General features: G+C 38.5%; 3 protein-coding genes across 4 annotated transcripts in view; 1 reads left to right on the forward strand and 2 right to left on the reverse strand.

The window, feature by feature from the left end:
* The first annotated feature begins 3,634 nt into the window (after positions 1–3,634).
* Positions 3,635–168,608, forward strand: PLXND1 (plexin D1). Its single transcript, XM_081939433.1, has 36 exons — positions 3,635–5,621; positions 45,052–45,228; positions 49,280–49,411; positions 55,233–55,333; positions 56,726–56,855; positions 57,354–57,528; positions 60,782–60,890; positions 64,364–64,466; positions 74,898–75,002; positions 76,822–76,917; positions 78,734–78,827; positions 80,556–80,719; positions 87,698–87,849; positions 90,728–90,827; positions 91,704–91,843; positions 93,143–93,307; positions 97,580–97,670; positions 99,167–99,433; positions 100,262–100,411; positions 110,179–110,293; positions 117,156–117,263; positions 118,701–118,813; positions 120,632–120,739; positions 121,571–121,701; positions 123,823–124,021; positions 135,494–135,640; positions 139,766–139,922; positions 142,405–142,508; positions 145,164–145,227; positions 153,291–153,325; positions 154,326–154,430; positions 156,433–156,596; positions 157,225–157,372; positions 158,847–158,987; positions 159,803–159,877; positions 166,228–168,608. The coding sequence occupies exons 1-36, from the start codon at positions 4,062–4,064 to the stop codon at positions 166,342–166,344; spliced, it is 6,042 nt and encodes a 2,013-aa protein (XP_081795559.1). The 5' UTR covers positions 3,635–4,061; the 3' UTR covers positions 166,345–168,608.
* A 34,451-nt stretch (positions 168,609–203,059) lies between these two features.
* Positions 203,060–219,829, reverse strand: RHO (rhodopsin; the record flags this gene model as incomplete). The annotated part of the gene is made up of 5 exons (XM_081938262.1): positions 203,060–203,182; positions 205,333–205,572; positions 213,027–213,192; positions 214,930–215,098; positions 219,469–219,829. The coding sequence occupies 5 exons, from the start codon at positions 219,827–219,829 to the stop codon at positions 203,060–203,062; spliced, it is 1,059 nt and encodes a 352-aa protein (XP_081794388.1).
* Positions 219,830–233,084: 13,255 nt separating this feature from the next.
* The window catches only part of IFT122 (intraflagellar transport 122), a gene marked incomplete at its 5' end in the record, with an annotated part of 83,473 nt that continues 28,199 nt past the window's right edge, over positions 233,085–288,358 (reverse strand). Inside the window, 15 exons of one of the 2 annotated variants that reach the window (XM_081937788.1) lie at positions 233,085–233,442; positions 235,191–235,355; positions 237,177–237,256; positions 238,431–238,559; positions 238,853–238,964; positions 243,119–243,284; positions 253,697–253,797; positions 254,038–254,135; positions 255,148–255,288; positions 263,630–263,732; positions 265,591–265,762; positions 269,854–270,020; positions 274,065–274,226; positions 279,200–279,253; positions 282,541–282,681. In XM_081937788.1, coding sequence (XP_081793914.1) covers positions 233,356–233,442; positions 235,191–235,355; positions 237,177–237,256; positions 238,431–238,559; positions 238,853–238,964; positions 243,119–243,284; positions 253,697–253,797; positions 254,038–254,135; positions 255,148–255,288; positions 263,630–263,732; positions 265,591–265,762; positions 269,854–270,020; positions 274,065–274,226; positions 279,200–279,253; positions 282,541–282,681 — 1,878 coding nt within the window. In that variant the 3' untranslated portion in view covers positions 233,085–233,355. Of the gene's footprint in view, positions 233,443–235,190; positions 235,356–237,173; positions 237,257–238,430; positions 238,560–238,852; positions 238,965–243,118; positions 243,285–253,696; positions 253,798–254,037; positions 254,136–255,147; positions 255,289–263,629; positions 263,733–265,590; positions 265,763–269,853; positions 270,021–274,064; positions 274,227–279,199; positions 279,254–282,540; positions 282,682–288,358 lie in introns of both variants that reach the window. The other variant, XM_081937787.1, reaches the window with a different exon arrangement.

Below are 288,358 nucleotides of genomic sequence, written 5' to 3' on the forward strand. Positions count from 1 at the left end.
TGTTACTGGTCTGGTTTCAGTTTAGCACAAGATGTGACTGCAGTCACAAAGACTTGTAAACTTGGTTTATGGCAGGAATAAGCAACATTTTAGTGGCTGCAGGCCAACACTATTTAGTCTAAAGGCTAATGTGGATGTAGTAGCAAAACAAAATGTATGGTGCCCATCAAGCCAGGCTGAGATTTTTTCCTTTTATAAAGAAGTTTAGGAATTTTGTTTGTAAACTATGTTCAGGCTATTTCAGGACTCACATAGTTGTTATGCATTTCCAAGCACAGAATGGCAGGAAACCCTGTTGCTTACATTCAGCAATTATGCTTTCAAATTTCAACAGCCTGATCATTGAAAGCTCAGAGCTCACAACAATGGGATTCAGGTATTGTATGTGGAGCTACGACTGCACAGTTTATAACCTCAGATTTAGCAGTTAAGTTTAATAGTTAAGTTTAGTGTGTGCAAACTGAGTCTATGTTTTGACACAATGTGTTGCCCTTACTGTTATGGATATTGCATCTGATAATCTTAAATAATCTTTTCAGAGAAATATGTGACATGATGTCTATTTGCTTGCATGAACAAGCTTTGATCTTAGGGAGGAAGGATTAGGAAGGAAGCTGGCTGTCGAGAAAACCAATGTACACAATTCTTAAAAAGTGAACTTGAATCAATGAGAACAAAGTGATAGGGAATGAGAACACTAACAATTTGAAATATTTAGGACTAGTGTATATGTGGTGTAAAAATCTGGGTGACTTTTTTTCTGTATTGCTTTGCCATCTTGTGGTTATCCATATTTTTCCAGCCAAAACATGGCAGCTCAGTGACAACCTCAAAAACAAATAAGCAAGAAAAGGTTAGACGTAGTGAGTGAACAATGGCTTTAAATCATCATAGTGATATATCACCAAGAATCTAGGGGCAAGAATCCTGGTTCTTCCAGAACAGTAGGCACATTTGAGATTTTGAGAACATGTCACAGGCATTCCCATTCTTGAAGAGCTGCCATACACGATGTGGACAATCACAAAACTTTAATTTATCCAAAGCCGAATGGATAACATTGTTCCCCATCTTATTTTCTAGTGTCCTATGCAGCTTGGACTGAGCCACAGTTTATTTTTATCTCCTGGGTAAGTTGTATATTAACAAACAAAGCACTGACTTGCCACTTTTAATTTCCAAGAATGCCTGTAGCTCTTATGTGGAAACACTATATTTCTTCTTAGAAATATGACTTCGAAGGTCGGTGCTTGGATTTGTAGTGTATCTATACTCTTGTATTTGATTAAAAGTAAAAAAGAGGGTGGTTTTTTTAAAGAACACATTCCAAGTACAGATACAGAGTCTGGAGGTAGCAAGGAAGTATCTGCAGGTACATTGTCTGATGCTCATAGATACAATATTGAGGACATTAGATCTATGAAACATTTATTCTGATGCTTTAATAACTCTTATTTTAGAAACTTGATGACTTTCCCTATTTTATTCTCAAACCTAAGAATAGCCTTGTTGCATCAGGTTAAGCCTATCCCAATTCGTAAATGGATTCAATAATCCCTGTTTAAAGGTCTCCCAATGTTGTAGACAGCAACACATATTTGTGATCAAGCAGTCCCATGGTCATAATGCTGAATTAAAACAGCATTGTCCACCCCTTTTTTAGTTGACAGAAAACAATGGAAATTCCAGCATGAAATTTCCTGCCCATATTTTCAGTCCTGCTGATACTGTCTCTATTCGGAATCTCTTCGGAGAGGTTATTAAATTAAGTTGTCCTGATTACAGCATGATAGGCTGAGCAACTGTCTGACTCCTCCAGATTTATTGTCCCCCCTCTCGAGCATGTTATCTGCCAATGGGAACACCATTAGCCAATCATTATAGTGGAGCAAGAATAGTGAAGATTTGACATTAGGACTCTATTGGGCACTTTTAAACCTCTTATTTCTCCTTTTTCTAGACCTATTCTGTCATAATGCTACTTAAAAGGGGGGAAGGGCAAAAAAGGGGATACTATTCTCGTTATTGTCATTGTACATCATGTATACAACAAAATTGGTTTTAGCCTCACTGGTGCAAACGATGACTAACTAAGTTGCTGGTATGTGTTTTACAAGGGAGGGTACATTATTATTTAGGATTTCTTTTCTATATGGTCACCTATCACCAACTTATGGATTCATCTGTCTTATCCTGAAGGCCCCCAGGTTGGTCCCCCAGGACCAGGCTGGTCCCTTTCAGTGTTACACAACTTCAGTCTGTTATCTTATTTCAGATGCTAGCAACATTATGTTTTATGGAGACATTAGTAGAATGGTGATAGAAGTTAATCAGTATCAGTCTGAAGCACCAATAGGTCCTTCCACGATTGGTTACTTGACTTTATCTCCAATGTCAAAATGACAAAATCTAACAGATTTTATACACCCCGAGGCTATCACTGGGTAGAATTCAAAATAAGGGAGAAAACACTAATTTAATACCAATACCGCTAAAGAAGTTCTAAGCCTGTCTTATTCATAGACTGGGAATGGAAAGAAGGAAACATCTTGATGAAAAATGGAAAAGTGCTATTGTTAAGGACTGATTGTGTTGTGGTTCAGTGCAAGTGGGGGGCATAGCCATAATACTTTTGAAATTCTATACAAGTCTTACCTACCTATTTCATTTATCAACATTCCCTATACTTGGGGAAACTACTTTTGGCAACAGTTCTTTCTAAGATGAATGAGATCTATTTGTAGACGGTTGATAAATGGTTTAACTAACGGTAGAAGCCTTTTATTGTAGAACAGTATCCGGTTCTTACTAAACATGTTGAATTAAAAATCCCATAAACAACAGCCCGTTTTCAGCTAGTGGTATAAACATGCAGTTTCAAATGGTTTTGTTAAACATGCTAAATAGGTGTCATACACTTTCCAAATAATCACCAACACATTGCTAGTGATATGAAGGGATTATTGACGGATGAATGTGAAGCAAATTCAGGTTGTACAACACCATACCGGGAGTTGTTTCTGGCAAAGCAAAAACAGAGCAGTACAGATCAGTATAGTCTGAAATATTTTTCAGCCCCCTTCATTGTTCTATGGTGTTGATGACTGAAGCATAGCAAGACTGAATTAATTCACCTCTCCCTCATCTTACATGCTTGGCATAGTTGTCTGCTTAATTTATTCCTGACCCCCCCACCCCCCCAAACCCCAGACAGTCTGACCTTCTCTTCTTTGTTATCCTTTCTTGTAAAATCCCTTTTTATGAGGAGGGAAGTACTTCAAGAGGATTGAGAGTTAACTTATTTTCATTGGGTGGGAGAGGGGAGACCAAGCAGCTGAATCAGAAGGTCGGTTGAAGATGATTTGCCTGAAATTAACTGTTGTTTGGCTAACTCAGTTCTTGCAACTGATTGCAATGTTAATTTATGGCTGGCTGAGAAAAGTTTTTGATTTCCTTGTCTTTCCCCTCTCCCTCCCTCCCTCTCCCGCCCATGGATCCTACATTCTTGCTCCCGAACATCAAAAAAGGCAAACACAAGAGTTATTTGTTAGCAAAGGCGCTGCTATCAAGAGCCGCTTCTTTGTTTTTTTGGGACTGATGCAGTGATTGCCTTCCAGTTTGGGGGGCGGGTGGCTTAAACTTAATCATATTCACATGACAAACCATAAATAAAGAAAAAACGAATACTGGGAGGAAAAAACCCTCTCAGAAGTCGGAGCGAGCAGCTTGTCCACAGTTACAGGGAGGGGGAGAGGGAGGGAAGGAGAGAGAGAGAGAGAAGCTGTCAGACTTAGGGGAGGGCGCAGCTTTTCTCAGGCGTTTGAGTTTTAACCCCATTGGAGACGCCGGTCCGGTAAGGAGGCAAAAGGCTGCGGGTAGTAGCTTGCAACAAAAGGCTCGGGACTTCCCTCTTGGCGTCTCTCAGGGTTCGAGGCGCATTAAATCCTCCGCAGGAAACAGGTTTTCCTCTTTTGCGGCTGCCACCCCCCCTCCCCTCCCCTCCCCAATTGCACAGCCAAGGAACCTCATGCTCTGTGCAGAGCGACAGCCCAGGAGGCAGGATGGTTCTGCGGGATCGGCGAGGCGCTAACCAGGTACTGTCACCGGATCGCGGCCGCGTTTTCCACCTCTTGGTGGTTTCCCTGGTGCTCCCGGTGCTCGGGCGTGGGCTGAAGGTGCAGCATAAGTTCGTCTCGCCCACCGCCACTAACAACTTCGCCCTGGATGGGGCGGGCGGCAGGATCTACCTGGCGGCGGTCAACCGGCTTTATCAACTCTCGGCTCCCAACCTGACTCTGGAGGTGGAAGAGCAGGTGGGCCCCAAGGAGGACAACCCCTTGTGCCACGCTCCCCAGCTGCCCCAGGCGTCCTGCGAGCACGCCAAGAAGCCGACCGACAACTACAACAAGCTGCTGCAGCCGGACCCGGAGCAAGGCATCCTGGTGGTCTGCGGCTCGGTCTACCAGGGTTTCTGCCAGCTGCGGAGCATGGACAACATCTCGGTGGTGGCCGTCCCATTCCCACCTCGGACAGGTGGAGGAGAAGGGGGCGACCAGGTCACGGTCTTCCCCAGCATGCTCAACGTGGCGGCCAACCACGCCAACGCTTCCACCGTCGGCTTGGTGCTCAAGCAGTCCGGGCAAGACACGAGGCTCTTGGTGGCCGCCACTTACACGGGTTTGGGCAGCCCGTTTTTCCCGCGCAACGCCAGCCTGGAAGATCACCGATTCGAGAACACGCCCGAGATCGCCATTCGGGCTCTTAACGCCCGCGGGGACCTGGCCCGGCTCTTCACTTTCGACATCAACCCGTCCGACGACAACATCTTCAAGATCAAGCAGGGCGCCAAGGATCGGCACAAGCTCAGCTTCGTCCGCGCCTTCCTCCACCGGGGAAGCCAAGGCGCAGCGCCCTCTCGCCCGGAAGGGGGCGCCTCCGGAGGCCGGAGTTCTCAGGCGGGTCCGGGGGGGCCCTATTCGTCCTGGGGATCCCAGGCTCCCAAACCCGGCCGTCCCTCGGGCTCTTTCCCGCCTTTGCCCCAGGGCACCCCGCTTAGCCGCCCGTCGGCCTCCTATGCTTACTTGGCCCTCAACAGCGAGGCGAATGCGCGCGAAAAGGAGAGCCACTCGCACAGTCTCTTGGCTCGCATCTGCTTGGGGGACCCGGTCGAGGCGACCCCTCTCAATAGCAGCGGCGGCGGCGGCGGCAACGGCGAGACCAAAAAGTTGACCGAGTCTTACATTCAAATGGCGCTGCAATGCAGCCACCCCGGAGCCGGCGGGGTGACGCCGGGAGCCTCCAGCGGGGATCTCTTCAACAGGCTGGTCTCCGTCTTTCCCGCTCGCGCCGCCCTGCAGGTGGATCCCGGGAGTCCTTCCTCGCCCCAGCCGGAGGAGCTGCTCTTCGGGGTTTTTGAGAAAGCTGCCTCCCCGGGGACCGGGCTTGGCGGTCGACAGGCTCCACAGCCCTCGGCGCTCTGCGTCTACCGCTTCGCGGAGATCGAGGACGCTATCAGGGTGGCCAGAAACTCGTGCTTCGTGGCGCCGGACGCCGACCTGGTCACTGTGCTGGACAGCGTCGTGCAAGGGACCGGGCCTGCCTGCGAGAAGAGGAAAATCCAGGTAAGGACAGGAAATCCTGGAGGGCAGAAAAACCTCACTAAAGTAGTATGGACAAATTGACCAGTGTGGCTGATGCTTGACCTTTATGATGAGTTGCCTGGGTGTGTGAATCAAGCTAAATAGTGGTTTTGCCTAAGTGAACAAGTTGTGGTTTATAAATCGTGGTCTGTGGTTTGTATGTCCCAACCTAGTGGTTTATATTGGGCAAACCATGGCTTAATGAGATTCAAGACACTTTCTGGAAAGTACTACTTATGACAACGGTTGGTGATGCATCTGAAAGTAGGGTTAATAAATGTTTCCCAAATTTTGGAAAACCCTCCAATAGTGATGAACTTCAGAGACTGGAAGATGCTGAACAAATATGGAAGACACTAAGTTGGGAAAGGATAGACTAAACCTCCAAGGCAAGTTTTTGGCCTAGCACTGCTGTTTTAGAATCAAAGAATCAGATCTCCAAGTTTTAGGAAGTTAGCATTTGGATGAGTTATGGGGAAATTTTCCAAATTTTGTGGAAAATTTGTGTTGGCCTTTGATAAAAAACAACCTAAGAGTAAACTGTTAAGTTTATTATTGCATGAACTTTTCAAATCATAACCTACGAAAGTTTATTTAATAATAAATGTATTTGACCTTGAGGTGCCACAAGATGCTTTGTTATTTCAGAAAGCTTCTGTGCTTAGTTTCTAAAGTTATATTCTAGACTTACCTGATCATAAGACCAGAACTGGAAAACATACAGAAGAGGGCAGCTAAAGCAATCAAAGTATTGAAACACCTTCCATCTGGAGAAAGCAGTTTAGAGAAAAGATTGGGACCACAATATAATTGTGCTTAGTGTGGAAAAAATCTTTTCCCTTCTTTTCATTTTTGGTCATGAAAAACAATACCGGACTAAAAAAAGGAGGGTAATTAAGCAGTAGGTATTTTTTAAGTGGTTGTGTGAGTTCTTGGCACAATACTATCTGTGATGTTTTAAAGATATTATTATGGACGTTTTTCAGAGAATAAATCTAACTCCATGTTCAAAGTAAGCTACCCATAGTCACTTTGTATAGTGAGATGGGTGGTATATAAAATCAATCAATCAATCAATCAATCAATGGTCAAGGCTTGAAGGATGACTGGTGCTTTCAGAACCTGCTTGTAAATTATCAGAATGTCTGATTATATGCTAGTATTCTGTGATATAAATATTGGGAAGTTTTGGCTCAACTGATATTGATGAGTGATGACAGCTGCCCCCAGTCAGGGATGCTGCAGTTGTATTTTAGCAGCATTTGGAGAGCCACAGTTTTCTTATCTTTGTATTAATGCCATGTTAAGTATTTACAAAATGCATATTAGATTGTGTAAATACTTACCACAAATATTTTGGAGTTTTATTTAGTTCATGAAAGCCAGGGTCATAGTGTATATTGGTGAAAGTAATAGACTAGAATTGGGAGGTTTACGAGCTAGACCTGTTAGTATTAGTTCTCATTGTTTCTTCTCAGCAGCTGATATTTAAGGCTTACTGCCTGTAATTCAGACATAATATTCAGCCATTGAAGCTTTAACTATAAAGGTTGCAAAACTCTTCCATGCACTTTGTCTAGTTTTGTTTTAAAGCCAACTGAGTTGGTGACCCTTATCATATTTATTGCCAGCAAATACTGTATTACAATTTTGCATTGTTCAATGTTGTGTTTCCATTTATCAGTCCCAAATAGCTCTGCATTTAGTTTTAATGGCACTTAATACTAACATTATGAAAGAGAGAGAGAAAAAATCTAATTATGCATTGAATCATTTTATATTCATTTGGCACCTGCCCCCAAATCACCTTTGCTCTCAGTTAAAAATCTTCAAATATTTCTTCCTTGCATGGACATGTTTCCGCTCCACAATATATTTTTACAGCCATAGGTTTATAGAATGGCACCACAGATATGCAATCTCCTTATAATTCTCTGTGTGGAGTTCACTTTCTTTGTTTTGCAGAAGTTACTTTGGATTGAAATTTTCATTGACATATTATTCATTCATTATTATCCATTATTCCATGATTATTGCTGTCAGTCACTGCACATCAGGCCTCATTAATGTTGAGCTGCACCAATACAATAACTTTGCATATTGAATTATATTTGCCAGTTTAACACTCCTTCAACCAGGAGAGACCATTATGGAACTCATTGCAAATGCTTTTCATTTTACGTCCTGAATAAATTACAGTATAAGCATAAGCTCACTTAGTTACCTTATTGTTCCAAAGGTACCTTTGGGGGCAACCATGACCTGGATGACTGAGAATCTCCATAGACAATTATCTTACTATATTTACCTAAATTATCATTTATACATATTTTTTAATTTCCAAAATCCACTTTGTATATCTCTTCAATGTGAAATTGTCCATTTAATTGTATCGTTCTTTAGCAAGTTACCAATTGATGACTACACCTGTTCTCTTAATATAAAGTTTTGTCAGCAGCTTTTGATGGTGGAATTTATTAAAGGCATTCTGGAAGCTGTAAACGACTGATTTGATTGTGTGCCATAGTTGTCAATTCTTAGTGACTACATCAATTATTTCCATGATAATGCATCCCTAATCTGACCTTTCAAGACTTCAAACAACCAAATTGTAATAGTACTGGTTTAAACATGGATCATAAATAAGTTAAAATCTATGTAGAGCTGATGAATTTAAAAACTATACCTATATATAACTGATCTGAGATGGTCTCACCTTTCAAGAGCAATGCCAAAAGTATCATCATTCTTCTCCAAAAGGTTTGTTGTTGTTGTTAGTTGCAAAGTCATGTCCGACCCATCGCGACCCCATGTACAACGTTCCTCCAAGCCTTCCTGTCCTCTACCATCCTCTGGAGTCCATTTAAGCTCACGCCCACTTGCTTCGGTAACTCCATCCAACCACTTCATTTCTCTGTCGTCCCCTCCTTCTTTTGCCCTCAATCATTCCCAACATTAGGCTCTTCTCCAGTGAGTCTTTCCTTCTCATTAGGTGGCCAAAGTATTTGAGTTTCATCTTCAGGCTCTGGCCTTCTGAAGAGCAGTCAGGGTTGATCTCCTCTAGGACTGACTGGTTTGATCGCCTTGCAGTCCAAGGGACTCGCAGGAGTCTTCTCCAGCACCATAGTTCAGAGGCTTCAATTCTTTAGCGCTCAGCCTTTCTTATGGTCCAACTTTCACAGCTCCAAAAGGTTTAAACTACTGTATTTGTTTGATGATACTGACCAAAAAGTTGGAATGTTTTTCAGCAGCTGTCAGAACAAAGATTGTGGCACTTTAGGGAACGTATTATTGGAGCCCTGTTCCCCTTTAGGATTTTACATAAAACACCAAAGAGATCAGAAAAGATAAACATTCTCTAGGACATTCCTCCTCATCACAAAGGCGCAAGCAGCACAATTGTCTGCTGCAGTCTTAGTTCTGTCAAAGCACTTTTGACAAACAAGGAAGGGATCTGTTTTGCTTTCTTTTCATCATATTACTCATCAATTGAGTAATAATATTATCCATACACAAATCAAATTAGATGTCTGCAGTGTGTATCCTGAATTTATTTACATGTCTTGCTGTAAAATGATGTAGAATGGGGAAAGGGTCTAATAAACATTTTGAAACTGACACCCTTAATTCTGGGGCCATGAATACTTTTCATGTGCCTATCCTTCATCTGCTATAAAAGACAGAATTTCTAGAGAAGATTACAATCTAAACTGTAAATTATCCATACTTATAGCAGCAACTTGGTTTGGCAGGAAAGTTCGAGCATATAGTATCTGTTAGAATAATGCTGCTGGTATGCTTGTTGACAATTTTTTTAAAGTGTACCAGGTTCATGAGATAGGATTTGCATGTTAGCTTCCATGTAGCAGAATTTGTCTTATTTATGCTTTCTTAGGGTAGTACTGGATCTGGATTGAGAAACACTAGTAGTTGGTATGAAAGAGATATAGAGAAGTCTATTAACACTTAACTAGTGTTCACCCAGATTTTTGCAGTTCAGATTTGGTAATCCTGTACTTGATTTATGATTCTGTAATACCATAATGTTTTCTACAATTTTACTTGGAAATTAATTGACCTGAAGTTAGTCTTTGACTTACTGCAGTTCATTTAGTGATCATTTGAAGTTACAGTGTCACTGAAAAAAGTGACATGATCATTTTTCACACTTACGGCTGTTGCAGCATTCCCATGGTCAAAATTCAGATGCTTGGCTACTGACTCATGTTTATGGTGGTTGCAATTTCCCAGTGTCACGTGATAATCTTTTGTGACCTTCTGACAAGCAAAGTCAATGGGGAAGCCAGATTCACTTAATAACCGTGTTGCTAACTTAACAATAGCAGTGATTCACTTAACAACTGTGGCATGAAAGGTCGTAAAATGGGACAAAATTCACTTAACAGCTGTCTCGTTTAGCAACAGAAATAGTTGGCTCCATTGTGATTGTAAGTCAAAGATTACTTGTAATATACGGCCTATGACCCCTTTCTATGTGTATCATACAAGTATAATGTGGACATCATATTTATATGATACACCGCAGCTACATCATTCTCTGCTACTTTCCTTTTTGGCAGAGACTAAAACGTACATCTGCTTCATATTTGGGCACATGTTAAATATTTAGTAACTTTGCACAATGCAACACACAGAGTATTTTTTAGAAAAATGGGACAAACATGCATATGTTTTCCTTATTGATTGATATTTAAACAGTATTCAGTGACCCTGGATATAGGGTGAAATTCAGATAAACTTATTTTCAATTTATTATGGAGCAAAATATACAGCATTGGGTTTTTTTTTTGCACATAGATGCAAAAAAAATGTTCCTTGACTTTCATTACGACTCTTTTTTTCCCCATGTTCTTTGTCCCAAGGGAAATAGTTGTGACTCAGAGTTATGTTTTCCCCTTCCTCATTTTTGGTTAGTCCTTATTGCTCTGACGCTGAAGAAAGACAGCTCTGGGAACATGTGTTCCCTTACACATATTTCCTTCCCACATCCTCACCCTGCACATTCCTGCAATGGACAGCATTGGATGTATAAAATTCAGAGAGAAGGGACATAGGCTGCCTTGTTTTATTGCTTTGAGGGTGAAAGTTTACTAGCACTATAATTTGTTACCAAGCTGACATAAATGGTAATGACAACTGCATATATCTATTCCCATTTTAAAAAATTAAAAGTCAAGTCACAATAAGGTTGTTTTGCTTTTTTCTCTTCTGGAAAAGATGCAGAGCATTATTTTTTTAAAAATTTTCTTCTGGGAAAGATGCAGGGCTCATTTTTATCAGGGATCTTGAAACATCTGCTAGATTTCACAGCCAAGATAGACCAAGAACACTTGGTGTCTGCTAAGAAGATCAAAAAGGTTTTCTGTGTTACCAAAATACATTTGGCATGGTGGCTTCGATGTTGTGGCCTTGTTGCAATAATTCATAGATCAACTTTAATAAGATCCAAGTCCAGATTTTAAGCAGCCAGAATTCAAAACATTTTGACCACAGAATGTTGCATCAGTTAATTCCTTAAAACTGAACAGATTAAATATTGCTCTTCTTTGCAATCACGTGACCTACTGTAACAATTTTAAAGTGGATATTTGGGTTTTACAGCGAACTGTTTACTGCTAGAACCAGACATCCAGTTTTTTGTAGAGTTTAGCTTTTGAAATGAGCTGAAAGTGAAGACAAAGATTTAATGGAAGTTTATATTTTTATTGTCTGATTTCTAATTATGAATCTATAGTTGTCATGTCTGTAATAGATATATTAATATGTGAGCAGTACTTTCATTTTAAATACATTTCATTAGGACATGTTCATTTAGAATTGAAGGCAAAGATCAGAGCTAAGAGCTTTTGGAATGAAGAAGATCATATGTTTATAATCTGCTTGTCTAGCCTTTCCCTTCCAAATGTCCTGTATATATATATGCATATATCAATCAATATGAAGTGAGGTACCTGGAAAAATTGTAGAGCAAATAATAAAATTAACTTGTAAACACTGGAAACTGGTGTAGCTAGAAGACAGCATTTAATTCACACTTTTGCTCAACAGTGGGATTAATTTAAAGTATCTCCAACAGTTAGCTATCCAACATCTACTGAAATACATCCAGTGAAGAGGAATCTACTACCTCTCTGAGTAATACTTAACTGTTCTTACAGTTCAGGGGTTGAAAACCCTTTCTTTTCCATAGTGAGGGGAGGAGTATCCAGGATGTGTTGACTTTGTCCTCTCTTGATTGGACTGAGTCAGATAAGCTCTTTTAGCCACGCCTTGGTCACCAGGCCCCACTCAGTTATCGACTCAGTTCATCAACGGACCGGCTGTGTTCATCCTGAGATCCTGAAGAAACTTAAAGGAAAAATTTTAAATTGCTGCAAAAGCGATCAAAATTGCCTCCACGCTGCCTGATCAATCACTAGAGGCTGAGAAAACTCCCAGTGGGGGTAGAAAGCCCGGGCAGCAACCACTAAGGCGGCGCACAGCCCAGGTCACAGAGCGAGACCCAGGGCACTAAGTGAGGACTCTCACCAAAGACAGGTGAGCGAGCTCTTCAGAGGCCTCTGCAGCAAGGGCAACACCCAAGGAGACTCTAAGGGTCGCCCGAGCGCTCCACTGTTCCCCTCAGGTGTTGAGCGACGAACCATGGCATTTTAAAATGCCCTGGAGCGCCTGCGCTGGCAGTGATCACCAGAGAACAAGGTGAGAGCCGGAAAGGCTCAGAAAGAGCTGCAGGAGGCAGGGGGAAGCGAGAGAGAGAGCCCCCAACGGCAGTGGAATCGCGCGGCAGCCTGCAAAGGCACAAGCCGCTTCCACGTGCTCCAGCAAAGAGGAGCTTTTGGAGCCATTTTGAAACCATGTGGTCCAAGATGGCAGCCCCCAGCAGATCAGAGGAAATAGTTGTGACTCAGAGTTATGTTTTCAGGCATGGGGTCTGCAAACACCGAACTCTATCACAGTGCATTCTACACTAAGCGTGGCCACTTTGGCATCCTGGGCCATGCAGGCCACACTATCTGAGATCTGTAGGGCAGCCACGGGGTCTTCCCCCTCACCATTCGTGAGGAATTACAAGTTGGACTCCTTTGCGTCTGCGGAAGCCTCATTCAGATGTAGGGTGTTGCAGGCTGTTCACAAGGCGAGGGAGAGGTCTCACCAGGCATACGTTTGGGTATATACTCAAATGTGTAACCCTCCCTAGGGACGTGTAGGCTTTGGTACGTCCCATCCTGGATACTCCTCCCCTCACTATGGAGAAAGGGCGTTGGTACTTACCTGATACGCCTCTCCTCATAGTGGGAGAGGAGTATCCAGCCCCTCCCTGATATGGGTATGTTGCAAAATTGTTATGTTGTTTGTTGAACTGTTCTGTTGAAGTAATAAATAAAGGTTTGAAACTAAAATAAAGTCTAGAGTGGATGACACAGCGAGTCGGATAGAGTTCTTCGCCGATAACTGGGTGGAGCCTGGTGACCAAGGCGTGGCTAAAAGAGCTTATCTGACTCAGTCCAATCAAGAGAGGACAAGGTCAACCCATCCTGGATACTCCTCTCCCACTATGAGAAGAGGCATATCAGGTAAGTACCAATGCCCTTTTCAGTTTGAATCTCCCTTCGTGTAACTTTAAAAACTTATTCTTGTCCTCTGGGGTGACAACATAGGTTTAAGCCTACTTCATAGTGACCTCCTTTTAGCTACTTGAAGAATGCTATCATATCCCTTTGGGGTTTCTCTTCTGAAAGCTAAATATATTCTATTTCTTCAACTTCTCTTCACAGAGCTTAGTTCTAATCCCCTGATCATCCTCAAAGTCCTGCTTTAAAATATTCTCATTTTTCAGAATTCTTCTTAAAATGTGGTATTAGAGATGGAGTTGGACATAATACTTGGTACAGACTGCCCAGTGCAGAATAGAATAGTTACATCTGTTAATATGGCCTTAATTTTTGTCTTTTTTCAACCATATTTTAATGCTTGTTCATATTCAATTTGTAGTCACCTGTCAATTCCACAAACTGTGTTTTCATGGCCAATCTACACGGTCCAGGACCGAATCTTATGGTACCCTGCTTGGCAGATCATTCTAATTTGATGAACCATTGATAAGCTGTCTTTGAATGAGGTCAAACCATCCAGTTACTGTCATGGCATCTAGCTCAAATTTAATTGGATTGCTCAGAATCAGAATATCATTGAGTACCATCAAATTATTGTGAAAATGAAGATACATTATGGTTGTGTGTGTGTGAGTGTGTATACATACATAAATACATACATACATACACGTTTATGAGAAAATTACCTAATCAAAAACCCGAAATTAGGATATTCAGTGTTATAGATTTTGTGAAAGATTGTTTCTTAGGGTTTCATTTTCTGTAGTATTTGTACCCTGTTTATCCTAATATCAGCCAGAAAGATTAGGCTACATTAAAAATAGGTCCTAGTTCAAGCAGTAAGACTTCTGGGCAGTAAATAGAACCCAGATCTTCCTGGTCTTAGTCTAAAACTATCTATTGCATCACATCCAGTCCAAGCCTATTATCTTATTTGAAGCATTTCTCATAAACTGAAATTAGCTTAAAAAGATTAGCTTTCTAAACGAAGTCTCAAATACCTCCACGATAGTATTCCACATGACATGCTGAAATTAACATTAAACATAGGGTAATAGCCTGCTGATCATCTTAAGAGCGTTTTTTAAAAATGAAACAATAGTTGTTTGGCTATTGGTGATAAAATGGCATCAAGTAAAAGGGTTAAATCCTCTTTTCTCCATTTACATATTTTGTGATAAAGAAAGGTTTAGCTTATTTACTTGATTTTGGATAACCTATGTGACAACCTAGCTCTTTTTAAGGTCTATATTTCTGGGAAAGGTAGAACAAAAGAGAAAAAAGAAAATCACTAGCAGCAAGATGGATATATCAGTTAGAGTGGCAATGGGTAGACCATTGGAAGGTCTGAAGAACCAAGTGAATGAGAGATTGCCCTGGAGAAAGCCTCTGTGTTCTCTGAGAGTCAGTACTGATTCATTGGCAAGATGATCTGTAGATTGCAAATGTGTAATCATGTTTGAATTGTACGCTTAAAAATAACATCTAGATTAATCTAAGAAACGGCATGAGTAACATGCACTCAGCACAAGATTAACATGGTTTCCTATTTTGTTTCATACAAAAAAGTTTTCTTAAGACATTATTCATTTCAGTATTATTTAATATTAATGTTAATCTAGTTACTGAAGCAGATAATGTTGCTTTAAGAGCCGTGGTGGTACAGTAGTTAGAATGAAGTATTGCAGGGTAATTCTGCTGACTGCTGACTGCCAGCAGTTCAGCTGTTCAGTTCTCACTGGCTCAAGGTTGACTCAGCTTTCCATCCTTCCGAGGTTGGTAAAATGAGGATCCAGGTTGTTGGGAGCAGTATGCTAACTCTGTAAACCGCTTAGAGAGAGTTTAGTAAAGCACTGTGAAGCGGTATATAAGTCTAAGTGCTATTGCTTATATCATAATAAAAATGTTAATCAGTATATTAGTCAGAACAGTGCAAAAGCCAGATAAGTTTGTGTGTGGCTTGTTCAAACAGATTTTTTTCCAGAAGACCCAGGTTGGTGCAATTGATGTAAACTAGAATCTGCAATTCCATCGAATTGGAGCTGGTGGTAGTGATTAGAGAACAGCTTGTTAAGTTAACTTACTGAGTTAATGGCAAAAAACCTGATTCAGACTGGAGACTTCTTGCTCTGAAACTCAGTCAGTCACTGTACTACACTTGCTTTGCTTATGTGAAACTAGCTGGATACCCATGCTTCACGACAAAACTATGTGATCGGGCAATGCAGGAGAAATCCGCTTCACTCCTGTTCAATCCGTTGGCTCAGTGGTGGTCAGTGATTGAAACACATAAGGGAATATTGCTCATGATGCCTTGAGTTCAGACACAGTTCCATAGTTGGAAGGCATAGACATTTTGGTGAGGTACTGATATTTAGTATTGTAAGGAGCCCCAGACTGTTCCTGAGTGAAGGAGTGGAATGTTTGCCAGTTTGAACTGAGGTAACGGAATGTGAGGCAACTAGTAGTTGGAACAGAGTTCTTTTCAGGTGGGAAGGAGGAGTAGAACTCCTTATCATCAGAGTGTGTTAATTACTATATAAGAAATACTAATGATCTGACAGTCATTTTGAAAAATCCTTTCTTGGCGAGCACCTAGAAGCCAAGGGGAACATATGTGCCAAATTTCAAGTTGTAGGCTTTTCGGTTCTGGAGATTTCATGATGAGTGAGTGGCATTTGACTTTTTATATATAGATTATAACATGCAATGTTGTTATTTCCCTTGATGTTTTTTTTAAGAATCAAAAGTAATTTGTTGGGGGATGTATTTTTTAGTGGCCAAAAAGACTCTTCATTTTTGGAGTCACTTTTTACTAGTCTCTCTCAAACTACTTTTCCAATTGTAAGAAAAACAATGCAGGTCTCTCTATCCTTTCCCTGGAGTCTGGAAGCACAGCTTTGAAGGATCATTTTTTTAGCTGAAGGAGGAAAAGGATAAAGTCATTCTTCTGTGTTATTTCATTAATAAAACTAGCAGTTTTCTACAGCTGATTTTTTTTAACAGTGAAAAAGTTTGCAGTTTATATATAGAAAAGCCCTATGCCTGAAACACAAGCCCCCAAATTGCTATATTTATGTAAGTGTTGTAGGCTTTCTGTGATATGTTATTAAATAAATAGACCATGTTTTCTAGTAAAATCTGTAGCCTTAAAACTACTTTCTGAAGTGACTAAACTGAAAGTAGATTGCATGGATATTAATGGGTCATATTTCCACATGTGTTGGTAGACAATAGAAGTTACTTTGATGTCTTTGAAAACAACACTCTTAAAATCCAATGTAAAAACAGAATGATGTATGTCTGCTGGTTGTCATATAAGTTAACATTGTTTGACAAATAGATCACTTCCAGAGATAGTATTCTGCCGGTTCACCCAAACCAGTAGCGGAAATTGCAGGTGGGCCTGCCCACCCACCCCAGCTCTATGCCGTCCTATTTAGGCATATTTTTGAGGCTGGGTGCATGCGCAGAAGGGGTGCATGCGAGCAAAACGCATGCACAGAAGACCGGGTGCATGCGTGGAAGGGGCGCATGTGCCTGTGGTGAACTGGTGGTAACAAAATGTGAAACCCACCGCTCATCATTTCATATTGTTTTTTGCCGAGCAGAATTATATTAACAGATATTCTATAAACTTAGCATAATGGGCTTCTGATAGAACAGGTAAAAAACAAAATGAGATATGATACCTTTTGATATGCATTAGCAATTATTTTAATCATGTCTTTTACAAGGTTTTATATCTAGAGTGTAAAAATTCCAAATTTCTGTGACAGAGTTTAACAAAACATTAAAATATTTAGCTCTTCACTTTCAAGAAAATGGTTCACCACTGCAATGATATTTAAGCAGTAAGAATACCATAACATACGGTACAGCTAAAAGTTCCTTCAAATTTATTACATCTCCTGCATGGAATGATGAGAGCCATTTTTTTAAAATCATTTCAGGATCTGGTAAATCCTAAAGAGGTTTGGTTTTAGCTGTACTAAATATTTTAGGTCATACAAGCATATTGAACCTTCTTTAAAGTCTGATACTATTGGTTGAGCAATATACAGTAGCATACTGCACTCCAATTCTGTATTAGAACCAGTTTGATGTAGTGGTTAAGGCAACAGTTAAAACAGGAAGATTGTTAAGTGCTGGTCCTGCCTTAGGCACAAAGCCAGTTGTGTGACCTTGGGCCAGTCATTCTCTCTCAGTTCTAGGAAGGACAGAATGACAAATCACTTCTGAAAAATCTTGCCAAGAAAACTGCAAAGACTTGTCCAGGCAGCCACCAGAAGCCAATACTGATTCAAAGACACATATACACAAACAATTCTCTGTTACAGTTATTTTTTTTCTATACTGAATATGTACTATTTTTGACTCCTAGTAGTCACATAGCTAGAAAGATGAATAGAGAGATCTTGTGTATTACTCAACATTATTTTTGATTATTTTATTTTGGTAATACTAAATTGAAAATATAGTTTTAGTAAAGAACTCCCTTGATATATTGAATAGTTCCAGCATTTCAGAGGCTATAAGGGCATCGATGGCAAACACTATGGATAACAAGTGTTTTAAATTTCTGTATTTGCCATTCCAACTTTCTATTTTTTTTTTTTTGAAAATCCAAGACGTTTTAAAAATGGTTCCCTTAACAGTTGATTAATTATGAGCCATAATAAATATTACCAACCATTTTAAAATAACTATTGCTCCAAAGAGTTATTTTGTAATGAAAAGAAAAAATCACATGTAAATATTTTGTTTCCCAGTAAAGTCCAGGTAAACCAGTATCTGCTAAAAATTGCTAAAAAAATAATGTTTCCAAAGATTGCTCCAATTATTGCACAATGGCTCTCATCCTGCACATCAGCAAGATTCTCCTTAAAATTATACAATGTCTTCCCTCAACTATAAAAAAGGAATTACCCAATGTCCAAACTGGATTTTGAAGGTATCATAGCATTTGCGTTCCCCAAAGCTACCTATGGTTGTGAAAGTTGGACCCTAAAAAAAGCAAATCATGGGAGAAGATGGATTTGCTTGAACTGGAGAAAGCTCCTGCATATTCCTTGGACAGCAAAGGTGACTAAACAAGCAAGTACTGTAGCACATAACAACAGACATGTCACTAGAAGGCAAAAATCACAAAACTGTGTCTGACTTATTTTGGCCATGTCCCAGAATTCACTGTTTAGAAGAGTTAGCAGTAATCAGGCTATCAAAGAACAAAGTGGTTGGACACCATTAAAGCTGACACCAGCCATAGCATGGAAAAACACAGAGAAATGGTGCAAGATAGGAAGATGTGGGCTGATCTGGCCCATAGAATCACCAAGAATCGGACACAACTGAATGGATAATATCATAATCATCAAACCACTATCAGCCAACAATGAAAAAATTAAAACCATCATCATGAGAAAAAGCATAACTTTAACAGAAAACAACCTGAGTATTGCTCCTTCAAAAAAAGTTAACCATTAACTTATCAGTCTGTTTAAATTATTTAAAAGGAAGCAACATAGGCATTCCTCTCAAAATATATATGAGTCTTGATGCAAAATTCATTGATGTATTTAACATCCACCAACTTACTAATTTTTCAGAATAATTACCATGCAACTGTACTGCTTATACAAATTGAAATGAAGCTTATTGATAATAATTAAAAATACAATTGAAATATATAATGACATATATTCAAATTCCAATAAACAAATTCCTTTAACTTTATGAGTTTGTCTTAGTAGACTTGCTAGGACTCCCAATATTACATTAAATATTATGAGATAAAGAACATACTTGATGAATTCTGTATTTCATTTTAATTACTAATGAAATAATCCTATTAATAATTTCCTTACATGAAGAAAAGGATTAAGATATTAAATTATATAATACATGAAATAAATTATATAAGAAATCTTAATTTCTGCAACCGTTTAACCAAAGACATGATTTAAACCATATCAAAAGCTTTTTCTGCATCTATTGAAGCTAACGTGACAGATTCATGCGTATCAGCATAAAAGGCTATTACATTAACCAGAAACCTTGAAACCCTTTAAAAAAAACTTTTAAAATCATAGCATCAAAAGAGGGACATTGGGCAGTAACTTATTAATTGAAGAGGATATTTGCATCTTCAAAGTTACAATGATAAAAGTTTCAAAGTATGAAACTGGCAGGTCTTTAACTGGCTGGCCTGTTCATTTTATCTATTTTTTTAAATGTTAGTGTTATATTAATTGGGTTTGTTTTTTGCATTGTTTCTTATTTCCTTTTAACTTTTGTAATATGTGTTTTTAATGCTGTATGCCGCCCTGAGTCCTTTGGGAGAAGGGCGGCATATAAATCCAATAAAACAAACAACAAACAAACAATAAAACAATAAACAACTATTTTCTCCTTAGTTTTTTATACCATTGCATAATTAATTTATCTGGTTTAGAGACCTTTCCAGATTTTATTTCAGTAATATAGATTTCTTGAGATATAAGAGATGCAACCATTATTCCTGACTATAAATCAGAAATTTCTGGAGAAATCCATTTATTTATTTGCAGTCAAAGATCAATATTTTTTAAAAATGTATACATAGCAATAAAATTGCTTAAATTTTAAAATTGATTTAAAAACCCACAGAAACAAACAAACATAGCCACTGTATAAACCCAAATAATAAAATTAAAGTAATAAGAATTTGTCATTTTAGCTCTGTAAAAGTAATTAGCCAATCCAGTCTTATAGGCATGATTAAACCCATTGACTTCTAGTGGCAATTACCACGGAGCTGAATCCACCACGTTGCTGTCAAATTTTTCTCTTTTAAGAACTGCACAATCTTGGCCTTGATTTAGAGACTCTAACATCTAACAAGAATGGATGAAGTAATTTTGGTCATGTTCCTGGACAGTGGGAAATTCTGAAAGATGTACATATTACATTTTAAAAAATCTCTCTGACACATGTATAAAATATAATTTTTATAAAATTCACTGAATTCTGAACATAAATTCTTTATAATTAGTGTGATTTGTCCCTAAGGAATTTATCAAATATATTATTTTATTTTGTTTCAAATAATTCTTCGGATAAGCTAACCAGAGTCACCTTATATGGGAGATGGGGACATAAAAAATTTAATAAAAATAAAAATACTAATAAAATAAAAATAATAGTTCAGGAGACAAGAAGCAACCAACTATTGTGTAGTGATTTTCTTTGTTTTCCATTCTTTTCTTATTGAAAAAAAGGTATTTGCTTCTACTCAATATAAGAATTAATCTTAAAGCTGTAATACCGGGTTTTGATAGTTGTGCTCTCTTTGAGTCAAGTACAAAATCAGTAATCCATAAAAATAATATCAGATCATAGTATAGATTCTAGTGGGGGGTATTTTTTGAGAAGAGATTTGAAATTTATACTTGGGGCTTTAAAAATGCTGTTTTTCATGTTTTGGTTAAATAATTCAACTTGTGAAGTTCTTTGAAAATTTTGTGTTGAACAACTTACATTGTCAGGGTATAAAATGCTACTACTTCTGTTTGCTTTAATTTAATGCAGTGTTTCTCAAACTGGAAGTCTTTCAGGAGAGTCTGCAAAGTCAAATATATTTTAAAATTTCTCAGTTTTAATTTCTAATTCAGTAAATATTGATAGATATAACCCACATAAACAAAGCTCTTTGGAGTCCTCAATCATTTTTAAGAATGTGAAGGGGTCATGAGATCAGAATGTTTCAGAACTGCTGGTTTAATTTATTCATGTTTAACTTAGGCCTTCTAAGAAGCCAATAAGTTGAAAAGTTGTTTTTGTTTCCAACTTCTTAGAAAAATAGATTTTGCAGCATGTACTTTTTTGCATGAAATATGCAGGTTTTCACTTTGAATACTACAAATTTATCCCAAGGGGGAGGGGGAAATGTAACAGCACTTGTGGTATTGCAATTAAAAGTCTACTTTCCAACTGAAGTAACATTTGTTTGCAACTTTCTTTATCTTTACAGAATTTAACTGCTTGAAACTTTGTTTAAAATGTAGTTCAATCAACTAATCGTTTTTGCATGAAGTTATAGTACAGTGATGGCTAACCTTTTCTGGACACCCCAAATGCTCATGCGCACTCCCCTGCACATGAGCCCTGCCCCCTGCAGGTGCCCTGTGCATGTGCATGCGACCCCCAGCACGCCCCCACTCCCTATGCATGTGCGGCAGAGACCTGAAGGTCAGCTGGCTGCTGGGAGGTGCGCGCACATGCACGATGGAGCTGAACTGGGGCGACGGCTCACGTGTCATCAGAGAGGGTGCTGCGTGCCACCTCTGAATACAGATACTGAATACAGATATTCTGACTCTGACCACCATTTAGTCTTGAAGCTCACTGAACCTTAAATCAATGTATTTTATATATAAGTGTTATTAGGTTCAGTTGAGTTGTCAGATAAGAGTTCTGACAAAACCAAAGAATTAAGTAATTAATTCTAGTATTCTTTAGATACTGAATTATGCATAAGGGATTTATTTTAGCAAAGTAGAAGGGATAAATAGATAATTTACACATTGGTACATTGCATTTGACAATAAAGGAATGATTGACTAATAGTCCAAATTTAGGCATGTCAGTTAAAAAATAAATCCCAATGAATCATGAAAGGGAGTAATCCCAAATTAATAAAAAACAGAAGCCTGACTGACCTGCTAAAGTAACTCATAATATCGGCTTGAGCAACTTGCAGCCCACAGCCCTGGACAGCTAGTAATGTTAGCTGGAAAACTTCAACATTATTATGTGATTTATAAACATTCGCTATATTATATATTTTATATGCTCTTCCTCTTCAATCAATAGATAAAGATTGGACAATCATGGTATACAGGCAGTCCTCAACATATGACTGTAATGGAGTTGCCCATTATGGTTGTATGCCAATGTAGTTAAGAATATCACATGATCACATGATTGACCTGATTTTTTAAAAATCTTTTTTGGTGTGGTGATTAAGTGAACATGGCTATCCTAATGTGAACTCTGCAATCATTAAACCACCACCAGCAAAACCATCATAAAATGTCACATGGCCATGGAATGCTGTAAATGGCTGTAAATGTCGCTATGTTGCCAAATGCCTGAAGTGCAGTCACATGATGTAAGGGTTGAGGGACCCAACCGTTAGAACTTTGGAAGTTCAGTAATTTGCTAGACAATAGTGAGTTTTATAGTAATAAGTTGCCAAACAAAATATATTGCTTCGATAAACATTTTCATTATGAATAAACTTGGATTGGGAGTTAAATCTAAACCAGGAAATTGTTAACAAAGTAAAAGTTGAATCCACATTCCCAAGAAATTTACTATGAAAATATAATCAGTCCTTCCATTTGGATCGAGTTTTAATAGAATATATTATTTTGAATAATATGTTTATATGAATCCGGAAAAATCAAAATTTAAGAGTTAATTTAAGTTCACACTGGCTTTAATCTTAAGGTTTAAATCAAAATATATAGCTTTTCTTTCTGAATAACCATGATTAATGTTTTCTGTTTAAGAAATAAGGGTTTATAAAATAATGGTTTAGAATGTGCTAGCTTCATTATTCCTAGGGAGGTCTTCTAGTCCAACCCCCTGCTCAAGCAGGAAACCCTGTATCATTTCAGACAAATGATTGTCCAATCTCTTCTTGAAAACTTCTAGTGTTGGAGCATCCACAATTCTGGGGTCAAGTTGTTCCGCTGATTAATTCTCTAACTATCATGAAATTTCTCCTTAGTTCTAGGTTGCTTCTCTCCTTGATTAGTTTCCTCCATTGTTTCTTGCTGCCTTCAGTTAGGAAACTTCATGTTGTGGTTTCTAGGAGACCTCCCTTCTATACTGTGAGGCCTGCCTTATGGAACTATCTTCCCCTCAAAATTAGATCATCCCTTTTGCTATTCCAAAAAGCCCTTAAGACATGAATATGTTGTTAATCCCGTGGCTCTCATGCAACTAGAGATTTACTCAGATGGCTCCATTGTTGAGGTGGATATTTTTATTCTCCTTTTCCTAGGGTTTATATTTCTATATGTTGGCTTTTTATTAGTTTTTTTAAAAAATCTGATTGTTGTATGCCAGCCAGAATTGCAGCTATGTAAGTTTGATTAATAAATAATACAAAAGTAAGAGAAAATGACATTTTATTAAATAATGTAACACATGATTAAATATAAGTAAACCCGATCAAATGACTACAAAGATTTCATTGATACATGGCTAGGGAACTATGCATACTGCTTCCAGTGTAGTTTATTAGAAGAAGCAGTATTAAGAGTATAAGAAACAAAGTTTATTGTCAATCCAAAATTTTGTCCTCTGGGAAAGTTAGGCTCGAAGTCTATTACTAAAGCTGGAGCTGAGCATAAATGAGAAACACAGCTTGAATGGTTAAAAAAGGGGTTCTCTTGAGAAAAGAGCAGCTAAGAAAATATGACCAGGATAATAGGGTAGAGTCTGAATAAATCAGATTACTTATTCCAAACAATTTCCATAGTGACATTTTAGCTGAGCTTTCTCAATTGGTGAAATGCCCTTGCAAAGAAGAGATTTGACTTAAGACTTCAGTCCCTGAGGAGCATAAGCAGAAAAATCACATTTTCTGAGTAGAGTGATTTTAGAGAAACACAAAGGATTTTGTTTCTTAAACATATAATACTTTGACTGTAATAGCTTTTTCAGGGGCTATTGTTCTTTAATCTATCACACCCTTCGTTCAAGGTTTCCACTGTATAAGCTTGAAGAATTATATTAACACAAGGTGAGGAAAGATCAACTTGACCAGTTTGATAGCAATATAAAAGATGTATATTTTTCAGAAAGGGTAGCTTTTCCCAAATAGCTCTAATTGCTTGGGTATTTTGTGTTGTAGTTACACAAAGATGATACTGTGTGCATTCCTAATGCTCTTTGAAAACCGCAAGTGCCTGCTTGGATAACATTGATTTCGCTGTGATGAAAATGTAGAAAATTCTCAAATGGTGCAAAATATGTCTGAATTTTAAAATAGATGCTATATTAACAATAGCAGGACATGTGAATCCTGTTCAGCAGATTCCATAGAGTTGTCAATCTGACATGCGTTTTAAATTCAATTCATAGAAGTGGTTTAGTTTCTGAATGTCAATGGAGATTCTTAGTCATCCAGGTCATGGTTGTCCCAAAGGTGTTTTTTCAAGAGGCAAGTGGACTTTCTGGTTTGTTTGTTTTTTAAGACGTTTAGCTTCTCATCCAAGAAGCTTCTTCAGCTCTGTCTGGATAGTGGGGAATGGAAGGATTTATACCCCTCGCAGACACCTGGTCATTTGCATTCTTTTAGCAAGTTCTTGAGGCCACCTGGTGGTTTAACTGTTATCAGGGTAATGCAAATGGGTATGGAGCCTTCTTGGAACTGTTGAAAGGACTGAAGTGGTATAGACTGAAGATTAGTTTCTGAATGTATGTTTGTAGTAAAGAAGTAGAGAAGATTCCTGAAAACCCCCTAAAAAGAGATTACTACTAAAATGTTAATGGTGCAAATATTGTGGTATATTCTTTGAACCTCAAACATATATAATACAATTATGTATATAATTACATATCACTATATACAGTCATTCTGTTGTTTTTGGGGAAAGTAAAATTTTAAAACCATTGGCATTCCATTTCACTGGAAACCATTTTTTTAAATGTCTCTCACCATTATATTTTCATAAGGATAGCTGTGGTTGTCTATTGAATTAAACATTTTGCAGGACCTTAGAGCTTAACAAATTTTACAGTTATATGCTTTGCTTGTAGTGCAGTTCATTACTGTAATTATGGAAATTTGAATTGAGAAATCTGTTAAAACCTTTCCTATAAAACTCATTAAATTATTTAGACGTAACTAATATGATGTAGCTATCTCAAACTTACTTGAATTAAAATGTAGTTGTATTTAACTATATCTCTTTGTAATTCTTTAGTAATTTATGAGACTATTTAATTGATGAAATAATTCTGGAAAACAATTTAATAGTCATACTAAAGATCACAAAGTGTTTCTTAGAATAAACTAGATTAATTTTTCTGTATTAATTTTTGCAGTGATAATGTTTGCAAGAAAAGTGATTATTATAAAACTAATATATATTATTCAATAAATATATGGATCAGTTTTCAATCAATTCAAATTTATAATTATTTTTACAGACACATATAGTTTTACACACACACACACACACACACTATAGTATAGTATAGTCTCTTGCTGCTTTAAACTTCCAAAGCATTTAAATTTTAAAAATGTTCATTAAAGTGTTAAATATATTGTATTAGTTTCTTCCAAATTTCAGACATTTTTAAAAATAGTTTACTTCCAAACATAATTCCACATTGTGAAGCGAAGAATAGATCTTTGTGCATATATGTCAACGTCATAATTTGTTTGGCAAAACTGCAAGAAGTAGAACAGAAACTTTTATTTTTTTTAGGACAACTGTAATTTTAACTGATTAATTTTAATTGTGGTTAACAAAATAAAGCAGATCAATAAGTTATATTGCATATTTGAGGCTTTCTCTCTTTTTCTTCATCTTGTTGGAAAACATTTTTTTATGTTTTGCTTGTAAACATTTATGAAAAGTTTCAAAATTAAAAGAAAAAAAGATTTCAGAAGGGTTTTTTTGTACAGAAACCTTCTTGCTTTTTCCAAAAAGATCTTGACTGATATATTATTGAGTGGAAATAGGCCTTAAAAATTTCAAACCGACATTATCGTTACTAGTTAAATAAGATTCATTTCCTGGGATTTTAATGGATAGGTAATTGCTTTCTTTTCTTCAGTTCAGATCAAAACTTAATAATGCTGATTTTGATATATTTATTTTGATTTTGAAATTGTCAGGTATACTTTAATTGTTAATATATTATTACTACTGCACTTAAAAGTGTTAATGACTTTATATTTTATCTGTCTTAAATTACTGTTTCCCAATCTCAAACTTCATTTTTTTTTTTTGATTTAGTAAGAATAACAAGATGCTAAATACCATTAGAGTTTCTACTACTTCTTTTAAAACATTTTGTTTCATCCAGCAATGAACTTAGCATAAAATAATGTTTGGTAGCCTAATTAATGTTAAGTAGTGTATTCTGTTGTAAAAAAATTGACAAAAATAAATCTTCATAAAATGTTCACATTCCAATATTTTTTCATTTACACATATTCAAAATAATTATTTTTGATGTTAATTCGTAAAGGACATGCTATTGTTAATTCTGCATTTTTCCTGCTTATATCCAATAATTACAGTATCTGTTTTTACTCTAAAAATATACAATCTTTCAGCCTTTGCTAAAGCATTTGCCTGATAGCCACTGGAGAGCAGGAATGATATGAGTAATGGAAATTGTATGAATAGTAGATTAGGCTAAGAAGGATAGAACTGTCTGTAACTTCTGTAAATACATCATATATTTTTATTAAGATTATTCATATGCCCATGTAATAACCAAGAGTTGTGCTAATATTGAGGGTTACCTTCCTTTTATTTTATATTATAGAAACCAAGAAAACGAACACAAAGAAAAGTGTTCTCTTCTATGACCTACATAAAAATGCAATCTAGTCCTGTGACAAAAGCAGGAGTCTCCTTTCTTGCCCTAACCTCCTGAAGTATAGTTTATGTATTTTATTTTTACCCTGCCTTTATTATTGTTATAAATAACTCAGGGAGGCGAACATACATAATACTCCTTCCTCCTCCTAGTTTCCTCATGACAACTATCTGGTGGGGCGGGATGGGACGAGGAAGACAGTGACTAGTTGGACTTTTTGTAGGATAATAACTTTGTTTATGTATAAGTCTGGATTATTTGATATGCTAATATATAAAAATATTAATTTTAATCCTTTTGGAATCCTCTCAGGTTTTTAAGTCATAATTGCTCAATGATAGCCATAGGATATAGAGCATTGTTCATTCTTGTGAATTATCTGTGGTAGGATTTGGATAGGGTATGTGAAATGTTTTATCTGCAGCCTTCAGTAGTATAAACATTTGTATCATTCTGAATTGTCTACACGGATTGAAGATTGGAGGCTCTACTAGTTATTGTGTAGTTCCACCCACTCATGGTCACTGGAGAGATTCCTGGGACCTGGTACCCTCCCCGCTTAGTTTAATCTGTGCATGGGACTGCTGGGAGAGGCCATCTGTTGGTATAAATAATAATATGGTATCAATAGCGGTTGATATCTAGCTGCATATCATCTCCCCAGAATACATCTTGATTCAATGTCTTTAGGCAGTATTTATTTTTATTTATTTATTTATTTATTAGACTTGTTAGCCGCTCCCTCTCCACAAAGGGACTCGGGGCGGCGTACAATAAATAAATCACATGTTACACGATTAGACATTACACGGTTAGACATTACACGGAGGAGGTATAAAATCACAGCAATTGTTACAATACATAAAACAACAATAATATAAGGTTAAAAATTAAAATACCCCGATTTAAAATTTTAAAATGTAAAAAATATAAAATTGCCAGGAGGATTGGAGATAGAACTATAGTTGAGCCAGGCCAGCTAGTTGGAAAAGGTGGGTCTTGAGTTTTGTACGGAAGGAGCGGAGGTCGGTAGTAATCCTAATGTCGGGGGGGAGGTCATTCCAGAGGGCTGGGCCCATCACAGAGAAGGCCCTGCTCCTGGGCGCCGCCCTTTGGCACTGCTTAGTGGACGGCACCCGGAGAAGTCCCTCTCTGTGAGAGCGGATTGGTCGTAGGGATGTATGGGGCAGGATGCGATCCCGCAAGTAACTAGGTCCTGTGCCATGGAGCGCTTTAAAGATGGTGATCAGCACCTTGAAACGCACCCGATAGACCACAGGGAGCCAGTGCAGCTCGCGCAGGAGAGGTGTTATATGGGAGTATCTCGTACTCCCCATAATCACCCGCGCGGCCGCGTTCTGGACCAGCTGTAGTCTTCGGGTGCATCTCAAGGGAAGCCCCATGTAGAGGGCTAGGTGGGAAGAAATAGGTTTAGGCTTAAGATAGAATAGCTGTTGATTGAGAATCAAATTCCAGGAGAAGTCTAAAAGCTTTGGTTGCACTCCCCTTGATGGACATTAAAAAAAAAAAGCTTTGGACAGGAGGACTTTTAACCAGTTTCAACTGGTATATGTTACAATAATTTTGAAATGAGATGTTCTGGTTGCTGTCCTTTACACCCTTATTACTTCAAATGTGAACTATTGCAAGTTATTATATGTGGAGCTGTCCTGAATATTATGTAGAAGATTGAACTACTGCAAAATATAGAAGCATTCCTGCTTACATTTAGCCAGCCCAATCCTATAATATCTCTGTTCCAGGAGCTGTACCAATTACTGATTTCCTTCTCAATGCAATTTAAGGTGCTGGTGATTACTTTTACTGTCTATTCTGATTAGAATTTATCCACCTGATACTGACAAGCAGAGGAGCAAGCATGCTGTAGATTCTAAGAAAAATAGATGGAGTGTGGTCCTAGAAACAGGCTTTCTCTACTATAACTCTTGTCACTCTGAAATAGCTTGCCTCTCAGAGTTTCCTCTCAATTAATATCCAGGAAGGGAGTTAAAATTCAGATCTTCTCAGAGCCTCCAAAAACAATGTTCTGCTGCACTGTGGTTGAATTAGCCAGAAATTATGGAAATTATGGATGTCATACTTTCATAATTGTTTTGTTTTTATAACAACGTTTTGTGGATCATACTGAAATGCAAGCTGCCTCAAATCTATCGGTTGAGATGGCATACTGGGTTAAATATTGATTTATTTAGGTATATATCCTTTATTGCAATAAAAGTCCGTATAGGCAGGGCTATGATTTTACCAGTTGCAATGTATGGCTGTGAAAGTTGGACCATAAGAAAGGCTGAGAGTCAAAGAATTGAGGCCGTTGAACTATGGTGCTGGAGACTCCTGTGAGTCCCTTGGAGTGCAAGGCAATCAAACCAGTCAGTCCTAGAGGAAATCAACCCTGACTGCTCTTTAGAAGGCCAGATCCTGAAAATGAAACTCAAATACTTTGGCCATCTAATGAGAATGAAGGACTTACTGGAGAAGAGTCTAATATTGGGAATGATTGAGGGCAAAAGAAGGAGGGGATGACAGAGAATGAGGTGGCTGGATGGAGTCACCGAAGCAATCAGCGTGAGCTTAAATGGACTCCAGAGGATGGTAGAGGACAGGAAGGCCTGGAGGAACGTTGTCCATGGGGTCGCGATGGGTCGGGACTTTGCAACTAACAACAATATCCTTTATTATTTTTGCAATTAACTCAAGGCGGTGAACATAGCCAACATACCCTCCTCCAAATTTAGCCACAACAACTTTGTGAGATAAGTTGGCCTGAGAGAGAGTGACTGGCCCAAAGTCATCAGGCTGGGTTTCATGGCGAAGGTGGGGCTAGAACTTATGGACTCTCTCTTTTTAGCTTGGTGCCTTAACCACTAGGCCAAACTGGCTCTCCAGTTTGGCTCATTATATGAAAATAAGCAAATTACCAACACATTTGAAATGTATGGTTTCAAATCTAACAGCTAAATGTGTAAATCTTATTACAGGTAAAAAAAATTAAATTACATAAATATATAATATAAATAAATATAATATAAATAAATAATATTTATAATTGTATTCTGAGAAGAGAAAACTCTGAATGTTGATTTTTTTTTTATAATGTTGATTATAACTCAGTTTCTTCAATATCGATTTTATATTCCCCTATATAATTAAAAATAGTTTGGAAGAAATAAACTTTTTCTATTGTTATAGCATTTGGATGAAAATCTAATTCAATCATCAATAATTAAAAGCTTTCTTCCATTCTGTATGCATTGTTTTTATAATCAATGCCTAAGGAAAAAAATTACTCTTATCATGATTAGTATGTCTGATTAAAAATGCTAGATGTAAGATGGTATATTCTTTCAAGTGATATTATCAAAAGCTATATAAAAATAATTTGAATATTATGATTTCATCTGAACAAATGTAATTTTTTGTTTAAGATGTGAGAGCCATTTTGTATTTATTCTAAAGTGTACTTTTTTTGTTGAACTTTTAATGTTGCAATTTAACTTTGTTATATTCTCCTTTTGTCATAGATCACAAATAGTATTCTTTTTAGATGGCTACTCTTTCAGTCTAAAGAAATTCTGCTGAGCCTATTGAGAGCAATCTCTGCACTTTGACTTCAATTTATTGCAAATTGAGTGGAAATAGAGAGAAAAATAAACTGCATATAGAATGAAAGAAAACTCTTTGAAGTTTGCTCAGTTGAACAAATGATTTTAACTATTGCAATATATCCAAAGATTGTGAGCTGAAACAGCCATTTATTTTTTTGCAAGGAATGGAGGTTGATTTCACTAGCTTTTGTGTAGAAAATGCTCATTTATAACTACAGTGATAACTCATTATAGCTTGATACAGGCAATCAGTTACAGATTGTCCTTAACTTATGTCCAGTCCTTTAATGACCATTCAAAGTTATGATGGAACCACCCAAAACTACTTACTACCCAATTTCAAAGTTTAATTGGTTGAATACCTAAACCCCATGCTCACATAACTATATTTTGGGCACTTGGCAACTGACTTGCAGTCATTTTCAGTGTCCCATGGCCACATGAATGCAATTTCCAACATTTTTTTGCTAGTTTCCTATGTTTATTTCTGGTTTCTGGCAAAAAACACTTGTTGGGTAAAATGGATTTACTTATTGATTGTGGCATTTGCTTAACAAGCAGCAAAAATTGTAAATTGTAAAATTGGGTCTGGTCACATGGTGAGCCACTTAACAACTGCAACAACCTACGACCATAATTCCACACTCAATTATGGGTATAGGTCAAGGATTACCTGTAATAAGTTTATATTCACACATCTTGTTGTAAGATTTGAAATTTTGTATTTCAAATGTGTTGGTCATTTGCTTATTTTCATATAATGATATTAGGGGAATTCTGTGTTATATTTAGGTAAGGCTTATTTACCTGCTTTTGATGCATAATATTTAGTGTGTATTTCAGTGCAAATCATTTCACTAATTGCAGTCACATGCTGAATGGCCTGCATATATAATAAATGCTGTGAGTTTGATCAAATATGTAGATAATTCACCTCAATATTTTATGAAAATATTAAATTGTTTAGGAGCCTGAAAACTGAAGTTAACTCCAAGAGGGTTAGTCCAAGTGTCCTTTTCTCCCCTTAAAAAGATAGAAAAGATAACTCATGGTTTTTCCTATCTAGAATGATAACTATAGCAATATCGTATGCCTGTCATAAAGGAAAATAATACCCCACCGGAAATTTGTAATTTAGTTGGATTTATTTAGTTGGATAGATTAAATTGCTATTGGGAAACTACCAGCCATGCAAGGAGGAAGGGCAAGGGGAACTAGCCTTGAGTTCTTGCGCAATTGCAAGAAGCCTAAGCCTGTCCCCCCTTCAAGTTCCATGGGACCTTATCTGTTTATTCCTGAGAAAGGGCAATCAGTCTGGGGAGATTCTGATATTAAGGCAGAATACAATAAAGTAGTCAGCTTGAACCCTTAATATATCAGTCTGGTTGCCTGTGCCTAACAATTATTCCCATTCCATTGTTGCTTAACAGACTAAAAAAAAAGTACACTGATTTTGAGGAGATATTTGTATTTGGATATTCAATCCATATTTATTAGAATAAAGCACTATTGTCAGACTTTATAGGTTGATGAAAATTTTCCTGTTTATATGGATTTAAATCATAAAAAGACATTGTTCTGAAATGTTATTTTTGAGTTCAGACACTTCCACCTCTCTTAAATATTTTTATAGTCTTATCTTAATCATGTAAACATTAAAACATTATTTTTTTTTGCCAACGTTAGAACATTGGTTTTATTTTTATCATTTATGTAAAGTACATGGCAGACTTTAAGCACGTGAAGCCTGTTATAAGTTTAAGAGTTCATAAGTTTAAGAGTTCAGAAAAAGATAACCTGACACCAGCTGTGCTCTTTTTTAAAGTTTAAGTGTTATTGTAGTCCACGATTTAGTTCTCTGGTAGATACATGAAAGAGGCTAGCAACCCTCTTTGCATTGTGGAACTAATAGAATTCTGAAGCAAACAAAGAAGAGATAATGATTTAAATTTATCAATTTAATTTTTTAAAAAAATAAAAAATTAAATCTATTTATCACTTGGGCTGTGAATGATTGACCCCTGGCTGATAAGGGATTCCTAGGTTATAGTCCTGCCTTTTAACTACTACATTACATTATACTGAGTTTCTATTAGCTCCCTATGTTCCAGAGGTGCATTTAGCAGGTTCTGACCAGTTCTGGAGAAACGGTAGTGGATTTTGAGTAGTTTGGAGAACCAGTAAATACTACCTCTGACTGGCCCCACCCCCATCTATTCTCTGCCTCCCGAGTTCCAGCTGATCGGGAGGAAATGGGGATTTTGCAGTAACCTTCCCCTGGAGTGGGGAAGGAATGGAGATTTTACAGTATCCTTCCCCTACCACACCCACCAAGCCATGCCCACCAAATCATGCCCACATTACCGGTAGTAAAAAAAATTGAATCCCACCACTGATATGTTTCATCTAAAACAAAATATTATTTCAGATTTGGAAGTTCTCTACTGGCCCATCCCTATCCTAACAGTTGGGGTTGGGGGGACTGTTTCAAGCTCACAACCTACAAAACAAAACAAAACTCCTTTTTTCCTGAATGTCATTTTAACTCTTCTTCCTTTCTGTCTTTCTTCAGAAACAGATTTCCCGAAAGCTAATCTCTCTAGCTGAATTATTCTTCCCTATAGTGAAAGCTATAGTTAATTATCTGAAGTCTCTGGTTCAAGATTTAAGGAAGAGGGGGATGAATGCAAAGTAATTTAAAAGGGATATATTTTTCTTTATCTCTAAGACCATTATTCTCTTGTTTTCTATTATAACTTTTTTTCTTAATACTATAATAACTGTGTAATCCTCAACCTATTATCTGTCTGCAAGTTATACATGTTGAATATATTTAAGGTAAAGAAAACTCTGTTTTGAATCAAGCCAGGCTGGTGGCTACATACCTAAATGTGTCTGTGTTGTTACCTTGGCAACAAAAGGAAACTATTTTCTGTTGGCTTGTTCTGGGCCTTTTTATTTTTCAAATTTTGATCTAGATTACAGTACTGGGATTTTATAGCAGCCTCATCCAAGTTCTGATAAGGTCAGTCTGCTTTTCCCCCCCTTGAGATCAACCAAAATCAAATTGGTGATGCCACTTGATGTGATGTGCTTAGATACAGTTATATAAAATATATGCACTTTTCATTTGGACATAATGGAGGCAGCTTGTATGTTTATGCTCCAGTCTTTATAAGGTCAAATCAGAGTAGAGGTTCCCCCCCACCCCCAAAATTAGATTTTAAGAATCACATTCTGAAATATTCAGATGCTTGAGAGATTTTTGCCCTGCTGTCAGGGATATAACCTGTAGGGAGCACTATCTTCCAATTCTTTTCTTATTCATAATCCCATTGAGGAATTTAAACTAAAAGGCAGGTAAAGTAGGTTGTCCCATTGAGGAATTTAAACTAAAGGCAGGTTGTCCCAAGTAACTTCACTTGGGACAACTTTAATTCAGTTGTGCTATCCCTTTCTCACTAGGAAACTCTTCTAAGAGTTGTCTTATCATCATCATAGTTTAAACCACAAACTTTCCACTTTGTTTACTTTTTCTATTTGGAAAAGCAGTAGATGGTGAAAATGGAGGGAGGGATTGGTAAAAGGGAGTCATTTTAATGCATTACCTTTTATACCTAATATTTAAGGTACCAAAAGCCTCTTTGCTTTACTTATAGCCCCAATAGTCATAGAAATAAAGATTCAAGAGTTTTATATCATTCAGCAAGAATAGAATTCTATGTATGCTGTCAGCAGGTGAAGGAGAATTTGACTTAAATTAACATATATTATACCCTTCCCAGATCTGAGCTCCAACTCTTAGAATTGTCAGCAATGATCATGCTGGCTAAGAATCTCTTGTTAGGAAAGGCTGACAACATACCTTGGGAACAAACCTTTAAGCCTTGGTTTCAAGAAAATAATATCTAGGAAAGCTGAATTGCTGTAATTATATACTGCACAAGGATTTATGAAGTGAAAATTCACTGTATCTCACAGAAGATACATACATTTTAGAAAAAAAGAAGTCATGATTAAAAATGGTAAAGTTTTTAAAAAGCCAAAAATTCTCAGCTTGAACTATTTACTAACTTATTAGCTAAATGTATTATCCATGCAACTCTCTTTCATTTCTCTACTTTCTCATTTATCATTCTCCTCCTCCATTTTGAATTTGGTCTTCTGTATTCTAAAGTATTCATACTTTTTATTGCAAATAAATACATAATAATTGAACATACTCTAATGCAATTTTATATTTGGTGCAGTCTATTCCCAAAGGAGCAATGGATTTTTTTTCTTATTTAAAGTTTGTCTTTTAATAAAATTTGTAAGCTATACTCTAGATTTGTTGCTCTGTTTGAGATGATTTGGTGATCTAGAGTAGTTCTGTTTAACTTAGTTGCCATGTTCTTGATTCTCTGGTTAGGATGTTTGTTGGCATGTATCTTTGCAAAAATAGTGGAGTGACCTAAGACTGATGACTAGATAAAACTAGGTAAGGAAAACTTCCTGATAGCTATTCAGGATTTTTCTAGCTTGTTTGAAATTGACTTTGAGTGAATCTGTGGAATTTGAAGTGGCTCGAGCAATAGATATTATTATTTCTAAGCACAGTTTCCCTTTCCCATTCATTGAGTTAAACCAGATCTGTTTTTAATGGGGGATCTGAGAGCAGTAACATAGAAAGAATGGTAGCTTAGATGTACACCAGGGAAATCTTATATTGAATTGGATCAAGCCTAAACTAAAGCCCATTTGAAGCATTGTAATGAAGGCAACAAAGAAGTCTTCTGATTCCTTTGCACCTGCATAGAATGTTCACGTGTTGCATCCTCCAAGGAGTGTATTTGCACAATTAGGTTTCATGTACCAGCTACAACCATTCCTGAGTCAGTCAACCTGGCAACAGTTAAATCTCAAGAGTCTCTAATTCTTTAATAGTGGTCTGGAAATTTTACTTGATGCAAAATGCAGTAGCCAATCTGCTAACAAAGGCATATTAATGCCCAAGTTGAAAGAGTTGCATTGGTTGCTGATTGTTTTTCAGGCTCAATTTAAGATGAAGAATTTGACTTCTAAAGCCGTAAACAGTTTAGAGCTTGACAATTTGAGATATCTGCTTAGTCACTAAATTAGAAGGCAAGACCTGCTTAAAGAAACTCTTATTTTCTGAGGTCTGCTTCCCAAACAGATATATAAAAGGGACTTCTCTTTCACTTTTTTGCTCCTGAGTTATGCAATGTACACTTTAGAAGCTGTCCTTAGCCCCCTTTTTTCATTTTAGGAAAGTGATTAAGATCTTCCTCTTTTGTTGGGTTTTTCCAGTTTGATTAATTAGTACTTTAATTGCTTTTCTCACATTTAAAAGAATATTTAATAACCTTGATTTTCCTCAGGGCAGAAAGATGAATACATATAATTCGTTAATTACATTGCTTTATAGCTTTTCTGTTTGGAAAAGTACTTAAAGTCATTAAACTTACACAAACAATGTAAAGATAATAAGAAATAGTCATGTTGGATGCAATTCCAAAACATCAGCATTGACAAAGTCACCATCAGTTTATTACAAAAGGCAATTTTGTTTGGGAAGCTTACATCCTGCAACAATACCTTTACCACCATCAAAAAGCAATATCTATCTGTCCCTGGTCTTTGGAAAGGACTTGATAGGTGTATATAAATGTCAAATCCGGTCCAAACATCTGTCTGACTGTGCTATGAGCCGTAATTCTAATAATTACAGGTAATCCTTGAGTTATGAATGTAATGGAGTCTGCCAATTACATTCATAACCTGAGGATTCATTAATTGGAACTTGTTAAATGAACAAACACCATTCCTTTTTAACTGTTGTGGCCGCAGTCACCTTCCCACTCATCAGAACTCCCGCCTGGATTTCAGCAATTGAGCTACCGCAGAGCTGGAGAGCTTAGCGCACTAACCTCCCTGTGCCCCTTGCTTTACTTTGCATCTGGCAAGCGAGGGGCACAGGCCGGGCGGCACTCCAAGCTCTCCAGTTCCACCACAGCGCAATTGCTGAAATCCAAATGGGAGATCTGTCAGGCAGGAAGGCATCTTCAGGCTGCAATGGTTGCCCTGAGGCAGATACTCCTTGTCTACTGGACGCATTGGCCTTGTATTTTCTACTTTCTGGCCTCAGTAATGGATGAGACCTTGGAATGATACAAAGAGCTTTGTTGATTAGGATTTCATCCCCTTTGTGAATCAGCAAGGACAATTCTACTTCTGCAGAATGAAATTCCCTGCAGAATAAAATTACCTTCATTAAATACGTTTTTGTCTTTCAAAATTCATATGTTTATTATGTTTCTTTAGTCTGAAAGTTTAATAATATAATGCTGGTTAGCATCAGTGTTGTCTCCTTGGTTTGGCTTGTATTTCCTGCAAATCACTGTAAAAAGGAATCAGCATAGTAGTCACAGTGTATGAGTACAGTGGGAGACTTTATGGATTATGTAGCCTTTGGTATACTTTTAGTATTTTCCTTGTTTTCTTTTCTATGAGAAAGCAGTCATATGTACAGTACATGACAATAAATGTCTTTCCAAAAATCAACAACCCTGGAAGAGAGTATTCATCTATAAATATATAGTACTTAATATGATCAGTCAAGCCAGGGTTCAGAAGGTCTAGAGATGATTTTGTCATTCTGACTTGCTTGTGTACAATAAACTGAAACCTCAATTTAGATGAAGGTAGAAGCTTTATCTTGGCTTATTTGTTTCTCTTGTATGAAAGATAAGGTGAATTTGGGGCTAAGGTACTATATTCATAAGTGCAGTGCATATGAACCAGATTCCATTACAACTTACTATCAGTGGATCGGCTTGTTAAGATTTTGTAAGTCACTGCAGATGTCATTATGAAAGAGGCATGAGACCATGAGGCTTTGCCAAGTGTCAAGCAGTGGCCAGGTGCCAGACAATGGATTCTTTGAAGATCCAAGGACAATGAACACACCAGTAGGAAAGGAAATTTTATTAATAACTTAAGCGGCCAGATGTAAACAAAAACATAAAAACATAACATACCAAGCAAGATGCTCTCATTTCAGCTGTTGGGAGTCCCCCCAGTGACAACAGCAGAGAGACCCTAATGGCCAGGTTTCCTCCCCCCCTCCCCCCAGCACTGAATATTCAAGGTTCAAAGAACAATTTCAGGGTTTTTATTAAAACTTGGCAGCACGTTTCATGGCACTGCTTCTATGGTCAGGAGATTGCAAGTCTAGACCTTGACTGAATAGTGCATAACTCTGGGATGGGGATGAAAGGCTGAGAATTAGCTAGATAAGCTGGTGCTTTGCAGCTGTGTGAAGATTTCCCCCACCTTGCCAGCAACAGTAAAAAAAAAAACCAAGCAGATTAAACGTATCTCAGAACGAACCCTACATTTATAATGTTTTCTAAATATGAAGGAGAAATCAAAATACATCACTAAACTCCTCAAAAATACAATAGTCTTTCACAGAGCCACTACACATGATTACTCTATTAGTAAGTATTTGCTATAGCACAGAACATCTGTTAAATAAAACAGCAAAAGGAATAATGCTATATAATAATAAAAGGAAATTTGCCTACTTAAAGGAAGAAATGTAAATATTGCTCTAAAGATTAAAGTAGTTTTTAAAAGTAATATAACTAATGTAGAAATGAAAAATATATTTTTGCAGAGATCCTCGTGGTAACGCATTATTTCTTCTTTCCTGTGTTAAATTCTTTGCCATATCTTGGGAGCCCTGCTTATTTATTATGGCATTCACAATGAATAAAAGGGGTTTTTAAATACATATTTCCCCCTTTTTACTTTAAGTGAAGTAAACTGAAGAGCTATGAGGAGATTAGAGTGATCTCTAATTCAATATCGCTACTATTATTACAGTATTCCAAGTCCTACTATGCTTCTTCATCACGGAGAAGGTATTCCTGAGGGCTCTATGAACTCCTGTCACCAACTTGCCATCGCCAACTCGCTCCTGCCACCTTGCCATGGGACACCTCACCCTGGCAAACTCATGGTGGGGACAACTCGCTGTAAGCCTGGGCCTTCCAAAACCAGCCCAGCTTAAGGGAAGCAAAAGTTCCTGCCAGCCCACACTCCTTCTCCAAAGGCTTCCTCACCTCACTTTCAAGGCCCTTCTCACAAAAGGCGAGCTAAGGGGAAGTATTTGTTCAACACACACACACACACACTTCCAAGCTTTTAATCTGATAAGGTGTCAATCATTCCCACCTAGGGGTGAGAGGCAACCTCTCCTTCAGCTTAGTGTGCTGGACACTGATGGCTTCCAGGCAGAAAGAGGGGCAAGCAGGGATGGGTTTTCCCCAGAGCGAATTGGTTGGGGCTTGGTGTTCCATGGCAAGGTGATGGGGGCGAGTTGTCCCATTCAGATTCCTGGCAGGGAAGAACGAAGAACACTGGGAATGGTCACCTAGAGCATATATAGGTCGTCATTGACTTATACCCGTAATTGAGCCTGGAATTACAATTGTCAGTCATGCTGGATGTTAAGTGAGTCACCTTATAAACATGCCTGGTTTTACTGCCTTCTTTTGTGGTGATCGTTGAGCAAATCACTAGGGTTATTTGTGAACATAACACCCATTACAGGAATCTGTTGTCTGCAATAGGCATTTTCTGCATATTTTAATATAATTATTGTCCTATATTATGCTCTAATCATTGATGCAGAAAAAGAGGAATTCAATGAGTTCTGTGGTCAGCCTCAAATGAACAAAACATGCAGGCAAAATGTACTGCTTGTGGCTAGAGACTGGAATAGCAAAATTAGAAATAGTAAGGAGAAAAGTGTAGTTGGATCAATATAGTCTTGGAAACAGAAATTAAGCAGGAAAACAACAATTGCTGTCAGTCCAATGATTTCTTCATTGTTAACACAATCTTCAAGTAACCAAAATGACAGCTATATATGCATATGGACATTATCAGATGGAGCACACAGAAATCAAATTGACTACCTTACTAGTTCAAGGATATGGAAGAGTTCAGTTATACCAGCAAAGATGTAACTAACAATGGCTCAGCTCACAAATGGCTCACATGCAATTTCCAAGTCAAGCTAATGTTGAAGAAAAGCCAACTGGTTTCCATCAGGATCACTTTGAAGTCTTGAACCTTATTTAGGAATGATGAAATGAAATCAAAGAAGTTGTTAAGGATGAATGAGGAAAGAGAATGCCAAATATAAAATAACAGAAGAAAGCAGATCAGATTTTAAAACAAAAGATATAAATTGCCAAGAAAAGAAGCCAAAACCAAGAAAAGCAATGATCTCAAAGAATTTTGAAGAACAGTTAAAAGAGGCAAAAAATGATATTATGACATCAGTAAAGATAATGAAAATGGAAATAGGTACAGAAAGACAAGGATAGATCTCTGAATTCAGAAGCAAGTTCCTATCTCAAATTGGTATGCTGTATGATACCAATGGATAGATAGTAGCTTTCATGGCAAATCAAATAAAGATGGAAGGAGCCCATTGAAATATTGCATTGCAGAAATGTCAACGTTCAAGACATCTCAGAATATATTCCTTATCTACAATAATTTATAGTCTTAGGATATGAAGCTAGATAAGCATTCCCCATCATTCCCAAATAGGAAGGTTATAGAAATATCTACAGCAACATGACAAACACAAAAAGAAGAATCAGTACAGAAATATGCAAACCCCAGAAGGATCAATAAAGGTTCTAACCAAACTACATCAGCAAATCTGGAGAAAAACATAATGGCTAACAATAGAATAAATTAATCTACATGCAAATTCCAAAGAAAGGAGAATTAATACAGTGTGCAGACTATCATACAACATCCTTGATTTCACACACTGGAAAAATAATGCTTAGGATCAGCCAACACAGATTAGAGCCATACCTGGAAAGGGAGATGCCAGATGTTCCAGTTGGTTTTTAAAAAGACCAAAAACAATAGAGGTTAGTGCTGATGTGTGTGGGATAAGCAAGAAAGTCAAAGTACTAAAGCATGATATTCACAAATTATAGAAAGGCCTTTGATTGTATCAACCATGGAATATTTTTAGGAAAAATGGGGATCCTGGAACATTTCATTATCTTTGTGTGAAACCTATACACAGGACAATTATTTGCAATCTGGAGAGAACAATGAGAAACAGACTGGCTCCAGGTCAGCAAAAAATTGATACCAGGCTTGCATATTTGTAGAGTGGAAAGGGCTACATCAATAAATTAAAAATAAACTTGAGCCACAAAAGGATATCTGGCATACCAATCAGCTGTTTGGTGGCTAGAAAAAAGGAAGGAACATTGAAGCTGGAACATGGAGGTATTGGAAGGGCTTGGCATCAGAGGTGGTATTCAGCAGGTTCTGACCAGTTCTGGAGAACCACTAGCGGAAATTTTGAGTAGTTTGGAGAACCAATAAATACCAGCTCTGACTGGCCCCTCCACCATCTATTCTCTGTCTCTCGAGTCCCAGCTGATTGGGAGGAAATGGGGATTCTGCAGTAACTTTCCCCTGGAGTGGAGAGGAAATGGAGATTATACAGTATCCTTCCTCTGCCATGCCCACCAAGCCATGCCATGCCCACCAAGCCACGGCCACAGAACTGGTAGTAAAAAAAATTGAATCCCACCACTGATTGGCATGTGTCTTTTCAGTGGTGCGGTGGTGGATTCTTCTTGGTGGCAGCATTGTTTAGTGGATGTCAATTTATTGAGCCTTTTAAAAAATGCCAGCAGTTTGTGCAGGCCTGCTATACATGTTCTCCTTATTTATTCAAACCATATGCAAAAAATATATTGAGGTATGTGAAATTGGAAGATTACTGTGGCTTTAAGATTGGAAGAAGAAACATCAATAACCTTCGGTAGTCTGATCTCTGGAAATTTCAGCAATTAAAGTCAAAGGAGTGCTACGAAAAATCCAGTCCTGATTGCATTTCAGGTGCTTGGCACCTGGCATGCATATACAAAGGTTACTGCATCCTGTGGTCCTGTGATTCCTATTAGTGATCTTCACAGCAATTTCCAACCAACAAAGTCATAGGGGAAGCTGGCAGGAAGTCGCAAGTCACAGACCCATGGCATGCTTAACAACCTGCCATGATTTGCTGAACAAACACCGACAGAACTGATGTTGTAAGTTAGTGTGCAGTCATGTGACATGCGTAACAACTGCTCTGCTTAGTGACAAAGTTGCCAGACCTTATCTCAGTCAATAAGTGAGGGCTACCTATATTGTTAGTTCCAGGGGTGGGTTGCTGCTGGCATTACTGCAGTTCGCTGCACACAGTTGCCTGTAAATTGTTCTGCGCATGCGCAGAACATTAAAGAAGAACTAAAAAACATGCCAGCAACGGCATGGGTGACTGGGGAACTGGTTCGGGGGCGTGGCCAGCTTACCATCCCTACTGGTTCAGCGACCCAGTCCCAGTTTCCACTACCGGTTCACCTGAACCGGTGCGAACCGATAGCAACCCACCTCTGGTTAGTTCACATATAACAGTAAAACTAAATTCTCTGGATTATTGTAAAGAAACCAGGCTAGCAATAAAGGCTACTTAGTCATTTGTGCTCTGCTCCTACCTCCTACCTTGGTTAAGTAAGATCCTTCTCCATTGGAGAAAGTGCTGGTCAGCTGAAAGTGGAATCCTTGCAGTTCTCCCAAATGAGAACTTAATAGTGTTGTGGGTGTAGTGGCCACTTTATGATTGCCCCTCCTCTGTAGAAATGCAAGCCAGGCAACCTTATGGCTGCTTTCAAGGACACGTCTGATGCAGCTGCTCCTTCTTCCAGGCACCCCTTCTATTAGATATAATTCACATATCTGATACTTAATTGCTTGCCTTATATGCTTGGCCTGCATTGCATTACTTGTGATTTATTACCTAATTGATTCTGTACAAGATTTGTATGCTAATTTTCCCCAATGCAATCAATTGAACACGAGAGTTAAATAAAATAAAGTCTTTTGGGGGAAATTGGAACTGTGTGTCAGTGGATACTTTTATGAAGTAAAATTATACAGCAGGATAGAGTAATACTGCTGCAGCATTAAAGAACATGGGCAGAGTTTAAACGTACCTAGTTAGCTTGTAAATGTTACCGGAGAGCTTCATAATATATAGTTATTTGATGTTGCAGAGTAATTCAGCACCAATATACCCAATTTAAAATGTGATTTACTCTTCAGAAAGTGCACATATTTAAATGTATATTTTAATTGTTTGTCTGCATCCATAGTGATTAAAGCAGCTTGTAGGTTTTATTTTCCACCCACTTCCTAGTTATGTCTAGCATGGAATTTGCCCTTTCCACAATTGCTACTAGTAAGTCAACATCTTCATTGAGTTATCTAATATAATCCCTTTTCCCTTAATCACTGACATTTCAGACCCCATCAGAATATGTGTGAAATTAGCATTACTTGCCACAGATGTTCATAGCTTTATTCTTATTTCAACAGAGCTGCATTTGTCATTTGATCATTTTACCCAGTGCAAAGATATGCTTTTGAGATGCATAATTTCATGATAGATTATTGTTGATTTGAATAGGTTGGTATCATCTGTAAACTTTGCTACCGTGTAGTCTCTCAGGTTCTGGCATATATCGTGTTACTCAATTTGTTTTAGTAGTTTCAGTACCTTCCCAGAGATAGTGGGTGCAAGCTTAAACATCTGTCCTATAGGAATTGCAGATGCAAATAATTAATTTAGTTTCTTTGCCATATCCATATCCTCTTTGAATGTCCTTAAAATGTGTACATTAAATAGAACAAATGAACATAAAAAATATATGTATCTCTGTTTTAGATCACTGTGTGTCATAAAACAAGAGTCTAGCTTATTTCTAATTGTCTTTTCAGTTAGGAAATGGGTTATGAATCTTCACTATTTATATTTAGAATATACGGCTCATGGAATTTATGTTAAAGCTATAATTTATTTTATACTAGCATTTCTGTGCCATTATATTTCAAACCAGAATTAATTTGATCCTGGGATTAAGGCATCAAGCTAGAAACCAGGAGTCTGTGAGTTCTAGTCCTGAGTTAGGCTGGGTGACTTTGAGCAAAGCACTTCTCAGCCCAACTTACCTCACAAGGTAGTTGTGCAGAAAATAGGAGAGGAAGAAGTATTTGTTTCAATTGCGGCCTTGAGTTGTTTATAAAAATAATAAAGGTGGGATAAAAATAAATAGCATAGTGACCTACATAAAAACAAAAACAAAATATTAAAAATAACTAGTCATATGCATTTTAATAGTATTGATTAATATCAATAGTAAAACAAGAAGGAATGGGTGGAAACTAATCAAGGAGAGAAGCAACTTAGAACTGAGGAGAAATCTCCTGACAGTTAGAACAATTAAACAGTGGAACAACTTGCCTCCATAAGTTGTGAATGCTCCAACACTGGAAGTTTTTAAGAAGATGTTGGATAACCATTTGTCAGAAGTGGTGTAGGATGTAGGCACAACCCCCCCCCCCAAGCAGGGGGTTGGACTAGAAGACCTCCAAGTTCCCTTCCAACTCTGTTATTCTATTCTAAAATGGCTAGATGAAACACCTAACAATCCTGAAGGCTCTCTTCTAGGGCCCTGTTTTTACTTCTTCATAGAAATTCATTAGGGAAAATGTAGTCATTGTATGTGAGGCCAAGCTGTTCTATAAAAATGGCAGCATTGGCAGGAAGGACCTGTCATGAGATGCTTGCAGAAGGATTCCTTTGGAGATGAGACCTTCAGGACTTCTCCCTCATATCTAAGTAGATGAAAATAGCATTCCAAGCTCACAATTTGCAAATCATCTTGGACTCACAGCACCAGATGGAACAATAGGTAGTCCTTATGGCTAGGAGAATCTTTGCTTAATTACATCTTATGTGCCAGCCAGTTACAACCATTTTTGGATCAGGAAGTGTTGTATATGGTCACTTGCAGTGGTTGGTTCTGGATCCCATTGCAACCGGTACGGTGCAACGGGGCCCGGCGTCCACCACATGAATGCGCACAGCACACACGCACAGCGTGAGCATGCATCCTTACCTCCTGCGACCCTCCGGAATGCTCCAGCTGCTCGGCAGAGCATCGCACAGTTGCCGTATGCTCCATGCGTGAAAGTGCCAAAGAGCTCAAATACTGGTAAGGAGGGCAGACGGGCAAGGGGGCCCTCCGGAGATATGTACCAGAATGGTACCCGGTGCTCCCGGCAGGCACCAGTATGCCCGTACCAGGACGTACCAGTCGTAACCCACTACTGGTCACTTGTCATCTGAAGTCTGAACTATGACAACTTGTTCTACATAGGAGTAAGCCACGATGATTTAACTTTACAGTTGAGTATTTGGGACGGCAATCATTATGTGGCATATTTAGTAGAGGTCTATTTCATTAGTCCTGGTAGACTTGATGCATTAATTGATGTAAGCTATTTAGAATCTTCATGAATTGAGTGGCACATAAGGCACAATGAATAATATAAATAAATAAAATTGTATCCACTAATATATCCTTTTCTTTTCAGTTGCAACCAGAACAACTGGACTGTGGTGCAGCTCATCTCCAACATCCATTATCAATTTTGCATCCAATCAAGGCTAAACCAGTGTTTACTTCACCAGGCCTTACATCGGTGGCCGTCTCCAGTATCAATAATTACACAGTTGTATTTTTAGGAACAGCAAATGGAAGACTGCTTAAGGTAAAATGGACTGGATACCAAAAAGGTTATGGGTGCTTTTGCAATTAACAATGGAGTATCTTTTTGATTGTGAACCTCCTGTTCCTAAATGCTATGATGATGGGTTTAGCTCATGCTAAGCCATTGTAGTTTGTAAGCCATGCCATAGTATGGATGAACCAAGCCAACTGTGATTTATTCAGCAAATTATTATTTGATTTATGGTCAAAATAACTAACTTTCTTCATTAATCAGTTTTCTAATGAGGCATTTATTTTCCATACTCATTATTCATTGTTATCTCCCATCTTCTAAGGATTTTATGAACTCTGTTCAGGGAAATTTGCATGTTCTTAATATTTATGTGGAATAAACTTCAAGCCTTATGTAGTATTGATAAATTTTCTGAACAGCCTGCGAATACTTACAAAATCACAATTTTGAGAAATCCTCTAAACAGCATATTTTACTCTAAATAAATTTTTAAAAAATAGAATACCTTTTAACAAGAAGGAGCCTCAATTCTTTTTTTAACTCTAGCAAAATCTTATTATCTATTTCTTAGCTTGACATTGTGGCCCAGGCGGTCAAGACTCGTGGTGAGCCTGCAGCTTGCATTTCCTAATCATACCTACGTGATAGTTAATTGGAGAGAACATATTTTCCACTGTAGTTGGGTTATACTACATTTCCTATCCTCTGATCAGGGATGTCAAACTGGTGGTCTGCGGGATGGTGCTTCATGCCCACCCAGCTCCACGAGTGGGAAAAATGTTATGAATGACATGTGACAGCAATGTGACCCCACGAGTTTGACACACGTGCGCTAGATAATTCAGTTGTATTCATCTATCTTTCCTTAATAGGAAATTTGGTCCATCATACATCCCTGGGATATAATAAGTGTTACTGTAGAGAATAGTTTGAACAAGCCAAATAATAATTCTGTTCTCCAGTGTTCAAGTATTGTCAGGGTGGAAATTCAGCCCTGTTCCCCTCCTGGGGTAATTGCATTTAATGAGGGATGAAGCGTGGTTTTTTCTTGAAGTATACTTCATAATTAAGAAAAATAAACCCAAGATATATTCTAAGAAACACATTTTATTGTAAAGAAAATGAAAACAAAACTTACTAGCTAATGATTACATTTTGGCAGTGTTCCTGCCTACCTTCTTGGCGGGTGAACAAAAAAAAAGTGTGGACATGCGTAGTGAGGCTAGTGATAAGAGTCAGATCAGTCTACCGTATGTCTTAGAATTTAAGCCCAGCTGGCAAACAAAAACAAAAAACAAAATGCAGTGACAAATAAGTTTAAGAAGTACAGAATAGCAGAGTTGGGAGGGCCCTTGGAGGTCTTCTAATTTAACTCCCTGCTCAATTAGGAAATCATTCTGGACAAATGGCTGTCCGGTCTCTTGTTAAAAACCTCCAGTGATGGAGCACCCACAACTTCTGGAAGCAAGCTGTTCCACTGATTAATTGTTCTCACTTTCAGGCAATTTCTCCTTAGTTCGAGATGGGATCACTCCTTGGTAAGCTTCCATCTATTACTTCTTATCCTGCCCTTAGAATAGGCCAACTCCCTCTTCTCTGTAACAGCCTCTCAGATTTAAAAGACTGCGATTATGCCAGCCCTAGCCCTTCTATTCATTAGATTAGATGTAACTAGTTCCTGCAACTGAAGAGCAAAGTTATGCTGATGCAGCATATTTGATTGCGATCCTGTTGATAAAATTAAAGAATTCGTGTTTGGGAAATGCAAGACTGGCCTGGCATATTAATCCAAGATTCTCTTAACTCAGAACAGAAAAATTAATCACTCATCAAATTGATCATCACACAGGCTTTCTTTCTTCAATAAAGAAGGAATTAGTTGTTCCTTTAAGTTGCATATGGTTGTACAATATCTTCTAATTCTTAACTTTTAATCAGCAGTTGAGGCTAGAGTGTAATCAAGACGTTATTTAATATATTGTAGGAATAAATGCTTGCACTTAAGATGTTATTGCACAGCTTTTAGTTATTAACAATGCCTATTTATACATTTTTCCTCTCTTGATTGGTACTTGTGAAAAACACAGGCTCCCCCACATTTACAGTGGTCAATGCCTCATTGGTTATAGTAATTGCTGAACTGAAGAGTGTGTAATATGCCTGTTTTATCCCTGTTGGAACAATACATTGGAGACCAAAATTTAAGGCACCATTATGGTCTCTACCCCAGCAACAGCCAGCAGCTGCCATAACTTCACTGTATGCTGTTTGCTGAGGAAAGAGCTCTGTGTCAGCCAATTGCTGCTTACACCTCGGCCTGCTAAATAGATGCCACCTTCTCATGGAAAGACATAACTAGAAACTGGTTTATATCAATCTGAAGATAACAACACATAATGTAGAATATTAGATCAGAGTAGGAAGAGAAATGAAGGGAATCTGATTTCTTTCTTGCTTTGAAAATGTTCCAAGGAGGTAGAAGAGATAGCTGAGGTTCTCTCTCTGATTTGATATTTGCCCAGAGGCCCAGTTTACACAACTGAAGTGGTAGGTAACTGGCCTCAGAGTCAGCTGCACAATCAATGAATATGAACTACATTCCTCACCCAGCTTATATTCACACAGCAATAACAGCTCTGTTTCCATTATCATATCAGAAATGGCAGCCTTATCTGCTGAACCTCCATTAGAAAAAGATTTCTAGCTCTTTTGTTCCTAGGATAATTTGTTGAGATAGCTATAATCTAATTGTACTCCACAGCTGCACAACCAGAAGCCTTTTTACCTTGGGGGCTCCTTCTTATTTGGCACGGAATAGGGATTATTTGAGTGATAATTCAGGTTTCCCATCCAAGACAAGACAGTAAAAGGAGGACAGGCAATGTTCAGCCAGTTCCTAAACAGCAATTATAATTTCCTATCACATAGGCAATTAATATGGTCCAGTAAATGATAAAGTACACCAGACGAAGGCATATCACAAGGGCCATTATCAGTGGCACATTCAAGAGAGTCATTAACAGAACAAAAGTAAATGTGAAGGAGCAACACTTCCAGTGTTTCATAAAATATATTGCAAATTAAAACCACAAGACAAACCAAGGCATATCTCTGAAATATAGTTTTGTTAAACCTTAATTAGCTTAAATAATGCATGACTGACTAATTCCAGTCTAAAAACAACACTGGAAAATTTTTTGGACTTTTAAAAACAAAATTACTTTAATATACTGTATACAGTAGAAGATAAAAAAAATTTAAAAAGGAAGAAGAAAGGAAATAAGAAAGAATATGTTTGTGTATGTGCATTTAATTAAGATATTCAGGTTTGATCATGCCAAATAATACTGATCAGTCTTTCCATGATGTCCAGAAAGACCCACTTCATAAGCATAAGGAACATATGTGATCAGATTGCTATTACATTGGTGTCTTTCCCTATGCCTCACACTTCATAAATCCATGAATATAGTTCTACGTATATTCATAAGTTTCAGATAGTTGTTATATAATTCCCAGTTAGATTTACAGTTTAAAATTGTATTCTCTTCTTAAAGCCACATTAGCAAACTGATGGACATTAAATCAAAAAGAAAAATATTGAATCAAGGCTGTATCATGTGGATAGTTGTTCCCTTGATCATTCTACAGCAGCATGATATGTAACTGTTATTAAACATTCTGAGGTGTCCAGTAAGCATGAACAAAATGCTTTCTAATGGATGGTTTAGTTTACAATAGCCACCATTTTCTTACTTCATGCTCTTGTGTTATCAAGTTAAATATGAAAGGAATTTTTCACGTAATACTTTAGAACAGGGGTGTCCAAACTTGGGAACTTTAAGACTTATGGACTTCAACCCCCAGAATTCCCCAGCCAGCATGGCTGGCTGGGGAATTCTGGGAGTTGAAGTCCACAAGTCTTAAAGTTCCCAAGTTTGGACACTCCTGCTTTAGAAGATTCCATAGTTCTCGCTACTGTTTTCTTAACATCTTTTATTAGGCTCATTTTCTTTCTTGTCTTTTTCCTCAAAATTTATGACATTGGAGGTTATATAAAATGTTCCCTTTTTTACAGATTAATCTGAACAGTTCCATGGAGGTTATAAGCAGGGAGTCAATTATGGTGGCTTACAGTGAACCTGTCCATCCTATTATGCAGTTTGATCCATCTGATTCCAGTTACCTGTATTTAATGACTTCTCATCAGGTAAGATTATTTCCCAAACCCACCTTTCTATATAGTTTCAATTTAATCAGTTAAGGAGTTTCTCCAAATTCTTTCTACACCAAACTTTTCACAGCTGCACAAATGATATAGTGGGACAGTATTTCTTATAACATATTATAAATACTTTCAAAATAATTGTTGGTTTTATTGGCTTGTCTTGAAATTTATATTTTTGCATATTTTTGTAACGCATTGTCATTGTTACCAAATTATTGCTCCATCATTCCTCATCACTGATCATACTTTGTACAGATGGTTAAGGACTGTGGGATGCCACATTTTTCTTGCTTGGGTAGGTCATGGAAATGCAGAGATAATTACTGGGCATATTTTGTAAGTTTGTCAGCCTAGCTTTTGAGATCTTATTGGCATGGGTGAGACAGGATTTTTATCAAACAAGCCATAATTAGAGAATTCATGTTTCATAGCAAGTCTAAAAAGAAAGAAATCATTATTTAGGAGCCTGTGTGAATCAAACTATTGAATGTTTCTTATACGCAGATTTAATACACTTTTAATCTGCCCTTGATGGTGTATTAGATGGAACAAGATGGAAAATAAAACATTATTATCAATATAGTTAAGATTGATTGTTCACTATGAGATAAAAACATTGTATTCAAAACACAGCAGAGACTAGATCTTAGAAGAGCATGTTTGTACTAGGGTTGCTGCAAATGGGAAAAAGGCTGAAAGTTGGCCGATATGTTTCTCTTGTATAATTATGCTTTCCTACTGTTTGTGTTCAACTACGGTGGTAATAGGTGCACTATTGGGAGACTCATAGGGCAGGTTGGGAATAGATTCACCTGAGAAAGTCTATGTGGTCACTAAGAATCAGTACAAATTTGAGGGTACATTACATTGGACAACAAAAAAAATTTCACAAGATTTTCTTTCTTGAAGGAAGATTATGACAGACCCTTTCAAACTAAATACAAATATAACTTCAGAATGATTTATCATGTAGGATCCTTGGGAAATAGAAATTAACTCTTAGTTATTATAATGTATTTAATCACATAATGTTTCCAACATGCTGCATGAGTTCAACAGGACTAAAAGTGTTTGTTGTTGATTTTCGTTAGTACTCAGTACCAAATTCATCTTACTGCATTGTCCAACAATAGTCAGGCAGCACTGATGGACAGTTTCCCTGATACTGTTTTTCTATTGTGACAATATCTTGGTGAAAACTTTCACCATGTTTATCACTTACTGCATTTAGATTTTTGGGAAAGAAGTTCAAGTGTGAATACAGAAAAGAAATCTTCAGTGACATGTATTGTCATAGTATTGTATGGTCTCAGAAGTTTGTCAATCAGCTGAATGCAGTTTGGTGCTCTGTCTTCTTCTTCATCTTTATTTCGTCTTTTATCATTTTGGGTGTCAAGGGAGATGAAAAGTTCTGATTCTTGCTCTTTTGATGGCCTCAAACATTATTATTTGAAGCTTTTGTAGTGTGTCTTTGATGTTGTCTCCCCATCATCTTCTGGATCTTCCTCGTATTCTTTGACCTTCTACTCTTTTTGTATATGCCTTGTATGGTATGGAATCCCAAGACATTCTCTCAAGATGAGCAAACCACTTTATTTGCTGTTTTTGTATGTGGTTTTAAGATTGGTTCTATGCCAATTCTTTCTCTTACAATCTCATTTCTGATTTTATCTCTTCTGGTCACTCTAGCAGCTTTCCTCAAATATCTCATCTCCATGATGACTAAGTTTCATTTATGTTTTATTGTAAGTGTCAGTGTTTGGCACTGGTAATATAAAGTGAGTAAGAATATGCTTTGTATGAGATGTTTCTTTGTGCTGATCATAAATGCTTTATGCTATAGGAATGGAGCTAGCTGTCCCAATACTTGGTTTGTCTTACTGCATCATATGTTAATCTCTTTGTCCATTTTACCATCTTTGATGAATGTTGTTCCTAGATATTTGAACTTTGATAGTTGTTTTATGCTTGTTCCCCCATTACTATGTTTAAGTTGGTTTCAATTATGTTTAAGTTTAAGTTGGTGCTCTATAGTTGCCAAGAAAATTCTCAATAACATCCTTTAATGCTTTCCAGGCAATTTTCTTGGGCCCCACTAACAGATCTTCGGGCCGCTTGTCATTGATGATATATCTGATCTTTGGACCAACAAAAATGCCTTCCTTAATCTTGGCATCAGCTATTCTTGAAAACATCTGTCTCAAAGAACAAAAACTCGATCTTCCTTGTTCAGCACTTTTACATAATGTTTCATCAGTCTGAGTTTTATATGAAGCAGAGGCAAAAATATCTTTGTCAGGTCAACAGGTGGTTCATGTGCCAATTATTGTGCCATGTTTTTCTGTCCTAGTACCAACTTATTTTGGAATGGGGTTTCTTTTTAATGTAATGCAACTTCCTTGCACAGCTGTCCTATTTGCATATGTAACAACAATACTTGGCATATCCAACCACTACTTTTAGATCTGACAAATATTCCAGTTGCACTTGGTGCTTCAGCAACAGTTCCATGTTTTTGTATATTTCTTTCATATATGCAGCATAGGCAACAGGTACTGAAACATTAAACATTGCCATTGTTTAAATACAGAAAATTTCAACAAAATAGTATGTGATGGCTAAAATTACCTGATTAAATTACCAGATTATTCTCATGATTAGCTGCCCAAAATAGATATAATACAACCAAAAGTGTCCAGGAAGCAAAAACTTTATTTTCCAGTGTTATCTATCAATTAATGGATTATTATCTTTACTATCTAGTTGAAAATAAAATGAATTTGGTATTCCTTGCAAGCTTCAGTGTTCTAACTAATAGTTTTCTGTTTAGTAATTAATCTCTGTGCTGCAATTCCCTAATTAATGAATATTTCCAGTATACAAAACTGATAACTTGTTCCTAAATCATTTATCCCATAACCATTTTTTGATCAAAACAATTTACTGGTAGTCCTTGCTTAACAACTGTAATTGGGACCAGAAAATCCATTGTTAAGTGATGTAGTTGTTAAGTGGGACATCACATGACAACTTAACTTCCATCATGATCATTAATTGCCAGCTTCTCCATTGACTTTGCTTATTAGAAGCTGACTGTAAAGTATGCAATCACATGATCAGTCTACATCATGTGGCCATTGGGATGTGACGACAGTTATAAGTGCTACACCATTTGAAAAGTTATTTTTTTTCAGTGCCTCCATAACGTTAAACTGTTGCTGATAGGCAGTCAATAAGCGAGGCCTACCTAGCTGTACTTAAAAAAACAAAATAAAGATGATCTTGAATTGAGCTCCTGATAATTACATGGATATACTATTTAGTTTTCTTGGGAGTAACTTGGGTTGCCAAACTTGGTTTGCCATTACCTTTTTCTGGGGTTTTTTTTTTTCAACTAACCAACAGCCCTAAATTTGGTTTCTGATCCAAGTACTAATCAAATCCAACCTTATTTAGTTTCCAAGCCTTTAAAAGCTTGAGCAGGTGTTGCCATCTGCTGAGATATAGTGTAAGCCATATTAATCTATTATTAGCAATAATACTTAACATGGGAACTGTCAAGGGAAGAGAAATGGGTATTCTGCTTGAAATATAATCACAATATGTTCTATGTAAACTACATAAGGCAAGATTAAAATTTAAAATTACAAGATGTAATAATTTGGTGGAAGCCACACAACATTTGTGTCTGCACCCACAGAGCATACCTTTTGTTGTTAGGAATGACGTCTTTAAAATGAAAAAAAGAAGAAGAAAATTTAATAAATAAAGTATAGGGAGAAAGAGGTGGTAAAACCTGCCAAGTCCTTTGTAAATATCAAACAAACATTTATTTGTGAAAGGAATCGTATTCCCTGGGTGAAGAATTTCAACTGCCCAGAGATATTGCCAACCTGTGTCAGAATGATTTGTCAATCCGGTTTTGTTTATTGGCAGAAATACTTTCTGAGTGCCTTCATATAAATGTATGTGGAACTAAGGCCATCAGGGAGCAGTATAATTCTGAATGGGGTCAATGTTATTGCAAATACAAAAGGCTTATCTTACATTTGAATATGGTTTAGACCAGTGTTTCTCAAACTTGGCGACTTTAAGTCCTGTGGACTTCAACTCCCAGAATCCCCCAGCCAGCATAGCTGGCTGGGGAATTCTGGGAGTTGAAGTCCACAGGACTTAAAGTCGCCAAGTTTGAGAAACACTGGTTTAGACAAATAACTGAAGTGACTGATCCAAATGGCAGACTATGACAGCATTGTATTAAATTCTTCTCAGATCTAACATTTATAAAATAAAGGCATCAAGAGAGTAAACAGTGTTTGAGGTCTATAAAAATCCAAATTTATCCTTAGCAAGAAACAACCATGGGTGTTTTGAAGCCTATTTCCATCTCCCACTTTCACTTACCATTATATCTGCAATGGATTTTTGTAAAACTAAAAATGCTGTTCTCAAGTATTGGAAGAAATATGCACCAAATATATTACCCATAAAATAATACACTAGCTTTTCACAAATCCCTAGAAGCAAATTACAGGTACTGGTATTAATCATTTTCTCTTCTTAAACATTTTATAGTATTTTGCATTTTAAGGCAAATTATAGTTATTTATATACTTTTTATTAATCAAATCTTCCTTTTTTACCACTTACTGTGATTCATGCAGCAGAACATAGTTCCACCTGAATAATGAAGCTATATTATTAAAGTGTGTATGCATGCATGTCACTGTTTCTCTCCCCATCCCCCCACCCCAATCCCCATCCTGTGTGTGTGTAGGGTATGAAAAACAATTTCTTTATTTAAAAAACAAACTGTCCTGGAAAGAAAAAAAAAGCAAAAGGCAGCAATTTTAAAGAACTTATTAAAAGAAATACAGAATTTCTTTATCAAGTCCTTTTGTTTAATTTTTTTCCCAAATAGGATGTTAGCATTCTTTTGAAATATATATTTTCCCCTTTCTTCCTATCTGGGATATTCAGAAAATATGGATAATAGAATTTATTTTTGTTAGTTTAAAATAGTTAAAATAACAAAAATAAAAATCATGTTAAATTGTTATGCCTCTTTCCATCTTAGACACGTATGCAAATACTTCGGTCAATGAATTTTTGTTGCAATTCTTTGCTAACCCACCCCGTCCTCCATATTTTTTAGGCAGCATTAACTATATAGCAGCAAATCTAAGTTTCTTCTGTAAATAAACTAGATATGAATATAAAAAGAGCATGTGTGCATGATTTTAAAACTGGGGGAGAGGGAAGTGGACTGGCCCTAAATCTTTTAAGATTCCAAGAGCAAAAACACACTCTCTATGACTATTTATCAAATAAAAATAAATAAATAAAACATTCAACCCATTATCCATGGGTGGATGACTAGCTAAATTATCTCTGCTGGGGCTCATTTATATATATGTCTACTGTATATAATTCAAAGAATATTATGTAAAGCAAAAAAATGACAGACTCTATTATAAGCTCTATAAAGCTGCTCTTTTTGGAGGGAAAAACTCTATTTATAACAATTTAATGATCACTAAATCTGGTAGATGAGCCTCCTACTAGCCAACATTTTAATTTTCTAAATCTAAGGTTTGAGATCAACTAGCATCTCATATGTATTGGATCAAAAAGGACAGGTAATCCTGGGTGCCATCATATATTCTGATAGTAGTTGTTTGTAATCTTTTGTTCAGCCTGGATAAGTATAAAGTGCTCTGTTGCTGAAGTTAATTAAACAAGAGTCTGCTAATAATAGTTTGATTATTTAAAATTGTTATCTTGATTTTTTTCTGTTACACAGATTGCTCGTGTGAAAGTAGCTGCTTGTGACCAATACACTAAATGTACAGACTGCTTGGCTGCAGCTGATGCTTACTGTGGATGGTGTACGTTGGAGACCAGGTGGAATATTTTTGCACTTTATAACCTTCTGACAATAAGCCATTCTGAACAGATGATTACTTAATATTATTGTAAACTTTCACCAGATTCACTGCTGATGCAGACTTTACACTTATGTGAATATAAATGCAATCAAGACATTGTTGGATAAATAGCATTTGAACAATTTTCAGGTTTTTATGAGACTTCACACATAAGCTCAATTACTTTGTGGGGGGAAATCAATAAGCAGACTTGTGTATTATATTGTGCATGAGATAGTCTAAGGCAGCATTGATTTTCAAAATAATAAAAACTCATGCAATCCGTAATTATATCTTAGTATAAAATTATCATATGTATTATTTCTTTTTTCACTTCAAATGTGATAGGATAAGTCAAAATATTATTTTAAAAATTCTATTTCACACTAAGATGCTCTTAGCATAAGAAAAGTCATGGATAGCATGCATATTTTGGACTAGTCAAAAGTCTTTATAGGAAACAGGACAGACCCCCAACAATCAATTTATGTTTTTGAAGAATATTTTAAGAGAGTCTAGGGTAGGGATGAAATTCAGCAGGTTCTGACAGGTTTTGGAGAACCAGTAGCAACAATTTTGAGTAGTTCGGAGAACTGGCCCAAGAGTGGGGTGGGAATGGAGATTTTGCAATATCCTTCCCCCAGGAGTGAGGAGGGAATGGAGATTTTGCAGCATTTTTCCCCTGGAGTGTGGTGGTAATGAGATTTTGCTATATCCTTCTCCTGCCACGGCCACCCAGCCACACCCAAAGATCCGGTAGTAAAAAAAAATTGAATTTCACTACTGGTCTAGGGTAAATAGAAATAAGACATATGAGATTGAGGGAAAGCATTGAATAACTACCTGATGTTCTGTTAAGCCAGCAAAGTTCAAAAGTGGCCATCTTATTTCCATGGATTTAACAGCCATTTTGTTTCTGTATCTTTGTTGGGAAGCACCCAGTCAGGCAGGGTGGAAGGCTCAAGGGCGGAGTTAGCCTGGAGTCACTGCACAACCACAAAAGACTGAACTTCTCTAAATTCCTTGGAGGTTTATCTATTTGTTCCCAAGGGAAGGCTGCCAGTCTGGGCAGTTTCTTGATAGGCAGACGAAGAAGGCAGTTAGCTTGAACTCTGCATTTGTGGACCTGGTTGTTCATGCCTGACAACCTTAGATGTAAAAAAAAATCAAGATAAACAGAAGGCAAACAATAGAAAAATATATGAATCATTCCTAATCATTTCTCCTGTGTTTTGATTATGAGGTTAACATTTTAAGATAATAGCGATCATTCTTAGTGAAATGACAAACATGAAGATAGTTTTTCAGGAAAATTAACAATTGGTTTTCTTCTAAAGGTCTGGTGTCATAAATGTTCTACTTGTTTTAGGTGTTCCCTTCAGCATGAATGCGCCCATTCGGAAGAGTCCTATTTCTGGATCAGTGCCAATGAGGGAGTACAACAATGCCCCTCAATGACCACAATGCCTTCAGAAATAAATATCGAGAACGAAAATGAGGTACGTGAAGTAGGAATTGCAATGTCCGTGAACAGATTCTCTTAAGCAAAGGGAACTGATTATAAAGCATTGTGAACAATATTTAAATAATGTATCTGCGCCCCCTCCCCCATCTCATACTCTAGGCAGTGTGCAAGGATTACAACAACAGCTATAAACAATGTCACCCAAGGTAAACAATCAATCCCAATCATAAAAAGTTAAATCAGCAGCATAGTGAAACAGCCTCGTGAAAGGTTATCAGGGTCAGAGCCATCTGGATCTCTGCAGAGGATATGGTTCCACTGGGAAAGTATTGACACATAGACGGCATCTTGTAATTTTACCAACACAATCTCTGAATATTCGGCTGCACTTGTTATTTTCACTCAACAGAGCAGCAGCTTGTTCCGAACTAACTTCAACCTAAAAATACAGTATTTTTAAAACCTGTTTGTCAATGTAATTTAATTTTTTGTTAATCTATTAGAATGACAACATTCTGTTGTTCACTTTTAGGGTATGATAATCCAAATAAATGGGAACATTCCAAATATGAACGGAATGGAAATAGCTTGCAATTATGGAAATAATATCCAAACCACTGCTAAAATTCATCCCCAATCTCACAACCAAGTAATTTACTGCAGTTTTCTTCCTAGAGAGAGCTATCCAGCCTTTCCATTAAATCAAGGTATGTATGAAAAATGGTGGTTATAATAATGATGATCTAATAATGACATTAAAGATGAGTTTCTTAATTTTCTTAATGAAATTAAACTTTCTTAAATTTTATTTTTATTTAGTATTTGCATTTATTCAGGTAATGTTCCTATAGTTGAGACACGTTTCATTGTATCAGTGATGGATTTCTGAAAGCTTGCTTTGTTGAAATATATGTGCTGGTTTCTATACATACTCTGCATTATGAAGATTTTTATTATTTACTATTGGATTTTTAGGGCAGTCCTGAGTTCTACCCTAAAAAAATATGTGGGGAAAAAGATCCTAGGTACCTAATTAAATTGTACAGGTAAACACAATTCTTTATAGATGCACAAGAAGCACTGTTGAACTAGAACCAAAAACTTTTTAAAAAAAATAACTGATTCTTTCCTTTTAATATTTGAAACACATGCATGCACAATTTTTAAGCCTTTGCCTTTACATTTCTCTAATCCAAAATGATATAAATTAACTGTAAGAGAAAGTCACTTTAATTGATGTTGGATAGCCACTTTAATTGATGTTGGATAGACAGATGGCTATCCAAGATGTTGGATAGCCATCTGTCTGAAACGGTATAGGGTTTCCTGCCTAGGCAGGGGGTTGGACTAGAAGGCCTCCAAGGTCCCTTCCAACTCTACTATTGTATTGTATTGTATTGTATTGTATTGTATTGTATTGTATTGTATTGTATTGTATTGTATTGTATAATTTTTAAAGTGACTTAAAAATCGTTCCCCATCCTCTCAGGCAGACACCCCAATAATTCATGTAACCATGGAGGGAGGGGTATATCACAATTGGACTTGCACATTTCTGTTTTTATAGCCACATTCAACAAAAGTAGTTTTTGCCATTCTGTGGAGTTGATTCCTGGTCTGGTCTACATGGTGGGGCTAAGAAGTTGCCAGAAAAGGAATGAGAGAATGGATATAGATAGTAGTGAATTTATTCTTATTTTATTCATTTGTATCCCACCTTTATGATTGTTACAAAGAACCCAAGGCAGCAAACATATCCAACATATCTTCCTCCTCCTATTTTCAGCACAACAGTAATCCTGTGAGGAAGTTCTGCTGAGAGAAAGTGAATGGCCCAAAGTCACCCATTTGGCTTTCATGGCTAAAGAGGGTATTTGAGGATAGAACAGAGGGATTTGAACTCAGTTTCCTGCTTTGAGTGAATTCATTAAAAAAAAAAGTTCAGGCTCCTTTGAGTGAGGGAATGATGTCATCAGTCTTAAAAGAGATACCATGTTTGCCTGAAAATAAGATCTCCTTGAATAATAAGCCCTGTCGGGCTTTTGAGCACATGTGCTAAAATAAGCCCTCCCAAAAAATATTACAACACAGCAGCAGCCATGAGGTGACCACACTCGCCGCCTCCTGTACCTCAAAAATAATAAGACCTCCCAAAAAAATGTGGCCAAGCGCTTATTTCGGGGGCCAAAAGAAAATAAGACCCTGTCTTATTTTCGGGGAAACATGGTAGTAGTATCTTCTGAACAAGCTATTATTATGGCAAGTCCAATTTTCCTTGCACAACATCTGTGATCAGAAATTACACAAATCTTCCCCAGCCCAGGCACTTTCCAGATGTGATAGCATCAACTGCAAAATGCCTCAAGCGTGGAGTATAACATAAGTGTCAGTTTACATAAGGCATGACATACATCTCCAGGATACTTGGAACGGTGTCGTCCCTTCAAAATAGATCAGATCAGGAAACAGACTCCACAGAATATACTGGAACTCTTTTTAATTGGTGCAGGATATAGTAACAGAATCTTGAAACTCTTGACAGTATTTTGTTTCCTCCCTCTTAACCAGATAGTCCTCAACTTATGACTGCAACTGAGCCCAAAATTTACATTGCTAAGCCAGCCAGTTGTTAAGTGAGTTTGCCCCCATTGTACGACTTTTTTTGTTACAGTTCTTGAGTGAACCACTGCAGTTGTTAAGTTAGTAAGATGGTTGTTACCTGAATCTGGCTTTCCCATTGGCTTTGTTTGTCCAAAGGTTTCAAAAAGTGATCACATGTTCCCAGGATACTGCAACTGTCATAAATACATGCAAGTTGCCAAGCATCTGCATTTTGATCATGTGACCATGCAATAGTTGTAAGTGTGAAAAACAGTCGTAAGTCTCTTTTTTCAATGCCTTTGTAACTTTGAGTAGTCCCTAAACCAATGATTGTAAGTTGAGGACTACCTGTACCAAAGAGAGTTAAGACATAGCTAGTTGAAGTTTCTTTCTGATGGTCTCTTCCTTAAATCATGTTTTGCTAACTGTCCCCATAGACCTTCTCCAAGGCCACATTCCTGATTCAGGATAGAGTGTCTCAATTTGATGTGAAACAGATATTTTCTAGGTGGAACGTGTTGAGTCATCTAAAAAAAAAAACACCTTACCTACAGTATTGAACAGTTGTCCTATGGCTATCTCATTCATTAATGTTATTTCCATATACAGTTTTTCAGCCCGAAAGTTAAATTACCCGTTTTAAATTACCGTTTGATTATTTGTTTCACTTTGTTTAGCGAAAGTAATTTGTCATGGCCCTGCAATACTGAATACATCTATTTATAAAGTTTGGATCCGTTTATCTTGGTTACGGTTCAGGAGTCTTGCCAAAACAAATACTTTATATGAAAATCCTGACTCTTCAAACTACTGAATTTAAGTTAAATAAAGGTGCATGAAAAATTGCTTCAAAATAAAGGATGAATGATTATGTCAACTCCGTTTGGTTCGTTTTCAAAATTCTTCGAATCTCAATTTTATCCCATCCAATTTTATACAAAAAAAGGATGTTTCTAATGCATTTTAGGTACCAGTTCCATTCCAAAATTTAAAAATGTAAATATATTTTTCTGTATGTTCTGATTCACATATCAGTTTCTCAATATTTAAAACAAACATATTTTAAAAAATTACTAATAAAAATAAATCCTCACAGAGATTATTTACATACATAATACATAAAGCATTCACAAAATATGTATTGCCAGCTTTTCCTGTTTCATATATTAATTTGTATTTGTAATGTAACAAAATAATCTTGGGAGTATTTAGAGAAGTTGAACTCTTGAGAAACTCCATCCCTTGAGTAAACAAGAGTTTTGAATTTTCTTTCTTTTTTCAGGCATTCATGTTGTCTTGAAAGTAAACTATGAAAAGAGTTCCCTTGTGACTTGCTTGTTTTGGGGTTGTTTGTTTCAGATCATGTAATTATTCAAACTGCAGTCCAGGTCAACGGAAAAAACATTGTGTGGGCCAATTTCACCATCTATGATTGCAAGAGAACTGGAAATATTTATCCAAAGACAGCGTAAGTGGTCTCATGGCCTGTAAATGATAGAAAGGCAGGTTGCTTCGCTTTGGTTTGCATCAGAATTCACCAGTCAGGAATTCCTTTATCTTTGTTGGTGGTTTCAATTTAAGCAGGAGGAAATATTGTAAAATAGATAACCCGAAATACTACATATGCAACATTTTAATTTTTTTAGCTAGAGGTTTTCGATCTGTGAGTTGCAATTCCCAAGGAATTGCAATATTGTTTGCTATAGCACTTTTACAAAACACTCAGTATATCCATAACATTCTGCTACATCCAAAATTTCAGGAAACATTTTAACTTGTTTGATTACTTGTCATGGATTGGAGTTTTTTATGCAGTTATTGGTGTATTGGATATTGGTGGTTCATTGCCGCAGAACACAAATAATTGCATTTGTCTTCTGTCATAAATATTCATATGTATGGAGCATCCGTGCCAGCAAGGCATGTAACACTGTATTTGTAGTCTTTGAAGTGTCTGAAGGAGTGTATATGCTTGTAAGAGTTTTTTACAAGAGTAATTTTAACAAATGTTAAAGCAATTACTAGTATGCTTGCTACTAAAGAGGAGAAGCAATTCTTCTGACATATCTCTGTTGACACCTCTTTGAATATAAAATTCCTGACAAAAATCTCTCCCCGAATTTTGGAGCAGGGTACAAAATTAATGCAAAGATTTAAGAGATACAGTTTGGTCTAATGGTTAAGGCACCAGTCTAGAAAATAGGAGACTGTGAGTTCTAATCCTGCCTCAGCCGCAAAAGCCAGCTGGATGACTTTGGGCCAGTCACTGTCTGTCAGCCCAACTCACCTCAAAGGGTTGTTATTGTGGAGAAAATGGGAGGATATGTTTGCTGCCTTGGGTTATATGAAAAAATTATAAAGGCAGGATACAAACAAATATGAAAAGTCTACAAATATATTCGAAGTCTGTATGAGACAGGATATAAACCCATAAAGAACTAATATTGATAAAAAAATAAACGTGGAATGAAAAATATGAGTAGCTGTCTCAGAAATAAAAATTAGGAATCATGTAAAAATAATCAAGTTCATCTTTCCAATTTAAAAAAGATATGATTTTGAATGTGACAATGTCCTTTTGTTGAAACAGGTTTTTTTTTAAGTTATAAAGTTTGTGAAGTTTTCAAAATGTTTCATTTGATAAATACTTAAAATTATTACTAAAATTCTTTTTTTTTTCGCCCAATGCTAATTCCAGTGAAATTTTTAGTTTTATTGTGAGATAAAAGATGGAAGAAGTAGAAACACATTTATTTTTTAAGTGGTCATAGTATCAAACAGTTGGGAAACCTTGTTGTAGATTTACTAAGCTAGAATCACTTTGTTATCTACAAGGTATTTTGGATGCCGGGCAGGATTGGCAAGAAAGATGATCTAACTTGCCAAGAATTGCAGAGACTGGGTTTTAGAGCATTTCAGACCATCTGGATATGTTGATGGTTTGGGGCAATTTTTTCTTTCTCATTTTCCCATGATAATATTTTTGACTGAAAGCTTTAGAGTTAACCTTATATCAGAAAGCTGATATAAGGAACAAACAATTACATTTTTGAGATCATTCAATTTATATGTGGATATAGTAGAGTATCATGTTTGGCTTAATTTTAATTCCATTAGTTATTAATAGTGTGGCAGAAGCTATCTTTCACATGATTTTTCTTGCTACCCTTTTAAAGCAATTTATTTTGGGTTGTTAGGAGTTATAGATAGCAGCAAATGCAATTTAAGGTGCATTGAAAGACAATCTCTTCAGTATAATTTTAAAAATTCTAAGTCAAGAACAAGAAGATTTTTTCACAAAATGGCTTGCCAATCTCAAAGTATGATACCAATTATATTAATACATTGTGCTAAACCAAGTTTAAGTATAATTTATTGAAATAACCAAAAATATTCTCACCCCTAAGCCAAACTAGCTGTTTACAGTAGAAATGAGAAAGGGGATGTATTTATCCTACAAGAATAGTAGCAAAAATAATAAGGAAATTGTGGGGAAAAGACATAATAAAAATGAAAAGCAAATGACAGAGCAGAAACAGGGCGACATAATAAATAGATTAGATCTATTCTAAAAGAATAATTTACTTGCATGGGCTAATACTGAAATTACTGAAATAATATTCTTCAGAATTAAAAAGTAGATGAGAATGGTTGGAAACATGCTATTTGTTACATATAATGTTGTTTACTGCATTTAAGTTACTCATAAATATCTGAAAAGTGCAATTCACAGTTCAGGAATCCCTTATCTACAATAATTTGGTATTGACAATATACTATTTTGGATTACATAATTTATTATTTTTCCTCCTGCTTAAAATAAAACCTCCACCAGAACTAACAACAACAATATAGATGTGATTACAATAGAAGGGCATATTTTTAGCTCAGGGTTGAACTGTGGGGTCCTTGATGGCATCCATGAACACCAATGAGCAGTCCAAAACATGATGAAAACTTTTTAATTGCTTAACACAGGGGTGTCCAAACTTGAGAACTTTAAGACTTGTGGACTTCAACTCCCAGAATTCCCCAACCAGCCATGCTGGCTGGGGAATTCTGGGAATTGAAGTCCACAAGTCTTAAAGTTCCCAAGTTTGGACATCCCTGGCTTAACACAAGGATAGATTTCACCATAATTTCAGCTGGAGGATGTGAGTGTCCAAAATCACTAGAGAATTCCTGGAAGCTTGGAAATCATCCATCAACAGGCACATTGAGTAGACAACATCTACATATCATTCAAAAGAGACAATCAAAAAGCTAAAAAACCACAATACCCCTTGATGAGCAATCAACATTTAGATAAGTAAAGCTTAACATCAAGCAGTAAACAGCAGCCTAATCAAGGAACCATTAAGAACTCTCCCACCAACCCTGATAGGGCAAGCCACCTGAATATAAGCAAAGAGCAAGCCCCACTACCTTCTAGCACTGGGTGGCACAGTGGTTACATGTAGTATTGCAGGCTAACACTGTCCATAGCCAGGAGTTCGATCCTAACCGGTTAAAGGTTGACTCAAGCTTTCCATCCTTCCAAGGTCAGTAAAATGAGGACCCAGACTCTTGGGGGCAACATCGTGGCATTTGTAAACCTGTGAGAGAGTGCTGTAAAGCACTATGGAGCAATATATAATTCTAAATGCTATTACTATTTCTGAGTTACCTAATTGGGTAATAAAATGTCTTCAAGAAAACAACCAAGCTCAGAGAGCACCAAGGATCTCATAGATGTAATAAAATGTGTTAGTTTATCAGACATAATAGCGAAGGATATGGTGGCTGCTCCATCATATACACACGGGCAATTTAAAATATTTTAGATTTCAATTAATAGTTTTACCATAAGCCATAATAGAATTTGCGGATTCATAAAGAAAACAAAGCTTCAAAGAAGAGACTGCTATACTTAGTAAATGTAGTTTCTTTTATATATTTCAGATGTATCAGTTGCCTCTCAGCGAAATGGAAATGTTATTGGTGTCCTAGAAGAAGCTCCTGTGTATCCAATGTGACTGAATGTGAGAATTCAGTACAGATTACTGTAAGGCACATAACAGTATATAGTTTATTTTTTAAAATTCTTGTTTTGTTTCTCTTGTATAGGGAAGAAATAATTGATGCCAACAAAGACTTTTTAAGAAATATTATAGAAACGCTTATGTTCAGAAAATGTTGCATATCACCGAGGGGAGTGGGGGAGAGTGTTGGAGAACTGGATCTGAATGCCTTTCATAGCATGCTTTCAAATCACTGAGATTTCCAGTGCTCTACATCTTATTCTATTTATACATTGCCTAGTTCCATTACAACTGTGTGCAGCATAAAATATACAAAATGTAAAATAAAACAATTTACACAAAAAGGAATATCTGGAGAAAAACAACTAATGTTTCAAAAATTGTATAACTCACCAGAGGCCCATCTGCTACTCTAGCCAGGTTTTAAAGACATGTCAGGGTGTGGCAATGCAATCTCTTGAGGAGGGGGAGAGGTGAGACTGTGAAGAACTTGTGAATCCCACAGACCAGCGATCTCTGCCTAAATCTCAGCTGGAACCCAAATACAGAAAAAAGAGAAGAATCAAACACTTAAAATATTTCTTATAGCAGCTATCTAAAGGGCCATCTCTCCAGAGCGGGGAAAGAGTACAGCTATCGATGGACCGATAAGAGCAGAGAAATAATTATATTTTGCTAACTTTATCACTGCAATGTGATTCCTAGTGTGGGCTTTTATTCATACTCAATTGGGTTTACTCTGTATCTTTTAATGGTGCTCTCATCATCTTTTACGATAGTTCATCTTCCAGTCCCTTGGAAAACCAAGATGCATCTTAGAATTGGCTCATAGTGATAGGCTACATCAGTGGTGGGATTCAACCGGTATAACAACCGGTTTGCTGAGTGCGAGCTTTGCACACACGCAATGCATTTGAAAACAGCTCTAGAACTTACCTTCTACTGCACCCCTGGTGAGTAAAACAGCTGAGGCGTGGCAATATACTCTGCCGCGCCTATCAGCTGGCCTTCAAACAAAGGAAATATAGGACAGACTAGCGCAGGGGCAGGTGGGTGGGGCCAACTGATCGCTAGAACTACCGGTTCGCCCGAACCTATCTGAACCCACCCCGGGCTACATAGGAGCAATCCAGACCAAGACAAGCCCATTCCAGGCAGTGACCAAGCCTCACTTAAACCACTAATCAGATCCTTAGGGGAAAATCCAGTTATCTTTGTAATGCTATATTAGTTAGATTGTAGCAGATCAATCTTACCTCTCTATGGTGGGAAGAGTTAGTCAAAAGGCAGTCAGAACCATGGCAAAGGACTGATGGTAATATCCTCTGCTCCCACATCATATTGCAGCTGCCTCAAGTAAAAATAACTAGGTCTAGCATGTCCCTCTCCCATCTGTATATGTGAGTCTTTTGATTACTTGGGTCAGGTCCATGCTTGCCATAAGTTGTCATAAGCCTTGGAGACTCTACTACCTGAGTCAGCTGCACCTGAGCAAAGTTACTGATGAAACCCCTTCCAGAGCAGGGTGCCATTCACTCTTGGGGCTTGTGTCAGTGTACATCTTCACCTTTATTTCTGTTTCTTGCTTTGAACATACCTACAACTGCTCCTAACTAGGCTGCCTTAACTATTGCCACACAAATATTGTCTTTAAAAGCAGGCTTACATCTTATATGCCTAACTATGTTAGTCTTACTCATTCTATTTCTGTTGGTTACTTTAATTAACAGAATAAAGTTGTCAGAAGAGTTGGATCTAAAATTACCAGACTATTTTCTTCTTCCTTTCCTAATGCTTAGAGATGGGGAAGAATTTCTTCTGAAATAGATGTGAAAAGCCAATTGGAGGCTCCTTTCAATAATCTTTTTTACTCTTAAATTGGAACTCTCCAGTATACCATCCTTACAAGTACTTTTATAAGTATGATCCCTATCACTCTTCTATTCCCTTTCCTTTGAGAATTCACCATTTTCATCTTATTCTCTGTCTCAAGTTACATATGTTGTTCCTCAATCAGTACCATTTACTGCAGCTTTGATATTGATCAAATCTAAGGATATACACCTGTGCTATAGGCCTGGCAATATTTACTCCACCCAACTGTTTATTCTTGGTGGTAGTGCTTAGCTCTGTTTCTTAAGTCCCTGAAGAGTCTCTGATTTTTCTCAGGTGCCTCAATGGTCCAAGCTCCAGACCTGGCTAAACAGAACCACAATCGCTCTGGAAACTGTGAAACAGAATCAAGTTTTATTCAGGTTGGGGTCTCAGCACAAATTAAATCCTGCTAAAGTTCAGTGTAAAGTCAGCGCTGAGAGTTACTGTCTCCCAGCATCTTATGTAAGCGGTGTCCACACCCTCTCCACCTGGACATGCCTCCAGCCATCCAATCACCAGCCGGTAGCCGACTGGCCAGCTTTAGCTAGCAAACGGTCTGCCAAAGCTCCGCTCTCCTTTCCCAGCAACCAGTCCTCCAGTCTTTCCCAGAAACCAGTCTTCCAGAGCTCCGCTCTGTGGGCTGCCTCTGCATTGTTACAGCCACCATCAGTCAGCTGATTTTCGGCATCTCGGCACACCGCCAATCAGCTGGGCCGGTTGACTGGAAACGTTGTCATCATACACTGCCTCCACCTGGTAGGCACTGGAACCTTTACCACCGAACAGCTGGTCGGTGGCTGGTTCTCCGCCTCTCAGCACGCCACTGATCAGCTGTTCCAGGCAGCCGGGACTGCTGCTGCCGTTCACTGCTGCTGTTTGCTGTGTCGTTGCTGCTTTTCCCAAATTCCCCTCTCCCCAAATATGACAAAACTCACCAGGTTTTTCATTTTAAGCTTGCTTCCATTGGACTTATCTCTTATACCTAGTGCTTTGCCTCATTTATTGCAGAACTTGTTTGCAGACTCTAACTCTAGTTGACCAACACTTCAAAGAATCCTAGAACAACGTTTCAGACTTTTTTTTTAATCCTATAAGCATATCTCTTTTGGAAGGACTCTTCCTTCTCTGGATCTACAGCTATATGCAAAGCAGCTACTGCTAACAGCTGAAACTCCTCAGACTCACAGAGGCATCATCGAAGCTCCCCTGTCTTCTTATTGGTTCCTGCGGCAGACTGAAAAAAGTTGTTGGAACACTCCAGCAGTCATTACTAGTTCTATATATCTGATTAAAAATCCCAGAAAGTTTGACTAGATTGGTGAGATGGTCTCTTTTACTCTGATCAGAGAAATACAAAACCATCTGTTTATATCTTCTTTCATTTGCATGCAAATCTGGGTAGGGTCCAATTTACCAGTTGAGAAGCTTTAATAGAAATACCAAGATAACCAAAGGAGTCAGAACAAATCTGATCGCTTAATACATTATTACTGGGGATCCAGTGGCATCAAGACTGATTTGTTCCAAGTTATAAAATAACCAGATAGAATGCCAAATTTATACATTATTGAAATGAGATTGGAAATTGGGTTCTGAATTATGAATACTGGGAAATCCGTAATAACTCTTTCTCTGCAGAAGCTTCCGATGAATTCTTTTGTCAAGAGATTTATGTTTAATGTGTATAACTTGTTCCTTCCTATTCTTATGATGGAGAAATGACTTTACTGCAGTCCTCCTGTAGTCCTTTAAGCTGCTGGCAGCTTGACATTTAGAGCTTCTATTGCTGAAAACTGAATGGCTTGAAACAGTGATTTTAGTATATCAAATAGATTAGTTCTGTATCATCTATACCTTCTTACCAGAGATAAGGTTCTCCTTCAACCAGAAATCTTTTCTCCCAAAGTTTTTTTTTAAAATCCAGATATGGTTAACTGAATGGAGATGAGCACTGCTCCCTAGAACGGGACTGGACAAAGGGAAACATTTACCTTTACCTTTTTTATTCCAAATATGTCATTAACTGGAGAAAATCTAGTGTTCTGTCCCTTTGGGACCCCCTATATCTCTATAGTACCATACTTTCTTCCTAGGTTCTCTGCTTTTCTTGGCTTTGGCTACTCTTCTCTTATTGACTGGTTCCACTGTCCAATTTGCTTTCTTCTGTTTTTTTCATGTTTGACGGTCTCTTTTCAATTGATCCCCAATAATGTGGTGTCTGAAAGTTCCAGCCTTTAAAGCAATTCCCAGTGTTTTTGAAATGGGTTGTCACATGCTCAAGATCACATCAGAGAAAAAAGCCTTGACCTGGAACTTACACATGAGCAGATTGTAATGTGTTCCATAGTAGAACACTCACTTAGCACAATGTTGACATTATGATTGATCTTTCCACCTCCTTGTCCCAATAATATAATCAACTTTGATTTCAGTGTATTTCATTTGATGATGTCTTTTGCTGTTTGAAGAGTGTGTTAGCACTGAAGAAATCACTGCTTGAAGAAGCTGAAGGTCTTTCTCCTGCATTCATTTCTGTTCCCAAGGCCAAACACTTCAACTACATTTTCTTCCTTATTGTTTCCAACTTTGGCATTCCTCTCTTTAACCACAAACACCACATCTTGCTTGCGTGTTCTACCAATTTGAGATTGACCTTAATAATAAGAGATATCAATCTCTTCTTCGTGTCAGTTGTTTGAGCATCAACCTGAATAATTCTCATGATAAAGAACTGATATTATTTGATCATTGACTTCATTGTACCCGGGTACTGTCTTTGCTTATATCCTTCATGATTTTAAAAATAATATAATTCCTTATTTGCATCCTCTGTCATAATGAATATGACCTTCTGATTGAAAGTGTCTAATTTCAGTTCATTTCAATGCAATGATGCCTAAATTGTCATTTCATTTCATTGTGTTCATTTCATGTTTCACTGTTGAGCTTCCTCCTGTTCATATTTTTTACATTCTTTGTTCTCATTGTAATTCTGTCTTCACAACTTGGGGTCAAAATATCCTCACATCCTCTATCTATGGCTGTTAACACCAACTTGATAGCACATAATAAATCAATGGCAACATCAGCAATTAGACTTCCCAAAGGCTTTAATCTAGCTATGTCATAGACACCATTACTACTCTGATTAAGAATAGGCTACTTTATTGTAAAAATAAGCATTAAAAGCTACGTTTAGGGTGCTTTTAGGAAATGTACATCTCATCAAATTAGAAATTACACCAAATTATACCAAAGGTACGTGTATTAACTAACTTATCTATTTTAAATATTTATGTCAATTAAAAGTAATGGTGACATCCCAGATTCACCTGAAAACTAAATATAATGTATACATTTGTATTAGATCCAATTAGGTATTCATCCCTTGTTTCTTGGTGTTCTGCAGTATTGGAGAATCATACAGTAAATATGAAGCATGTTTTGATCAGTTGCTTGTCTGTGGCACAATCCTCTCCTGCTTATTGCGTTGTATCCATCATGTTGTTTCTCCTGATTTCAATGTCCCGAGGGCATTTTTTAAAACCTGTCTAGTTGCAATAATTAGAGCCTTTTGGGAAAGCAGCTTCGCAGTCTCAGATCATAAGCACTGTTTAAGTACAGAAATCTTAGTAATAGATTTCTAAAGGATTAAACACCAAATGTGCAATGGCATTTTCCAATTCAGGTACAATCAGGTAGCCGTACCCGCTGTGGAGCTGAATATACCAGGTTCGTCCATCTAGAATGTAGTTGCTAGAGTGATTAAACACAAGTATGCATGGTTTGCAGCATTCAGTTGATTTCCTTAGACTGAAAACAAAAGACTGAAGCATAGAAAGGGAGCAGCTGAGTTAGGATTTAGTAGATTAACCCTTAACACACATTGGAAGTGAACACTGGGCTTGTTAGTGATTATCTTTAATAACCATTTCTGCTTTACAGACATTTTTAACAATAAAATGTTCTTCATTTGTTATACACCTTTAAATGTAAACTAGGTCATGGTAATTCTTCCTCACTTTAGCAAATGCTTTACAAAAAGAAGAGGACTTTTACATATTAAAATTGCAAGTGCCATTTTAAAACTCAGAGCCTATTTTTCATTGCTTGGTGTGGAAAAAGCACTGGAGATGTTATCTAGTTGGGTAATGAAACGTCTGCAAGAAAACAATCAAGCACCCCAAAGAGTTTTTAATTTACTTTGGGACAAATCTCAGCATTACAATTTTCAAAACTGAAATAGGACCTAATGAAAATTCAGAACAGCACTCATTTATAGTAACCTGTCCTTTTAAGAGGTTTTAAAATGTCAAACCTTGGACCTTAAGCATATATTTAAGTAGCAATAACTTTGATTCAAATAGATAGAGGTTTTTTGACTTGGTGGGGAGGGTTAGTTTAGAAGAGAGAGCTATTAGCACTGTTCCTTAGCTTGTTTGGTAGAAAAAAACTCATTCTGGTCTTCAATTCCATTATTCTTCCTCATTCCCTTATTATGAGCACAGCAAAACTGCTTTCATCCTACTGAAGAGAAGCCCTTCCTTGCAACTAAAGCTTTATGTACATATGGGACATGTTGAATTTGGATTGCAGAGAAAATGGCTTTGCCAGTCTAAGTGAAGATTTTTAAAGCATTATAATAACTGAAAGTGCAAGTGTTTTTAAGTTCAGCAGCCAGTGCCCTGTATTATTTGTTCTGACAGTTGTAGAATCCTATCATTTTCAATGATAGTTAATTTTGCTACTTCTTGATGTAGGAGAGCAACCATTAATTTGCAGGAAAGACTAATAGCATTTTAAATGAACTGGGAACTAAGCAATTCAGAGAGGTTTTAAAAAGCAGGGCTTCATTTTTCCCCTTTTTCAGTGATATTTTGGGTAATGGTTTTTTGTGGTTTGATGCTTTATCTATTTTTCAGCTAAAGCACTTGACATTTCCTCTTGTAAGCAAAGATCTATAGTGTCACTGGAAAATGGAAGAATGATGATAATGGAATTAGCCAGACTGAACATACACAAAAAGGAATTTTTTCAACATTCAATTTTTTCCCCCTGTGTCACCCCCCAAATGAAAGACACACTAAATTTTCACAAGGCAGGAGATGGAATTGTAGATAGCTAAATGACTCTGTAGTGTTTCTTTTTCTAGCAACTGAAGTGGTTGCTTTTATATCAAGTATGCAGACATTCCCTTCTTTTCTGGATTTGCTTTTGTTCAAATTGAGGATTATGGATCAGAATGCTGCCATTCTGTCAAATTACTTCTTTACTTGCAGTCCTCTGAAAGTACTAAAATAAGGGTTTTTTCCCCCTCATGAAGGAAGCATTTTAAGTTTATTGATAAGACAGGAATAATCAAACAAGAGGCATTTTCTTCTTGCAAATGTTTGTAGCATTTAAGATGGAGAACATTGCTCACCCCTTTAAGTTTTAATTTTCCATTTGTCTCGCTCTATTTGTCTCAAACTATTTAATGACAGCAGAAGAAAAATTATTGTCCATCATTGAAAACTGTTTTCTCAATTAATGTAATCCATACATATTGGGTTGTAATTGTTTTAATAGGATATTTTGGAGAAAAATATAGCAAAGTTAGGTTGTTTCTCCCTCCCTCTTCTTTTAGATAACCCAAGCCTCTTTATCATAAATCCTAAATCTGATCCATTTACTTATACTTAAATTATATATCTGGGGGAAGAATGGTGAGAGAGATTTTTACATTGTGGAATTACCTTTCATTTTCTGCTTGAAAGTTTGAATAGTTGAATGATGTTACACAGAAATAAGAGAAATAACAGTGTCCCCTTATTGGGGAGATGGGCGGCATTTATTTATTTAATAAATAAATAAAATTGGAAATGCTATTTATACCACTGCACTGGCTTAGGAATAATATACTTCTTAGGGAGCAGAGAAATCAGATTTGGAATCAAGAATATTCAAGTCTATACCGTTCCCCCACCACCAAAGTGGAACATTTATCAGAACATAGAGACCCATATCTGAACAAGGAATGGCTTTTTTTCAGCTATAGCTGGTTCATTAGCTTTGCTGTTCCTAGATAGGATTAACTTCGCTATATGTTCTTTATACTTGGAACATCTGCATTTGATTATGACAGTGTACTTCATGATGGGTTACTACAGAATGGGCAATTGGAGCATATAATACCTGCTCTGAAGCTACCTATAAAGGCATACAAAGCCCATGTTAAGTTTTAATAGTGGGATATCTGTCAGAGAATGTGCTTTTCCTGTCTGTCACCTAGAGAGCGCCACAATAATTTGCAACTTCATAAGAAAAGATATTCTTGATACAAGCACCCCCTAATAAAATCTCTCCTTTGAGGTTTTATTAAATTGGTTTAAGATAAATCAGTTTGTTCCAGATTTTAAAGAAATTGATGGTCTTTTGCCCTTGATCCCATTTTCTTACAGTCTCCTGTATTATCTGCTTACTCATTTTCACATCAAGTTTTTCAGAGGGATTTTACTGAATTAGTTATTGTTAAATTTGAAATGTGTTGGCCCTTTATAAAGCGTTTTTGGAATGCTTCTAAGTTTAGCATTGTTTTCTAACTGAAATTATATAGAAAATAATAAGTAATTATCTAATGGTTTTGAATTTAGTAGTGATTTGATGGGGGGCATACATACACACCTCCAAAACTCTCATTATGTCAGCAATTTCAGTGTTTTTAATTTGTATTACATTTTTGATCCCTGAAATATCATTTTGTTCCCATATTTTATGAGAAATCTAAATTAAGCACCCCACAGGCTGGAGCAGCCCCCAGGCCTTGAGTTTGACACCCCTGATGTAATGGCTACAATAAGTTCCTGATCAAATTGGCTTATATCCTCTTCTTTATTTGTCTCATTGGTGTATTTACTTAATATATAAATCTTTAAGTTGAAGTTCTTTTCTCAAGACATTCTAAAAATACTAAAGCAATTAAATCCATATCAACTTCTATTTTTTTAAAAAAATTAGCTACCAAACAAAACAAAACCACAGTAATAAGTTAAGAGTACAATAATCTTTTAAGTCATCTTTTTGTAATATGAAAATTATAAAGTACTTCAGTGCAGAATAATAAAATCTGAAATGCAACTCTTTTTATCATTGAAGACCAACCAAAAGAAAACAAAATTCAGGCGTTCTTTAAAATACTTCCCAAAACAGGAAATTCCATAATTTTGGGGTGTCCTCTAAAGGTTTCGATATAAACCAAAGGCTACATTCTTCATAATGGATATTTTAATATATCTGATATAAACTGATTCTGTTTTGGAGCTTTGCTATATGCATAATAACATATATCTCAAAATAGTAGGAAACCTTGCAATACATTTGAAAAATTGTGGCCAGATGCCATCCTAAACCTGATTTTAGAAAACAAAGCCAGTCATTTGAATCAAACATAGCAGCAAATGAGTAGCTAGTGCACTGGATGCAGAAACTGGTATCTTGTCTCCTTAGCATATCATAGCTTCCAATGTCTAATGTGAGCTGTTCTTCTCAAATTCAAATGTCTGAAGCCTTCCTGAAGAGGAGGAATAGTGTAGAGCAGTGTTTCTCAAACTTGGCGACTTTAAGTCCTGTGGACTTCAACTCCCAGAATCCCCCAGCCAGCATAGCTGGCTGGGGAATTCTGGGAGTTGAAGTCCACAGGACTTAAAGTCGCCAAGTTTGAGAAACACTGGTGTAGAGTTTCTGCAGCAATATACTCTGGATACAAGCAATCACACTATATTCTGATAATGTTATAGTTGACGTATCAGCCTTGCTTCTGTGGAGTGTGATGATGGACCTCCAAAAACACCTTCACCTGAGCTGCACTCCAATTCAAGGATTCAGTATGAACCCGGAAATACCTGTGAAGACTCTATCTGATTCTATACAAAACACACTGTATCTTTGTTAGCATCATTCGATTATTTTCATCTGATGAAACAGTGGGTATAGAAGCTACTTCATATTGACAGCTGAGGAGAGCATATGGTTTTCCATTTAATTTGTGAACAAATTAATTTCACTGTGAAAAATCCCAGATTGATAACAGAGTTGCCTGAAGACAGAAAGCTGAGTGTTCATCTATGGATATATAATGAAGAAAAAAAGAAATATCACAAGCCAATCAAGTTTCACACCTTAGGGAGAATGTTGGTGAAGTTTCTTTTGCTTTCACACTAATAAGTGCTGAGATTGTGCAAGCAAAGGTGTCATTTCTTACCAAACATTCATTTGGCATCTGTCCATTAAGTTCACAATTTACACTATTTCCCAGTGTACTTTTAAAGTTGAAAATTCGGGAAACATTATATTAATGCAGGCAATTATTTAGTATACTTTCTAGAAATAAGATCATAGATTATAGTAGAACTTATTTTATACTAAAATAAAATACTATTTCTATTATGTAAAGAATTATCAATGTGGGAGTGCTTTAAGCTAATAAGAATAACTTGTGACAACACCCATTTTTGTAGCTTGGTTCTGCTATCTCAATGTTAAGAAGGTTGCATTTTTTCCACACTGACCTTCAATTCTTTCACTTGTTTCCTGAAATACAGAACAGTACTGATTGTCCACAGATTGTGCCTGTTTCTCTTGCACCAGTATCCACAGGGACTTTTCAGGAGATTACAATCACTTTGAGAAATGCTGCTTTTATAAAGGTAATAAAGTAAATAGACTTTGTAAAAGAAAGAGAAGAAAGAAGTGTAGATCCTATGTTTGAACCTAAGTCAGATAATTGAGATTATTAAATTAAGTTAATATATGACATGGGTTTTCCCTTAGCAATAACAACATAGTCATTCTGAGGACCTTAACAGAAGAACGACAAGTGACTGAGGCTAAGAAGGAAAAAAAGAATATGCTCCATAAAGAGCATTTACTTGAAATGTCTTATATGTAATTCAATGATAGTCATATACGCATTCATAATATTTCAAAAGGTTTATTTGCGGGGAAAATGTACTTCTAAACTTGAAAAATCTTTTTTCCTGATAAAATTCACCCAGTGAATTTTGCAGGCATACAGTTCTCACAAGAGACGTTTGCCATACTGATTTTTGGATATCCGCATGACTGAAAAAAGAGAAATGCAGCTTGTTAAAAGCAGAAAGTAGCAAACCAGGGGTGGGCTGCTATGGGTTTGCCCGGGTTCGGGAGAACCTGTAGCTAACATTATGGCCTGTTCGGAGAACCTCCAAATCCCACCCCTGATTGCCCTATCTACTACATCCCACCCCTCCCCTCCCAGGAGTCTCCACGCGGCCTGTTTTGGATGTGAGGTAATGCAGGGCTCACCCGGAGGCTTGGGGAGAGGGAAAAGCGGGCCTCCTGGAAGTTTCAGAAGGCCGGAAACAGGCCCATTTCCAGCCTCTGGAGGTCCTCTAGAGCTCAGGGGAGGCAGTTTTCGCCCTCAGAGGCTCAAGGAAAGCCTCCAGAGCCTGGGGAAGGCAAAAATGCCCCCCTCTCCATGGTGCAGGAGGCCAACTAGGCCATGCCCACCATGGCCACGCCCACCCAGCAACCGGGCAGAGGACCCATTGGTGAATTTTTTAAAGCCCATCCCTGGTGAAATCTATCCTAGAAATTGAACCAAGATCCAAAATTTTAAAGTTATCATCCTATGTCTTTCAATTAATGAAGGAGAAGATTCCCCCTTTTGCCTATCTAAATACTGACTCATGCTACATTGGGGAAATTTTTGATTGGGATGACATCAAAGGGAAGTTTCTAATAATCTGACTGTATAGTCTCTCTTTCTTCATTATCTCTTCAAATATTCATGTATTGTTCCTATTCTTTGAGTGATTGCTAAGTAGGAGTAAAAAATACAATGTTATTAATGCACTTTTGAAAAGATCATTTGGTTGTCAGTATGTAGGAAAAGAGGTGTGATATACTGTATGTTAGATTCAGTTCCAAACAGAAGGAATTTACAAATATCTAACTACTGGATTTAAAGCTGAAAATTTAAGACATGATAGTGAAACTTTCAATAATTGAAATACATGTTATTTCTTGCCTTCCTATGAAACTATTTACAAATATACAGTAAATTGGATTGCTGGATTGTGTGTCTATTTTTGTCTAATTTTACTGACATCACCTTTTAACACCATAGGCAGGAATATTTTGTAATTATGAGAACATTTAACTAGGATATTATCATTTATTCAAATATGTATTTCTTCTATTCATATATTTGGGAGGCCCATCTCTGAGCTATGGGAAATTGAATATATTTTAATTTAAAATATGTAAAATGTTTAGTTATTTCAACAAAATTGCTGGAATTAAGGTGCATAATCGTTACTATTATTGCTGTTATAATAAATGATATTCACTAATTGAGTTCATAACCTAGCTCATTGATTTATCAATGTATAAGAAAATAAATACCTAAAAATAATCCCTTTTCCGTTAGAAAGTATGTAAAATATTATTATTCTACAGTTTTCTCCTTACATTTTTACTGTTTAGGAAATGCCTTTGGAGTGTCACTTTGAAACTGAAAATGATAGGATATTTGAAGCTCAGTGGCTAAATGCATCTGCTGTTCAGTGTACTAATGTGTTGGTGAGTTCATGAGTATGATTATTTTAATATTTTTAGAGTTTTCCGCTTATAAATACATGTCACAGACCATACTTTCCACCTAAAATTTCAGTATAGTGTAGCTCCATGAACTATGTATGTTCCGTTCCACAGTTGCTCTTTCTAATAGGAACTTCAATTTATCCTGTTTATACACCATACATTTCCAAAGAGGTTTACAACATGCTGATTCAAGAATGATCAAAATTAACCGAAAAAATCAGCTCGCAACAAAAATTAGAATAAATCTGATGCATTCAAATGATTTCTTCACCCTGAGTGTTTTTTCCACGGTCCAGAAACACAATAGAAAGAGGATGGTCCATAGGTAGTTTTCACTAACTCAACTGCTGGATCCCTTCATTTCTTTGGTGGTAGAACCTACATCAAGCCTTCTCTCTATGTCTCACCAGACACACAGTTTCACTCCGAGAAAATAGTCTCAGAAGTGTACAGGCCCAGTGCGACATAGGTTTTCCAAAGTGATGTCCAGCATCTTAGGTTGCGTTCAAAAATTGATTGATAATTAGAGCAATTCCCATAATGGTAGTGTTATATAAGTGAACTTCAGTATGCTACATGGGCTGCTGCTGAAGGTTTTGAATGATTTTCATAGGCACTCCCTATGTAGAGTATATCGTAGTGGTCTAGGAATTAAGATAAAATCAGTGGTGGGATTCAGCCGGTTCAGGTCAGTTCAGGAAAACCAGTTGTTAAATTGCTGGCCAGCCCCTTCCCTTCCTGCCCCTTCCCTTCCAGGAGTCCCCATGTGCCCCGTTTTTGGCTCCCAGGTCCTAGCCAGTACTAGGCCCAAAATGGGGCAAGGGGGGGAGGGTTGGGCATCCCCTCTATGGCCCATTTTTGCTCCCAAGAGGCTGCAGGGAGGCCTACTAGGCCCAAAATAGAGCACAGGGGGGTGGAGCACCCCCCAGCCCCTCTTTGCTCCCAGGAAGCTGCAGGGAGGCCTACTAGGCCCCCTTTCCCAAAGCCTGTTTTTGCTCCTGGGGGGGTGTAGGAAGCCGAGTGCTGCCTGTCATACCCTTTGGACACTCCCACCATGGCCATGGCCATCCAGCCGGTCATTAGGGCAGAGAACTGGCTTTTAAAATGTTTGAATACCACTACTAGAAAAAATGGTGTGGTAGCACCCTCTAGACACAAGGTCTTCTAGAAACATCTCCAATGCATCTGCTGCCCAACTGGGTATTACTTATAAATTGATTATATTCTCCCAGTGTTCCACATAGATGTAAACAGTAAAAGAAAAAGGACAAAGTTCAATGGCAGCAAGAAGTAGAGTGCTTGAGGGTTTGATCTCTTCTCCACCCATCAAGTAGAACTGACCACTAGGGAGTAACTTGCTACCTGAAAATCTTCGTTTCTCTAGTTCCTCTGTAAGAGTCCCCCACCCACATGGAGGGGAAGGGAAATTCTTTTGCAGAAACAGCATTTTATAACTTTCCCTGTGGCTTCCACATTAACTTTCTGGGGAAGCTGGCAGAGAAGATTGCAAATGACGAAATGCAATCATGTGACCATGGGGATAGGGCAGAGGTTTTAACATCAAGGACAGGTTGTAAGTAATTTTTCCTGAGTCTCATAACTTCAATTTGTCATTAAGCAAAGGATCATAAGTTGAAGATTATCTGTATGGTATTTGTTTAGCCCATTCTCCTGGTTTCTTCTGTTGAATATGTATCTTGTAATACAGAAATGCCTTCACAGTAAAAACTTAATTTACATGTTTTGGTCTGCTGGTTCAGTAAATGAGGCACTCTCTTCTCCTTTTTTTATGCAGCTTCATACCTTCGAGAAAAGACATTTATTTCTGGTAAATCTTCAATTGAAAGGAAGACCTGAAAAATTTATTGACAGTCCACAGATGATGACAGGTTTGACATCAATTTGGTTTGCCTTTCATCACTTTCTTATTTGAGCATTTCATCTATAAAAGGCTTACATGTTTTTCACTAATTGGTCTTTTCTATTTTATACTCTCCTGAAGTAGGTTAGAGTTTTTAAAGCCAAAAAATGTAGTATTTCAATATACAGAATTCATATCTGTATGCAAATTATCTTGGTTCTTGTTCACAAGTCTTAAGTGGATTTCATATAGTTGCTAGCAAACTGTGCATATTGATAAAAATAACACTTGCTATTGTATTTAGAATGTATTTTCTCAATCAGCTTCAGGATATCTGCATATTGTTAAGTTTATGTCAATAAGACATACGGGACAAATGTATTTTGGAATGGAATGGAATTTGTTATTATAGTACAAGCTATGTGGTATCCAATAGTTTAAGGGTGATTTACATTTTACTTTGGGGATGTTTTTATATTTTGTTTCAAATTGATTGAAGCTTTGATGCCACCTTGGTAATGTATGGAAGTATCGCTTATCTAGCGGAGCTTTGTAATATCCACAACAATGCCTACTGTACTTCCCTAACATACAGAAATACATTTGGAGAATAAGGAAACAGCCAGGTGTTCAGTGCCTGTGAAAGCTAACAGCAAAACACCAAGGAATGCTCTTCCACAGAGTAGTTACTGCTACTGAGATGATATGATTCCAGCAAATTTACATTTTTTTGAAGGAAGAGACCTGGAGCTTACCATATTTATTAAAAACAAGTACAGCAAAAAATAAATAATAGGAGAAAGGCTGTGCACAGGAAGTAGCTTGGCCGTATGCCATAGATGTCTATAGATGATGAACAGGACCTTGAATTTTCACCCAGAAGACTTACTGAAAAATCTTTGATGAGAGACTTTATTAAAGGCTTCTTCAAAATCTATGTAATTGATGTCTACTGATTCACCCTTATCCACATGCTTATTAACAGGTTTAATAAACTCTAGTAAATTAGTTAGGCAAAATCATGCTTAGTGAAGCCATGTTGGGTATCCTTGAGCATGGGCTGTGTTTCCAGATGTTTGGTAGTATAATTTTAATAGCTGTTTCCACTATCCTCCCCAGGACAGATGTTAAACGGACAGGCCTAGAATTTCCTGGATTTCCCCCAGGAGCCATTCTTAACAATTGGAGTTACATTGGCCAACTTCCAGTTCTCAACTACAGAGGCCAAAAGTAGAAACAGGTTACATATTTCAGTTAGGAGGTCCACATTCCCAGCTTTAAGGTCCTTAATAACCCTTTGGTAGAGACCATCTGGGCCTGGTGATTCAGTTTTGTAATAAGGACTAACACCTGTTCTTGTGTCACCATTACACGACTTAAGTTTTCCTGATTCCCTTCCCTTCCTTTTGATAGCAAGTTAGTGAAATGTTCACAACACACTGAGCATTTTAAACAATGTTTGCTATTGAAAAAATACATTTTTTTTCTTCTAACTGGATGCTGTAGTGCAGAGTTGATTCTCATACAGTGGTCTAGAATTTTAAAAACAGCACAGTGTGACAGAGGGAATGCTTAAGTACTAAATTATCCCGTAGAAGGGAGAAGTGCCAAGAATTACTGGGAAAGCTTTAGGATTACAGCAGAAAACTCTTGTACAAACTCTTATTCTTCTGTCGGATTTTAAATGTTATGTTGCTGGAAAGGGGGAAGGATCATGTATGTTTCAATTTTATCATATGTTATCTGTTTTTTTCAGTGGAGATTTATAATTGTGCAATTGGAAGTGCTGATTGCTCTCAGTGTCTTGGGAGAGAAGATCTTGGTCATCAGTGCATTTGGAGCGAGATCACTTCTAACTGCAGACTAAATACTGAAGCCTCCCAGATTCCAGCCATGTGTCCTCCTCCTGAAATTAGGAAGGTAAAACTTGGAGTCACTGCAATATTCTCTGTATTTCAGCTCTGAGCAGTGGTGGGATTCATTTTTTTTTACTATCAGTTCTGTGGGCGTGGCTTGGTGGGCATGGCATGGTGTGGCTTGGTGGGCGTGGCTTGGTGGGCGTGGCAGGGGAAGGATACTGTAAAATCTCCATTCCAACCCCACTCCAGGGGAAGGTTACTGCAAAATTCCCATTTCCTCCCAATCAGCTGGGACTCAGGAGGCAGGGAATAGATGGGGGCAGGGAAAGTCAGAGGTGGTATTTACCAGTTCTCCAAACTGCTCCAAATTTCCGTCACCGGTTCTCCAGAACTGGTCAGAACCTGCTGAATACCATCTCTGGCTCTGAGGCTTTAAAGTAAAAGACAAAGAGTGGAGAGTCTATCTTTGGGCAGAATTGAGAATTGAGTGTCATGAATGGAGGATGAAGCAGGAATCTGAATTTTGATCTTTGTAATAGATATGTTAAGCTTGCTGTAAATGATAGAATCAATGAATGGTCATATAAACATAATATATTTTATAAGAAAGGAAAATCATGGAACACGGTTTTCAAATGAGATGTCTCCTGAAGCCTGAGATGGGAATCTATAACTGGATTAAAAAGTGTGTTCCTGTTTATGGGAATTATGCTCATTAATTTTAAGGGAAACTATATGTCATTCCTTCCACTTTAAACGATCCAGATTCATTAAAGTTGTATGGCATTATACCAGTTCAAATCTTCCAAACACTAGCTTTCATCCAGGAAAAGATCAAACAACCATAAATTTCCTATTTTTATGGGTGTAACAATTAAAACTTTTTAAAATAAATAAATAAAGAGCTGTATTACTTGAAACAAAAAAAATTGCGTTCACACAAGATCAATTGTCAACATGTAAATATATTTTGTTCAGGAGATAATGTATAAACAAATAAAGAGGCGGTCAAGCTATATTCTCCAAAGCACCTGAGGGTAGGACAAGAAGTAATGGGTGGAAAGTAATCAAGGAGAGAAGCAACTTAGAATTGAGGAGAAATTTCCTGACAGTTAGAACAATTAATCAGTGGAACAACTTGCCTCCAGAAGTTGTGAATTTTTCAACACTGGACGTCTTTAAGAAGAGATTTGATAACCATTTTGTCTGAAATGGTATAGAGTTGGACTAGAAGATCTGCATGGTCCCTTCCAACTCTGTTATTCTATTCTATATAGAACCATAGTGTTGAAAGAGACCCTGAATCTAACCTTCTGCTTAATGTCAGACTCCAAATTAAAGGATTCTATTAAGGTGCGTGTCTTTGTTCCATTTCAACACTTCCAAGAAAGAAGAGTCTTTTGCTTTCTGGGTAATTAGTTCCATCTCACACTGTTCTTATTTTAGGACTTTTTTTAATACTAAGTCAGAATCTACTTTCCTGTATCTTAGGTCTATTATTGTAGTCATACACTCTGGAATGGGAAAGGACAGGACCTTCTTCTACTTGATACCTTTTCAAATATTTGAAGAATGCTGTCATATCTAACCCAGTCATCTTAAGTCTAAACCAGGAGTGTCAAACTCGCGGCATCACATTGTCGTCACATGACATATCGTGACTTTTTCTCCCCCTTCGCTAAATTGGGGGTTAGTGTGCCCGGTGTATGACGCATCCAGCCTGTTGGCCACGAGTTTGACATCCCTGATCTAAACAGTCAGCTCCTTCAATTTCTCTTAATAGATTTCGATTTCCTGATCATTCTTGTTACACTTCTCTGCAATATGCTGTTCCAATACCATTGAATCCTTTTTAAATTATGGTACTTTATGCCAGAGATCCCCAATCCCTGGGTCATGACCCACTAGTGGGCCGTGGGCCATTTGGAACTGAGCTGTGTGAGAGGTGGGCAACTGCATGCACACCTCCACTTGCACAAGCAAGTGTGAAGCTCCATTTTTGTAAGCAGCAGCTGTGCACCTACTGCTATCATGGAACCATCCCCTCTCTCCCCGCTGGCCAGGCCGCCAAGATTGGGGAAAGGTTGGAGACCGCTGCTCTATGCAAAACTAGTTGCTCTATTCAAGATGTAGAATGGTCAAATCAGATTAAAATGGAACAATGATGATTTGAAATAATGCTGAGATGTGGCCAAAAATTAAGTAACTAACTTTGTTTGTTTGTTTATATTACATGAAGATACCACCCATCTCACTCTCATTTGTAGTCATATCATGCTGTTGCCTCATGTTTTGTTTCCAATTTACCACTAAGATCTTTTTCCCTCAAGTATCTTTATCAGCCAGGTAATCATCATTCCCTTTCAACATCTTTAGTACCTTGTTTATCAGCACTTTTGAGTTAATTTGGTCTTGCTTTGTGAGAGACAATAGCTATTTCTTTTAACTCCACCATGCTCTTATCAGAAGATTTGGGCAACAAATGTATTGCTTCCATTGAAGTTTTTAATTGGTTTCAATCATGAAAAGGATCATTTAAAAAAAGCAATTCCAAATTAGCCACTTTCTCTGTCTCTGGTATCTTTAATGATACAGGAATAAAAATAGCTTTGCAGTTTTTTTTTCAGTAATGTCTTCTTCAGCTTTTCTAACAGCCTATTCTTCTCTACCTATTGAAAGCAGTAGAGGTGATTATCTTCCCTTGAATCTCACCTGGAACCCATAATTCACCAATAACTGCTTTCACTTAAAAAATGAAGCTTTTGGCTACACAGTTAGGTTATATTGCAGGCCAAAATAAGGAGCTAGCCTCCAAGACTGATTTGGAAACCGAAGTCATGATTCAGAAACTAATTTTAAATTTAGCTTTTTAGTACTCAATGGCACATAGAACAAAAAAAATGGTGGGTAACCCTACATGCCCATGCTCATCAGAGCAATTCCTTATTTTATACATGAAGTCCAAAAGAAGAAAAAGCAGAAAAGAGATAAAAACAACAACACATACATGTGCAGCAAGATGCACCATGAAGTATCCACAGGAATGTGAACAGCACGCATAACCATCTTATCCAATCTCTTCTGTTGATACTATTTGCAAAGTTATTGACTTGTAGTGTTCTTCTTTCCTTTAATTATATTTTTCTATGAGCTGGAGGGATGGGTAAAAATGATACTTGAGTGCCCAGATTATCGTGCTTTCTTTGAAAGTTTTCAAAAATCTCAGGTAATACAGGTAGTCTTCGACTTACTACCACAATTGAGCCCAAAATTTCTGTTGCTAATGTGAGATGTTTGTTAAGTGAGTTTTGCTCCGTTTTAACACCTCTCTTACCATTGTTGTTAAGTGAATCATTGCAGTTGTTAAGTCAGTAACATGGTTGTTAAGTGAATCTGGCTTCCCTATTGTCTTTGCTTGTAAGAAGGTTATAAAAGGTCATTGACATTGAACACTGCAACAGTCATAAATATGAAGCAGTGGCTAAGCAAGTGAACGTTGATGACATGGCCATTAGGGATGCTGCAATGGTTGTAAGTTTGAAAAATGGTCATAAGTCACTTTTTTCAGTGCCGTTGCAACTTCGAACAGTCACTAAATGAACCATTGTAAGTTGAGGACTATTTGTATGGTAATAGATGCTTCTTTGAAATGTCATTTATATGTACTGAAAGGAAAGGATTCCTTCCTAAACTTGCATTTGCTGCAAATACATAATAATAATAATAAATAAATATTTATTTCTTAGCCGCACCCTCTCCCGAAGGACTCGGGGCAGCGTACAATGAAACATATGAAATAAATATGTGGACAAAACAAACATATAACAGAGACATATACCGAGACATACACAAGGAGGAGGTCGGCTGATGAATAAAAAACAATTAGAATACAGTGATTAAAAAACCCCTAAATAATTAAATATAATTAAAATACCCAATTAAAAACCCGTCAGGAGCGATATGGTTAGATCAAAGTTGAGCCAGGCCAGCTACTTGGAATAGGTGGGTCTTAAGCTTAATACGAAAGGAGCGGAGGTCAGAGGTATTCCTAATATCCGGAAGGAGGTCATTCCACAGGGCTGGGCCCGCCACAGAGAAGGCTCTACTCCTAGGCGCCGCCCCCCGACACTGTCTAGTGGACGGCACCTGGAGGAGGCCCTCTCTGTGCGAGCGGATTGGTCGCAGGGATGTATGGGGCAGAATACGATCCCCTGGTTGCCTGGTTGTCTTCAAGAAAAACAGGCTGCAGATTTTGCAGATCATGTTGCAGCATCCCAATCATTCATCTACGCTTTTGCTTCTTAGTGCGGCAATACTTGAAAAGATTTCATTTAATTTCCATATTTTCACATTGCCAAGTAATTTTTTTTTAACTTTAAAGGAAAATCTGATTATGCTTTTCCATGCTGGAGTTCTAAGCACTTGTCCTTGTTAGTTCGTTCTTTGGGCTAACTCCCTAGAATCTGGCTGCCTTATATTCCTCTTAATACAGTCTCTGATTATTCCTCCAGAAGCGCTCACTCCTCATTCTATTTTTTTAACATTGGAAAGAGAAACATGTGGCTCCAACTATTTGGTGCTTTTCAGAATTTGTCAGTATAGATTAGCCACAATGACTGCAACAAATTATAGCTTCCATTCATCGAAATGGTTACTGTACAACTTTATGCATGTCTGTATGTGAATATATGTTCTTTAGGTTGTTTTTCTTTTTGGCTTTCCTTCTTTTGTAATTTTTCGTAGTTTTTCTTTGGTTTTTGTATTTAGTTATTTTTTTTAAAAAAAGAATCAGCCGCTCTTTCACCCACAATAAGTAATTAGGAAGTTGCAGAACACACACACACTTTGCAATCAGCAATTATTCAGGACATGAGTTTTCCAACACTCATAGTTCACCATGCAGTCCTCCAGATCAAATAGCCCCTTTCTTTTCTTGTTGAATTCACATGTCACATTCCTTGTTAGCTATGGTATGATGAATGTGTGGCATGATCAATATTCTCATCTGTGTCAGTAGCTCAGCTTTTTGATGCATGTAGAACTGGTAACATATACAGTATCTGTCTCTAATAAAAATCTGCAAAGGCAATACAGGTAGTTCCTGACTTACAATCACAATTGAGCTCAAAACATCTGTGGCTAAGCAAGACATTTGTTAAGTGAGTTTTGCCCCATTTTATAATTTTTCTTGCCACATTTGTTAAGTGACTCACTGCAGCTGCTAAATTAGTCGCCCATTTGTTAAGCGAATCTGACTTCCCCGTTAACTTTGCTTGTCAGAAAGTTGCAAAAAGTTAGTGACCCTGGGACATTGCAACAGGCATAGGTACAAGCCTGTTGCCAAGCGTCTGAATTTTGATCATGTGACCTGGGGAATGCTGCAGCATTCGTTAAGTGTGAAAAACTTTTTTCAGTGCTGTTGCAATTTCGAATAGTCACTAAGTAAACTGTTGTAAGTTGCGGACTAATTGTATACAGTTTATTTCGTAATCTGTATATAGGAAACTAGCTGCATATTAAAGAATTCTAAAGGACAAAGTAGTTAAGTCAGAAAAAGCTAATCAACCCAGGAAACTTAGAGTTGGTAGGTTCCTCATCTGTTCAAAATCAAGTAGCTAATTTATTACTAATATGTAAAGTGTGTTTCTGTTTCTTTGGTCTAACAATGCAGAGGAAATGCTAATGAGGCCTACTCAATTCCACTGTAGAGTGTAGGAAACTGAGCCTCTTGCTCTCTGCCAAAAGCAACTAGTGAAAACAAATCATCAGCATTAGCGTTATTAGACTAGGATGCTATTTCCTTAGCAGATGCTATATATTCCATTTCAAAAATAAACAAGGGTTGTTTTTTTAGTGTCTCTAGAGTAGTCCTGAGAGGAAGAAGACGAGGACAACTGTAGCCCTATTGGAGCAATGAAGTCAGGAACATTATCAACTTTAAGCAGCTTGGAGGAAGAAAACGCCTCCACTAATGACCTTCTGCCCTGGCTGACATCATGTTATGTTGGCAGCAGTTAGAGGGAAAGGTGAACTGTAGGCTTTGTAACTGAACTTCCAGGAAGGAAGAAAGGCTGCTGTTTCTTTGCTGTTCCTTTATAGTTGGTTTTATAGATTTGTCACAAAATGACAAACAACCTACAATTCTCTAATTGTAGGTTATTAAGGTAACTCAGACATCCTGTGAAATCAGTGACTTTGGTTCATGGAAAAAAACAAGTGATGACAAATGAAATCTCCCCTGAGATTTGGTATTATTGTAAGATACCATTGCAGCTTCTGACCATCACATTTACAAAATGGATAATTCCATGGCAGAAAACGTAGATGTTAAGGAATGACAGTAGTGACTCAATTGTGAATAATCTTCTCCCAAATTATTTTATTGATCATAGTAGAATTGTAGAAGCTCAGTTCTACAGGTTTTGTTTCCACCCAAAAATGATACAGTTTATCTATATTTTTCATTGGCTAATCTCATTGCTTTTAACATTCTTTTCACACTATTATGAAATTATGGTTTAGCGGGATGAAGTAAAATAAAGGAGTCCCTGGGGTTTTTACTCTGCTAGTTGTATGCCAACTTTAGGGAATAGTGCTCGTCTCTGTTTCATTAAGCCACTGAGCCAGCACTGTCCAAAGATGTTTCTGCCGTCATGTCACCATAACATTATGCCACAGCGCAAAGTATATGGCAAAATACAGAACACTGTTACCTTCCCACCAAAGTGATACCTATTTATCTACTCTCATTTACATGCTTTCAAACTGCTAGCTTGGCAGTAACTGAGGCAGGTGGCAGGAGCTCACTCCCTCATTGATGCTAGGACTTGAACTGACAGAGTATAGACCTTTTCTGACATCTTTTAAGCCACCGAGCCACCACATCTCTAGTAGGGTGACTGGTAGTATAAAATTAAGGCATAAAAGTTTAGATGATATATGAATGTTGATGATATGGTTTATTTGTTTGTTAAAGCGAATAAAAAAAATCCCCCCTTTGTCTTCAGCTGTTTTCATTAAGTTTCCTTTGAACTTGCAGATTGAGCCTCTGGATGGACCCTTGGAAGGAGGAACTCAACTTACGATTCGAGGGAGAAATCTTGGCCGTAGATTCAGTGATGTTATTAATGCTGTCAAGATAGGAAATGTGAAATGCTCACCACTTCAGGACAGATATATAGTCTCCGAGGAGTGAGTAATTCAAGCTAAATTATTTTGAAATCAAGCAGATGGGAAGGGTTTATTTTCTTCTTTTCAGCTGATTGATCCTTTCTTGCTTCAGGGTTCAGGTATGTGATAGCTTTGGCATATGATTGCATAGAAGATTGCATGAATTTGTTAATATGTAAATTGATAACAGAATATTCAGTTCTTAACTTCTGTTACTACTAACTGCTACTATTTGCTTACTGACCCAGTGAATGAAACCGTCTGGTACAAACAACCAGACTTGCACTTGAAGAATTCTATTACCTGTTCTATTGTGGAAATGTTCTCAGACTAATGGTTTGCACTTGAGTGAGACTAGATAAGGTTCAACTACATTCAAGAGGGGTTGGATTTCACTTCTTACACCCACCTAGGGAATTCTAAACTAAGTCCTCATTTGACACCTCCCCTTTTACATCCTAGAATTCAAGTTCTTTCTTTAAGCTATATATTATTGTTCTGATTGAAAAAAAAATACATTTCATGGGGTTTTTTTTTTAAGTGCAAAGATAATGTAAGGAAGGAAATTACTTTTTATATGAAATAATACCTCACTGACAAGCATAAGCTGTTCTTTAGTTAGCTGTCTTTGTGTAACAAAGGACTGTAATCCACAAAATTCAGAGCTTCCTCATCTCTTATAGACAGGGAGGAACTTAGGGTGACAAGTGTAATAACACTTACACAGCTGCTTCCCATGTTGTCATAGTTTAGAAACAATTTCTGCAGTTCTATCAATTTTTCCCCTAGCTTTACATCCACATAGTTTTTGCAGATGTCTTCATTATTGAAACTAGACAGGCTTCCCAGAGACCAGCTAAGGTGACTTGTCTACATACTGCTTTGGAATGAAATAATCCATATAGGAAAAATTCTATTTTATTCTGTAAATGGAATACTCACTCAAGAACCAAGGTTAAAACGTTTAGCAAATAAGCAATCTAGAATTACTGACTTGTTCTGTTACTAAAAGCACTATAACTACATTTAACTTTGAAAGGTGCACAGATTATACATTATGGAGAGTTGATGGATATAGGTAGGAATAAGTGTGCTTGAATTAAGAAAAAGGAAAAATATACATAGCCATGCCAAAAATGCATCATAATTAAAATAAATTTATGTGATTGAATGCCTAAACATGCTTATTAAAGCTTAGTATTGTCCCTGATACATTTTCTACTTCTAGGTATTTATAAATTAAAGCATCATTACACATGACTTTCTACAATGGCCCTTTCATTTTCTGGCCAAGTTTTAAAACTTTCCCCATCGTAGCCACTGTTGCAGATTATTCCTCAGTATAAAATCTTTTCAGAGCAATAATATTGATCAGAAATGACATTCGTTTTCTCTCGTGTGCAAGAGAAAGGGACATTTCCCAACATTTATATGCAAGTTACTGTTTATTCTACAGAAATTATTCCTATCTCTCTGTTTTGCAACTTGTATGACAGAATAAAGTTGAATACAGGACATCAATGATGGATGGGGATGTGGTGAATGTCCCAATGGCTTCCATTTTCAGCTTTAAACCCCCCTCCCCTTCCCCAATCCCCCTGGCTAAGTATGTATGCATTCACCACAATAATAATCTTATTTTACAATAGCAATCACTTAGTAGAAAACAAAAATCCTTGCTGTATCTAGTAATAGAAATATTGAGGTTATTGAAGTTATCCTAAAAACACAATGTAGTTCCAGGAAAAATTCTTCATGTAGATGAAAAATGCATAAACAGCACATTGGACAAAGGACTAATGAAAAAGTTACGCTTCAATTAATTAAAGCAGTGCAGTGGTTTTTGGTGCAGACATTCTTTACATTTCAAATCCTATTCCAAGCAGAAGCTAGCAGCACGTTTAAATCATGAAATTTCTTTTTTAAAGTATTTTTTAAATTTGCAAAATAGAGAAAAAAATGAGAAAAACCTAAAAAAGCAAAAAGCAAAACAACCCACAAAAACCAGCAACTAAAATAAACAACAAGATTATATAATATATCAATCAAAAACCATTCAGGACATGTTTGAAAGATATCACCAAACTTTGACCAAACAGAATAATATTAACCATTCTGTTACATCCATAGTTCATGAATTGAGAGCAAGTACATATCAGCCGAATCAAGATGTTAAATATGGAGTGACCTGGTCTTTCCAGACAATCAGGAAAAATCTGATGAATTCAGATTTGTTTGTATATAATTCAAAGTACATTCATGTGATCATGTTCACATCTACATGATCTATGCATATTAAGAAATATAAAGTCCGTAAACCATCACAGGGCAATAATGGGACCACCAGGACACATATTACTATTTTTAAAAAAAAAATGTTTTGTTTTTTTTAGTCAACTGTACAGTTACAGAATGAACTATAATGGCCAGATTTTCACAAGTCTGTAATCATAAGAATTGGTAACAGAATTTCAAAAATGTCAATACGTATGAGTGACAAACAGCTGAAATGGGCATATAGATTCTGACTTTAATCTGATTTGGGTGGAATTGTCCATTCCTAAATACCCTGTTTTGCATAGATCACTATATATAATTTCAGATTGTTGCATTGCTTCAGAATCATCAAGGATAATAAAGAATTTGTAGCAGAATAATATTATGTGACTTACTGTTCGTTCAATAAGAAATGCTTATGAGGCCCACATGGGACATGGAAGCATTCTTGGAAATAAAAATAATTCAATATGCCAGCTTTTTAAAAACGTAAATGCTCTTTAAAAATAAAATAAAAACAATACTCAAGGAGCCATAAGTTCATATTTTGTCTATCCTTGACATATTTTGTAGACTGGTCACCCTTCTTATTTTTCAGTCAAAAACCTCTCTTTTTACACAGAATTGTTTGCTGGACTGGAGAAGCAACCGAAGAATTTTCTGATGTGGTGACAGTTAATGTGAGCAAAGAAGGGAAATCCAAGGAGCGATTTTCTTATATAGTACGTAATTTCTGCTGAGTTCTTAATCATGGTTTGTTATAAGGAAAAATTGTGATTTCCAGTGATAAGCACAAACAAATGTCAAATATATCATTAATTAATAAAGACATATTAAAATTTAAATACGCCTTATCCACTGAGTACTTGAGAATTAAAGAGGCTATCTAAATCTCCTGTGTCACTAAGATACCCAGATCTACCTACTTTTACAGTGATACCCTAAACATGCACATTACACTAAAATGATTCTTAAAATAAACAAGTTATCCTATTCAGTGTAAAGTATGTCTTTTGGGTAGTGAGTTTTGTTGTTGTTATTTTTCCCATCAAGCAGAAAGTAGCTTTTGGAAAAGCAATTTAAATTAGGTGGAAGGAATTGACAGGATAATTGGGGGGGGGGGGGGAATTTAAAGATTCCGTGCTAATGAAATGATATTAGCATGGATATCATATGGAAGGAAAAACTCACAATTAGGTTCCATCTTTTTGTAAACATACGGTCACAAATAGTACTTTTGATTACCTTTTTAATGAAGGTAACTCTCATCCAGTTCACTGTGTCAGATTCAGGTGGGACCAAAATAAAAAGACAGGCTATTTTAAGGACAACTGTTTCCAAATTTTTTACATTACTCTTGTAAGTAATGTAACAATGATATCATGTAATAGTAGTTTCTATACCGTGCACTACTAAATCAGTGTGATTGATTTCCAAGTAATAACTTAAAATTATTTTCCCTATGATATTTTTAACATTTTTGGTTTGTCATTGGAGAATGATAATAGGACTTGTCACAAGCAATTGTCACAAGCAATCTCACTACAAACTAGGAAACCAGTGTATTTTGTTGACATTCTTCTTTTTTGTCTTTTTAGCTTCCAGTAGTGAAATCTATGTTTCCATCTGTTGGACCAAAAGCTGGAGGCACCAAAGTAACGATCAGAGGAAATAATCTCAGTATAGGATCCAAGCTTCAGATTTTGCTTAATACTACAAAAAAATGCAGAGACATCAGGTAAATATCGTTCAGAATGAAACATGATGTAGCTGTAAAGATTAGAAATTATATTTTTCATAACAGAAAACTAATTGAATAAGAAAGTTTTCTAAGAAATATGTTTTCCAAAGTATAAATTGGGTTTGCAGTTGACCCGATAAATATTGGCCTTCTATATAAATTTATCATTACTTATATTAATTTTCCAATGTTTAAAGGATATACTTTTGATGGATAGCCTAGACTTGGTATTAGTGCTATATTAGAGCTGTATGATTTTGTTATATAACTGTCTTGTAATAATAAACAAGTTCTGCTTAGATCAAATAATTTATGGAGGATGTCTATCTGGTAGTAATTTCAATTTATTTCTGAATATTGTATTACACACACACTATATGTGTGCGTGTGTGTGCGCGCGCGCACACACACACACACACACACACAGTGTTTTTTTCTTTTGTCAAAGCACCTGGTGTGCCCAAATATGGGAGGGAGCATACTGCTTCCCTTTCGCCTTTCAGTTCCACTCCAGGAGACTTCCAGGCAGTCGCTTACACGACACCATTTTGTGTTGCATTTTTGCTGATAAATAAATGAAGGGAGGCTAGTATAGATCTATTTCAAGCTATTAACTCTCATCAGCTAGTCATACCCTTACTGGGATTTGGACTTGGGCTTTTTTTTACATATTAAACAGTTGTATTAACCTCCAAGCCATAAGCAATATGCTCCCTCCCAAAGCACACCAGGTGCTTTGACAATAGAAAAAACACTTAATCATTCTCCTGGCTCAGCTGATAAGAGAGGAGAGCTTGTGGTTTATAAATATTAGGGGCACAGGCTAAGATGCTGAGCTTGTCGACCGAAAGGTCAGCAGTTCAGTGGTTTGAATCCCTAGTGCTGCATAATGGGGTGAGCTCCCGTTACTTGTCCCAGCTTCTGCCAACCTAGCAGTTCGAAAGCACGTAAAAAATGCACGTAGAAAAATAGGGACCACCTTTGGTGGGAAGATAACAGTGTTCCGTATGCCTACATGAATTTTTTTATTTATTTATTCGTTCATTCATTCATTTAATTGATATGCCACCCATCTCACAATCAAGCAACTCTGGGCAGCCTTCAATGAATACCAAGCACCCAACAATCCAACCCTGAGATAGATATATTCTTCAGTATTCTTCCTTTTTTTGTCATAGTTTCATAAGCCTTTGTTAGTTGTAAACCCCCAAATAAATACCATGCATCATAGATTCTCCCTGTAGAAGTGGGCATGTCCATGAGTTATATTCAGAAATGTTTATCTTTTCTTTATAGTCGCACTGATACCACCATCATTTGTACCATGCCAAGTATGGAAACTATTACCCATGTGGTTGTCTGTGTACAATTTGAAGACAAGTCTTGCATTGGTTCTAATAACTTTCAATATGAGAAAAATCCAAGTATAACAGATATCAACCCCAAAAAGAGTCCAATCAGGTAAGGTATCTTTCTCTGTGAGATGTTGCAGAAGTGGTCAGGAATAAATCTAGTGCATTCCTGGAAGTTGTGTATATTATTCTGAAGTTCAGATCATAGGGAAGAGGCAACTTCCATGCCTGTTTTATCCAAGGGCAGATAAGTGTATCTGGTATAGAGACAAGGACCTGACATGCTAGTCCAAAAGCAACCACTGTTTTCAATCCCATGGGGCAATTTCCAGTCTCTTGGAATGATAGCAGAGGAAGTCTCAGGCTTTCTGATGATTCGTTCTAAGTACATCAAAGCAGAGACTGACCCCATTTTACCTTCTCTTTTGCTTCCTGGCAAAGAGTTGTCCCCACATACCCATTCTTCACTGAAAGTTCGGTGAATTTTGTACAATAAGGATTGTTGGAATCCAGTCATTGATGGGGCACAGCACCAAATTCATGAAGTAGTGAGGCAAAAGATGACCTACAGTCCTGATATAGTGACACCTTCATTGAAGGTGTCAAGTAACACCTGGTGCAGAACAGGGTCTGGTTTCTCAGGAATATCTTGCTCACACGATGGTCTTTAAGATTTTTTTTTCTCTACCCAGCTGTCTGGGAAATATAGTTCAGTCACCCAAAACACTCTCAGTGCATGAAATTCAGATCTAGAACCTAACCTATACCTAAAATGTTATAGGCAATATTGGTTCAACTTCTGAAAAAAGTTACGTTATGTTTTATTAACCATTTTTTATGGAAGGAATTATTTTTACCCCCATCCCCCTTTGCTCAATATGCTGCATTCATTCAACATAGTTGGAAAGATTTCTGTGAAAAGTACCATTGATGAGTCAAGCACTTGTTCACTCTTAACCCAGTTTCAACTAAGAGTACCAACTCCAAGTAATAAGAAAAAATGTTAATTTTATATGCTTCAAATCATATAAAAACTTCAGGCTAATCCATATAAAATAGTATTATTTTATTGGTCCTCACGTCTTATATAGGTTTCATATTTTTATTAAGAAACTAGCATGTTTGCTCTTAAAATACATTGCCTTTGATGTCATTTCTTCTTCAAGGCCTCCGGGCTCCTGTTCCTTTCTGAATGTCTATGAATTCACTCCCTTCTTAATACTTATTTAAGTATAAAAGTGTAATGTGAATAAAGAAACGAGCAAGTATACCTCAAGACCATGTCACTCAGAGTGTGCGTATAAGGCCAAGGCTCCTGATCCTTAGTAGTTCTTTAAAGGGAATTTTGACTTTTAATTACAGAGACCAAATTTTAACATGCGTGAAAAATCTTTGAAAGTGAGCAGTGATGACACTTCCCGTTCTCACTGCTTGATGTAAAATTATCTTAATTGTTTTATTCTGAGGATCAAGAGAAGTAGCTCAAAAATGTATGTCAGCCGCTGCAAAATGTAACAGCTTATGCTTGGCAAAAATGTATGTTTAAGATTGAGATAAATATAATGCTAAATGATATTGTACCAACGGCACTGGTACTGCAGACAAATCAAAAACTCAATCAAAGACACTATTGAAATGCTTAGGAATAATCACCACATTACACTTTTCATTCGTTTCGCTGTTTTTCCTTGCTATGGTGCTATAGTTTCCTTTCACAATTATCTAACAAAGTAGAGTTTTTCTTCAAAGAAGCTGTATCCCCCAAACCTTTACGCAGAAATGGTATGAGCGACAAAAAGTTTCGGAAAATAGATAAAGCACAGCGTATTAGGGCTTAGAGAAGCTTAAATGATTTGTGTAGTCCTGTGTGGGATATTCTGGTTTGAGTATTTTTGAGGCTAGATAGATGTATTGTTATATTCTGATTTCCTAATGAGCCAATGTAGTTAAAGCAGACAGGATATGAAGTGTGTGAAATAATTAAAAGTTGGATACAAGAAAAAGCCCGGATAAAAGTTTTTGGTAACCAGTGGAGATAGGCCTATTGTGCTCTCAACACCAGTGGCAGGTTCTAGGGTCATTTCCTTCAATAGATTCTGCAGAGAAGGTGCCACATTTAGCTGTCTAAAGGCATCTTTTAAGGGGGAAAGTATTCAAACTTATTGTTTACTCATAAGCAGCTGCTACTGGAGGTTTTGCTTTGGCAACAAGACAAAAAAAAATGTTCAGCGGTGAAATGTTTCTTGGTTAATTGATAATCTTATGCTCCAGTGGCCTCTTGAATACTCCTGGATGCTAAACGTATCACTGATTTTCTTGGCCTCAGTCTGCTGTTAGCAAATGTCTAGAAGCAAATCATTCTCCTCTTATGATTTGGCTGGAGAGAAGCAGAGAAACCTAATATGTATTTCTGAGACCTGGTTGGGTGAAGACAAGAGTAGTCATTGTAAAGATTTCCCAGGAGTTTTTCGGGACCTTCAAAAGCCACTGCTCCAGAAAATGAGGAGCATGTTAATAAGACTATAGGAAATCATAAGTACCGTATTTTTGGACCATAAGATGCACTCCCCCCTAAAAAAGTGGGTGCAAATGTTTGTGTGTTTTATAGAGCAAATACTGCGGAGAAGAGGTTGGTGCTGCACTGATCAGCTGTTCTAGGCAGTCGGGATTGCCGCCGTCGCCCATTCACGGTGATTGGTGGCGAATGGGCTGTGGCGGTAAATGGCCTGCAGCAAATGGGCCACAGCAAATGGGCCATGGTGGTGGCGAGCAGGCTGTGGCAGCGGCAAATGGGCTGCAGAGACAGAGGCAGTTTTTTTCTTGTTTTCTTCCTCTAAAGCTAATGTGTGTCTTATAGTCCAGAACGTCTTATAGTCCGAAAAATATGGTATTTGATACAAACATGATTATGAAGAAATGATGAAGTGTGTGCTGTAACATCATAACCCAATACCTGACCTTTTGTAGTTGCCTCCAGATATAAATATGTAATCCATGTGGCTTAAGCTCTTTTCATTTTATTTTCGTATATATGGGGAAGACATTTCTTGGTTACATTTAAATCTTACATACAGTCTATGTATACTTGCAAAGTATATGGATAAAACAATCCATGTGTCCAATATAAAGTATTGCGTCAAGTCAATAAAATATTATATAGTGATGTCCATCAAAAAACTTATTCTTCTACTTAAACAGCAGAAGGTTGTCAAGTCTTTCTAAAAGGGGGGGGGACTATTGTTGTCAAGTGAACGTTGTGACAAAGATTTAGGGACAAATGTAGATTTCTATGGCTTTGAAATTAAGTCTTGTTTTTTCATATTATAGGTACTGGGGAAATGTGCATATTTCATAAACTTACCGTATATACTTGAGTATAAGCCGAATTTTTCAGCCCACTTTTTGGGCTGAAAAATCCACTTCGGCTTATACTCCAGTGAACAAAAAAAAAAAAATGTGGCTCTTTAAACATTTTAATGCGGCTCTTCTGTGTGCCGGGCGCCCGCTTCCCTCCCTCCTCTTGGGCTTCGGAGGGAAGCTTCTGCATAACCCCGGCGAGTGACAAGTCTCCCAGGCTGTAATTTGCCGAGCTGTACGTGCGCGCCTGTTTTCCACGGCGTGGAGCAGCGGCGAGATTCTGGGCGGCGAGCGATGATTCCGGGGGCCATCAGTGGGGGGGGCAGGGTCCCCCCTCGCGTTCCTCATCTTCCCGGATGGCCCCTGGAATCATCGCTCGCCGCCCAGAATCTCGCCGCTGCTCCACGCCGTGGAAAACAGGCGCGTGCGCACAGCTCGGCAAATTAAAGCCTGGGAGACTTGTTGTCACTCGCCTTTGCAGAAGCTTCCCTCCGAAGCGTTCCGAGGGAGGGCTGTAAACTTCCCTCCGAAGTCTTGGGATGTTCTGAGGAGCCCCCCAAGGCAAAACGCCGCTGCCAGGTAGTTAAAAGTACGTCTCTGATTCGTCTCTGTCAGTCTCTCTCTGATTCCCTCTCTCTCTCCCTCTCTCTGTTCCTCTGTCTGTCTGTCTCACTCACACACACACACACACTTTTAGCAATTTTATTGTTATCTACCTGTATTTTTACTTTTGAAATTTACCGTGAGCTGCTGCATTTCCCAGCCTCAGCTTATACTCGAGTCAATAACGTTTTCCAGTTTTGGGGGGTAAAATTAGGGGTCTCGGCTTATACTCGAGTCGGCTTATACTCAAGTATATACGGTAATATTTATTCTATAATAAAGAATTGCTATTAGGTCTGTGCAAATTTATTTTATATAATTTACTTATTAGGATTATATATTCCATATATAGAGAAAAAAAACCTTTCAATTTTTCATCTAATCCCTTACCTTTCTGTTTACCTTTATTCTGATTTAATAGCGGCGGCAGAACCATCACCGTGGAAGGAAATGGATTTTTGATGGCTCAGAGTATGTCAATGGTTGTTCGTGCTGTTGGAAAAGAACAAATGGTAAGTCTTCACCAATGAAAAGTAAGGAGCGAAATGTGTAGAAATGAAAAACATAAACTTTGTCTAAGCACCTGAAAATATTTACTCAGTAAGTACAGAAGCCTCAGTTTTACTTTCTGTTTTTAGAGACAACTTTACTGTCGCATTACTAAGCAATTTATGATTCCACATGTATCTTTTATCATGACATTTCAGTAAGCCTTCAGAAAGCAGTGAAATGTGCCAGGGTGTATATTTGAGCTGGTACCTTCCTTTGCCATCAGCCTCACAGTTTTGTTGTTAAGAGATTCAAAATATATGTGTGAATTGATCTTAAAGGCTAATGAGATATGTTTTTGGAGACACTGGTTTCACCACCCATTGCCATTATTTTTCTATTTATAAAATGTTTGGATTATAAAGTTTTAAATTCGTGGGAACTTAATTCCAATGGGAATTGGGGAGGGGAAATCTTGCTTAAAATTACTATTGCATAGTCCTTTTTTTCTGAGGGTAATTTAGTGCTCAGAGGTCGGGTTTTTTTTGCTGTCTGCTGTATGAAATAAATATAAAATCAAATGCTATGCATATTTTCTCTACTCTAGTTATCCTCATGCTTTCTTTTCATTTATATCCTATGGACTAGAATTTGTGGTTTGAGCTCTATGGCTTCTGCCATTATAATATTTATGATTATGATCAGTGCTTCTTCCCTTTTTTATTTTCATGTATTATGAACAAAGAAATGCAATTAAAATTTTTGCAGAATTGAATTCTGTCTCTGTTTTTTCCAGTCAGAGGCCAAAAACATGAGGCATGGTGGCAGTGATAGTCTGTGGCAACCCCTGCAGCTTGGAACAGCTGATTGGGGGTATTCTGGCAGTCTGATCCACCCGCCAATCAGCTGTACTGAATCAGACTGCAATAAGTGCTGAAGCTGACCTGGCTGGTCAGAGTTTGAAACAGTAATCACATTCAGAAAGCACACACAAGTAACTGATTCAGCAGGATTCAAAATAATAATAACAATAATAACAACAACAACAACAACAACAACAACAACAACAACAACAACAATAATAATAATAATAATAATAATAATAATAATAATAATAATAATATACAATACATTACCAAAAGCAGGTTTTCCAAGGTAGCAGTATATATAAGCAAAACACAAGCAGCTTCACTTTCAATTCTCGCTAATCCAGGCTCCTTCCTGTCTTCTTGTTGCTCACACAGCAAATTTCAGAGTGCAAATAGCCCTCATTGTCTGACTTAGTTGCAATGCCTATTCACTGAATACCATGAATGCTGGTAGGCAGAGGCATAATTTTTTTTCTTCTTATTTTCCTCCCTAAAAACTAAGGTGCATCTTGTACTCCAAAAAATGCGGTACACTGTAGTTTTTCAGTCTATGGAAGTATCTGTTTTTGTTTTGGCAAATGCAAATTGTTGCCAACTTTGTAGAAACTCTTTTGTCTATGTTTGATTTGCTTGCTTTCTTCTGTTTTCAGAACTGTAAAGTTCACTCGGACACTGTGATCACCTGCCCTTCTCCAGCTGCCTCTAATCTTACTGGAAGCAAGCCAGCATTAGTGGACTTTTTCATCAATGGACTCCTGTATACCGACGAGAGCCTTTTCCCCTTTGAATACCCTGAGGAAGCTGTACATGTTAGCAAATTCCACATGGAATACTATACAGATCCTCAGTTTTTCACAGCCAATAAAGAGAAATTGATTAAACATCATCCTGGAGAGCCTTTCACCCTTGTTATACATGTAAGAATTTGGAATATACGGGCACTGAGAGAGAGGAGAATGCTTAATGTGAAAATAATTACGCATCCAAGGGGAAAGAATCTTGAGAAGGCAACATAGACTGGCATAGGCAGATTGTCACCTTTAATCATTACATTGATTACGAGTTGGAGAAGGAAGACTTGGATCAATTATATAATAAAAATTTAGCCATGAGAATTCAGATAAAAGTTTGTTCTTTTTCTAACAACTTAAGAATATGGGTAAATAAAAACAATCACAAGGGAACAAACGAATGACCAAAAAGTAATTGAAAAAGCATTCTTATTCCAAAAAAAAAAAATACCAACCTGCTCATTCTAATAGCTTCTCTTAAGTAAAGAAGAAATTTTTGATAAAGTAATAGGTTGATCAAGAAAAATGCTACTTGAAGGCCATAATGGTGACTGAAAGTCTTTACTAAGCTTCAGAAGCACTGGACAGTGTATTCATCAGCGGGTAATGTAAGCACTACCTTCCCTCATTCTGTTTTTCTCTAGATTATACTTCATCTGTTTCCCATTAGGTTTCAATATTAACTATCAGGTGAAGATCAAAAGCACAATTTGCGTTCAAGGCTTTTTAACTCAAGTTTTCTATTCTGGGAATTTGAAAGGGATTGGTAAACAACTCCTGGTTTTATACGCATTAAAATAAAAAGGATGGGGAAGAGAGTTCTGTATTCGTGCCTTGAAAAAAATGAAAGGTGCTATCTGAGAGCTTTGAAGTCAATAAAGTTCAGAAATAAAGTTGAGGGCTTAATTTAGTTCCTGGTAGAATCATGTTGCTCTTCTTTATTTCTCTTATTAGAAAGAGCCTGACAACCTCGGTCTGGAAAGCAATGAATATGAAGTTAAAATTGGCCTAATTTCCTGTGAGATCCAAATTGTTTCTGACAAAATCATTCACTGTTCAGTCAATGAATCTTTGAGCACTTCAGAAAGAAAACTCCCTGTTACGGTAAGTGATATGAGTCTGAAAGCATGTGCCAACATGTATATAGTTTGCTTTGTAGCCCATCTAATCTCTTATGCCCCATGGAATTTGGCTTCTGTTACAAAGTCCAAGTAAAAATTTAAAAATAATATTTTGCCTTTGGCATCTATGTTGAAAGAGAATAATATCAAAACAGTAATGAAAATGTTTAAAGGTTATAAATATGGTGCCACAAAAAAGATAGTTTTGTGGCATCTTAAAAACAAATAGGTTTAGTATAAACTAATATGGTTAATAATTATCAAAACAAAATAAATGTATTAGACCTTAAGACAAGGATATGCAACTGTTCTTGATTTAAAGGCTATATTAGGTTTTGCACAGTGACAAGGACTGCCTGTCCAAAGTAGTGAGAATGAAGGACCACTTCAGAGGTGGGATTCAGCCGGTTCTCTCCGGTTCGGTCGAACTGGTAGTGGCAGCTGCAGGAGGCTCTGCCCACCTTCCCAATGTAATGCATGAGCACTGCGCATGCACAGAAGGCCACGTGCATGCGCAGATGAGGCATGTGTGAGCAAAGTGAGTACACATGCGCGCACACTCACATTTACGAACCGATAGGGAAGTTAAGTGAATCCCACCTCTGAACCCCTTGGGAGTAAAGTTTCAGGGGTTTTGTCTTTTAAACCACCCACTTCATCTGTTCTTGAGTAGACTCTGAGACCCAAAAAGGATGCTGATTGGCTACAGGCAGTCCCTGGAACACACATTTTACAATCCCGTTTTACAGGTTGCATGAGATCCTTCTTACATGAGATTGAAGAATGCATGAGATTCTTCTTACATCCCCAGGACTGGGCATGGTTTTATCATGTTAAGTTATCCGGAGCTGCTGGAATTTCATTCAACACTATCTTTATACACATAGGTTGTCCATCTCTGTGTTAAAATCTTTTAAAATATGATGTGAGACAAGGAAAACTCAAGGATTGTATCCAGTGATTTGAGAATTGTAAAATATTGTTGAGCATTGTCTTCTGAGCATCAAAATACACAGCCTATAAAGATTTGATGTTCTTGCTTCAGACACAGATGGCATTTTTGATCAGGGAAGAGAAGGGATTCTCTGTGAATGTGGAGATGCATTGTACTTTGTGCTTTAAAACTATCCCTCTAATGAACAATATTCATCACAGTCTCTTTTTTTCAGTCATCCCACCTAAGGCTGGAAATAATGTTTTGGATTTATTTCCTGTAGAAGCCAGAGGATAGGTGAAAATCCAATTGAATTGCTCACACTGTGTAAAATCCTGTGCTTTTGTTTCCTAGGCTTTCTAGGCTAGCATTTGTCCATTTAACAAGCTGCAATTTGCTTATTGTATTGGTCTTAAGCTTTCTGATGCTTTTATTCTTTAATATTTTAATGTATTTTTTATTATTATGTAGCTGTGCCTGTTGATAAATGGAAATGGCTATTAGAGAGATCATGGACTCTGCTTCAGTGGATTATTCAGGCAGAGTTTCGACAGCGATCTATCAGGCTTGCTTTCATTTGGATTCCTGAATGAACATGGAGCAAACAATATCCATAACCTTTTGCCCATATTTGTAGATTTTATCAGAAAGGGCCATATAAATTAAATTAAATTAATTCAAATATATATTAAAATGTTGTACTTTTGAAAAGCTGAGAGAAATACCTATTGTACGTACTCATAAATAAGCCCATTTGTGAATAAGCCCAACCCTATTTGGGGGATGTATTTTGGCACCTAAAACTCTTGAGTTTCTATGGTAATAAGTAAATAATTAGAAGGAGCACAGGTGGACTGCAGTTGGGAATATTGATGTAGATTTAACGTCTATACAATATTGCCTTCTATCCCCCATGTCCGTAAATGGCAATAGTTTCCACATATGGAAGAAACCAAAGGAGACATACTCAGAGATATCACTGGGATGAAGATTAAATCTGCTCCCTAGCCATTCTGTTCTTATTACCCGGAATAGAAAGTTATGTGATTCAAACTTAAACTCCCTAAGTTTCTCTTTCCCTCTTTAAAATATAATGCTTAAGTGTTACCAAACATTTACAGGGGGTGAGAAGAGAGGGAGAAGTAAGTAATTCAAACAGAAAAGGAAGTACCGGTATCTTCGTGTGCCATTTGTAATGAAAAACTTCCAATGAAAGACGAGAAAGATTTTATCAAACTGACTGGTTCTGTCCAAAATAAATAATGGGATGGCATAATTAAAAATCATAGAATGTGGTTTGTTCAAGTGGCAATAATTTAATGATGAATTGTAAGTCCTGTCTACCATTAATAATTGTATAATCTATGTAGTAATCCTCAGTAGTGTCACTTTTTTTTCCTTCTCTGAACACACACAGAGACATACACACTTAAGAATAACAGAATTGGAAGGGATCTTGGAAGTCTTTTAGTCCATATGCACTGAATACACGGGAAGAAACAGTTGTTCTTAGTAAGAAGTATTTCAAGAATTGTCAGGACTGGCTGTGACATTAATTTTGGCATTAGGAACTTGGTCAGACTTTTAATTTAATAACAGATGCCCCACTCCAAATTTGATGGCAATACTTCCTTATCAGGAGGAGAGGTTTACCCCTTTTATTTCCATTGCAATTCTGAGTAGGGTTACAAGACTTTGAAAAAGGAATTAATATCCGTTAGGATTAAAATGAGCAAGGGAAAGTTTGAATTGTATCCTAGTAAAAATGATGGAGCCTGACCCTGTCAAATGCATTTCTAAAATTAAGGCTTCCAAGAATACATCTACCATAATGTACAATGTGTTTTAAACAGTCAATGCTTTATACAAGAATACAATACAATAGCAGAGTTGGAAGGAACCTTGGAAGTCTTCTAGTCCAACCCCCTGCCTAGGCAGGAAATCCTATATCGTTTCAGACAAATGGCTATCCAACATCTTCTTAAAGACTTCCAGTGTTGGGGCATTCACAGCTTCTGTTCCACTGATTAACTGTTCTAACTATCAGGAAATTTCTCCTCAATTCTAAGTTGCTTCTCTCCTTGATTAGTTTCCACCCATTGCTTCTTGTTCTACCCTCAGGTGCCTTGGAGGATAGTTTGACTCCTTTTTCTTTGTGGTAACCCCTGAGATATTGGATCACTGCTATCATGTCTCCCCTAGTCCTTCTTTTCATTAAACTAGACATACCCAGTTCCTGCGACCATTCTTCATATGTTTTAGTCTCCAGTCCCCTAATCATCTTTGTTGCTCTTCTCTGCACTCTTTCTAGAGTCTCCACATCTTTTCTACATCGTGGCGGCCAAAACTGAATGCAGTATTCCAAGTGTGGCCTTACCAAGGCATTATAAAGTGGTATTAACACTTCACGTGATCTTGATTCTATCCCTCTGTTTATGCAGCCTAGAACTGTGTTGGCTTTTTTGGCAGCTGCTGCACACTTCTGGCTCATATTTAAATGGTTGTCCACTAGGACTCCAAGATCCCTCTCACAGTTACTACTACTGAGCAAGGTATCACCTATACTGTACCTGTGCATTTCATTTTTGTTGCCTAAATGTAGAACCTTACTCTTTTCACCATTGAATTTCATTTTATTAGGTAGTACCCAATGTTCAAGTTTGTCAAGATCCTTCTGTATCTTAAGCCTGTCTTCTGGAGTGTTGGCTATTCCTGCCAGCTTGGTGTCATCTGCAAATTTGATGAGTTCCCCATTTATTCCCTCATCCAAATCATTGATGAAGATGTTGAAGAGTACTGGCCCTAAAACAGAGCCTTGGGTTACTCCACTGCATACTTCCCTCCATGTAGATGCAGTTCCATTGAGGACTACATGTTGAGTGCGGTTGGTCAGCCAGTTATGAATCCATCTGGTGGTGATGCTGTCTAACCCACATTCTTCTACTTTCTCTAGTAGTAGGTTATGGTCTACCTTATCAAATGCCTTACTGAAGTCCAAGTAAACTATATCAACGGTATTCCTCTGATCCACTAATTGTCACTTTGTCAAAAAATTCAATAAGATTAGTCTGGCATGATCTGTTTTTGGCAAACCCATGTTGGCTTTTGGTTATTACTTTGTTTACTTCTAGGTGTTCGCTAATTCGTTGCTTGATTATCTTTTCCAGAATCTTTCCTGGTATTGAGGTCAGGCTGATAGGTCGGCAGTTTCCTGGATCTATTTTTTTCCCTTTTTTGAAGATGGGAACAGCTCTTTTCCAGTCCTCTGGCAATTCCCCAGTGCACCAGGATCTCTGAAAGATCTATTTACCAGGACTTATCATCTAAATAGCAATAGCACTTATATACCACTTCACAGTGCTTTACAGTCCTCTCTAAGCGGTTTACAGAGTCAGCGTATTGCCCCCTGTATTCATCTCAGAAACACAGGATTCTAGGCACTGCTCTCTCTCATGCTTAATATTCTTTTTCTTGTGCATAAGCTTTCTTCAACATGTGATTGACTTTGTGATTTTATGAATATTTCTTGGCTATGTCACTTAGTCGTTCTGTATATCTTGCTTTTCATACTGTTCATACATTGGCTTCTTAGGGGTGACAGACAGAGATTTATCTCCAACACCTAATAATATACGCCATAGCTTTTTCTGTTTGCTCACTCCAAATTCCAGTTGCCCCCTTTTTCAGTAAATGTATTCATATTAAATTGGCAGAAAAAAATGTTTTCATTGAAAGAGATAAAAAGAGAGGGAGGAGTAAAGACAAAATCATCCTGTGAAGTACAACATTTTATAAACATAAGATAAAAACTAAGCCAATGCATCTGAGAAAAGTTTTTCATTTTGGGGGGCTTTATATATTGAATTCCATTGCCAAAGCAATGCAACTTTGAACAGTCATTAAATGAATTTAATGACTACTAAATAAAGTTAAGAACTACCTGTATTAATTTTTGGAAGTGGAAATCGTAGAATCAATACTACTGAAGCTCTGAAGTCACAGCTAAGTTGCCTTGCTGAGTCCTGATTCTATAATATTTAGGTGACTTGATGTTCCTCTCTTCTCCTTTGCAGGCTTTCATTGATATCTAGTGCAAAGTCTGTGTCATTCCTTCCAATGTCATCATTGCCTCTTTTCTTCTTTCTCGTTTATTTTTTTTTAGATGTCCATGTCAAGTTTCTTCTTAAAAGCTGTCCTTTGCATGAATCCATTTAGCTTGCTTCAATAAAACAAGATGGAAGCTATTATTGCTGAATTAGAAAGGCCAGTCATCAGAACCAGTATTAAGGAATGATGGGATTTTCCATTTCTGTTGGATATTAAGCCTACTTTTAAAAGTTGCACCTAGTACTTGCAACTATTTATGAGAATAAGCAGTCATTTGAGTTTCAGTCCAAATCAAACCTATCCATTGCTTGGAAGTGTTAACCCATTCCTCTGCAATATATTATCTACTCAAAATCTTCCCCTTTTTCCCAGCTATTATTTACCTCTGATTTGTTTTTTCCCCAGTAATATCTTTGGGAACAAATTCCAGTTGTAAAGGATTTATGGTAGGATACTGGGCCGGAAGGAAAGGGTTATCCCTTCTGCATATATTGCCATTGCGAACCTGGTTTGGTGTCTATGCAATCCCTTTAAAAAGCAAACATATATATGTCGGTAAAATGAGGAGCCAGATTGTTGGGGCAATATGCTGTTTGTTGGGGGCAGTATCCTGATTCTGTAAAACCACTTAGAAAGGACTGTAAAGCACTGTGAAGCAGTATATACTGTAAGTCTAAGTGCTATTGCTATTGCTATATAGCACGTGGTCTAACCCTCAGGGTTTTTTTTTTTTTTTACTTTGAACTGATATAAAATACGATATTCTAGTGGAGTACCACTGTGCCAATGGTTTAGTTCTTTTGTCTGTAGAACACCTTTCTGCTGTTCTTAAATGACCCTCTCTTTTTTTTTCACTCTTCTCCATGAGTCCGAAAAAGTGTGCAACTGCTTTAAAGAATCATATCTTTGAAATTTATGCAATTCAAGTAGAGTCCTGGAAAGAGGGACTGCTTTAAACAATAGCAATGATGCACTGTGCTTAGGGGCATGCAATGCAAGGTCCAAATAGTTTTAGAGTTCACAGCTATAATATTGCTTATAAATGCTCTCCATTTACAATTTCAGTTTTTCCCCTTCTTGCTTCTACTTCTTTTTTATTCTCTCCATTCATCTTACAATCAAAACTCTACCAGTGGAGGGTGTTTTTTTTTTTAAATAAAGCATGTGAAAACTGCCAAGATTCTGTTTTTGTTGGCTGCCGTACACCCTATATTGTAATAGGCTAGAATGTTCTGCCAGTTTTTAAAAGCTCTGAATAAAGCTACATGTTTTCCTTATCTAATTAAAGGAGGATATGGAAAGTTCATTTTATTTAATTGCTATAATACATATTGATTTTTCTCTTCAAAATCTGAAGCCTAAAACCATGTTTGCCCAGCATTTAAGATATGTGAATAAATCAGCTTCTTCACCTGAATCTTCCTCTGGACATGAGTTAGACTTCTTGATATGCAGAAGTGGCAAACAGCGAGTTACTGTATTTCTCACTCTATGAGTGAGAAACCAGATCAGAGCATACCTGGCCATTATAAGCGCAAAGGACAGATGGAAACAAAGAGAGTATCAAGTAGTCCATTAAGTAGTATGAGCTAAAAAAACTAAACATTGGCATTTTTAGAATTTTGGCTTTATAACTAATTATTAACTGCGCTTGCTGAAATTCTGTTGGCACTGGCTTTCAGCTTTCTTCAACACATTCTATTTATTCTGAGTTCTTGGATCTTCTTTTAAGCCTATTCATTCCTGCCTTGAGCTGAATCATGATGCTTGCTGGAAATGATTATACTGGAAATTATTAGACATAATTTCCTTCTCACCCATTTCTCATATCTCTACTGCTGTTTAACTTCCATATTCATCGGTAGGTGCAAATTATTTCATTTCTTTCTCTTTAATTTCCATTCCATTTTACCAACATAATATCATCGACCAAAAGATATCTTTGATCAAAATTGCATGAAGAATGATAGAGATACAATATTGTTCAACATAGCATGGACCTTCTGAGCCAATGGTAGGAATTGGGAGGGAATTGTGTTACAGTGCTTCATTTACTTCTTCATCAGGTGGTTCTAGTTAGTGTTGAGGGGAGAGATGAGACCAATAGGCCATCATTGATGGGGTGACTCAAGGTTCAACACACACTCTTCTCCTGATTAACATTTACAAGACTCCACTAGGTGAAGTCCTCTGTCAGTTCACGGCTTGGTATCATCAGTATATTGATGATATCCAGTTTAACAAGTGCAAGTGAAGCTATTTAGGAACTGACTCAGCATCTGGTGGCTGTTTTGGGTCTGAATGGGGAAGAATACACTTTAACTCAATCCAGACCAAAGTGGTTATGGTTGTTTGGTCTCCTAGTGTTGTGGCCCACCAGCTCCCCTGGCAGTAGACTCAGATGATGAGGAGGTTGGGGAAGAACTTGGGCCAGTTCTGGAGCCTGGGGAAGGCTCTGATGGATGCTCAGCATCAGACACAGTGATAGAGCCAGGGCTGTCTGGCATTTTGCAGCCACTGGAGATGCAGCTGCCTTTGGAGTCAGAGATGAGTGAGGAGGAGGAACAGCTGGGGCCTGTTCCAGATGTGTGTGTGCACAGAGCAGATAGGAGAGGTGAACAACGAGGGGCAAGGAATCAACTTGGGAAGCAAAACAAATGTTGATGCTGAATGGCCTCTCCCTAGCTGGGGAATAAATAGGAGGAAAGGCGAGTGATGGTCATAGCAGACAACCATTCACATTTCTGGAGATTTTGCTCATTGTGTTTCGTGCGACAAAGACTGCCTTGCCAGAACTGAGATTTGTTTATTAGAACTGACTTAACTTGCAGCCTTTTGTCTGGGAGCTCATGGTCTTGCAATTGTCGTAACAAGCTGATAAAGCCTATTTCTTCAGTTAACTCCTTACAGAACTCTTGCCTGGACTTTGTGGGTGAATGCAGTTAATTCACAGGGTGTAAATAAAGAGGGGGGTTTCTTTGTGAGGAGTCTATTTCTTGCTTCTGCGAAGGCTAGGTCAGAACACCCAGTTCATGACATTTCCATCATTTGTCTTGAATGGGATTACATTTGCCCCTTCGAGAGATACGCACAATTTTGGAAGTCCTCCTCCTCCTCCTCAAAGAGCATGTGGCAGCTGTGACCAGCGATCTTTGTACAGGTACATCTTCGGTGCCAGTTGTGCCTCTTTCTTGATCAGGAGGCTCTTCAGATGGTCATCCACACCCTGGTCAACTCTCATCTGGACCGTTTCAATGAACTGTACCTGGGGCTTGAAGACCATCCAGGCACTAAAAATTGTTCAAAATGACTTGAGCTTTAATGGAGATCATCCTTGTCATGCCCATGTGTCAGCACTGCTATGGAGGCAGCATTGGCTACAATTGGCTTCCAGTGCAGTTCCAAGGTGCTGCTCATTATCATTTGTTATCAATTAAAACTCATGAGGGCATGGAGCCTGACTATCACCATTCTCCCATTGTTTCAGTCTTCCCAGGACATTTGGGCAGAGTGGGTATGCTCGAGATCCCATCAATTAAACATTGTACCTGGGAGGCCAAGGAAGCATATCTTCTCTGTCTCTGCCCCTGCTCTCTGGAACAGCATCCCTCCCCCCAAAGATATGGAGGGCGCCCATTCTCATGGGGTTCTAAAAAGCCCTTAAAACATTTCTTTAATCCAAAGCCAGAGGTTAATAGGGGTATGTGTGTTTTTATAGTAGCTGTTGTAGTACAGGATGTCTTGTTTTGCTTATGTTTTTTATTGTCGCAACTTTGTATTAGATTTTGTAAACCACTCAAGGTTTACAAGGTCTATTACAGGGGAGTGTTATAACAAACAAATTAAATAATAAATTAAAAATCATTAGTAGTAATAATGGTTATTATTTTAATTTGGAAATGCAATAAATCTGTAGAGATTCTCAGTCATCCAGGTCATGGTTGTCCCAAAGATGCTTTTTCAAGAGGTAACTGGACTTACTTGATTTTTCTTTCGAAATGTTTCACTTCTCATCCAAGAAGCTTCTTCAATTCTGACAGGATAGTGGGGATCCTTCCATTCTCCATTATCCTGTCAGAGCTGAAGAAGCTTCTTGGATGAGAAGAAAAACATCTTCAGAAGGAAAAATAATAAAGCCCAGTTGCCTCCTGAAAAAGCACCTTTGGAAATTCAATGGATAAACTTCAAAGCAAAATAAAATTTGCTGAAAGTAAGAAGTTATTTTATAGATAAATTCATATTTGCGGTACAGAGAGTTCCTGGAAAGGTATCTATACTTCTAAACGCAACAGGAAAAAAATAAAACCCAAAAATGTTGACATAATTACTACAAGGATTCTTTGCTGAGCAGGAATATTAACTTTACTCTTTTACTTTATATCCTAGTAATATTATCATGTAATCTCTGTGCAGCTGTTCCCATTTTTTTTTTTTTTTTGCCAATCTGTCTGAGGATCGTTATCCCCAAGCTCATTATTCTTTGTACACATACACAGGCCGGTGATAACAGTTGTCCGATCTGGAAATGCTAATCAAAATAAGTCTTGCTATTAAGTTACATTATTGTGATTATTGCAAAATTAGAAACTATATACTTTGCAAAGTTCAGGCATTCATGTCAAGCATCTTTCCCTTGTAATGTGATTTCTTTTTTTCTTCTTTCTTTTCGTTAAATAACTGGGCGATAGCTTCTCTCTGTTCTTTCTTAGATCCAAGTTGGGAAATTCAATCAAACAATTGCTATGTTACATCTTGGAGGAAGTGAAACAGCTATCACAGTTTCAATAGTCATCTGTAGCATCTTACTCCTGTTCTCTATTGTAGGTAAGAAACCATACTGACTCCAAGTATGTTAAGCATGCATTTTCAACACACTGAAATTGTTAATATCTATAAAATAATCTGCTTACCTTAGTAGGAGATTGGGTGGGCAACTTTTATGTGATGACCGCATTTTCAGTAATTATTTTGGGATTTAAGGATTTTAAAAAGATGTTGGAGGTAAAGCAGCAAGGCAGGAACATGATGACATTGTACATGTGAGCAGAATTCAACTTTGTGGGTTTCTCCATTTCAATATGAAAGTTTTTCCCTTTTTCTAGGCCGATAAGTCCAGACTCTAAACACACCATAACTGTGTCATTTCATCATTTAAACTGGCAGGAAATTAAACTATTGAGGTTTGATAATTATTTGGTGGCTCTGGAACATGCAGAAAATAATCTTGTGAATGGCATGTAGAATATCAGCTGTCTACTGTACAAATTTATTTCAATATAACCTGTCCTGCATCCATATTTATTGTGGAAGTGCACCTTCTTACCTCCCTGAGAAACATGAAAAGTGAATTATATCACTCCACACAGGCCTTTTGGTTTTTTAAAGCTTCTTGGTATTTTCTTTTTGAGTGTATTTTGTAATCCATTTTAACCACTTTCTCAGTCTCCCACTTTATTTTTTTATCCATTCACTCTTCTTTCATATACTTTATTTCCCAATACAGTCTTCATTTTCTTTCTATCACCAGACTATCTTAACATTCATCTCTCGCTGTTTATTCATTCCATATTCATTCAACACCCATTCATTCTTGACTCTTCTCATTTCACCACACCTGTTGCCTTATTCTGGTTATAATTCAACTTTTATGTTCCTCCTGACATATCCAATTCTAATTTCCATATAACAAAGTGAATAGAGCCACAATCTGATACACAACCATTTTTACTTCTTCCAGTAAATATTCGTTTCTCAAAGATATCATATATTATCTATCCCTTTTCTACTATAATTTATACATCTTAATATTTTTTCAACCATTTCCCCATCTTTAGGAAACATTATGCCTAGGTACACAAATTCATTTAGTTTGATATATGCATTATTTCTATCATCTATCACTTGCATTATTTCTGTCATCTACAATCTACGCATTCAACAACCAAACTTTAACTCTATAATTGCAGAAAAAGTCATTATCAATCAAGTTCCTTTGCTTTATCATATGCTTTCTCTAGATCAGTGATGGCGAACCTTTTTTGGCTCGCGTGCCATAAGTGGGGGGAACGCAGGGGGATTGAGTGCGGGCGTGCCGCACCCATAATGCAACGCGCAACCCCCCCAGTGCGCATGCGCGCACAACGCGCAACCCCCACATTTGTACATGCTTTTTTTTCGCCCTCCCCAGGCTCCAGGGGCTTTATAGGAGCCTGGGGAGGGTGAAAAGAGCCTCCCCCGACCCCCCGGAGGCTTCAGGGACCGTCCCTGAAGCCTTCGGAGCACTTAAAACCATCCTCCGAGCAAACTGGAACTGACTTCCGGGTTGCTCAGAGGGTAGTTTTAAGCGCTCCGAAGGCATCAGGGAAGGGACGGTCCCTGAAGCCTTCGGAACGCTTAAAACTACCCTCCGAGCAAACCCGGGGGGGTGGGCGAGGCTCTTTTCGCCCTCCCCAGGCTCCTATAAAGCCTCTGGAGCCTGGGGAAGGCAAAAAATAGCTTTTAAAAAGGTGAACTCAGCTGGCCAGCACGTGCATGCACGCTGGCCAGCTGACAGGGCAGCGCCTCGCGTGCTCTGACAAATGGCTCCGCGTGCCACTTGTGGCACGCGTGCCATAGGTTCGCCATCACGGCTCTAGATCAACAAACATACAATAAACTATCAAGCATACATTTCTGCTAAAGAGCAAAAATCTAGTTTGCACACTTCCCAAATTTTGGTTATCTGAATGTCTTCATCAGGATTCTATTATATGCCTTCTTAGGCAAGTTTAATAATCAATTGTCCTGTAACATTTGAATTTATACCTGCAGCATTATTTTTGAAAAACATTCCCATAGCATATATGATTTCATTTTCATCAATTTTTTTGAACTTTAGTGTTTCATTAATTCCACTCATTAACATATCATTATCATTCAGATAAAATGTCTAAAATGTTCCTTGGCTCACTAACGTTTAATTCTCACTTTTAATTCTTAATAACATCCATTCTGCTGGAGGCTCCTTGTTTAGCCTTTTCATCCCTTTGCAAAACAAATTGTATTCATGTCAGAATCATTTAATTTTCTCTTTTTCTATAACCTTATCATTCCTTACACTTTTTAACATTCTTTTTGTCAACCTGGCCATTATATAAAGTTTTTCTACCATGCTCGTTTTTGCAGCATTGTTCCTGTATATACATTATTTATATGTATTTATTCTTCTCCACAGCTACTTATGTTATCATTTGACCAGACATCCTTTTCCAAACTTTCTTTTATGCAGTTCTAGACTTTTCAGTGCATTCCATAACAGAGAATTTTTCATTCATCCAAGCAATATCCACATCATCTTTCCTTGGGTTCACTTTTTGTTCATTCTTTTAGGAGATTAATCAATTTTATAATCCTTTCCCTTTTTCAAGCAGGATATGTATTTTCCCTCAATAATTTCATTCTTGTTTTTAATTTTCTTTTTTCTCATTATTTTTCTTCCTATGAACTACCTTAACACTTCCAAATTGGCCTTTCCTTCAATCAGAACTTCCATCTCATTAACATCTTAACACTCACTAAAACCAAATCAATCATGCTTTTAGATATATTCCCATTAATTCTTTGCCATTTATAAGTTATGGAAAAACAGAGATCTTTTTATGCTCTGAATCATTTAAGCACAATCAAAACATAACTAAATTAATATTAATATTTATTCCTTTAATATTTTTCATTGTTTTTAATTATTGTAAACTGCCTAGAATCGCCTCCAGAATGCGATGGACAGCATATAATTTGAATGAATGAATGAATGGCAAACAAACAAACAATCTCTGTTTTCCCCTAAATTATCTTTGGTTCTTCCAACACTGCCACTCAATGGAGCATAACATACACCTATCATCAATCTAGAGATGCCTACTTTTAAGGTGCAAGCATCTCCTAAATCATATCAATTTATACTTTTTGTCATAAATTTTATCCCTTTTATTCATATTTAAAATTGCCTTTGTATAATGTGCTTCATGGTTTCTACTCGTTTAAGTCCACTTCATGAGATCATTTCTCCTTTATTCAGATCGGCTATATTTTCCCCTTTTCTTCTACTTTAAGAGTGACATCTGCTTTTCTTCCATATCATTTGTTAATTTATGCTTTTTAATCATTTTTTTAAAAAATGTATTCATTTGGTGACTGTGAATCAGTGTTGACTACTAGTGACTGTACAGACAGGTCCCTGTCTGACAGTTTTCTTGGCAATTGATGTTGTTTGCCCTGGTCTCTTTCTGAGGCTGAGAGAGTGTGACTAGCACTCAAAGTTACCCAGACTCTTAAGGGAAACCAGCAGAAAAGATTGCAAATGTCAATCGTGTGATCCTGGGGCAGTTGGCAATCGGTCACAAGTACAAACAGGTTGCTAAGCATCCAGATCACAATCACATGACTTGACAAGTGGGTTGGGACAGCCAGAGCTCCAAGGACTGATTGTAGTCACCGTTTGTTCAGCATAACTTTTATATATCTTTTCATAACGATTGCTGACCAAATGGCCATAGGTCGAGAACTGCCTGTATACTGTTTCCTGTATCCAACTGACTTGGAAGTATATACTATATATTGCAAGGTTGTAAGAGAAAGCTTTTATTTCTTGGTACAAAGCTACCATCAGATATATTACATTACACAGATTTAAATCTATTAAACGGATCAGTTTTCAGTCATTCCTTATATAAAATCCACACATACACTTAATATGATAGCTATTGTACAATTATGATTTCTAGTGGTTTTAATTTAATTATATACAATTAATATTATTATCTCTGTTTATTCAGTTTATAACTTGCTTTTCTGCCCCACGAACCAAAGCTATTCATAAAACTTATAGAAATTTGTTAAGCAAATATAAATACAATTTATTTTTTATTGTATTTTTACTAAATAATAATCCGCTAATTAAAATTATGTTTAACTTTCTCATTTCATTGTTTTTAGTCATTCATTCTGGGCATAAATTTGTCTTGCATAGTGCTGTTAAATTCTGCCAAGTTTTGCTGCAGGCTACATATTAATGAGCCTGATTATAATGTTAATATTTTTTCTATGCCAAAATAGTTAATATTGTGCCAGAATTAATACAAAGATAGGTTCTGAGAGGTTTTATCAGATGTTCACAGTCATTAGATCAATTTACATGTAACATAAAGAGTATAAGCAGTAGATTCATGTAATCTTCTTTTCCTCTCTCCGTTCTGATTGCAAGGAGGTGATAGTAAATATTAGTTTCCACTGTCATACACTTCCACTGTCATACACTTTTTTTTTAATGTTTGAATGAGAAATCGTCTTTAACATTCACTAGGAAATTTCAAGTGCATTAGTAAGATTGAAAAATATCTCAGAAGAAAGCACTGTTTCTATAATGATGTACGTAAACAACATGTGTGTAAACATATAGTAACCAGGAGTCCAACTTGACTCAAGGAAGCATATATTTAATCTTATATTTTCTTTATATTACAATACAATACAATTGCAGAGTTGGAAGGGACCTTGGAGGTCTTCTAGTCCAACCCCCTGCCTAGGCAGGAAACCCTATACTGTTTCAGACAAATGGCTATCCAACATCTTCTTAAATGGCTATCCAACTTCTTCTTAAAGACTTCCAGTGTTTTCCAAAATTAAGGATATTTTCTTATCTTTAATTCTTGTTTGCAAGTAGTGCTTGTTTCAGTATACCAGACCTAACTATTTGCCTTGGTTCGGAAAGACCATTCATAATTAGTTGAAAATGGTAGCAGAAGTTTCCACTCTCATTCTAAGAGAAGAAAGGAAGAAGTAGCATTTAAATTTATGCTGGTAGTGCTAGGCTAGGGAGCCTCTGTATGGTTTCAGATGGTATTGAAATACAACTGATAGGATCCTTCACAAAGGTCCTTAATAGACCAGTTGTAGATTTTGTTTCAGGATGATAAAGTAGATAAGTTGCCTACTTTTGTGCTAAAGTATAGTTTGGGATGCGGTGGCTCAGTGGTTAAGATGCTGAGCTTGTCGATCAGAAAAGTCGGCGGTTCGAATCCCTAGTGCAGCGTAACAGAGAGCACTCCTGTTACTTGTCCCAGCTTCTGCCAACCTAGCAGTTTGAAAGCACGTAAAAATGCAAGTAGAAAAATAGGAACCACCTTTGGAGAGAAGGTAACAGCGTTCTGTGTGCCTTTGGCATTTAGTCATGCCAGCCACATGCCCACGGAGACATCTTCGGACAACGCTTGCTCTTCAACTTTGAAACGAAGATGAGCACTGCCCCCTAGAGTTGGGAACGACTAGCACATATGTGTGAGGGGAACCTTTACCTTTACCTTATAGTTTGGCATTATGTTTTTTTAGCACAGTACGCCATTCTGTCTTTGACTGTTTAGAGATTTAATAAACTAAATGCTAATACATTTAAAAAATGCAGCAATTTGGATTGCACACAATAAGATACCTCTTAATTGATGCAAGATTTTCTGTTGTTTTGAGATTCATTTCAAATACATAGTACATTGTTTAAAGTCCCTTCAAGCTTGGTGGAAAGTTCTTGGGAAAAACACCTATTTCATTTATAGCTCTCAGGTTTTGAACTGCTTCCCAGAACTTATCTTAGTTCCTTATTATCTGATTTGTTAGTGAATAACAGAGAGAGAACTTTTCAATCCCGGTGACCAGTTTGGAATGCTCTTGCAAGAGATACTCAGTTGGGATTCAATGAGAGGTTATCTACTATTAAGCAAACACCTTCTTCTTTTTCAAGTCTTTTTAGGCTTTTTTTTTTTTGTAAAAAATTACTTTCATTCATTTTATTAAAGCTGTAGCTTTTGATTTTATTTTAATATTTTCTTTTATGGCATTTGGAGATCTAAATAATAACAAAATAATAAATAAATGACACATTTAATATTTGCAGATGCATGGATTATCCATGTACTTCATAATTCAGTGGTTTATTATGTAAATTAAATGGGTTAAATTTAATGGGTGATACACCCAACATTGTTGTCATTCAGTCTTTTCTGAAACTTTTTGATCCATTAGACATAGTTTCTCCAGGATGGCCTATCAGTAATTGCTTGCTATAAGCTATTGCTTGTGTCATCAGTGATAGTATCTAGCCACCTGCTCTTCTGAAAGCCTTGTTTTTCAATTGTCTTTAATTTCTCCAATTAAAAAGAATGTATTATTTATTATTCCTGCTTTCACACTAAAGTATATGTCCAAAATGTTTAAAATCTAGTTTCACTACTAGTGCTTCCAGGGAAGAGTTTAGCTTTATTTCAGCTAATATTTTTACAAATATTCAGCTAATATTTAATACATTTAATACATATTGCCATCTAAATGCAGGTATATTCCTCTGGTGTTTGGTATTTTCTAAAATATCACAACTGGTGTCTTCTACAGGAGGAACAATTGAATTTCCTAATCCTCTGGAAACATCTTTTGATACACAACTCAATGGACTAAATCTCGACCCCAGCTCTGATCATTGTTTATCTTTTCAATTGATTGGAAAGCTATTATAGCAGCAGTTATTATAATTTCTGGAATAGTAGATTATATTATGCCTACTTTTTCGTGACAAATAATCATAAATCCAGTACTAGTTTAATACAAAATATTCAGTCGTTATTTTGGTTTTGGGGTCACTTTTTCCCATTTTGTATTCCAGCACTATTTGTGTTTTGCACCAAAAGCCGACGGGCAGAGCGTTACTGGCAAAAAACTCTGCTGCAGATGGAAGAGATGGAGTCCCAGATTCGGGAAGAAATCCGTAAAGGTAAGTGTCTGTACGTGGGCAGAATGGAAGAGTCCATTGTCATCAAAGAACTTTATCTTCTGGAACACTCAAAAGAAAACTTATGTATATGATAATTTAGGTCTGGGTTATGACCTTTAAAGCCCTTAATAGTGTAGGTCATCCTACTAGGACAACCCCATTCTATTCGGGCCAGCAGGGAAGGCCTACTTTGGATCCCATCAGTCAAAGAACTCCAACTATCAGGATCCAGAAGAACTGCCTTCTCTCCTGCTGCACCCGCCCTTTGGAACATCTTACCTCTAAGGTAAGATCTGCCTGCACCCTCCTATCCTTCCGCGAGAGCCTGAAGACTTGGGTCTACCTTTTGGCTGGGATTAAATGGGGGAGTTCCACACTGGAGATGGTTGGTGGTTTGATGGCAAACTACACCTCTCCTCCCCCCCTTGCTCTCTGCCCTCCATCCATCTTTTTGGTTATCACTTTGATGTATTCTCGTTATGTTCTGAAAAGCTGACAACCCAGGTTTTGAGACCCGAGTACTGTGCTCCCACTACTTACCCCACCTCCTAGCCAATTAGCAATTCAAAAGCATGCAAATGCGAGTAGAGGAATCACTTAAGTGGGAAGGTAACATCATAGCATGTACCTCGGCGTACAGTCATGATGATCACATAGCCAATGGAAATGTCTTCAGACAATGCTGGTTCCCTCAGCTAAGAAACAGAGATGAGTTTCCCCCCCACACCCTTAGAGTCAGACACAACTGGAAAATGGAAATTTTTTCCTTTTAGAGTAATCCCATAGTGGGATAGAAAACAAATAAATTTAACAAATAAATAAATTGCAGAAAGTTAGCTGATCTAAAACAGACACCTATGACATTTAGTCTTCTGACCGAAATCAGATGTTTGGAAAACTGTAAATTGCAGTTTTCCTTGGAAAGTGTGAAACTGAATTATTTTGAGAGAAGATAAACTGAAACTGTATATCCTCAAAATTTCTATTCAGCTGGCTATATTTGTGAACTTGAGTTTGGCTATTTTGAATGGATAAGGCACAGCCTAAATTGAAAAATTTGTTCATTGGCATTATAAATTGATCAACAATCAAAAGAATATTTATCTTTATCTTTATTGGGTATTTTCCAGAACAATCATAGTAAAGCCAATGCTGGCTATCTTTTGTATGACTTAAACTTTAGTTACTGATTGTGGAAAATTTATCCACTGATAAAAAGAGTTAAACTAGCATTGCATATTATTGGCTGCAGAAAACCATTAAAAAAAGTCTTAGCCCATTAATCTGCCTAGTATAAAGGGATTTTGTTTGTGAGATAATTAATATGAAAAATTTGCTACAGATTTGGTAGAATAATACACTGTTGGTTTATTCAGAACAAGTTATACATTGAAATGAAAATGGCTTATTCTCTTCATTATGGTTTCCTTCAATCAGGTTTTGCTGAACTTCAGACAGATATGACAGATCTTACCAAGGAGTTAAATCGCAGCCAAGGAATTCCATTTCTTGAATATAAATACTTTGTGACTCGCACTTTCTTTCCCAAAGTAAGACAAAGTAGCATACTACTATTATTTATGTATAGGTCTTATATGCCACTTTATTTAGCTCATTCTGAGTAGCGTACAGCTTGCAAATCCTTATTTTCAAATTATAAACAAGTTTTAAAATTCTAACCATACATTATAAATTGCCATTTTTGATGATTTTTAGCTCTATGTATTTATGCATATATGTTTCGGTTTTTGTCAAGCTGTCAGTCATTAGGGGTGTGAATGCTATAAATATGTATCATTCTGATACACAGCACACACAAAAGTATATTAATTTTTCACAAAGCAGACTTTTTACCACTTTTAGCTTTAGAAAATTAGTAAAATGTATGACAAGTATCTGATGAACACTTCTTTATAAATGGAAATCTGTGAGAAACTGTAGGCTTATATCTTTTGGTGGGACTTCTCTATTCCCCCTTTAAAGACCAGTTGTTTCCCCACACATTTTTGGCAACTTTAATTTTAGAAGCAGAATAAATGAAAGCAAATAAAATATAAGCAACTACATTATATCCAAAGCACGGGTGGGTTCCTGCCAGTTCTAACCTCTTCTATAGAAGAGGTTCCACAAATCTACCATGCCGTTTAGAACCGGTTCCAGCTCCCCCCCCGCCCGTCTGCAGCACGCTTGCCCCGCCCCGCCGGTCACTGATTGGCTGGCTCACCAATCGCCCCCCCCACCTCTAAGAGTCCTATCTAAACCTTAAAGTCTTAAAGCTGTCAAGTTTGAACATTCCTGGAGGGTTTTTTCTAAAGGGTTAAGGGTACAAGGGTCTTGTAACTTGACAGCTTTAAGACTTCCATACTTCAATGCCAGAGTTCCTGAGCCAACATGATTGAAGGAGGAATTCTGGGAGTTGAAGTCCACAAGTCTTAAAACTGTAAGGTTTGAACACCCCTGGGGGGGGTTTTTCTAAAGGGTAAGGGGTGCAAAAGTCTTGTAACGTGACAGCTTTAAGACTTGCGTGCTTCAAATGCCAGAGTTTCTGAGCCAACATTTTGGTTGCTAAGCGAGAGCGTTGTTAAGTGAGTTTCACCACATTTTACAAGTTGGCCATGCCCACCCAGTCACATGACTGCCAAGCCACTCCCACTCAGTCACATGGCTGGCAAGCCACTCCCACAAAGCAGGCCACACCTACAGAAGAGGTTCTAAAAAAAATTGTAACCCACCACTGATCCAAAGGTATTCTGAATGCAAACTCAAAAGTATTTTTCCCTCCAGGTGACTCAAATGTTAGGCAATTCTACAAGTGTAGGGGAATAAATCAGTTCTATTCTTTTACTCTTTTTTAATGTACAATAGTGCAGATATCCCATAGCCACTGTTTGTAGATTCTCTCTTTGCTGGGGAAACCTGAATGTTGGACCATTGAGTTCATGATCTCTGTATTGTGAGAACTTTGTTTTTTCAAAACATGGTTTGTCAAAAGTTGTTCTGTTTGTTCATTCAGAAATCTGCAGCCAGGGGTTTAAAGGTTCCATAAGGCATATAAAGTTATTTATAAACTGATATAAATAGCCCTGGTGGTAGTTATAATTCAGTATTGCAGGCTAACTCTGCATACAGCCTGGAGTTTGATCCTGACTAGCACAAGTTGATTCAGCCTTCCATCCTTCAGAGGTCGGTAAAATTAAGTGCTTTGCTATTGCTATTTTTTTTAGTGGTCTCATGTCATGATATCTCCTTATAGCTGTCAAACAGTAATGCTTTATTAATGTACAATTTAGCAAAGACATGAAGAATTAAACTATGCCTCTTTTTTTGCTACATTCAAAATTCTTGCTTCCTCTGTTTATTTTTTCTAGTGTTCTTCTCTCTATGAGGAGCGCTACATACTGCCTTCCCAGCACCTCAATTCCCAGATGGGGTCTCAAATCCAAGAAACTCACCCACTATTGTTGGGGGAATGGAAAGTATGTAGTTCTTTGATCAATCCAGCCTAACTATTATACTGTACTATATTATATAATACTACATCAGTTCACCATTTTATTATGAGTGCTTAAGAATATGATATATTTAGGATAGCGGAAAAGAAAAAGTAGAGTAGCTAGTAAAGTTTCTTCTTAAGGAAATAGAAAAAACTGATGAAATCTTTTTATGACTTATACAGAATTTGAACATATTAAATGTTATGAAAATGCATGCTCTAGTGTAACTATAACTACCGTATATTCAGTGTTTGACATATTCCTGAAGAGATTAGTTAATATCACTGATGTATTTCCATTCTTTACATCTGCATTACTTGTCCATAATGTCTAAAATAATTCATTTTAGCTCAAGAATTCAGTCTGATATAAGCCCACATGATTACTACTTCCATTACTCTAAAAATAGTGCTTAGTGATTCAAGTTTTTTTTTAAAAAAAGTATGTGAGTGCAATGCAGAGAATTCTATTGCTGCTTTCTTTTCTTTAAGGTAAAGTCAGAAATAGTCTACTTTTTGTACAAATCGTAATGAAATCCCTATTAAATTTACCGTTAAAAGGTTCTGACTCAATTGGAAGAGCTTTGACATGATAGAGTTCAAACATCTAGTTTAAAAATCAGATAATATAGGGATCTGATTAATTAAGTTCATAATATGAAAATTCAATATTAATTTCCTTTGTTTGCATACTAGGGTGGTATGTCTTAATATTAGTTTCAGTGTGGTTATTGGCAGGTTTATTTTGTACTTATGTGATAAAAGAAAAATATGAAGCATTCAGTTCTCATACAGATTGCTGATTTTTCCTTAGATTCCTGAAAACTGTAGACCAAATATGGAAGAAGGAATTGCATTGTTCTCCACCTTACTTAACAACAAGCACTTTCTCATTGTGTTTGTCCATGCTCTTGAGCAGCAAAAGGATTTTGCTGTACGAGACAGGTATGACTTTGAAATCTTAAACTAATGTGACATAGCACAGACTTAATTCAAGGTGGCTACAGCTGTTATTCTGAAAAATTAGATGAGTCTACCCTGTTTTTTTCTCATTGAAAATACTTTCTGAATAATAGAATGTTTTTTTCTATGTTTTCTGTACTGTTTTTTGAACCTATTATTTGTGCTTATAGAAAAATGGTTTATTTAATTATTAATAAACTGGAATATAGTCCTAAATTATGAACCTTAGATAACAAAAGTCTTTGTAACTATACAGATAATCCTCAACGTATAACCAGTTGATTAGTGATTGTCCTGAGTTACAAAAGCCTCCAAAAGAGTCATTTACAGCCTATAAAATCCTTCTAGCCATCATAAAACCTCTCTCTCTCTCTCTCTCTCTCTCTCTCTCTCTCACACACACACACACACACACACACACACACACACACACAAACACACACACACACACACACACACATGTTGCATGACTGCATTTCAGGTGTTTGGCAAAAGATTTATATTTCAATTCGTTGCAGTGTCCCACAATCGTGACTACAATTTGCAGTCCTTTTTTGGGGGGGGGGGGGGTGATTTATGGCAAAAAAGATCCATTTGGGAATCAAACTTAGGACTGTGTGATTCACTTAACAATCATCGTAAAAATCTTTGTAAAATTGGGATGTAATTTTGAATTCCATTTTAAAGTCCATTTTGGTAATCTGCAGAGAAATTTGTTCAACTTCAGTAAGAACTGAAGTAAAGCGTTAAAAAGCTCAAGCACTTCACAGACCAAATGTTTCATTTAAAGTAGCCATTTTTTTCTATAGTAATTGACCTTCAAAATCCTGTTTTGAGTTTGAAATGTAAACAAGACAGATTTTTTTTTCCTACCCAAGAGCATCTTTCTAATTAACTTCAAATCTTTCCTTAAATCTAATCACAAAGCCATAGCATTTAAAAACTTTCCAAAAGCAATTCTAAAATCATATTTTTTTCTGTAGATTACAGAAAATTGCAAAGGCAAAAAAAAAAAAGGACTTACAAAGCCAGACGCATGTAGTTTTCTTCCTTTTTAAACGAATTGAAGAGAACCTCAACCAGGTTTGTGACAGATTTGTGGTTCCAAAGGATTTCAGTCTTAAAGAATCAAAAAGTGATTGAAAATATTAAGTTTGGTTGAACCCTGAGGCCATAAAAGGCTGATTTACAGCTTGATGGAACCCACAACTCCCAGGTGATCACAAGAGGCTGCATAAATATCTATTTCTATCAGTTACTCACAAAAATCAGCAGCCCAGGGTATTTGTGGGCAATCTCTAGTTCTCTTGTTATTCCACAGAGAACTTTGGCAGTCTATATCCCACATCAACCTTTTGGCCTTTTTACCCTAATGCCCCTGCAATCTGTGAAATGGGAAAAAGTGTGAGTGTTAGTTTGCCTTGCCTTGCTAACTTTTAAACACACCTTTGGGGAGCAGCCTTAATGGCAACAAGTTGAGCATAGATGGCTTGCCAACTTTTGTGAGATGAACCATTCAATACCCATCGCATCACAGATGCTCAGATTTTGAACCACATGGAAAATTGATAGTACAGAAAATTTCTCATAGATGCTCAAATTTAGAAATGGCTGAATGACAGATGGTGTGGTTATATTACCTTATACTAAAAAAATAGAAAGAAAATTGAAAGGAGCTAAGTAGAAGGACCATTCCCTGAACCATTTCCATTTTTATTCTTAATGTAGATCTGAACAAGTAGCCAGGACTCTCAAGGGCTGTATCTGCAATGAAATATATCTTTCTTTAGAAATCAAATGCTCCTGCTGTTCTTGTCTTGCTTTAAAAACATTGCCGTGCTGTAGCTCAACTTGCAGGTGTTAACCTTCTCTATTATTATCCCTTTTTTTGTAACGATTGGCATCCATTTCTGTCAAAGGGTGGCATAATACAATGTGATTATGCACAGCTGTGATACATATGGCTTGAAACATCAACACTTTTGAGGAGCTTTGTGAAAGCAATTTGGAAGGTTACCATGGTTTTAATTTCTGTTCATGTTGATTGATGAATCACATGTGGTATTATCAGTCTCCGTTATTATTCATTAACTCTTTCTTCAGATGCAATTTGGCCTCCTTGCTTACTGTTGCATTGCATGGGAAACTGGAGTATTACACCAGCATCATGAAGGACCTCTTGGTAGATCTCATTGATGCTTCCGCTTCTAAAAACCCCAAGCTTATGCTGAGAAGGACAGAATCTGTGGTTGAGAAGATGCTGACCAACTGGATGTCTATCTGCATGTACAGCTTCCTCAGAGTAAGAAACTGGGAAGTGAAAACTTCCCTAATTGTGGCAGGCATCTTTATGGCTGTGTATAAAAAGACTGGACGTTTAAGATCTGGCAATATATAGTTTTCCATGTTATGCACTTAATACTGATTGTCTAATAGAACGTTATCTAATACTCAAGTGTTGTCAACACTGACAAGAAAGAAATATCACTTTCTTTTCTTAAAAAAATAATAATACTGTGTTGACCACCGAAATAAGCACTTATTTTCAGGGAGGTCTTATTATTTTTGAGGTGCAAGAGGCAGCGAGTGTGGTCACCTCATGGTTGCTGCTGCGTTGCAATATTTTCAGGGAAGGCTTATTTTGGGGGATGGCTTCTTTTGGGGGGAGGGCTCATTTTAGCACATGCACGTAAAAGCCCAATTAGGCTTATTATCCAGGGAGGTCTTATTTTTGGGAAAACAGGGTAGGTCCTGGAGAAATTTTAACCCTGAAGTGATTAATTTAAATTTAGGACAGGTACCATTCCATCATCTTATTATGATACTTCAAATCACAAGAAAAGATAGTGTACTAAATTAGTCTGATATGTCAACTTGTGTCTTGATTCTATTGGAGGATTTATCAATATCATTTGGAAGTTTTGCATAGCATTTTAGTTGTTTTCCATTCAGGTGTTGTTGTATTCATACAGTTTTCTACTACTCCACAACAACAAAAAATAAGTTAGATATGTCATTATTACTCAACCTTCCCAGCAACATCTTTGGACATGGAAGACTTGGGGTTTGTGAGCTGCCTGGACCACCCAGAAAACTGAGGAACTATTAAATTGCTAAAAGTCCAAAGAAAAACTAATACATAAGCAGCTGTGGCAATTTAAAAATACAATGTATTTGAGCATTTGAGTAAAGATTTCAACAAGCAATAACTGTTTCAACACTGCAGGGGAATTCATATATTGCAATACATGGAATATCACTTTTATCATTGTAATGTGATTAAAACAGTAATGTGCATACCAAGGAAAGGCCTTTCCGTAGGGCAACTTAATTCTAATAGTTAGCAGATCTTTAAGCTGCAAAGATTAGCTTTTCTACACCAAAACAAGGTTTCTAATTGATGATGCTAGGAATTTCTATATTCAGTTCTTTATTGTTCAGATTTTGTTTCAGAATCACTCCATTTTTTGTAAAAAAAAATAATTTAATTAAGACTAGTCACATTGGCCACATTTCTCTTCAAGAAGTTTTGTCTGCTTTTTAGAAAACTACTAACTGGTGTTTCCATAACCAGGCTAACCTAATAAATCCAAGTGTAAACTGCAATCATTTATGCAAATCTCAGTAATGGGTTCAATTTACAAATATTGCCTATATAATCTCAGCAAATACCAGCTTTCAAGAAATGCTGAAGTTTTAGTGTTCTTTGAAGGATTAAGTTCAGAGACTTTTTCAGAGGTAACTTAAGTTTTAAACATGCTCACCCTAATTGTCCACTGTCTTCATACACTAAGGATTCCTCAGCTATTTCTCTAATCCCTATAAAATTATTTCGGGAATCCTTCATTTGGTAAATACTCTACAAATGCGTTTACAAGTTTTTCCCACTAAATTATGCCAGACATATTTTGATTTCCTGGGGAAAATTCATTAATAAGAAACAGCCTGAATTTTTTTTAAAAAATCTGAATAATATGTACTCAGTTATCCTTTCATATTTACATTTCTCTGAATTTTATTATGCAGTACTAATCAAGTCAAAAATGCATAACAGTGTGAGAATATTAAGAAATGTTTACACGGGTTCGAGGATGGGTGAAAATTGTTGCCAGAAATGAGAAATAATTTTTATTTGCATAAATATATGTACAAATTTTTCACTTGTACATTTTTTGGGCTGATTTCATCTTTTTCCATCACTTGTATTTTTATCACTTTCTGCATTATCCTTCCTTCCAAAGAGGTGTGTGTGTGTTTGTGTGTTTGTGCGCGTGCGCGTGCGCGCACATGGAAAGAAAATACAACATATTGTACCTTTTTAAAAAAGATTGTTAAAAGTAAATCATTCATCTATGCCAATGCTTAATTCACTCAAATAAGTGTTTCCGGGACTGTCATTTTAATGTGCACAATGTTGACTCCTTCCTTTCTTTCGTTTAAACATTTATATTATCTTTACCGAAGATTGTGGCATAATTACAAAACAGCAACACTATAAATACATTTATCTAGAATTCCCCCATTAAAGAAAACATTTATACTATTTAATTATAGACAGAGAGGGCCTAAACCTAAAATTTAAATCAAGTTATTCCTGTATTAATTTATTTAGTAAATTTATAGAACCCCCCCCCCATCTTAATATACATAAGTCACAATGAAAACAACAAAAAACAAAAACAATAAAAATAATACAAAGTAGCAGCCAGAGAGGACTTATAATCACTGAAAGAAGTGGCTGCCCATGTTTTCAGGGACCCCGAGATCAATGTTTTTAGTGCAAAAGGCCATTGTATGCTTGATATTAGCCATTCAATAAACTGGGAATGGGGGAAAGTAAGAAACAAGTTGGGTTTAAAAAAGATTCTGGTGCTAAAATCTCCTGATCTTGCATAAAGTCATTGTAAGAAAGCAGAAACCTCTCTTGAGAGAAAAGAACTCTGTTGGAATCTGATACCACCAAAGCTGACTGCCTAATATGTCCTGAAGGGGGATATAAAGCAACAGTATATAATTTTCTGGAAGGAAATCAAGTTTTATCCTATGGGATTTGAGTAGGATATCTTATAAAAGAAATTAATATCTGCAGCTTTCAGGCCTCTTTTTCTTTCAATTCTTTAATTCCAGTACAAGTGAAGAAAGAATTGTGCCTTGACTAGCATTTTTAATACCATAGATCTTATTTTATAATCATATGAAGGCAGGAGAGTTGTTTGAAGGAAGTATTTGAAGCACATAGGAATGATAAAAGATTAAAAAGGTTGTAGTAGGAAACTGAAATACAGTTTAAAATCCTAACCATTAATCTAAAACATGAACTATCTTTGTGCATCCTGCCTCCCTTCTTTTAAATCTGAGATTGTCCCAGCTATAAGAAAGGGGGGGAAACAAATTTTATACACAGACATTGATTCTTTGTGGAAGGTGTGATAATAGAGTAATTTTTTTGGTATTTTACAGGGCAATATGATTGGCTGAATCTGAAATAGCCTGCCAGCAAACTAGACAGTTTGAAAGAGCATTGATTTTGATAAGCACAAGACAATGCTATCTTTCTGTCTGGTGTTCTTGTTGTGTTAAAGCTCAGTGTACATATGTACTTCAATTGGCAACCATTTGCAGTTACAACAGTCAGTGGTGAAAAAATATTTTTACGACACACTTCCCACACCCCTTAAGCATATAGATTGAATAATTGAGGTGAGAGTATGTATCAGAGAGTGCTGATCTAACTTCATCTTGTAATATTAGAGGGTTTTGTAAGTATCGAATATTTCCTAAAATATCTTGGGTGTTGACATCTGTACTGTATAGAATTTCATATACTCTTCCATCTTTTTTGAATCAGATGTTATCTGTCCAGTAACATCATGTAGCACGCTAACTTGAGATTGGAAAATCCATCTGAGTTCAGAAATCTTTTGGAAGACTTTCTAGATAGTTCTGTGTCTGTTTCCATTCTCATCATCTTTATAGATGTCATAATGCTGCTTCTTGTTTCTTCTAACAGCCTGTGGAATTCTTTATTATGTTCCTTCAAGAGATTGTTGTCTTTCCTGGCTTAGGCTTATCTTTTTGGCAATTTCCACCATGCGTTCAGTCATCTAGTTACTTGCTTCTGTGGTTTTTTAAAAATCTTTGACAGTTTCTTTTCACATTTATCCTTAACAACTTATTTGTTTTCATTCCACAATTCCTTTGGTTCCCTATCAGAGAAACACCAAACTGATTACTGATGTTTTCCTTGAAAATAGTGAGTATATGTTCAAAATCATATCATGGAAACATGGCTGGCTGTGTTCTACTTTTGTTTAACTTGGAAACTACACATGAGAGGTTTGTGCTCTGTTTGACAGTAAGACGCAGGCTACATCTTTGGTATTATCACTGAACTCTGTCTTTGCATTAATAGTATACGCTATTTCAGGGGTGGTATTCACTTATTTTCCCTACCGGTTTGCAAATGTGAGCGTGCGCACACACACTTGCTTCACTCGCATGCGTTCCGTTGATGCATATGCACGGCCATCCATGTATGCACTTTGCTCACACACACAGTTTGCACGAATGTGTGCGGCTTGAAAATGTGCCTAAATAGGATGGCATAGAGCCGGGGCAGGTGAGCAGGCCCACCCGTAACTTCCACTACTGGTTCAGGCGAACTGGTCCGAACTGACTGAATACCCCCTCTACTCTATTTGATTTCTCTTTACTTCATCTGATATTGTTAAAGTATATAAACATTATTTTAGTTGTTTAAGTTTGGGTTAGCAATGAAGAAATCACTGGATTGGCAGAAATTATTACCCTGCTTCATTTTGGTTTTCTTGGCCATATAGCCCCACTATATTTTCTTCCTTAACGTTTCTAATTTTGGCATGCCAATCATGAACCTCAAGCAAATAATCTCGCTAGCATGTTCTGTTTATTTCAAATTGAATGTGGCTAGAAAACTCATCACTTCCTCTTCTTCATCAGTGGTTCAAACATAAACTTGTTATCTTAAAGAGATTTCTATGAAGAATGATTTATATTATTTGGTTGCTGACTACATTGTAGACAAGCACTGTTCTTGCTTTATGAAATTGCCATTCCTGGTTTTTTTCCATATCCTGAGTATGATCTTCTGACCTAATGTGTACCATTCCAGTCCATTACAATCCGTGGTCATGTAAAATATCAGCGCAGAACTGATTCATTTCTTCTTTCACTGTGTTGTGTTTTTCATACTTCTTAAGTTCTATGTTTTCACTGTAATCTTACAAGTTTGAATTTTCTTTTTCTGCATGGCAACATCAGTTTTGATCTGGTCATGTATTAGTATTTATATCCAAAGTATTTATATCCAAATGATCCCCAGGTCTTCTTTAAAAAGTCACTTCCTTAGTAAATGCACTCCAACCTGAGAGGCCCATTGTGCAGCACTACGTTGTCATTTACATTATGTTGTATGTTCATGTGGCTTTCTTAGTACAATACAGGAATGGTTCACCATTGCCTTCTCCCATGAAATCATTGCCTTTATCAATATCATTAAAGCAACAATCCATTTCCAGCATCTTTCTATATCCCCACTACCAAAATATAAATGCTTGCTTGCTTTAACCAGGCAACTGACACAACCTTCACTCCTTGGGTGACCCTGCTGGGAGTGTATGCGTTTTTCTGATCTAGCAAGTAAAAGTAGGAATGCTAGTGGGAAAGGAAATTCAGCAATGAATTGCTGTCCTTCACTTGTCTCTATTAAACCTGTAGGGATGGCACTGCTAAAGAGATTTATTTCTGAGGCAGCATTGAGATTGGCTGCTTGAATGGAACAAATTATGCCACCGTATTTTGGCTACCTTACAAACGGGAGCAGAGCATAGTAAGGTGGCTGTCTTGATAAGCCTCTCTTTAATTGAATGCAATCTGTAGATTTTGAACCTACTTATAAGAACTGAAATAAGTGTCTTTTTAATCCTCCAAGATGAGATACCAGGGATTATCCTATGCACAGAAAGAATAATTTTAAGATGGTGTTTGAAGCATCACAAATCTGTTTCCTTTTCAGACTTGGGAATAAGTTGTAAATCATCCAGCTATTTGCTGTGTAGGAAACATTATAAAGCAGTGACATTTCTTAGTGCTTTGGAACTAGTAAGTGAAGTCAAGCGCAACTGAAAATAAAATTGCAAACCTCCAACCAAGAATACTGCCTTGCATTTACTTTAGGAGAGACTTCTGGATGTATCCAAAAGTTTGTTTCTCCTAAACTGGAGACGAATGTTGGAGGTGGTGACCACAAACTATTAGGACCATCAGAATATTTTAGATAAATTTATAAATATTTTTTCCAATTTTCTTATTAAAGTTGTCTTTTACCAAAGCTGCTTTTTCAAGGGGCAGCTGGACTTTCTGGTTTTTCCTTTGAATATGTTTCATTTCTCATCCAAGCAGCTTCTTCAGCTCTGACTTTTACCACTTTCTTACAATATCTTTAACTACCCAATTCCAATAATCTGTGATTCTCAACAGCCAGTATTTATCGATATGGCTCTCATTGATCTTTGTAAGTCCTTCCTTTTTAATGCTCATTCTAATCTAATTGCAGCAGCAGATTTTTCTTCAAAAATCGTTATCTTTTGAGGGTTTTTTGGTAGTAGAACAGCAAGCATGCAGGGATTCATTTTGGTACCAGTGTTGAATGTCAATTGTGAATGGTAGTATTTTCTTAAAAAATATTCTGCTGTAAGGAAAAATGACTTTTCAAATTTTATATTTTTTTTATTAAAAAACCCTGCTTTTATTTTAGCAGGACCTTTTATCCAATATCTGAAACAAGGGGTTTGTCCTCTGTTCTAGGGTTGATATGAAGTTGTAGCTATCCAGATTACCTGTGTACCTATTCTGATCCCTGAAACCTTACAGTTTCTAGCTGAGCGAAGAATTCAGTGTAACAAGCCAAACTTGTCTTCTGTTGAGCTGCTAAAGAAAGATGGTAATGATCAGGCATAAACAATCACAGTAACCAACATTATATCTTGCTGTAAAACCCTAAAACCTGGTCTGTCTTCAAGTACTTTACCCATTTCCAGTCTTCGCTCCTTAATGTATGACATAGCAAACTAGAAAAGTTCCTTTCTTGATGAAATTAGACAATTTAGCATATTGATTGATGGTATGTGCCTAAGAGATTCATCAGTTATTTGCTTTCCATCATCTGTTTCCAAAACCCTTTCATGAAGAGGGCAGTGTTAATGAATAAAAATTCAAAATAGACTTTCCAAAAAATCAATTTTGTTTTATGGAACAATAACTCCACAGAGTTTTCATTACATTGTTTAGTGACTCATTTATATGTGGTGACCATAATGAGATTTTTATTCAATCTGTTGATGATACCATAACTTCTAATTCTACCCACACTTTTAATTTCCAAAAGCCCATTCAACAGATTTCTAGAATCACAGAAAATAAATCATAACTTTTTGTAATTGTTGAAGGCTTGTTCCTATTTCCAGTAGAGAAATGATTTTTTTAAAATTATGAGTATCGTGTGTGTGTGTGTGTGTGTGTGTGTGTGTGTGTGTAAAATATGCTAGTCAGATATCTTCAAAATGTACCTAATTTGGTTCTGTGAAACATATCCACTCATACAAGTTGTTTTTGTACAAATATTAACTAACTCTCTTGTAGCATTAGGCCATGAGACATATATGATGTTAGATCTGTTTTCAGTTTTTTCAATTATCCCCATTAATCACAACATCTATTTGAAACAGCTGCTGCAAAAGGTCCTTAACAATTGTGTGGTGAATAAAATTCCTGCTGCTTACATTTTTCCTCATAAGTTAGCATTACATGATGTACACATTTGTTTTACATTAATGCCCTCCCAAACAATCCATTCATTTGTGTTCCTGAACACAAAATTGAAGCACAAGCTTTCTAATAATGCAAACTTTCAAAATAGTCAATTGTAGTTATCCATCCCGTAAGCAAAAGGCAACTGCAATGACAAACCTATATTTCAATTAGTATCTTTATGTAAGAGTCTGCCTATCTTCTTGGTTACTCCAATCAAGCTGTTCAATATTTAATAAGAAAAACTGTTTTGTTCTTAGTGCAGAGTAAATTAAACTAGGCTAGCCTCAGTCCTTCATTGTCTGCTGATTTGGTCAATCTGCAAGACTTCATTGGATTCATCAGATTTAATCAAAGTTATGGGTACTAACAGCGTGAATGTGTATATGTGTGAACAGCATGGATACTTAGCTAGATCGATCTCTTACATGGAATTCCCATCTTGATGTTTCTCATATTCTAGGAAGCTCATGATCAGTGGAAATATGGATTATCATGCCAAGTAAGAAGCTGATACAGTAATTTACTGCAACAATAGCAATAGCACTTTAGGCTTATATACCACTTCACAATGCTTTAAAGTCCCTTCTAAATGGTTTACAGAGTCAGGATATTGCCCCCAATAATCTGGGTCCTCATTTTACCAACCATGGAAGAATGGAAGGTTGAGTAAATGGAAGATTGAGTCAACCTTGAGCCAGTCTTATTCTGCATTTAAGTATGAAAGAAATGGTGACGTTTCTCCAAGAGGCCTAGATTTACCATTGTCAGTGTACAAGTAGTCCTTGCCTATAGGCTGCCTTGCTTTGCAACTGCTTGAAGTTTTTAGAAACAAAACATAATAGATTTTGTTTGTTTGCATTCTAGCCATTTTAAAGCTCATTTTAACATGGTTCCATAACCTTGAGTTTAGATGGCACACAAACATTTGGATGATGATGATGATGATGATGATGATATACATATACTAAACTATGAAAACCTGGTTTTCTAGAATTAACACAATACATTGTGTTTGTACAACATGTTGTGCTTGAACCAGCTACTTTATAGCCTTGCATAGTCATCTTGGTATAAGAATAGCATATAAATTTGCCTGATATTCTATTTTATGTTTTTCAAGTGACCATTTAGGTGGAGGCATATAGAGAAACAGTTTGAAAACATCATATAAGGAACATTTGAAAGAAAGATGTCAATTTGCTATTTTTATTCATGCAAGTTATTTTTATGTTCAAGATTTATTTGAAGGAACCATATTACAGTCACCAGTCAAAATGTCTAATTAAAAAAAAACCCAAATACAATGGATTTTTTTTCTCTTTTAAGGAAACCTATTAATCATGTTTTTACACAATGAAAAGCCAAGTTCTTTCCAAACATATTTCCCACAATAATTTTGTAAAACATTCCAAGCACTGCTATTTCATCAGCAATTGTTTTCTGTGTGTTTCCTTTTCTATTTTTAAATGAATTTCTTAGCCCAAATAACTATATATTTATGGCTACTTTTTGTATTTCTTTCTTCAGCAGTAACCCTTGCCATTAAACCTGTTGCAAAATATTGCAGCAGTAGCTGAAAATCCCTGGATTTTTTTTTTTGCAGCAATATCTTTCAAAACAAAGTAGAAAAAACTCATGCACTCTGTTTAATCAGATGCAGTATATGTGATGCCATGGCAATAAATACCAGTTCTGTCAGTGTGGCCTTCTCATAAAGCACATTCACAAGCTTTGGAAGCAGCAGTATGATTGACACATATTTTGTGTCTGAGACTTTAATAGATTTTGTGCAGAGGTTTAGCCTTGTTTGTTGGAGGACAGGGTGTTGATATATTGGAGAAGGAACTTAAATCTGAATCTACTATAGATCCAGAATGCATAACTGACCTTGATTTTTCCTAGGCTGGGTCTAAATTTAGTGTATAAACTACTCACTAGTCCATTGTAGCTTCATAGCAAAATCAGCTTTCTCAGCAAGCATTCTTGAAACTTTATTCTCCCCAACCTTGTAAGTGAAGTTAAAGAAATAGTACTAAATACACTAACCTCAGAGGGTATTCCTGGACTGCTTGTAGAGTTCCTACTGCTACCCCTCAGAATAGGTTATCCAACTATTCCATATTTTCCTTCTGAAAGGAACAGAATAGTGGATAAATGGAGGCAAACATTGAAAAAAAAACCCTCCCCATAAAAGGAGAATGATTGAATGTCATAATCTGACATGTAAATACCCCTTTATTCTCATTTTATCAGAAGAAATTATGCTGGTGAAAAATTGGCACTACAAAACAGATGGAATACATGCTCATGAGCAGCCGTGTTTATATTGTCTGGGGCACCCTGTTCCAGTAGTGATGTGTAATATTAGTACCCATCAAGTGGAGGAATTTGAATGAACAGATGTGGATCACGTGGAGTTCTGAAACATTTTTATAATAGCTGTATTAGAGCAGTTAGATATTCAGAAGGGAGAGATGAAGTTATATCACAAAATTAAATACACCCTTTAATGAATGAAACAAATATTAACTAATGACATTAAGAGGCTTTCTGATGTTGACATGAATTTAATCAGAAAAAATCCCCTTGGATTCTTTAACAATCTAATACAGAAAATGTTAATAAAGTTACTGCTATTCAATTTGAATGTTGCCATATAAAGTAATTATTGAATTAAAGTTTGTGGAAAATTCATTTTTAAAAGTTGGTTGGTTGGTTAGTATAACCACCTCTCTCAAACCAGTGACTGTGAGCAGCAAACAATCATAAAAACAGTTAAAATAATTAAAATACAATACATAAAAGAAATGAAATACCAGTAGCAGCTGAGAGAATTGTACTCCATTGGTGTCAACATAACCAAGAAATAGGGCCCTTCACTTACTCAGGGCCCTGGATCCTGATATTAAGGTTCATTCTAATATCTGGAGGCAGAATGTTCAATAGAGAAGGGCTAGAAGGCACATCTCCTGGTCCTCACCACTCGACAATTCTTGGCTGATGGAATCCAGAGCATATAAATCCTGGTGGACCAGGTTGGATGGGTAAAACAACTGGGAGAAATACTTTAAAGTTGGCAAGCAGTTAACTTGCATCTGGAAGCACACTGGCAAACAATGATGGCTCCAAAACAATGGTGTTAATGTGTCATGTAGCCGACATCATTTAGAACCTGTGCAGCTACATTCTGTCCTTGCTGAAGCTTCTATATGCTTCTCAAGGGCAGCCCAAAGTAGATTACGTTGCACTAGTCCAAATAGGAGGTTACAAGGGCATGAGAGACAATGAGCAAAGCTTCCTGATCCAGGTATGGGTGCAACTGGTGCACCCAAGGGGTGTGAATGCCCTCATGGCTAACACCTGCTCCAGTAGGAGCTATGAGTCCAAGAAGACACCCAAATTGCACATCAGATTCATCTGAGGCAGTGTCACCTTATCCAGGAAGCATCCAAAGCCACAGTCTTGCATGGGTTGAGTCTAAACCCATCATGCCCCATCCAGGCTCCTCAGCCTCTAGGCATTGAGACAAGATTATCCATGGTATCACTCAGGCAGGAGATACAAAGCTGGAGATCATCAGCATATTGATGAAAGCTCACCTCAAACCATTGGATCACCTCACCCAGATCCATCTTCTCAGTATAAATATTGTAGTTGCACAGGATATTGAACAAAGCTAAATTGTATAGTTGTTCCTGTACTATAATTTTTCAGCCTGAATGCTTGCATGTTGGTTCTTAAACTTTCCCATGTGAATAATTGTATTTGCTTTTGTAGGGTGATAAGTAGCTCATTTGGGCTACTTTGTAATACACTAGTATTAGAGGTGTGAATTACCCTTTGTATATATGGACAATGTTATTTAAAAAAAAATCCATTGTTAGTTTATGCTCAGAAAATCATAGCTTGTTATTTCATCTAATAGGAAACCGTAGGGGAGCCCTTTTTTCTCCTGTTGTGTGCTATTAAACAACAGATCAATAAAGGATCTATTGATGCCATCACTGGAAAAGCAAGATACACACTTAATGAAGAATGGTTATTGAGAGAGAACATTGAAGCAAAACCAAGGGTAAGAATCTCCTTTTTAAAAAAAATAAAAATGTGTTTGTTACTTTCACAGTTGCCTATGAAGCTTTTGTAACCAGGACACCTTAAGGTTTGAAAGCATGTTTGATGCAACAGGGAGGCTGGTACCTCTTTCTGAGTATGAATCTCTGTTCTGAAATTCAAAAATGCATCCTGTTCCTAAGCAACCATCACTGGTTACTTATTCCCTTGATAGACAAAGTGGCTGAAACTGTGACCAGAGACAAAAAGGACAGCAGGGATCAAATCATGATTTTTCTAAGTGTTCATTCAGTTAGCAAGCTCCCCTGAGATTAGAAAACTTCTTCCCAAACTAAATTAGTTTTTTTCACTTACAACTCTGGTTTTCCCCCCCCAAAAGATAAGTCATTGTTTTTCTAGTAACAGCAGCCCCAATGACATGTCAATTCTCCTTGAATTCGGAGACAATACTCTATACAGAAGTATTTGGGAGGGGAGTGTTTTCCAACTTAAGTGTATGTCAATTGTTCCACTCAGTCATCTAGCAAAGGAAGACTCCTGGCCCATTGTTTTACTACAAGTGTACTTTACTAAAGCTTAAGTAGTTACCATAGCAAAGATGGATCTGGCGTTTTCACGTGCAAAATGGTACAATGAGCTTTCTCTTTTCCCCAGCCATTCCCCTGTTGTCAATTAATGTCCAATTGGGTGCTTGTATATTGTTTGGTAATGGACCTTCAGTTTGCCAGCTCTGCATTCCAATGAGTGATCTTGGGCTGGATAGTGTTTCTCACGCCTTGCCCCCACCCACCCCAATTACTCCCTACATTCCAATCCTCTTTGCCTCCCCCCCCCCCCCCCCCCGCAGTTGCTAATGTCAGGCTGTCAGCTTGTGATGCTAGGCTAGCAGAATGGCAGCCATGACAGTGTATTAGAAAAAATAGACCTTGAAAATTGATCATATGTAGTGAGATAATTAGCCAAACACAAAATAATTGAGGTTGACAAATCGGAATGTACCCGAAGTACAATTTTCTTAGGAATTATGTAGATTAGATACCTCTTGTACAAACTTGGCTACCTATTCTGTATATCAAATGATAGTAATTGTACAAACATATATGAGATATGCAATTCCTAAAAAGTCAGTGTTGCTAAGACCTGAAAGACAGAGTATATATCGAATCATCAATTCATAGCTGATGAAAACAGTTGTTAGTTATTCAAGGTTATGATGCTTTTAATACAAACATTGTAGAAATAGAAAAATTACGCTGATTATAAATTGGTTCGTGTTAGTCCGTGTGTTAAATTCAGCCTGTTAGTAAATGCAGCAGTGAAATCTCTGCAAAATGAAAATTAAACTCTGCATTCAACTGCAGTTGTGTAAATCTAGAAGAGTTGTCACAGAATCAGGGGTCTCACTCAGAAGTTATGATGGTGTAAATGAGAACAGTTTTGGAGCACTGAATCCTTTGCCTTATGGCCATATCCTTGTTCCTAACTGAACGATAATTTACAGTGCAGAATTGAAGGGCAGCTTTGTCTTTCATGAATAACCCCATAGGAATAAATTGGAGAAATGTAATTGAGTCTTTGTTTATCAGTGGTTGAAATAAAAAATGAATTCCCAATTCTATTCAGAGATATCGTTAATAGCACATAAACAGTCCACAATTGATTCTTTTTTGAAAATGCATATATAGAAAAATATTCCCGTGATACAAGCAGAACTGTCTACAACGTGCAATACCCAAGACAGCATATTGACTGGTTGAAGCCCAGAAACAGTGGTACAAACCCAACCTGCTGTCATAACAAAAATTATAATTCATTAAACGTTTATAAACTTCCCATCTCTTAACAGTTCTGGGTTATAAGACTTTCAGATATGTAGGACTGAATGTATGCAGTACAAAAGACATCATACAGGTAGTCCCTGACTAACAACAGTTCCTTTAGTGACCATTTGAAGTTACAATAGTGCCGTGATGGCGAACCTATGGCATATGTGCCAGAGGTGGCACACAGAGCCCTCTCTGTGGGCACATGCGCTGTTGCCAGCTGCTCTTTCTAGTTTCCAGCAAAGACCAGTTGTCTGGCCCATTTGTGCATGCCGGAAATCCAAAGACCAGGTGGCCAGTACAAGCATGTGCACTGGCCAGCTGGTCTTTAGGTTTCCAACGCTCCGCCCCACGCGCATGCACAGACACAGACACAGACACACACACACACATTCCGGTTTGGGTATTCGGTGTCGAAAAGGTTCGCCATCACTGCAATAGTGACATGATTGTTTTTCACACTTATGACTGAGTGTTGCAGCATGGTCCCATAGTTAAAATTAAGTTGCTTGGCAACTGATCAATATTTCTGATGGTTGCAGGATCCCAGGGTCATGTAAACACCTTTTGTTACCTTCAATTGGGAAACCAGATTTACTTAACAACCATGCTACTAACTTAACAACAACAGTGATTCACTTTATAATTATCACAAGATAGGGCAAACTTCACTTAACAACAGTAATTTTGGGCTCGATTTCATTCCTAAATCAAGGACTAGCTGCATTTTGTTGTCCAAAAGAGAAAGCCAATTTGATTTGATGGTCGAGGTGTTGGATTGCAAACCAGGAGATCATGCTTCCTGATATCCCCTCGGTCATTAAAACCAGCTGGGGCTTCTTTTCATTCAGTCCAACCCATGTCACAGGTTGCTGTAGTATGCAAAATTGGGAGCATTAGAAATGTACCCCACCTTCTATTCATCCGAAGGCAGAATAACAATAAAATAAAATAAATGCTCTTCTCAAATCATATTCATAAGATATTACCAGCTATACATTTAGAACACTTCTGTTTCACATTCACATTGTGAACATACGGTGCATGATTATATGTAGTTGCACTACTTCCAGCTGAACATTGTTTTAATGGAATAAAATCCTGAATAAAATATTCAGGAATGGAATCATGGACATGTTCAGTTATCAAGAATAATCTTCAGCTAATGTCTATTCCCAAATGGTTAAAAAAATATATAGTTTTCTCTCTTGATGTCTTTTGCTCTTTCTGAATCAACTAGCTTGTAGATTATAGCTAGTTAATTCAAAAGGAGCACAAAAATGTAAGAGAGAACACAATGGTTTACAAATGCAAATTCTCGTAAATATCTTCTTATTGCGACAAATGCTGCATGGGCCTGATTATTCCAAAAAGCAAAATACATTGTAAAGCTTTCTTAAACTGTGTCATGTCCAACTGCATTTAAAGATGTATTTGATTGCTCTTCTGTATTTTTTAAAAAAAATCCAACTATATTTAATAAGCTAAGATACAAGGCAGGGGGATTTTAGCAAAGCTTTCTCCCTAATGTGTTTTTTTATGTTTGGGGGTAGGGTCTTTTTTTTTGTCTTGTAGAGAAGTATTTCATCATATCAACCCTCATTTGCAGTCTGAGGTAGTTAAGTTAAGACACATGTCTAGGTTTTATCTGCTTATATTTATGAGAACTATGTCAATGCAGCAGTGGTAGCAACAAAGAGACACAGGAGCTCAGGTTGCTAAATGTAATTTCTGCTTAGCCCAGAGAACAGTCAAGGTCATTTATTATGTAGTACCTCTGTGTTACATATCTCTCTTTCCCTTCGTCCCTCTCTCTCTCTCTCTCTCTCTCTCTCACACACACACACACACACACAAACACACACACACACACAAACACACACACACACAAACACACACAAACACACACACGGGGAGAGAGACAGTATTCATCATCACTCTAAGGCAAAGTAAGCTATCACTTGCCATTCATTGTACCCATATTCACTGGTGCTAAAAATGAATTTATGGAAGAAAACAGCAAGTGCATGATATGGTTCCTGTATTTCAGACCTTAAGTCCATAGACAGACAGTTCAAAGGGAGCTTACGATGTTCTCATATGTCTTGAATAAAAACAGTCAATATTAATTTACTGATCTATAAATCAGTGCTTTTCACTAGCTTTAAAATTCATCTCTCTTTCTTTTAATATATGGCAGCTAGATTTGCCAAGAATTCTTGGGAGTCTATGGCTCATAGCCTTTTTATGTCTTATAACTTGTGCACCTCACCTACAACCTTAGCAACCATCTTCCTCCACAGAATCTTAATGTGTCTTTCCAAGGCTGTGGAATGGACTCGCTGAGCGTTCGAGTAATGGATACAGATACGCTCAGTCAGGTTAAGGAGAAGATACTTGAAGCCTTTTGCAAGAATATCCCATACTCCCAATGGCCAAGAGTGGAAGATGTTGACCTAGGTAAGTACAGTTTTTTTTTTGTTCAGAAACACCCGTTTTTATCTTTTGAATATGAATTCTCATCATATACAAGATAATATTCAGACATGGAATATCTTCCCTTAGTGTATTTTTGTGATCAGCTGTTTGGGAATTAAGCAGCCCTTTAAGAGATTTGGTCTTTGTTTTGTTTGTTTTCCAAAATTCATTTACATTAAAAATGGTTAAGTTACATACAAGCAAAGTAATCCCCAAACCTAGAAATCCCAGGAATGAAAAATGACAGAGATGGGTTGAATTGAGGCGGAGTTTATTTATTTATTTTTATTTTCAGAATTTATAGACTGCCCCCTCTCCCCGAAGGGACTCGCGTCTCATTAAAACAAATACAAAAGATAAATATCCTATACCCTTAAAAACAAATTAAACCTAATACAGCTGTACAGAAAAGTAAAAATTAAAAGCAACTAAAAAGCATACCCCTAAAAAAAACTTTAAAGTGCAGGCTTGAGGAACTAAAATTGGGAATTAGGCCAGGCCGGCTAAATTGAACAGGTGGGTTTTAAGCTTCTTACGGAAGGAGCGGAGGTCGGTGGTGTGTGTATGTGTCCGTGGTGGAAGGAGCGGAGGTCGGAGTGTGTGTATGTGTCCGTGGTGGGTTTAAAAAAAAAATTAGAACCTCTTCTGTAGGTGTGGCCTGTTTTGTGGGAGTGGCTTGCTGGCCATGTGACTGGGTGGGAGGGGCTTGCCAGCCATGTGACTGGGTGGGTGTGGCCAACTTGTAAAATGTAGTGAAATTCACTTAACAATGCTCTTGCTTAGCAACCAAAATGTTGGCTCAGGAACTCTGGCATTGAAGTGTGCAAGTATTAAAGCTGTCAAGTTACAAGACCCTTGCACCCCTAACCCTTTAGAAAAACCCTGGGGGGTGTTCAAACTTGACAGCTTTAAGATTTGTGGACTTCAACTCCCAGAATTCCTCCTCCAGTCATGTTGGCTCAGGAACTCTGGCATTGAAGTGTGCAAGTCTTAAAGCTGTCAAGTTACAAGACCCTTGCACCCCTAACCCTTTAGAAAAAAACCCCAGGGGTGTTCAAACTTGACAGCTTTAAGACTTGTGGACTTCAACTCCCAGAATTCCTCCTCTCGCTCTTCATCTTGATGATGTCCGGACGGGCAGGGGGAGGGAGCTGAAATCAGTTCTAAACGGCACGGTAGATTTGTGGAACCCACCCCTGGTATGTGTGCATATGTTCTTGGATATGCAAATGATGTAATACATAGAGATGGCACTAAGGAGATACATCTGTAGGGACCCAGAAGAAGGGCCTTCTTCATGGTGGATCCCTCTCTCTGGAACGTCATCCCCCATCCCCCCCATCCCCAAGATTAGATGGGCCCCTACTCTAACACTCTTTCGGAAGGCCCTGAAGATGTGGTTCTGCCAACAGGCCTGGGGAACCCAGAGCCGGATGAAGCCCATTAAATGGCTAGTATGAATGTGTGTTGTCACCAGGGAGGGAGGAGGGATATTAATTATTTTATTTCTTATTATTCTTTTTATTTCTTTAATATGGTGTTTTTATAGCCTTGTAAGCCACCTTGAGTGACTATGTGCGAGTAGGCGGCAATATAAAATTTCTAAATAAATACATAAATTATTATTATTGAATGACCAAGCCATCAAATAAAACACAGAGGGCTAAATCTCATCAATGCCCCCAGTTGTGCCTCTTGGTCACGTTCAGAAAAACAGCCACTGGAACATAAAGTACTGTTGCTAATAATTGCCAAAAACTAAAAAAGGACATCTTGTCAGAACGAAAGGTAGCAAACTTTATTTCCAAATATAAATGCTGGGGCAAGGTAGAGAAAATGGTAACGTTCACAAGAAGTTCAGCAGTTTCCCTCTGAATTTTTTTTTTAAAAGTTCTGAGGAAAAATTACCTTGCTTGAAATCAGGAAAAAAATGCTAGCTTTACAATTAATTAATAGATTTTTTAAACTTTATTTACATTCTCTTTCGTAAATTGTGCTTCAGAGTTCATGTTTGAAATTAACTGAATTTCTGTATCAATGCATTCAGGGTTAGACAGTACTTGAGCAAAAGAGATTGCTGTACATTTATTTAAATCCAGGTAGCTGGAAATCAGAGTGCTAGAAAATATTCCTGCAGACTTCTTTTCTTCGCATATTCTCTAAGTACTATAGTATTTTTATTGGTATAGATGGGACAAAGAGGGTCATAACATCCAAGTAGAGTACAGGGATTACAAATTATCTACTTGCAATGCTCTTAAAAGATTTCCTACCATGGTAACTCACATGTGAGTTTAATGGAATAAAAATGCTCTTTAAATCCCCAGAGCTCGCTACTGGAATACTCATTTCCCAAATCACAAAATGTGGCATCAAAATATGAAAAGCGATTTATATTCTTGCTAACTAACACTTGCTGTATTCCAGGCAACTTTTTTTTACTCATTCCATTTTCTTTTTTTAGAATGGTTTGCCACAAGCACTGACAGTTACATCCTCCGGGACCTTGATGACACTTCCGTGATGGAAGATGGCAGGAAAAAACTGAACACCTTAGGACATTATAAGGTAAGAAGCGTCATTGCTCCAAGAATTTCTCTCCCTTTAAGCCTGGCTTTCCTCTGAGGCCCCACGATCTGTTTCCTAAGCAGGATTAACAGAAGCAAAGCAGGAAGGTTGCCATAACTCCACAAGACCTTCTGGGGAATAGACATCTGCCCTGGCGAGAAATTCGTTAATATTGCAACACATCAAGACTAATTAAACACTTTTCATGCAAAACAAGATATTGCCGTGGAAGAAAAAGCTTCGTTTTCCCAGTGGCTGCCATCCATCCGTCCTAATTAAAATCATGCCATTCCTCTTCTTAACAATAGTGTCAGAGTTTGCATTGATCTCTTAGAGGAGCACGGGTTGCCCACAAAAGAAGCTTGCTTTTTTTTAAACTTCCTTTGTGAAAAATAATTTCAATTTCATTTGAAGTGACAGTCATATAATTTCTTCAAAGCATTTTCACACGCGTATACTAATTTCATACAAATAGCCATGGGACTGAGCTTGTACTACTTCTGGTTTTTCCCCCCTTCCCTTCCGTTGTGCCCAATTCTCAGAGACTGCCAGGACAATTCCCTGCAGTTTTCTTGGGAAGATTTTTTAGAAGTGGTTTGCCACTGTCTGCTTCCTAGAATTGAGAGAAAGCGACTGGCCCAAGGTCACCTAGTTAGCTTTATGCCTAAGGCTCCCAGTCTCCCATTTTCTAGCCTCATGCCTTAACTGGCTCTCATTACCTTTACGGTACCACAGCTTATTTCTTGGTAAGATAGAGAAATGTGGGATAGACATTACCACCACCAGATAGATTCGGAGTTGGAGGACGAAAAACAGCCAAAAATGAAGGCTGAAGTCAGCTGGCCAGTGCGCACATGGACGCTGGAGCTGACAGGGCAACGCCTCGCATACCCTAACAAATGGCTCCGTGTGCTACCTATTGCCCGCGTGCCATAGGTTTGCCATCACGAGTATAGGGTTTCCTGTCTAGGCAGGGGGTTGGACTAGAAGACTGCATCCAGTTCTTATCACCACGGGGTAAAAGAGAGACTCAGCCCAAGGAGTGCAGAGAAGAACGACAATGCCAAGGGATACAGATTACAGATTAACAGAATTGGAAGGGACCTTGTAGGTCATCTAGTCCAACCCCCTGCCCAATGAACTAGGTATGAACTAGCCTAATGAAGAAAAGTCTCAGGGGAGGCATGATAGCAGTCTTCCAAAACTTAAAGGTCTGTTACAGGGAAGCGGGTGTTGATTTATTCTCTCTAGTACCTGACAAGAAGCAATGGATGGAAGCATTGACAGAGGGAGATTCAGCCTGGAAATTAGGAGGAATTTCCTAACAATGAGAATGATTAATCAATGGAACAGCTTGTCACCTGGAGTTGTGGGGTCTCCATCGCTGGAGGTTTTCAAGAAAAGATTGGGCAACCAGTTGTCTGGAATGGTATAAGATCTCCTGCCTTGAGCAGGGGGTTGGACTAGAAGATCTCCAAGGTCCCTCCTAGCCCTTTGATTCTATGATTCTACATCTGTACTTGATCTCAATTAAACCCGTCCTACTTTTAAACTTTTAAACTTTATGTTTACCCAATCTTATGGTGGCTATGTAAGTGAACTAGTCTGTAGTCTGATATGTATTTTTTTTTAAAAACCCTTTATAGAATGTGCAAGGAAAATGGTATAACAAAGAATTCATACGTAATTTGCAGAGAGTACCTGCTATCAGAATATTACATTTCTGCCATCTCCTGTTCACGGATCTTTTGTGTCAAATCCACAGTGTTTTCCACAGGCATTTTGTCACATAAGAAAAATAGAGAAACAATTTGCACAATATAAGCCTCTGCATGCTTATTTTAAAAATCTCTCTTTGCACAATGTAGCTTTCTTCCTAAGTGACGGCATGTTGAGGTTTGCATCCTTAAAGGAAAAAGTTAATTCAAACTGTTGCTTCTACAGATACCTTATATTTCCATCAAAATGCAAAATAGGAATTCTTTAATACTTATATGCATATTAAAAATGTGATGCAGAGTAATGTAGTTAAATTAGCCAAGCCTTTAAAATAACTGTAGAATCAATCAAATGAATTTGCAGCCAAGTTTTATTTTAAAGATCTGATAATGGGCAGAGGAGACAAAGGAGAGATTCTATAAGCATTTGTCAGCAGCAAGTTGCAGAAGAATGCATGTACCCTAAGATGGAGATTCTAATCTTTGCTAAATTCATGTGGTAAATGTCTCTCAGTCATTTTGCAGAAATGTCCCAATTTGCTAGTTCCTAATAAGATTCTCGGGGACGTGGTTGCTCAGTGGCTAAGATGCTGAACTTGTCGATCAGAAAGGTCGGCAGTTCGGAGGTTCGAATCCCTAGCGCCGCGTAACGAAGTGAGCTCCCGTTACTTATCCCAGCTTTTGCCAACCTAGCAGTTCGAAAGCATGCAAAAATGAAAGTAGAAAAATAAGAACCACCTTTGGTAACAGTGTTCTGTGCGCCTTTGACATTTAGTCATGCCAGCCACATGACCACGGAGACGTCTTCAGACAGTGCTGGCTCTCCGGCTTTGAAACGGAGATGAGCACCGCCCCTAGAGTCGGGAACGACTAGCACATATGTGCAAGGGGAACCTTTACCTTTTAATAAGATTCTGCTTCTTCCTCTGCCTCACAGATCCCTGATGGAGCATCCCTAGCCATGAGTTTAACAGATAAAAAAGACAACACTTTAAGTAGAGGTAAGTTGACACTCGTTTTCTTTCATAAATATCCTTGGATTTTTCAGGGAGGATTTTAAATTATTATCATTCTTAAACATTCTATTTCATTAACTGAAAATTAATTACTGTGACAGACATTTGTGGTTTAGCCCAATTTGGTTTTGTGCTAACTGAATGAAGAATTAAAGTTACAAAAAAAAATCAGGTGTTTTTTTTTTTAACAAAAGAGAGGAAAAGGGTTTGAACCCTCTCTCTTTCCCTAGTTTCTCAGTCTTCTACTTAATTTGCAGTCTCAAACAAAAGATGTATAGTTGAGTATCACGGATAGTCTAACTCAATAAATTAGCATTGCCTTCGTTTTTTAAAAAAATAGTATTGCGACGTTTGAAAATACTGTGGCTTTTTCTCAAATTTGCTGAACAAAGCATTCTGAAGACAGGAATAAATGTGAACTAACTTTATAATTGGAAGCAGAATTAGATGGGTGGGAGGTTAAGTAATAGTGGGTCCAGGGGTTATAAGTCACAGCCCAAAGGAAAGGGGGATTCTCTCCAGCCATGATCCCAATTAAAGAATTTTCCCATGTTCTGATAGGAGGTGGAAAGTTAAACCTCGGATTCCATTACATTTTGGATCCAGTAAAAATTGAGCTCCAAAATCACTGCTAATTCTTCTATGGCTCATTTATGACCATAATATACATTTTTCCTCCTTTAAAAAAACAACTTTCTATTGATGACTAGGCTTACATGTAATTTATCACTGACTAACCAATGAAAAGGAAAACAAACTGAAAATACAAACTTGGAGGACAAACAGACCTGCATAAATCATCTTAGCTTCATTTTTATTTTATTGATTATAGCTAAGTTATCAATATGGCTATATTTAGAGGGCCAAGAGGGAGGGCAGTTTTTATTTGGTAGTGTCAGACATAGCTGGATATGAAACTTTCAATGTGAGGTTGGACCATAGGGATTAGTTGAGGCTGCTCTTGCTTAACTTTCTCCCTGTAGTTTAGCAGTGTTCCTGTCCAAGCTCCTTGACATTGTAGCTGAGTTGGGAATGGCATTCCCCAGGCTTATGGTTCTGTGGGACTTCAGCCAGTCTTCTCTAGGACTGGAGTCAGAAGTGGCTCACATGTTCATAGCAACCATGGATCTGGTCCAACTTATTCAGGATTTAACTAACAAAGGAGGTCTCACAGTAGGTTTTTGTCTTGCGACAGGTCATACAGGGTTCATACCATGGGGGATGTTAATGGGAACCTCTTGTCTTGTCCTTCTGGCCATAGAGTTTTCTGAAGCGACAACACTGCAAGGAAGTAGGACTTATTGAATTGGTCCACTCCAGGCAACCGATAGACCCAGTGCCATTTCAGAGGGAAAGTTTTCCTGAAGCTCTGATACGTGGCTTAGCCAAGGCCTTGGTTGCAACTTGGAATGACCACATGGAAGGGGCCTTGAACACACATTGGGGCATCTCCTAAGCTCACAGAAGAACTGTTACCTAGTTTAGCTTAAAGATACCTTTGCACATTTGCAGTTTGTGTGTCAGCTATGTGCCCATTCCTGGATCAGGAGGTGTTGCTCATAATCACTCATACATTTGTCACTTCCCAGTTAGATCATTGCAATGTGCTGTGCATGAGGCTGACTTTGAAGACCATCCTGAATTCACAACTGATCCAGAATGCAGTAGCGCACACAGTTTCATGTCCCCTTTGATTTACTGGCATTGCACCTCGGCTATGTGAGCTACATTAGCTTCTAGTGTCTTTCCAGATGCAATTCAAAGGGCTGATTGTTATCTTGAAAGCCCTGCATAGAACGGGTCCAGGTTATTTGTGGAGCCACTTTTTCCCAAAGGTATCATCATCTTCCACTGGACATTGAGAGTTCTATGATTGTTTATGTATTGGGAAGGGTTTTATGGTTATGACAGTGATTTGCTCTCCAAGCTCGTTTCAATTTAGATTCTGAACTTTTCATTACCAGACTAGGTAACATCATCAGCATTTCTTGTCCTAGTCTCCTTAGCTTATAAATGTGTTTTATGGTATTAGGACTTATTTACTTACTTACTTACTTACTTACTTACTTACTTACTTACTTACTTACTTACTTACTTACTTACTTACTTACTTCTTTTTACTACTCCTGCTGCACATTAATTATCCATACGTTCTCCTATTCAACCGCATTAAATTTAGTGTGTTACAAACCAAGACTGTATCTGTTTATATTTGGAAATCTCACAATATTTTAATCTGGTCATTTTTGATTACTTTTTCAGCTATACATTCCCACCAATTTTTCATTGCTAGGACATGATCATTCTTCCATATGTTCCAGTGAAACATTTTGATTATTGCATTATTTCATTGTTTATCAGATAATGGGATCTTCCTGTACATAATTCCTACTGTTTCCTCTACTTTTTTGTACAATCTGCATTTTCCATCATTTGATGATTTTTCAGTTCTGGCCTTGATTGTGTTAGTTTGAATAGCTTGCTCTTGAGCAGTCAAAATCAAATGAACCATTCAGATTCATTTTTTTAAATGTAAGCCATTGTTAGCTTTTATCTTATGCATTTCCCCACAATCTTTTGTAGAAATTTATCATGCCATTAGTTTTATGATTGTTGACATTTGGCATTTTTATCCACCTATTGACTCCTTCCGAGGATGGATGGGGAGGAGGAAGAGGTGGTTTAATCATAGAAGTGATTTAAAGTTCTTCATGGCTTAAGATCATATTACCTAAGAGACTGTCTTCTTTCAGTTGTTTCTACGCATCCAATCTGGTCTGGCAGGATGGACGTGCTTCAAGTCTTCTCAGCCAAAGAATGTCAGCTGGTGGGAACCATGAGAGGTGCCTTCTCTGCCATAACTCCTGCCTCTGGAACATTCTCCCTCCAGAGATTGAGATGGTCCCAGCCCTGCTGACATTTTAGCAGGCCTTAAAAATCTGGCTATATGCCCAGGCCTGTGGTCCCAAGTGTTTGAAGGCCTCAGTTTCCTGGTTATGTTGACACCAATGAATTACAATATCTTTGGCTGCTTAATGTATTTTTTATTGTATTCTAACTGTTTTAATTGTTTTTATGATTGTTTCCCATCCAGAGTCACTGGTTTGTGATGGGAAGCTATATAAATAAACAGATAAAGAATAATTGACCCTAGATCACTTAGTAAGCTAATCGTGTATAATAACTTTGGGCCTGAGTCTCCTTTATCCCACTGGACATTGCCAAATTATATCTCTTATTCAGTTTTGGCTGAATTTATTAATATCACTGCAGACAGGTATTTCTGTTTTCTGTTTGTTGCACGAAATATATAATCAATATTTTTGTTACCTTTATTTCTCCATGAATCTCCCAAGGGAGCGTTGTTAAGCAATAACATGTGTTTTGCACTATGAATATAGCTTAGAAAAATGTGTCTGAAAGGGGAACATAAACCCCAGTCCTCCTTCCAACTGCAATCTATTCCAATGTGAAAAGCTTTATTTATTTATCTGTTATCAATGTGTATAGCCTTCTCCAGCCCTAACGTCTCTGGGCAGGTAGCAAGAGAAAATATGCAAAACAAGTAAAACGAAAGAGAGAGAAAAACATGTAACAAAGTGCTAAAAATTAAAAACCCAAAGCATATTTGAACAAAAGTTTCTTCTAAATACTTCAGCATGTCCATGATCTACTTTTTTTTCTGAAATATTATTACTAGTATCTCCTGCATAGAGTTTATAGACCCAGGTAGCACCAGAATTTCCTTTAGTATTCACACAACCTATTTGTCCCTTCTAGTGGAAAGTGTCTATGGTTGTCTAATCATGATTGTCTGGTGGAGAATGGCTTCTAGTGGAAAATGGCTACATACCTTCAAAAGAGAACCGCTAGCCTCCAGTGTTATTGTCATGTTCCTCTTCTCTTCCTTGTGAATCTAGAGCAGGATTGGTGTCAGCCCTACAAGATCAAGAAGCGTATGCTTTGTGTGCCTAAAACTACTTTGATTAAGATTAGCTATAGTAATAGACTCTTGCAGGCTTGAATGTGCTCTTGCTCTCTTTTTTCTCTTGATGCGAATGTTGGCTGTGTCTATCTTTTTTGCTCCTCTCCCCCCCATCTGAACTTCTGCAGGATTCCTCTGCTGATTGCCTTGGTAATGGATCTTCCCTCTCCTTGCTCTCTACAGTTGGGCAACCTGAGGTCCCATGGTCAGATACAGGATGCTGAAGCTCTTTTACTATGGCTTCGCTGGAGGTTTTTAAGAAAAGATTGGACAACCATTTGTCTGAAATGGTATAGGGTTTCCTGCCTGAGCAGAACTAGAAGACCTCTAAGGTCCCTTCCATCTCTGTTAGTCTAGTCTAGTCCTATTTCTTTTCTATTTCTATTAATTCTGTTCTATTCTATTCTACTCTACTCTACTCTACTCTACTCTACTCTACTCTACTCTACTCTACTCTACTCTACTCTACCCTACTCTACTCTACTCTATCTACTCTATTCTGATTTCCTGCTCTGCTGCCAAAATCAGTGGCTTACTTTGTCATCATAAAACACACAAAAATAGCAGGGTAAGCTCTAAGATAGTTTTAAGATAATCAAGTAAAGAAAATAGTCATTCCTCCTTCCTACAGAACAAGAAAATCTTGGCCCTGCTCATGCCACAACACAGGGACACCCTGCACTGCTACTGCTACTGCTCCTCTAGTGGCCTTCTAAATAAATAAATAAAAAGCAATGGAGCACCCCCAAAAATATACAGCTGTTACAGAAAAGATATCTGAGTCATGGGAAAGTACCATAAGAAAGAAACTCCAAACAACCCCACTTTGATTGGGTTAGATATACTGTGAGGTAGAGAGAGGCTTTGACAGGATTTTCAAAATTCTGCTACAGGACTTTCATTCCATTAAAGCAGTGTTTCTCATAGCTGGCTGGGGAATTCTGGGAGTTGAAGTCCACAGGACTTAAAGTCGCCAAGTTTGAGAAACACTGCATTAAAGTATATCCCAAGACACCTTGTGGTTCCTGTTTTCTGACTTTGCCTACCTCAAAGGAAAAACCTTTGCCCTCAGCATTCTTAGAAAGGAAAGGAAAAGGATGGGAAAACTGAAATATATTTTAAGCCTTCAAGCAATGCAGGAAAGAGGGGAAGGGAAGGTGAGGGGGAAAGGAAAGGAAAGGAAAAGAAAATTTGGGGGTTTGGGTTGGATATAGCAGATGGTCTGAGAATATTATCAGTGATTATAATCAAGCAAACTAAGTATTTACAGCTCTTTGTGTTTGCACCTGTATTGCCAGAGAGGCTGCTTTTGGGGAGGGGGGGGCACATTTGGTCTGCCTTTTGAAGGTTGTTGCTTTAAAATTGAAGATGATAGCTCTGTTGTTCTTGGCTTTAATATTATATTTTAATTTTGTTGTTTTTCAGTTTGGATTCTGGTATTTTGTTTTGTGTACTGCCTAAGGGAGCGCCGTTAGAAAAGAAAGCTGGTAGAGAAATGAATTTATAAATAAATACTGTCAAGTGTGTTTTCTCTGAGGAACCGGCAGTAATGGTAAAGGGCGAATTTTTCTATTTGAACTCCAAGAAAGAGACATAGATACCTACTATGCTATAGAAGCCTGGAAAGGAAACCATATGGGCTTACCCTATGGAAGGTTTGGCAGCTCCAAATTTTACAGTGGAAGTGCCTTTTATTTTCTTGGAAGTTTCCAGTATCCATTTGGCTGGTACAGATCCACCCTAAGAAATCTCATGGCGTAATAAATCCACCAGACTCTGAGAAATAATAACCCTCTTAAGGCATTATCACGTCAGGCTTGTGAGTTATTGTTACTTCAGGTGGGTTTATAATATACATTTAAATTTTACATTACAAGATAAAACTCAAAGCCAATCTAGTCTTCATTCCTAAAAATGTTCTCTTTCTGTTCAAAATGAACGCCCTCATGAAACCAAGAGAAATTTCTGTGGTTTGGAAGTAATTGACCTATCATGACATTGCTTTGTGGTGAGTGACTGGATTTTGCAAAGCTGGCGTGTCTGTGGCAGTTGGGGGGGGAAATAAGATACAGTAATTTATGTTGGTGAATCCTACCATTCATCTAAACGCCTTCAGTGACATCCACAAAACTGAGTAGGATTGATGGCTAGACAAAAGAAAGACAGAACAGAGACACTTAGCGCCCTGTTCACTGCAGTGCATGACTTTTTTTGAATAGCAGCCAGCAATCTGAGGGACAAAAAAAAATATGTATATGGATGTCCAAAGAGCAGCAAATAGTATTTTGGCAGAGCTATAAGGAGGCCCAGGCCTGGAGCCATCCATAAATACAATATAACCCTGGTCATCAGACTAGATGTTATGAGGTCATTTTCTTTCCTTTTTTCTCAATAGCGTGCTTCTTGACCCTTGTTCTTCAATGGCTGTCTTTTCTATTGTGACACATCAGCCATCAATCTCAGTCAAGTTCAGATCCTTGACAAGAATGGCTTTTAGCTAGATAAGTGGTTTACCAGTAAGCAGGTCAGGTTTTTTGCAGTCACCATAGCACTATGGAATTGGAGCTGACCAAACTGGTACTGGAACACCACCAACCAATGGTGGGTTCTTATCGGTTTGGCCCGGTTTGGCTGAACCGGTAGTAGCTTGGCAGTCTGGGTTGCTGGAACTGGCAGCGACCCAGGCCTGTCACGCCCCCGAACCGGTTCTCCCGGTTCCCATCTTGTTTTTATTTGAATTGTACTGTGCATGCGCTCACGGTGTGTCCCTGAGCGAACCGGCAATAGTCTCTGCCGGAACCCACCCCCGCCCCAAACCTATTGAGGGCAGATTTCGAAAGTCACCTGTGAAGAGGAACATAGCAACTATGTAGTGCTATTTTGTTTTTCCCTAGAAAATAAAACATGTGAACAAAAAGAATGGGTGCGTGTATGTATATACATGCTTGTCTGTCTGTCTATCTCTCTGTCTGTCAGCCGGACATGAAAGTATTCGTATGGTGTAATCCATAATTTTTACCCAACATTTTCCTTCACGGGCAAAACAATTTCCCTCTTCAAGCTTTACTATATCATTTTAAAGCTTGTCTGATCCTGGGGATTTACAGTGTCAGGAAGAATCAACTGCAGAGAATAGTAGAGAGGCTCAGGATAAAAGCCCATTTTTGAATTTCCTCCTCCAACAGAGATCTCCTCTCTATCTCATGAGAAGCAAAAAAAAAGGCTTCTTTGGCTCCAGAACTATTGTGTCTTTCATTGTTTGTATCTGGCATAAGGTAATGAAATGAGCAGCAATCCTCTGTTTATTTTTCTTGCTAATATAAGCAATTCACTCACAGCTTGCAGTGACCACACACAGTATAAATGTGTTTCAAGTATTTTGGATAACTTTTGCTGTAAATGAGTAGATATAAATATCCTGTTGCTAGAGCATGTGTGGAAGTGTACCCTTGCATTATTTTTTTTCCTGTACTGAATCCATTTCTTACTGTGTTTCTATGGCTGAAGCCTAATATAAATAATATTAGATTCAATAAACATTTAATATTAATATTTATATTAAATGTGTACTCATAAACCCGATAACAAAAACTTGACTTAATTTACTTTTTTCTCTGATCAAACTTCTACTCTAGATATGTAACTAACTGCAGGTGGAAGAATTGATTAGACTCCTTTTAGTTATCAGATGTAATCTGATTCTTTCTAGAAATCTATTTAAGTGGTTTTAAAGGAACTGATAAATATTCAGTGATAAAGGGCAGCCATAATAGACGTAAGCTTAGAAATTGAAAAGCAAAACTGGAATCCAATATACATTCCTATCTCAGGCTCATGCATTTAGATCTCAAACTATTTTAAAAAAAGCTTTTAGAAGCCAAGTAAAAATTATTTGACTCTGTTAATATTTCATGGAATAATGGTGCTCAGGTTCATTTTTGAATTCAATAAGCTGACATGCGGATCATCTTCAATAGTAGATATCTTTTACTCTTGAAAAAAAAGCTATGCAAAAGTGTACACTAAGCAAATTCTTCTTTGCTTTTCTCCTTTTTTTCCCCAGTAAAAGACTTGGACACTGAAAAATACTTCCATTTGGTGAGTACTCTGTTCCAAGAACAGTCCAGGATATCACACTGCCATTCCAGGTGGGCCAGACAGAGATAAAGTTTTCTCTCCCTCAGCTGCATTCTCTGTACAAAATAGCTATCCAGAAAAAGGATCCACCCACAATAGCTATCTAAAAAATGTCTGACTGACATGGTATATAGAAAAATGAAGTCATAGCCAAATCACAACAACTTTAGGCAAAGCTGAGGAAAGAATTACAAAAAATAATTTGATGGTTGGGAAGTAGGCCTGGCCCAGTGTAACTATAACCAAGTCTGTTCCTAGTGAAATAAGCTCCCCCCCTTTCTCTTGCCTTACAGTTTAGTAATGTATAATGTAAAGACAGTAAAGCTGTACATGGTTTATTGTAAAGGCAAATATAAGAATGCTTTCCATATGCACAGTGTATGCAGAACGATAAATTTGTCATCCAGTCAGTTTATTGGCCTAGGATCAGATTCATTGGAGAGGGGACAGTTTAGACCCTTGGGGTTCTTGCGTTGTTTGTGTAATAGGATAATAATTGAACACACAAATTTGGCAGAGAGAAGGAACACATTCAATTTTTTTTAACGTAGTCTCTGTCATAATCTTGCATGTATTTCTAACATATTTTATCTTCCTGATGATTGCCAGTTATCAGAAGGGAAAGAACTGTTGTATCTAAGTGATGTTTTAAACAGCCGAATTCATTGTAAACTGAATCCATTGCGAAATTCTCCATTCACTGAAAGAGAGAAGGGAAAGGAAAGGAGGAGGAAAAAGCCAATATAGCTGGCAATAGTATAAATTATATTTAATATTGTTCCATTGTTCATAATCTCATTGCTCTGGTTATAGCATAAAGAAGTAATCTTTCTCCTTTTTAAAAAAAATTAATGCTTTGTAGTCAGCTGTTATATTATTTTTAAAAACCTTTGTAATTGCACATCATCCGTTGGTGAGTGGATTTGTTCTTTATTGTTATTATTGTTTGGCCATTGTTCAGGTCCTTCCCACAGATGAACTAAATGAACATAAAAAATCATATCGACAAAGTCATAGGAAAAAAGTTCTTCCTGAAATCTACCTAACCAGGTTGCTTTCCACAAAGGTAGGACATTAGAGGTGCATTGAGTGAAAAGGTTGATATATAAGTATTCTTGGTATGAAATTATTGATCCCAGAAATCTCCTTTGGCATATTACAAATGTGCCAACAGACTAAAAAAATCAAGTTCAACTAAAATTAATTCTGAATTACCCTGTGTTTTACATTACATGAGAAAATAGCTATCCTTGTGATTAAAAATGAAATTTTGTAGTGCAATTTTGTACATTTTTTTCTGTAAATAAAGCTTTATTACTACATTTCATGAAACTTGTATTTTAGACAAGTGTGCATGAAATTAAATGGCATTTAGTAAAGAGTAAATGTAGTTTAATTTCATGCATAATCTTGGCAAATTACATTTAGAAAGGAGCCTGGTGGCTCACCTGGTTAGGATTTTGGATTAACAAACAGCAAGCCCATGTTTGAGACCCATGTGCTGCCATGGGGCAGAGTGAGCTCCTGTCCTTTGCTCCAGCTCCTGCTAGGGACATGAAAAGAGCCCCCATTGGGCATTGCCTGGACAACAATGATGTCACCAGCTAATTATTTCAACGCGGAAGCTCATCAGTGCTTCCAACATGAGTGCAATGTGAATAAAGAATATATTTCATTGAACTCATTAAGTTCATTAATATTTTTAATTATTATATTTTTGGATTAAGTCAACTCAGATTACTGTGCTTATAAAAATCCAGATTTTATAAGATTTGTAAATAAAAAAGACAATAGGATATTTCATTATTTTCTAATTTTGTGATGCCAGGTTATATTCTAAAATTGTTTACATATTGCAGTAGATTTTTACTCTGCTGTTTTCATCTTGAGTATTGTTTTATGATGTGTTACTAAATTTTGGGCATAGTGAATCTATATATCGTGACTGCTTTGAGGGTTATACAGAATTTCACATTTATTACTGTTGACTGTGATAAAATTGCAAATCATAATTATAGACAGAACTGACTTCAAAAGAGACAAATTTAATTCTTTCCCTAGCCATTGTGTTTTTTTAATGTTTATGATTTCTTTAACTTACAGCTTTTTGTATTAAGTAAATAAAGTGATTGAATAAAGGATTAAGCTTTCTCCTTTTGATCCTAGACTACATATCATATGTAGATTAACAAATATGTGCTGACTAAAACCTTTATTCTACACCACATTATTTATTCAGCTAAGTTAGACCTCTGGTCCAATGGTCTATTTATGTGTCATATTTCTATAATAATCAATACCCAAAGCAGTTAGCAGTAAACATTAATTTTTCCAACACATAGTATAACATAAAGATCAATTTGCTAGAAAAAACAGAAATAAATCTTAAAAATTCAATATAAATAGCATAGCATAAATATAGTATTACAGTAAAACAACCACTACAAAACAAAATCAAAACTAACAGTTCGTTTATATTTTTAAAAAGCAAAGTGTTTTTACAAATGCATATAAGTTCAGTTTCTTATTTTGTCATTAAAATAACTGGAACGGGAAATATGATAGTATTTCTTCATGTTATGCATTTTATACTCAAGAAAAACTTAGTTATCTACTGCAACAATGGTGAAGAGTCCCATCTACTTTGGGGGAAAAACCATAGAGTATCACTGCTAATGCTTTTAATGGACTTGGACACAGATGTTGGCTAGAAGCCAGTCTGTAATTCCAGTGCTTTGTGATTCATAATTGGAGGCGAGATCACAGAATTGCCAGGGGTCTATAGTTTTTCCCACTGTTTACCACAGAGAACAATCACAGATGTGCTCTTAGATTCCAGAACCAGAGAAGGAGAATCTTAGTGCCAAAAGGATTAAATGCTAACTAAAACTAATTACTTCAGTATACACAAAATTAACCCAATTCTCACGAAAGATTCCTCCCTCTTCACTCAATCATGTTATTTCAGATTTCTTCAACTTAGTCTGAAAAATAGTTAAAGCTTATTAATATTTAAGTCATCATTGTTGGTCCTTTCTTAATGCAAGTTGAATATTTTCATTCTTCAGGGCACACTGCAAAAATTCCTGGATGACTTATTCAGAGCCATTCTGAGTATCCGAGATGACAAGCCACCTTTGGCAATTAAATATTTCTTTGATTTCTTGGAAGAGCAAGCAGAGAAACGAGGAATCTCTGACCCAGACACATTGCACATTTGGAAAACCAACAGGTCCGGAAAAGAATTTCCATCATTTCTGTCTTATACAGGTCTACTTCTAAACAAGTGCCTTTGATTACCACGGTAGTTTCTGAGGAGGAAGCATATGTAGAATGAATGAGAGGAAAATGTAAAGAGAGCAGGAAATAACTGCAGAACTGCAGCTCAATGCTTTTCAAACTCCCACCAGACAAATTCCAAGTTATTCAAATACTGCATCCAGTTTTGGTCTCCACAATGTAAAAAGGATGTTGAGACTCTAAGAGAAGAGCAACAAAGATGATTAGGGGACTGTAAGCTAAAACATATAAAGAACTGGAATTGGTTATGTCTAGTTTAGTGAAAAGAAGGACTAGGGGTGATATTTTTGCACTATAGAATCAACTTTTATAGAAGTTACAGATTAATCCCTATATTTAACAAAAATAGAAAAGTTAGAATCCAAAGTGAAAGAAGGATGTTTAGGCAATAAATATAATGGTCAAAGATCATTCCCATTAGACCAATTCCATCAACTCAAAATCTTGCAAAATCAAAATCTAGATACTAACACTTGACATGTTATTTAATTTATTTCACCTTGTAATGGAAAGATGTAAGAATGAACATGACAACTATCACTGTGAATTTTGTTCTATAGCCTACCTCTGAGATTTTGGGTCAACATTCTAAAGAATCCCCAATTTGTCTTTGATATCGACAAAACTGACCACATAGATGCCTGTCTTTCTGTAATAGCTCAGGCCTTCATTGATGCCTGTTCCATCTCTGACCTGCAGTTGGGCAAGGTACGTAATGGCCAGTAAGGATGATGTTTTCAATTGCTCTTCCACTCAACAATATTTTAGGTTGTTTTGTGAGTAGCATCTGTGTGGTAAAGAATGTTAGGGGAGAAGGAAAAAAAGTCAATGTCCATGTTGGGAAAATGAGAACCAAAATTGAAAATTTAAATTATTGATCATCTGAAAGTTTTATTCTACTATCTACAATAGTTTATGCCCTGGGTTAAGAGAAAGCAGTCACCATCTAAACTTACTTATATTCAGTATCATCATCTTTTTTGTAAGGTTAAAAAATAATGATAATAACGGAGTCACTTTGTTACAGCCCAAAATTGCAAGTCCTATCTCCCAGAATTATGATTTGAGCAATTTCATGATAACCCGGAAAGTAGATTACCATGAAACTACTCAAGTCATAATTCTGGGAGATGGGACTTGCAATTTTGGGCTGTCTGTACAAAGTATATAGTTTTTTTTTCTGCCTCATGTCAACCTACAATGAATTTCTGACCCTTGAAAGTGTTGCAAATGCTTAGTAAGACATCTAATTTAGATGTTGGCTTTCTAATTGGGATAAGAGGCTTTTTAATGCACATCCAGAATTGTCAAGCTCAAATGCATGAGTTGGCATTACTAAAATCATAGCAATAAGGAGTATATAACCTATTTCCTGGGAGCTAGACAACTTGGTACTTAGAATTATCTCTCCTTGTTCCAACTATAGCCTTCTTTTTGCTGGGTGACCATTCTTTTTGTTGTTGTTTTTATCAATGGCCTGAATATGAGACTGGTTTGTTGAAAGACCAATCCTATTTTCTTATTAGGTATCTAATCCTATACCACCATTTGAATTTTTGTACTTGGCTAACACAATCTTCTTACATATTGTCTTTCAAGGTAATCTGACACAAGGAAGCCTAAACTAATTTATCGATCCCAAGGAAACTAATGCTGATTTATAGCCCTTTGAATGCTACAGAGATTTAATTGCAAGAAAAACCTGTTTTGCATTGTTATTGAAGTGAATCTGGAGAATTTAATATACTTCCTTGAGGCACTTTGTTGAGGGCTATAATTTAATCCTTTAATTAGTCATTGGTATAAATATAAATAAAAGGGAGCATATATTAAGTGTAATGTTACAGCATGGGATACCCAGTGACACACGTTTTAAAAAATAGTATTCTGCTAATAAATTTAGCACTCTCCTGGAATAATGCTAGATTATATGTAAATATTCCTTTGGGAATACTGGTCTGTAGACTATTTTAATTAATTTTATTTATCACATGCTATAACGTGCATTGAATCATATATTCATTGGGAATCTAATGCAAAGATAACTGCTCATTTCAATACAGCGATGTTTTAAACTTGCCAGTACATACATTTATATTTTATCAGAAAATTATTTTTTTTAAGAAAAAATGATAATTAATCATTGAAAAATAATGGACTCCCTCTGGATTTTTGCCTCTAGGATTCACCTACTAATAAATTATTATATGCCAAGGAGATTCCTGAATATAGAAAAATTGTACAGAAGTATTACAAACAGATCCATGATATGCCACCCCTTAGTGAGCAGGAAATGAATGCCCATCTAGCAGAGGAATCCAGGGTAAGATATCTCTTTGATAATGCATCCGTTTTGGATTTTTTTCCTATGACAATTTCTCCAAACCTTTTCGCAAGTACTTTTAATCCCATACAAATTATGACAATGCGTATTGTCCTTGATTTACAACAGTTCACTTAGTGATGTTTTTCACACTTACAACCGTTGTAGCATCCCCATGGCCATGTGATCAACATCCAGACACTTGGCAACTGACTCATATTTATGACGGTTGCAGTGTCCCAGGGTCACACGATCACTTTTTGTGACTTTCTGATAAGCAAAGTCAATGGGGAAGTCAGATTCGCTTAACAAACCCCGTTACTAACGTAACAACTGAAGTGATTCATTTAACAACTGTGTCCAGAAAAGTCATAAAACGGGGCAAAACTTCACTTAACAGATATCTCAGCAACAGAAATCTTGGGCTCAATTGTGGTCATAAATCGAGGACTACCTGTATTGATTTCATATCTAATTAAAAACAGCTTTTATATTCTAGTCAAAGAGTGTTCAAGAGTGCTGTATTAAGTATTATCAGGAATCCAACTAAAATTGCTTGACTATAAATCACTAAAGAGATTTTCCTTGGCCACAATGCATTTTCATTTCCCCCCCTGCATTATTCATAAGTTATGTATGTCACATATTAATTAGCTGACTTTGAAAACAATCAGAGAGTTCAAATATGCTGATGTAGCATAGAGCACCGTCCAGCGCAAGTACAATTCTAACTCAATTGATTCCTGTCAAAAACGGCGGCTGTGATTTAGTGAACATTGAAGTAACGTTCTTTGTTTGTTTTATTCTTCATGAAGAAATATCGGAATGAGTTTAACACCAATGTTGCCATGACAGAGATTTATAAATATGCCAAGAGATATCGCAATCAGGTGAGTCACTTCCTTGACTTGATGGGGAAAAATTGTTTTTTATCTGTCAGCTTTCTAGCTTCTAGCAACAAAGGTTAAGTGCAACTATGTTTGCATTGTGAAATACTTCGATGTGTGCCTTTGCAGTGATGCTTAACTACTGTACCAAATATAAACTTGCACTGAATTAATATTATTAATGTATAACATCACGAGGTGTATTAATTCATATCACTCGTGATCTGGATTCAAAATATGAATCCAGATCACGAGGGAGCAACGTGCAGCTCCTGATCTGTTTGCCCTCTTCAAACATTTTGCAGCTTTCAGAATCAATTTGCCATTGCAATTCAATAACAAGCCACTCTATCAGACACTGGAAACAAACCCTTTGAAAAGATCTTTAGTTATCTGAAAGGATTAGAATATTCTTGATGTAAGCCAATTATAAAAATGGCAGATTCCACAAGGGGTGGCTGTCGGAGTCACATGGATGATTTCAGTGATTCCCCCCTTGTTCTGGAAAGATTATGCATCCAGTTTTGGTCACCACACTATAGAAAAGATGTTGAGACTTTAGAAAGAGTGCAGAGAAGAGCAACCAAGATGATTAGGGGACTGGAGGCTAAAACATACAATGACCGGTTGCAGGAACTAGGCATGGCTAGTCTAGTGAACAGAAGGACCATGGGAGACATGATAGCAGTTTTCCAATATTTGAGGGGCTGCCACAGAAAGGGGAAGGGGGTCAAACTATTTTCCAAAGCACCTGAAAGCCAGACAGGAATAACGGATGGAAACTGAACAATGAGAAATTCAACATGGAAATAATGAGGAACTTTCTGACAATGAGAGCAATCAACCAACAGAACAGCTTTGTTTCAGAAGTTGTGGGTGCTTCCATCACTCGAAGCTTTCAAGAAGAGAATGAACTGCCATTTGTCAGAAGGTCTGCTTGGTCCGGAGGTTAGACTAGATGACCTACAAGGTCCCTTCCAAATCTGTTAATCTATAATGCCAGCTCAGATCCAGAATCCAGCAGCCATTCCTCTTGGAAAAGCTGTGTTGCTAGCCAGCAGAAGACAGCAAAACATCAGCTCGCCATGGTTGCTTAGAGGAAGTGTCCAATTTCATTTTATTTCTTCATACAATTAATTTCTCAGATATTTACTTACTGAGTTTCTCCCTTTGGCCTGGTTTATTTTTTTTATTGCCCCTATTAGTTCCAAATGCATACTTCTTTTTTAATTTGGCCTTTGGCAAACCAATGACATTGTTACCTGAGCCCAAATTATTCTCTTCCATGATCCATTTGCATAATCAGGAGATTTAAAAATTGCTAATAACTCAAATTATTAAATGCTTCTAATAATTAGATCCATTGAGATAGTAAAAGATTAGCTTTAGAGTAAAAGATTACACAAAATGCAGATCTTGCATAGGTTTTCAATTTTAAGGGTTTAAAAAAAAACCTTTGCATCAGTTAGTACTTCTTAGTTTCCTTTCATATAAACACACCCAATATTCCCTTCCTCTCCCTCCCCACACATTACATCTCAGACTTTTTGCAGAAAATCTTTTAAAATACCATGAAAATAATTTGCATGAACTGAAAAACACAGAATGGGTTTGGTGTTATTTTTATTACCTGAAAACACCTGTTAATGGGTAAATCTGAAAAGTATTAGACGTAATTTTAGAGTGCTGTTATCTAAGCCCAGCTGTTCTTAACATTCTGTGTAAGAATGCATTTTTGTACCAGGATCAATTGGGCAGCTTGTAGTTTCTGAGTTGTTGCAGTCTATCACTTTGCCATAAGAATGAAAAATTCTCATTCTGCTACACTAACCGTACTTCCCTATACAGCCCTCTTCAGATATTAAGTCCAATAGGACTTACTCCTATGCAAGTACAGTACAGTGCTTAAGAAGTCAAAAGTACTTGGCAGTTCTTCTTTCTTTGGCTCAATGCAATATATCCAAGCTTTATTAAGCTAAAGTTTCTATTAGAAATAAATTGGGAAATCACACATTGCAGTTTAACAATAACATTAGGTTTCCAACCAGTATCAACCCATATTTTATAATCCTATGTCATAATAATCCAAAAGAATGTTATTTCCATTCACAAAGAGGAAACAACATAGCCATGTCAACAGACTTGTCGCTTTCCTTTTCCCACACTTGTGGTCACCCATCTACATTGTTTACATAGAAAGTAGGCTTATGGTCTTTTGTGCTCTCTGAACTTGGTTATTTTCTTGAAGATGGTTCATTATCCAAACTCGGTAACATCATCAGAGAATTGATGACCTTATCTAGTTTGAATAATGAAATGTCTACAAGAAAACAACCAAGCTCAGAGAGCACCAAGGACCCCTCATTTCAATCCTGAGCAACAAGTATGGAGGACTTGGGGTTCCTCCACACCACCACCTGTCTTACTCCCCAGCTACATGAACAGTTTAACTACAGTCTGCAGTTGTGCTTTCTGCATCCCACCTCAAAGCCACAATGCTTCCCACTGCTGATCAGTTACAAAAAAATAGTACCAAAACAGTCTTCAGCTCCATCATTGCTGTTGTTCATTTGGTAACCTCCATATTGGTTGATCAAGTAATAACAGATCCCACCTCCCCCCACCCCCACTTCACCTCTGCCTTCCCCACATGTCCTTAGATTTTAATGTTTGGTCATAATTTATTTATGTTTAAACGTATATGCTTAGATACATTTTTATGACTGTAAGCCGCCCAGAGTTACCCTATGGCAGTGATGGCTAATATTTTTGTCCTCATGTGCCCACACACACAATACAATGCGCCCCATGCCCCTGTGCATGCGTGCATGACCCCCATGCGAGCCTTCATGCATGTTCTTGACCCCTCCCACGCCCCATTTCGGGCCAAGCAGGCCTCCCTGAAGCCTCCTGGAACCAAACACGGCTGTGGGGAGAGGATGCCACCCCCACCCACCCCCACACATGCGTGCATGATCTCAGCACCCCCATGCATGTGTTCATGACCCCAACCCCACCTCCTCGCATGTGTACGTCTTCCATCTGCGCAGCAGAGGCCTGAAAATCGGCGGGATTTTGGCCGGCGTGAAGCATGTGCGGTGTAGCTGAGCTGGGCGACCACTTGCGTGCCCACAGAGAGGGCTCCGTGTGCCACCTGTGGCACATGTGCCATAGGTTCGCCATCACGGCCCTATGGTAAGATGGTTGGCTAATAAATTTAATAAACAGATAGATTTTATCTATCTGTTTATGGGGTAGGGGAAGGTGAACACATTTCCACAGCATTTTCACTCATTCAGCATAAGCTGCTGCTGCTCAAAAGAAAACCAAAGAGCTATTGCATGTATTTATTTAGCAAATTCTATAAAGTCCCGCTTATCACAGAACATTATTCTGGGTCAAATATAATCTTAGTGACAATCAAAATAGTATAACCATCATTTAAAAACTGAAGTGCAGATAAAAGTAAAAACATAGAAAGACCTACCGTATTTTTCAGAGGTTGAAAATCTGGGTGTGTCTTATACATTGAGTACAGCATTTTTTTGCCTCCCAAAGCCCTGCCCCTTCACCAAAATGGCCGTGCATAGCCTTATGGAGGCTTTCAGAGAGCTCCTGGGGGGGGGGCTGGGGAGGGCAGAAATGAACAAAAAATGGGCCATTTTTTGCACCCCCAGCCCCCAGCAGCACTCTATGAGCCTCCATAGGTCTAGGCATGCAATTCTTTTGACAAAAAATGGGTGGTTTTTTTGCTCGTTTTTTGGCAAGCCCCCCCCCCCCCCCAAGGCTATTCATGCCTTTTATTTGAAAAAAATGGCTCCGTTTTTGCAAACAAAGGGTCGTTTTTGGGAGGTTTGCAGAGTGCAAAAACCTTTTTTCCCTTTCAGAAAGCTCTTTAATTAGAGTGATTTATGAGAATTACATTGCTCAAGTGCTGTGCCAGCAGAAACAAAGTCTTAGGACCTAGGACTTAGGTGCTGCAGGTTGTCAGCGATTTCCTTCTCCAGCACATGGATAAATACACCTAGAAACATCTCCCTCCCTACCTACTCTCTCTCTCTCCCTACCTACCTACTATATTTCTCTCTCTCTCTCTCTCTCTCTCTCTCTCTCTCTCTCTCTCTCTCTCTCCCTCCCTCCCTCCCTCCCTCCCTCTATCTATCTACCTACCTACCTACCTACTCTCTCTCCCTACCTACCTAATGTATTTCTCTCTCTCTACCTACCTACCCTCTCTCCCTCCCTCCCTATTGTATTTCTCTCTCTCTCTCTCCCTCCCTCCCTCTATCTACCTACCTACTTACCTACTCTCTCTCCCTACCTACCTACTGTATTTTTCTCTCTCTATCCCTCTATCTACCTCCCTACCTACCTACTGTATTTCACTCACTCTCTATCCCTCTACCTACCTACCTACTTTTTTTAAAAAAAATTGCCTGTTCAAAACCTTGGTGTGTCTTATACTCCGGTGCGTCTTATACTCCGAAAAAAATGGTAAATTGCAGGAGAATACCAAACTCTCATAATACAACCACCTCCCAAGGAAGTAGGAGTTTAGCCACTGGGAAAAAAACAGCCTGTACCCATGCACTGTGGAATTTTCACCATCTGAAATAGGAAACTAGAATATTTCTGACTTGGGCTGCATTGCCACAAAAGTGAAACTTAAAAGGCTTAGCTGCTCAAGGAAGAAGAAGGCTTGGGGTTGATCCAGTGGTAATGTCACAGCTTTTTGTGGTAGTGCCCTTACTTCCAAGTAAAGATGTATAAAATAATCATTATTCTATGCTAATGCTAAAAGATAGCCATGCATTTTCAAGGAGCAAAAATGAGAAGCCAAGCCACATGGCTTCCACACAGAAGGTTTGTTCCCTGGTGGATAGAATCTCTAGAAGATAAAACATCTCTGTCATTCCTCAACCAAGCAGTATTCTGAATGCCTTTTCTGTCTTAGAATATAAATCAAAAAAGTTTGTGATTCTTCACAGCTAAAGCAGTTATTTTTTTATAATTAAAGGGACAAGCAGCTACACTAGCAATAATGATTTTCTATCATAATCCTTCTTCTCCTGACATTGTCGTTTTATTGTAATGGGCTGTGATAATAACCTTGGGAAGCAAAAGGAAGAGCCACAGATAAGACAAAACAAGAGATTTGGTTTCCTATCTGGACTATCTCAAAGGGCTGGCAGTTATCTTGCCATACAGTGTTGCAGCTAAACTTGTTTCTGACTAAAAATAGTCAGAATTTGAGCTATAAGACCCATGTGGGTCTGTGAGAGTGCCTGATTTCTAGTCAATTTCACATGCACATCAGACTATCCAAACTAGTAAATTTCACAATCTTGATTTTTCTGCCCTAGACTCTAAGTAACAGACAGCCTCAATGCCCTCCAACAGATTTTGTTCCTTTGTTCCATCCTTGCCATATTTTTATTTTGCTACTTTAGAATTATAAAGAAAGGAACATAGTGGAATCCCCTAATTAGGTAGCTAACTTTCTCGTCAGGAACAGAAGGATGAAGTAAATTCACTCCAGAAGAGAAAGACATTTCATGAAGTAGTTCAGTCTGAGTTGGTTGAAAGTGCGGTGGACAATGGTGGAACAAATTCAAATTGCTGTCATGTACAAATTGAAAATTCAAAGTACAGGTTAAAATGGAAAGTAAGAAAAAGTAAATCACAATAAAGAAAGCAAAAGCAATTGAGAAAACTTGCACGAGGAATGTAATTTGTAAACCTGAAAAGCAAGTCAAACTGCAGAATAAGGACTCTTATTCCAATAGATCATTCATCTTTGCCAAGGACAATTCATCTTTTTCCTCCCTTCTTATCTGCAATGGTGAAGACATTGCAAGATGCAAAACTTGCATTAAATAGTTTTCCTTCAATAAAAGAGGAGGCATACGCAATGGAATGACATAGGAGGGATTCAAGGAATTGGTTAACTGGAATCTACTAAAGGCATTAAGTTTATTTCTCAAAAGCTGAGTGTTTGCAAGAAAAGGCAACATCCATTCCTATAGACCACTGCTTCCCAAATTTGTAATGGCTATGGTTGCTGGAGAATCCTGAGAATTAAAAACCACATATGTGGAAGTTGCCACAGTTGAAAATTACAAGTATAAATCGTTATAGTAATAAGGAAGTATAATAGTCAGAATGTTACTAAAAGATGGGTGGAAATCAGCTTAAACAGGTAGATGGTTTAAGAACTTGAATGACATACATTGAGTGGACACTTTCCTGGAAAAAAAGTCATGAGTAGATATTGCATAAGACTGCACTGTCTGAATAAATAAATAAATAAATAAATAAATACCTCACATTTGTTTTATTCCTTGTTTTCTCAGATAGTGAATGCGTTGGACTCCAACTCTACCACAAGACGCACTCAGCTGCAGCACAAATTTGAGCAAGTGATTGCACTAATGGAAGACAATATTTACGAGTGCTGCAGTGAAGCATAGGTATCAGACTGAACTTTCTTCCTGTGTTTAGAAGTGACCTTCTCTGCAGTGCACTGTCTTTTCAGAAACACCCTTTCTAAGTCATTGTTTGTCAATAAGTACCCTACTGTATGTATATGATGATTAAGAAACCAGCTTGATAGCAGATCTGCCCCCATCTTACACTATCTGGAGTGGTGTCCACTAAACGGCTTGAAATTTACTAGAGGATCTGCACTGCATGGCTCCCATAACTTATTTGCCCTCCTGCTCATCTTCAAAATGGCCATCTTTTACTTCATTCATTTTCCCAGAGAAAATATTTGCGCACCAAAGGATATGGAGGTTGTTGAGAGAAAAGCAGCAACAACTCAGGGAATAATGAATGAAGGTTTCAAAAGGCTCTCAGATCCACAAAGGAATTCTCTCTAAACAGTGCCCCTCTTTCTTCTGTGTACTTTAAATATCAGGGAATCCATTTACTGTACACAGTTTGCTGCATTATATGTAGTTTGTGCCTTTTATTTTTGTACTATATGTGTAACATAGCCACGCCATCCTCCAACATTGGAAAGAGGTGGAGATTTCATAGGCTCCACAATGCAGTTCCTTCCCGAATAGACACGGCATGTGAAAGCACTTTATCTCATCACAAAAATGGCTGTTACCTTGCTGAAGGGATCATTGTTGCGTAGCAAACCAGAGTCAGAAAACCAACCAATCCGTGCAGATGTTCCCACTTCTCCAAACTTCCCAGATATTCCTGTAGGTTGATTTTGCACTCGGCAAATTCTCTGACTGCCCTCGGACTGCTTGAGGAATAATTTTCCATAAAAGGAAAAATATACGTTTGCTGCAGGGTCAAAGGAATGTGCTTTCTTCCCTTATTCTGCCCCTGTTAGTTCAAAGGGTATATATAGGGCTGAACTCTCAGCTCAGCTTAAACCCAAAGTTCATAACAGTTGGTTTAATGTTAAGGCCACTGTTAGTTTTCACTAGAACAAAAACAATGGTATGTATTTCCGTTCCAATTGCTATCTGAAGGGAACTTTTTTGTGCATTTGCCAGCCTCATTGCGAAGTGTCATGTGTTGCTAACTTCGATACCTGAAATGTTCCCTTTACCCTTATATTGTCCTCTCTGTTGTGAAGGAGAGAATATCAGTAGTTCTAGTACTCTCAAAATTCCCCTTTGGTACCTTAGGTAGTTGCCTTCAGGCAATAGATGTTTTGTATAAGAAGATGAAAACTCATCATAAACACTGACGCCGACACACGCCCTTGACAATGCCAAGCTCATGAACTGCCAAATAATGCTCAAAGCATACCACACTACCTCACCAAAAACAAGGGAGGAGTTGCCACAGTTTTGAGGCTGAGTTGATTGTGGGGTGAATTTCAGTTTTTTTAATCAAAATCTTGTCCTTGACAGTTACCTTACTTCAGATATAACTTTCCAAAATGCCTAGTGTTAGTATATTATTTGGGAAGCTGATACGTCTTGATGGATTTTATATATTGCTATATTGAAATACAGATTTTATCCAGGGCAAAAATAAAGAGGAATATAGAAGACCTGAAAACAGAACTTCAAAAAGTTACACTGACTGAAGAAATGTACATGTATTTGCCAAGAGACTGGTTGTGGAAGAGAAATCTAAGAATGTAGCTGGGCTACATTTAACTTGACAGAAGTTGTTTGTTTCCTTCAAAATTATTATTATTTTTAATCGTGAGGAGCTGCCCAGTTACACACATACTTAAGGAAAACTCAGGAATGGGAGGGGGGACCCTATTCTGATTACCATGAGAGGCGGGGAATGGATTGAAATTGAAGCAGGTTTAACAAATGTGCTATTTTGTCTGTGCAGGAAGTTGTAATTTTGGCATCAACAGCCTAGTTCCTACATAGAATTGGATGAGCAGAAAGCTCTTAGTTAATATGACTGATCTTCCTTTTCCCCTGAAAGGAACCCTGAAAGGTCCTATCCTGGGTATGACTAGAGGTAGTTGTGGTGCTCCAAGCTGTGTGCTTGGTGCACAAGTGTGATGGCACTATGCTTTGTTATTTAATTCTTTGTTCAAATATTTGCTTCAGTCATTGAAAAGAAATAAGTTGTCTGCAAGGTGGAAACTGAGGGGAGCCCAACTTTATTGTAATATATATATATTATAACTTTGTCAAGTTATTTGTGAATGTTTTCCCCCTTTACCTGGTGTTTAATGGAAGTGGCAAAATCCTTCAGGTGCTGGGGGATATCTTTGTAATAAAACAAGTTGATCAAATTTGTGTGGTAGTGTGTCCATTCAGGCAAATTCTCATCTTTTTAAACCAGGGGTCGGCAACCTTAAACACTCAAAGAGCCACAAAGGTCCTAACCAGAAGGCCCCCATTCAATTCTAGAATGACCGGAAGACCGGTTCCCCCCCACCAGAGTCTCCTCCTAGTGCGTCATCTTTTTTCCTCTGCTGACTGGAAGTCTGATTCCCACCATCACCACCATAGAGTCTCCTCCTAGTACGGCGTCCTTTTTTCTCTACCTGTCCTAACCGAAAGCCCTATCAATTGTGGAGCTAACTGGCTACGGAGAGCTGCAGCAGAGGGATGAAAGAGCCACATGTGACTCCAGAGCCGCTGGTTGCTGATCCCTGTTTTAGACAATTAAAATAAGTAGCACAAAGCTGTAAACGCCACTGAAAATAGTCCATTTGGGCAAAGTTTAGGCTTATACGATTTATTACTCTGAGATCCACAAAGATGAAGTAGGCCTAAAAACCATAAAACTAAAAAAGGACATTGTTTACGAGAATTCATATTTGTAGGAATCCTGACTTTATTCATTCTTTATTCATTCTCTCCCCCATAGTCCCTATTCCACCACAAGGATAATCTACTGAAAAATAGAGGAGCTTCTTCTGTCCAGCAAATGGAATAACCAGCATACATTAGGATAGTTTTTTTTTTAAATAGTTCGCCTTTCAGACCGTATATATAACAAGAGAAAAAACTAGAAGCTGCACTTAAAATTTGGAGAAACAGTAATACTCAATGGCCACAACTACATCATGCAGTTTGGTTAATAGCATTATGATTTCCATAGTTTTTCTGGTTTCTTTGGCAGGTGTTTTTAACCGTGATGGCCTTATTTTATCATGATTTGGTGGTATTTTTCACTGCAAAAATGATATGAAACTGTGTCACTGCTTTTTGGCACTATACTGTGAAAGAGGGCTCTAGAGACCAAACAGGTTGTACATCCCTGCCTTGAATAGTCTAATTAACAAAAAGGCACACTTGGCATTACAGAGAGGTTGGGAACAAACACACCTGGAAAACTTGAATTCATGATTTTAAAAAAATAATCCTGGGGCTCTTACAAGATATGCTGATGCATTCATTTATGACAAAAATTGAAAAATAATTCCGCCCCTAGGGTGAGTTAAACTTCAGATAAATAGCATCCAGCAAGCTGCCTGTCATATGCACAGTATCTGCAGAGGAGTTTTTCCTCTGATATCCAATAAACCTGTGAGCAGATGCCCACACAATGACCTTTCAGCTCTACAGAATTAAATACCCCAGACAATTTTGGGGTGGGGGGAGTGGTGGTCAATGGCTTCTTCATGAAAGGAATGAAATACAATTCGTTTTTCTCAATATGGAGTATACTAACAAGCTGTACAATAGAGAGGTCAATATCCAAGATGAAATTAAATCAGCACTCTGGTCATCGGTAAGTTGGAAGGCTACAGGAACTGATACATGAAATATGGCAAGCAAGAGAAGAATCCGTCAAGATTCTAACTGAGGTAGGACATCAAATCTGGAGAATGATATTGTGGTCAACCAGTTGGAAGAAATGAATGTACATTCCAATTCCAAGAAAGAGACCAGTGTGTGCAAAGTACAATACAAAATCTTTAGTTTCACACGCAGTTACACAATGGCAATATATCCCGAGACTTTTGCCCACTGTATCCTCAACATGATAAGTTCTCCAGTGCAATAAATATTAACAGCTGTCCAGATGAAAAATGAGCTGATTAATTACTTGATGATGGAGTGCCCATTTCCAATCTTATACAAATGCCTGTTTGCGCCAATCCATCAGAACATCAGCATTCCCTATCAGAAAGTTGACTGACTGATCCTGCCTGTACTGCTGAGATTATTGTCATACACTGAGGTGCTTAAAAATATCCCACATTTGTCAATTTAAATTTGTCCTAGTTGAAGTGTTTATTTTACCAGAATGGAGTAGATATGAATGATTTTTGAAGATCTTAGAAGTTCTAAGAAATGCCCTCATTTGGATAACAGTACATCTCTAGAACTGTGATGGTGAACCTATGGCACGCATGCCACCTGTGTGCCACCATCACGGAGTCATATTAGCCAGCACGGCAAACCTCAGCTCGGGGGCGCATACACGTGCTGGTCAATGAATTTTTCCGCCTTCCGGAAGACCTGTTTTCACCCTCCCCAGGCTTCAGGAAAGCCTCTAGAGCAGTGTTTCTCAAACTTGGCGACTTTAAGTCCTGTGGACTTCAACTCCCAGAATTCCCCAGCCAGCTATGCTGGCTGGGGGATTCTGGGAGTTGAAATCCACAGGACTTAAAGCCGCCAAGTTTGAGAAACACTGCTCTAGAGTCTGGGGAGGGCGAAAACTTCTTTTTAAGGGGGGCATGGGGAGAGCATATGCGTAGGCGGGGACCATGGTTGTGCACGCATGCGCAGGTGTGGGCATGTGTGTGTGTGTGATAGGGCGTGTATGTGGGCACGCATGTGCAGGTGTGGGCACGCATGCGCAGTTGTGGGCATGTGTGTGTGTGATAGGGCGCGTATGTGCAATTTTGGCACACCTTTAGAAAAGGTGAGCCATCACTGCTCTAGAACATGCTTTACCTATATACTACTAAAACTCACATATTTGTTGGTTTATAATCTTAAATTGTGTGAAATGTTGCATCCTAGAGAAACATTTTTTGAACCGATGTACTTTAAATAAACTAATTTACAGAATGCCGGGACCCATTAGTCCCATGGGAATGACATTTGTGGCCGTTTCAGCACCGCCTTACTGCTGCTTCAGTGCTGCAATCACAGTCAGCTGCAATCACGTGGTCATTTTGCCCCCAGTAATTGGGGAGGGCTTTTAAGGGGTGATTATTTTTTATGATGCCTAATTGTTTACTTTCTCTTTTGTAATGTTTAATTGTTAAGAGGAGAATGAGAAAATAGGCTGTGGATCTTGGTTTATTAATAAGGAGATCGGAAGATGTAGAGATGAGTTAATAGAAAATAGGTGAAATATGGAATGAAGATTATGCTTATAATTTAAGAGACAATGATGAGTTGCTAAAAAAACACCTCTTCTGACTTTTTCCAAGAAACTAAGAAAAATGCAACTTTGATTTTGGGATTTGATGATTAGAATTATATGGGATTACAGAAGTAATATAGACTATTGTTAATTTTAGAATAAGAGTTGGATGTGTTTTCTATCTTTGTCTATAGCAAAGAAAGTCAGAAGCCATTTCTTTACTTTTCCTGTTTTCTTTTCTTTTTTGCACTTTTGGTTCTTGTTTGATGCTTTACTTTTTTCTATTTTCCTTTTTTGCTTACTTTGTGTTTATGTTTTCAAAATTTAATAGAATCATATTTTTTAAAATGCTAACTAAGTTGTATAGTGTAATTCATAGTGGCTTTTGGTGACACAATGCACTATACTTTTAATAAAAACATGTTGGCCAGTGAAATCAATCACACTAAAAGTGCTAGCTGGTCTGATATTAACACAGATGCTTTGTCTTCCTTTGCATCTGGTCATTCTAAGATAGAGCTTTATAGAAACAGACAAATTGGTCAGAACAGAATAACAGAGTTGAAAGGGGCCTTGGAGGTCTTCTAGTCCAAACCCCTGCTCAAGCAGAAACCCCTGTGCTATGTCAGACAAATGGTTATCCAATTTCTTCTTTAAATCCTCCAGTGTTGGATCACCCCAAACGTCTAGAGGCAAGTCGTTCCACCGATTAATTTTTTCTTCTCAGTTCTAGGTTGATCTTTTCCTTGATCTATGGTCAAATCAGCATCTGCCAGTAATTGCTCATTTGGATTTAGGTTTCAAGATTTCCTAACCCTACTTTTATTATTTCTACCCAAATGAATATACTTGACATTTTGGGTTTTTGGGAAAGTGGGGGGAGTAAAACACAGAGATTCGATCCAAAAAAGTATATTATTTCACCTCACAACAAGCCAATATTTTTACAATAGAGAGTACTAACAGGCAGCTAAAATTCTGAACAGGTCACATAGATTATTTTCAGTTGCTGTTATTACAATGGGATTATTGAAGAAGACAATCCTCAACCCAATTAAATCTGCATCAGTCAGGATACTGAGCCAGCTTGCAGTCAAGGAAAACAATTTCCCTCATTTCTCACCAGGGCCTATGAGGATGACAATTATACAGGAGGGGGTGGGATAGTGACAGGTGTTGATGTTCATGATTTTCAACATATAAAGTATCTCTGTTATCTGATTCCAGTTTGTACTTCTTCCAAAAGTGTGTCTATTTTGTAAAAGGAAAACCTTTCATATATAGGTGATCTGATGCTACACATACCGTTTTGGGTCTTAGACATACAATGCCTGCAGTCGTCAGTGATGGGCGCATATATATTTTCTATCAGCTAGAAATACAACTTAAAGACTTAGCAGTAAAAGTAAAACTTAGTGAGTTATATAGATCAAATGCTTTAAATTACTCAACAATACATATGGATTTTTAATTAGCTGCTTAGAAATTAAAATGCTGCTTAGCCTACTGGGATAAGCGAACACTGCTCACCCATTGCTGCTTAAAAGATACAAATACTGTTGCCCTCATACAATAACTCTTGATTGAATTTTGTTAATTAATTCTATGTTATTCTTTCCTTTGTACTGGAAGAATGCCATATACTTTCAGCTAAGTTATATTTTACCCAATTGGCACTTATCATTGTTCCAATTAACAAGGGCAAGGGAAAATTGAATGCATCGCAGCTGGGGCCATGTTCAAATTTCAAATAAGCTTTTTGCAAGAATAAAAACAATCTAGGACAAAAAGGAAATAATTCATTTTGTATGGCAACAGTCCACAAAATGCCCCAGGTCTGATATCACTTCCCACATGAATATTTCATTTTAGGTTACCTAACATAGTTGATGAAGTTTTATTCAAATTTCTAGACAATTGGCTGACTAACTTGGTGATAGAAATTCTTGGGAGATGAAAAATTCGAGTTATATACTAGCATAAATCCATTCTGAATTTAAGGCATACTTTCCTAAGTCTTCCCATTTGGTTGGTTTTAAATATGGCTTTCATATATGTAAAAATGTCCTTGAATACTGTATTCAGCTCCAGGCACCACACTTTCTGAGAATTTGAAATACGTTCAGAGAAGGACCAAAGCCTAATCAGGGAACTAGAAATTAAGATGGAAGTTGAAAGAATTGAGCAAGATGTCGTGTGCGAAAGACCGAATCCTAAGCATCAACGACACTCAAGTGGGTTAAATTTAGGTCTCTTGTGGCTATGCAGGGAGTCCAGGCTGATACCCCTTTTCACTCTGCCCCAGATTCTGCCACCCCTTCTCCTGCACGTGACAAGAGCAGTCTTCAAAACCTTAAAAGAGCATTATATAGAAAGTCAAGTCTTTCCTCCATCATTCTATAGAGCATGGAATAATAGGTTTAAGTTTCAGGCAAGGCTGATTCCAATTTAATCTTTTCAGTGAACATTCATTAGAAGGGTTCAAACAGAGACTAGGTAACTCACTGCGCCAGATGTTTAAATTTGGGTTCCTGCACTAAATAAGGTATTGAACATTGGTGTGAATCTACTCTTCTAGCTCCGACTCTATTCTGTTCCACAGGAATAACAAAACTTAGACTTCATTCTCTCAGTTTTGTTCCAATGTTATTTACATGACTAGATACAAAGAAGGCAATCTGGTTTTACTCTTGATAATTAAAATGTTGCTTTATTGAGAAAATAATGTTTACATTCTAATAGCCCAGTATAACTCCATCAGATCAGAGATTAAAATAGCTGTTCTGAAAATAGAGATGTGTTTAGAATCACTCACAGCTCAAAAACAGCACATGTTTTGCACGCAGAAAGTTGTAGATTTAATCCCTGACATATTCAACTGTAAGAGATAAGGCTGGAGGTGATATGAGACATTAGAGAGTTGCTCTTGATTTCCACTTCTTGAGTAGATGGATGAATAGCATGGCCTAGAATAAAGTGTCAACGCTTCCATATAAATTAGATATAAATTAGATTGGGCTTTGAGACTTCTGGTTGAACATAGCATTGATTTTCATGTAAGAATATTCCAACGTATCTTCCTATACAGTGAGACTATTTCTTTTTTACAATCCTGTTTATTGCAGATCCTTGGTCTCCTAATCTGCTGTTGCATAACATTAGATTCCCTCAAAACAATATGTGTGAAAGACATTTCACTGTCATCAGAAGCTTTTCCAGGAAGATATCTATAAACTTGAAACCAGATTCCGGCCTGCATTTGCTTGTGCATTTCCATGTGAATTTAACTTCCTACAAAGCTGGCATCCATCTAGATTACAAGAGAGTATTTATCTTCACCTCCTCTCTGTTTTAACTACCTTGTTTTCCCAAAAATAAGCCCTCCCCAAATAATAAGCCCAAATGGGCTTTTGAGTGCATGTGCTAAAATAAGCCCTCCCCTGAAAATAAGCCCTTCCCGAAAATATCGCAACACAGCAGCAGCCATGAGGTGACCACGCTCGCCACCTCTGCACCTCAAAAATAAGACCTCCCCGAAAATAAGGACAAGCGCTTATTTCGGGGGTCAAAAGAAAATAAGACCCTGTCTTATTGTCAGGGAAACACAGTAGGTTTTAATATGTCTTCCCTCTTAATGGCCTTTTGCGCTCAGTGGTTGGTTATATTGTATAGGTGAGGCTGGTCTCTGTCTTCAGTCCTTTATATCTTCTCTGTCTCCCAAGGAAACAGATCAGGAACATATTTGTGATCATGCTGGCTAACTTCCACTGAAAGTCTTCCACTGAGCATCGGTTTGTCTAGGCAAGGGGTTGGATAGCATTGCCCCAACAGCCTGTCCTTGTGTGCAAGCTTATGCCTGCAAGAGGGTGCTAAGACTTCATTTGCATCCAGCGAATTTTAGCTGACAGGCTGTCATAATATAGTCGTTATAGAAACAACGTTTCTAGTATTTCCTGCTTCAATTTGCAGCTTTACAAAGAAATCGAATATTTCAGACCTCTGTATCAGGAAGCTGGGTTCTTGCCAACATTCCCCACACTGTCAAGTTTAGACACTGTTGAAAAGCAGCTCCTAATCACAATCAACTGACTTAACAGCATTTGAGCAAGGCAAACAGATGGGACCCCATCATTTGGCATCCAAGGCTTAACATCACTGGATTTTGCTGAAGGTTTTTGCTCACAGCTTTTGGTTCCTCCTCCTTAGCATCTGTTGAAAGGAATCGGGGATGGGGAAGAAAAAGAGAGAGAAATATAGATGAGTCATTTACTTGTGTTTACAAGTGAAGCCGACCCATATGGACCTGTTTAATCTCTCCCTCCTCCTTTAGCCAGAGGGTCTAATTTGTCGTGCACACACCATAATCTACTGACAGAGAGCAAGACCTGCCTCCAGCAGCTGGATATATTTTCCTTGCGGAACCCAAAGGTGAACAGGCCATCAGAATTAAGAAACTAGAATACGAATAAGTATCCCTTTCTAAAGAATTCTGTACTGGAACTTGATGAAAGCCAATACACCTCCTTTCCTTCCCCAATAAAAACATACATCAGGTTCTTTGCTTTGGGAATGGCTGAACCAGGATTAAAGAAAGCTGTAGTCCTGAGTTTTGATAAGATGATCTTCTGGTGATCAAACACTCATGGCAAGGACTTAAAAGACCCTTGGGGGTGAAGCTCAACTCCTGGTGATGTTAGTGGCACATCTGTATAGTTGTCTTGGCAACGGTACAGGGATTATTACTGGTTTCTTCAGGGACGTTTGATCAAGTTCCCAATCTACTCTAAAGTATAGTACAGCTCTGGGAGTTTTCAGATAGCCTGGGAGATGGAAAAGTTTATTGTCTGAAGATGCCCTATAACTATGAGGCAGTAAGAAGGATCTGCTTTATGAGCTGCAGTTGATTTATCACTAATGCTCCTTCCAGAAATGTAAGACTCTTTAACATCCTTGTTAGTCTGCTAAAATATATTCCATTAGGGTTTTCCTGGAATCCCACCCCCCAAAGGTATAACTGATCCACAATCCTGTCTAAAACAACGAAAAGGAAGGTACTCCAACTTTCCATTAAAGGTAAAGGTTCCCCTCACATATATATGCTAGTCATTCCCAACTCTAGGGGACGGTGCTCATCTCCGTTTCAAAGAGCCAGCGCTGTCCAAAGATGTCTCCGAGGTCATGTGGCCAGCATGACTAAACGCCGAAGACACACGGAATGCTGTTACCTTCCTACCAAAGGTGGTTTCTATTTTTCTACTTGCATTTTTACCTGCTTTCGAACTGCTAGGTTGGCAGAAGCTGGGATAAGTAATGGGAGCTCCCAGCACTAGGGATTTGAACAGCCGAACTGCTGACCTTTCTGATCTACAAGTTTAGTGTCTTAGCCATTGAGCCACCATGTCCCTAACTTTCCATTGGGGCCAGCAAAAAAAAGGTTATTTCAAGATAGTTTCAGCATTTAAGTAAGGTGTATTTGCACCATCGTTTTACAACTGATATCCTTTTTTTTTAGTTTTTGTTATTTGATTTGGTCTCCTGATTATATCCTCTTCACTGTGTTATTAATGTTTTAAATGATGTCAATGTCCTTTTATAAGATACATGGCACCAATCCTATCTTCTATTTCTCCACTAGACGTTTATGCAATAAGGTCTTCTTTTTGAATTGGATTCCCCCCCACACACACACACATTCTGAATTACATTGATATGCTGTGTATTATTATAGAGATGGACTCCACAGAGCCAACACATATTGGGTAGCCCTCCAATGAATAAGCTACTTTTTATTGTAGTGATTATCATAGATTGTAGCCAACTTTTAATGACTGATGGTATTAGGTTATGCTGAGGGGGATTAGAGAGCTGAGATTTAGTAGACATTGAGGGATATTGAGTAGGAAATGAGAATGGAAAGGAAAGGAAAGGAAAGGAAAGAAGGAAGGAAGGAAGGAAGGAAGGAAGGAAGGAAGGAAGGAAGGAAGGAAGGAAGTTCTCCAAGGTAGAGATAAATGGAATGTTTAAAGCAAAGTTGCTGAGTGCAACACCAACAGCTTAACTGAAAATCTTGCCTATTCTTTCTCTAATATTAAGGCACACCTCCCCACATTAAGATGCCCACACATTCTTCAACATCTGCTCCCTATGCTGTGAGAATTTGATGGAGGGCTGCCTACATCTTGCTAAATGGAGATAAAAAAACATCTGATGGCTTCCCTTTCCCTTTGCATCCCAAAATCAGCTGGCATGGCATTTGCAAGTATCTTTGGCAGTGGCTGTGGGATGGAACCCTCCACCATATCCGAGGCTACAAGAGAGGCTAGGTGCCTCCATTATTTTTCGTGCTGCTCTCCAACAAAGAAAAGAAGAATATCTGGGAGTTCAAAAGTGGCTCACACCTGTGCACCCAATTCTTTGCCTTGCTGCCATGCTCCTGCATCTTGCCTAGTTAAATCCTGGTAAGCTAACCATAAATGCTCTCTCCCTAAAGTTCTCATAACTGCACTCTGTATGTCCCTACTTGGCTCAGGGCACTTCCTGACCCCAAAGCTACCCAGTCACCCCACCTAGTTCATAGGCAGAGGGGCTGGGGGGCAAACGAAGTTAGTGATTATAGGACATTGACCACCTCGTCACACAGTGCGTGATTGATGGACTTACATCAAAGAATTGCGGTGGGGGGCTGTTAAAAATTGTTTTTTTCAGTTTCTCTTATGCTTTTCTGAACCAGTATCTAAGAAAGAGAAATGCTATCAGCTTCTTTTGGAACAAGGGCAAGTTTTTTTTTTTTAAAGTAAGTCAAGATGGCAGCCATCATGGCAATATCAAAGCTTTTATGTGTGACGCTAATCATGTCCAAAAAGGGGCCTCGCATTTATTTTGTAAGAAAATTTATATGGTAGCCCAATTTTCACTCAGGGTGATTCTGGGCACCTTACAGAAGTAAAACTCCAAATACAAAACCCTCAACTCCCTCCTCCCCACCCAGACAATCATCAAACTAACTACTTGATGAGCATTTTATCACCCTGGAGTCTCCAAGTCCACTGGCAAAGCCAGGCCTTCAGAGCCTTTCAAAAGACTATCAAGGTGAGGGCCAATCTTATTTCCATGGAGATGATATTCCACAAGGAGGGAGCTACCACAGAGAAGGCCCTTCTTCTTAGTCCCCCCAGATGGACCCCCTTAACAGAGGGGACCCATAACATACCCTGCCTCATGCCTCCTCATTCTGAAGGGTGAGGTAGATGAATCTGAAACATTTGGGAAATCATCACCCTTGGTATTCTTCTTAGTTTTGTCACACAGATAACAATGTGGTAGCCCCCAAGGCAGTTTTCTGTTGTCTGTTACCCAACAGTAAAATGGAAGAGAAATGTTTAGGACAGGGTTGTCAAACTCCCATGGGACGGATGCATCATGTGCTGACCACACCCACACCCAGTTTAGCCAAGGGGGGGGGGAAAGTCCCAATAGTCATGTGACACCAACGTGATGATGTGAGTTTGACACTCCTGGTTTAGGAGATATCAATTGTCAAGAAAAAGACCTCCACATATTCTATGATTGTACTAAATAAACGTGGTGTAAGCTAATACCTGAACAACATGGCTTTCTTAGAAAAAAGTTTTTTTTCTTTTTAAGGCAACAAACCTAGATCAGTAACCCCTTCTGCTCTTCCAGCAAAGCCCCTGTAGTTCTCTTTGCCTCCGTCAGGCTAGCAGCATTATTTAAAACTGGAGAAATAATCAAGATGTAAATTTATGTAAGATTAAATGGATCGTCATACGGCTTCCAGCACTGCCACCAATGGGTGGCCCATTGGAAATCTGCCAACTCAAAAAACAGTCGCAGCTGGATGATCTTTGAGTCCTACAGAATTCCAGAAACTGCTTCAGTCTAGGTCTCAATGAGATCTGGAAACTTAATCCAATCATGTACAAGTCATTGCCAGAACAATTATTTGTAAGATCAGCACACTAGGAAACAAAAACAAGGGAAGAGTCAACATCGTTCTTCCTCACCGATGCCAATAACCCCAAGATGACGGGCAAACATTTTAAACCTAACTTTTCCCATCGCCGCACCCCCCACGCTAAAAGTGCCATGCTGCCTTTCTTTTTCCTTCCTATCACACCAGGCCTCCACGTCTCGGTGAGACAAACATCAGCAGGCAGCCAACATTTCTTTCCGATTTCTACTTTCTTGCTGATCTGTCTTCCCGTGGTGGCAATGCCTGTGGTCATGTTTGCAAAATGCACAGATAGACCTTTGCCTCCGGATCAAGGGCTCTTTGTCGGCTCCTTCGCTTGCTTTGCTTCGAAGGCTTCTGATTAGCATCTTAATTGAGAGGGCTGAGGTGGCAGCTGCTAATTATTCTCCTGCAAGTCATCCTGCCAGCATGACTAGGAACAGGTGGCAGCAGGGCTGAATTTAGCTCACAAGCTCTTATGCACAGGTGGGCGGGGGAGGGCCAGCTAATGAGAGGTTTCTGCCATAAAAGAAATCTTATGGCCCAGTTCTAGGGCTCCCCCTCCCGCCACCGCAGCCCCTCGGAACCAGAATAAATGGCAGCTGCTGTTATTGAGTAAGGTTAATCTTCCTAGTTGCTGCCTTGTGCCCAGCAACATAGTTTCTCCCTCAGCTTATATCAGCGCTGGCCCTAAGGCAGGAGTTCCAAACAGAGATGGGTTGCTCTCAGTTTGGCCCGGATCGCGCGAAGCGGTAGTAGCGGCGGTGGGATGCTCCGTCCACCTGCCTGGACACTTCTGCGCATGTGCACCCGAACTGGTAGTAAAAAATATTGGCAACCCACCACTGATCCCAAACCTGGCAACTTTAAGACTTGTGGACTTCAACTCCCAGAATTCTTTAGTCAGCCATGCTGATTGGGGAATTCTGGGGATTGGAGTTCACAAGTCTTAAAGTTGTCAGGTTTGGAGACCCCTGCCTTAAGGTTGGACAAGAAGAGCCTTAGCTCCTGCAGCATCGCAGGGTGAGGCAGGAATGGCCTACCTGTTTCAGGTAGGTGATAGCAGTGATAATTGTCTGAATGTCTTGCGTATCCCCGAGCTTTTAATTTCATTAATCATGGTATTCTATGGATCACCTGAGTTATATGAAAGGAGGTTCTGTGGGATGGGGGTTCCAGTCCGGGGTGGCTGGGATACCACAAGATTGTTAGATACTACTACTCCCCCCATCATCACCCCCACTACTTCACATCTATATGAAGCCATTGAGAAGTTCATCAGTCATCATGAGGTCAAATGCTATCAATATGCTGGTGAGTCTCATGTATACATCTTGGTTTTGAGCAAGCATGAGGCGTGGTAGATCTCCCTGAAGCTTTTAGGATCCAGATGGGGAATGTCAGGTCCAGACACAATTCCAGAAAAAAGGAATGGCTGTAGAATGGGGATAGCCTTCCCTTCCCCAGGCAGAGCTGGTTTGCAATCCGGGAGCCTTTTGGGACTCACAGCTCCTGCTTGAAGAACTGAGAACAGCTTGGCCCAAAATGGCTTTATTGATTATGGTGCAGCATGTATGAATGTTCCTGAGGAGCCCCAACATATTGTCACCAGTGCCTTTGTCATCTCCCATTTGGATTATTACAATCCACTCTCCATGGGGCTGCCTTTGAAAACCATCCAGAAGCTTCATCTGGTCCTACTTAAGCAGAAATGGGAAGTTTCAAAGTCCTCCTTGCAGTAGCTACTAGTTGGCTTTTTGTATTGCTCAGAACATGTATATCCACAAGACCATATACTCTGAGTGGCCTCTGCCCATCCAGTAAGATGGAGATGAGCAGGTTTACTCCTTCTCTTCTCCTCCCTTCCCCTTCAACATCTACACAGCCTAAGGAATGGAGCCTTATCTTTACTGTTTCTTCTTTAGAATAGCCTACCACCCAAAATCAAACTATACTGTTTAAACCCTGTTATGGTTTACGAGAGTTGTGAAAAACTGGCTCTTTAAGAAGCCCCATGGGAATCTCCCACTCTAGTCTGTGTTAAATGTCTGGCTCTCATCAGGTACATTAGTTTCTTATTTGTTTGTTTGTTTGTTTGTTTGCTTGCTTGCTTGCTTGCTTGTTTGTTTTGGTTCTTAATATTTTCAATTACTGTTATTTCATTTCATTTCACTTTCATTTTGTTTTGATCCTGTTACTGTAGAAAGGACTCAATTGGAGTGGTATATAGGAGGTAGGAAGGAAGGAAGGAAGGAAGGAAGGAAGGAAGGAAGGAAGGAAGGAAGGAAGGAAGGAAGGAAGGAAGGAAGGAAGTTAGTTTTGGATGTTGCTGCATTTCAACATTGAGAAAGCATATTAGAACAGTTTGACAGTATCTACCAGGCTACCCTGTAATCCTAAAGTATTGGACTTCAAGCATCATAATCTCAACCATCATATCTATCCTGGCAGGAAGTTATGGGAAATGCAATTCCTGTAAAATTCATCTGGAAGAACACAAGCTGGGGACAGCTGGGCTAAATCCTGGAAACTCCCCTGCCTGTCAGTGCAGACATGACTAGCAATGATCCAACTTCACAGAAGGCTGCATTTAGGAGGGTTTTTTCTGTGATAACAACTATCAGTTATGTCTGCAAGAGATGCAAAGGGAGGGTTATTTAGGAATATTGAAGAATCTATGCATTAAAGTGACTGCTACTCTTAAACTAGTGAAAACATTTTCAAGCTCCTGCAGAAGCCTTTAAAAAATGGGCTACTTTAATGAATACCAGGGTGCTGTGTGCTCATGTAAGAGCCAAACCACTTATTCTTAATCATTTTCAAAGTATGCATGGCCCTAATATTCATCACATCATGACTGCCGCATTGAGTAACCCACATAAAAGTGGGAGCCATAATAAAGAAAGTATACATAACAGAAGACCTGTAACCAGCTCGGCCTGATACTTAAAAGTCCTGGATTTTGGAGCCTCAAAGTCCAGCCCCCATTCAATACAATTCATTGAGTAATTTGTGACCAGTCAGTATTTCCCAGCCCAACATCTCATAGAGTTGTTCTGAAGCTAAACTGTCTTGAGCAATTAGTGTAACTATGAGATCAGACCACAATGATGACATCATCTAAATATGCCGTGCATTTCAATGGAGACCATTTGGACACTGGGTTGTGACCCGTGGTGGGATTCAAAAATTGTTACTACCGGTTCTGTGGGCGTGGCTTGGTGGGTGTGGCAGGGCAAGGATACTGCAAAATCCCCATTCCCTTTCGATCAGTTAGGACTTGGGAGGCAGAGAATAGATGGGGGAGTCAGAAGTGGTATTTACCGGTTCTCCTAACTACTCAAAATTTCCGCTACCGGTTCTCCAGAACTGGTCAGAACCTGCTGAATACTACCTCTGGTTGTGACTCCTCAGAAGATGGCGATTCAGCTGGCCCCTTTCATCCAAAGGGGTGCTATGCTCCGAATCATGAACTCGCACAATATTCCTATTTTATATAGCAGCCCAAATACCTTGGAGAACAATGGAACTTTGGCCCAGAGCTTAGCCATTGCTTGGAATGAGGAGGTTTTACAGGAGCAAACAATTGCAGAACAGCCGGAAGATATACAAATGTCTAGTATTTTTACTTGTTATTACGAGTTAATGCCATTTAATTTAACACATTTATAAAGAAAGTTGCCAATTACAGTCCAGATATTCTGGTGCCTTTTTACTAGGATAATTAACATGCGGGAGCCTAGCAAGGTACTCGTATGCTTCATCCTTGCCATTTTCTAAAAGTCCCTACATTCCTTGGTACCGGCTATTGTTAACAATCAGCAGTAAACTGGCACATGGGAAGTTTAATTTATGGCATTTTCTCTCTTAATTGGCATCTGTTTTGCAACATAATTAGTTTTAATGGTGCTGTTTCCCACTGAAATTTTTGGAACAAGGTGACAGGAATTCAACGACTATTGAATGCGTGCATATGTATGTGCATGCATGTGCAGGCATGCATGTACATATATAATACAATTCCGAGATATGATCCAAATCATAGCTGAGCGATATCGTTTCTGTATCTCCTTGCAGCCTTGCACATTTTTGCCGGCCAGATCTTTGGTCTTAGTCCAAGTGTTTAGGGCTGCAGCCCTTTGTAGATTTTCCTGGTAGTCAGCCCCATCAAAATTGGACTTCGTATTCCTAAATAAAATATGCTACGATCAGCCCGCGCATAATCTTCATTAGGTTGAGAGGGAACAAGACGCAGTTATGCCGGCGGTGGTCGGGCAGTTTTGGGACGCAAGGGGATATGAAGAGGGTGAAACATGTTAGGTCAGATGCTCAGAGAGATGCAAGCCAACAACACTCCCGTTTTGCTGAAATGTCTGTTCACAGCGGGCTTTGTGTATGTGAACGATTCTCAAGATTGTTGGGGTCATGAGAGCTTTGTGGGTGGATTGTCACGCTGCCAGATTTTTGCAGGAGATTTCAGAAGAGAGCAGGAAAGGAAGAAACTTCTGGGTAACCAGGAATTTCTCAAATAAAGCAGACCAAATGCCTCCACTTGTGAGTTCCCATTGGATGCCAGCCATTGGTTGAGACAAGGTTGCCAGATGTTCTTTGCTTTGAATGATCCTTCTTTTCTGGGTCTTAAAGAGTGTAGGAGCTTCATGTTTCTCTCCGGTCTTGATTTTACTGCACACACAAACATGTATGCACAGTGCATGCATGACCTTTGGGATCAACTGTCCTTTATTTTGTTGGCAGCCTAACATATAAGGCTACCTCTGAGTAGATATTGATGCTTACATCATGCTGTTCCCTTTCAAAGTGAGCAAAGCTATGCAACATGCAGAAAGGGAGTAAGAAATTGTAAGCAAAAGAAATTAAAGCCATCATATGAAGTGGGGGAAAAGAAAAGGAAGTATAGCTAAATCTAGTTTACAGATTTCAATATAACTCTCCGTATTTTTCTGTTTGTGCAAACTATGCTTGCTTTCATCAAGTCATATATTACCTTTAGTTCTTTTCAGTTTGTCACCTTTTTCTTTCTGAGAATGTCATAATAAAGATTTTTTTTAAAAAAAAACCTTTCCTTTCATCTCAACCATTCTTTCCTCTTCCACAGATTTCTGATTCAGTTCTCATTTGATCTATATATTTACAGAGTTGAAAGGGACCTTGTAGGTCACCTAGTCCAACCCCCCACCCAAGCAGGAGAGCCTACACCATTTCTGAAAAATGGCAGTCCAATCTCTTCTTGAAAGTTTCAAGTGATAAAGCTCCCACAACTTCTGAAGGCAAGCTGTTCCAGTGGTTGATTGCTCTCACTGTCAGAAAATGTCTCTTTATTTCCAGGTTGAATGCATCCCTTATTTCTTGTCTGGCCTTCAGGTGCTTTGGAGAATAGCTTGACCTTTTCCTCTTTGTGGCAGCCCCCCAAATATTGGAACATTGCTATCATGTCTCCCCTGGTCCTTCTCTTCACTAAACTAGCCTTGCCCAGTTCCTGTAACCATTTATTGTATGTTTTAGCCTCCAGTCCCCTACTCATCCTGGTTGCTCTTCTCTGCACTCTTTCGAGAATCTCAACATCTTTTGGATCACAGTGTTATTGTGTTCCTCTTGGTCACTCATTTTTGTATTCAATCCACATTTGCACAGCAGCTATTAGTTCTTGACCATTTCGTGTTGTTTTACCATGCACAACTCTTAAGAATCCCAATCCCGTTGCATTCAATTTAACTTGTAGGTTTCTCCTGACAGAACTCTCATTTGCATCTAACAAAGTGAGCCAAATAATGTTCTTACACATAACCATTCTCTCTCTTCTTTCAAAGAATATTTATTCCTTGAAACCAACCACATAGTAGCTGTCAAATACAGCACTCTTGGTCTTTGATGCATTATTCCATTATACATTCCATTCAAATCAATTGTTCTAGTTCTTTAAAGAGTACTTTGCATTTTCACTACCTCTTTTATTCTTAACTGTTCCTTGGTCTTTTTTATGTTTGTATGTATATGCATGTGTATATGTACATATATCTATATGTGTGTGTGTGTGTATGTGTGTGTAAATATATATATATATATATATATATATATATATATATATATATATATATATATATATATATATATATATATATATATATATATATATATATATATATATATATATATATATATATATATATATATATATATATATATATATATATATATATATATTCTAGCTGATAACCCAGTGTTGCCCGGGTATTTATAGATATTGAAGCATTTGAAAGCGGCCTTTCTTTCCCCTACTCCCATGCCCATCATCCCTGTCCTCTCCCTTCCCGCTCCCATGTGGTCCTCTTTCCTGCCCTGTCTATGATCCTCCCACTTTGCCCCAAATTCATCAGGCATTTCCCCATTGGTCCACTGGAGGGCGAATGACATGGCTGGCTTTCCAAAAGAAGCTGCAAAGAAACTGACATCACAAACAATTGCTGCTCTAGGATGCCACACTCACTGTCCTTAACGGGAAAGGCATTCCAGAGTTATGCTGGAACACACCCACACACCCACACACCCACATCAGGGGTCTCCCCCCCCCCAGTATTTGTTTTCAGTGGGTAAGTCATCTGTATACCAAGTTTCGTTGAAATTGCTTGAGGCATTCCAGAGTTATTCTGGAACATACATACATACATGCATACATACATACGTATATACGTACACACATAGATACATATGCATATGTGTGCATGGCCTGATAGAATTATTGAAAGATACAACATAATGGTATATATTTTTCTCAGCCCCATTTTTTTGCAGTAATATTCTCTTATATGTATTTCCCCCCACCCACAGCCTCTTTCACTGGCATAGTTCTACTTCTATCAAGCATTGCTTTTCATACTTTCTAGTAGTGTAACTCCACACACTTCTCTGACTGTCCCACATCAAATCATTTTCTTGTACTCTTCAATAATTCTATCAGGCTTTCATCATAAATATGAATTTTTATTCATTTCTTTTCAATCTATAGGTATGGATAGGTTTGTGCTTCAGTCATATGTTTAGAAGAAACATATTTTTTTTCTAAACTGATACTTACCAGTCACCATTCAAATTCATTCTTGAGTTTTTTTTTCCTTGCCTATCTTTTTCTCTTTACTTTTTCTCTCAACAAAAAAAGGTGTGGATGTATTTATGAATTCTTCACTCTTTCCTATGTATACAGTTGGGTTAACAGAACCCAAGAAGAAGAATAGTTCCTCTTGGATCATTTTCAGAATGTTGAAGAATTTTCCCGAAACTCATCTCTCCCATTGTCATATATATTGGGGTGTAACATGCAGTTATCACCCAACAATGGATTCCTACCTTCATGAGCCACAGTGGTGCAGTGGTTAGAGTGCAGTACTGCAAGCTACTTCTGCTGATCAACGGCTGCCAGCAGTGTGGCAGATAGAATCTCACCAGGCTCAAGGTTGATTCATCCTTCCATCCTTCCGAGATCGGTAAAATGAGGACCCAGATTGCTGGGGCAATATGCTGACTCTGTAAACCGCTTAGAGAGGGCTGTGAAGCACTATGAAGTGGTATATAAGCCTAAGTGCCATTGCTATGGGTATAAGCACATATAGCAGCCTAGATGAATCACTGCATATTTCATAGCATATATTTAGCCTTTTCGTTTATAATTAAACCTACACTTTCACTTCTCTGCATGTATTCATCACTTCCCCTCCATAAAATCAGATCAGCTAAACTCAGATTTATACATGTCTATTTTCTCTTAGTTTTATAAGCCCGTATGCATTTCTCTTTCGTCCCCTTAATAATTCTTGCTCTTTACCATTTACTTCTCTTACATACATTATCCAATATTCCATATGCTATGGTTGTCCTAGTGTATTGATCTCTGCTTTGGTCAATCAAGATTGTCACATAATGTTTTTTTTACTAAGACAAAGAAAGTATGCACTAGATTTTCAACCTTTGTCCTATCAATGGTTTCCTCCTAATGGTAAACAGCTCCAGTCAATTTACTATCAGAAAGCCTAGTATGGTGACACTGTTAGACGAACTGTTCACTCACTCATGTAATGTCTTCTTCCAGGAAGCTGATGATCGGGAGTAGTCTTTATATCCTGGCTAAGTGTGAGATAGAAAGATGTGGTGGGGCCCCAACGCTTCCCACTCTTCGCCACTGAATGAATCAGGTTGGATTCCTCACCGCAAGAGCAAGAGAATCTCACCTGCACAATTGCTACCAAGCACATTTTTGCTTCTTCCTGCTTGAACTTGGTTAGCCTCCATTCTCATCCATAATAATAGAACAAGTATGGAAGATTGTGTGATTTGCCCTCCATTCTATGAATCCGAGATCTCTAATATAAAGACTTTTAAGCCAACACATTGTTATTCCCATCATACCAGCTAGGAGGTATATGCAATATTGTGTGTTTGGTCTGGTATTAAAAGCTGATGAAGGATTAAGACTGTATGGCTCTGTTCATACAATATGTTTACCCAGGGAAATGGATGCATAATATGCTCAACAGAAAACTGCATGGATGTGTTCATGAAATCACTTGTCAACATATTATCTTGCCTAATTGAAAGAAACCCAATTTTCTGAATTTGTGCATCACACTGAACCATAAAATTACCACATAGAGTGGGTTCACATAATAAACGATGCTAAATGTGTTTGAACAGTACTGCTGTATAAACCTCTGAGAACCAATATGACAAGTGCATCTTCTGCTGTATTTGGGGGTACTGCCTCCATGAATGCTACTACTCACCACTTCCAAATCCAATGTGAATTTGTTTTAGTCTCTTCTTGGAATATATGAGTGGGTTCCTTCTCTAGCAGTGGCAGAACAATCCATAAGCAAACGGGGTGGGTTTTGATTTGGAGAAGCAGATCAAAGACAACAGATGTGCTGTAATTTTGCAACCCTTCAATTGGCCTAATTTTATATATCTGAAATGCTTGCATTGCATATGTCTCTACATGTGCTGAATATAGAACTGTAGCACTCTCTCTCTCCCTCCCTCCCTCCCTCCCTCTCTCTCTCTCTCTCTCCCTCTCTCTCTCTTCCTTCAGATTTGAGTGTGTATCTCACATAGTCCTTAGATTTCATAAAACTATGCCAGTATCTCAAACAGTTAGTACCATTTAGGATCTGAGAAGATAGCAGTTTAGGGAAGTAACATTCCAACATGTTTTGCTGCCAGCAACTGAGTATGAAATGGCGCTTCCTTCAATGCTAGGACCAACATTTTCAAATCATCCATCCAGACATTAAATCCTGCCTGCTTGTATTTTAAATTCTGCTACCTGATGCAGCTGGTTCCTCCACGCTGATGCCAATTTAGTTTTTCTTTTAATCAATGTTCCTTCACTCTCAACATCCTGTTTCTTCCCTCCCCAGAAGGAAATTTTTATGATGATATTTTGGGGGGATGGTTGAAGTTTCACCATCAAAAAAAGTGGATTCAACCCAGTGATCTTATAACATTAGTAACAAATGACTTTGAAGTGGGCATCCATTCTTTGGATTTTCAGGTGGATTTTTTTTTAGCTTTTCAAAAAGCAATTGGGGGCATTGTTTCCATATTCCCTTAGCTGTAGCAGTAAATTATAGTTAGAGGCAAGTCATCTATGCTGTGAATGCAAAAACCTTTCCATTCCAACTTATTTCTCCCTAATTTCAGTTTCATGCGCTGTTGGTGATGCCTGATCAAATTTTAAGTACAGCAAATGCCGTTCTGTTTTCACAAACATGTGCCCCAGAGTAGCAAGTACATCTGGAAGAAATATTGGTGCAGTGTTTTCTCAGAAATGAAAGGGGCACCAGACCATGCCTTTGTTTGGCAGACTAAACTGTCATCCTAAATGTCAAAGCAGCCTAAGTACTGTTGGTTTACATTTGTTTCCTTTGTAATGCTAAAGCATTTACAAAATGCTTGGGGAGGGAGATTTCAGCTAAGAAGCAGCCAAGTAAACGATCCCCTTGAACCAAAATGGAAACACAAGCAGAAGTAAAGCTGTCACAGATTTTGGAAACAATACAAAGCATTGGAAATATTTCACTTTCTGGACTGGGAGTGAAGAATTTGGAACGCCAGTCATAAACAAAGACCAGAGAAGAATCTGAAAGAGTTTTTTGGAAACCACACAACAAATGCAAACATCTGAATGGAATAACAAAGACACAGAATGTGGACTTTTGGTAATATGAAGAAGGAAAGACTCTTAAGAACAAGAAACCAGAAAGGACACCATGGTCTGCCAGGAACAACTCAGATGAAAACAGACATATTATGTATTAAGTGATGGGCAAAATAAGAAGCATTCTAATTTTGAAACAATCTGTCCATACATGAGCCTTGAGGAATCAATCTTTCAAACCAAATACATTTTACAAGAGACAGATAGCTGGATGAACAACAACAGTTTTCTATGTCTATGAAAATGTCTATGAAAATGTCTATATCTGTCTTTCCCATTTGTGTGCATGTGTGCGTGTGTGTGTGTGGTTTTGCAAGTTTTTAAAATAAGGCATTAGTAAGAGCAGAGTATGAATGAAGAAGTAAACTTATAGTATAGGATACCTTTAGACGAGTGTTTTTAAATTTGGCAACTCTAAGATATGAAGACTTCATTTCCTAGTATTCCCCAGTCATTATGCTGTGGCATCTCTTTAAATATTACTTTGCTTTTTCTCCCATTCTGTTCCTGGCAGAGAAAGGATTTTTGTGTACACAAGAAAGGGACTAGGACATAAGTATATTTTAAATTCTTTCCAACTCAATGAATTGTTAGAAAGGGATTATGTTGAGAGAATCTGGGCTCTATCGTCTGTCTATGGGTGGGTTTCCCTACATCGTTTCTTTTTTAAAAAAAAAATCACTTTCCAGTGTGAGAGCATCTTTCTTACTAGAATATTAAAATGTAGGAGGCTCCTTGTTTGAAGAAATGAGGGAACAAGCCTAAAACACACATACACATGCCAACACAAGCATGCAACCCAATTTCCAAAAATCCAAACATTCTGCACTGGATCTTTCTGATTTTGGTTGATGCAGTAGGCTTCAGCATTAGGATATTTTAAAGACAAAAACGTTTTGTCATGAGTTTTTTTTATAAAGTAGCTTTATCAGATAATTGCTAAAAAGAAAGCTTTCGTAAAGTTCCTCAGATTGTTTGTGTGAATGTTTGTGGAATAGATCCGTGGAGCAATTGGGTAGAAGAATGCAAATTTTCAACCTCCTCTCCCAGGAATTCTCTTTCCCACGGTTAACACCTGTCACCACAAGATCTCTCACCTGGTGTCTCTCCTCATCTCTGGTGTGTGTGTGTGTGTGTGTGTGTGTGTGTGAGAGAGAGAGAGAGAGAGAGAGAGAGAGAGAGAGAGAGAGAGAGAGAGAGAGAGAGAGAGAGAGAGAGAGAGAGAGAGAGAGAGAGAGACTCATATCCTGAGCTGCCTTTCTGATGTTTATAAAGTAAAAATGTAAAAAGTGAAATAATGTCACCAATGTACATCCTTTAGGGTATTGTCAAAAAAAGATAAATTACAGGGTCTTCTAGATCATGATAAAACAACATTTCAGAAAAAAAAATATAAAAGAAAATGCAGTGCTCCGGGTAGACCCCAGGATGGTACTGGTCAGCTATAAATTGTTCATTCTTTTCCCCAAAGTCCCATTTAAAAGAAGGTTTGTGTTTCAAACTGATTACATGAACATTCTAGAAGAAATGTGATATCATCACACATATTATGCTAGATGGGTAATAAATGGATAATTGAGTAAGGAAATATATTCACTTTCCTGATTTGCACAAAGAAAGAACAATATAGTTATTCCAACAAATAAATCAAGAACCTAATACAAGTTCCTTACTGGACTTTCACTTATTTCAGGGGTGTCCAAACTTGGGAACTTTAAGACTTGTGGACTTCAACTTTAAGACTTGTGGTCTTAATTCCTCAGCCGGCTGGGGAATTCTGGGAGTTGAAGTCCACAAGTCTTAAAGTTCCCAAGTTTGGATACCCCTGACTTATTTCTATTGAAACAGCAACATCTGAAGCATCTATTCTCCTGCTTCAGTTTTTCTAGACTTCCCACTGCTTGGTCTTTCCAAACTTCAATCAGTGGCTATGGAGAATGATTTTAGTCCCCTGAATTTCCCAGTCACAATTCACATGAAGTTCTGACGCTTGTTTCTAGAAAGGTCTCAGCGTTATCTGACTTTGTGTCTGAAAGGAAATATGGATAGGGGCTGCCCATCGTCTGCTCAAAGGGATTTGAGTTCTGCCAGACGGTAGGGGAACTACAATCACATGGTTTATTTTTTGAATAGGTTTATATTATTACAATATGGCAACGATGAAAGCTTCCCCCACCTAGGCTTCTGGGCAGGCCACTGGGAGATACCAAATCAGACTTTCAGCTTGATCCAACAGAAGTCTTCTTCTGTACTTACATTACAGTGACTGTCTTGATCAGTGTTTCCTAACCTTGGCAAGTTTAGGATGAATAGACTTCATCCAGAATCCACACACTGTATGGTTGTCAGAAACATTGTCTAGGGTTCAGTTATGTGCACTGCCTGGTTGCCATTTCAGTAGAAAAAAAATCAAGGTGGTCAGAAATTATTGTCCTTGGTTAATCTCGTTACCCAATCAATGTGATCTCAGAATGTGTTTTATGTTCCACTCCAAAAATACCCTTATTCATGTGGTGATGCCTTGTGTTTTTGGGGTATCTCACTTCTGCTTCTGGTAGGCTAGCCTCACCATCCTTTTCAACTAAGCCAGGGGTATCAAACTTGATTTCATTGAGGGCCGCTTCAAGGCTATGTTTCATCTCTGGGGGCTGGGCTGGGCATGGCCAGGATGGGCATCGCCAGCTCAATGTGTCGGGAGTGCCTATGGTGCCTCTGCCGGTGAAAACGGGTCCCTGAGCTCCGTTTTTGCTGGCAGAGGTTTGCAGGAGGCTGTGGCACCTAAAAATGGAGCTTGGGAGCCCATTTTCATTGCCAGAAATACCACGGACCGGTCCTTTACTGTTTCTAGGACAGCCCTGCAGGCCAGATCTAAATACCCTGCGGGTTGGATCCAGCCCCCAGGCTTGAGTTTGACACCCCTGAACTACGCCAATGCTTACAGTGACCTCTAATACCTTTTAATACCAATCTTTACTCTGAGTGTTATAAAGCACAAAAGCTATAACTCTTGTGCAAATAGAAGACAGTTAGGAAATTACTATTTTTTCTTCCCTGAGTTTCCTACTTTTCCTTGCACTAAAAAATGGCCTGCATGGCACCATTTCTTTTTTTTTTCCTCCAATAGCTTGAAATTAAAGGACTTCAAGTTATAAGTTACAACTTCTATTGTAGATCATAAGCTATTTGGGCTACCTGGGAGCTCTAGTGAGTGGGAAATAGTAAAGCAATATACCACTGGAGCTTTTTGTTTGCTTGCTTCTTTTAAAGAGGTGGGTTCCTACCGGTTCAGACTGGTTTGGCCCAGTAGGTAATAACTCAGCCGCCCATACAACCGAACCGGTTCTATTGTCGGCAGCACCATCTTTATTTTTGGTTCTGCGCATGTGCAGAACAATCTCCATTGCAGAAATGTAAACTTTTTCCCTTTTCTAACATTCAATTTTTTGGGGGGCATTAAACTGGCAGTAATGCCGGTAGCAACCCACCCCTAACTAGTTTCCAACCTTTTTGGCTGCATGGACCAGCAGTGGACTGCATGGCGGTGGAGAGGGACGGAATAGTTCCGCACACTCAATCTAATCCCATGCATGTGCAATTGAAGCTTTGTGCACTCACATGCTGCTTGCATGGCACACTTCCAAACGGGCCACGGATTGGTGCCCGTCAAAGGCCCAGGAATTGGGGACCCATGTTTTAAAGCACATGACAAAGTAGGAAGTTCAGGGAAGGTTATAGCCATTGTGTTCTTACAGCACTCTTGGTTAGACCAGATCTGAAAGATATAAAAAAGAAACAGTGAAAAGGTTTTTTGTTTTCAAAAAAGCTGTCCATTTGTGCCTGCTGTATTTATTTACAGGAGGATCTGCTCACAGCAAGGGGGAGTAAATGGCCATTGCTTTCCTAATACCAAAAGGTGGGAGGTCAAAGCAGCAAGGAAATTGTCCAATGGGGAAATATGATAGCATACAGTCTGGATTGAATCCTTGCAAGCTGCTGCCAAAGTTCATCAGTCTGGACACCATTTTCTGAAGCAACCTCAAAGTCAAGTCGGCATGAGCAAAGGACAGGAGCAACTTAAATGGTAAATGCAGATACTGTACGTAGTTAGTTAGCAATAGCACTTAGATTTTTATACTGCTTCACAGTGCCTTACAGCCCTCTCTAAGCTGTTTACAGAGTCAGCATATTACCCCCAACAATCAGGGTCCTCATTTTACCGACCTCAGAAGAATGGAAGGCTGAGTCAACCTCAAGCCAGTCAGAATCGAATTGCTGAACTGCTGGCAGCCGGCAGTACTGCACAGAGGTGGTATTCAGCAGGTTCTGACCGGTTCTGGAGAACCGGTAGTGGAAATTTTGAGTAGTTCGGAGAACCGGTAAATACCACCTCTGACTGGCCCCACCCCCATCTATTCTCTGCCTCCCGAGTCCCAGCTGATCGGGAGAGAATGGAGATTTTGCAATATCCCTCCCCTGGAGTGGGAAGGGAATGGAGATTTTACAGTATCCTTCCCCTGCCACACCCACCAAGCCACGCCCACTGAACTGGTAGTAAAGAAATGTGAATCCCACCACTGGTACTGCATTCTAACAACTGTGCCATCGTGGCTCCTGCAACTGTGGCCTGTTTTTGTAAAATGAAATTATGTTGATTTGGGGGCCTCTTTTCCTCTGTTTTGGATTTTAAGAGTCTTTTTCAGGAATGGGTTCAGGGAAGCATTCTTTATCAATTGAGTGGATACCTTCCTTCAAATACTTCTGTTATTGTAGTTTCACTTTTGGGAACTCCTCAGTGAAGTGCACATAGTCAATCCTTAGCTTTTTTTTAATAGCGTGGATCCCTCCAATCATAGGCTGCATCACACGTAAGTCTGTCAAAGAATGGCACATTCTGTAGTGTTGAAAGGTACACATGAATAAGATTACATTCTAAATTAAAAACGAGTGTCTTTTCCCCCCCTCCATTTCCTCTACAGGTAGTCCTCGGCTTACAACCACAATTGAACCCAAATTTTCTGTTAAGACATTTGTTAAGTGAGTTTTGTCCCATTTTATGACCTTCCTTGTCACAGTTGTTAAGTGGATCACTGCTGTTGATAAGTTAATTACCCGGATGTTAAGTGAATCTGGCCTCCGCATTGACTTTGCTTGTCAGAAGGCAGGGGATCACATGACTTTGGGATACAACAACAGTCATAAGTAGGAATCAGTTGCCAAGCCTCTGAATTTTGATCACATGACCATGGCAAAGCTGCAAAGGGTCGTAACTGTGAAAAACGGTCATAACTCACATTTTTCAGTGCCGTTATAACTTTGAACGGTCACTAAACAAACTGTTGTAAGTTGAGGACTACTTGTATTATACATTCATGCATACGCAGAAAGACAGGGAGATATAGGTATTTCCAGGATAAGTGAAATATTCATTTCCCCCACTATTCCAAACCGAACTATTTTTCTTCCAAATAAGTAATGGGATGTCAGTTTCAGTGCACAGAGCTTAACTTATCGAAAGGTCAGTTAAATAAAAAGAGCTGCTTGCAAATAGCTCTTCTTTTTTTTTAAGGATCCAAATGTTTTGTTTCCAGCTACCTTCCCAGCTACTCTTCATAAAGCTGAAGAAGATCATCATGTGATACAGAAATAGTCTCCAGAACTGTAATTATAAACACAGAGAAATGTGGGGTATGTGGTGTTTTTTTTTAAATGAAATAACAGCACTATAAATAAAAATCCGAATACTTCAGTACCGTGACGCGATGCCATCTTGCAATTCCTCAAACATATGTTGCCATCTCAGGTCCATATGCTCTGCTGGTTGGCTTGCGCTAGAGTGAAGATAAGCTAGCTGCCCATAAATCTTCTGAAGAGACGGTGTTGGCCAAGAACCTTTGGTTTGGGCCTCTGCCAAATGGAATTCAAGCTGAAAGTGAAAAAAGGTGCCCACCAGAAATTCAAGGTCAGAAGCTGTGTGGTCTGTATGAGAAACTGGGAGGGGAGCTGAGATAAATGAAGTCATATGACAGGTAAGGTATGCTACCATGGAAACGTGCCATGTGGCACCAAGACGACATCGCACATTTTTCTAACTCAGGTCTGTGATTACATCATTTTATATACAGCGTTCGAAGAGGAGGAGGAGGAGGAGGAGGAGAAGGACAAAAGGAAGATGGATGAGCGGGCAAAAAGGCATTTGCAACTGGCTTGTAATATATGCTTACTCTCTTTGGACAGAGCAAACATGCTCAGTGCTTGGATTACACGGAGAAAACTTGGGTACCACTTCTTCAAATCTAATCTACTGCTTCACCCCTTCGGTTTAATTTAATGATAGTTCCCTGCAGTGACTGCCTGTGTGAGAACAGCATCTCTCTCAAAACGTCAGTCATATATTATTGTAAGTCATTGAGAAAACTAAGGCAGAAAAACATGGTTTTGAGGATGGAAGGAAGAAAATTCCCGTTTCAAATTTCCTAGCTTTTGATCCATCAAGGTACTAGAGGTGATCATTTTTCAATCAGAATAGAGCTGGAAGGGAGATCTTCTAATCTAACCCCCTGCTCAAGCAGGATACTTTATATACCATTTCAGGTAGGTGACTGTCCACCTGTCTTTGCTTAAAAACCTCCAGTGATGAAGCACTCACAGCTTCTGAAGGTTAATAGTCCTCACTGTTAGGAAGTTTCTCCTTAATTCCAGATTGCTTCTCTCCTTGATTAGTTTCCATCCATTGTTTTCTTGTATTGCTTTCTGGTGCTTTGGAAAATAAATTGAACCCCTCTTCTTTGGGGCAGCCCCTCAAATGCTGGAATGCTGCTATCATGTCATCCCAGCCCTTCTTTTCCCTAGAGTAGCCATACCCAATTCCAGCAACCCTTCTTCATACGTTTTTGTTTCCTTTGATCATCTTAGTTACTCTTCATTGCACTTTTTCCAAAGTTTCAACATGCAGTGACCAAAACTGGGTACAATATTCCGGGTGTGGTCTTATTAAGGATTTATAAAAAGGTACTAATACTTCACATGATTTTGATTCTTTATACAACCAAAGATTGTATTAGCTTTTTTGGCTGCTGCCGCACACTGCTGGCTCATATTTAACTGATCGTCCACTAGGACTCCAAGGTCCCTCTCACAGTTACTGTTTTTGAGCCAGGTTTTGCCTAATCTGCATTTGTACCTTTGTTGTTTTTTTCCTGCCTGCTTTTCTCCACATTAAATTTCATGTTGTTGGATAGGGCCCGCTGTTCAAGTCTGCAAAGATGCATCTAGCTCCTGAGCTTGTCTTCAGGGGTGTTGGCTATTCCTGCCAACTTAGTGTCATCTGCAAATTTGATGAGTTCCCCTTCTATTCCCTCATTTAAGTCATTTATGAAGATATTGAAGAGTACTGAGCCTAAGACAGAAACTTGTGGTGCCCCACTACTTACTTCCCTCCATGTAGATGTAGAAGGACTACTCATTGAGGATGGTTTGCCAGTCAGTTACAAATCCATCTGGTGGTGATGCGGTCTATCCCACATTTTTCTAGTTTAGCAAGAAGTAGATTGTGGTCTACCTTGTTGAATAACTTGCTGAAGTCTAAGTATATTTTGCTGGTCTACTAATTTAGTCACTCTGTCGAAGAATGAAATAAGATTGGTTTGGCAGGTCCTGGTGATTTATATTCATCAAGATCAGATAGGTGTTCTCTTACCATTTTTTGCTCATTTTAATTTTTATTTCTAGTCCACATTGGGCCCACAATGCATACAAAACTGATTGTCTTCTAATTGTTTTCTGCACACACTGTGCCTTTGGGTTTGTCTCCTAAAACAAAGGCCTTCTAAAAACAATAAAGGGACAATCCCCTTTCAGCTTTCATGCAATTCAAATGATTTTTAAATCAGATTCAAGGATTTTCTTACCATATTACTTCCTTTCAAGTGTTTTGTCTTGCCTGCCAATCCTGATCCAACATACCTTTGATATCTTTTGAATATCTACCTTAGCTCTTACCACTTCTGCATGGGTATGTCCATGGCATCAGCAGGAGCTAGGTGGACTAATGATGTGTCTACCTTTGCTTCCTTCGCCTTGGTATTGTATTGCCTCTTAATTCCCTATCTGTGATTATTTGCTTTGGTTCTCTCCCCTGCAGGATTCTAGAAATAAATGATGGAGAAGAACTTGGGACTCTATCAGTCCATCAGCAAGATAACTCTCTAAAAGCAGAAAATTATACCAAAAGCACTTAGACTTATATACCGCTTCACAGTGCTTTACAGCCCTCTCTAAGTGGTTTACAGAGTCGGCATATTGCCCCCCAACAATCTGGGTCCTCATTTTACCCACCTCGGAAGGATGGAAGGCTGAGTCAACCATGAGCCTGGTGAGATTCGATCTGCCAAACTATTGGCAGCCGATGATCAGCAGAAGTAGCCTGCAGTACTACATTCTAATCACTGCACCACTGCGACTCTTAAATTATGGGACCATATGAGTTATAACTGGCTGGGGGTGGTGATGGAACCTATGTGAAAAAAATATTCCTTAATGCAGTATTTCTAAACATTTTCCCCTCAGGATCCTTCCCATTTTTAAAACTTATAAGAACCCCAAAAGAGGTTTTGTTTTTATGGGTTATCTATATTTATCATATTAAAAATTAAAAAGTATACATTTATTTTTTTAAAAAAAATCTATTACCATTACTGCTTTTCACAACTGTTTGATGGGATTTTAATGTCATATTATTTTTCAACATAAACTGGCAAATTATTTTAATTTTGTGGGTCCCTTAGAGCAGTGGTTCTCAACCTTCCCAATGCCACGACCCTTTAATACAGTTCCTCACGTTGTAGTGACCCCCAACCATAAAATTGGTGTCTCGGTTCCTAAGACCATCGAAAATACGTGTTTTCCGATGGTCTTAGGCGACCCCTGTGAAAGGGTCGTTCGACCCCCAAAGGGGCCCCGACCCACAGGTTGAGAACCACTGCCTTAGAGGGACGCTCAGGGGCCTTTGGACCACACTTTTATGAACACTGCCCCAAAACACCCTTATGGGAAAATACTTGGGCAGCTTAGACTGTTATAGAAGCCATTTTGTTTTCAACATAAACTAGCCCACAGAACATAGAAAGAAGTGTATGTTACATACCCTATGCTTCTTCATGCACATGCACAAATCCAACCACTCACACTCACATATATGGTATACAAATACAAATACAGAATAGAAAATACGGTACATACAGCAATGCAAAACCTTCCTTCATTGCATAGAAAGACAAAGACTTCAGAATAGAACTGAATAACACAGTTGGAAGGGACCTTGGAGGTCCTCTAGCCCAACCCTCTGCTTAGGCAGGAAACCCTACACCATTTCAGACCAATGGTTATCCAACATCGTCTTAAAAACGTCCAGTTGAGAGCATTCACAACCTCCGGAGGCAAGTTGTTCCACTGATTGATTGTTCTAACCATCGGGAAATTTCTCCTTAGTTCTAGGTTGCTTCTCTCCTTGATTATTTTCTATAGACATTGTTGATAAAGGTGTTGAAATTCCAGAAGCCATGATCAGTATGCTTTTCCTGCTGTTTTTCCTACATTCTAGTTTATCGATTACTGTCTTTGTTTCTTATGAACACTCTTGATTTTGTACATCTTGATTTTCCTATTCCTTAGCACTTCTTGGTGGTAGTGTCTCCTTCCTCTACCCCATTGTCATGCTTGCAACCTTCCTTAAGTCTCATATTTGACCTAAAATGAAGAAACTGGTTTTCTTAAAAAAAATTCCCGCAAATGTATGTTAGATAGAGAAAAGACACACACAAATCCTGTGCAGAGGATTGTGGAAATCTAAGATTGGCATAAAGCTATACATGGTATACATGTATAGACTGTTACTGTACTAGACCTAGATTTGCTCAGTTTAGTATTCTCCCCATAGGCATCATGTAGGTTGGAGAGCAAATCAGAGAAAAACAAGATTCTTTGGGTCTGTTGAGCTGAGTTTCTTCCCCTTTTTCTTGCAAGAAAGAAAGAACTCAGGCTACAAGCACAAGAAAATTCTGCCTGCTTTTACTCCAAGGGGAGTCTGCTTAGCACTCATTGTGTTCAGTCAGCATCAGAGGTGTGATTCAGCCGGTTTTGAGTAGTTCGGAGAACCAGAAAACAGGCTGGCCCCGCCCCCCCGCTGCCTCCCAGTTTTCTTTTGTTGCCCTGAACGGGAGAACGGAGCTGGAAAGCAGGTTAGTGGGGTGGGGTGGGGTGGGAATGGGGATTTTGCAGTATCCTTTCTCCCGCCACAACCACAAAGCCACACCCACAAAGCCACACCATGCCCACAAAGCCACGCCCACATAACCGGTAGTAAAAGATTTTGAATCCTACCACTGGTCAGCATGTGATCCCCAGCCTATTAGTTACTAGAAACGCAGAATCCTGTATTATTTTAGAATCCTTATCAGTGAAGAAATTCTTTGTCTAAATGCTCACTTTCTATACAAGGAGAAAGGGGGAATGGATTTACCCTTGTCCCCTTGAAGCTATGCCAGCGGCTTCTCCCAAGCTGCCTCCCTCTCATTGCATTTTCCACCATTTGCTCACTTTCAACCATCTCTTCCTCTGCTATTACATTCCCAATGACTGTCATGCAAACCCTCTTCACTTCACAAGCAATTATTGGGGGGGTAAAGAGGGCAAGGTCATCTTCCTTTCAAGTAAATATGGTAATTATTTTCTCCCAGCTGTTTATTTATTTTTAAACGTGCAATCAAAAAGCCAACTGTGGCTTGGCTGTCACTTAGTCAAAATATTAACATATTTCAGACATTAAGAATATAAAAGCCACATCTTTCAACTTCTTATGAGAACCTAGAGTTTAGGAGCATTGTTTATTCATTTATTGTGCAGAGCAATTGGAATCTTTGGGAAAATTCTGTGATATCGTAATAGCCCAGAACAATTTCTATCCAAAAGAGGAGCTTAGAAACAACTTCTGGTTCTAGGTGCTTTTCAAAAGTTATTCTCCATCCATGAGATAATGCTAAAATGATCCATTTAATTGGCAAAGGTAAAGAGATTCAGGTACCATCTCAGAAGTATTGCTTCACCTCCTGTTTTGTTCAGTACCCAAGAATTTCATTCATGATTCTGGAGTTTTTGGAGTTTCATACTACATACAGTGGAGGAAAGCTAAATAAGCTGTGGTTCAGCAAATACGGGTAATTTTCTTCCACATGCAGCTGTGATCTAGTCTGAGGTTAAGGCCTTTCCCTCACATTTTGTGATGCTCTCATAGCAAAACATTGTGGCCCGTGACTTCATGAATTTACTGGGCAGTTACCTTTTCATTCATGTGCTGGGAGCAGACGCCTCCAACTTCTTGGGTCAGCCAGGTGTGGCTAAAAAGGAAAGATTTTCAGTGCCGGTGCTCAAACTTTTCTACATCGGCCTAGGACCATGATGATGAAACTATGGCACGTGTTGCACAGGTGGCACGCAAAGCCCTCTCTGCGGGCATGCCAGCCATTGCCTCAGTCTAGCTCCACTGCGCATGCGTGTGTGCCTTCTACCCGCTAGCTGGTCTTTGGGTCTCTGCCACACATGTGGGATGGGCAGGGCGCATGCAGGGGATGTGCATGGGCGGCAGGGCGCATGCACATGGGGCACTCGCATTGCATTTTGGGAGCCTCATGCAGTGCCCCCGCACCCTGTTTTGGCTTCCAGGTTGCTGCAGGAGGCCTTCCAGGCCCAAAATGTGGCACAGGGGCCTTGGAAAGTCTCCTGCACCAACCTGGAAGCCAAAAAATGGGCAAGGGGATGGGGCGCATGCGCAGGAGGAAGGGGAGTGTGGGGGGGTTGCACACGCATGAGTGGGGTCATGCATGCATGCACAGGGTGCAAGCATGGGGGCAGATCAGGTGTGTGGGGGGTCACACGTGCATTGCATTATGGGTGCAGCCACGTGTGCACGCTTTTGGCATGAAAAAACAAGAAGGTTACCCATCACTGTCCTAGGAAACTCACCTGGTAAGTTGGCTCTGCCTATTTCTTATGCCCTTTGATGCTGCTGAGAATTCTCTTTTGCTTGCAGCCTGATCATCTGGTGGTGAGGTTGTTTTTAGGATGTTGCTCCTTCTGTGAACTTCCTTAACTTATCATAGATTTGGGACAATTCCTTCGTCCCCATTGTCTCCTCCGTATTATTCAGCACAGCCATGGGCCTTTCCCAAGGGCATAGGTGGCTGGGTAGAAGGGAAAGGGGAGGGAAGTGTTCCTACTGTCCTTAATTTATCTGACGGCTCCAACTAAATTTCTCTGAAGATCCCATGTTTTTGTGCTTTTCATAAAGTACCCCAAGACTGCTGATTGTCCCTGAACATCTGGAATACAACTGTTAGAAAGCAATCAATTTAATACACCATTTCTGTCCAACACAACAGATTTTTTTTTAACTGAGATCATTTGCACTCTCTGATCTTGAGAGAAATACGTAGCAGTTTTATTTGCTGAAAACTGTACTGATTAGATGAACTGGAACCATTCCACTTCACGCTACCAAACTGTGTCAGGATATCAAATCAGTATGAAGTAGACTGCCTGTCACCTTTATCCACTCTTCTAGTACGCAAACATCAGATTGTAGTGGTGCATTTTGATAATATTTCTGCAAATTAAGCTCAGATAAGTCTCCGGGTATCGTAAGAAATTAGAAAACAAAAATCCAAGTCTAATTGCTACCATGTATGTGCAAATGTTCATTGAATACAAAACTTAGGAAAAGGATGGAAACACAACAGAGGCAGCAATGTGTACTTGGGACAGATAGCGTCAAACAGCCTTAAGATAAGAATTAAATGCATTTGTAGCAATACAAGCTAATGCTTCAGGGTATCTAACTAAGTTTGGGGCCATTAACCTTCTTGTTCTTTCATGGCGCTGATTTGATTTGCATCACTTAGACCGCAATCCTATATGACCTATCAGCAAAAAAAGCCGGTCCCATTTTGCAATCTAAAACAAATTGGATCCCACCTTCCCGTTTAAGAGTAAATAGAATTGCAACTTGAACATGTATAGCTTCATTCCTTTGTCATCACAATCTGCAATAGGGAGTTTATGCTGCCAGGTGAATTGGAAGTGGTATGAGGCCAACAAAATGGTGAGAGGGAAAAGTATGCCGTCACTCAAAGGAAGTATTCAGAAATCAAAGGCTTCCATACAAGATCTACGCAGGGGAAACCTGTCTTGTAGAGACCGTAGATGTCTCTGTCTTGGTGCCAGCAGAAGTGTCATCCTCTGCCAAAGGATTCTTTCCACAGCAAAGCGTGGTGATCATACAGTTGCGGAACTACAAATAAAAATTGAAAGATCATTAGCACATGCAACTTGCATCATCGGGAACAAGCTGTAAAAACCATCTCAAAAGATCAGTGATAATTCTAGAATCTGGAGCAGAACAAGATGGTTGTTCTACCAAGAAGTGCATGTTTACAATTGGTCCTAATGCACCAACTGCAGCCCTTCCTCAGTTGCAGATTTAGTGAAGGTTAGCCACGGTTAGCTACATATTAGTTCCAATTCTTCTCAAGTACCACAGTGCGTTTTAAGTTGGGTCTTCGAAGTAGCCACAAAATGCAATTGGTATAAACTGTGATAAACAGGTTGTTGATCTGTGCATGATATAGGGACCATATGATGCCTGTACTGGGCACAATTTAAGGTGCTAGTGTTGACCTTTAAAGCCCCACATAGCTTACAATCAGATGACCTGCAAGACCTCCTCTCCTGCAATGAGCCTCCCCTGTGTCTGACAGGTGCTTGCGAAGATGCCTCCTGTGCCACAAACCTGGCTATTGGATACCCAGGGCTTTTTCTGGGTAGTTCCAGCTAGGGAATCCCTAAATACATAGCTAAGTTGTAGTATTTAATTCTCATTCCCCCCAGAATTTAGGGTGATGGCAAGGACACAGCTCTTTGGTCAAGCTTTTATCATTTTAATCATTTCAATTTTCAGCCTACTTTAAAGTCATTAGTTTTACGTGCTTATAAAATGAATATAATTTGAACTTGATTTAAATTGCAACAGTCATACTTTTTTGTTATTGTAAACTGCCTTGAGAGTTGCAAGGGCGAGATATAAATTTAATAATAAATAAAATGCATAAAAATCTGGACACTGTTGTGTGTATTCATTCATAAGGGCAGCCTCCCACCATCTGCCTCCTTCTGCCTCCCTAGCTCTTTGATTAATTTGGAATGATGGCTTTTGTCCCAAAGGTGCTTTTTCCAAAGCCAACTGGACTTTGTTCTTTCTTTGAAGACATTTCACTTCTCAACCAAGAAACTTCTTCAGTTCTGACTAAAGTCCTTCAATTCTTCAGTCAGAACTGAAGAAGCTTCTTGGATGAGGAGCAAAACATCTTCAAGAAAAAAACAAAGTCTAGTTGCCTTTTTGAAAAAGTCTGGCTGCCTTTTGGGATAATCATGACTGGGTGATTAAGACTCTGCATAGACGATGGGGTTTGTAGTCTAATGTAACTGGCCGGCATAGTTGGTTAAGTCTTTATTTGTCTTTCCATGGTGGCTCCTCCTGAAATCCTAAAGAAAGTGCTTATATTTATCTTAATTGGTCCCTGTGTTTCAAGGTAAGTGAAAATCCTTGGCACCCTCCAGACACCAAGGAAATAATTCATAAGCCTATAATTCATTCTGCTTAAAATAACATTCTGCTTAAAATAACAGTTCAGCCTTCTTGCCTTGAAAGGCTCACAAACAATGAGATCCGTTAGCAACTTCATTTGATCCAATGAAAGAAGAAGAAGCTTTTGGCATGTTCAAGGGTGTAAGAACATCTTCTCCAGCCTCAAACTTCAACCCCTAACCCCACCTCCCTCTGCCCCACACATCCCTTGAACAGTTGTTTGGGATTTTCAGACTGACGTGTCAACCCAGCAAGATGCATTGCTGCTTAACACATAATGAAGCTGCAAAATTCACTCAAGAGAGTGGCTATCAGAGGTGGGTTACTCCTGGTTTGGCTCGATTCAGCCGAATCAGCAGTGGTGATTTGGCCTGGGTCGCAGAACCGGCAGCGACCCAGGCTGGCCATGCCCCCTGGACCGGTTCCCCGGTAACTTCTGCCATTGCCGGCATGTTTCTGCGCATGCGCAGAACAATTTATAGTCAACTTTCCTTGCACAGTCAATGTGCGCAAAGCGCAGGCGCAACGAACCGGTACCAACTGGTACAGGAACCCACCCCTGGTGGATATGTCATGGGCCAGTTTCATTTGCCATCTGGCAATGAAACCACTGAAAGTTCTGTTGCTTTACCCCAATCCTGTGTTTATAATACGGAGAATAATTAGTCTACCTGGCAGGGTCTGCAGCATGAATTATTATGACGTATATTGGAAGCACTTTAAGCACTTAGGGAAAATGCTGTAAATGCCCATCATCATTACACTCTTGAAAAGCCGTGGCAACATTTCCAAGTTACCTGTTTGTTCATTACGATATAAATCACTGGATTGTAGATTGCAGAGCTCTTGGCAAAGAAGGATGGGATGGTCATAAAGACAGGGCCAAAATCAGATCCTTGATGAGTAAAGATATAGAAAGCCACTGAGGCATAAGGGACCCAGCAAACAAGGAAGGCAATCACCATAAGGATGACCATACGAGTGACTTCTTTCTCAGCCTTCTGGGTGGTGGCTGATTCCTGTTGCTGAGCAGCGGCCTAAAAAGCAAAACAAGGGATGTGGTTGAGACTTTACAACTGTGCTGTTTAGAATGGACAGATGTTAACCGAAGGAAGGACCATGCACACTGTAATTAATACGTGTGGAACACTTGTGGGATTCACTTACCTTCCCTACCATTCGCAAATGTCTGTGCATGCGCACGACCTTCTGCGCATGTGCAGTGCTCACACATTACGTCAGGGTGGGTGGGCGGACCTTCCCGCAGCCACCGCTACCGGTTCACCCGAACAGGAAATAACTTGTTGAATACCACCTCTAATGTGGAAAGAAGAAACTCTACATTATGTGGAGCTCTCAAAAACATGTGCGGCTTGCAGTCCTACCTGTAGCTGACACATTGTGTGTGTGTGTGTGTGTGTGTGTGTGTGTTTAAGTTAAAATTAAATGTAGTAAAAATAAGGAGGGGAAGTCTGGATAAAGGAAACCCCTTATGAAAATAAGTGGAGGAAGTTTGAGAAGAAGGTGGGTTTCACTTCACATCTGATCATTTGGGGGGTTTGCCTAGCCCCTGTAGGAAGTTATCACCCAGCCCTCTCCCAGAAAAATGAAATATCCTAGGAAATATTGAAAAGGCAGAATATTTCTCTGGATGTGAAAAGGAAGAAACATGTTTTAAATTGAGAGTAGCTCACTGCAGCTTCCTGCCCATCCCCTTTTGTCAATGGGCCATTGCCCAAGCAAGTCCCTTTACATAATAAAGAGTTCTCCCCTTCAGCTCCAGGGGGATGGGATTAAGGCATGATCAGCCTTTACTCACTCCCCACATGGCATCTAAGAACTCAACCAAACCTGGATTCAAAACGCAGCCTAGAGAGTTGCCCCTGCATGGCCCCATGGGAGTCTGACAACCAATTAGAAGACAAGCTCAAGATCAAAGGCCAGAGAGGGCATAAAACCAGGGACTCAGCATCTCAGTCCTTCCTTCTCTTCTTCTCCACCAACATTGAAGCGTGTGATCTCCTTTTCGGTTCAGGACTCAAGCCATGTGGCCCTGTCTGTCACGATGTTAAAAAGTTTGCTAGGCCTGAACTGCCTGAATTGACACTCAAGAGTTAAACTAAGAAAGCTTTATTGCGCAGGTCATAAAACAAAAAAAGGGTTCTTATCTGAAAGTGATTTATTGCGCACGCGTTACACATTCCAAAATTCCTCTCTTCTTTGTTCGGCAGCCAACTTTTGGCTGACGAAGTTTTCATTATCAAAATGTAACCAATTAGTTATTTTCTGTTTTATTTTATTATTAAAGTTTGTTTATTAATTAGAATACTTTTAAAGACTTATTTTTCTCAATATCTCAAAAGATATGCTGAAGGGAATCAGCCACGGTTCATCGGTCTCTAACAGGGTGTTTTTTTTCCCCTGACAACTTGGTAGCAGAGGTTTGGTCGACAACTTGGTAGCAGAGTTTTGGCTTTTGATGATACAAGCTGAGATGACTACAATTTATGGCTGTATTTTCCCTTCATGCTATCTAAAGATAACCGACTGAGCCTAATTAGCAATGTCGAAGAAGAGAAAGAAAAAGAAAGATGGGGCGAACACAGATGAATCAGCTTCCTCTGACAAAGAGGCTCCCTCGGACACAGAGAAGCAAGATCAAAACGTGCTTCAGGAACAGCAAGATTCTTCAGGTGCCGAGCCAGAAATGGGGGAAAGAGTTACAGAAGGCAAGATCTACGGACTGAGGTCAGTAAATGTCCCTCATTATCAAGATACAATTAATGAACGGCAAAAGTCTAAACGGCAACTGCCGGCAGAGGAAAATTCCTCCCACGCAGAAAGCAAAGTTTATGAAATTCCCCCAGATGGTGAGCAAGAAATGCAAAGCTATCTAGATCAAATAGAACTGTTTGAAAAATATGCTAGGGAGGCGAGAGTGTGTTTTGAAGAGATAAGGCGAAGTAGAAGAAGCTCCCCCACTCCCAAAATGTCTGAGGACGCCATCTTGTCTTCTTCAAAACAACAGCCTAAGACACACCACACAGAGTTCATTGGTCAATTAGAACAAAGAGACATGTACACGTCACCGAGGTCACGTGGTCCCTTTGAGTCAACTGAACTCCCGCATACGTATAGAAAGGAGAGGCAGCCAAGAAGTGAAGCTGCACTGCCATCTGCTGGCGAAAAAAAATTATTACAGCAAAAGATTAAGCAATTGGACCAGATTTTCAGAGATATGTCTATGAGTCCTTTAGAAGCCAAAACTTTGTCTCCAAAGGTTAAGTCTTCAATACCCCCTGGCGGTGTGGAATTCTCCCTAGATGGAAAAAGGCAAAGCCAGAGGCAAATTCGAGGAAGCCAATTTGATGTTGCCACGCAAAGGCCAATGATGCAACCCCAGCATCCCCTGGTTCAACAACCAGATTTGCAACCAGAGCAACAAATTGTTCCTCAGCAGGTATTCACAGTCACCCCCTTGACTGGTGAGTCCAAATTAAAGGAGTCAGGAGAGAATTATAAAGCCTGGGTCAGTGAAATTGCGCTCTTGCTTCGAAGAGAAGGCACATATTCCATGGTTTTTAATCCTCCCCGTCAACCCTGGACACCTGCAATAAGAAACCTCGAAAACAGAGCTATCACGACTTTACTCATGTCAATGGAAATTGAGATCCAAGGTATCTTTCCACCTGATGCAACTGCCCAAGAAATATGGGCTATTTTGGAAGATTGCTACAGGCCCGTTTCAATTGAATCCTCATGTTTGCTCATGTCTGAGTTCCATGGTTCGAAGTTGAAACCTGGTGAACGAATTGGTGGACATTTGACCAAACTGAAAAGAATGAGAAGTGAATTGAGACAAAATGGCCATGTAATCGATGATATCCAAATGATTAGCATCATCATTAACTCATTGAATTATGAATGGAAAGATGCTGTTGCAAAGATTAACTACGTGCCTATTGCTCAACGCACAGTTAACCACGTTTGCAGACTTTTAGTGGAAGACGAAGCTATCAGGTTAGCTACCCCACATCTGCAACGGCCTCCAGCACCAAAGGCTCCAGCCAGACGTCCCTTCCGAGGAAGAGGCTACGCTCCAAGGATGCCAAAATGCTACACCTGCAACCGTGTGGGACATGACACCCGGGATTGTCCCCAACGAGTTCCAGCTCCCGTCACGTACCAGCCCAGAGGAACAGATTCCAGAGGCAGAGGTAGAGGCGGAAGACAAGGTCGTCGTGGTCCAAGGCGTGATCCACAAGCTCCACTTGCAACACTGGCCATAACCAACGTTCCACAACCTGATCCAAAGTTCGACAGACGTCTTTTGTGGACTTTAGATAGTGGAGCAGCTGTGCACGTTACCCACAGAAGGGAACTTTTCACAGAGATGGGCGAACCAGAGCCCGAGTATCGAGAACTGTATTCCTTCACCAACCACACTTGCAAGGTTATGGGAAAAGGAACTGTTTACATTGAAGAGCTCGATACACACATCCCTGATGTTTATTACATACCTTCAGCAACCAGTAATTTGCTTAGTCAAAGTCACTTGTCTAGAGAGTTAAAGTTCCAGGTTCACCACCTCGAAAAAGCAAGTTACTTAGTTAAAGATGGTGATATTGTTGCTGAAACCATGCTGATTGGTGGTGTTTATTACTTAAAGCCAAAGCCTAAAGGGCAAGCACAGGCAAGTATGCAAACTCCAAAAAGGCACAACGCAAACCCAGAGAGAGTTGTCCCAGAGAGAGAAAGCGTTACTGTGCCAAAGGCTCCTAAAGCCAACAAACAAAGAAAACAGAAACAGATTGTTCAAAGTAAGCCTGAGGGTCCTCATGAAACTGTTAATGTTGAGAATTCACTAACTGGTAAACCTTTGCATTCCAGGTGTATTCACAAGTGGCACAGAAGATTGGGGCATGCCAGTTTCCGTGTTCTTAGAAAGATGCCGGAGTTCGCAAAAGGTTTGGATCTAAAGGGGTGTAAGGTGTTTTTGGATTGTGCCGTTTGCAAAAAGGCTAAATCCAAGGCGGCTGCAATTCCCAAACACGCTACACGCCGGTCAACACGCATTTTTGATTTGGTACACACTGACATAGTGGGTCCTTTCCCACCAACACTTGGTGGCAGAAAGTATTTTTTAACAATTGTAGATAATCATTCTAGATATGGATTTGTATATCCTATGAGAGAGAAATCTGAGACCTTTCAGATCTTTAAAGACTTTGCAGCGTTTGTTTCTACACAATACCAAGTTCGCATCGCCAGAATCCAGAGTGACCGTGGTGCAGAATTCATGTCTCAGCGTTTCCAGGACTGGATGCGTAAGAATGGAATTCTTCATCAGACATCTGCTCCATATACACCGGCTCATAACGGAGTCGTAGAAAGAAGACAAGGGGTTCTACAAACCATGATGCGTTGTCTTCTAGAAGATGCCAATCTCAGTAACGCATACTGGGGTGAAGCAATCAAATATGCAAATTACATTGTCAACCGTACTTGGAGCAGTGTAATCAATCAAACTCCTTTCTACATGCTATATGGCTACAAGCCTAATCTCAAGAACCTCCATATTTTTGGTTCATATGCTATGGTGAACACTCCCTTAAGTCAAAGAAGAAAGGGAGGTACAGTAGCAAAGAGACTAAGATTTATGGGTATTGATGATAATTCAAAATGGTACAAATTCATTGATACTAAACATGTGATTGTCATTTCACAATCTGCTAATTTTGAGGAAGACATTGACTGGTCCAGGATTCATTCCAATGATCCTGAAGTTTATTTTCCTAGAGATGGTGTTCCAGATGCCACGCAGCCTGATGACAATTCGCAGGCAGATATTCCTTCTACCAGTTCTTCACAACCTGATGTTCCGTCTTCTCAAGCCGCGGATGCTGATGCTAGCGACGAACGTGAGGATGAGGATGATGATGAAGAAGAAGAAGAAGACTGGTCTGTTGTTCCTAGACGCTCCAAGAGGGCCACAAAAGGAATCCCTCCACAACGTTATTCATGGCAACTGACAAAATCACCATTACCTTTGATTTGCAACGTTACTCTTCCTCCAGAGACATTCACACAAATCAAACAGCTTCCTGATTCAGAACAAGACAAGTGGTATGATGCAATGCAGGATGAAATGGACAGTTTAAAGAAACTTAATGTATTCACACCTGCAAAACCTCCAGCAAATAAGAAAGTCATTGGCACCCGATGGGTCTACAGAATCAAGAAGAAACCGAATGGTGAGTCTTTATACAAAGCCAGACTGGTAGCTCAGGGTTTCGCTCAACGTTATCCTGAGGACTACACAAACACTTACTCACCAACAGTCAGAACTGAAAGTGTAAAAATTGCTTTAACCACTGCAACTATTCTTGGTTTAGAAGTTTTCCAATTTGATGTGGACACAGCTTATCTACATGCAGACCTAGATGAAGAGATCTACGTAAGAAGCCCTCCAGGATTCCGAAAGCAAGAAGGGGATACCTGGTTCCTGAACAAAAGTCTTTATGGTCTGAAACAGTCAGGTTTAATGTGGTATTTATGTCTTACTGACAAACTAAATTCAATGGGCTTTATTAAGTCCGAAACTGATGAATGCGTGTTCACAAAAAGATCTAACAATGCATATGAGATAATTCTTGTTTATGTTGATGATATTGTTTATATTGGTCCAAATAAGAAAATGAGTGAGATTTTTGCTAAAAGTTTGCAGAGATACTTCACACTAAAATCTTTAGGACACATTAGCACTTATTTAGGTGTTCAAATTGAAAAGACACAGAAGGGGTTTAGTCTTTCACAAGAGGAGAAAATTGACCACATTCTACATCATTGCAACATGAAAGATGCTAGCACAACAAAGACACCCATGCAAACAGATTTTCACAACTTAACACATGAACCAAGTCCTGAGTTCGAAAATCAAACACTTTATCGTTCAGTCATTGGTTCACTATTATACATTAGTAGTTGGACCAGACCTGACATCGCACTTAGTGTTAATCTTTTATCACGACACGTAGGTAAGGCAACACAATTTCATTGGTCATGCATTAAGAAGTTGTTGAAATACCTAAAACACACTAAGCACATGAAGTTATTGCTAGAACCAACACACACTGATCAACCAAAGTTGATTTGTTTTGCCGATTCTGACTGGGCGAGCGACAAGAAGTCGCGCAAAAGCACTTCTGGTTACATGATGTTCCTAAATGGTTGTCCTGTTTACTGGCAAGTGAGAAAACAGAGTTTTGTTTCATGTTCATCTACTGAAGCTGAATATGCTTGTGTTTCAGATGCTTGTAATTCTCTAACGTGGTTTGATGCTTTGATCACAGATATCTGGACACGTCCGATTCGACCAATCACCGTGATGGAAGATAATGTATCTGTTGTTTATATTTCTGAGTCACATTTTACAGGTTCTAGGTCCAGACACATTGACATTCGTTATCAAAACACAAAGCAATTAGTTAAGCAAGGTTTTGTTAAATTGCAATATGTTTCTACACATGATCAGATCGCAGACATGCTTAACAAACCACTTGCCGCAAATCAACACGAGTATCTGCGAAAGAAGATGTGCCTTAATTGATGATTTGATGACGTCAGCCCAGACTAGCAAAAGAAGGGGTGTCACGATGTTAAAAAGTTTGCTAGGCCTGAACTGCCTGAATTGACACTCAAGAGTTAAACTAAGAAAGCTTTATTGCGCAGGTCATAAAACAAAAAAAGGGTTCTTATCTGAAAGTGATTTATTGCGCACGCGTTACACATTCCAAAATTCCTCTCTTCTTTGTTCGGCAGCCAACTTTTGGCTGACGAAGTTTTCATTATCAAAATGTAACCAATTAGTTATTTTCTGTTTTATTTTATTATTAAAGTTTGTTTATTAATTAGAATACTTTTAAAGACTTATTTTTCTCAATATCTCAAAAGATATGCTGAAGGGAATCAGCCACGGTTCATCGGTCTCTAACAGGGTGTTTTTTTTCCCCTGACACTGTCCACCATTAAAACCATCTTTCCAAGAAGCCTCGATGTCTCCAGTGTCTTTTCCCCCCACTTGGAGCCGAACCCAGAAGGACATTTCTTCCAACACCTCCATTGTTCTCCTGTCTCCGTCTTCATGAGGCCCTAACACAAATGCTTCCATAAATTATTATAAATATAAACTTGGATTTCTTTTTAGGAAAGCACATATCTGGGATGCTGGAAAATGATCACTCAAAAATCTATTAGAACATGGTGAACTCTTGGCACTTGATGTAGCTAGAAAAGCCTGGGAAATTGCAGATACACTGCCGAAGATGGTGGAAGTGGTTATGACTATAACATTATTTCCAAAGAGAACCAACCAATCAAAACATTTAATATCTTAACAACTCTGGTTCTTATTCTCCATGAGTGGATTAAATGTTTTCAATCTGAATTGGTCTGGTGGAGAAAAGGTTCCTCTTTCTTTAGAATCACCCACCTGTTTAACAGTGCAGACAAGACGACCATAGCAGAAGAAGATAACTGTCAATGGAGTGACAAAGTGTACAAGGAACATATAGATGACAAAGGACTCATTATGGACTTCTGGGGTTGGCGTATAATAATCAACTCCACATGAGCTCTGCATGCCTTCTGGGATATACCTGTATTTAAATAAAACATAGTGAAATATTACGGTGCTGAATTAAATAGTCATAAGGTAAAGGTAAACATGTGTGCTAGTCGTTTCCAGCTCTAGGGGTGGTGCTCATCTCCGTTTCAAAGTCAAAGAACCAGTGTTGTCTCTCTTAGCCCTAAGAAGGAGGCAGTGGCAAACTACTACTGTCCATGGATGACCATGTGACAGCCGTGGCAAGGGGGGCGTTCCACCAGGTTCGCCTGGTGCGCCAATTGCGCCCCCTATTGGACCGGGATGCCTTGCGCACAGTCACTCATGCGCTGGTGACGTCTCGCCTGGACTACTGTAACGCTCTCTACATGGGGCTTCCCTTGAAATGCACTCGTAGACTACAGTTGGTCCAGAACGCGGCCGCGCGGGTAATTATGGGGAGTACAAGGTACTCCCATGTGACACCTTTCCTGTGCGAGCTGCACTGGCTCCCTGTGGTCTACCGGGTGCGTTTCAAGGTCTTGATAACGATCTTTAAAGCGCTCCATGGCTCAGGACCTAGCTACTTGCGGGATCGTATCCTGCCCCATACATCCCTGCGACCAATTCGCTCGCACAGAGAGGGTCTCCTCCAGGTGCCGTCCACCAGACAATGTCGGGGGGCGGCGTCTAGGAGTAGAGCCTTCTCTGTTGCGGGCCCAGCCCTGTGGAATGACCTTCCCCCGGATATTAGGACTACCTCTGACCTCCGCGCCTTCCGGATAAAGCTCAAGACGCACCTATTTCAAGTAGCTGGCCTGGCTCAACCATAGTTCGTTCACACTGCTCCTGATGGGTTTTTTAATTTTTGTGACTTTTAGACTTTTATTAGGGGATTTTAAACTATGTTTTAACTGTCTTTTCTTATCTTCATACCTCCTCCATGTACGCGTGTTCGTTTATTCTGTGTGTGTATTGTCCATGTTGTTTTTTATGTGTTTTATTGTACGCCGCCCCGAGTCCTTCGGGAGAGGGTGCGGCTAAGAAATAAATTTATTATTATTATTATTTGAAAATGATGCCAAGAAAATTGCAAGGACTTGTCCAGGCAGCCTCCAAGAATTGGACACGATTGAGTGAAAGGGGAGGAAGAATCAGGTAAACAGAGCTACTATTCTGGCTATTGTGTTATATAGTTATTTATTTGTTTCTTCATTAACATATGAGTCTGTGCATTAGGTACCAGTCTTAGAGGCTTGGAACTGCTGAGGCTTTTTAGCCAATTCAGTCGGCTGATATTGATTTGAATAGTCATCTTATTTGTAATGTTACATACAGAATAGAGGAGGAGAATATGAAAAGCAGAAAGATAAGGAATGTGGACATGCACGTAAAAAGAGGGGTTTAACCCTAACAAATAAATACAGGAGTGATATCGTTGAGATTTTGGATACTCACAGCTTGGTGCCAACAAAAATTCTCTGTATAAGTTGTTTTTCCACAATAAGATTTGAAAAAATGATTTGAAAAAAATCCAAAGGCATCTGAATTTTTCCAACTTGGCATCTGATGTATTGAGCCAATCAATGATCATATTGTATGGGGAATCCTGGAAATTGCTGTTCAACACACCCAGAAAATGCCAGGTTGGAAAAGACTGACAAATTTATTACCTTGAATATCTATAGCAAAAGATATGATTGGCACACCTGGATCTACATATAAGTTCTATCCCCATTAGCTCTTTTATGTCCATACATCAATTCAAAGCAGGGATTCAACAGATACCCACCTTGACCATCCAATCAGAGGAGGAGCAGCACAAGCCAAGGCCATGATCCAAGTGAGAGACACTCCCATGATGGCGTGAGTTTCGGTGAAACGGAAGTTGCTCATGGGCTTACAAACTACTACATATCTTTCTATAGCCAGGATTACGAGAGACCAAAGAGCTATCTCACCTGTAAGAGAATAAAGCAACCCCTCGGATAAATATTAGAGAAACAACAACAGAAATATGGGGAAACATTTCCATGACCCAAAATGAAAATACTACTTTCTGATTTACATTGTTGTGGTCCTTCATAACATTATTGTATCGCGTTGCATTTATGTGCTTCCCACTCAGAAAATAACCTTGGGATATTTTGCACAACAGTAAAATGAAGTAAAACCACCTAATAGGACATAAAAATCCAGACAGTCATATAATTAATTTGCATTTAAAAATTTTAAGACCATAAGTTACAAAAAAAAAGTGTTAATATTTAAATGCCTGCCAGAGGACAACATGTTGATAGATGTACAGGGAACATGCCAGCTTGATTTCTTTAGGAAAGAACAGAGAACCTCAAGGGTAGAGGCGTTGGGAGAAGAGACCTCTGGGGCTCTTACAAGCAGTAGAGATGGGTGGGGAAAGATGGGTTCTTCATCTTGACAGGACCTAAGCTGTTTAGGGCAGGGGTGTCCAAACTTGGGAACTTTAAGACTTGTGGACTTCAACCCCCAGAATTTCCCAGCCAGCCATGCTGGCTGGGGAATTCTGGGAGTTGAAGTCCACAAGTCTTAAAGTTCCCAAGTTTGGACACCCCTGGTTTAGGGATTTAAATATCAACAACACAGTACACTCTGAGGCCTTGTCCCTGACAACCTCAGGTTCTGGCAACTGCAGCTGCCACATCGATGAAATAAAATATTTTCATTAGCCACATTCAGTCTTTGGTCTGGGGAAAACAGTGTAGATCCCTGATCTGTACCATTTTGAATGGGGGTGGAAAACTAACTGGGGATTAGTGTAAGTATATTAGAGTGGAATACTTAAAATGGCCAGATCCAATAAGCCGTTTTTCTACTCTGTTCTTCACCAACTTTAACTATCTATTTTTTTTATTTGTTTGTTTGTCAAACATGTACAAGATAACAAGTATAGGTATGAACATAAACATGAACAAAGGAAGTAAATACAGTTAATGGGGACAGTAAGACAGGGACAATAGGAATGCTTGTGCCTATAGAAAATTTTCTGACAAAAATAGAATTTGAAAGAATGTCCTTTTTTCTTAGATTCCAGAACCTGCCAGAGGAAGAAAATGAAGATCTTGAAGAGATTATGAGCACAATTTTAGCAGATTATATTAAGGGAGATAAGAAACAATTATGGTGGGATATGGATCTAGCATATAGGATAAACTCAGCATATGCCAGAAGTCACAACGTTCCCAGAGAGGTACATGTTAAATTTGTCAGGAGATCCACAAGGGATGAGGTGCTTGCGACCCAAAGGGAGAGACCATTGAAATACAAAGAGGAACAGGTCACCATTCTTAAACAGATCCCCCCAAAAATAAGAGAGAGAAGGAGGAAATATTCCTCCTTATCAAAAAAATTATGCAACATGGGGGTCTGGTTTAAGTGGCTGTTACCAGAGGGGATGATGGTCTTCTAGGAGGGAAATAGGATCAGAATTAATACAATTCAAGAGGCGGAAGCCTTTATTAAAAAGAATCTCCCCCCCCCCCCCCAGAGGAGGAATTTAGTGGGAGTAGGGAAAAGGACAGCAAGACGCAAGACAAGGAGGGGGGGCGTTGAGGCCCCTCCGGGGGGCAGGGAAGAAGAAGCAATATCGAAAAGGCTTAGATCACAAAAATGAATGTATTTGGAATAATTGTAATTGTTGATAATACAAAAAGTAACAAAGAAAAAATAGTAGAGCACTGTTTGATGATATTGGTTAAATTTGTTCTGATGCTTTCTTTTATATTTTATTTTTAAGATTGTTAAATCTGTGAGTTTCTGGGGAGGATTTTCGCCACCAGTGTGGAAGCTGCAAAAAATTTTCTGTACATCCTTTTACCCTCCCCTATATATTTTAAAATCAATAAAAATTTTGCAATATAAAAAAAATAGGAATGCTTGTGCGCTTAGCACGCCACCTTTACGGACCTCTTAAGAATGGGGTGAGGTCCACGGTAGACAGTTTGAGATTGAAGCTGTGAGGGTTTGAAGCTGTAATTGTCTCCAGACATTTGCCACCTGTAACATATTACAATAACCCATATTAAGGTTTTGCCAATACATGCAGTACAGGGCAGATAGATGGACCATGACTGCTACAAGGCACGAAAAGCGAGCCATTTTTCTATGGTAGATTGATCTTATGTATTGTAACTGCCTCAAGATGCACAATGGTAGAAGAATAATGAAATCCTTCAGCGGAGGAATGGATTGTGAAAATGTCAGAACTCACAGAGAGGGCAAAATTGAACCTGTTTGGGCAGATTAAAAACAACAAAAAACTTTTCTGAAAGACTGGAAACCTTATAGGGACTTTTTGCTGAAAGAAAGAAAGAAATTAAATGATGATTTATGGGTTTGAAGATTAAGATAGATATGGACTAAATGAGGGCCTGAAGGAATTTATATAATATCTAAGGAAGAGTCAGGATTGTAAAATTGTAACTATCTGTTGAAAAGAAGATCAGAAATCATTATATTTCTTAATTTTCTTTTCCTTGCATGTTTTTCTCCTTTTCTTTCTTTCCTTTCTTTTGATTTGACTTTTATTGTATGGAAAAATATTAATAAATATAAATAAAGCCAATATTTTTCTGAGGAATTTTCAGATTGGTGATATAATAGGGACATTGTAAATAGAATATTCTGGGCTCAATCCTTGGCACTTCCAATATACACCAAGCATCAGAGAAACCTTGGGGATAATTCTGTTATCCAGAAAAGTGGAAGTACCAGGCTGCATCTTAGCTAAGTACTCTCTTGACATTCCCAGGATCTTATTCTAATGAGTCTGTTTGAAAGTGTCCTCATTTTTTAAGTTCCATCTGTATATGAATGTGGCGGATCTGTGTAATTTTGCCCAGAGCTGTCCCACTTAAATGCACAGAGTAGGGAGAAATTTAATAAGGAAAAAAATAAAGCAGCCAAACCCTTTTCCTGCCCATCCTAAAATTTCTATATGGTTTGTTTATCTTTTTATATTTTATTCATAAAATAATTCAGTCTGTGCAACTCTCCTCTTCAGACAGTGATTGCCTAGGGAAGTATATTTATGCCCAAAGAAGGAAACATTGGCATCAAAACACAAATAAGAGTGTGTTAAACATTTAAACTAAATTTGTTTATCAGTGATTGCATGACCTCTGTAAATGCCATACAATAAAGAAAATAAATAAATGAACAAATAATAGTGAAATAAGTTACAATTGGGGCCATTTCTGTTCTCTACCCCTCTAGCTCACACATCAGAATTTCCAAACGTTCCTCAAAATTGTAAAAAAACCCATCATTTTTCATTCCTTTTCATCTCCAGTTTTGAACTTCAACAACATTCCAATATTTATGCCTTAAAAGTCACAACACGCCTTTTATTTCTGTCTTGAAGAATAGTTGAATGTAGGATTTGTCCCTCAGAGCACTTAATAAGGGCGAGCTCTTGGAACATTTTTTAAAAATCTAAATGTTAATTTTCGTCAGTATCTGCCTGCACTCAAGCAATAATGTTGGAGCAGATCCTTCTTAAAAGTTTGCTTCCTTCTCAAGGAACTTCATTAGAAGTTTGTTTCTTTTGTAGAGTTTTACATTGTTTTTGTAAATAGTGAAATCAATAGAATTTGTACAAAAGCCATCTTCCTAAACTTTAAACATTCCAAACATGAAATAAGCTGAGATTTATCCACTTTCTTTGGTTATAAATAATGGCATTCGAAAGAGAGGAAGACTTTGGTAGAATTTGTTTTTCCTAGGTTATTTTATTTCAAAATTAGGGCTCCTCTGAGCCCAGTACATTTGAGTAGTAAAATATATAATAATAAACCAAATTTAAATCATTGCAAGATGATGTTTGAAATTGATTTGAACGCATAAATAATTTTTAATGCTTTAAATTTACTGCAGGCTGGTGTGTCGATTTAGTCAAGTTTGCCAGTCCATTAAATTGTGAAAACGTGCCAGAGACACCTATCTTCTGCCTGAACCAGACAAAGATCACAGTAAGAATTTTTGTCTAAAAAAGAAGGTTGGTGAACAAATTAACAAAGTTTTTATATTAGTGCTTTTATATCCGAGTGTGATTTTTTACCATTTCATAGCCACATTAATAACTTGGTTCTTTTTTTTTTTATTCTGCTCGCACTTACGGTAAGTACAGATACTACATTCAAGATATAACTAGAATTTTAATTGTTTTGAAAATTCTGCTTTGGTGTTATAAAGCACATGCTAAGAACCCTACAGAGAAAATCTGATCTATGTAATGACAGCCTACACAGGTTCATTAAGGGAAAAAGGACACCGGAGGAGGAATTAAAATACATACCACCCAATGTAGCAAAGAAGCCTTCAATGTTGCATCCTACTGTCCCAAAAATGAAATATCCATTCATGGAGGTGTACATAGTGGTGGTGAAGCCAACCAAGACCATGAATAGATTGGCTACTGCCAAATTTAACAGGATGTAGTTCAGGGGTGTTCTGAGTTTCTTGTGTTGGATGGTGACGAACAGGGTTAGAAAATTGATGGGAAATCCAAGCAGAATCAGAAGAAACATGTACGCAGCCAAGGCAGAATATTTCCATGGATCTGCCAAATAATATTGGGGATACTCATATGGACTCCGAACAATACCAGTCTTGTTCGACATAGGGATATAGAAATTAAGGCCTTCCGTTCCATTCATGGTGGCAGCTTCTTAGATATCTTATTTCCAGAAAAAAATGCCTGGCTTTCTAACTCTCTTCTTATATATGAGCAGATATTTGTTGAGCTGCTCCTTCCAAGCTAACACTGCTCCCTTTATAAAAGGTGACACTGGGTAAGACTATGTTACTGGTGTCAGCACAACTTAGACTTAGGTCAACATCAATCATAATAATCCAAGATAGAATTGGTCCTTGCATTGACACACACCTGGTACTGTGCCTTTATTTCAAAAAAGCTGTTAAGCATATGCAGATACCCAGTATGGGTAGCTACACGTACATATGAAATAGGGTGAAGGACATAGTAGTCAGTCAGCTTCTGTCTGGTCCAAGAGGCTGCTTTGTACTATTTGCTCATACCAATACAAAAACATCACACCCTCCTTCTGGAAGACCTCACCAGAAGGAGGCAGTCCACTCTCAGTACTAATACAGAGAATGTATAGCAACTTTTAGGGCACCAGTTCCTCATTCACATTGTCAAATGAAGACAATGAGCATATACAATTTGAGATTACTTTGAAAGTGGCTTCTTTGAAAGAATTCTGGGAATTATGTAGATGCTGAGTGGGTGTGCATGTGCATGTGTGTGTGTGTGTGTGTGTGTGTGTGTCATTTGATACAACTTCCCGCTGTTTGCACAGAATTATGATTCCCATTTCCTGCAGTTAGTCCTCATGAGGTGAAATAAGAATGAAACTGATCTTACACTTATATTAAAGAACTAATTTGCATTTCAATTGGACTACCATTAACCATCATTTATAATGTGCCTACCAATTCAAACATCTCTACAATTAAAAACCAAGCACAAAACCAAGTAATGCAAAATAGCATTAAGCCATTGTCACAGTAAACAGAAAACGATAAATAATAGCCTGACTACATCTGTATAAAAAGGTAAACTAGAGCTGTATTTTTCAATTGATAAAGCACAGGTGAGACATGTGGCATAACAGAATAATTTTGATGGAACTTGGGGGAGCCCATTGGCTCTACTTACATGAGAAATAAAAGGGGGAAAGGAGAAATTTATCCACATCTCCCTAATCATTAACCAATCCTCTTCTTGCTGATTTAACTGTAATTTGACTATATCATATCACTACAAGACAGTGACGTGCGGTGAGGTTTATGGCTGGTGAGGCTGGTGACGTCATCAGGAAGGCGGGGAATGGGACCACGTGTGCTGGAGGCTGAGGCTGCCTCAGCCTCCAGCACACGTGATCCCATTCCCCGCTTTCCTGAGCGTGCTCCGCCGGATCGCGCTCCGCAGTCCCCAACAGCAGCTGCTTTTCAGTGCTTTTCTGAGCGTCTGGTATTTAGGACATCCAGCTATCTACCTAAACGCCAGACGCACAGAAAAGGTCTGGCGGAGGCAGAAATGTTGTCGGCGCTCCCAGATGACGAAGCCACGAAAGCGACTGGGGAATGATGAGAACCTTCCTGCCTCTGCTGGACTTCGTGCACTCCTCGCGACTCCAATATACGTCCAGAAGCGGCTTTTGTGGCTTCCAGCCCAACAGCCCCTGCCACTTCTGGATGTCTATTGCAGTCGCGAGGAGCGCGCAAAGTACAGCGGAGGCAGGAAGGTTATTGGCGCTTCCGAGAACCCTCCTGCCTCTGCCGGTTGCCCAGCTGGCACCGCCCCGCGCACACACCTCCTCCTCCCTCCTCTTCCTCTTCACTCCCCAAAGGCTCTTCTCCTTACTTACTCCCCAAAGGCTCTTCTCCTTACTCGCTTAGCAGGAGCCGTGTAAAAGGGATGGGAGGAAATATATATTATTATTATATATTATTATTTCATGATGAGAGGTGAGGCTCTGCCTCCCCTGCCTCCCCTGACCGCACGTCCCTGCTACAAGACTGATTTTGTAAGTAAAGAATATTCCACTCTTGTGCAGAGATATCATTCTCTCTCTCACGGCTTTTAAGTAATAGCTATAAAAATTAATGCATACACTTCAGAACTGAATCCCTCATTCTGCATCTGTTGAACTCTTAAGTTATCCTATCATTATCCAAAGCAGGGTTCTAATATACTTAGGTTAACAACACAACCTGCTTTTTTCCTCCCACCCAAGTCATATGTTCAAAAATCCCTTCTGGATAGTAGCCAAAAAGAACTGTTAGAGAAACCAAAGATATTCTTGAAATTCCCAGAAGCACAAATGATCCCCTATTATTTCCGGGGATAATTGCTGTCAGGTAACTTGTCTCTTGATAAAAATGGGAGCAAAGCATACATTACAAGAAGAAAATCTATTCTAGGGGATATTTATAGTCAAAGGTTACATTGAAATTAATTGAACAGGTTAATCAAGACTAAAATAGGTCTTCTGATTGATTTCACATAATGGTTATGATTACACCATAAAATAAAATAAACAGCTCAGTTAACAAATATTTGTGCACCATCATTTTCTCTTTGCATATCTGACAGCTCTTTATGCAAGCTTTGGAGCTTAGCATGTCTTCCAATCCAAAATGGCTGACATTGTAAGTTTATAAAACTAAAGTAAACATGAAGTAAACCACAAAACTGGCAATTACCTTAGCAGAACCTGAATCTGATTTGGATTCAATCCAGAGTTTAATATAATTAAGAATGTAGGAGGGAGGGAGGAATGGAAGAAGGGAGGAAGGAAGGAAACATTATAGAATATCTTGATGATCCATCTATTGTTTTTTCTTCTATATACAAACAGAAGTGATTCTTCTAGACCATAGTTTTTATATTTCATATTTTAGAGAGTATTACCTGTATGTACCTATTTTTTTACAATTACAATAGCAGAGTTGGAAGGGACCTTGGAGGTCTTCTAGCCCAACCCCCTGCCTAGGCAGGAAACCCTACACCACCTCAGACAAATGGCAATCCAACATCTTCTTAAAGATGTCTAGTGTTGGAGCAAGTTGTTCCACTGATTAATTGTTCTGTCAGGAAAATTCACCTCAGTTCTAAGTTGCTTCTCTCCTTGATTAGTTTCCACCCATTGCTTCTTGTTCTACCCTCAGGTGCTTTGGAGAATAATTTGACTCCCTCTTCTTTGTGGCAACCCCTGAGATATTGGAACACTGCTATCATGTGTCCCCAATCCTTCTTTTCATTAAACTAGACATTCCCAGTTCCTGCAACCGTTCTTCATATGTTTTAGCCTCCAGTCACTTAATCATCTTTGTTACTCTTCTCTGCACTCTTTCTAGAGTCTCCACATCTTTTCTACATTGTGGTGACCAAAACTGAATGCAGTATTCCAAGTGTGGCCTTACCAAGGCATTATAAAGTGGTATTAACACTTCACGTGATCTTGATTCTATCCCTCTGTTTATGCAGCCTAGAACTGTGTTGGCTTTTTTGGCAGCTGCTGCACACTGCTGGCTCATATTTAAATGGTTGTCCACTAGGATTCCAAGATCCCTCATTTCACAAAGATTAAAGGTTTTTAAAAGTTACAGAAAGCAACTCACTATTTTGAACCCCAGACCATTATTTTTATCAACATTTTCTGCATTGCTACTCTTATTTTTGAAACCATCCAACTGAAGTGTGCATGTAGTACGAAGATTACGCTTGGGCAAATCGATTGCGTGACTATTGTGGGAGGCAATACCCAGTTTGGAACAAGGTAAGAAGGAGGAGACCTGGTTTTCTCAGCAAATGAACTTCCAGATCTCTGCTGCTCTCATGTCCAAGTCAAACCTGTAAATAAAATATATTAATAGTGGAAAGCAAAGAAATGCAGATGTTTTTGGTAAAATATTATATGTCCCTCTGTTTTGAGTATAACCAAACCAATTACCACAATTCATTCAAGAGAAGGAAGGAAGGGAGGGCGGGAGGGAGGGAGGGACATTGCCGACCCAATGTGGGAAAGGAAGCCTGGAAGGAAATGCCTTGGTGAGAAATACACAGATTTTTTTCATTTTCCTATCCAGCCAAGCTCATCCAAGGACATGGGAAATTGCAAGTGGAGGTGGCCTAAATAGCTAATAGTTTCTTAAGCACTGCATGGATTTGGCATTGCTGGATTAAAGATTTATCTTTCAGATAACAAAATGGATCGTATTAAGAACTGCTTCAATAAGCCATTGCTGAGGTGGGCACAGCTTACCAGTAAAACTATGTCACCTACATCAACTGGGTGGGGAAAAAAGAACAGCAAAAGAAAAACGTGAGATACTGTTTAAATATTGTTCTAATCTGTAAAAGCAAGGCAAAGGTTATCATCTTAACCATTTTGTTTGAACTGCCATTTCTGAATTAAATGTGTGCTTATCGGAACCTCTGGAAGGTCTGAGCAATAATGAAGAGACAGAGAGAGACACCTTTGCTGGCATGAAAAATCTGCTGTCGAGACCACTGTCAAAGTTCCTGCTATATATGTATATGCTTAACACTGACTATTCTTAGCCATCACTTCTATTTATCTGTTTCCATCCTCACATGGAACACCAAATGCTGCCTTAGCAGCCCACTCATTATCCCATCCAGGCTAGTGTTCCCTGTATCAGGTTTCCCCAATTTGGTACACTTTTATCACAGAATTGCTACCCATTATGGTCAGTCTTTCGTGAACAATTCTTTGCCTATGTACGGTTATGCCTATCTTGATGATCTGTTCTACAGAGGTGTTTGGAAGAGCACCTCTGTAGAACAGCAAGAATTCTAGCAAGAATCCAAGGGCACACTCTGACCATGTTTGCACATGAGATCTTAAGCCCAGGAGTCTTCCCCGTGTCAAAGTTTTGTGGTTGTTTGTTGATAATAGATAGATGATAGATAAATAGATAGGAGAGGAGGGCGAGAGAGGGTAGGGTAGGGATGATAGAATGGAATGGAATAGAATGGGGGGGAGGGGGAGAGAGAGAGAGAGAGAGAGAGAGAGAAAGAGAGAGAGAGAGAGATTTTAGATGCCACCCATCTCACTCTGCAAAGCAAAACTTTAAAGTAGCTGTTTAGTTGGGACAACAGTGATTGCATTTAAGATGCCCTTCCAAATAACTGTAAAGCATAACTATGAATCACTGGTACAGCTGCATGGCTGCTGCAGACATTCACAGAGGAATTGAGGGGCCTGCTTAGGTGACTGTAGCTATCAGGAGGGCTGTCTTGACGGTGACAAAATCATGCTTGGGTTTGCTTTTAGTGGTTACCTTGTACACGTAGCCCTGAGGCTAAACAGAGAGCATTTAAATTTCACCCTGACAAAAGCATCATACTGTAAACAAGGCAATGCTAATGTAGCTGTTCCCTGGAAGGCCTCTCGCCAGGTTGTTGCAAGACCTTGCCATGTCAAGTGTGCTTTTATTGATGGAGAATCTAAAATTGCAGCAGACAGGAATGTGAATGTTTTCCTGAACATATTAAGAAGGTGGGACATTTTTGGGCATCAGGAATTTCTCCTGTTCATGTCCCATCATTCTGCCCAAATATGGGCAATTTTAACTATTGCACCAATTGTGCCCAGTGGCATCCACAAGAGATGTAAAAGAGAGAGAAAAATCTAGATAGCAGCTACAACCACATAACCCCAAAGAATGAAATGGAACGGAACTGGCCATGCAACCATCATTGCACTTTCTCTCTCTCCCTATCCCTCTCTCCCTCACCCTTTCTCCCTTCTTCTCTCTCTCTCCCCTCCCCCTCTCTCCCTGGAATTCTTCCTGGTATTGTCAGCAGCCTTCTCCAACCCAAAATTTAAAGGCATCAATATTTTTTCTATGCTGCTTCTTTAAAATCTGATTTTCACATCCATAGAGTATCACATACTATACTTGGCACTGCTGTTTTCTTTGTAGATATAGACACATTCTTGCATCTCAATATGTTTTCCAAAGTCTTCACTGCTACTGTACAAATTGCTACTGGTCTGCAGCATATTTCTTAATTGGTATACTTTTACTGTTGTTGAGTATTTCTTGGTTCCTTCAGGTCAGTTTTTAACTCCTGGCAACTGCCTGGACTAGGTTTTCAGAAATGACTTGCCATTGCCTCCTTCCTAGGGATGAGAAAGAGTGATTGGCTCAAACTCTCTCCGCTGGTTTTGTACCTAAGGTAGGGCTAGAACTCACAGTGTTCTCATTTCTAGCCTGACACCTTAACCACTACACCAAAGTTGCTGAGTCTGTTAAGATTAGCTTGGTTTTCTTTGTATTTAATCAGTCATTTTCTTCCATTGTGCTCCTCGACTTTTAGTACTAAAACTTGCAGATCATGTGCATTTTCTACAATCAGGGTTTTGAAATGCAGGTAATGCATTACAGTTTAAAAATAATGATAATCTTCTTCCAATCCTGTACCTCTCAATTCAGCATAGAGGTTCAATAGCTAAGGAGAGAGTACACAGCCTTGAATTAATCCTTTGCTGACCAGTCAGTCAGGCTATTTTGCCACATTCTGTCCAGACTGAGGCTTCTTGTCCTATATATGGGTTTTTCATGAATTGGATGTTTTGGGATTCCCATTTTCTGAAGGACAATCCATGCTTGATATGGTTGACACAATGAAAGGTATTTCTACCATCAATGAAGCATATACTGACTTCTTTCTGGTACTCTTTGGCTTTCTCGGTTATTTAGTGAGCATTACTGGAATTGCCACATGTTCTTTAGCTTTTTGTAGAACCATCTTAAACACCTGGCATCTCCCTTTCTATATACCCTAATCCTCCAATCTATATTGCAGCATCTCAAGCAATAGTTCACCAATATGTGAAATTAAGAATACTGTGAAATAATTTCCACACTCTGATATGTCTCTTTTATTTGATACTGGTACGTAGACTGAACCACTTTCAATCCATCCTATTTGGTATTATATTTGGTTAGAATCTTAACTGATTCTTCTTCAGTTGCTTCCATATTTCTGTAGAAATTCTATCAATTCTTATAGGTTTTTGACTTGGTGATAACTGGATCTAGTGTCATCTTCTAGTTTAAGTTTAAGTTTAAGTTTTATTAGATTTATAGACCGCCCCCTCTCCCCGAAGGGACTCGGGGCGGTGTACAGACATCTCAATAAAAAACCGTATACAAAAATAAATACCCTTAAATTCCCATAAAGACGAATTAAACAATAGGCTGTACAAAGTGATAAAAATTAAAAACAACCTAAAAACCCACCCCTAAAAATTTAAAATACAGACTTGAGTGACTAAACTGTGATTAGGCCAGGCCAGCTAAATTGAACAGGTGGGTCTTAAGCTTCTTACGGAAGGAGCAGAGATTGGTGGTTATTCTGATATCGGGGGGGAGGTCATTCCAGAGGGTCGGGCCTATCACAGAGAAGGCCCTGCTCCTGGGCGCCGCTCGCTGGCACTGCCTAGTGGACGGCACCCGGAGGAGTCCCTCCCTGTGAGAGTGGATCGGCTGAAGGGATGTATGGGGCAGGATGCGATCCCGCAAATACCTAGGTCCTGTGCCATGGAACGCTTTAAAGATGATAGTCAACACCTTGAAACGCACCCGAAAAGCCACAGGTAGCCAGTGCAGCCCGCGCAGGAGAGGTGTTATGTGGGAGTACCTAGTAACTCCCACAATTGCCCGCACGGCTGCATTCTGAACCAACTGCAGCCTTCGGGTGCATCTCAAGGGGAGCCCCATGTAGAGAGCATGGGGAACTAGAGATTCTTGTAAATAGGGAGTATATTCCAGGATATCTTGGGTGTGGATGTCCTATCTCTATAGAATTTCATTATATTCCTTCCAATTGTGTTTGATCTTTTTTGAATCAGTCATTATCTGTCCACTGGTGTCATTCAATCTTTCAATTTCAGGGTGAAACCTCAGTCTGGATTTGGAAATCTTTTGAAAAATGTTTTCATTCTTTCATATTTAATGTCTTTGCAAGTGTCAATGTAATGCTGATTCCTGTCTCTTCTGACAACTCTCTGAAATTATTTGTTAATCCTTTCTGAGGCTTTTGTTTTTCTTGGCTTTGGCTTTCCTTCTTTTGGCAATTTTCAACATGTGTACTGACATCTGGTTTGTTTTTTTCCATTTTTAAATCCTGGCGGTCTATTTTCATAGTCATCCTTAATGATAACTTCGATTTCATTCCATAGCCCCTCTGGTTCCTATCAACGAGATTCAAGACTTCAAAGCAATTGCAGATGATCTCCTTGAAAAAGATTGTGTATGTTCAAGATCGGTATTGTGAAAACTGATTTGCATTGTTCTTCTGCTTTAGTATGACTTCGAGCACACACATGAGCAATTCATGCGACTCATTATTTCAACTTTGCCATTCAATTCTCCAATTCAAGCAGCACCTGTCAAGTGCTGGGCAAATCAGAAGATCCCAGCAGTTCAAATGAATATAAAGATTTATTGCAACATTCAGTTCTCTATAAGAATCTGAGCTACTAATGGACAAAGCAATTTGGTGGTAGGTAAGAAGAGTCAAAGGCATTCAAGGTGGGCTGGACTTAGGTCTTTTGTGGGTGTGAAGGGACTCATGACTGATGATACTTTTGACCCCTCCCTCAGGCTCATCCTGGTAATCTCCTAATCACCTCTTGCGTGAGTGTTCTATTAATTTCAGATGGAATTTGACTGTAAACTTCCATCAACTTCTTTTTCTTCTGCACCTGAATTTGTAGCATAAACTTGGAACATCGTTGTGTTAGACTTGCCTGTTAAGTCTAACTGATATTACTCTGTAGTTGGCAGCATTGGACCCAAGTACTGTCTTTGCTATGTTCTTCTGTAAAAATAAAAGCAGCGCCATGTTTTTGTTTTTCATGTGGTGGGTAATAAACAGTATGATCTTCTGACTAAAAGTGTTCAATTTCAACCCATTTTAATTAGGTGGTGTCTAAGACGCCAATGTTTAATCAGTTCATTTCCTTTTTTACACTGTTGAGGATTCTCAAGTTCATGTACTTATGTTCCACGTTCATGATGTAATTCTCAATTTTCAGCTTCCAATTTTTTGTGTGTAATAATAGCAGCAGCTACACATCCAGAAGAATTTAATGTGTCTAACCATAAACATTATTAATACTCTGAAAGGTCCTCAGCTTTTTCTCAGTATCATGTTATGCGAGAGCGGAGTTCAGAGGCCCATCATCTGAGCATTATATCATCAATCATTTTATCTTGTATGTCCATGTGTGTGGTTTCTTTTTAAATAAAACACAGGAGTGATTTACCATTACCTTCTCCTGTGCATTATGAATTAATGCTTTTGCCATTGTCACTGAAGTGATCATCTGCTTCCAGCATTTTTCAATATGGTTGCTGACTAATATAAGTGGCTGTTTGCTTTTGCTGGGCAGCTGAGATGGCCTTCACACCTTGAGTGATCCTGGTAGGTGTATATATGCTTGACACATACTTCCAGAGGCTTTTCCCTCAGGAACACAAACTCTCTCTCTCTCTCTCTCTCTCTCTCTCTCTCTCTCACACACACACACACACACACAGCATATCAAGACCTGAGGGGACATAGGTGTAGATACAGATATTTTATCACATTGATGTGACCAGGTAGATATGTTATTTGTTTCACTTTCCTGGAATGATTGCCTGAAAGCTTCTCTCTAGAGATTGAGGGCCAAAAAAATGGACGAAGTCCAGACCTCTTTCAATTGTCCATACTCAAAGGAGTGCTCAAGCTAAGACAACATCCTGACTGAAACTGGATTATATCATGAAAGGGTGAGTGAAGGTAAGAGAGTGCCCTATGTTTTTATAGCATCAAGCTGTTACCCCCTGCACACGATGCGATGAGAAAACAGATAAGTGAAAATATGAAAAATGATCAATAGTGGAACTTCTATTTCTTAATTCTCATCCGCTCATAGAATTTTGGTTGCGAACAAGCTACTACAAAGTCACTTCAGTAGTGAGATAGCAACAGCAATAGCACTTAGACATATATACCACTTCCTAGAGCTTTATAGCCCTCTCTAAGCAGTTAAGAGAGTCAACATAATGCTCCCAACAATCTGGGTCCTCATTTAACAGCTCTTGGCAGGATGGAAGGATGAGTCAACCTTGACACAATCAGGATTGAACTGTTGGCAGTTGGTAGAGTTAGCCTGCAATACTGCATTCTAACCATTGCTCCACCATGGCTCCATGGGTGAATGGCATATAAATTTAATAAATAAATCTCTATTGATCAGATAGATTGAGATGGTTGATTGGTTGGCTAGTTAAGGTGTTATTGTGTTGGGTTCAGTTCTTTGTGACTGCATGAACAAATGCTCATTACCTTGACCTGTCTCCAATGACCTACAGTTCTTCCAAAGACAATCCACTAAATCTGTTTGATCCCATCAATCCACCTTATCTGTTGTCTTCCACTTCCCTCAACCTTGCCAGGCATAATCATACCAGCCCATTATCCACTCACATCACATGCTCTATTATTTAGTTTCGGTGTGCTGATCTTCACCTTGAGGGAGCAGTATTTATCTGATGCAAGATTGACAGGTTTCTCTTGCGATACATGGGGCTTTTTTTGCCTCTAAAATCAATAATTCGAAGGCATCTTTTTTTCTTCTCTTGGCTCTGTCAATATGCAGCTTTTAAAGCTGTATACCGTTGGAAAGTTAATCACCTTAACTATTATCTTTGTTCTCATTGAAATGTCCTTATTTTTCATGATCTTGTCTAGGTTCGTCATTGCCTTCCTCCTCTTTGTCTCTAGTACATTATCCACCTGTATATTTGAGTCCCCGAAAGCAAATATATTACCTTCACTAAACATGCAAGATAAAATAAATCTTATTCTAATAGTTTGCATTATTTTTTCTTTTTCAATTTTACCTCTTACAATGAGCCTGTCCAATTCTACTTTCAGTTAATGATGTGGTATTGTTTGCATGGATAAACTGTTAAGAGTTTTCTCCTCCAATTTTGATTCCAGCTGTCATCTCTACTGCTCCTACCATTTGTATAATATATTCGCTGTGCAAACTAAACAGATGCGGAGATAATGTGCATCTTTGTCTCACTGCCTTCCCTATTCGGAACAATTCTGTTTCTCCAAATTTGTTTCTTACTTTTTTGTTCATTGTCAAGATTTCTTTGAAGAATAATCAGGGATTCTGAAATGCCCATTAGTTTTAAAATGTTCCCTATTCTGCAAGATCTATACAGTCAAAGGCTTGCAATAACCAATGAAGCAGAGATAAATCTGGTTTCCTGTATTGCTTTGCTCTTTTTATCGTTCATTATCTAGTTGCTTTCACATACCCACCCCCTGTCTTTTCTGAACTGTTTTGGACTTTAATTTACCACTTATGACTATAGACTCCTTTTTCAGGATTTTCTTTAAATAAAAATATTGCATTACAGGTAGTCCTTGACTTACAACAGCTCATTTATTCAAAGTTACGACGACACTGAAAAAAATGACTTATTACTGTTTTTCACATGACTGTTGCAGTATCCCCTTGGTCACGTGATCAAAATTCACTTGGCAACTGACTCAAATTTATGATGGTTGCAGTATCCTGGGGTAATATACTCAATTTTTGCAACTTTTTGACAAGCAAAGTCAATGGGGAAATTCAGTGATTCTTAAAAGTCGTAAAATGGGGCAAAATTCATTTAACAAATGTTTCGCTCAATTGTAGTTGTAAGTTGAGGACTACCTGTACTGCAGTCATTCAGTAACTGACACATTTCATCTGCCATTTTTTAGTATATGCTTGGATAATTTTCCAATTTTAGCCTACTTAACTCTGCAATTGCCGTGGAACTAAACTTCACTTTTTCAGAGAGAAGTACCGTACATGTGTAGTAATCAGTGTTCCTTTTAAACTGTATATATCAGACTTCAAGCTTTCTAGATAATAATTAAGAAGGAATGCAACACATATTTTTATACTAATAAAGGAAAATATTTGTAGCTCAGGATTGACATGAGTGGTCCTTGGAGCTCTCTTCTGTGCTTGCTTGTTTTGCCTATGTTGTTAATGTATATGTGTCTATTGATGGCTGATTTATCAGAGTGCTAGGCTTCTAGAAATTCCATGGCGTTCTTGGATTTTTTAACTTGGCTTGAAATTATGGTGAAATCTGTGTATATATTGTGAAAATAAAGAATTTTCATGTTGTAAAAGAGACCATCACCCAGCCCAAAAAGGAATAAAAAGACTCAAGCACCTCTCCACCAGCAATCAGTACACAGATCAACATAGATTAACATCCAAGGTTAGCAGCAGACCAACAATCAAGTGAACAATATCCCAATCAACAAATCACCAAAGAAGCCAACAGCAAACGGTCCAATAGAAGAATCTCTAAGACTAAACCACCCCAACCAAAATTGACAGGCAAGCCACTAGAACACGGGTGTCAAACCCGCTCGTATCTTCGGCCGTATTGTGACATATAGTGATGTTTTTTGGCTTTGTGGAGCTGGGATGGGCGTGGCCCGCACAGGATGTATCCAGTCCATGGGCCGCCAATTTTACAGACCTGCACTAGAATATAAACTGACAGTAAACAGCATTCCTTGCTAGCAATGATGATGTTACCTAGTTTGGATAATGAAATGTCTACCAGAAAACAAGCAAGCTCAGAGCGCACTAAGGACCCCTCACATCTTTTTATGTCACAAAGAGAAATTTCACATAACGTATGTTTCTAATTTTCTGAATATTTTAAAATTACATTTAAACCAAACTTCATAATGTTGAAGCATTTAAGTATAGATTATTCTAGTAATTAATGTGCTTAAACCCATGTATTTATGTCAAATCTTGTGGTCTTGTAGACAATGCCTAGCAGTGTTGATATGCTGACTTATCCACTGATGCCCTGTATTCTTATATTTTATGTGCTTATTACAATAGCACTTTAATAATGCTAAGCTTTAAAGAAATTTAGTCAGTTTTTTTTTAAAAAAAAAACTTTGCAAAAGTAATATTCTTTGATTATAACAATTTACTCAAAATTGGGGTGCCAATTTCCACAACAGCGATTAAGACAGATGAGAAGTGTTCAAAAGAAAATAAGGACACTTTTAAAAACAACCCACATATTTTATTGGGAATGGTAATAAAAATCTAATACTAGAGGCCAATTTAGAACTAACTCCATCCACTAAAATTCAGCATCTTTTTCTTCAAGCAGAATTTCACCCCAGAAGTTATTATTCCATTTGTAACAAACTGGCAGACTTTCATCCAAATGTCAAGAATATGTGGAAGAGATTGTTAAAAAAATATTTCCAGGTAGCCCTTCTTTCTTATTTTATAAATCAACAGGGTATACAGGATCATATAAATTTTACTATAAGTATATACTAACATATATACATAAATTTCTTTGAGGAGCAAAACAAAACTTGATATTTAGATTCTCATTAACAATGAATAGGAAAATATATTTTTTATCTTCATGTATAATTTTCTTTCTGCACATCCAACCATTCTTAAAAACAACAATAACAGACTACTAAGAAATTCTAATGAACTTAGAAATGCTTTGGAGTCCCAGCAGCAGAACTGCTCTCTGCCAAACAGTCTTGTTGTTTCCTCTGTTAGCTGGATTCATCTATTTTTCTCCGACAATATGGGCAACAATTATGCTGGAGCACCAGGAGCTCATAATCTTCTGAATGAAACATCTGTAAATGAGAGTTGCAAGATGGACTCAATAGATGGAACAGAGTAGTGAGAAAGTGAGTGGATGGGATTATCTAAAGACAATTTCTGGTGTTTCCTTCCAGTGCATTATCCCCCTACATATACCATTCTGCACGCAGATGATTGCAGGCTTATTCCTTTGCCAGCACAGCCCTTCTGTTCTTTCCATGGGATAAATATCTTCTAGGCCAGAGGATAAATGAAGATGAAATAAAAATAGCAACATACTGCAACCCATGAAAAAGAACACGTCAATATCTCGGGATATTACATTGCCAATTTTAGAATGATTAAGATTTCAAAAAAGAAAAAAAAGAGCGAATTTAGAATGTAGAATGAGTAAAATTGCAAATTTAACTCTAATACATTTGGGTTTTATGACAACTGGGATACGATTCCTACTATGGAAGGAATAATCTTTCTTGAACTATTGATTCCAAACGGGTCATTCTACTTTTATGCTGAAAAGATTAAATCTTTGCCAAGGAATGTGACAGAACTTCTTTATATGTCAGAGCTTTTGATCCTTCCATTTAAAAAAAAATCCCTCTGTATATGAGTGCATATATACAGCTGAAGTTACAGTGGCTGGTACATCTAATGAAATAGGCTTTAGACCAGAAAATGTATATTGCAATACATCTATTATTCTCTAAGGCATTATGGCATTTTTGCACTGCTTCTGCTAAGCAGATTAACACAATCATCCGTCTTGAAACAATACATCCATAATTTCATGAATGACTTGCCTTTGTACAGAAGTGTTGATTTTTAAAATATTAATGGACAGTTTCTATTCTCCGTGAATAAATAGCAGTACTTGAGTCATCTTAAGCACAAATTCTCAGCCATATCTCAAAACTTCCTCTTAAAAGATTAAACCTATGCAGGTCATGCATGCTAAAAAACAAAGCCCCACATATTTACAAGGTTGTTGAATTCAAATTAGTTGCCTTTTAACCATTAAGTATCCTGCGTCCTTCTGCTTTTTATTTTATACTAGCTGATAACCCGGCATTGCCCGGGTATTTATTTATATGGGGGGAAATGTCCGGACCAAATGTAATTTCTAATGTTGGATTTTCCCAGAGGGAGCCCCCTTGCGGAGTACTGTGAAGCTGTTACCATGGCAACTCCACTGCACTGTACAGTAGAAGTCATTTTACGGCACTACAGTAGAAGCCATTTTAAGGCACAACAGGCTGTATTGTAACAGAACACATACTACGAGGGCGTTAGGAGTGTCTTAACCCCACAGTATTTGTTTCCAGAGAGTAAGTTATCTGTGCGCCAAGTTTGGTTGAAATTGCTTGAGGCGTTCCAGAGTTATGCTGGAAAACACACACATTTTTATATATATAGATAACTTGACTGGCTGGTTAGAGTTGTGCACCAAATAATCAGACAAAGAGGAAAGAAATTGCCAAAGAGAAGTGTAATTATTCTTATCTTTTGCTCAATAACAGACTTATCAACTGCCTTTCAGCAGCTGTTTTACTTCATTTTGCAAAATGCTCTGTAGTGATCATGTGCCTGTCATTTTTTTCTTATGTGCAGCAGAATATTTATCTAAAAACATTACAATTTTTCCCATTTCAAGGAAATATTTTGCTTTTAGCCAGCAAATCTACCCTTTATCCAGCATTTATATTCATGAATTTTTTTTATAGGTGCCTGTTCTTCCTTATCCTTCCACCACCCACCCCCATCCTCCAAATCTTTCTCATACCTGAAAGCAGAAAGAACACATGGTAATGGGATTGTCTGGAAGGAGAGACCGGAAGTACTGCCATTGTAATGGCTTTGACCAGCGTTTAATCAGCACATCTCTCCTGCTCATGGATTTGAGAATTGCACGGTTCACTACGACAGGGACAAATTCAGAGCCTCCTTGCTGCAGGAAAAGAATAATTATAGAAAGAAAATAAATGCTTGAGTTTGGTTTGAGGCCATTGGGATGATAAAGATCATTTGAGAAAATATGTACGGATTATTGTTTTTCATTTTAATTTGCATATACTGAGGCTGTATTTACACTGAGTTATCAGTTCCTATTCAGTTCTGTATTTAGCCCTGGAACTATTCCTAGTTTTAAAAGCCTGCACATGTCCTATTGCAATGAAATCTGGAAAACGCTGAAGATGGCATGTTGGAGTCCCTTTTAATTTAGTCATCTTCTAACCCAGAAGAAATCTGTTCTGTCATGCAAGGTACAGATAAATGACTGGAATATGCTCACTAAGTTTGTTATGACACATCTTCTAAGGGTTATGGTTGTTATAATAGAAGAAAAACACCATCATTATTCTTGTGTCCTTTAGATGGATGATGACTGGAATGCCACAAACAAGTACTGCACATGCACATCATGCAGCCCCAAAGTTATTACACTAGAGCACTAGTGTTATTCCGCTAGTGCTCTATGATGCCACCATTTTTAGATAGTGTTTTTCTATTCCTCCCAAAGTTCTTCCCTCCCTCCCAGGTTTTCATGCAGCTCTGGGGTTGCCTTTGATGGACCACACTCCATTTTGAAAGTGACTGACATTCATTTTCTAATTAGAAACAAAAGCCTTGTAATCACTATTACCCATCATTTAGCACTTGAAAATGTTATTATTCTTTCTAAGTGCTATTCAGAGATCCCTTTGCTTAAGGTTCAACTGCAACTAAATCTTGATGTAGACAAAAGGTGATAGTAAACAAACAAATGTAAAGTTGGGGTCAGGGTCGGAGGTGGGTTTCACATAATTTTTCTACCAGTTCACCGCGCACCGAAAATGTGAGGACACACCTTCCGCGCATGCGTGTGGCCTTCCGTGCATGCACTTTGCTTGCGCAGGTACAGCTTGCCTGCATGCGTGCGGCTTAGAAAATATGGCTAAATAGGAAGGTATAGCGCCAGGGCGGCCACCCACAGGACGCCATTACTGGTTCGCCTGAATCAGTTGAATACCACCACTGATCAGGTCCCTATGAAATATCCCAAATGAAAACTGCCCATTTATGGAGATGGCAAGTTATGCCTCAGAGTCATCTAGCCAGTGTAAACAAAAGCAAAATAAATTGTAATAGTACTTATTACCCATAATTTTTCCAAAGTTACAATTAAAATTGTTAAATATGTATGTTCTACAAATGTTAAAAATGCATTCCTTCTTAGTATAGTGACTTCTTAGGCGACTCTTCTGTTTCTGCAAACAGCAATATATATTTGCCTGCAGGATATCCAGCTGTTTCTCCAGTTTTTTATTCATCTTCAAATTTAATTTAATTTTAAGGAGAGATAGGTTAAGTACTTCATAAATAAGTCACTAGGTAAACGTGATCGTCACGAAAGATGTCACTAACTTCTTCTCACTAATGAATTTTAGGCACTTTTGCAGTGTGGTGCACAACCTATTCGAGCTGCCTGGCATGAGAACTGTGATTCAGCCAAACCAGCAACTACATAAGCCATTCCTGACAGATATATCAAGGGAATTTTAAAAAGGCCAGACTAATCAAAGCAACATTTGTTTTCTATGGGAGAGATCTGAAAAGTATAAAATATTTATTAATGAAAGGGAATGATGGTATGAAAAGCATGTTTGCTGTAGATATTTCTTTATGACTACCTTTCTGTAACTAATCAGCAGTCTGAAGAAAACAATTGAATGAAGAGACAGTTCAGGAAAACAAGAAATTGAAAAGAAAACAAGAAATTGCTTACAACCTCAAAACTCAATTTTGCTGTAAATGGATCATCTTCATCAATCTCGTCCACTTTATAAAGAAGTCTCATTGTTTGCACACCTAGAAGCATGTGTTAGGGAGAAAATAAGTTCTAAAAGACATTACACAATTGGACTAGGAACAAGAGCAGCCAGTGGAAACTAACTGATTTCCAACATTAGTTTCAACTTTTCCTTATCTTCAATGAGAAAAAGTATGAATGTGCATTTTATTTTCATAATTCCTAATACAGTGATTTGTTTAAAATATGAAACATCTGTGGATGAAAGACAAAGATTACCAAATAAGCAGGGGCCCCTGAAAGAGAGAAGATAGCTGGAAGGATTGGCAGCTAATGTTTTGTATTTTGTGAATGAGGAAAATTCCATTCCCAGTTCCAGTACTGGAGAAACTCAATACTTCATGACTTCTGAAAAAAATCCAAAAAATCCAATTATGTTACTATATAACAGGGATGTCAAACTCAAGGCCTGCAGGCTGAATTAGGCCCACAGGGTGCTTAAAAATGGCCTGCGGGATCGGCTTGGAAATAGCAAAGGCCTGGCCCACAGTGCCTCTGCTAGCAAAAATGGGGCATGAGGGGGCCACGTGCCCCCCCCCCCCAATTTTGGCCTGCAAAAATGGGGTGTGGGGTGCGCATGCCCCCCCCATTGCCCTGTTTTGGCCAGCAAAGTGCCGCAGGAAATCATCCAGGCCGAAAACGGGGAGGGAGTGCACAGCTCCCCACTCTGTTTTGTGTGGCAGGGTGCTGCAGGAAGCATCCATCCCATCTCCCCCACCCCCCAGCCCGCAGAGAACTACAATGCTGATCTGGCCCTAAAAGAAATCCAGTTTGACATCCCTGCTATATAATATTACCATATTTTTTTTCTTTGCACCCTAGTGGTTTCTGTGGAGGGGGGAGGGGGTTGTTACAGTTATACAATGAATCCTCTAAAAACAGATCTCTACGTCTTTGGCTCCATGCCTTTCTAATGCAGCCAGATATCAATAGAGAAGGCAGGACTTAACTTGTAATAATTTAGAATGGTACAATTGCCACCAATGCTGAGTGTCAAAGTAAATCCAAACTGGTGTTCCTAGGCTGTAGAATGGAACTTTAAAAAAAAACTGTTCTCAAATAATTGTTAACCTTAACATTTTTTATATGTTTATCAAAAAATAATAATAATAGCAATACTAAATATTTGCCAGAATAACATGTTTTTTCCTAAGTAACTGCTAGGAAGGATACCATTACTCATCTGCTCTTGCCAGTCACTGCCTATTTTGTTTAGTCTGGGTACTTCTAGATCAATCAGAGCAACAGCTTCTTCATCAGTTATTCCATCTTCTAAGTAGAATTCAACCAGATGCAAGACATCTGAAATGGTCGCAGGAGGACAAAAAAGAAGGGAACGGTTAATTCTCAGAACAGCTGCAAAGCCATTGACATCTGCTCTAGAAATAAACAGAACACTTCTGCACATACACTTACACACACAAAATGGAAACAAAACACAATCCAACTATTTTAATATCATCTATACACTCCTCTCATGTATAGGGTACCAAAGGCCATCTAGTTCTGGTTTTTGGATACATTTTGGTAAAAGTCTCATTGAAAAAAAATGCAGAGATGTAATATTGTAGAGAAAATGTAATATTCCAACGCACCATAAGAGGAAGCAGCAAAAACAAAAGGTTGCCTGCAATTAATGCAGACATTCCCCAGGTTGTTCAGTAAGGGATTGTGGGTGGAGCACCTGTAACATAAAGGCACCAGCTCCTGCAAAGAAACACAGAGAGGCAAAGTCACTGCTAGCCAGTCAGCCACAAAAATCTAAACAGCTGAATTAAGACCCAAGGAATGGTAAATGGCTATTCTTAAAACACTCCTTGGCTTCCATCCCCTTATCTCATTTCTTAGATGCCAGTGTCAAGTGATTTCCAATACTGGCTGGTAATGCAAGACCTCTAAGGAAGATATCCAACAAACCTGATGCAAGTAGAAAGCAATCAGTCAAGACATATGATAAATATAGAAATACCGTATTTTTCGGAGTATAAGACGCACCTTTTTCCCTCAAAAAAGAGGGTGAAAATCTGGTTGTGCCTTATACACTAAATGCAGCATTTTTGGTGTCCAGAAAGCCTGCCCCCTTCACCAAAATGGTTGTGCATAGCCTTTAGGGGGCTTCCAGAGTAGTGTTGGGGGCTGGGAAGGGCAGAAATGAGTGAAAAATGGGCCATTTTTTGCTCAATTTTACCCCCCACCCCCCGGAGCACTCTATAAGCCTCCTAAATGCTATGCATGCCTCTCTTTTTTTTGACCAAAATGGGCCCGTTTTTTCAAAAAAGGGCAGTTTTTTGCTCATTTTTTTGGGCGGCCTACCCCCCCAGGAACACTCTATAAGCCTCCTAAAGGCTATTCATGGCCTTTTTTGGGACAACAAATGGGCCCATTTTCGTGAAAAAGGGCCGTTTTTTGGAGGTCTACAGAGTGCAAAAAACTTTTTTTTAAATTTGCCTCTTCAAAATCTTGGTGCATCTTATACTCCGAAAAATATGATAAATGTACAGTTACGTCACTATTTGTTTGGCTGAACCAAGCACATCAAAACTTACAAAATGGAAGAAAGGACCTGAAGTAACACATACCTGTTGCTTTAAAAATGACTTTTAAAATTACCAGTGTCTTATTTGGATTCTATAAAGCATGACAAGTCTTACATTCTGAGGACCTCTAGAAGAGTTTTCCTGATCCAGATAGCAACTACAAATACAAGCTTAGAAATGTGCACATTTTTTATTTGTCAAATTGTATACAAGGATTTTCTGACTCAACAGAATTGTGAGAAACACAGCAGACCAATCATTCATCCTCTTGCTACTCCAGCCCCAAGCTGTTTGAGCCACAATTAGTTTACCTTCAATGTTTAAAGTGGCATTTTAAAGTTATTGGGGGTGGGGGATAGTCTTTACTGAAGTGAAGACTCACAACAGAGGGAAAAAAAACCCTACTCATTTTCTGTCAAATAGGTCACGTAATAACAAATAGTAGAAAGGATTTTGGGAAGTGATAATTTTGGGAAGTGATAATCATCTTTAGTGATAATTTTGGGAAGTGATAATAATTAAGTGATAATTTTGGGAAGTGATAATCATCTTTAATTTTCAAAAATAAAAAGCTTCAAATGCAATCCAGGGTGCAACCTGCTTGGCCAAAATTAATAGTGAAAACTCTTAGTTAAATTGGATTGACCCTTAAATCTGTTTAATAAGCTATAGACAGTCCTTGTTTTAGTGATTGTGTCATTTAACAACCATTTGTAGTTACAACTATGATAAAAAAGTAATTTTACGACCAATCCTTGCCTTTACAATCTTTGCAACTCTTTAAAACAAAGGAAAGTGAAAGTAAGATCATAAGCACAGTGTTGGTTTCACTTATGCAACTGATTTGCTTAATTATCCAGTTGCAACTACAAATACAAGCTTAGAAATGTGCACATTTTTTATTTGTCAAATTGTATACAAGGATTTTCTGACTCAACAGAATTGTGAGAAACACAGCAGACCAATCATTCATCCTCTTGCTACTCCAGCCCCAAGCTGTTTGAGCCACAATTAGTTTACCTTCAATGTTTAAAGTGGCATTTTAAAGTTATTGGGGGTGGGGGATAGTCTTTACTGAAGTGAAGACTCACAACAGAGGGAAAAAAAACCCTACTCATTTTCTGTCAAATAGGTCACGTAATAACAAATAGTAGAAAGGATTTTGGGAAGTGATAATTTTGGGAAGTGATAATCATCTTTAGTGATAATTTTGGGAAGTGATAATAATTAAGTGATAATTTTGGGAAGTGATAATCATCTTTAATTTTCAAAAATAAAAAGCTTCAAATGCAATCCAGGGTGCAACCTGCTTGGCCAAAATTAATAGTGAAAACTCTTAGTTAAATTGGATTGACCCTTAAATCTGTTTAATAAGCTATAGACAGTCCTTGTTTTAGTGATTGTGTCATTTAACAACCATTTGTAGTTACAACTATGATAAAAAAGTAATTTTACGACCAATCCTTGCCTTTACAATCTTTGCAACTCTTTAAAACAAAGGAAAGTGAAAGTAAGATCATAAGCACAGTGTTGGTTTCACTTATGCAACTGATTTGCTTAATTATCCAGTTGCTGGTCCCGATTATGGTCACTAAATGAAGACTACCTCTATTTGTTTATGACATTTTATATATCAACCAGTCCAACAGACTGAGCACTTTACAAGAATAAAAAATATAACAACAGTCAACCGAAACTGAAAGATTCTTATTTTTTAACCAACATATAAAATACAGTAGCTTAGTCACTAGAAAGCCTCATGGATATAGGACTTAAAATCAAACTCCAAACATCGCTTTGAACTAAACCTATGCACATCTTCAACAAGGAGAACATCAGATGTGCCTTGTGAGCAAGATGTTCCACCACAAGAGAGCCTGCCTATGCTGATGCCCTTGAATTCTTGTAGGGATGAGACAGAAAGCATCCCTTCCTTTCATACATGAATAGTTGAAACAGGCTTTGTTTGGAAAAGTTAGTCTGTAAGGCATTCTGGGCCAAGCAGTGTAGAGCTTTATAATCTAAAAGGAGCACTTTGAACTAAATTCAAAACTGTACTGATAACCAGCATAGCTAAGGAACAAATGAGAGATAACAAGCTGAAAATAAATCCAGATAAGACAGAGGTGTTGCTGGTAAATAGGATTTAAGATTACATTACAACAAAGCAGTGAGGTTTATAGACTGGAGAAGTCTAGATTCTCAGGTGTCACTGGATAGGTCTGTAGTAGCTGTAGCACCTAGTCCTCCTTAGGTGCTTACAAAGCCAACTTGCTTATACAGGCACCATTTAAATTGCAGGTACTGACCTTTAAAGAACTAAATGCTTCAGGGCCCAAATATTTTAATAACTGTCCCATTAGGAACCAGTTCAATTGTTACATTGACTTTCTTGAAAATGCTTTTCAAGGTTCAGGCCAAGGTTCAGGTTCTGGGCCTCAGGGAAAAAGCTTGCATTGTTCTGAGTCTATAGGATATACCTCCCTCAGGAATTGTACTTGGCCTCACTCTCTCTGTGCTTACAAAATTGTAAAAAGTCCACTTTCTCAACTGTAAAATGGCTTTAGTGTTAAATGTTATTGTGAACTTCCCTTTTTAACTTTTTGTATCCTGTTTTTGTTTAAATTTTGTTAAACAAAAACCAAGTGCTCCCTAGAGCTGAAAGGCAGGGTACAAAGCAAATACAAATAAACATTACGTTCTTCTTCCAACTTTTATTTTACAGCAGTGTAATTCCATCAGGACAGATGTAATAAAAATGGGAAACCAGGACTGTCAACTTTCCATCATCTTTTAGAACAGGACTGTCTGAATTATTGCATAGTCTGTTTCCAATCCCTGTAGCGTCAAACGAATCCGATGCAATATATTCATTTGTCAGAAAGAGTGAACAAAGGTTACTAAAGCAAAGGAAGGTTTGGCTCAGAGGTCCAATGAAACGGGCCTTTGATTCATTAACTTGTTTTAGACTGCATGATTGCCTCAGGCAACTTTGAAGTCCTCTAGGCCCTTAGCATCGTATTGATATTATTTCAGGTGTCCAGATGGAATGAATTTTGTCCTGTTCAATTAAGGCTAAGCATGTATAATATCCCACTTATTTTGACTTGCCAACCCCTTTAGGCAGAATTTTAGAAGACATGGACGACGACTCAAAGGAAGGCATACTTTAAAAAAAAAAAGACCTTCAAAAGTTAACCAAGTTCTGAACTTTTGTGAGGAGATTTCACAAAGGAGGCTTCTCAGATTTTATGCCATGTTCCAACATGGTCCCTTGTGTCACGTCAGATATTAAAGTGTGGTTGCAATAAGAAGAGGACTTACTTCGCTGTCGTGAAAAGGCTTGGATCGGATTGTCAGGCTTCCCAGTTCAACAGATTTTTGAAATCTGGCTGGGATCTGTAGTCCTTGCAACTTGTCGTAGGCATGACGAGCCAATTTATAGGCACCCAGAGCTTTGCTCTGCTTTGCCAGGGCAAATAATGTATTGCTGTAATCAAATTAAGGAACAAAACACACATATGGCAAGCAGGAGAAAGCCACACCATTGTTTTCAGTCAGGGGAGTTGCGCTCTAAAGCATAACCAAAGCCTCGATTTGAAGCTTGTTTACACAAACAAAATACAAAGCAACTGAATACTGATGACTTTTTGAATGAACAAGGAAAACGGAATGATTCAGAAATGAACTAATTTAATGTCAAGCTTAGCAGTATCTGCACAGAAAAGACAATGATGGTTTTTTTTTTCCTTTTTCAAGGAAAACACCGTATATCTCTGGGGACAAAAAAGCTGCTGTCCCTCTGCCAAAAACATTACTTGCAAAAAGCAGCAAACAGGCAGACCTGTTTTTCAAATGCATGCTCCAATGTGCAGGGTAAAACAAACATGCTATGTTCAATTGACAGGTGACCAGACAATCATCGAGAGGATAAAAGTGCTGTCGAGATAAATCTGATCATATAAATTCAGCTTCACGGGCTTAAATTGAGCTTGCTTAATTGGATTCGAAACCTTTCACCCAATATCAGGAAAGAAAATAGTAGGGGGCAAATGATCAAGTATCACTTTTGCATTTCTCCTACTCTCGTTCCCAAAAGACCAAATTATTATCTGCAATCTTCACTGGCTTCTTCACCAGACACATTGATATACAGTAGATCACTTACACTTCAGCCTGATAAAGACTATCCTGGATTCAATTTTCTATGTATTATTATTTATTTTATGGCCTGTTTTTACTCCTAAGTCTTGCTATGCTGATTCATTGTGATTGAAAGAGAAGGAGGATTATTTTGGGGAAGAATGATTAAAGAAAACCAAGAGTATGCTTCAAGAGTGCATTCCCCAGAAGAATCACCTGAAGTGTGAAGGTCAGCCCAGTTGCCCAGCTAAAGCAAAAAGGCCCTTACTAGACAGCTATGATACAGGAAAATGCTGGAGGCAGGTGATCATTTTAGTGATGACTGGAGACTATTGTGCAGGAGGCCAAATCAAGCTATTAAAAAGAAAATTAGGTCTGTTCCAAGCCAGCTTTGAGAGAACACAGGACAGTTGCCTAAAGCAGAGGTAGTCTTTCACTTTGCCACAAAGAAGAGGAGGGCCAATTCATTTTCCAAAGCACCAGGAGGCAAGGCAAAAAAAAACAATGGATGGAAACTAATCAAGGAGAGAAGCAACCTGGAATTAAGGAGAAACTTCCTAACGGTGAGGACAATTCACCAGCGGAACAGCTTGTCTTCAGAAGTTGTGGATGCTTCATCCCTAGAGGTTTTTAAGAAAAGACTATACCACCTGTCTGAAATGATATAGGGTCTCCTGCTTGAGCAGGGGGTTGGACTAGAAGACTTACAGCTCTGCAAGGTGATCAAACCGGTCAGTCCTAGAGGAGATCAACCCTGACTGCTCTTTAGAAGGCTAGATCCTGAAGATGAAACTCAAATACTTTGGCCACCTAATGAGAAGGAAGGACTCACTGGAGAAGAGCCTAATGCTGGGAACGATTGAAGGCAAAAGAAGGAGGCGATGACAGAGAATGAGCTGGCTGGATGGAGTCACCGAAGCAGTAGGATTGAGCTTGAATGGACTCCAGAGGTTGGTAGAGGACAGGAAGACTTGGAGGAATGTTGTCCATGGAGTCGTGATGGGTCGGACACGACTTCGCAACTAACAACAATACATATTGAAACCAAATTATCTGGAAGGTACATTGCTGAAAATCAGGATATAACTGCCTTAGATCCTTGATCCATCTAGACTTTCTTATGTAATAACTATAATGTTAATTATTCATGGTCCAAACAGACAAATTGTTTTCTATGTGTTCTTATTGTATTTAGATAGGAATCTTTTTAAGCTGTTCTGGAAATGTCAGACATGATAAATAGATAGATAGATAGATAGATAGATAGATAGATAGATAGATAGATAGATAGATAGATAGATAGATAGATAGAACGAAAGAAAGAAAGAAAGAAAGAAAGAAAGAAAGAAAGAAAGAAAGAAAGAGACTGACTGACTGACTGACTATATATATTATATATATATATAGTCCCTCATGGGAAACTAGGAATCTATTTCAACATATAAATCTGAGTATGTCACCAATTTTGATAGGAAAGAAGATAAAGATGGATGGATGGATATTCTTTGATATGTTGGGAATAATTGTGATTTGGATGAAGTTAACTCAAATGTGGATTAAAATTTTGATAGGTCTTTCTATAATTTTTCATTCTATTTCAACACATTTATAGGATATTAAATAACATTGTCTGGCTGGGCCATTTTCATTCCATAGGCAACCTGCTGGGAAAATAGATTTAATTTTCTACTCTTTCAGATTTATTATGAGATGTTTATTTTAGCTCTGGTTATTGGTTGGAATGAGAAACCTCTGACTTGAACTCCTCTTCAGACTCAAATTGAATGCTATTATGCAACACCACTAAAAGTCTGCAGGTATTGAGCTTCTTGTTCTTGGATCAATTTTCATTCCTGCAAGATGAAGAGCATTGGGTCACAGATATAATTTTAATCATTAACATTTAACATGAAACCTTACATTATGGGTCAACTCCAGTTTAAAAATAGGGGCTAATTCAGAATTTGGGAGCAGGAGGGATAAACTAGCCTTTTTATAACTTAGAATCACAGTACTGAAAGACATTTATGCCACTGACCCAAATCTACAATCTAGTCCAGAAATTCAAATTAAAACAACCCAGAGAGATGTGCATTTAGATTCTTTTTTTAAATGTCCCTTGAAGGGAAAGCTATTACTTCACTGGATATTTGGTTCTAAGCTAAAGGTAAAGGTTCCCTCACACATATGTACTAGTCATTCCCGACTCTAGGGGGCAGTGCTCATCTCCGTTTCAAAGCCGAAGAGCCAGCACAGTCCGAAGACGTCTCCGTGGTCATGTGGCCGTTATGACTAAATCCAAAGGCCATTGAATGCTGTTACCTTCCCACCAAAGGTGGTTCCTATTTTTCTACTTGCTTTTTTACATGCTTTCAAACTGCTTGGTTGGCAGAAGCTGGGACAAGTAACGGGAGCTCACTCTGTTACGTGGTGCTAGGGATTCAAACCAATGAACCGCTGACCTTTCTGATCGACATGCTCAGTCTTAGCCACTGAGCCACCGCGTCCCTTTTGATTCTAGAATACTGTTAAAACTGCAATTAGATGAATTATCTTAATATTCAACATTCTATGTTCTACTTTATAGTTTTTAAAATTTGGTGTTGAGGAATCCTATGATGATATGTGGAAATGGCCTTGGGAGAAAAGGGGAAACCACCACACAACCAAGGTAGTGGTCAGACAAGAGGCAGCTTAGACTGCAAAAAGAATGTGGGCTTAGCAACTGTCTCACATGGAACCCTCCCTAATTTCTTTAGCTGTAAAAGTGACTTGGGAGAAATATATTTTCAAACTTGCAAGTTTCTGCTATTGTAACCTTACAATAAAGTAGAATTGATCATGCTTCCTATCTGGGCTACTTTGCAAGGCTGACAATTTCTGAGAATACCATGGACATCTAAGAAAGCAAACAAATGAATCATCAAATGAATTAATTCAAAAGTTTTCAAACGACCAGTCTCATTGTTGCATTTTGGACACATTTTACGCCACTAAGGATTATGGTGTATAAGATAGGGCAGTTACATAACTCTTTCAAATAAACAAACAAACAAAAGAAAACCTAGCTCTCTGGAGAAATCTATAATGCTGGGAAAGCTGAAAGGAAAGAAAAAGGCACAATAAGCAGCAAAGTAGATGGGCTCACTTACAGAGGTGATAGATGAACTGTGTTAGAAGATCTGATGGATCAGGTTGGGGACATGGTTACTAAGAGCTGGCATTGACTTAAATGTGGCATAATTAATTCTGTATCTTCCACTCTGAAAGAGAATAGGTTTAATCTTCTTCTATGTAGCATCTTCCTCTCAGCGTGCTAGCATATCTCTACTCAGTTACCTTTACTTGGTGTAAAACATACTAAGATCATTCAATCTTCCTCTATTAGACATACTTTTTGGTCTTCTAATTATCGTCACTGCTCTTCTCTGAATCGATTCCACTTCTTAGGAACCCTTCTAAAAGAGCTGCTCAGAGCAGTATATAACACTCACAATTCAGTTTTATCCTAGCAGAATGTAGTAGACATTTGGAAATCAGAATTTCCAAATCAAATACACTTGTGCTTTTTGCAAAAACTTCAGTTCATTTGGCCTTTAAATTCCAAGGAAATATGTATTCCTGACTATGTTTCTATGAAACTCAAGATTCAATCCTGGTTTGTCATCCCATCTTCATAAATTCCAGCTAAAACATATTGTTTGGAGAAGGAGGAACCAAAAGAGGAATTGAGTAGTTCTTTGTCACCAGTTTGTATGTTGCCATTTTCACTGGGCAGCAGACAGTGTGATTCTTTTTTTCAGTTCAGTCGTGAATACTTGTCTGTATACTTTTTCTGTAACCTGACTGCATATGACCTTTTCCTCTATGTTTCCTTTTTGATTTTCAGATTCTCCCTCCGTGTTAGCTACACTGACCTTTGCACTCGTCCATTTTTTTCTCATCAGAACAGTCTGGAACTGTGCTTATAATATCTGCTTCTTTAGGAACCCCAACCTATTTTTATTCCTTTTCCTATTAGGTTCTCCTGCCAGGAGATCTTATTTATGACTGCTATTTATAAATGCTGTTCTCCAGCACTTTTCCCCTGACAAAAAGGTTTTTGCTCAAAATGTGTTGGAATCTAGACTGAAGTAAAGTATACATACACCATACTCCTTTCTTTTTCATCAGCAAGGCAAGTCAGGAATTTCTTGAAAGCATGATGCCTGAAAGAGCTTAGATATGTCTCTCCAAAAATGTCAGGGCAATTAAAAACTATAATTTTAAACTATAATTTCATGCCTCTTTGAGAAATTCACTTTGTTTTGGAAAACATCATCTATATCTTCTGTTTGGTTGGATGGGTAATAGGAGACATTAGCAATAGTATTATTTTTTCTTTTGTTTTTGTTTTGCTCCAGTAATTTTAGCTCAGATGCTCTCTATATCATTGCCAAATACATTTATTTGGCTTTCTGAACAAGAATGGATATATTTAGCATAAAGGGCAACCTCTCTTGCCTTTCTACTCTTTCAATCAGTTCATCCTTCAGTTAATATATTCCACTCTTGAAGCATTACACCAGGCCTCTGTTATACCCATTAAATCATATTTTCCCTTTTCCATTTCCCTTTTAATCTTATCATGATTATTTCCCATATTCTCAGCATTAATCTATAGATAATGAAAGCCATGAAGATTATGAGCAATTTTTTCCCAACTTCTCTTCAGTGGTTTAAGAGGCCCCATTTCAGCAACACTCAATTTTTAACAGCGTACAACTCTTTACCTGAAGTCCTTACTTTAGTCTTTCTCTGAAATGCTTTCACAGATGGCATTTAATTTAAAAAACCCTTAATCAAACTTGCTATGCTTTGGCCAAATACACTTTCACCATTCCTTGTGCCAGCAATCCATTATCTAGATAACTTAGACCATGATCTGCAAAACCAAATCTCATTTGCATAGCCAGTTATTAATTTATAGTAGTCTTCTTTTCGTTTCCAGTCATCTTCCATAGATAGAAAGTGTAATAAAAACATCCCAGGCTTTTGAATTTGTCACATTCCTTTGGTGAAATGCTGGAGCTGGTCTTCACAGTGTCATTTGTCCCAACATGTATTACTGGGAAGAAGAAGCTGTCAGTGGATTTGATAAAATGTTAAAATTGGTCTGTCAAGTCTTTGATCCTTGACCCTGTCTGACAGCACACTTCCTGAGTTGACAGTGGTTTTGTGGGTCCATTTGGTATACAGTTATTTCAGTTCTCTGTAGTATTGATTCACAAACTAGTTCACAAAATGCCTTTTTTATTTTCTGTTTTCTTAGAAGGCATACAGCAATTGCATCTTCTGTCTTTGAGGGATCCAGCATATTAATTCCTGTTCTGTGATGTCTCTTCTTTTTCCTCTATATGCTTCATCTGTAAGGGCCTAAGGGCAGTTTCAAAGTTCCAGGAGTATAGAGTGTTGTTGTATCTCTTGCTTTTGGTTATTACTTTCATCCTTGATAGTTGATTATTCTATCATCCTTATAGTAGGCTGCTTCCACTAGCAGGCTGTAGAGCTCCTTTAATTTGAAGGGATACACCTTTGCCTTTGTCATCAGCTGCTACAGAACAACTATTCTCTCCTCTGATTCCTAGACTTTTTCCACAAGCTTGCATTTGCTTCAAAAGTTGTTTCCAAAAGGAACACAAACATGTCACATATTATGCAGGTCAACACTGCAGCGTCTTACTATTCGACTTCATTTTTTTGCTTCTTAGACCTCTACTTATTGAAAAGTTTTTATTTCTCCTTGCTCCTTTCTCAAAGGAAACCTTAGCCAAAGTACAATTTTTATGTTATGAATTAAATGTGAAATTCCTTTTAGCTCTCTCTACTCACTGTCAATGAACTGGATGCTATTATTTGGATCAATTTAGTAGTAGCTATTTTCAAAACCTTTGCATAGCTGGGGGGGGGGGGGGGACAAGTTTGGATTATCAAAGATTGTTCTTAGCATTTTACTCAATGTCAATACTTTTATCATACAGTGTTTTTAAGATTAAAATTAATGTGTCTTAATCCTCCGGCCATGGTTGCTTTTGAAGCTCCAGAATTGTTGGAAACTTTGAAGACAGGTTCCCATGCCATTATTCTAGAGAAGAGTTTTCCCTTACCTGTATATTGCTTTAGGGCCATCTTATATTGTTATAACAAGAGAAGGAGCTTTTAAAACCAAAGTAATTAGCAAATGTCTACAAAAATTAGTCCCAGATTAGATACCCCTGGGGGAAACTGTGCTTGGTGAATGAAATACATAAAAAAAATTCTGTCCTTTCTTCCCTATCCAGATAATGTTCTTGGACTTTGGAGGTCTTTTAGTCCATCCCCCTACTCAAGCAAGAAACTCTATACCATTTGAGACAAATGGTATAGGTATACACAATTGTATAGGTAATATACACTGGTAATAGTATATACAGTTAATGTTTACTCTCACCCTCTTTCCATCATGCTTCTTTTTTTATTCTAACTACTTCTGCTGGAAGGAAAGAAGGAAAGAAATGTGCGTAAGTACATTGTATTTCTATATGGGACAGAATGGATTGAAGAATGAATCTTGTAAAATAAAGTACTCAACTTTACAAGCAATTAATTTTAATTAATCTTTATCAATTAATTTTGAAAGTTTCTCTAGCTCTACTTTTTGGGGGGGAGGGGTGACAAGGAGTATGGCCTCTGTCCCAGAAGTGGTATTCAGCAGGTTCTGACCAGTTCTGGAGAACCGGTAGCGGAAATTTTGAGTAGTTCGGAGAACTACCTCTGACTGGCTCCGTCCCCATCTATTCTCTGTCTCCCGAATCCCAACTGATCGGGAGGAAATGGGGATTTTGCAATAACCTTCCCCTGGAGTGGGGAGGGAACAGAGATTTGACAGTATCCTTCCCCTGCCATGCCCACCAAGCCATGTCCAGAGAAATGGTAGTAAAAATATTTGAATCCCACCACTGCTCTGTCCCATACATACACACATATACTTTATATACCGTATTTATCGGCGTATAACACGCACTTTTCCCCCCTGAAAAATAGGGGGCAAATGATGTATGCGTGTTATACACCGATATAATGTTAAGAAGCCATGTTTTTAATGCGGCTCTTCTGTGTGCCGGGCGCCCGCTCCCCTCCCTCCTCTCGGGCTTCGGAGGGAAGCTTCTGCAAAAGCCCGGGCGAGTGACAACAAATTCCCGCCCTTACGAAGTCTCCGAGGCTGTAATTTTCTGAGCTGTGCGCGCGTGCCTGTTTTCCACGGCGTGGAGCAGCGGCGAGATTCTGCGCGGCGAGCGATGATTCTGGGGCCATCAGTGGGGGGGCAGGGTCCCCCCTCGCGTTCCTCATCTTCCTGGATGGCCCCCGGAATCATCGCTCGCCGTGCAGAATCTCGCCGCTGCTCCATGCCGTGGAAAACAGGCGCGCGCGCACAGCTCGGAAAATTACAGCCTCGGAGACTTCGTAACTTGTTGTCACTCGCCCGGGCTTTTGCAGAAGCTTCCCTCCGAAGCGTTCCGAGGGAGGGCTGTAAGCTTCCCTCCGAAGTCTTGGGATGTTCTGAGGAGCCCCCCAAGGCAAAACGCCGCTGCCAGGTAGTTAAAAGTACGTCTCTGATTCTGTCAGACTCTCAGTCTCTCTCTGATTCCCTCCCTCACTCCCTCTTTCTGTTCCTCTCTCTGTCTGTCTGTCTGTCTCACTCACACACACACACACACTGTGGTCACCTTGTTGAGTGTTCCAATCACATTTGAAACACTCAACAACTGGCCTGCATTTATGGTATTTTGCAGCATTCTGCAGTCATAGGACCAATTTTGTAAAAACTGTTTTGTAAAAACAGAATATCCAAGTTTCTTTGTTAAAACAGTTGCTTTACTGTCCTTTTACATTATTTACCTTATAAGTGGTAATAATATTAATAAAAAAAGTTCTGAGCTACCCTTATTTTGCTTCAAAGTTCTTTATTTGAAATTTAAATTTTTTTCCTGAAATTTCCCTCTTAAAATGAAGGTGTGTGTTATACGCCTGTGCATGTTATACGCCGATAAATACGGTAATTGTGTTTATGTATTCCCACAAACAAGTGCTTATATATTTCTGGCCTTTGGGAAGGGCCTGAAAACATGGCTTTGCCATTTGCCTTGGGAATCCAGTAATATGATTATGGAGCCTGCCACATGCCATACTGTTAGGGAAACGGAGAGTTCTCTCCTGCAGAGAACGTATTTTTAATGGTTATTGTTTTAACTATTTTGTTACTTTGTTGTACTATTTTGCATTTTTAACTCTGTATGATGCCCATTGTCATGTACATGTGATGGGGGACTATATAAATTTAGCAAATAAATAAAAATCAATCAATCCCATTCACACATTTTTGGGGCAGTGGGGAAGGAAAATCTCTAGAACTATATTTAGCAGGTTTGTGTCTGTCTGTCTGTCTGTGTACCTAATGCTTTCTCTATCTGATCTTCTTGGAGTGGTTGACTGGAGGGGGGTGGATGCTTTAGAATCAGGATTATATTCCTTTAGGAGAATACTGGAATTTATTTTATTAAAATAGTTTATGGGACTGAGATTACTGGAACTAATTACAATTTCCTCTTATTTGAGAGAATTGCGGAATAATGAACACTCTCTGCTTGTGAACCAGAGGAAGACTGCTTTAAAGAATGTGAGATTAATTTAAAATGTGGTTAAGATAGCAGATAAGTCTATTTCATGTACTGGATACCTCAACAAGTGATTAATAAGGACTGGAAGCAATCACCTTGCTGCTGGAAATGTAATTTAGAAATTGAAAGATTAACTCACACATTTGCCCTATTATTGTCACATTTGGGCTTGAAATTCACAGAAAGGTTAACATGACTTTAAATTGATTAAAGAGTCAAGTTGAAATAAATTTGCTAGTTAAGAGAGTATATGTTCCACTTGGCTATATCCCCAGCATTTGGAATCAATCAACGTAAAAATAAATGGATTTTTCATGCAGCGAGGATGTCCAAAAATTACTATTACACAATACTAGAAGGACAAATCTATACCTGATTTGCAGCAATCAATTCTCATCAACATATGATCAGTCAACACATGATTTATCTAACAAAAGGCAAAGAAGAAGACTTTCAAATAATCTGTTCAAAGTATTTGGGAGTTGTTTTGCTCATGAGATAGATTTCCAGTCTTTTTCTTTCCTTTTTTTTTTTAGGACAGAAGGGATAAATTATATTATTTTATTACTCTGTTTATATGTGTAATTTTCCTTCTTTTTTTTTTTTAAAAAAAGGAGCATAATGCTATTTTAAAAGATGCAGCATGTCTTCCCATTTTTCCCAAGAATGAAACTCAGAGAAGTAGCCATACTAATCTACTGCAGCAAAAGCAGTTGAGAATCTCATGACAGATCAAAGATATTTATGGGGGCATAGGTTTTCCTGGGCTAAAGCTCATTTTATCAAGTTCTGAACAACTGAAAGACCTATTTTCTAAGCTGCGTGTTTTCATGATTTATAAGCGTTTCAAAATTATTTAGGAACTGTTTTATGATATCCAACATAAAGCATAGTATTAAAAGATTTGTAGGCTGTGAACTGTAGAAAAGGAATAATCACACAATATAATAACCCTATATTGTTGCAGGATGCAGTATACAATCCACCATTGAGCCTTCTATTCAGCTCACCAAATAAGTTTTGGATTTGACACATGCCTTTGCCTCTCCCTTTAAAAGGATACACTTTAGAAATTCCCAAAGGAGTTTCCTTGGTAAGGCTATGAAGTAAAAACCTAGACACATTGAAGAGCGTTTCAGGTAAGTAGTGATTGAAGGGTTCTTCCTGCAGTGGAAAAATAAAAGTTTATTCCCAGATTTCTATCTGATACACTGAGGTGCCACAATATCAAGGTAACAGACAGATAATAAATAAATAAAGTACATAGAAGAAATTAGCTGTACTGACAATCTCACAACAGTCTCCCCATGATAGCAGACTTCTAAAAGAAAATATGACATCAGTTAACTAACTCATGAAAGTTTGAGGGTCAAAGAGTGAATTGCAACTATGCAAATATCTTACAGTGCATTTGTGGATGAAGTGATAGGCATGATACAGTTCTGCCAAGTGCTGGAAGTGGTGAAACTTCTTTAACATTTCGGTCTTCTGCTCCTCGTTGTCTGAGGGCGGGAAAGGCAATATCAGCATAAAACCTCTGAACATTTGCCAACCCAATAATGAAAGACTTATGCTGAAAAAACCTTGCATTAACGCTCCTAAATAAATGTGCCTCCAACCATAGCTTTTGTAGTTAACTTTGCATGAAATATTCTACTTTAAAAACAGGAAAATCAAGGGGCAAATGGCACTGAAACATCATTTGAACATAGCTGGGTACTATGGCTAACAATGGAATACATTTGCCTTCCAGTTTTTGAAAAATCAAACCGCAGAAGTTACAAGCAAAGAGAACAGCATCTTCCAACTCAACATTTGGATTTAAAAAGCACTTTGGAATTATCTGCTATCCTCTAGCACACTGGCAGACATGTTTACTTAGAAGCTAATCCTGCTGAGTTCAGAGGGAGATATTTCTAGTTAAGTGAACAGAAGAACAGCTGTAATCTCAGCTCAGTGTACTAGAGACGACTGATCTGTATCTTATGTGTACTTGCAAAATAAAGAAATGTTGCATAGTGTCACATAATAAAAGACAATGCTTCAATGGTAAAAACACTTACTTGGACCTAATGCTATACTAAACTTCAGCCACAGGTTAGTTAAGAGATAAGGGACAAATTATCTTCTTCTGGCTCAGGACCAGTTTTGCGATATTAAAACTATAGAAATGACTACTGTCTCTTTTAGAAAACTGTTAGACGAATAGGAAAAAGCAATATCTCACATTAGCTTGTGTCCCCCATGGAACGACAGAAAATGTGGGAACATAGCAGAAAGTTCAGTAGAAAGTGGGTTCTATGCTGATCAGGTATTCTCAACAGCATTTGAAAAAATAAGATTATAGTAATCTAAATACTGGGCACTGATAAGAACCTCTCCCAACTTCCCCACCCCCACCCCAGAGGTCCTATATCGTGCAATTCCCAAAGAACATTTATTGAAGACCTCAAGAGTATGTTAGATATTCTATTTTCATGTGTGAATAAAGTAAACTTGCTAGCATTTCCTTACCTTGAGCTATATCTAAACACTGCATGGACAACATCCAGTAATAATATCCTGCGTCATTGAATCGGCTTTCTACCACAGCATTGTGAGTTAATTGTTCCAACACTTTAACAGCTTCAGTCTGTCTGCCAGCTTTATGGAATGCTACAAAGGGGAGTCAAAATAAAGAAAACTGTGATTAAACTAATGAGCTTGACTAAAATTAAGAAAAGGCACCAATTCTAAACATCAACAACAAAGCATCCAAAGGGATTATGGTCTTCTGTTTTTCTACACTCTGCAGGGAAGTTTAATATAGTGCTACATGTATTAAATAGAAGTTTTGTGGATTTTGTGGTACCCCCAAGCTTCCTAAATGCATAATCTATCAAGCAAAGAAGCTGCACAATTTCTAATCATTTGCAAGGTTCTCTTCCTGGCTCCCAATAAGTATCACTGAAAGAAATGACGGGTGAATATCAGTATGAATTGTACTTGCTATTACGGTAATAGTAAAAGCCAGGACAACAACGATTGGATATTTCAAGCTAAGTGGCTAATAAAATCAGTATTAATGTCTTCTCACAGAGCAACATTATAGGTAATCTGCGAAATCTAAAGTCACCTTGATGTGAAAGGGGGCACATACTTAAGTTTAGCCTGTACTGACTTCACAACTAAAAGCAAAATGACTAAATCTATTAGGCCTCCCTGGCAATTACAGAATGGCAGACTATGTTTCACAGGCCAGCTTTCCAGCAAAAAAGAATAAAAATTAGGTCTGATCCTTTCACCAATATAAACCCAGAAATTCAGGACACACACCATTCCACACCGGCGGTGACTCATTTTCCCTTAAACATTATGCCTTGTGTTCACAGTCAAATTGCTACAAAAATAAGAGCCCCTTTGCAATTTAAACTCTGTCACAGCACCCCATACAAATGCAGATAGCTTTATGAGCTGTAGGATTGCTTTCATGCCCCTTAGGATGACAGTGCTATGAATTAGCAGTGAAGTGCTATATATCAGCAGCATTTCCACTCAAAATTATCCGAAAACTGAAGGAATACAAAAGCACTAGCCCTTTGATGTAAACTCGGAGAAACTTAAACTGAAAAGGAAAACAAAAATCTCTTTTAAAAAAGAAGAAAACCATGCAATTTTCAAATCCTAACATATTTCTCAAGTTCTTCCAGAAACATATGGCATGTTTATAATGAATACAGAAATTTCTGCTCTATATAAAGTGCATAAAATAGGATTCTGAAATGTACCTCAGAAAACATGGAAGCTATTCCCAAGTACACTAGTCTCTTGATAAGATAGAATATGAATATTCATTTTTATGATACCCTTTAATCACAAAAAGTATGAGCAAACACTGACTTTAATAAGTTCATTTAATAAGAGGTACCATGCTATGTGAATGCATAGAAACACTTTGCTAGATATAAATGTAGTACTGTAGTAAATTATTTTAAACAAATTGTTCTTAACTGATTTATTAAAATAAATTAAAATAAAAACTTCTCCATGAATATTAATATATAAATTAGATCATTTAGATGATTTCTGTCTTTTAATTAAAATGTTAAATCAGTCATCAACAGACACATAGAGATAAACCACAATTATATACTATTCAAAAGAGACAATAAAAAAATCTAGGAAAGAAACAAAACGATTGCCAGGCCTACAGCCATCTTTTCTTCTGGATTTTAGGCCTGCCACACTTTCTATTATTCTACTATACAATTTCTATTGTGGGAAAATGGGGGGTGGTGGTGGGGGGAGATTGTACCGAGTTAGATGATAGGTAGCCATAACAAAATTCTTTCTAGAAAGCCAAGGTCATCCTTTGTCTTTGCACCTGCACCTGACCGGAACTGGATGGGTGGAAGCTGCCAGCACGGCAGTGGAAGATTGGACCATGTGATGGACTTGTGGGTGTGGGGGAAAGATCTTGAACTTTCAACTGGGTGGGAAAACTGGGAAGCTTTCAGATTCAGGTTTTTCCAGATGTGCCAACATAGCTCTCTTAATAAATTGGAACTTTGAGCAATACTTTGCCTTGGACTCTGATTTACTTTTGGATGCTGTTTGGAACAAGAATGACCGTTGTCTTACCTGAACGGTCGTTCTCGGGGCGCTGCGGGAGAGTCCAAGGAAGGGTTAACACAGCCTATCTGCCCAAGGACTGAGTTGATTTTTTCCCCTGGTCACGCCTCCTTTGCCTCCACAGGGTCAGTTTTAAAAACGAAGTCTTGACCGTCGAGGAAGTTCAATGCCTCTGCAAGTTCACGGAAACTGTCACATATTTATCTATAAAGCCTGGGTGGGTCTTGGACTCTCCCGCAGCGCCCCGAGAACGACCGTTCAGGTAAGACAACGGTCATTCTCCATGGCGCTGCTTAGAGAGTCCAAGAAAGGGACATGCCCAAGCTATTTTGTCCCAGGGAGGGAAATGTCACCACTAGCCGGAGCCTCAACCACTTGTTGCAATACTCTCCTCCCAAAAGAGGCTTCGGCGGAGGCAAAGGAATCTACTTTATAATTTCTGATGAAGGCCGTTGGAGATGCCCACGTAGCAGCTCTGCAAATGTCCAGGATGGACGCCTGGGTCGCCCATGCTGCAGTCGTGGCCGCGCTTCTCGTGGAGTGGGCCGTCACACGGGCTGGAACCGTCTTGCCCTGGTGTTCGTAGGTCATTTTAATGCAGGCCCGGAGCCAACGACTGATAGTTGATGAGGAAACCTTGCATCCCAACGACCCCGGTTGAAAGGATACAAAGAAAGCCTCAGAACGTCTGAGGTCCTTAGTCCTCTTCAGATAGATCTGAACAGCACGCCTCACATCCAGTTTGTGCCAGCAGCGCTCCCTGGGGTGCTGAGGTTTGGGACAGAAGTTCGGGAGTATCACCTCCTGCGCTCTGTGGAAAGGAGAATTAACCTTTGGCAAGAAGGTTGGGTCCAGACGTAGGATGACACGGTCTGGGTGGATGATACAAAGTTCTTCCCTGACAGAGAAAGCAGCAATCTCAGACACCTGTCTGGCCGAGGTGATAGCTATCAGGAAGCCGGTTTTTAGAGACAGGTGCCGAAGGGAGACCTTTCTTAATGGTTCAAAGGGCGCAGAGGTTAAAGCCTGCAAAACAAATGGTAAGTTCCAGGTTGGGTATCTATGCACCACTTGGGGTCGCAAATTGGAGGCCCCCTTTAGGAAGCTCCTGATCTGGGGGTGATGACTCAATGTCTGAGACTGGTGCCTCGCCAGAATGGTAGACAAGGCCGCGACCTGTCTCCGAAGAGTAGCTGGTGCCAACCTTTGTCCAACCCAGCTTGAAGAAAGTCCAGTAACTGAGGCACAGAAGCCTCAGCGCCCACGATGTTCCGCTGTTCGCACCAAGTGGAGAACGCGGACCAAGTTGCTTCGTAAATCCGAGTCGTGGCCGGTCGTCTGGAAGCTTGTATGGTCTGAATGACCTTGTCCGAGAGGTGTAGGTCCCTCAGGAGCTGCCCCTCAAGCGCCAGACGGCTAGCTGGAGCCACTGGGGCTCTGGGTGAGTGATTGCCCCCTGTGTCAGTACTACCTTCTGCGGGGGGATTCTCCATGGTCTCTCCACTGAGAGGTCGGTCAGATCCGCAAACCAGGATCTCCTGGGCCAATATGGGGCTACCAGGATGAGTTCCGCCTTCTCCTTCAGGAGTTTGGAGATTACCTGTGGAATCAGAGGTAGAGGCGGGAACGCATATAGCAGCCCGGGAGGCCACTGGGTCCTCAGGGCGTCCGTCCCCTCCGCCTGATGAGACCGGTATCGAGAGAAGAATCTCTGCAGGTGAGTGTTCTTTGCCGTGGCGAAGAGGTCGACTTGTGGCGGGCCAAACCGTTGTACAATCTGGTAGAACAGATCCGGATGCAACCTCCACTCGGAGCTGTCGAGTGTTTGACGACTCAGCCAATCTGCACTTATGTTGCTGGTGCCTGAGATGTGATCTGCTCTCAGCGACGCTAAGTGAAGCTCTGCCCAACGGCCCAGGGCCTCTGCTTCCGCCATGAGTCTCTTGGAGTGAGTGCCACCCTGCCTGTTCACGTGTGCTTTGGTGGCAATATTGTCCGTAAGCAGAAGCACGTGGTGGCCCCGGAGTTGTTTCCAAAACCGTCTCAGAGCGAGTCTGGCAGCTCTCAGCTCCAGCCAGTTGATGTTTCGAGCCGCTTCCGCGCGAGACCACTTGCCCTGCGCCAGCTGACCTTGGCAATGTGCTCCCCAACCAAAGAGGCTTGCATCTGTGGTGACAACAATCCTGTCGGGCTCTTTGAACAGACAGCCCTTCTCCACTGCTCGTGACTGCCACCATTTCAGGGAGCGGGACACCTTCAATGGGAGTCGAACTTTCCTGGACGAGTTGCTTGCCTTCGCCCTCTGCATTGGCAGGAGAAACCATTGCAGTTCCCTGGCATGAAGACGTGCCCAGGGAACCACGTTGATGCAAGATATCATTATCCCCAGTAACTGGGATAGATGGACGATTGGCAAGGTGGTAGTCTTGCGACACTGACGGATTCTGGCCCTGAGATTGTGCAGTCTGTCTGGAGACAGGAAAACATGGCACGAGGCCGAGTCTATGATGGTGCCCAGGTGCTGTATGCGAGTGGCAGGGACCAGGTGGCTCTTCCCTAAGTTCACAGAGAACCCGTGGTCCTGCAAAGTGCAGATGGTGGCACTTACGTCCCTTGCTGCTTGTGATTGGCTCCTCGAGTGAATGATGATGTCGTCGAGGTAGCACTCCAGACGGATGGGAAGCTTGCGCAGGTGGGCCGCCACAGCTGCAAGAAGCTTCGTAAACGTTCGTGGAGCTGAAGAAAGTCCGAACGGCAGTGCCTTGTATTGATAATGTTTGCCGTTGTAGAACAGCCGAAGGAACTTCCTGTGAGCCGGATGAATGGGCACATGTAGATACGCCTCCTTGAGGTCGATGGAGGTGAGCAGGTCGTCTCGCCGAATGCAGCTGAGAATGGACTGGAGGGACTGCATTTTGAAGCGCTTGTAGGCCAGATGCCGGTTCAGGCGCTTCAGGTCTAATATGGCCCTCCACCCCCCCCCCCCGAGCTCTTGGGGACCAGGAATAGAATGGAGTAAAATCCCTTCCCTTCCTGCTCTGGGGGAACGGGCTCTATGGCCCTTATCAAAAAGAGATGATCGATCTCTGCTTGCATGAAGGATCTTTTTATGGGATTTTTGGCTACAGGACAACGAATGAATGTCCGGGGCGGGAATGATAGAAATTCTAGAGTCAGCCCCTTCCTGACTGTGTTTAGGATCCACGAATCCGTGGTAATCTCCTCCCACCGATCTGCATAAAGTTGCAGGCGGCCGCCGATGGGAGCAGTCCCGTGGTGGTCACTTGCCACGCCTGAACTGACGGTTGTTGCCTCCCCCTCGAAAGGGCTTACGAAAGGAGCCCAGGTTTTGCTGCCTACCCCTGGGGTTGAAACTACCCCTGTCCTGTGCCCTGTCAGTGGACTGGTTGTAGGGCCTCTGGTAGGAATAGGAAGAGGTGGAGGCCTGGGCGGAGTCCTGATTACGAAAAGGCTGCTTCCTAAAGGACCCAGAACCTTTTCTTTCATTCTTTTTGAAAGTAGACGGAAGGACTTTACGTTTGTCCTTCGTCTCAATTACGAATTTGTCTAATGCATCCCTGAAGAGGAACCCCCCCTTGAAGGGAGCTGAGGCCAGCTTCCATTTGGCTTTCATGTCAGCTTGCCAGTGCCGGAGCCATAGCAAGCGACGTGAGGTCACGTTGGAGGCGAGCGCCCTAGATGCAAATTTTGCAGCTGTTAGGGAAGCGTCGGCAGAATATTCTACAGCCGTAATTATTTTGTCCAGATCATGACGCCAGCGAGATGCCTCAGAGGGAGGCTTGGATCTCAATTGGCGTAGCCATAACAGGGAAGCCCTCGTGAAGAAAGAAGAGGAGGTGGAGGCCTTGATCGCCCAGGCAGTCGCCTGGTGCGTCTTAAGGCAGGCCTTCTCAGACCTCTTATCCTCTGCCTTCAAACCCTCCAGCAGGTCAGCTGGGAGGGAGGAAGGGGAGGTCAGAGAAACCACTGGAGCATCCACTTCAGGCATTTTAAGTACATCCTCCAAGTTTTGTTCCAGGGGGAACAGAGTTTTGTCTGCGCCACTGGGATTGGCCAGGGTCCCCGGCTGCACCCACTGACGCTGTACCACGTCCATAAACATGTCAGGAACTGGAATCAGTTCCGGATCTGGAGTGGTCTCACTGAATAGACCCGCTTTAAGGTCCTGAGGAATGGGGATAGAGGCCTTATCCTTAGGCTTAGTCCCTAACTCTGTGGAGATCCTAGCCTTGTGCAGTATGGCCTTAAACAGAGAAGGCTTGAACAAACCAGTGAAGGCAGGTTTGTCCGGGGGCATATCCTCGTCCTCCGAAAGCTGGAACTCATCTGCAGTCTCATCTTCCCATGTGGACACCTCTGTGGTGACAGAGGTGCCTGGGGAACCAGATTCGCGGCCCCTGCCCGCTGCTAGAGAGGAGGTAGGCCTTGAGGCCTTACCCTTTTTGCTCTCCATGTGGCGCAAGGCCTCAACCACGCCCTGCGAGATGGCCTGAGTAATTATCTCCTGCATCTCTGGCGAGATAGCTGGGCCCTTGTCCTCAACAGGCCTGGGCCTAGAAGAGCCTGACCTTCTTGCATAGTGAGTAGGGGCTAAAGGCCCCTCCATGTGGGGACAGCCAGGGAAAGCCCCCAAATCGTCCCTTACAGAGGAACTGGGGGAATCTGGGTAACCCAGAGATGCAGCAGGAGAAACAGATCTGGAATCCCTACCACTAATGGAAGGAGATTGATCCCCTTGGTTAGAGAGAGAGTCCTCTCTCTCACGTCTGCTTAGGACAGGGCCAAGCTCAGCCTCACAGGTTTGAGGAAGATGAGGGGCCTGGGCCTGGGCCTGGTCAGGTTGCTCTCTGGAACCCTCAAGTCTCCTATCTCCTAGGTGCTTGGGGCCCTTGTTCCCTGAGGAGTTATGGGGGGGGTTCCCCCAGCCCCTTTTCCACCCTTTCTCCCCTGGCCCGAGGGATCTGGCCTACTGCGCTTGGCGGATGGCCCAGCCAGCTCGTCCCTCTGCTCCAAACCTTCGTCTGCCATGGCTGCACGGGTGTTGGATCAATTCAAACTGCAGGAGAAGGGCAGTTGACGCTGGCCAGCCGGCTCCAAAGCGTCTGCAGATCTTCAAATTTTCTGGAGGCTGGAAGAAGGCACCAGGACACTCCACAGCCGCTCCTTCAGCCGAAGGGACACTCAAGAGGCTCCGGTACTGCTGGAGACCCAAGCAGGACACTCCAAGCTCTCTGCGGCGATCTGCTGAGAGGCAGAGAGGTGCGGAGAATCCAAGCGCTTTCCCTGCTGCTAGTTGTTAAAGTGAGCAGAGAAAATGGCCGCCGCAAGTTTCGCGCGCTTTAAAAACGCGCCCAGAATGCAGCCAGACGTCTAAAACGGTCGTTGGAAAGCGCACCAACACGCAGCTTTCAAAATGGCCGCCGCAACCTCCGGAGCCAGCAAGGACGCCGCCGAGGGAGAAATCCAGCCGAAATTCCCCTTAGCAAGCGGCCGGGGGCGAGCCAACGCCAGGATCGTCCCCGCACTCGCCGGCAGACGCCAGACCAGTGGCCACAGCTGATTACGTTGCTAGGGCAACAGGTGGGCTCCTCCAATGCCTCTGTTTTAATTTAGTCCATTTTAATAAAAGCCAATAATAAAAAAAGACCGAATTGTTATTAGAAAAAAAGAGGGAAAAAATCCTGATAAGTATTATGCTAACTAAAAAAAAATTTCTTTTTGGGGAACCCAGCCTATTTGTCCAAAGACCGGGAACTCCCCAGAGTACATCCTATAGGGCGGACTGAGTTTTTAAAACTGGCCCTGTGGAGGCAAAGGAGGCGTGACCAGGGGAAAAAATCAACTCAGTCCTTGGGCAGATAGGCTGTGTTAACCCTTCCTTGGACTCTCCAAGCAGCGCCATGGAGAAGGACACATTCCCATCAGCATCCAACACTCAGATAAGTAGGGATTAGACAGAAAACAATACCCTAAGCAAGGTACCTCCACAGAGAAAACCACAAACTGACCAAAACTAGCAGAAAAATTACTTTTACGTAAATTGGTAGCAAACTCCACACTCATTCACACTGATTATATTACCCAGGTGGGCAATGCAACTTCTGCAATCATGCTCAGAGAGTACCAAGAATTAAACATTTTATTTATTTTGGTTTATCAAATTACTATATCACTCTCTCTCCTAAATGATTGTCACTTCAACTCTGAGCTACAGATATTCTCTCTTCTATTGAAATTAAATATTAGCATGTTTCCCAAATGAACACTGTGCTTGTTTTTAATTTCAGGGAACTACCTAGTAAAATTTGATTAAATCAACTTCATAATAGCAGTATTGACAGTAGCAATAGCAATATAGTCTTACCTTTTTGAGCTTCTTCAAATCTATCATTTTCTGCCAGCCACTGAGCATATGGAACATAGACATCATCTTTAAATTCAAGGTGCTTTTCACACAAAGCAAAAGCCTGGAGTACAGAATAAGTTCATACTTAGAAAACAATTACAGTCCAAAAATGCAACTGAATATTATTGTTTTCAAATCACAGATTTCAGGATTTATTTGTAGCAGACACGAAGATATTTAAATAAGTATGCAGTGCTGCTTAGTGACAGCCAGTATTAATGCCTTATTAATCAAACCCTGAACAGCCATCCTTGGCATCTAACATGCTGATGTCACAGCTCGGTAGGTTACCTATATCCTTCGCAATTAAAGAAATTGTCAAATGACAAATTTCCTATGCAACTGGTTGATTTATTCTTAAAACATCATTATAGCAAAATGGATCTTAATTGCGCTACTGCATATGCGGATAGCGAATTGATTCTTTGATTGCTGATTCTTATCTAATCCAATGGCTTTCCTCTCCATGTAAAGAGAAGGACTTATCAACAGACTAACAACACAACACAACAAAAAATCTCCCTAAAACACTCCCTAAGGAAGGGAGCCCAAACAAAACATGAGGACCAGTTTGCTCTGCTTAGCATTTTTGTACTGCCTGTGATAGGTAGACTATTTCCCATCTCCTTCGGGCACTCCTGCCAGCTTCTTTTTGAAAATACAGTACCAGTAGTCCTTGAGTTACCATCTGTGCAGTGACCATTCAAATTTATGGTGGCACCACATATAGGGACTTACAACTGTTCCTGAAGTTGTGACCATGACAGCACTGTTATAGTCACTTGATCAAAATTGGGGCGCTTGGCAGCCTTCCCAGACTTATGACTGCAGGGACAACTCAACTCCCCCCATCTGCCTATCTCCCACCATCTCTGTATTTTTGCCCCCCTGCACTCCATGGCCACTGCTGCCTAGCTGATCTTCCCTGTCTTTTTGCTCCCACTGCTGAGACTTGTCTGCCCTGGTCCTTTTCAAGGAACCTGCTGGCCCCAGGAAGCTTTCTTCTCAAGGTCAGGTATAGATATTTCCTGGCAAAACCTGGGGAAGATGGCCTCATGTGACCAGGCTCACCTTGCAAGGGGCCAGGGCAAGGATACTTCATCAGGACCAGGAGCAAGAAGACAGCAAAGGGCAGCTAGGGCAGGTGCAGGGCAGTAGGGATGTTGCAGGGTGATGAGGGCAAGTGTGGCTGGGGCTGAACTGGGGCAGCTAAGGGCTCCAGACTTGGTTGTAGTTGTGGCCTTGCTGCTTAGGCTGGGGTTTCTCAGGGCAATATGGCTTTGGGCTGCAACTGGAGCTTCCTGAGACACTGCAACTTTGCACTGCACTGATATACAGGGGCTTCTTGCAGCTCCATACTACTACGTTAATATATGATTTTTCACACCTCTAAAAGATTACCTATCCTGATACTTACAATTGCTTGGAGTTTACTGCATTTAATTCTAGCTAAAGGAAGATGCATGGAAGTAGATTCCCCTTTCACTCTCAGGAGTGAGTCTTGAAACATCTTCATTTCATGTTTAAAGAGAGGGGTTGTCGGCTATTCTATTTCAGTATTTAAATGCTGTCTTCTTGGCTTAATTTACATAAAATTCAGGGGTATAATACTGCATGATCCCCAACACAATATTTATGTTAAAAACTCCAATAAATATTGTATATCTCTTGAGGAAATAGAATAGAAAATCAGAAGAATGAGAACATAATGGAGCATTTTGTATGAGAGCATGTAGATTGGCCAGAATCCTGAACAAGGATTCTGCAGTGAAGGATCTGCCTGCAAATTGAAACACATTAAGATGCATGTGCAATTTAAATAGAAAGGGGAATTTTGTTTATACAATGTAAAGATTTAAGACTACATAGGCATTAATACGCAGAAATGATAAATGATTCCCTTAGTGAGCTGCATTTACCTCATCCCACTGCTGAGTTTCAACATAGAGCTGGGTCAAGGCCTTCAGATCACCAATCTTGATATAGGTTTCTGCAGCATATCCATGGTTCAATAACTTTTTAAAATAATAGGCACACTTCGTCAAAGGTTCTCGTTCTGCTTTATCCAGCTTTCGAGCAATATCAATCAATCTTAATTTTAAAAAAAGAAGAAGAAATCTAGGCCCGTTATTGTCTATAAGTCTTCCTAATTCTTACTATACAGATGCACGCATACGCAAACACACATGCACACACACAAACACGCAGGATGCTGCCAGAGATGCAAGCAAACAGCTGAATGGTTGTTTACATTTATAATCCAGCAGTTCTATGCCAAGCCACAAACCTAGAACTGCTAGAGGACAAAAGCTCTTAACTAAATAAATTCACATTCTAATGTCTGTAGCAGAGACCTTTTATTTAGATTCTACAACTTGTAGGCTCAATGAAGCCTCCGAGTCTTTTTAAAGGACTCCATGGAACCTTATTAAAATCTTAAGAACTACATCTTACAGTCAAAATGTGCCACATTTTCAAAAATGTGTTCTGAAGCCTCTGAAATCAACATTAAGCAAATCGGAATTTTTATCTGTTGTATAACTGATACTCTACAATTATGCCTAGTACAATTTGTTTCTAAGATTGCAACTGTTGTATGATGTTTCTGAAAAGTTCTACTTGCTTGTCCTAGGCACCAGCTGTGTAAATGCGGAGAGCATCTCTGAACTTACGCTTTTGGAAAAGAAGCATGCAACCAAACAAACAAAAGAATGTTCTGAAAGAGACATCATGAGCATTTCAATCACATCAAGATACAGGCCTTGTAGGAGACCTATGATAATCTGTGGTAGCCCAAAATCAGGATTTTAGTCTTTATTTTTAGTACTTTATTTTATTTATATATTTTATTATAAATAAATAAAATAATCAAAAAATCAGGATGAGTCTTGTGGCAGTTTTTCCAGACTACAGTACACTTTATTGAAAGGCATAGGTTTTTCCGAGCTATAAAATTTCATCAGATACAAGGGAGGGACTATAGACTGAGTGGGCCGAAGAGAAGGGAAACAAGGTGGTTATGCAGATGTAGGTTATATAAGAAACAGATTCCAAATACCTGATCAATTAACAATCAATACCTTTTTAGAAACTATTCCTGAGATAACCTGCGATGGTGATTTATACACGAAAGCAGGGGTGAAATCCACTTATCTTTGCTATAGGTTCCGTAGCAATGTGAGCATGCGCTCTTGCACGTGCCACCTCTGCGCATGGGCAGGACCTCCCGCGCATGTGCAGAGCATCAAAAAGGTAAGTGAACAGTGAGAGGGGGGAATCCGCTGTGCAACGCAATTTAGAATAGCTAGAAAGCAGGAAATCCTGCTTTCTAGCTAATATAAATCATGCGTCACAGCTGATCATCGGAAAAATAGGTTTGCATTTTTACTACTGGTTCGGGCGAACCGGTCCAAACCGGTAGCATTTCACACTGCATGAAAGCAAAGGAGATATCTGGCTTTGTTACAGGGTCTCATTCCCATGTGAGCATCATTGTCCTGTTGTTTCTCGTTGCTTGTGAGAATGCATTTCAGGTTGGGTGGTTGTCTGTTTGAAAGCATAGACCTCTTGCCACCTCATGTATGAGAAAATATAAATATCATTATCCAGTATGGGCTATAGCATATTAATAATGTGTTTGAGTGGCTTGAGTTATGAGCTGTAGGTGAAAACTAGTGGTGACATGTGGTATTCTGTTACTATTGTGTCTTTTAATAGACTTTCCTCCCTGGGAATCCAGTTCCTCTTCTGATTTGTCTACTGATCTAGTTGAGTGGGTAGTTCAATTTCCTGAGTTCCTGGTTTAATTCCCTCAGTTGACTGTCTTTGTCAAGTACATCAGAACAAAGCAATTGAAGCATAGAGGAAGCTTGATTATGTGGCTGACAGGCTTGATTACGTATTCAGGATGGAAATGGAAAGCAGGGAGATGTGCCTTGTGATATGTGGTTTCCTTTATAACATTGTGTTGTAACATTGGTATTCTATTATGTGGCTTTACAGTGTATCAAGGAGGTGAACCTATTCTGTAGATTACGGGTGTCAAACTCGTGGTGTCACGTTGCCGTCATGTGATGTATCGTAATTTTTTTTCCCTTCACAGAGCTGGGGTGGGCGTAGCCTGCACTTGACGCATCCGGCCCGTGGGCCGCCAGTTTGATACCGCTGCTGTAACCTCAAGGCTAAGGTTAATTATGAGGTAAAAGTTGTTGAAGCCATGATAGAATTTAATAAATAATTGATGAAAATGTCATCAATGAATCTCAAGTAAAGAAAAGGTTGGGGGAGGGAGGGGTAAATGTTGAGAAAGCATTGTCCCAGGTCAGCTATCACAACTGCCATAGCCCCCACAAGAACTACATACAGAAAATGTGAGGTGCCTTCATCTGACAGCAGCACCTCCTCTGGTCTCTACATAGGACAAACAAAACAATCTTTGCACAAAATAATTAATACCAGGAGTCAAAACAAGAACAAAGTAATATTGAAACATTTCAACCTCCCAGGACACTTCATTATAGATCTCAAGGCAGCTATTTTAGAAAAAAGAAAGCTTTAACAGCACAATTAAGAAGAGATTGCTAAACTCATATACATCAAAAGGTTTCAGCTGTTTCAGAAGATCTCAAAAAGCATAATGGCTTTAGATTGCTAATTGATATTTGTAATCTGTTTCACATGTAGCTTGCAACTGCATAACCATCTTGTCTTCCTTCCCCTCCTCTTGCCATTGAAATGTAATTCCTATATCAATCTGTAGCCATGCCATCTGATGTTGTAGCTCACAAAATTTCATGGTTTTTCATAATTTATTTTTGGGCTGAAAAGTCTCTTCCTGAAATCAGGATATGGGGCGGTTATTTCAATAGTTTTATATTGTTATTTTGTATAGCATGTAACACATTTGGCTGAATTCTAATTCAAAGACTACTGAACTTTTTCACAAAGGCTAAAATACAAGTTTCTACCACATACCGTATTTTTTGGAGTATAAGACGCTCCAAAGTATAAGACGCACCTAGCTGTTGGGGAGGAAAACAAGGGAGAAAAATCTGCTTCTGCCTCCCAGCAATTTGCTTCCTTGCTGTTTGTAGTGTTACATTTCAGACTATATTTGTACAGATGCTGTTAAAATTGATGTGCTTTCCGAAAGTATAATTATTCTCTACTATTTAAAAGATGATACAATAGCACTGGGACCTCTTCAGATCAAGCATTTATTTTAAAAAGCTTCTTCATTTTGTAAGCTGTCTAGAACAATAATAAAGCAGTCTTTAAATAATAAGTCTAATAATTTGAACATTCTATAGGCATTTATAGTTATTGACTTACCTTCTTGCAGCAAACAGGAAACAGCCTGATTAGCACGAGAAAAAAAAATCTGCTTCTGCCTCCCAGCAATTTGCCTCGTGGAGCAAACAGCAAATTTCACTTTCAGTTTAAGTGCATCTCCCGATCATCAGCTGTTTCAGGCTGCAGGGATTGCTATAGTCTATTGCAGCGGCCACAAGCCCCATTTTCCCCTTTCTGCAAGGAAGAAAATTGCTGGGGGGCAGAGGCCAAAGTGTGGGGGACAGTGGGTGGGTGGGGCTACATTCAGTGTATAAGACGCACCCAAATTTTCACCCTCTTTTAGGGGGGGGGGAAGATGCGTCTTTTGCTCTGAAAAATACGGTAGTTCTCCCCTCTCTTTCAATATAAGGTACAGGTAGCCCTCAACTTACAACAATTCATTTGGTGACTGTTCGAAGTTATAATGGCACTGAAAAATAGTGATAGATGACCATTTCTCACATTTATGACCGCTGCTGCATTTCCATGATCACGTGATTAAACTCCAGATGCCTGGCAACTGACTCATATTTCTGATGATTGCAGTGCCTTGCAGTCATGTGATCGCCTTTTGCCACCTCCTGACAAGCAAAGTCAATGGGGAAGCCAGATTCACTTAACAACTATGTTACTAACTTAACAACTGCAGTGATTCACTTACCAACTGTGGCAAGAAAGGTCGTAAAATGGGGCAGAACTCAGTTTAAAAAAATGTCTCACTTAGCAACAGAAATGTTAGGCTCAACTGTGGTCATAAGTCAAGGACTACCTGTCGTAAACAGTGGAAACAAATATCAATATTTCTCTTGAAAACATAATAGCATATTTCTCTAAAAGGCAGCAAAACATACACATCAACCCAGCCTTGATCTCCGCTGATTTCTATGGCCTTCAAATGCTCCCCTGCAGTCATGTACATTTCTACTGCTGCTTTTGGTTCATTGATGTTCTTGGCCCAGTCTGCTTGCTTTGTGATTAACATCTTTGTATCTTTGGGGTCCCCAGACCCAAGGAATTCCTGCGGAAGTAAATGAAATATTCTTAATTAAGCATTTGCCTCAATTAGCAGTTGCAATTCAGCTTCAACTGGGGTGGGGTGGATTAACTCAACTGGAATTCACAATGTACTACACTAATAAGGGCAAACAAGAAAAGCCGAAATGTCTAAATAACTTGATTACTGTTGATTTAATCATGACTTTTATCACAAAGAAAGGGGATGGAAGGGGGAAACCTTTCAAAGTTGAGACAGGAAAAAAAAGGCATCTGTAGAAAAGCAGAATTTCATTTTGATGCTAGAGGGGAAAATGCAAATGAAACATCAGCTTTTGATTGCTTTCGGTAATTTGCCAAAGATGACTTTTCTGAGTAAAGTTAAGACTTAGTGTTATTATTCTTTAAAATGCTCACTCTAACAACATGCCCATGGATTTATCATGAGTGAATAAAAACAGGTTGCGTATTTAACAGCATATTCAACACAACTTATGGAAAGAATTAGCAAACTAGGAAGGCTGGAATGTTGTATCTGACCCATGAATTTCAGGGTAACGTAATGTTTTACTGAAACTCCTTCAACGGTGGTTCTGAAGAGTCCTGGACGGTGGGGAGAAATGTTTTTTTCTCAAAAGGTAGTAGCTCAAAAACAAGAGCATGCTAAAGTCTCAAATGCTGTCTCTACCATAACCAGGCATGAGAAGGGAACCACTGCTTGCTAAAACATTGGGGCGAACCCTGTGACTTAACCATGTATGACCTTATGGAGCACCTCTAATCCAAATATTTCTAGAAACCTTTTTGGGAAAAATATTTTTGCTTAGAACAGGGCTGTCAAACTCGTGACTCATGGATTGGATGCGTCATGTGCCAGATGTGTCACATGCTGACTATACCCATACCCGGTTTAGTGAAAGGGGAAAAGTCACGATACGTCATGTGACGATGCCATGATGACGCGACTTTGACACCCCTGGCTTAGAAGAATCTGATGTTCTAAGTGGTCCACTTAAAAAGGGCATTTGCCTTTCTTTGGCTGTCAGGAAGCTAAATAAAGAAATGAGACACAATATTTACTTGTATAATTGGATTTGGTAACTGAATTATAAGGAGAAATGTCACTTTCATGGATTGCAATTATTTGTGAGTTGAAAATAATATGTGATTAATATTGCTAAATAAATTAAAGTCACATGCATATGTAGTCTCTCGAACTGTATCAAGATTAAAGAATATCCCACTGATCAGACGTATTTGTAATTACTACATCTCAAGAGATAGATTTTAGAACTCCAGCAGTCTAAGACTAGTGGCCTAATAATAAATAAAGATACAAAATTTGAAAGAACAGGTAAACTTTGATATAATTATCCAGCAGTAATTGCAGCTCTGATTAAATCTGCAGAATGAAAAATACTAAGAATGGTCAAACTGTCTTTTTCCTTAATACGTAATAAATAATATCCCCAATTCACTACTCAGTTTTGCATACATAAAATATATCAATTGTGGAATAGCAATATCAATCATTCCTATATGGAAACTTTATTTGCAATACCATCCAAAATATTTCATTTTATACCCTAAACATATCTGCCACAAGTTCTCTGAGCTGAAGGAAGCTTACCCATGTGCAGAAAATTTCAGTGGACATTAGAAATGCTAACATTCCAATATTAGCATAATGTCAGATTTCTAGTTCATGAGTTAAATTTATGTATCACCATACATAGTCCTGCCAATTTTAAGCCAAATATTTAAGAGGAATTTGTAAGAAGTAAATGTTATTCCAATATATAAATGCAATTTGCATTTCAAATGAGTTTTTTCTTTTCTATGTGTGTACATGGAAATGCTTTTGTTCAGTAATGGGTATGTTTATTCTTTAATGAGTGATACTATCCAGTAGACAGCTTTTTTACTTAGTCTGATAAGAAAAATATCATGGAAAACTTCCAAAGTCCCCTCATCCACACATAAAACTGTCACATTTTTCAAATACCATCCAATTTTATTTGTCCCTGGGAATTCAGTTTTCAGACATACATAAAAACAACTTCAGATCTTATTTACAGGAAACAAATATAATTACAGAGACTGTTAATTCAAAATTGTTATTGCAATACTATATTAGATATATTAGGATTTTAAGTACTTTTGTATGTTTAGCTATACTTTTGTGTAATCATGCATTTTCATCAATACTTTCCTCACATTTTTTTCGACCAAAAGTTTTCTTTCTATCTATGTATCGATCTTATCTATCATCTATCTATCATCTATCTATCTATCTATCTATCTATCTATCATCTATCTATCTATCTATCTATCATCTATCTATCATCTATCTATCTATCTATCTATCTATCTATCTATCTATCTATCATATATCTATCTATCTATCATCTATCTATCTATCTATCATCTATCTATCTATCTATCTATCTATCATATATCTATCTATCTATCATCTATCTATCTATCTATCATCTATCTGTCTATCTACCTATCTATCTATCTATCTATCTATCTATCTATCTATCTATCTATCATCTATCTATCTATCATATATCTATCTATCATCTATCTATCTATCTATTTATCTATCATCTATCTATCATCTATCTATCATCTATCTATCTATCTATCTATCTATCTATCTATCTATCTATCTATCTATCTATCATCATCTTATATATTCTTTTTTTTTAAGGATACCTGCTTGATCCATTATTTTCTTAAAATATAATACTTTTCATTGCCCCAAAGAGTTTACTGAAATGGGGGATCATTCCATTTTGGTTTATGCATATTTCAGGAAAAACAAAGTCCGTTTATCTAAGTCTGTTACGTACATACAGTTGTATGCAGATCTAGGACTTTATTCACTTAACTATAAAGAATATGCTTCAAATGAAATAAAAATGTGTTTAGCACAAACTTCAATGCAGAGGACCACAGAGTAATTCCTGTTTGTACAGTATTTTTAGTTAGGCTTACAGTGGTATACATTGTTGTACTTTCAAGTAGTAGTTTACAAAGTCCAGCAGATTTAAGAATCATGATTGGTGACGAATCTTGTTTATACATACCAAGATAAGATGAAAGTGAACAAAAAAATATTAAGCAATGCAAAGATGCAGAGATTTTTTTTCTGCTTTATGAGAATTTTGAGAGCTGTGATTATGCTGACATATATGGAAGGCTTCAAGATGGATGGGCTAGGATTATAGTATCCTAAATGGACAAAATGTACCTATTGCCTTGAAAAAAGCAATTGTGTGGGGTATAAAGTATATGTTTGGTGTAGTGATTAAGGCATCAAACTAGAAACTAGGAGACTATGCATTCTAGTTCTGCTTTAGGTCCAAAGCCAGTTAGGTGACCTTGGGCTGGTCACTTTCTCTCAGCCCCAGGAAGGAGGCAATGGTAAACTACTTCTGAAAAACCTTGCCAAGAAAACTGCAGCAAATTGTTTGGCAGTCTCTGAGAATTGGACACGATTGAATGGAAGAAAAAAAAAGTGGGAGCATAATAATATTTCAGGTTTCACTTTTTTCTTAAGTTCCTGGTTGTAAAATAAATAAGCCCTCAAAATAATAAAATTTAGCCTTCATATATAATAATTAAAATAAATATATACCACTGAACTCTTTAGGAGGAAAAGGCTGCATGCTTTTGGTGGAAATGTGTGCTACATAATTCTTGATAATTCTCTTTCAAATACACCCAAAATCCTGGTCTGATCACAATAATTAAAGTCTTTGGCAGCAAAAATAAAAGAGTGTGGCTCCTAGCCTTCCTAAGGAAAAACCTTATTAAACTGAAGTTTAAAATGACAATGCTGCTCTGACATGTGTGGTCCTAGGCAATAGACTGCAACATAGACATGCTATAACATGAGGCAAATATTACATGATGCATAAGAAACAATAACACCATCAAATTGATCCTTGGGGGTTGATGTTATTCCTTGAGATTTCTGAAAAAGAGGATGTGTGTAACAGAACCGAACAGTTTGATTCATGGACACCTAGTCCAAGGAAGTATAAACACCCACACATACCTTTGCATAGTCAAACATGCGCAAGTCTGTGTACATATCAAGGGCTAGGTTTTCATGGCTACTTCTTTTGTATAACTTGGCTGCCTCATGGAACTTTCCTTGGTAGGCATAAATCTCTGCTAGAAACAGTTCATTGTTGTTCTCACCACGCTTTTTCCTTTCCTTAAAAAAATAAAACAATAAAGGACAGAAGTAGTTTAGTGAACATAATCAGGCAGGAAACATGACAGGCTAGAGCATCTGAAAATATTAAGCTATGTTTCACAGAGCTTTTAAACTGATTACTTGCATATAAACCAACTTAGACCTTTTGACATGAACAGCCCTGCTTGAAAGCTTTTCATACTAAGTCTTCCAGCTCTTTTCACCTACCCGTAACATTCCAGAAAAACCCATAAAGCACCCCACTATAAAAATAAGGAAAATGCAAAAAAAAAAAACCTTATTTAAAACATCTGTCTGTTTTATAAGAAAATTCAAATCACCTTTAATTAACATGTTATTAATAAGGTAACAATACTTTCAACAAACACATGTCACAGTGTATATTTATTTATACATATTTACACACACACACAAATATACGTATGTATATTTATGTTTGTGTATGTGTGTGTGTTTGTGTATTTCAAAGGATTTCATCCATAACATTAGTTCTTTAACAAAATGAATAAATATTATACATTTAGTGATTCCCGTCTCGCAGAAGTCTTCTATAAAATACTAGACCTAATAATTTTAGGAAGCTGTTGGAAGACTGCAGTGGAGAGGGTGAATAGAAAATATCCTTTTGTGAACTTCTTTAAGTTAAGTCAGGGCTGCTGAAAATCTGTTGCCATCCAGAAATTGCTCACCATAACTTCCATCATTTCTCTCTGCTACCCATGCTACTAAGGCTGATTGACGGGAGTTGACATTTAGTATTATTAGTACCCTACATATCTCCTTAAAATTCACTCATTTGAAGTCACAATCCTATTAAATATTAACTTGCATCATATCTCAACACTATGGATAAAAAAAAATATTCCATTAATAAAGCCATAGATTCACCTGAACTAAAGAGTAGAAATCAAACACGAATGAAGGCAAAAAGAGAGCAGAAATCAAACATTTCACAGACTAGAGGAATATTTGATATCCTATTATAACATCATAATTTCATTTTGAAAATATTTTTCATTTCTTTATAGGTAAAATTTTAAGGGCAAAAAATGATGGAGCAAAAATATATTGCCTTTTTAAAATGGGGTATGCAATATTATAAATAGAATTGTTACCCAAAACATGCATTTTCAGGTATTAAATTGCAATAAATATACTGATTAGAGAAAAGGATTCAGAGATTGTCTAAATCTCTGTTCCTTTGAGATCAACAGTTTCATTACAGTTTCATTCTTAGGATATAAGGGCCTGATCACCTATAGTTTTGCACATCATTTATATGAATACACTGTGCGTGTGTGTGTGCATGCACAAACACATGCACAGGTGCTGGTCTATAGTCCATTCCATATGATTAATGGACTGTAGCTCAGCACATGTATATATGTATACATACAAGTATTCATATAAATGATGTGCAGAACTAGAGGTGATCAGGCCCTTAAACCTAAACTCTAAGAAATAACATCAACGCAATATTCTCTTCCAGCCAATTTGCCCTTGTGAAATGCTGATTCTATCTACAACAAAATCCAAGGGGAAATCTGAAAAGAAATACAATCCACACGGATATGTGATGCCATGTATTAATCGACTGAGCATGAAAGACTGAAAAATATTCAAAATTATTGACTAACTAAGAAGAGAATAGCTTCACCCAAGCCTTTTTCACAAACTAGGAATTAAAGAGTTTAAGCCATCCGATTTTTTTTTAAGACACAAAAACTAGTTTGACATTCCATTTAATACACTTGATGTTTTTTATTTATTTACCATCATGTTCATGACTATGATCTCTCCCTGGTGAGTTATAATACAAATGTGTTAAAATGAATGCCAAATCACAAAATCATGTTTAGACCGTTTTAAAATAGGTCCATTCAAGTGGAAATATCTAAGAGAACAAAAACAATTAAAAACGTTTTTTTTTTAAAAAGAGCCAGAGTGAGCACACATATTTTAAAGCTTTTTTTAAAAAAAAACAGCCATGGGAGGGAGCAGCTATATATCAGAAACACTTGACACATTCATGTGGGGAGTATAATACAAAAGAAGATTTGATGCTTTGCAGATCAACACCATGTACTATGAAACATAAATGGTCTGTATGATATAAATGATAGATATAAAACAACTTTCAGCTTCAATCCCTTGAAAGCGCTTCATGGGGACTGGAACAGCAATAAACAGAGGTTTATGGAGTATTTGGTGGAACAACATCCCTGACCCCGATCCTTCTCATTTAATCTCACATGCCACCCAATAGCCAAGTGGAAAACTGGACTGCAAGACTCCAGGAGTTCAACAACTATTCCCTAAGATCAACTGTGGCTGATAATTTGAACTCTGAACAGAAAATAAATACTCATGCTTGAAAGTGACCATGGCTTAGTTTGACACCGTCAGTGTTCCTGGACGAATGCCAAAATAACCATTAAGATAAAAATGATGATCCACTAGGCTTGTGTCCTCATTGCCTTCTTATGTCAGCCAATTTTAGTTGTCCCCAAAAAAGAAAAGAAAACCCAATCCTTAAAACAACTTCTACTTTCACCGTGCACATTCAGAGTCCACTAGAGTTGGGTAGTTACTAGAGTTAAATTAGCAATAATAATTTCCATTTTCCTCTAGGATCTAAGACATTCGGGAACTTTTAGGGGTGGGGAGGGCTGGTTTATGTATTTGATTTGTCAGATATCAATAAAAATTCTTTTTAAAATATCCCTCAACCATGTAAAGTATAATGGGTTTTCTGGCAAAACATGGAACAACAACAGAACTGTTGAGAAACAAATGACCGAGAAACAACCATGACAGACAAACCACTTCTGTACTGTTTCAAAGAAAACTTCATTGACGTGTCCATAAAGGCATCAGGAGTCAAGATCAAAAGAGGCTTTGCTTTCTCCATACCAAGATTAGAAACACTATAGGTAAAGGTTCCCCTCGCATATATGTGCTAGTCGTTCCTGACTCTAGGGGGCGGTGCTCATCTCCATTTCAAAGAGATGAAAAGAGATTTTGAAGAGTCAGCACTGTCCGAAGATGCCTCTGTGGTCATGTGGCCAGCATGACTAAATGCTGAAGGTGCACGGAATGCTGTTACCTTCCCACCAAGGTGGTTTCTATTTTTCTACTTGCATTTTTACATGCTTTCAGACTGCTAGGTTGGCAGAAGCTGGGACAAGTAAAGGGAGCTCATTCCGTTATGCAGCGCTAGGGATTCAAACTGCTGAACTGCCAACCTTTCTGATCGACAAGCTCAATGTCTTAGCCACTGAGCCACCGCATCCCTAGAAACACTATAGTGTATGTTAAATTTGACAGTTACTGTCCGATACTGTATTGTTTGTTGGTGGTTATGACAATCAACCCCATAGAAATTTTTATCATTTTTAATTGAGAACATTATAAATTAGTTTCTTGTTCAAACACACGGCAAAACAAGAAAAATGCAATAGGCAGAGTTGGATAGGCAGAGTGGCAGAGTTCCACTTATAACTATTATAACTATAACTATTTGGATTTTATTTTTTTCTTCACCCTAGAATTTCCCCATCCACACTGAAAATTTGAATTAGAAGTTAGGAGGGGCTTCAGTCCAGAGTCTGGAGGCAACTGGGAATATAAAACAGTCGTGGTGGCACAGTGGTTAGAATGCAGTACTGCAGGGTATTTCTACTAACTGCCAGCTGCCAGCAGTTCAAATCTCACCAGGCTCAAGGTTGACTCAGCTTTCTATTCTTCCGAGGTTGGTAAAATGACCCAGATTGTTGGAGGCAACATGCTGATGCTGTAAACCACTTAGAGAGGGCTGTAAAGCACTGCAAAGCAGTATATAAGTCTAAGTGTTATTGCTAAAAGAAGGAAGAATCATACTGTTGGATTATACACTCCTCTAAACTGAAGGAACTTTACAAAACCCCTCAAACACCAGCATTCTCCCCAGTGAAAAAAATGGAAATCTTGATCTGTTGTGACCTGCCATGAAATGAATGATCCACAGGTAGGTTTCTATCAGAACATAAAATTATCTGCAATTTTAATGCAAATATAGCATGTTAGTATGCATAAGCATTATCAGAACCAAGTGATGTGGACTGCTACATTAAGGACAATCACAGTCTTCTAAAAGCAATGGCCTCAACGATGTCACCTGGTTGTTGTTGTTTTGCCATTAAGAATCAGGAAAATAGATCCGCAGAGCACCTGGGTTATTTTGTTCACTGTTAAGTATGCCTGTATCTTTCAGTCGTTTGAAAGGCACTGAGAACTAAGAATATTTCATTAAAAAAAACCCAGTGAATCCAACTTGTAAGCCTTTATCCTCAATTCTTTGGGTATTTTACAACTCTTACCCTGAAGCTGCCAAAAGCTGCAATACGTAAGACATTAGTCAAATGATTTAGTGAAAGTGATTTAAAGCATACTTAATATTTTCATTAACAATCAGCTCCACATTCAGAATTTGTCCCACACATAATTTTTTCTTGACTTTGAACATGGAAACAGAGATCCTCTTTTACCACAATTATCCACCCAGCACAACAACTCCTATATTCTTTTCTTATGTGTGTTTTCTGTATCAAAAACTACAGTACTTAATTCAGAAAACTGTCAAATTCCTCCTTTCTCCTCCTTCTTTTGCCCTCTACAAGAAGAAAAAAAATTCCAGCTACGCAGAAGTAATCATTCATGGGAATGAAAAGCAATCCTTTCCCCAGGAGAAAAATGGCAGACAGATTAGAGATGGTCAGTTGTCTGCTTCAGAAAATCCTTCAAAGTCTCTTCTTTTTATTTTTTTATTTGTATGCATCTCTCATTACTACAGATCAGAACTTTCTTACACCCCCCCCCCTTTTTAAAAAAAACCTCTTGAACATACCTATTCCCCCTTCAACATTATACTAGGTCAATTCTGTACTCAGCATTCTGTACTCATCTTTACATTGTCATAAAAAATTTTTTACCTCAATGCTGCTTATCAGTTCTAGATACTGAAGATCTCGCATTCTGGTAAACGCCTACTGAAACACAGGAAGAAGTATATCAGCAATATAATATCATGCATAGCAAATAATCAATCAGTTCCCTACATCTTGCAACTATTATGAATACTAAACAAAAATTATGTTAGAGGCAGTTGGTAATCGCTAAGATTTACTATATGTTCTATGTCCTTCACCTTTTAAAAAGAAAAGAGACAAAATGTAGTTTTTAACCAAATATCTGTCTGAGTCCACTAGGTGAGAGATGAATTATGCAGATTTCAGTTATGGGGAAGAGGTTAACAAGTAGCACTAGCACTATCCAAAGCTCTGCAATGTACTTGTGTTCAGTTGGGAACAAAGATAAAACGGAACAGAGGTAGCACTACAGCTGCACCACACTTGCAAAACAGTCCCACACCTTGGGCCACGAAAATAATGTTGGTGAGTTGCTAGAAATGACGTAGGGTGACAATTGCGCTACAGGTTACGTATGAGGGTATATGGTGGTCCATTATTCATATTAATTAATTTCATGTGTCAAAGTTGGGTACCTTTTTCAAACAGTAGGGTAGCATTAGACTTAATGTGGTGGGTGAGGACTAAACTCTCAAGAGTGAACAGAACAAGTGCAAGGCATGGACTGTCTACGGAGATTCTCAATCATCCTGGTCATGGTTGTCCCGAAGGTGTTTTTTTCAAGAGGCAACTGGACTTTCTAGTTTTTCTTGAAGACGTTTCGCTTCTCAACCAAGAAGCTTCTTCAGCTCTTGAGTGGATGGTGGGGAATAGAAGGATTTATACTCCTTGCAGACAGCCGGTCATTTGCATTTTTTTAGAAAGAGGGGTAAAACAGGCCATCTGTGTCAAAATTGAACAGCCCTCTCTCAACAGAGGGAGAGGGAACTGACACCATCTATCTCCAGTCTACAACACACTTCTTTCAACAGTTCCAAGAAGGCTCCACACTCATTTGCACCACTCAGGTGACCCTGATGACACAGATAATCCTCCAGGTGACCTTAACGACCTGCTAAAAGGATGCAAATGACAGCTGTCTGCAAGGAGTATAAATCCTTCCATTCCCCACTATCTAGCCAGAGCTGAAGAAGCTTCTTGGATGAGAAGCGAAATATCATCAAAGAAAAACCGGAAAGTCCAGTTGCCTCTTGACAAAAAGCACCTTTGGGACAAGGCATGGCCTGGAAGCAAGGAAAAAAAGTTTATTAAACTTATTCAAATAGACTGATTTTCTCCTCAAATAATGAATGTCTTATCCTCAGAATAACGCCACTGTTCTTTCCCTCCTCCCTGCTACTTCCAGCACCACCACCACCACCACTTGGCACTGCTCATACATTATTGGAAACCTGACATCTTGCAATCAGAACTGATGTAATGAAGGATGGAAGCGTGATTCCCCCCCCTCATCCCAATCAGCCAGTTTACATAGAATGCCATGAATCTTTTCAAAAAAGGAGAAGGAAATTTAGGTGTTTCACAATCACTGCTTCTGTGACAAGGGTGGGAAACACACACGTGTATATATAACACAGGCACAAACACACAAACAGATCATCTTTTGTCTTGGTCAGAGCACCTGGGCAAAAGACGGGCAAGATTCCAGAGTATATAGGAGAGGGAGGGGAGGCAGGAAAATGACCAAGGGAAAGGAGGGGCTGTGTTTCCATATAGCAATGTTCCCTGCAGTATAAGAAAGGAGGAAGAATTGTCCTCTTCTTTTGCATCAAGGTTGTGGCAAAGGCATTTGTGAATGCTCAGCACTTTTTCATGGAGTGCTGCAGAGGGAAGCTGAATGGACGAGCTAAACTAGGAAGTTGTGGAAGGAAGCAAAATATAAATATGATTTCCTGGGGGGGGGGAAAGGGGGACACACACCCTAAATCCCTCCGCCTTTAAAAAAATATTAAGATAGAAAAAAATCTTGCCTTCTTCACCATACTTTCATTCTAAAACAAAATCGTTTGGAAAACACGAGGAGAGGAACTATCTAAACATTTTGGGCATTAAAAAAACCTAATCCATCTGGTTGAAGGCTATTCTTAAAGAGAAAGAAAGCATTAATTAAAATGCAGCTTGTTAAAATGGACATTTTAGAAGTAAAGATGTGTATCTCAATTAACTTACATTCTTGTGTTTTAAATAATAAGTAGCAATAATTCCAAATACCTTACCAAAGCTTACCAAAGGCTATTTAAGGAGAAAGACCAGTAATCAATAAATAAACATGCACATGGTCAAGAGGGGCAGGTTATAGCAACTTCGATAAAGCTGAGCAGCCTAGGACTTAGCAGCGCAATTGGAAACTCCTAGCAATATTACAATAGACAGTGTTATGCAATATGAAGCTGGCTGAGGAACTCTGGGAGTTGAAGTCCACAAGTCTTAAAGTTGCCAAGGTTGGAGACCCTTGATGCAATAAATATCTTTTCCCTCCTATTTCAATGTTAATTAGAGAAGAGAAACCAGCATAAAACTTAAAATCATTATATCACATTCTAATGGTAGGAAGCAGCTGGGAAGTGTTCTTTCTCTCCTCAGCAGAGGTGGGTTCCTAACGGTTCAGACTGGTTCAGCTGAACCAGTAGTGATTTGCCGGCCTGGGTCGCCGGAACCGGCAGCAACCCTGGCCTGCCATGCCTCCGAACCAGTTCCCCGGTTGGCGCAGCATGTTCCCTCCCCCCCCCCATTTTGTAATTTTCTGCACATGCGCAGACCTATTTATGGGCAATTGCATCTGGCACGCACGTGAGCGAAATGAATAAGCACAAAACTGCACACGCCCCAAACCAGCAGTAATGCCAGCAGCAACTCACCCCTGCTCCTCAGGTGTGTTTAGAATTCATGTACCGCTTTACCTGTACATGTAATGGAAGGTGGGAATGGCCTTGGGGAAAGGGGGGGGGAGATGTTGCCTAGGAAACAGTCATATAACAGAGGCAGGAGCTCTGAGTGGCTAAAACTCAGAAAAAGAAACTTAGGATCAAGCAGTTAAAAATGGTGGCATAAAGTTTTGCATTTTCAGACTAGCAAGGTTAATGTCAGCCCTCCCAAGAAAACCAAAAAGCAAACAGAACTAGAGGACCTAAATCTATTTTACTGTGTCCACATTATCAGAATCTTGAACTGAAAGAAAAAAAAAGTTATAAATGCGTACCATGAAATGTTTAAACATGTAAAATTAAATTTAGAAAAAATAATTTGTCATTCAAAAATTGACAATGCGTACTTTATAATGACACAATAGTACTCATCAATTAACAGAAATTAATGAAGATCCAAATGCTCAGACAAAATTTTACCTTTTTGGCTGTTTCAAATTCAAGTCCTTCTAAAGCCTCCATAGCCAGTTCTTTCCAATCCGTATCAGTTACACCCAAACAAGCAATCTTATAGGCTTCTTTGAACAGTTTTCTTTCCAAGTATTGATACATAGGTGCTGACTGCAAATATTAATTTAAACCAAAATTAAATATTGAGATGTTACTTCTGTTTTCAAATATTAAGAGGCAAAATATCACATTCATATCAGATTATATGAGTATAAATGGTTTTTTGCCCTTCCCATCACAAGTGAAGTAAATAAACTTAAATCATATGACAATCATTTCTTTTGCATGTAAAATTTTGTAACTCAACCAAAGCCTTCAATCAACTTAAGGAAATCAGTCGCACTAGCTATATCAATGATTACAGATATAAACTTGAAACATATTAGAATGCAAAGATTTATTTCTTTATTAAACCAATATATGTAGCTGCCCAACTTGCAAATAGGTGATTCCAGGCAGCTTACATTTGATGTAGTTTGTACATCGTTGAAATCCTGGATGCATATTTGACTATCCATTTCTGCCAAGATTTAGGAATAGTAAATCATATTGTTTTATGTGCCTCATTGGATCAGGATAATTTTTTTTCTGGTAACAATTGTCACTGAAAACATATTTCTGACAGCCGCTTCTTACAAACTGAGTTTTATTGAAAAAAAACAACCTGACTATATTCCACAATGTTATCCCTTGGCGATTTTGTTCTTTTGCCAAACTGTTCTTACAGATGGCAGTTTGTTTTCTTCTTCATACAAGCAACAGAATGTAATTACTCTATACTCATTTACGGCAGCCTTTTAATGTTTAAAAATGATTCCCACATAATTATCCATTTTAATCTTCTCTTCCCTTACGGTCATGATGGTACAATCCATAATTATGTCCATATTTTTTGCATTTACTGCCTTACTGCTCTTATCAAACACCCTATCATTCTTGTGCTATATCAAGTCCATTATTTAGGCAATAACAGGGAATTAATTTTATAAAGTCTGACTATTATCTAATCTAATAGAGACTAAGTATATATTCCAATGATAAAATGGCATCTGTTAATGGAATGAAATCTTTGTTCCTCTTCCACATGCCCAGAATCTGTTCCTGGTGTTTATGACATAGGATGGTAGAAAGAAAGAGCAAATTGGTAGAATGGGAAGATATAAATGCAGTCCATTGAGTCAACAATGGACAATTTTTTTTCTTGCCTCCTGTCTTCTCTTATTTCATCTGTACTGAATTTTACTATCTTTACTTTTACTTTACTTTATTTTAAATTTCTAGACCGCCCCCTCTCCCGAAAGGGACTCGGGGCGGTGTACAGTCAAAATTAAAACACAAGGAATACATAAGAATAAATATATAAATACACAGATCCTTAAATACTTAGATGAGGAGGCTATAAAAACTGTATCTTAAAGTAAAGCGATTAAAAAACAGTATTAAAAAATAACCCCTAAAAATACCCCAAAAAGTTAAAGTTAAAATAATGACCTAGAAATTCCCAATTAAAAAATATCTGCCAGGAGGTAAAATAAAACTATGAATGGGCCAAGCCGGCTAGTCGAAACAGGTGAGTCTTTAGTTTTTGACGGAAGGAGCGGAAGTCGGTGGTGGTTCTGATGTCGGGGGGGAGGTCATTCCAGAGGGTTGGGCCCATCACAGAGAAGGCTCTACTCCTAGGCGCCGCCCGTTGTGTGATGCTTTTATCTATGATTTGCAAAACTTAACATGCATCTAGTATTTGGGGTCATTTTCTTCAATAAATAAATGAACAAGTACTGTACAATGTTTTTGACCCATTTTGTAAATTGGGTTTTTTATGATCTGTAGAAAACAGATTATCTTTTAGGTCGTATTTATGCAGAAATATTGAAAATTTAAAAGGTGTCACAAACTTCTAAGCATCACTGTACATGCTTTTCCTCGTCTACAAATTATTGAGGGTTGCTAAATTTTATCAAATTTATCAAGATTAAGTTACATCCAAAAAGGAGTGAACAGAATTCTGTTTATACAACAGGAACCATCATACTCATATATTTCCACCTCCCTATCAAAACTCTTATGAAAGATTTCCCAACTTTTTCAAACAGCTTATGCAGAAAAGAGAAAAATATTATATTAACAAATGACAGTAATAAATATAACCCAAGAGACTTGTGCAGTTTTTGGAATTTAAAGACGGGATTTTTGGAATACATAGGGACATTTGTATAGTGTTTGTCTGTGACCCCTTAAAGCAGCTGTGCCTTTTTCCAGAATTGGGCTGCTCTCTAGGATTGCAATGCAATTCCAGGAAAAGATGCATTTCTTTTATAGAGTTGCAGATTAATGTTACTTCACCTGTATGTTCCATAGCACCTGTCTGTCTTTGAATGTAAAATGCTGTGCAGTCTTACAGCAGATATCTTCATACACTTTAAAATGTTTCTAAACCTTTACTTCTGAGTCATCAGTAATTTTTGCAAAGCAGTATCTTGTTCCTAACTGAACTATTTTTAAGCCAAACCAATTTAAGCCAGATTCAATCCAAACCTTTCTTAAACTCTGCAATATCTTTTTGGTTTCTCTTCTTTTAAATAAAAGACAAGTAGAGAATAAGTAAAATCCAAATTCTATTTGGTCTAAGAATAACATCCTTGTATGTTCAAAGCAGCTACGTTTGAAATATCTTCTGCTAGATCTTGTCAGTTGTTTATGGACACAAAATATGCATTCATATGTAAAGCAAAAGGTTCAGCCGAAAGGTTTAGTATTCTTTTAACAAAGAAAACTAAATATGAGTATTAATCATTTCACATGAATTCAGTTTCATGGAGTAAGATGTCTGGTTGAAATATTCATAACTAGGCATAATGCAGGTAGTCCTCAGCTTACAACTACAATAGGCCAAAAGATTTATGTTGCTAAGTGAAACAGAGAATTTGCTCAAGTTTATGACATTTCTTGCCACAGTTGTTAAGTGAATCACTGCCATTGTTAAGTTAGTAACACGGTTGTTAAGTGAATCTGGCTTCCCCATTGACTTTGCTTGTCAGAAAGTCACAAAAGGAGATCGCGTGACCCCAGGACACTGCAACCGTTATAAATGAGTCAGCTGCCAAGCGTCTGAATTTTGATCACATGATCATGGGGATTCTGCAATGGTCCTAAGTATTAAAAACAGACATAAGTCCTTTTTTCAGCTCTGTTGTAGCTTTGAACGGTCACTAAATGAACTGTTGTAAGTCGAGGACTACCTGTACAAAGACCTCTGTGCTCACTGTACCAACTAGTTCTTATTTATTCAACAAGTCAAAACAAATGGAACTCTTAAGTTAACAGAGTTTCCTGAAATAATCTAGACAAGCCAGAATCTCAAAAACAATTTTAATTTTGAATGAAAATCCTTATTAAGCCTTGAGATGCTCATTGAACTGGGCAACAAATCATTACTGTTCCTATTAGATGATTAACTGATTCTCATATTTCCAGTCATGGCTAAAGAATTGTTTTGTTCACGATGTAAGTTTCTTGGAAACAAATAGCATTTATTACTGCCCTAAAACATTTTAACGCCTATTATCCAAACAAATCACTAAGCAAGAACGTGCAGAGAAAGACCGTTGTCTTACCTGAACGGTCGTTCTCTGGGCGCTGCGGGACAGTCCAAGCATGGGTTAACACAGTCTAACTGCCCTAGGACTGAGTGAGTTTTTTTTTTTTTTTGTTGACCACGCCTCCCTTTGCCTCTGCTATTCAGTTTTAAAAACGAAGACCTCGAACGTAGACCTTTTGACTGTAGATCCTCAATGTCACAGTCTTCATTACAAACCCTGGGCGGGGTTGGACTGTCCCGCAGCGCCCAGAGAACGACCGTTCAGGTAAGACAACGGTCTTTCTCCTGTGCGCTGCTTGGACAGTCCAAGCATGGGACATACCCAAGCTATTGTGTCCCAGGGCGGGTAGATTCTAACGAGTCTGAAGCCTCAACCACTTTCTGTAAAACCCTTCGTCCAAAAGAGGCTTCTGCCGAGGCAAAGGTGTCTATTTTATAGTTTTTGATAAATGCTGTAGGCGAGGCCCACGTGGCCGCTCTGCAGATATCAAGGATAGAAGCCTGGGTTGCCCATGCCGCTGAGGCCGCGGCGCTCCTTGTTGAGTGCGCTGTCACGTTGCGAGGATTCGCCTTGCCTTGGTGCTCGTAGGCAAGTTTGATGCAGGCCCTCAACCAGCGTCCGATCGTGTGTGAAGACACTTTGCGACCGAGAGACCCAGGCAAGAAAGATACAAAGAACGATTCGGAATGGCGAAATTCCTTGGTCCGTTTAGTGTAGATGCGCACTGCCCTTCGCACATCCAATTTATGCCAAAGCTTTTCTGTTGGATGAACTGGTTTAGGGCAGAAGTTGGGTAGGATCACTTCTTGTGATCTGTGGAAGTGTGTATTCATCTTAGGTATGAAGGTGGGATCCATTCTCAGAATGACTCTGTCAGTATGTACTATGCAAAGGTCCTCCCGCACAGATAGTGCAGCTAGTTCGGATATTCTGCGTGCGGACGTTATGGCAATAAGAAAAACCGTCTTGAGAGACAAATGACGGAGACTAGTCTTACGTAATGGTTCAAAGGGGGGCCCGGTGAGGGCCTTCAATACTAAGGGTAAACTCCAGGTGGGATAACGATGAACCACCTGGGGACAGATGTTCACCGCACCTTTCAGAAAACTCTTGACTTGAGGATGTTGGCTCAAAGACCGACGTGCATGACAGGATAGGATGGTGGACAGCGCCGCCACCTGTCGTTTGAGCGTGTTAGGCGCTAGTCCCCTGTCCAACCCTTCCTGTAGAAAGTCAAGAAGGTTAGGACTTGAGGCCGAAGTGTCCTGGACACCATTCCTGCCGCACCAGGTCGAAAATGCGTTCCATGTAGCCTCATATATCCTATTGGTGGAAGGCCGTCTGGAGGCCTGGATAGTTTGGATGACTTTGTCAGAGAAGTCTTGTTTCCTCAGGAGATCCCCCTCAAGTGCCAGACGGCTAGTTGTAGCCACTGGGGGTCCGGATGACTGATGTGGCCCTGGCTGAGGGAGATTTGCTCCTGAGGTATTCTCCACGGGTTGCGAATGGAGAGACTGACAAGGTCGGCGTACCAGGACCTCCTGGGCCAGTGAGGTGCTACAAGCAGTAGCTCTGCCTTTTCTGTTAACAGCTTTGACACTACGTGTGGAATGAGAGGCAACGGTGGAAAAGCATACAGAAGGCCCGGGGGCCAACGGCTCCTCAGGGCGTCCGTTCCCTCTGCTAGAGGAGTGTAATAACGGGAGAAGAATCGGGGTAGATGTGTGTTGTTGTGTGTAGCAAAGAGGTCTACTTGCGGTTCGCTGAATCTCTCCACGATCTGACTGAAGATGTCTGGATGCAGTCTCCACTCGGAGTGATCGATCGTCTGTCGGCTCAGCCAATCCGCTTCCCGATTGCTTGTTCCCGCTATATGGTCCGATCTGATGGACGCCAGATGCCTCTCCGCCCATCTGCCCAGTGCCTCTGCCTCTCGCATGAGGCTTCTGGAGTGTGTGCCGCCTTGCCTGTTGATGTGAGCTTTTGTAGCAACATTGTCTGTTAGTAACAGTACATGATGGCTCACAATGTGAGGAGCAAATTGACGAAGTGCGAGGCGGGCCGCTCTCAGTTCCAGCCAGTTTATGCTGTGGCCCGCCTCCCTCAGTGTCCACGTGCCCTGAGCAAGTTGTCCCTGACAATGTGCTCCCCAGCCCAAGAGGCTTGCATCGGTTGTCACTACTAGTCTT

This window comes from Natrix helvetica (genome assembly GCF_964273705.1).
Source record: "Natrix helvetica genome assembly, chromosome: 1".
In the NCBI taxonomy this organism is placed as follows: domain Eukaryota; kingdom Metazoa; phylum Chordata; class Lepidosauria; order Squamata; family Natricidae; genus Natrix; species Natrix helvetica.

Excerpts from the sequence above, each read along its gene's own strand:
- PLXND1 (XM_081939433.1), top strand. The coding sequence starts at position 4,062 with ATGGTTCTGCGGGATCGGCGAGGCGCTAACCAGGTACTGTCACCGGAT. Across the intron at positions 100,412-110,178 it reads AAAGAAAACTCCCTGTTACG|ATCCAAGTTGGGAAATTCAA; the intron begins GTAAGTGATATG and ends GTTCTTTCTTAG. Across the intron at positions 118,814-120,631 it reads CTCGCACTTTCTTTCCCAAA|TGTTCTTCTCTCTATGAGGA; the intron begins GTAAGACAAAGT and ends TATTTTTTCTAG.